The sequence below is a fragment of the Lipophrys pholis genome, assembly GCF_963383615.2.
Source record: "Lipophrys pholis genome assembly, chromosome: 11".
In the NCBI taxonomy this organism is placed as follows: Eukaryota; Metazoa; Chordata; class Actinopteri; order Blenniiformes; family Blenniidae; genus Lipophrys; species Lipophrys pholis.
In genome coordinates this window covers 6,088,597-6,335,095 of record NC_137631.1, presented here as the reverse complement: position 1 = coordinate 6,335,095, position 246,499 = coordinate 6,088,597, and the positions used below count along the sequence as shown (strand labels likewise).

General features: G+C 42.7%; 5 protein-coding genes across 9 annotated transcripts; 1 reads left to right on the top strand and 4 right to left on the bottom strand.

The window, feature by feature from the left end:
- Positions 1 to 41,525: 41,525 nt before the first annotated feature.
- tmtc3 (transmembrane O-mannosyltransferase targeting cadherins 3) lies at positions 41,526 to 91,771 on the bottom strand. Its single transcript, XM_080476194.1, has 14 exons — positions 91,632 to 91,771; positions 88,751 to 88,964; positions 85,642 to 85,860; positions 78,350 to 78,449; positions 74,814 to 74,929; positions 71,792 to 71,964; positions 63,520 to 63,772; positions 59,627 to 59,775; positions 59,199 to 59,319; positions 59,010 to 59,121; positions 56,634 to 56,737; positions 53,846 to 54,015; positions 49,577 to 49,803; positions 41,526 to 44,081 (listed from the first exon to the last, which is right to left on the bottom strand). The coding sequence occupies exons 2-14, from the start codon at positions 88,937 to 88,939 to the stop codon at positions 43,204 to 43,206; spliced, it is 2,811 nt and encodes a 936-aa protein (XP_080332320.1). The 5' UTR covers positions 88,940 to 88,964; positions 91,632 to 91,771; the 3' UTR covers positions 41,526 to 43,203.
- A 2,800-nt stretch (positions 91,772 to 94,571) lies between these two features.
- Positions 94,572 to 150,620, top strand: cep290 (centrosomal protein 290). Its single transcript, XM_080475222.1, has 52 exons — positions 94,572 to 94,879; positions 95,272 to 95,391; positions 96,358 to 96,435; positions 96,856 to 96,925; positions 97,006 to 97,052; positions 97,469 to 97,603; positions 100,068 to 100,121; positions 102,282 to 102,428; positions 102,745 to 102,927; positions 103,159 to 103,248; positions 108,588 to 108,710; positions 111,409 to 111,532; positions 111,920 to 112,092; positions 112,386 to 112,548; positions 112,682 to 112,782; positions 112,884 to 112,950; positions 113,960 to 114,060; positions 114,467 to 114,542; positions 114,701 to 114,834; positions 118,171 to 118,335; positions 120,448 to 120,597; positions 120,681 to 120,796; positions 121,448 to 121,550; positions 123,543 to 123,773; positions 124,820 to 124,993; positions 125,289 to 125,400; positions 127,064 to 127,248; positions 128,264 to 128,415; positions 128,752 to 128,863; positions 129,475 to 129,930; positions 130,263 to 130,427; positions 130,526 to 130,633; positions 130,775 to 130,909; positions 130,990 to 131,259; positions 131,820 to 131,927; positions 133,959 to 134,158; positions 137,344 to 137,557; positions 137,742 to 137,879; positions 138,657 to 138,878; positions 139,214 to 139,336; positions 139,962 to 140,104; positions 140,670 to 140,825; positions 142,862 to 142,985; positions 145,605 to 145,739; positions 147,496 to 147,582; positions 147,670 to 147,834; positions 147,912 to 148,034; positions 148,176 to 148,345; positions 148,821 to 148,962; positions 149,096 to 149,157; positions 149,789 to 149,883; positions 149,988 to 150,620. Exons 2-52 carry the CDS (start codon positions 95,296 to 95,298, stop codon positions 150,230 to 150,232), a joined length of 7,248 nt encoding a protein of 2,415 aa, XP_080331348.1. The 5' UTR covers positions 94,572 to 94,879; positions 95,272 to 95,295; the 3' UTR covers positions 150,233 to 150,620.
- rlig1 (RNA 5'-phosphate and 3'-OH ligase 1) lies at positions 150,399 to 156,363 on the bottom strand. 2 transcript variants are annotated; one of them, XR_013935790.1, is made up of 8 exons: positions 156,126 to 156,360; positions 154,700 to 154,817; positions 154,028 to 154,123; positions 153,837 to 153,953; positions 152,482 to 152,679; positions 151,740 to 151,909; positions 151,098 to 151,397; positions 150,648 to 151,012 (listed from the first exon to the last, which is right to left on the bottom strand). XR_013935790.1 is itself a non-coding variant. In XM_080475221.1 (7 exons), exons 1-7 carry the CDS (start codon positions 156,213 to 156,215, stop codon positions 150,827 to 150,829), a joined length of 975 nt encoding a protein of 324 aa, XP_080331347.1. In that variant the 5' UTR covers positions 156,216 to 156,363; the 3' UTR covers positions 150,399 to 150,826. The 2 variants fall into 2 exon arrangements, 1 of the variants encoding a protein (XP_080331347.1); XM_080475221.1 differs by lacking the exon at positions 151,098 to 151,397 and having other exon boundaries at positions 150,399 to 151,012; positions 156,126 to 156,363.
- Positions 156,364 to 157,563: 1,200 nt separating this feature from the next.
- Positions 157,564 to 162,959, bottom strand: lyve1b (lymphatic vessel endothelial hyaluronic receptor 1b). Its single transcript, XM_080475839.1, has 6 exons — positions 162,826 to 162,959; positions 160,154 to 160,322; positions 159,735 to 159,874; positions 159,214 to 159,585; positions 158,805 to 158,883; positions 157,564 to 158,687 (listed from the first exon to the last, which is right to left on the bottom strand). The coding sequence occupies exons 1-6, from the start codon at positions 162,908 to 162,910 to the stop codon at positions 158,495 to 158,497; spliced, it is 1,038 nt and encodes a 345-aa protein (XP_080331965.1). The 5' UTR covers positions 162,911 to 162,959; the 3' UTR covers positions 157,564 to 158,494.
- Positions 162,960 to 179,491: 16,532 nt separating this feature from the next.
- Positions 179,492 to 197,617, bottom strand: eif4g2b (eukaryotic translation initiation factor 4, gamma 2b). 4 transcript variants are annotated; one of them, XM_080476152.1, is made up of 22 exons: positions 197,429 to 197,602; positions 195,786 to 195,894; positions 191,694 to 191,759; positions 190,575 to 190,700; positions 189,304 to 189,406; positions 189,019 to 189,150; positions 188,672 to 188,738; positions 187,622 to 187,773; positions 187,431 to 187,541; positions 186,740 to 186,922; positions 186,499 to 186,640; positions 185,256 to 185,419; positions 185,061 to 185,171; positions 184,610 to 184,738; positions 183,873 to 183,977; positions 183,525 to 183,740; positions 183,321 to 183,425; positions 183,167 to 183,248; positions 181,572 to 181,776; positions 181,190 to 181,398; positions 180,963 to 181,084; positions 179,492 to 180,779 (listed from the first exon to the last, which is right to left on the bottom strand). In XM_080476152.1, exons 8-22 carry the CDS (start codon positions 187,703 to 187,705, stop codon positions 180,714 to 180,716), a joined length of 2,034 nt encoding a protein of 677 aa, XP_080332278.1. In that variant the 5' UTR covers positions 187,706 to 187,773; positions 188,672 to 188,738; positions 189,019 to 189,150; positions 189,304 to 189,406; positions 190,575 to 190,700; positions 191,694 to 191,759; positions 195,786 to 195,894; positions 197,429 to 197,602; the 3' UTR covers positions 179,492 to 180,713. The 4 variants fall into 4 exon arrangements, with proteins under 4 accessions (XP_080332278.1, XP_080332277.1, XP_080332280.1 ...); XM_080476151.1 differs by having other exon boundaries at positions 183,167 to 183,425; XM_080476154.1 differs by lacking the exon at positions 184,610 to 184,738.
- Positions 197,618 to 246,499: the final 48,882 nt, after the last annotated feature.

Genomic DNA, 246,499 nt, shown 5'->3' with positions numbered 1-246,499 from the left:
CCCTCTCATCGCCTTTGCCTGTTTCATGAAAAGACCTGAACTTTATAAGGAAAGTCTTTGAACTTTGACACCCGTAGATGAGTCTGCTTTTGGGTTCAGCCTTTGATCATTGACAATCACACACACAAGGTTTACACCTCACATCTTTATTAATTATTTCTTCTTCTTCTTCTTCTTCTTCTTCTTCTTCTTCTTCTTCTTCTTCTTCTTCTTCTTCTTCTTCTTCTTCTTCTTCTTCTTCTTCTTCTTCTTCTTCTTCTTCTTCTTCTTCTTCTTCTTCTTCTTCTTCTTCTTCTTCTTCTTCTTCTTCTTCTTCTTCTTCTTCTTCTTCTTCTTCTTCTTCTTCTTCTTCTCAAGGAAACAAGCCAGTGACCAACTTTGGCATCACCAGCCACCAGTTGAGAATCATTGCTTTGAGGGGTTAAAGAGGCAAGTGTAAATGAAATGTGTGCCACACAGACCACATTGAAGATCAAAGCTGCGGAGTCCAGACACCTCAGCCCTGGAGGCTGTGTAAATGAGTGTTGTGGATGAACACATGTTTTAATAACGCTGTACAGTGAAGTCATAAGACTCAAACAGGCCACAACAATAAAAACTCCAAAGCCCTATATTGACCCTTCATCAATTTTTCCCATGCGGCTAAAGCTGGGCGTGCTGTCAGCCACAGGCTTTTTTTTTTTTTCACCTCCTACAGTCAATAAGGATCCTTGCTTTGAAGAGTTTTTTTTTTCTTTTTGCGCTTAATAAGCTACAAAGGCCGCCTGACTGTACCCTCCTTTATAGGAGTCCAACACTTTAGTGATGCGAATGTATCACCGAGCCAGCACGCTGAATGCAGACTTGATTCCTGTCATGTGAAACAGCTTCGATCGATTTTTTTTTTTTTATCTTTTCTTTAACAAAGGTTAATGCAGTTAGGTCATGTGTCCTTGCTTGGAAATGAATAATCTTAATAATGAGCGGATTAAACGATCAGTTGACAACATACCTTCCCAATAAGGGCAATTAAATGTTTATCTGGTTCACATCCTGTGGGCTGATGTAGAAAGAGTCCAGCTGGACTCGACGTCTCCTAAAGACATGGTTTGGACTTACAGACATTCTGTCAGGCGGTCGGATGCTTTGATACAGCTTTCTATCTCCTTCTCAGCTGAGCTGCTTGTGGACCTCGTGAAGGAGAAGAAGTGTTGAGATGCTTTTACGATTAAAAACCAGCAACAAAATGACGATAAGCTGTAAATAATGCCCGAAATCCATTGTGATTAATGATCCTATAAGATGTTGGAGGAAGGATTTATTTTTTTTTCTTTGCTATTCTTTGTAAAGGGAAAGGATGCGACATGCCCCAAACGTTAGCTTCATGCTAAGTAATGTTTTCATCTCGATTAAAACTAATCGTGCCAAAGAAAGAACGTAGACCAGCGAGCTAGAGAAGCTGTAATATCCCCACTTCAGCTTGGATAAATATCACCCCCCTTCAAGTTGTATTATATGTAGCAACAGTGTTTGGGAAGTTCAGTTTCTACACGAACTAGTTCAAAGTTCAGTTCACAAATTTTAAAATGAACGAGTTCAGTTCATAGTTCATAATTCACAGTTCCAAAAATTAATTACTTCATAGTTCTTTTTTTTTTTTCAATATGTTGCTGCGAGCTATTACTCTCAGAATACTAACATTTCCCCATTGTTGCCACCCATTCAGTCCACACTAGTAGCAGCTGCAGCTCCCCACCCCGACAGTATATTCTCAAAAACATGAACAAAAACTTGCTGCTTGAATGGTCTTTATGAATGAGGAATTATTAAAAACAAAAAGAAAACAGACAGTAGTACTTAAGGTGCAGAGGAAAATATACCAGGCAGGTTCTACAAACAAATTACAATTTAAAATAGTAAAACCCTTAAGGAATTTTTTAGTTACTCGCACATACCATGAAAGTCCAGCCGGGTTCAATGAGCTGTCTCAGGTTTGTTTTACAGTTGCTTCCTGAAACCCAGCGGGCAAAGTTTACACAAAAAAGTACGATTTTTTTTCACCTGGATCATCACTGACTTTTTCATAAAATTCTTTTAAGTACCAGGATTTTCGGACTATTGAGCGCATTGGAATATAAGCCGCAGCCACCAAATTTAAAAAGGAAACAAAGAAAAATGGAGTTAAGTGATGCACCTGAACGCATCACCCGCATATGAAGCTCGTTAACCCTTAAAAAGCCAAGTCATCTGCTGCAGAGAAGAAAAAAAAAAGCGACTTATCATCCGGAAAGCACGGTAACCATACGAAGATGCAATAGTAATCGTGGAGGCAGAGTCTGAGGTAGTGCTGCTGTCTTCCGTTGGTTTTTGCCGCGATGTTTCGCATTTTGAATGTGGAAAGATATACACCCACCTGCAAGTCTACATATTCCCACTTCGATCGAATTTCTTTCACTGCAGAGAGGAATAATATTTATTTCACCTGTATAGTGCCTAAAGTTTCACCAGCAGACGGGAAAAAAAAAATACAATTAAAATGTAAATAAAGCCTGGGTGTCACACATAAGGGATGTGGGCCAAAAAACGGTGCACAAGAGGCTCCGATCTTATGAAACTATCCATGCAGATTTTACAAAATGCACCAGTTTTAGGACATTTCACTAAAGTTTGCGCCAGAAAGAGATTGTAGTCATTTTTGCTAGTAATGCAAAAATGTTTTTCAAAAATGTAGACTTTTCAAAACTTATATTCGACAATAAAGAAAAGCTGAAAAGTTTCAATCTAAAAGTTATTATGACACTATTTCACCGAAGATGAAACGGGTCTGTATGTGGCGGCTGAACTGAAATGAGTTTCACACCTTCGAAATCCATTTTAAAAAGAAACGTGACAACATACAAGTACATTTGAACTTTGTTTTGCATCTTGATACTGAGTTAGTTATCACAATATTTCAATATTTACTTTTTCTCTTCTCTTGTTAATTTGGTCTTATGACTTTAGGTTTAATATATTATCATATTTTAGAGATTTCTTACACTGTAACATAACTATCTAACAATTATTTCATCAATAGTTCCATGAAATGTGAAAAAAATACTTGTTTTCATATATTATCACATCAAATCCTGGAGCATGACTACATCAGATAAAGGGTTTGTTTACATTGCAACAATTTCAAAGGAAATCGCAAAACTTTCATTGCATTTTGGGTGCCTGTTTCCATGACAACCGTGCTCAGGACACACTGAAAACATCCAAAGGTGGAACTTTTTGAAAAATCTCAGGATGTTGTGTAAACAGGCAAAACTGACACTTTGTGGAAACACCAGCGCTCAGTCCTGAGATTTAAAACCTTTTCTGAAACCAAACGCTTTCATTTGAAACGTCGCGCCAACAGAACTAAAAGTTGTATTTCGGGGTGGCCGTGGCTCAGTTGGTAAAGCTGCAGCCCTACCAGCGGTAGCTCATAGGTTCTCAACCTCAAATGGCTCCCAGTGGATGAATAGAGCGCCTTACATGTGACCGGCAGCCCATCAAAACATGTCGACGGTATGGTGTAAAAGCCTGCCTGCCTGAAGAGAAGAAATATTTTTAAAAGCCCACAGAAGTTTCTGATGAACGTCGTAGGTTAAAACCACTCTTTTTGCTGTTTGGTCGCACGATGAGGGTTCGGTTTAGTTTCTATTTTGGATAAAGTTCTCAGTCATGAATTTATATTTACTATGACATATTGCAGTTGCTCTATGTAGTCCCAACTGCATAGAGGGGAAGACAAGTATTTCCGACACTGATGATTTTTTTTTGTTTCCCAGTTCACAAAGAATGGAGAAGTCTTCCAGAAAATCACATTGTGTCATTTTTAAATTTACAATTTATTGCATGAACTCAGTATTGGATACAAAAGAAAAAACAGAAGTAAATATTTGAGACAAAACCTTTTGTTTACTTACTTGAGCGGAGAGGTTTCCTGCAGTTCTTGGCCAGGCGTTGCGCACACTGCTGCAGGGATTTTGGCCCGCTCCTCCTTCATACAGATCTTCTCCAGGTCTGTCAGGTTTTAGGCGCTGACGCCGGGAAACACAGATTCAGCTCGCTATGAAGACTTTCTGTTTGGTCTGGAGACTGGCTCGACCACTCCAGCACCTTGAAATAGTTCTCACGGAGCCGCTCCTTAACTGCCCCGACTGTGTTTTTGAGTCCGTTTCAATGGTCCTGCCGAGGGAAGGTGGTTGTTGCCCTCACAGAAAACCACCCACACCGTACGATGTTTCCAACCCCGTGCTTCAGACGGTCTTCTCGAGGTTGTACTCGTCACACACGGCGCGCGGAGTTTAAACCCAAAAGCTCTGTTTTGGTCTCATCAAGGAGCGAATTTAAGAGGGGCCTGGAAAGCTGCAGAATATTAATGCAGGAGTCCAGGCGGCGTGTGTTTCCTAATGGTTATCGTGTTTTAGAGGAGTGGAGTCGCTCTGGGGCGCCAACATGGAGCCACAACTTTCATCCTCTGCAGAGTCTCTGATCACAAGGGTTCAATCGAATCAGCCACAAACGAGATAAATCAATAAATATATTAAAGGGTAAAACATAGCTTGCCTGAGAAGAAAACAATATCGCTTATCAAAACATTCCAATCATTTTCAGGGCAGAAAATAATTGAAGACGTGAATTAAATGGGCTGAGTTGAAAAACATTTTTGGGTATCACCATCTTGGAGAATATAAAGGAGAAAAGAAGGTTTCAGCCCCGGAGCCTGCTTCTGCAGGTTTCTTCCTGTTGATAGGGAGTTTTTCCTCTCCACCTTCATCCTCTGCTTTCTCATGTTCAATTGTTGTTGGTTTTTTTTTTCCTCTTTTCAACGTGCCTTGAAATGACTGTTGTGTTTGGCTCTAGATAGATAGATAGATAGATAGATAGATAGATAGATAGATAGATAGATAGATAGATAGATAGATAGATAGATTAGAAGACTGGCTTTTCCATTTAGACACAGTTTTTTGGGGTTTTTTTTTTGCAACAACAACAAAAAAAGATGGAAATATGAAAGATTGATGATGAATGATGAATTGTCACAGTCAAAGTTGAAGCCAAAAGCTCAATAGAAAAGGTCCCCGGACAGAAATGATCTCATAGTAAAAGTCTGCAGATTAAAACTAAAGTGGGCCCGAGCTTCACACGAACAGCAGCCACCCTCCTGAAGGCTAAATGGACTCGATCCGAAACAACATTTTGAGATGTAAATCAAACTTAGATTTGCACATCAATCTCTTAGCATAAGCTGCTGAGTATATCTTTTTATATTCATGTTGCAAACATGTTGGGATTTATTCAAACATAAATTTTTTTACATTTTTTTTGCAAATCAGGTCCAAAATGTGTATCAAGGATTTTGTGAATGAAGCACTAATACTCATATTCCACATGGGTGTCCATCTTTTGAGTCGTCCGGTTACCAGTCGGTTCTTCTGCTCCAGAGGCAGATGTGCTCTGCTTCTAGTGTTCACCAGAGCCCCACGCCGTCAAACATCTGCAGAGCTTCAGATAAATCACTGTCATTGTAGCGTGGCTGCTGTTTCACTAACCCCAACCCCCCCTTCGGTCACATGAGATGCACAGAAATGTATATACTTAAAAGAATGCTTATACCACCGTGAAACACTCAGAGGACATTATGTTACCAGAGAAATCATTTTCCTCTGGAGTCGGTTCGCTCGACATAAAGACGTCTCCTCGGTCCAAAGGAGGCGTCCGTCGAGGTGAGAGGTGTTTTTTTTTGTTTGTTTTTTTTTTAATTCCAAGCGTGAAAAGCCATTAAATTACATTTAAAAGGTTTGACCCAAAGGAAAAAAAAGAAGATACTGAATCTACTATCTGAATAACGCTGTCAAATGGTATTTTGAGAGACAATAAGGAGTTACACTGAAAGCACTCAGCATATTTCCAAAGTTAAAGAGTTTGACTTCGAGAGTAAGAGCGGAGGTTCTATTTTAGACCTTAAGGCAGGGCTGTCAAACCAATCTTAGTTCAGGGGAGGGAGAAATACAGCACATTCTGATTTTAGGTGGTCCAGACTGGGAAAACATGACCTTTTCTTTTTTTTTTTAAAGAAACACAACTTCAAACTATTCTCTTTGTCTCTTTGAGCAAAGTTGGTGCAAACCCATGACGAAAGAGTTAAGAGTGCAATATATCAACATCATGCTATTTTCAGTTGTGCCTCTGGGTGTACATGCAAGGGTCCCTTGTGTGTCTTTGTCAGGACTGCATCTCTTACAAGTTTGTCTCTCTTCCTGTTTTATTTTGAAGTCACCTGTCCTTCCTGCCTGTCTTTTGATGACTACGTCTCTGGACTTCCCGGGTGTTTTTCGCGGGGCCCGATCCTAATAAACTCTGTGAACTGATCCGAGTCTGAGTCTGCGTTTGGGTTCCCCGTGGTCAGTGACAGTAAAATACAATGACATGTCCAATAAGCGCAACGAAACACTTTTGGAAAAAACCTGGATGATGATCTGAAATAATGTCTGCCAAAGTCTTTCTGCTGGGTGTAATTGTAAGCTTTCACAAACAGCACCCTCACTGACTGTTATGCAAAAGGCTGATCTCGAATCTCAGATTTGTTGGGTCACTTTTTATTAAAAGATTAATATTCTATATATAGCTCATTGTGGTTTGTCATGCGTCGTTAAGCCCTCATTAAGGCCTTTTCATACATGGTCCCGGCGCTCCACCGAAAGATTCTGTTGCTAAAAAGTAACCGGAGCAAAGAAGGATCGGCGACTGCTGTTCTATAAGACCTCAAGGCTAAAATCTGGGCCCACATCTGGATCACGTGATGCAGATCTGGTTAGATGAGGTACCGGACTACATGCACCACTGTTGTAGCTTTCTAACTGAAGGCAGGTTCATTTCATGACAACTTAAAAAAAAATTTTAATTAAAAATTGGTTGATTCCATGAGGATCATTATTTCTCATTTCAATTAACAAAGTTTCTCCTCAAGTTATTTCTAACACCGTCCCGGGTTTCGCTACGTCACTCAGTCATCTAAATATTCTGACTTTTCTATTACTCAAGAAAATGTTCCAAAAGAAATTGGAGAAAAAAACAAAAAAAAACAACCTTAGATGAGCTTTAAGTGAAAAAGTGAAAAACTCCTAATAAAAGCAAAGTCTCAGTTTTCTCAATTCAAATCTAAAAGCTGTACACTCACCCCAGTTCGTCGCACATCGCTGGAGACGTCGCCGCTTGTTGTGTTCTATTTCATTTCCGTTGTGTTTTAATTGCGATCTGACAGCTGGAGCATGAACATGCCAACTCTGCTCTTTGATTTTAGCGAGGAGAGCACTGCCAGGCATGGAAACAGCTCATTAAATGGCTGTGTAGCATTTTAACTGCTTTCCCTCCCTGCCCTTTCACACCTCGGAAACTAATATCTGTAGGCACATTTTGAAATGAGCGCACGGGGGAAACGTCTCTTCAAATACCCAAAGAGGTTCCCGGTATTGGAAAGGTTCGCCAGATAAGCATCAAAGTTGAAAGAGACATAAGAACACACACATCAACTTTTAGTGCAAAGCAGCTGCAGTAGATTAACCACCTTATTTATCACGATTCCGTAGCAAATCCATAACTCACATTATCCCATGAATAATGAAGCCGTCGGGTAGAAATTGAGTGTTTGCTGAGGAGCTCCGTTCTCCCGAGTTTAAACCAGGTTATCAGACACGGAAACCACCTGCATACGGTACGTTTGATTTGGACTCAGCCGTCCGCCCGGATGTGAAAAATTTAGATGTTTCACGTGAAAAGCACTTCTCTCTGAGAGAGGTCATTTGAAGCACAGTACAAGAGGACAAGCCGGATTGAACAATACCCTGGTTTTATTCATACAGAAAGATCTCAGCACCGTCAGAGCCCCAATGGAGGAAGTGAGCGAGAGGAACCCCCCCCCCCCCCCCCCCCCCCCCCCCCCCCCATGTCTTTAACGGGACATTTAAAGGCTGGTAACTGGAATAACTGAACTTTAAGAGCATAAACAGACTCCAGTGAGCAGAGATTTATCGTGTTATTAAAAGAAGACGTGACGTCTGCTGCAAAGCAAAGCCTCCATGCACCGCTTCCACTGTATTGTCATTTATATTCATAATACTGCTGATACAGCACAAGTCAAGTCAAGTCCTTCATTTGTCACACGCAATTATCCGTCTCATATTGTGCAGTGGAATACTGTGACTCAATGTTCCGCTCCGAAGCAACAGTTTTTTATAGGATAGAAGAATTAAAAGAAAAAGGAAAGAAACATTTTGAACACAAATAAAGAAAATAGCACACTATATTACAATATTGATAATGATGATAAAGGAAATTAAGGCACACAAAAGATAAAAGATTTAAAAAATAAATAAATAAATAAAAAATATAGGTAGACCAGTGACATTCATTGACTTTAGTTATATAACAGATTTTTACTTCATGGTGAGGTTGATTATAGAAAATATAGAATCACAATCTTGGAATCTTGAACAATACGAACAATCATTTATGTCAGTTGGGTTAATTTCTTTAAGAGTAAACTCACCTGTTCTGTTCTGCTGGTGTTTCCTCTGTCTGTGTCTTGTTCTCCCTCACTCTGAGTAATAATTATGAGGATGTATACAGTCAATTATTATGACAGCTGTGTTTGTTTGTAACTCACAACTTGTTGTTAGGTACTTGTTCAGATTAACTTGAAAGCAAAGCAAACAGGAGGACTCTCTACAAAGCTTTATATGAACCAGAGGGGCTCCAGTACCTCACGTTCTTTAATTGTACTTTTCCCGACACTGGCGGCTTCTCAGAACCAAACAGAACAAATCAAGGAATATCTCAACATTGCACACAAATATTCAAATGTTATCATCTACCGCACATATTAATAGATGAGTCGGTAAATCTGGGGGAAAACAATCACATTGTACAATGTAAAAGGTGAGGACTGAATGGTCGTTAGTGTGTTATACTCACAAACGCATATTGAAACTCCGACCGTGGAAAGAAGAAACAAGTGAATAACAGAACAATTAGAAATCACTGTCACTTCTTGGTCCAGTCTCATGTCAGACCGACTGAAGTGTAGTTGAAAGATCTGTCGCATTTTCGGAAATGTCTGTGGAACTTTTTGAAACATCTGGAACTTTTGGGAAGATCTGTGGAACTTTTGACAACATGTGTGTAACTTTTTGAAACACATGTGCGACTTTTCATAGATTTGTGGAACTTTTTGAAACATGTTTAACTGTTGGGGAGATCTGTGGAACTTTTTGAAACATACGTGTAACTTTTTGGAAGATCTGTGGAACGTTTTGGAAGATCTGGGAAGCTTTCTGGAACATCTGTGGAACCATTTGTAAGATCTGGGGAAGTTTTCGGAAGATGTGTAGAACTTTTTGAAAGATCTGTGGAACTTTTTGAAAGATCTGTGGAACTTTTTGAAAGATCTGTGGAAGGTTTTGTAAGATTAATGCAACTATGGAAGATCTGTAGAACCTTCTGGAACATCTGTGGAAGATCTTTTGACGTTTCCGGAAGATCTGTGGAGCTTTTTGGAAGGTCATTGTTGTAGTCTTCATCCCGCAGTTCTTAGATTCACAGTTATTGTAACTCCGTTCCATTCTTTCCAATCCAACACCAGTAATTTAATCCCCTGTGTGTGCGTGGTTTTCCCCCAGGTACTCCGCTACCCCCCCCATTGAGCACTGGGGGTACCTAAGCAGGACCCACGGCCCATGAATTTGTTAGAATTTGGCACTCTAATAATCAAACAAAAAAAAAAATCTGCAGAGAAAAGCTCCTTATTTCTGCTGTAAATTCAAGGATTAGAATGGTTTGGGGTTTTAGTCTATATAATAAAATTGCATATTTCCCTACATTGAAAAGTCTTAAAAGTCATTCTTAACAAAAATCCAACAACAGAGGACATAAATGAGGCCAACAATGGGTTAAACTTGTGTTTCTGATTTATGCGGGTGCATTGCCACAAATGGTACAGCATGTTTCTGTAAAAACACTCGAGCCCATCGATTGACGACCAAGATGGCGTCAAACTTTTGAGCCACTCAAGTAAACTGTCCGGCGTGAAGAGGAAGTGTCGCGAGATGCTGTCGAGATTCCAGTAAAACCCAAACAGGCTTTTGCTTCTCCAAGTAAATCCTTTTGCTCTATTTTAAAGGAAAATAAGTACCAGATGTAGTCTTAAATAAAAAAAAAATAATAATAAATAACAATAAATAATGACAGCTTAATTGTTATGAACAAAACAGAAAAAATTCCATCCATCATTTATGTGTTTAGTTTTCTCCTATGTATCTTGATTAAAGTTAATTACATTATGAGGGGGGATTTTTATTTTTTTTCACAGTGGATGGTGAGACTATAAATGATTCAATCAAAACGCAACATTTTTGGGGCTGAATTTATTTTTAATTTATTGTAAAGTGCAATGGAGATTATTTAAATTCACATTCCAAAAGAAAACTGTGCTATTAAAGTTACAAATGAATGAATCTCAACAACAGCAATTCTGTATTGTGACTCAGATTGGGTCATCTGTGGTGACTTTTGGAATGACACATTTATTGATTACTCAATTTAGTTCAGTTCGAGTTACAAAGTGTTGCTTTTCGGATCAAAGTCGGACATTTAAAGAGAAAATAAAAGTGAATTGAAATCAGATTACCGTGGGTAATTGTGATTAACTGTTTGCAAAGCCCATAAATAATCGGAATAATTGGCTCGAATAATGTGAAAAACATTAGGATGTCCAACATTTAATCAAAACTAACGACCTGACGTAAAACCAAGCATTTGATCGCTTATTGTTTGTAATAAAAGTGCAGTTCTGAGGAGTCTGGCTATTTTGTTCATTTTTCTGATAAATGGGTCTTGAAGGCTTTGAGATTTAACCATTTCACACAAGACCCTGTCCAAAAAGTAGGATAAATGTTTCCGTTTGAGAAAACAAACACCTCCAGCCAAATGAATTAAACAGGATCAAGCCGAGAACGGAGGAGGGTAAGTGCGGAGGCGAACTCCCACCTCGTCGTTTGATCTCGCCACTCCATCAAACGGACTGCAAATGAAATGTGCTGGAGAGCTCTTCAGCGGTCTCCACTCACTTCTTCACATCATGTTTTTTTTTTTCATTCTTCTCATCCCCTACTTAAACCAGCTAATCTCCCACAGCACGTGCCTCCCGTAAGCCACCTGTCTCCTCGGGGACTCCACGTCCATCCTGTCCATCGGTGAAGCAAAAGACTGCGTCACTTCCATAATTGAGCAGAGCCGCGCATTGACTTTGCATTAGGGCTGGAATGGAACCCGGTTAACCGGCTGGCCGCGGTTGAAAAGGATTTCTGATAAGCCGTCTCATTTTGCTGGAGAAAGCCTTCGACTATGGCGGCGTTGAATTAGCGGTGACCCGGAAAGTAAATTATCCTTTAAAGCCCTTAAAATCCCGTTGAAGCCACTCAAAGGACGCCCGGCGGACTCTGTTTCAGCGCAGAAGCTGGTATCCAGCCGCAAAAACCAACATTAACTAAGGCCTTGTTTACTTCTGAGAAACGTTTTTGAAAACGATGTCCGTTTACGCAGAAACGACAGACACTACGGCCACTAGTGGGTGCTGTTGTTTGTGTTCGTCACGAGATAACACTCGCATAATACAATACGCTGTAAACGTTAACAATGGGAGTACGCTGACATTCACATGGACAAGACGACCAAGTTGGATTGTTATTTCTATAAAACTACCAAGTCCCAGGAGAAAACTGACTGGGAGTCATGACACTCTGGAGGAAACTAAATAATTTTCCATCTACTGAGCATGAGCAGAAAAACTATGTACCGTGGTCGGGGTGCACATGCGCAGTGGCAGCATTTTGGAGAGGTTATGTTTCGCGCCGTTGCCATGTACCTGAGCGTTTCCACAAAGCTGCGTTTTCCCGTGTTCCCACAGAGATGAAACGTTGCCAAAAAAGTTCCACCTTGGGAGCCGTTTTCCAAAAGTTGCGTTTTCAGTGACGCCGACCACCGTTGATGTGCAAACGGACCCCGCAGGGCGCATTTGCCTTTAGACACTGATCACATTGATGATTTCTCACACTAATTATCAACAACAACTTACGTAACGAGATGGGAAACACATAATATCAACATTCAACTCTTGCTTTCTATTAATCTCAGCAAAAACAACATTTCATAGTTGTTTTTTGGTGTTTTTGCTGAGAGTAAAACCCCTGGGCAGTGAAAATGGGACATTTTTTCGATAAAAAACAATGAAAACAACATTTCATAGAAATGAATGCCCCATTTTCACTCACCCAGTGGTCATTGATTTTGGACCCTTTTCCCACTGAACAGAAACTCTGGAGCCACAAAACCCTCCGGACATAAAAATTAAGATAACAGATATTGATTAGAACTTCTATGCTACGTAAAAATGTTGAGGAATGGCGGCTCAATAATAAAAAGAATAAACGATGTAATTCAGTGGACATATGTACTGTAAATCCATCAATGCACCGATTAGGACGCGAACTTGCGTCTCCACGTACGGCAGGTCATCATAGGCTAAAAGGCGGGGGGGTGAGGAGGGGGGGAGCGGAGGCGGCAGCTTCTTTCCGACCCAGAAGCTTCTGACCCACCCAGAAATGACCAGCCCCTTCTCCACGTTACGATTCGTCCGTCCACCACCCCCGCCGCCACTACAATATTATTTAATCGGCGCATAAATGCGGGAGTTCAGGGTTTTTACAACCCTCAGTGTGAGCGGTGTGGCTTCGGTGTCATTCACTTGTTGTGTAGATCCCGATGATTTAGCATTAAGTGAATAATTGTCTGTGACACTCTGGTGAAGAAGTGAAGGACCTTCGTCCTCCAAGCAGCGCATCCGGGATCTAAACTTATTTATTTCATATTTTAAGATATTGTGATTTTTTTAATTAAATCAAATTTGTGAGCTGTGCTATTTTGAGAACAGGCTTGGGGGGCGACTCCTGCGGTCCGTGGGGGTCGACCTGGTGCCCGCGGGTAACGTGTCGGTGACCCCGCATGGAAACAATTCCAATAGAATGTTATGAAACGCATGCAAAACCCTCAATACTCCTGTTTCTTGCATTCGATAAAGTGTGCTTTTTCGAGAGAGCAGGCCACGCTTGCTGACATTTGATGGATGCACGAAACCCTGCGTGTGCAGGATAGACTGTAAATGAATACAGAGGCATGCAATAATCCACAAAAAAGATGCACATTCTAATATATGCTTTGGTATAAGCGTAAATGGGAAGGATTTCACTTATCTAGTGCTTTCCCGCTGCTTGAGCAGTCCCCCAAACTGCTTGGCGTGGTTAAAAGGTGAGAGTGTGAGAGAGTAAAGGGAATCAAAGGAGACTCCTCCTGTGGGCTGAGAACTGTTGTCAGCCCGTCCGCCAGCCTCGTTCCCAGGCTACGCGTTCTCTGTTTTCATAACTACACAGGAAAGAGTTTTCGCGTTGCTTCACAGTTCAAACAGCATGTAATCCTTGAAAGACGTTTAGAACACCGTGACTCAGAGGTTTCGCCGCTGCATATAGGGAAGTGTTTGGAAAGTCAACCGCTCTGCAGCCACCTGCGGGGTCCCGAAGAGTTCACCTCTGATATCTGGTCCAAACAAAACACGGAGCAGGTGACTCAAAATCAACAGCCACTCCGCTCGCACACCCGTCCAGGGCCGTCCTGACTGCCTGCCAGCGCTAAAACACACATGCTCTCAATGGGAAATACTTGTAACGCTCGATATAACGTTGTGTCAGTTGAATGCGGTCATTTTTCTCTTTGTGCCTCGGGGGAATCGAAGCTATTTGTCTTGCTTTTTTGGTCGCAGCCTCGGGAGTCTGATGTCAAAAGTTAAACCTGACTCATAATATTGTTCCGAGTTTGAGAAATATTCCCAAGAGGACTGCTGCATGTTTCAAATCTTTCTCTTTTTTTTTTTTTGTTGTTTTCTTTTTAACCGACAGTATTTCACCCAGAATGGTACAGAAGGCATGAATATATTTCCAAGTATAGTCATAACATTTACTAATAGCTTCTTTAAGTGGAATGAATTTAACTCGGAACATATGTACTGCATTGGGAGGAATTCTGATGTTGGGCGGGGGGGTCTAAAGTGGATAAAAAATTGGATTAAAAATTGAACATGGTCCTATTATCAGCTGTTAGTCTAGCTGAGGAAGTATTGTGTCGTAGTGGTTGTTCTGCATTGGGATTATTATTTTATTTGATATAGGTTGTGGAATTTTTCTAGAAGCCTGGGAATTCTAAATCATTTTCCCGGAAACAAAACTTTGTTGGTGCTCCATGTTTTAATCGGCAGATTTACGTCATGTTATTTCAAGCCCCAATTACCTGACAGTGTTTCAAAAACGCATAATTTTATGCACTTTTGTTTGAAAAGGTTTCGCCCACGGCAGCGATTTCAAAACCAATTTCCATATACATGGGGGAGGCAGAAACCCTGAAAATGATGTAGTTTACAAGTAGGAGCACAAGTGGGCGCTGTAGCTTGTTTTTAAACGGAAATCGCACAAACATGCATGCAGAGAACAATACGTTGTAAACCTGAACAATGCCGATTACACGGACACGTGCGGTCTGTCTACTCACGCATGTGCAGAAGAATTATTTACTTCGTCTCCATGGAGACAAAGTTGGGGGGCATTTCTAAAAAAGTCCGAACTTGGGAGCCATTTTGAAAAGGTTGTTTTTCATTGGCTTTTCTGTGTTCACTTGAAAATACTGTGTAAATGAGGCCTAAATATTCTTTTTCAATGTCCCACGACCTAATAAGGGCAATGCATACTGCGTCATCGCAGTTTCTAAAACAAACCTGACCAGACTTTATTTTAACACGGACATTTAGAGGGAAACGGCATCCATCTAAAAATGTCAAAGGTATTTGTACTGTCGTGATCGGAGTATGGCTATCCAGGGTGACCTCATGAACGTGTGTGCAATAGTGTCTGCTGTGCACTAACGCTCCATGCTTCGTGTATTAAGTGAGTATGGAAGCTCGATGGAAGAACCAGTCCGGGTGGTATCCGACAGAAGTCTAAAATCATAGAGCACTTGTTTATCTACTCGTTGAAGATAAAATAATGGTTTCGGGAGTAACCCTGCTCACGCCTTCTGTTTACGATCATTATTATACAAATTATTTGCATTCGGTACGGGAAGAGGAGGGTAAGCCTTTAGCCTTTTTTCATCTGTGGGACATCTGTAATTTCAGTGGAATGAAGATGATGAATTACCTGTTGAAAGCAAAAATGACGACAAGAAGACATTTAATCATCACTCAGACACACCGAAAGACTCTGAAAGACAATTATCGTGTTTCATACTGTGGAGGCATGGAGGGGACTCGGAGAGTGCACTTCCATGATCTAGAGTAAACTTGGTACATAGCTAACCAGACTATTAAAATATTTCAAAACTTAGGGAAATTTTCTTTTGGATCGCTGATCAAGAATTTGTTCCTAAGCTCGCTCAATCAAATCACTTCTTTCGATGCAAATTATGTGTCAGTCTACAGCTATGTCCTTGATGGATGTACTTCAAATAACGCCTCACTTGTATAATCTTTCTATAGGACTCCTCGTCGCAATTGCTTCGCACGCAACATATGTCACAGCTATTGTGTTGTATAATAGTCTACAATAATGGGACTCAAGCCGCTGCTAAGGTGTGCCTTCAGAGGCACCCTGCGGAGGATGGCGTGTTCACAGACATTCCTGAGAGGGTAAGTGTGTAAAGCACTCAGCCGTGGTGGTCTACTGTCAAGAATCTATCAAAGTAGAAATCTTCTGCTTCCTTAAGTAGTATAATTACCGTTTTAAAAGCACTGTTTTAATGTTGCCTTACAGGTATTGTGCCCGATGCAGGACCCTCCTGGAATTTGACATTTATGACGTTGACACCAGGCTCATCTGAAGCCCCTCCGACCACAGGACCCTCACAAACAAGTTCCACTTATTCAACTAAACTTGTATTTTATGTCATTCTGGTCAGGGTTAGTTTTCGACAGTGGAAGTTAAGTTTTTAGAAATTTTCACTGGACTCAATCCATATCCTCAGTGCTGCTGTTCATCCCACAAATGCATGTTCCTGACAAATACCACTGTTTAACAGAGAAATAGTCACAGTATCAGATTTAGTGAAGAAGCCAGGAAGCAATTGAAAACAAGCCAAATAGACAATCAAACATGAAATGCAGGCGTTTTAAAGACCGGTACCATTGACTCTTGTTTTGTTTAAACACAGTCATTTCTAGGCGCCTTTAACAGAGAAAAACCCAACGGATCCACATGAGCGATCAGATTTATTTGCGACTCTGGAAAGGGAAAAAGTCCTTCTCACAGGAAGGAACCTTTGCAGAAAGCAGACTCAGAGGTGGCTGCCTTTCTGCCGGCCGGTTGGGGTCAGGGGATAGAGGAGAGGAAATGTAAATACATATATATTTTCATTTGTTGCTTCAGATGGCGTTCACTTGTTTCAAATGTTTTCGTTCCCAGTGATGCCCGTGAATCGACTAAATCTGTTGAATCCTGGTGTTTCTCCTGGAGCTGCAAACAGCATGCCTCAGGGAAGGGCTCAGCCACGTATTGAGCAGCTCCTGGTGATTTAGGCCTTCATAAGGTCAACATGTGTGTTTCACTGAGCAGGATCTTCCTGCAGACTGGCTTCCTACTCAGGTCCGGCTGATGACGTGTTGCCGAGGTGGCGGTTCAGATAGGATCTCTGCAGACGAGCTGCGAGAGTCACACACTGTTCAGTCAACCCCTGATAAGGACTAGTAATGGTCCCTGTCATTAACAGTATTCGTTTGTGTCACCAGTCACCCCTTCAAAGTGGCCTGGTGGTTTTAATCTTTAGCCAACACACGAGAATTTACACAACTGTGTGTGCGAGGCGACACAGTGGGTTCAGTGGTTGACTGGTCCGCACGTTGGACTCACAACCCCGAGGACGAAGTTTGAAGAGAGCAGTCGGTGTCGCAGTATTTGGAAGGATTTCTGTGCTGAATGGCATTTGTTCCACTCAGACCCAGTTCACACGGTTTTTAACGGAAAATGGTGAACCTGTGTTGTGGTTTGGCGGTTCAATGTTCAAAGTTTCTTTTTTTTTGTGTTGACATGGGAGACATTTGTTTTGGACAGAGGGCCTGCTGCCCAGATGACAAACTCCGTTTATCAGAAATATTCATTAAATATCAAAACATTCAACAGCAACATTTTGAGTCATCGCTCACTTTCAGCGAGGAATTTTCTCAAAGCACACATTGAAACAGCATTTTTCTATTGCATGAACTGAGCGGAGCACTGCCCACAGGCACTACGGTTTCAGTTCGGTTGACTGACAACAACGACAGTGGTGGAATCGGGCGCGGTCCATTCTTTCAAAACATTGCCCCTCCAACAAAATATACATTTACCTGAGATCTGAAGTGTGTATAAATGGCTTGCAGACTTGAAATTATGTTTATATGTTGGAGAGAAATGGGAAACAGAAAGGGGAATCGATATATCGACGACATGGTTATATTAATGAAAATGTATAAGCTTGGTTGAAAAAGCCTGGAATGGAACTCCGCCCATCCTGCTGGAGACACTATGGGAATATTAAAGCATCATTGCCATGTTTTTGTATCGGTCAGGCAATTAAAACCTACTGGAATACCAAATAGAAGGGGAAACAGTGCAGGACAAGAGATCTTTAACACATTTACCCAATTGAAAGTAGTGATAAGATAAGATATCCCTTTATTTATCTCGCATGTGGAGAAATTTGCAATCCTACCAATCCCACCAACAACGTGCCTTCCACCGCTCCAATTTATACCTCACTTCAGTTTTTTTTTGAGAAGACCTACAGCACCCCTTGGCTTTGGTTTTGTTCCGACATGTAGCGTGAGTGGTGGGATGTAAGAGAGCACAGGTGTGAGCCTCGGGCTGATGACAACGTCACTGCAGGGATTTCAATGTCATAAGATAAATGGTGGAAGTTTAGTTTGAGTTATGTCACGATCTTATTACCTTGAATATTTGTTGTAAAGCAGTTTGGCTCCTCCAGAAGAGGTCGGCATGCCGAGATTACATTATGAACACCGTGAGCCTGAATTACTAACATTCTGAAATGCCTTGGTAAATGTGCTTTTCATTTGCAGCCGCTGATGCTTACATCAAAATCTGCATTTTCCCAGCAAAGGACATAATATTTTATTTCTTCAATGAAAAGCAAGGATGATACGCAGTCAATCAAACGTGTCAACATTTTGGAAATGAAAAATTAGATCGATCATAAGTCCATAGATATTCTGCAGATATAATTCCTCAGCATTTTGAGAAGAACATTCGTTCAAATTCCTCCCCTGTGCCCCGTGACCCCTTATCCAAAATTCGATATTTTCTGACGGAACGATGGACGGTAGAGCACATATGACAATTTCAACACCTGTGACCAACAACAGTGATTTCTGAAGACACATAACGACATTTATCACAATCATCATGCAGCAGTGTTTTACTTACGTGTCATTGAACTCCTCTTAATCAAAATAGCCCGTCGTCGCACACTTCCATTGGAGGATTTTGCTGTTGTGGCTTTTTGTTGTTGTGTTGTGGTATTTGCTCTGTGTGTGTGTGTGTGTTTGTGTGTGTGCTGTCTTGGACGCTCCAGCGATGCCCGGAGGAGGTTTACTCGTGGTTTCACCAATTACTGATCCACACCAGAATTAAACCAATCAGCGTCGTTTGATATCCGAGTCTTTGGGGGGACTTTTAACTCGCCCATCACCAGACCTGCTCAGCGATTGGCTTAAAGTCAGTTCTGGTTTGTTCTTGCGTGTTTCAATGAGATGTTGAGATGAAGACAACAAGAGGTGAGTCTCTGATTATTAACTTACATCTCTTCTAATTTACCGTTTGAAAGGAGAAATTTGACTCAAAAGCTGCAGGTCAGGTTCAGATTTGTCCATTATGGTGTTTTTTTTTTAAATGCACACAAACAGAAATTTGTTCAGAATTTAAATCTAAAAAGAGAAGATTGTTGTGATGTGGTTTCTAAACCTGTAATTAAGTTCACACTGGCTGAAATTGAGGAATAATGAAGAGCCCCACCTAAGAAATTTACCACCAGCCGTCTGCAAATTGCAAAACCGCTACAACAGTGAAGACAGACCCTACAAACCATATTTCACTATCAAACCAAGTGACGTAGTATAATAAATAAAAAAAAAGTACAGTGCAGGCTGCAGTGAATACCAGTGATGTGATCATGTATTCTTGTTGCGTCTGTCTTTGCTGTTGCAGCGGTTTTCTAACTTGCAGACGGTCCCCGCACACTGCTCACACAGCCAGCTGTGGCTGGTGAGGTTGGCCAGCCCCGCTCTCGAAGATTAAGTTTTAGGACTGAGGCCTCGTTAAAAAAAATGTTTTCAAGTGAAAACACAAAACGTTCGTTGCACTTTGGGTGTAGGTTTACGGGACGGCGATGCTCAGAGCCAATGAAAATGGCTCAGTCCGACTTTGTCGACATGGAAACCGCGGTACACATGACTTTTCCAAAATGCTGCGACTGCGCATGTGGACCACGACCATAGTACATCGTTTTTCTGCTCATGCTCTGTGACAAACGTTTCCTCCAGAGTGTCATGGCTCGTAAGTTGCGGCTGTGGATGACTTCCAATCCCGAGGTTGGTGGCTTGACCCAAACTTCAGGGATGAGACACTGCTTCCATTGGTAACCATCACCGCTGGTGTGCATGAACAGTTTGAATGTTACAGAACACAATGGGACTGCTGGAACGCTTCAATAATAAAAAGGTTCTTTGATCGTGTCGTGGTAAAAGTATATCTTGGCCTCATACTCATTGTATTTTATAGGCTTCCTATCTTCCTGGCTTCAAGCTAGCAACTCTTGGTTCACTCCCTTCTTCCTGCAAAGCCTTATCTGTGTGAGAACTATGAACTTCAAGGTGAACCACTTGTTGTTGTCAAACTCTCAACAGGCCCATTGTGCTCCCACCCCTCCTTCTCATACCCACTGGTTAAAACACACAGGCACAAATTGTGAGAGGCACACTCTATCTTGCAGACAGCTGAATGCACTCTGCATGATCCTGGGCCTTGGGACCCCAATAATATACCCCTGACAGAAAAACCTCGTTTTCACACTTTATTCCAAACGGCACCGACAACAGCAATAAAATATCCACGACAATAGTATGATCGTGAGGTGCATGGTGAAAGCCCATAACTCCCCCATGTGATCAAAGATTTCTGCAGATCTCGGCTGTGATTGATTGATAATGGGGGGGAAAGGGGCTGAGCTCTGAATCTTTCTCTGGTAAAATGGCTTTGATTTGTTAAAGTGCTTTTTCAAAGCAGATGACAATATATTTCAATATCGAGGGTTTTTGCATCCCCGACTTTCACTTTTCAGTGTCGTGAAACCTCAAAGGCTCCATTGGTCTTACACACAAATACCACAACCTACTTGTCATGCTCCATCTGTACATTTACAATGGAAAAAAAAAAAACCCAGCAAAAGAAATATGTCTGTATTTTTACAAGCATGAGTCATGACCCCCATCAGGATTACTTGTCTTTGAAGCCAGTGTGATTAATTAGTGGCAGATCAGGGATTTTCAAACATGAGCGTCACAAGACGTTTGGTCTTTTGGCAGTATTCAAACTCTCCACACAGTCTTGTACAGTATGAGAAACTTTCTTCAAGAATAATACACTTGAGTTGTGTGAAAGTCACATGAACGACGCATGCAGCTCTTCATCTTCGAATAGATTTGATTGACTTAATGGATTTGTTGGTTCATCATAAGATAAAACCTAGAAAAACTGGAGATTCAAAGAAATGTGAGGAGGAGTTTATGCACAAGTGTGAAAGTGCTATTTGTCCAGGTTAAAGCTGGTTAACATGGGTCCGGTCCCAGAGGGTCAGAGGCGGGCTGTAGGACCTGTCTGACAATAGGAGAAAGTTTATCGGCTGCAGAATTCTGCAGCGTCAGAGTGACAGAGGGTATGTGGAAGACCTCCCCAGGCTCATTCCCTTCCCGTCTGACTGATTCCATCAGCAAGGTCTTGAGGGATTCCGGTGACTGGTCAAAGCCTTAATTACCTATTCCTGCAAAGACGAAGGTTGCGGGATTTGCTGTATTCCTATTTATTTGAAATTCACAATTTAAAATTTGGTATTTCCTCCACACCAGTGTGGCAATTTTATACTTGATGGATTCATTGGATTCACACCTGTGTGCTGTTTCAACAACATGTAGGTATATTTCCATTGAAACTTTGAAACTTGCACAAGTGGGCAGAAATGGCGTGTTACATTATTAAAAAAACATTTATTCTTGCAATATCTGACCCGTAGGGGAAATATACAGTCAGAGGAAATGAGCTGTCAACCATTGAGAAGGGGAAAAAAACAGCTTTGTAAGTTTCGCTAAGTCTCTGCAGCTCACAAGCAAATATCACACAGGCCCCCCAATGGTAAAACTCTTCACTTGCAAACTTTAACATGTGCAAGTGCTACTATATGTTTTCCCAGCCTCAAGACCTTCAAACATCACACAATTTAAATCTGTCCTGTCCAGAGGTGTGTGGTTGTCCCAGTGAGTTGGGTTAGTTACAAATGACAAAGTATCTATAAATAAAGTTCCTTAAAATGCCTTGTTCACATGTGTTTCCTGTGTTTGTCACTCTGAAGGTCTCACTGAAGCCATTTCTGTAAACCAATATTAAGCTTAAACTGTTCCTATCTTCTTGATTTTTAACTGCCGTTAAGCCGTTTTAGCAGTTTTAAATGTTTCAGCTGTTTTTGACCCAATACTTGAATTAAAAATATTAGAGCTGTTTCGGATCATTTTAGAAGTTTGACCTTTCTAAAGCATTTTCCATTTCTTTTCTTTTCATAGATATTTTCAAAGATCAAATCCTTCGTTTTTATCACATTTATCATCTGCAGCAAAAAGCTGAAAGGAAGTGACACATTCTTTTGTGTGCAAACTGATGGACAAAATCAACAATGACGGCCTCCCAGTACATATTTTGCTGGGATTTGGTAGTTTTATCATTTAAAGTCACATGTAATGTGAAAACTACACCGTTTTCATAATATTTTGCCTTTCCATGTAAACAGACATCTTTTTAAAAATGTTGTCATGTAAACGTAAAACATTTGTCACCTCAAGCTACAAGATAAGACTCCCTCTGAACGGTTTTCTGCCCTGCAATGGAATGAAAACAGGATAAATCTGACATAATGTTGTGAAGGCAGCATGGAGGCACTCCAGTGGGACTGGAGAGCCATGTGTGGCTCCAGAGTCTCCAATTGCAGACCCCTGTACTATAATACCAGTTACAGTATTTTTCACAGTATCGTTATGGACCTACGTAACTGGGGGGAAACCTTCTTTGCCATTTGCTAGAACAGAAGCCTGTTCGTTAGTTGGAAATTCGTCACTGTATGAAGCCCTCCTATCAAACATTGGTGCAACATTTTCCTCTCATATTGCAGGAAAAAACTGTATATCGGGAGCAAAAATACTGAAGCCGTCAGCGTCAGTGGCGACCACACACAGGCTCCGTCTGTCGTGCAGAAACTGTTCGGCACTCGGGCGTCGCAGGAACCTGCTTTGTGTTTCCTGTTGTCGTATGTCCAAGTAGCACTTCCTCTGCTGGGTTTAAAGTGGAACAGTAAAATGAAAAAGAAGAAAAGCCCAGATAAACAATACAAGGCTGTTCAGAATTATACTGAAAATTCAACTTTCCCACAATGTGCAGAGAATGTTTTTTTTTTTGTTGTTTTTTTTGTTATCGCCGTGTCGGCTGGAAGGAATTTAAATTAAACCAGCAGGTTTGTTTTGAATCATGCCACTTTTCTTTTGTGCGGAAATAACACCATGTTTGTTGCATTACAGGAAACTGCAAACTCACACAATCTATAAAGATCTCCAGTGTGACAAAAGCATCCCTGCGGGAGAAATTCAGACTGAAACTAACCGTGAAAGCTGATGAGAAGACTGGTGACGGTGTTGTGTAACTCTATTCCCACCGACTGGGCCACATCAGACTCCCACCCACCCCTCCCACAGCAGCTCCGCCCACAAGGATTTGTCTGCCATCAATCATTTTCCATTCGGGCATACGGCTAAATATTAGCATTGCATGCTTAACAAAAACAAGTCGGATATGAAAACAGACAGGACTCGCCATGTCATGTTGATTTAATAAACGCCTGATAAAAGCTTGAAAGCAGAAGAGGTGCTGGTATACAGCTCGGTGATGTTGGACGCCACATGTCCCAGGAGGATGAAAGAAGGAAGAACTATTACAAACATTATTGGTGTCAAGTAATGCATCTATATGAGGTTGTGTTTAAGTTTTATGCCTATAATAACCTAAAACTAACTCATCACACTTTATTTATTGCCCTGGGCAAATTGCTTTTTTTTTCTTTTTGGAATTCAAGGATGCAGACATGGAGCCACATTGGGGTTTGCTCTATGGAGATGGTGCTCAGGGATCCACAGTGGTGAGATTCGAGCCGGCAACCTCCCTGTACCAAGTCCGCATCTCTGACCTCTGAAGCCACCATAGCCATTTACTACTTACATCGGGAGTTCCTTTTTGGATTTGATTTGTCTTGATGGCTCACACCGTGAGTCTGCAAGCCTTGGCTCTGGAGCCTCATGGGGCTCTTCAGCCCTTCTGTAGTGGCTCCCTGTGTCGCTCGCAAAATGATGCGTAAATAAACATCTTTATCATCTTTTGAGTCTCATCCTTTGCCCAGAACTGCAAGTTAACGTGATGCTTACGTTAGTTCAATCAAGCAAAATGTGTCATGCATGGTGCTTTTCACCAAAGTTTATAAAACTCGAGTCTCCTTCTGTAGTTAATATTTTGTCTGCGGTGTGACTCACAGCATGACACCAAGGGGCCAAGATTTTATGAGCTTGATGCCCTTTTATAGGTTGCAGCCAAAATGACGTGCCTGTGACCATCACCAGCCCTCCCTGGAGGTTGTTGAAGGAAACCTTATTAAATGTAATTTCCTTTTGTTGGAGGAGGGGTGGTGGGGTGGTGGCATGAGGAGCACAGCGGGATGATGTCTAAACGTACCCGTGGAATTCAGAGGTGTAGGTGGGATGGACCCACACGTTCTGGCATTACTCAGCAGCTCTCTTCAAAGAGACGACCATAGAACACCCCACACCCCACCACAGAGCCGAGGAGCAAGGCACAAAGGAGGTTCAGCACCGGCGCTCAGAGCCTAATAACCGATGCGCATTGACACCACAACCCTCGGAGCCTTTGAAAACACAACTCTTAGAGGCTGTAACATTTCAAAATCGCTCGGGCTCCGTCGCCGTGTAGATGGGTGAACACGACCCTTTCTGAAAACGCTTGCGACCCATCTCCTTGTAGGCGGCAGAAATGCTGCTACTGCACGTGTGCACCACGGCTGTAGTACATAGTTTTCCTGCACATGCGTGAGTAGATGGACCATGTTCTCCTGGGACTTTGATAGTTTTATGGCTCGGAATGGCACGTATTAGCAATCCAACTTCGTCGTCTGTCCATACGAATGTCTGTGCACTCGCCATTGTTAATGTTTATAGAGTACTGTTCTCTGCACAACAGCACCCACTGGTGGCCCAACTTGAAAACGACATCATTTTTAGTGCTTCTGTCATTCCCATTGCAAAAGCGATTTCCACTTGAAACATTCTTTTGTAAACTGAGCCTAAACTAAAACTAATCATACTTTATTAATCCTGCTGGGGAAATTTCTATTTTTCATATGTGCCCATCATATTCCTAGGATGTGGAGGTGCAGCCGTGGAGCTGATGGGGGTCAAGGGTCATGCTCAGGGTCCTACAGTGGTGACCTGTCAGCTGTGGGATTCAAATCTACTTACTTCCGATCCCAAGTCCACTTCTTGGCTCTAGGCCACCATCGCCCCTAAATCATACCTCCCGTCTACAATCTTCTCAACGATCTATGACTGGAAACACTTAAAACTATTTAAACCATTTCAAAATTGCTCAAAGCAGTTACAAATAGTGAAATTGCTCAAATTTGCATAAGTTATTTGTTTCAAAGTCTTTTCATGCAAACTTTTAATGAGGTGGAGTTGGATTTGTTTACTAAGTTTTGAGCGATTAATAATGGAATTTGAGCCCAAATCCCATGTACCGACAATTATTCACAGGGCTAGTTGTGAACCGTTTTCATTGGAAGTGTTTGCTTCAGAGGAAGCAGTTCCAATGAAAACTCCTTCACAGAAGTGGCTATGTCCATGGGGAAAAAAAGTTTTCTTTTCATGCGTTTCACACAGAATTGTGACAGCTCTTATTTTCAGTTATGGCTCCATGTGCTTTCTTTCTCTTTGAGGACTGTTTTTTTCCCCTCTCGTTTCTTTCAAGGGGCAAATTGTTGCAAATTGTTGCTCTTGTAGCTCATTTATACTGAAGTTTGTGTTGATATATATGTATATATATATATGTATACATATATATAAAATGCAAGCGGACTCGATTTTGTATGTTCACATATTTAACAAAAAGTCCAAAGTCACTAAAAAACCTCAAGAACAAAAATATGTTGTAATAGAGAAATGAAAAAAGGATCAACACATAACAGGGCACTGTGTACAATTACTGATGCTAATCAAGCTCCTGAAATAAAGTCGCAGCTTATTCCTTTTTATCTTACAGTATTCACATGACCTGAGTAAACCAACGACTTACAATTTAGTTCCATGACACAACCCCGAACTGCTGTTTTAGAAAGTTTGAGGTTCATCAAGTGTCAAACGTCCAAAACAAGCTGAGAATTAACTGACTGTGAACTACCCACAGGATGAATATATGAAGAGTCCAGGCTAAACTGGAACTGTGTGGAGTGCGGCTTTCAGTTTGTCGGCTACTCAAAACGCTTAACTAAGCAGGCCGAGGAGGAGAGGGCGAGGGAACGCAATGGAAGCAGGCTGGAGCGCTTTGGTAATACAGTGCAGACAAAGTCCTGCGTGTCTGTTGGAAAGCATGGTGGAAGCACCATCACAAGTTGCTCTCTGTGCTGTTTTACTAAGATTCTGTATAAAACGTGCTACATTTTCACACTCATTGTCTTTTTTGCAGGTGACCTGGGCTCTATTTACGCATTGTTTACGCGTTTACACAGCTATGTTTTGGAAGTGATTTTCCATTCACGCCGAAACACTGAAACAATGTAGTTAACATGCCAGGCCACGAGTTAGTGACACTGATTGATTCTGGAGATAAACCACACACACGTCCTCAAAACAATATGTTACAAACCTTAACAATGGCGAGCACGCGGACATTTGTATGGACAGACGACCAAGTTAGAATTGCTATTATGGGTGATTCAACTACAAAACTACAGAGTCCCAGAAGAATATGTACGGGGGAGTCATGACGTTCTGGAGGCGGCCATTGTTGGTATTGTCCATGTACTCAAGCATGTACAGAAGAACTATTTACCACGCCTGTGATGAACATACGCAGGAGCAACAAGGAGACGGAGCCCAAAACGTCGTGTTTTCTACACGGCAGGCACTTTCGAAAAGTTCCGCCTTGGGAACCGTTTGCCAAAAGTTGCATTGTCAGTGACTTTCCAGCACCGTTGTCGCGCTCCCAGAACGCAATGAAAGTTGTGCGTTTTCCCTTGAACTCATTGCCACGTTAATAGGCGCTCAGAAATGATGGATCAAACCCACAACACGGCTGAAAGATGATCAACGGCGCCACAGCCACCCAACCGAGCAAACACCTCATAACACATGTGCACAATGAAAACAAACGCAAGTGTTTTCAGAGGTAGTAGTAAATCACAATACACGTTCTATGTTAATTTACGAGTTTAAACAAAAAATTTTCACCATCTGGAACACATGTCCATTAAAGGGACAAGTCGAATCTCGGTGCGTGCTGTTCGTAAATCAGATTTCCTGGTTGTTGTACAAGCTTCAGTAAATCAGGTTGAGGATATATAGAACAGTTTTTAATCAAAGCGATGATGGAGCATGATGATTTATGAATCATTTTAACAAGGAATGTGTTTGCTAAAGTACCTTGTGATGTGATGTGAAGCAGTTTGAGCTCACGTACGGAGCAAAGGTCGGGAAGGAGAACAGCAGCGAGTATCAAAATCCAACTTTAAAAGAAGGAAAGAAGACAGAATGCTCAAATATGGCACAGTATTGCCAATTTGGACACTTTTTCGCTGAATCTGGTGAGTTTTCTTACAACTTTATTGAAAGACCAAAAGCGACGGATCGAGCAACTTTTTTGCGTTGTTAGAAACTCTGACATGAAAGTACATATCTGTACCAAAGCACGTCCGTGCAGTTAGTCTGACCGTGTGAAATGCAAATTTGTAATTTGTCGTTTTTACTTTCGCCACTGAAAGTTGGGCCGAGTTTACACGAGTTTTTGTCTGCGTGTATTTTAAAAATTTTGGGTTTGTATGTATGGATTTGATCAACCTTTTCACAAAAACGCATGCATGAAATCTTCAGGGATGATTTGTCCTCATCCAAGGACCAATCGATGAGATTTTTGGGACGTTAACGGCTAAATGTATTCAAATAAATCCCCCAAAACTGCCAAAAGTTTTTCCATACACAGGGATGTTACTACCTGTCCTACCCAGATAGCATTGATATAAGCTAACGGCTACCATGCTCGCAATGCTAACTCAGTTCCACAAACAAATGTGGCGTTGGAAAAGGTCTGCGCTCTACTGAGTTATTTATGAGTTTTCCTCCATATTTTCAGATTTTATTTGCTCAATTATACAAAAAGACATTTGATTTAGAAAAGAACGTGTCTACATTAATACACGAAAAGTTCAACCAACCAGATGGAAGAAATTATACAAAGTGGAAGTCAGACAATTTGGAAAAGTTTGTTCCAGAGGACTTTATTTGGCAATAGCAGAACATTGTGTTTGGGTTCTTTAAACACCCACAAAGAGCGTTTCTCAGGGATTACGACAATGACAGAATATTCCTTTTATACCATTTAAATTGCTGGAACAGTTATGGCTCAATTGGTGGAGCAGCTCATCCTCCAATAACAAGGTTGTTGGTTCAATCCCTTTAAATGTGTTGTGTCCATGTGTGAAAATGTCCTTGAACCGCAACCACAAATTGCTTCGAATGGAATGTGAATTGACACAGAGCGTGATAATGCACTGAAAAGTACACGAAGTAGCCTTAGGCACAACGAAGTATCGATATACATCAAACTGCACCCTGACAGTAACGTTAGACCTTCCAACAAATATACTGCCTGCACGGCAATTGTGTTTGTGAATAGTATTCACATCCTAATTTACACTTCTGGTTAGAAAACAGATAGAGATTGATCATCTAAATTCAGAACCCATTGTGGCGCCCTCCTCCGTCTGCTATTTACATACAAACGAATAGCTTTGTTTTTACCATTGTCTTCAATTTATAAGATAACATGTCACCCAACGCACGTGCTTAAAATAACATAAAAACAAGGATTCCTCTGGAAAAAAAAATAAAAAATAGATACATGTCTGCTTTATATAATATAAAATGTTTTTTGTCAGATTTGTATAACAGATTACATACAAATTTATTGTCATTGGAAAACTGGAATTCAATATATGTGAGAATGTTATGGGGTATTAACAATAACATTAACGTGTACGTTAACGCTGATGTAGCTTTTAAAACAATTAGCACGCTTTCGACAATATGAACTGTAACACAACGAACAACTGGAGGGAAGGACATTTTAATTGACTATTAAAAGCATGAAAAACGTATTTGGTATTTTAATTTGTGGTGATATTATACGTGCATTGCTTTACATTTGAATCAATGTGAGCATTTCCATTTTAAGAGTTAATAGTAATAATTAGCTGTAATATAATTAAAATGAAGGTGATTTTTTTCCCCCAATTTTCCGGCGCCCCCTGGAGGCCAAAGCGTGAAGGCCCTTAGCATTTGCCTATATTATCTAATGGGTCGGCTTTATTTAAAAAAAACTTTTAAAGCAATTCAATAGACTAATAGACTGATTCAGGTTCATGAAAAAGTAAAATGTCATTCTGTCTCTCATTTCAGAGGTTAAAGTATCTGAAATATTTCAACAACTTTTGTTCAAAATGTCTCAGATGCCCTCGAGCAGAGGGTTAGCCCCAAACTAATTTTCGGCTCCTAAACAGTTCAAAGGAGACGGGAGGCTGTGATGGTATTTTAGACACGTCTGATAAGCAGGTTTTTGTCCTGAAGCAAAAAATTCTTGACATTAAGACGGGACTTTGCTGCTTCAAGCACACATGTGACAGTAATCTGTAGCTGGAAATTTTCTCTGGATATGTTTCTACTCACAGGTAAGTAGCGGAAGTAAGTGCGCAGATCGTTACAGTTCTGAAAATCCAACTGTTGGTATTTTAGCGCTCGTTCGTTCAGTTGGCTCTTTCGTTTGGCATCGCAGGAATCATTCGGGACGCATTTAAGAGGTCTGTATATCGTTTATATCTGGAATACCAAGGATTTGCAAATCAGGAATAAAGCCAGTTGAAAAGATCTTTCACCGAGTCCAGCATCAACTCCTTTCAAAGACGACATCTTTGACTGTTGAAAAGTTGCTGACAGCAACTGTCACCAGTGGAGCCGTCCCCTATCAGCATCACCCAGAGACCTTCAGGCGAAAGGGAACACATGATGAAATGTGCAAAGAGCTGTCAGACAAGCTTGAAAATTAGCCGCAAAACAATCTGGAAGCATTATTTGTTTCTTTTTCTTTTTTCCCCTCAAGGCATGTCCAAAATCGTCATCCACCCTGTGCGCTCGGCTCCGCTCCGACCCTCTGCGGTCGAACGCGTGACCTGTGCACGCCGACTGCGCATGCGTCAGAGCCTACTGGACGCTTGTGTGAGGAGATCCTCCGTCTCCCCGTCTGAACAATCACAATTTAAAAGCAAACAAAGAGCCGGACGGCTCACAACTTAAGGAGTGAAACATAAACTACTTGATGAAAGGTGGAGAAGTGGAGATATTATCGGGATCGTTACGTTACGTTATGGACCGTTAAGGAAGTGAACCAGGAGTGTAGCATGGACGCCATCGCGTCGCAACCGCGGCCTGAATAATCCAATAATCGGGTCCAGTCCAAGTATTTTGGCCGTTTTAGTGTCGCTCGGCTTGAAATTTGCCAGGGAAACCTGTCCGTTGTCCTCGTCAGGCGGGTTGTCCCCTCAGCACGGTGTGTTAACAGTTAAATATGTGTCCGTGCACAGTGACGTGTCCGCCCGGGTACAGGGTGTCCACTCTTACCAGGTCCGCTCCTCAGAGGTTCTACTGTATTTTTCTTTCACGGGAGGTTTTGGTGACTGGCAGCAGGAGTCAGTCTCTTTGTGTTTGAGGCCAAAATGAAAACTTGCTGTGTGTTTTGCTTCCCGCTGCTGTTGAGGCTCCCTCAGTGACATACTTTTGTTAAAGTTTCCATTCAGTGGTGTGTTTAAGTGGCAGGCTTGTAAACCTTTCACCTCTATCACTTTGGCTAAATATCTTGCATATTGTGTCGTATTATAATGTTTTAAATTTGCGGAGCGTTTCCATTATGTGCGCGACTGTTACGTGCACAGTGCGGTGCGCACATTTTGGCGGTGCGACAGTAGGAAATTAACTCGAGATCAACAACGGCACCGTCACTGAATGATCGAGCTCCCAAAAGCATATGCAGGAAGAAATCGCTGGCGCCGCCACCGGCCGGATCGTTCACCCGCTCGTCGGGAAAGTGAGCTGGGATTATTCTGCTGGAGACAGATTAGCTTTACCCGACTGGTCATGTGTTGTTGCAATACAAATCCTGCACACAGCCTCTTTAACGTTGATTGCAATTCCTCTGCTCTGAACGTTGACATGGCGCTACACGTGCTCTCTTAACTCAAGGCAGCAGCAAAATACTGAACTATATTCCACATAGATCTTTCAAAAAAAAAAAAGGTGTTGTTTTTTTTTCTAGCGCGCGCCATATAACATATGACAAATGTTCAACGTGTTGGGTTTATAAACAAGGCAGAGCTCGGTGCATGCTGTTCTGTCTCGCAAAGCACCCTCGGGGAGTCCTGTCTTTGCATCGCGGTGCAAAGTTTTCCACCTCGGATCAAACGGAGCTGAGCGCTCTCGCGGCCAACTTGTTTTCACAGGAGGCGAGGCACGGAGTCGCGTTTGCTTGCAGACCCGAAAGTCCTGCGTGGCCGGCAGATTTTCCTCTCGCACTTGAATGACGCATTGTGCGTCATTCCGATTGAAGCTCGGCCCCCGTTTGCCGCGCTGCTCGTCAACGAGCTGCCAAATGCGCGAGGGTCAAGAGGAGCAGGTCGAGTAAATCAACAGGGGCGACCTTTACCCATACAAGCCCAACAAGCGGGACTAGTGTTTGATGGTTGCTAGGAAACAAAGCTTCAGATCTGGTCTGGTAAGACGGGTGGCAGAGTAGGCGGGGTTAGCTGATGGAGCAAATCCAATTGAGAGACTGGTTGATTCAATTCCTCATCTGAACATTCACTTCCCTCTTGACTCCTCATTTCACCGACAGCCTTAAACTACTTTTTAGGGATTCATTTAGGGATGTGAAGCTCTGTTTGTCTAATGGAGGACACTGAAATGCTCAAATTTAGGATTTCAAAATTCGATTTTGATATCGGGGCGATGCACATTACCCAGTTTTTTAAAGCTGCACTGAGACTAATTGCAAATGACATATTTTAGTGTTCAATTCAAAAGTTTTTTTGTTTCTTTTCCTGTTGATGGAATCATACTATGATCTGAGGCTCCATTTACGCGACAATGTTTGAAGTGGAAACGCATCGTTTCTCGGTTCCACAGCAATATTCTAAAAACAATGCCTGTTGACACGGAAAGGTCATAAATGCTGAAAACTATGTAGTTAGCATGCCAGGCCATGAGATGGTGCTGTTGTTTGTTTGTCTAATTAAGCCACACATGTGCGCAGGGAACAATGCGCGATAAACAATAACAATAGCCAGTACACAAAAAGTTGGATTGTTATCGCAGTGATTCTACCGAGTCGCAGGAGAATCTGGACTGTGAGTCACGACACTCTGGAGGAAACATTGTTGTTATTGTCCTTCTATCCTTCCTATTAACATATCTTTCTCTGCATACATGTGTGTTTTGGTTTCATTACCAAAACAAACAACAGCACCCACGAGTGGCCTGGCATGCGAACTACATCGTTTTCCAGTATTTCTGTTGTTTTAATTTGAAATGAAAATGCAAAAATCAATGCATTTTCACTTGAATAATAATTTTTTGTTTTTTATCAGCACCTTTCAATACATCCAAAGCACACTTTGAAAATGAAGTTTAAAACAAGTTTAAAAAATGGCCTCCGGGGCTACACGCCACAACGCAGCTCAAAACGTGTCGACACATAGACATGGGGGCACATACCTTCATTTTGCACTGCAGATGCAGATATGTCATGATGATGGTTTAAACTGCATCAACAATAATAATAAATATAATAATGATGATGATGATGATGATAATTATACATTTTATTTAGAGACGCCTTTCACAACACTCAGGCATCTCACAAAAGTTAAAACACATTTAATTTAGACAGCCCTAATTCAAACGATATCCTGCCAAACACTGTGTTTCTCAGTCCTCCGTTAAAAGTTGCAAGAAGACCTGAAGTTCGCTTCCAGGCTGGTCCATATCTTTGTGGAGTTTGCGTGTTCTTCCTCTGACTGTGTGGGCTTCCACGTTCCAGAGTCAGTGGTGTCGCTCCCAGTGTTTGTCCTGTTCTAAACCTTCTCCCAGAATCGCTATCTTAAGATCGCCCAGAATCCAAGCCAGAATGAACCAAGTCCGGAAAATAAGTTGCATCATATTTTCTCTGGATTTGAATCTGGATAAAGAGAGTACAGCTGTGATTGTGGGTGCCCAGGGAGCGCTGACCAACTGGCGGTCACCAAAAAGGAAATGTGGGCTTTGGAAGCTGCACCGTTTGATTGCCTGCAGGAGAAAAGCAGGTAGCCAAAAGATCCGGATGGTTGATGTGAGTCCGACGGTGGAGATAAGCTGGAAGCCAGGAGCTGTGGAGGAAACACCTCCTCTGGCATCGCCACAGCAGGCTGCCGGCTGCTGTGCTGCAAGGGGGGGCTAGACTGAGAAAAAGACAACTCCAATGTCAGCCGAGACAGGGATCGGGCCAGAAAATCACCGGAATTTTTCAGGGGAAGGAAAAGACTTCCTCTCAGCCAGAACATTCTTCATAAAAGGAAGTGGATTTTATCGGTGGTTGTAAATTAGTGAGAACGGGATTGTTTTTTTTTAAAACAGTAGGGACACTGCAAATAAACATTGAAGACGTGCAGATCACTTGGTTTCTGGAACACAGACAGAGGGTTGCGTCGAGAATTCAACGCAAATTTCAGAAAGGAGCGTCTCAAAACGTTTGACTTCATTTCACGTTCAGACATTCGATGCAATGTCATTAAGATTCCAATAAAAGCTTTTAGAAAGAAGATTCTTATTTTCTTTGCTCCATTTACATTCAAATCATCATGAGTATCATTCATCTTTAAGCAAGTTTACGTAACATCATCAGCAGTCCACAGTCACTTTCTTTTAATTATTTTTACCGCCACCGTTGTTTTAATTATTGTCCACATATAGTGAGATATTAGCTGATAAAATATTGTAACCACGCTATTGTTTAAATAAGTGATTACTTTCATTACAAGTACTCTCATTACCTCCCCATCACCCTTTAAATTATATAGATTTTTAGTTCTGTTCTTCCCGAGAAATATTGTATGTTTATTCAATTAAATTCAATTTCATTTTCTTGAGCGACAAATACAACAAAGTCATTTTTACAGAGGAAAAAAAAACTATTCCACACAAAGGAGACGGTGGAAAGAAAAAACTCGGAAGTTCAGTAGAAACTCTCTAATCAATACTTAGTCTTTTATTTTGGTTTTAAATGTAATGACTTTGTTTTAAAACGACACCAACTAAAACAACTGCTTTGCTTAAATGGAAAATGCCTCTATAATATCCAAATTAAGCAAAAAAATTTTTCTTAATATAAAAAAAAATTGATTTAAACAAACAAACAAAAAGAATCAAAGTATTTAATCATGTCATCTAAAAAGAAAAACAATTCATTTTTAGTTGTCATTTAGGCCATTTCAATTTTGGGGGGTTTTAGGCACCATTTAATGCTCCGGAGCGAACCTCAAAATGTCAAAACAATACCACTCCTCAAAAAAAAAATATAATGAAATGTGAACAGGTGCGATAATGAGAAGTTTGATGATACAGAAACACACCACTTATTGAATTATTTTAGGTGACAAACAGGGTTTTTTTTATTCACATTTTAGAGCGCAAAACTTGCAAAAGGTATACTCATTTCAAAATGTGTAACAAAATAAACATTCATTTTAATGCTAATCATTTTTAGCTGGATGTTTTTGAAGGACTTTGTTCTTATTGAGTGCTAAAATCCTTTGAGTTACTGTATTATTTGCAAAAAGCCCCTTTTGATGACTCACTTGCGATATATTTGGTACTACAGTGTATGCCATCGAACGTTTTGTAATATTATCAATAATTTCTGAGCTAGAAAAAGACACTATGAGAAGTTTGAAGTTCTCCAAAATCGACTGAAGTTACACTCTTCCTCATATCTACCAAAACCATTTAATCCATTCTTACTTTTCTAAATATTACAGTGATAAAGAGTTAAAAACCGGAGAAGAATTGGTTGAGTTGAGGGGCCTTCTGGACCTGCTGACGGAACCTGAGTGGTAAACCGTGTAGGAAGCGTTTGAATCATGAGCGCCAGATGAGATGAGAGGACTATGGAAGCGATTGATGGAGGCAGTCGATATACAGACAAGTGGATGTTCTTGATGTGTCCAGAAAATGATGAGGCGTTATCAAGAGAGCATCGGCAGCTGTCAAGGTTCAGAGAGCAGGCATCTTGTGCCAGTTGAGAGACGACCAGGCTTTTCACGTCTCGGAGACCGACGGGCACGAAAAAGACGGGAGGACGTCCACCTGTCCAAGTGAGACTGTGTGAAGCCGGGTTACCCCCCCCCCCGGTCAGATCGTCATGTTTATCGCCATAAAACAAGTGACGGTGTCGCTCTCATGCAGCGCCGCCGTGAGACAGAAACGCCTACACGTTCTCAGAAAACACCGGCACTTCATTAAATACGCTCAGCACTTTGATGCACGTGAATGAGTGCACAACATGTGTCTCCAAATGTGGGTTTGAAATGCATTAATTCATGGTAATACCCTTCGGGATAGATTGGGAGAAAGAAAAGTTGTGAATGAAGGTTGAACCCACCCCCTAATTCAGTGTGGTGTTTCCAGACAGGCATTGACAGTGACTTTGAACAAATGCCAGCAGTTTGTCTCTGTATACTGAACAGCTCAAGGCGCCACATTAGACTGGCATGGAGTCAAAAATCGCACACCCAATTAAGGCCAATAACACCTCAGACCAACATTACGACCCGGCTAATAAGGAAGAAGACGAACCATAAAAATCCATTGTTTTTCCCAGAAAATAAAGGCCTCCTACCACGTCTGCATGCTTTGTACGATCCAGAGAGGAGTACTGATTCAATAGATTATGATCACCCAATCAGCGATTCCACAGATTGTTTTTGTTCAGATTCTCACCCACAACATAAGAAACCTGCGCCGTTGAGCTTCAGAGCAAACCCCCCTGAGCGTTCGCCTCCTGAGAGGATGCTCCAGCCGTTGAGTGACGACGGCGGTATGAGTGATGACAAAGCCCCTTCGGCAGCCCTTCTGAAATGCCGGTGGGGTTCAAAAAAAAAAAAAGAAAAAGAAAAAAAGAAAAAGCCGAGCAGCCAGTAAACACATGCAGCCACGCAGCTTCAGCGTGTGCGTGCAGGTCTGACAGAAGTGGACAGGAGTTTGACTGAACGGCCTGTTGGCTCGTCAGAATCACGCGGCACAGGAGAGCCGATGAAATCGGTCCGAGTTTGGAAAACAGTGGTGTTGTGTCCTTCAGACTGGAAGTACCCGAGCATAAAGTCACGTCTGTCAAAAAGAACTTCATGGAGGCGAAGGAAACATAATCAAACCGCACCGCTGGTCCCGGCGTACCGACCCCTTCCCACAATCCTGGTCCAGCAGCTTTGGTTCCAGAACTGCCTGTGAATTTGTACTTCAGTACTTTTATCCCACGATCGATTTCTTCATCAGGATTCTATTGCCCTAAAGTCTCAGGTGATATGTACTGGGATATTTTGCTATATAATATGCTCCTAAAGCCAAAGTACTAAAAAAAAAAGAAAAAAAGTGATTTATAGTACAGAATATTGACTTGACTTCGCTTTACGATTATTTTTCCTACTGATTTTGCTGTTTGAAAGCTCTTTACCCTGAGGTGTGTGTGTGTGTGTGTGTGTGTGTGTGTGTCCTGCCCTCGCCCACAGTCAGCTGGGATTTTCTCCAGCGACCCTGAACAGGACTAAGCGATATCGAAGACGCAACATTATCTACATGTGACAGAAATCTGTCGGAAAACGACAAACCGGTCTTGTTTCCAGTGAAAATGTTTTTCGTTTCAGAAAAGTTTCGCATTCACACAGCAACGTTCCTGAAAATGATATCAGTCGACATGGAAATGGGAGAAACACCGAAAAGGATTATCGTGCTCATGTCCGGCCACAAGTGGGTGCCGTTATTGCTTTTGTAATGAATTAGCATCAGCAGCATGTCCGCCGTCTCCGTGTGGAGGCGGAGCCTGGGCGTTCTCAAAAAGTTGTGATTGATTGACGGATCACATTTCGTCATCCTGGCGTGGATACGAGCAATTTTTCAAAGTATCAGACCAATATAGACGATACTGGCATTTCAGATTTTGATTAGAATAAAGATCATTTTTGTTTATTGAGTAAATAATAATATTTGAAGGCCAGAAGAAGTGAGTGTGTGAGCAGCATAAAGGCAGATCCGCTTTCTGTTGAACCCGAGTTACGAGTTTGTCATTTGAAAATTTGCTCTAAACGTCCCATAGGCAGCTTTCATGTGAAAAGGAACAACTGAAGAATTCAAAGAGATCATCTTGTTTTTTTTTCCTCTCTTGATTCGACTGAACTTTTAAGTGTCGGTTGAGCATTAAGTGGAATGTGTGCACTGCCTCCTAAAGGAAAACCTCCTTCGGACTTGTAAGTACTTTGTACATTTTATGTGTTTTTGCGACAGAACATTAGAAGAAGAAAAAAAAAAAAAAAAAAGCAGTAGAGGGTTTTTTTGTGTTTTACATTTTCTTATTTGAGTTTGCATTATGAAGCCTCGCATGCTGCTAAATGTCACGTTTCAGTACATGGCGGTGTCGGAGAGGACAGGGACATGTTTATTCTCAGACAAGTAAGAATTTACTATATTATGAGACTGATGTATTTGCTATGCTGATTAAAAAACAAAACTGCTGTAAAAAGGAACATTTGGAAGTCGGAGAACCCATCTTGATTATTCATTTCACTTTTCGTTTTTTTAAAGAAATCGCAATAAAAATGAAAAAAATCAAGATGTGCACAGAAACATTTATTTGATCGGAACACATTACTGGTATTGCTTCTTGGGTGATGGATAAAACAAAGGGGACAAAACCACAGATGCTACAGATGCCGACTGTATATGAAGACTTCCCAGATATTTCAACCTTATTAATAGAGTTGTACCGATACCAATCCCAGTATTGTGTATTAGGTCCCATATTGCTAGTACTCGTAATAATGAAAGCTTCCAGATACAACCCAGAGAGTAACGCATGTCGTTCGCGCGTGAAGTATGAATTAGGCTTTGCGGCATTTCGTTGTATTGGTACTCGGTATTGACAAGTAGCCAAAATTGAATAGTCTTACTTGTACCCGTCCTTTAAAAAGTGGTATCAGTGCATTCCTGATTATTATCACTATGAAAAATCTACTATATGTTATTGTCCGGAGTCTGAAAACACCCGTGCAACAGGCTAAAGATAAATGTGAAAATCCTTTTATTCTTTAATATCAATATTTTCAAACTAAATGTTGCCCCTTCAATCTGAATCCTAATCGAACGGACATGATGCCGACTGAGGAAGCAGTACTAAAACCGCACGCACTTTCTATTATTGGGGAATCAATCGTCAACCCAGCCACAACGCTTTGGGGAGCCCAGGACAGGAGGATTCTCATGTCACTTTTCATGACTGTAAATGCAAGTGGAGAAAACTCTCCTCCAACGCCACCTTTCCCAGCGCCTCAGACGGTTAATTGCGCTGCGAGTCTGGGGAACATGGCGACGCCCCGGAGCAGAAAGCATCACGCGGCATGAAAAGCCCGTTTTGAGTGACAGCCTGACGGTTAACGCCGCGCTGCTGTCAACATGACAGATCTGGCTCCGGCTCGCCGTCCAAAGGTTTCTACTTTGTTTTGTCGGGGCTCGTCACTCTCACGCTGTTAATTACGAGGGAGCGACACCGAAAGGTGTTTTTCTAATGTTTCTTCTTCTTCTTATTATTATTATTAGTTTCTTCCCACTCCTGATGCCTCATTGAGCTCAATTTTGGAACACTCATCAAGACTGGTAAAAAAAAAAAAAAAAAAGGTAAGGGAATCTGAAAATGAAACCCCAGAGTTCCCAAACGAGGCTCTCGAGCGCCACCTAGAAACCAAACCAAACCAAAACTCCTTTCAAAATGAGATTTTCACCCAAAAAAGTTGTCCCAACCCAAAACGCAATGAAGGCTTGGCATTTTCACTTGCCTCATCTCCACGTACACACCGGGACACGTCACATGTTGGTGACCTCCACCGTTCCAAAAGCACAGTAATCGAGACAAGAGCAACATTTGTCACCTCAATAACTCAATCTGTTCTTCCCTCTGGACGCTCTGTGGTGTAAAAAAATTGAAGCATGTCTTGATGAAATGAGGCGTAAGGTACGTCCGAATTGTCCCTCCTATCTCTTTTAACTATCGACTTCTCCTTCACCCCGGAAGAGTTTTGTGTGGCGGCCATGTTAAGGACTGTCTGAATTCTCAATGAGCAAAGGAAAGGAGGCTCGTTGCTTCCTTTAGAGCCTCCTTTAGCTTAGAACCACTGATGCTTCCTTTAGAGCCTCCTTTAGCTTAGGAACCACTGATGCATCCGGTAGCAAAGGAGGCGAGCTCATGCTGCCCCACAATGCCTTGCGGCGACATTTAAAGGGACCCGCTCATCGGAGCGTTCAGGGAAACTCACAATGTCGGAAAAAGGGAGCAGATTATGTAAGTCACCAACGTAATAATCTGCTTTGAACAACTTTAAACCCATATGCGCTTTTTGGAGTCCATTTTCAGAAACTTGTAGTTCTTTTCCCCCACCATGGCGGGCGTCAATAACTTGCGCCGCCGTCGCATTATTATGACGTCACTAAGTGAAAGTGTGGTCCGACTGTGATCGCCTTTCACCAACTCCTTAAAGAAGCCCTCTAACACCTTTCCTTAACCCCGTGACGTCATCCACGGGGTTAAGGTAAAGTCGACAGTTAAGGGAGTTAGGAGGGACAATTCGTACGTACCCCTAAAGTCACAACATCACCCCAGTCGTTAAACCACTGCTCATTGCAAAGTTACACCATAGGTCCTTTGAACTATGCGGGATTATTGGTGGAAGTTACGCCATCGGTCATAAAGCGGACGGTTGTATCCGCTTCCTAAAATGTGAAATTTGCAAACTTTTACCAAATATATGGAGCTGCAGTTCTCCTCACTTGGCTTGAAATAAATGTGTAGAAGACAGTAACTGATCAGAGACTCGTCATGCTGCGGGTAGAAAACACAAACTTTTTAAGTGAGCTGAATTAATCCTTTGAACACTTCCTGCCGGGAAGCAGTGCTTCGATTCAGAGATATTGTGACGAGAACACCACGGTGCCCGGCTGCACGGAAATCACATCAACTTCTGGACATTTCCAGCATCAGCGAAGCGGACGAAAGGAAACTCACCGTAAACAGATGTCGTGCATCCGCAAACTACATTACGCGCCGCATTGAAGTTTCCAGAGGGACTAATGACATCATAGTTTTTGTACATTGGGTTCAAATGGGGAACTTAATTTGGGAGCCTAAATTGGATTGGCACTGGGCTGAACATCCTGCTCGGCGAGGGGATGGCACGATGGGAACGATGAACAGGACCCACCGTCTCCCGCCTCCCCGACAGCAGCGATCTGCACGCGGGCGAGCGGAGCCCTGCGGGCGGCAACCTACCTGCCACGGGCCGAACGTACACAACCAGAGCGGAGGCCATCAGTTGTAATCTCACTTTATTTAATAAAACCATCACCCCCACCCCACCGTTCACCACCACCACCACCACCACCACCACCACCACCACCACCCAGGGCTATTGCATAAAAACTAAACCGTACAAAACAAGGTCAGTCGCTTGGCAGAATGAGGTGAGATGAAAATGTGGCACGCTGGACATTTCCTGGTTGGGAGCTTCGCCTCGCCTGAGGCGGACAGGCGAGGATTTCGTACACGTTGAACACCGACGACTCCGACGGAGGAGGATTCAGACATTCGTACTTCAGTTTCTGACGTCTGAGCAAAAGGTCGTCTCCAAATTCAGAGATTTAAGTAAGAATTCTGACTTTCACCCTGAGAATTCTTAATCTCAGAATTAAAATCTCTTGTTTGTTGAAATTCCAGTATTGAAGTCATAATTTAATTTTTTTCTTCTCTGTATCCTTAAAAAATTTTTTTACATTTATCTTCCACAATTTTCACATTAAAAGTCAGAATTTGCTCTTTTCCCTCCAAGATTTTTCAGAATTCTAAAAAATATTGAGACTTGGGATTTGTAATTTTCTAAAAAGATTTAGTTCAGAATTCTGTTTAAAAAAACAAAAAAAACAAATTGAGAATGGCGACTTTCTCGAATTTCCAAAGATGAAAGTCAGCATTCTGAGACTTTTGTTTTTGTAGAGTTCTAACAGAATTCTTAAACCTTACGTTGACGTAATAATTCAGATTATTTTCTATTAAGTAGGGCAAATTGTATTTCTCTCTATTTAAATCTCAATTTCTTTTTTGTTTTTACATTTACATTATTCTCACACTAAAAATCAGAATGCAGATGTTTGTTTTTTTTATTCTGAGAAAAGTGTCAGAATTGTGAGTTTGCGTATTCAGAATTTCTAGACTAAGTTCAGAATTGAGCCTTTAAAAAAAATTTATTAATACTTTCAGAATTTTTATCACAATTCTGAGAAAAAAGACAGAATTCAAACCAAATAGAGAATGAGGACTTTTCGGTTATTTCTTACCTTTTCCTCAGAATTCTGATACGTTCTTTAATTTTTCAGAACCTTTTTGGGGGGGGGGGGGGGGGGGGTTCTAACAAAATTCCTACTTAAATCTCAGAATTCAGACTTTTTTTTTTTTTTTTACATATATGAATATTAATGTGGCCATTATCCTCTTCTGTACGTAAGACAGTTTTCACAAGCACTGAAAAATTTGTGAAGGATAATATACAGTAAAATTAAAGCATACTGAAAGTGGCAAAAACAGACAGCATTTGCAGTGCATACGAGAGCAATAAATAACACTGGATATAGTACCGTTGCAAATGTATGTACAGACACACGACTGGGCAAACCCGATTGCTGCTGCAGAGCGACGGCGAACTACAGAGGCCTTTTCATCGCGCAGGCCGCGAAGCTGTGACCGTTAGAGAGCGCAAAGAATCGACCGCTACTGACTGGCCCCACAGATCTGATCACAGGGTCGCCGGCGTTAAATGTGGGCGGCCGCTGGAGGTATTTCTGGAGTCGTTTGGTCGCTGATCGGAGGCGGAGGATTCTGAGCAATCGTCAGACATCTTGGACGGCGCCCATTCGCGTGACGGGTGTGTACTGCGGCGTAGACGGAAGAGAGGGGAAACAGGCCCGGGGAAGCGGGAACAGTTCGCACATTATTCCTTCTCAAACCTCAATTCGTCTGCTGGCTGCCTGACACAGCGGTGCAGTGGTGTTAACGCGCAGAACGACGTTTGATCCACAGACGCTTCACAAAAAAAGGTGAAAATGTAGAACAGCCTCTTAAATCAAACCGACCATGATCTTGCAGGACGCCGGGCATCTATCCTCTACCAATGTGCCGTGCTGAACCCCACCGCCCGGCGAAGGAGGAGCCTCGGAGAACGTATCTCGCTCAGGAAGAGCGTGGTCGCTGGCGAACATAAACAATCCAAAACAAGACGGGTGTTCTTCCCCCGGTGGGTGGAAAGATGTTTGAGGGCTGTTCATCAGGAAAAAACAAAAAGGAGGCTGCCACGGCGGGAGGGGTTAATGTGACAAAGGGGAATGAGATAAACGTCTTTAAATGGGCTCGCAGTGAAATCTGAAGCGCCGCCGGGGCTGATGATGTAGTGGGAGGAAGCAGCGAACGAGATCGATAACGATTAGAGGCTCGGTATGTGTGTGTGTGTGTGTGTGTGTGTGTGTGTGTGTGTGTGGGGGGTTTCATGCCGGAGCTGCAGATTCGATCCTACCTTGAGGAAATCTGCTGAGGGGCGGGGGGACTTCCTTTAATTGTCTGCGATACAATTATTCTTTTTTTAAAGAAACAATAACGCCGGCGTGAGTCACATCTTGCAGAGAAAGAAAATCCAGTGATAAACAATGACTACACATGTAAAAGCAAAACAAAACAAAAGATAGCAACTGTGGATGTACGATATTCAAAGTCACATTCAAATGGAGCACACACACACAGACGCACACGCACGCACGCACGCACACACACACGCAGCAGTACGCTTTAAATAGATCATCCAAAATTGGCTTTGTGCTTATCGTTACATGGATTTCATGTGCAGATCGGCATTTCCCTTCTTGATGCGATTAGTGTCGTACGACGGGGCCATCCTCTGCAGCCGCCTGGATCAATCAAAGACATGAAATGTAGTGGTTAAGAATACATGTTGCTAAATGTGGGAGGGGAATGTAGTCTTAATCAAAGAGCTCTACAAAAAGTAGTCCCGGTAAAAAGTCCAACAGTGTCAATCCCCGCTGAGGATGCGCTCGATCTCCTCGAGTCTCTTCAAGGCGGCGGCTCTTTTCTCCTCGATGTCTTTGATGTCTTTAGTGGACTTGCCCTTAGTCCGTCTGTCAGGCTGGCTGCCGTCGGCAGACTCTGCCTGGTCCCCGTCCGCCCCCTGAAGGCTCTCCGCAGAGGATTTCCGCACATTCTTCTCATTCCCAGCCCTATTTCCAGCAGCCTCGCCGCCCCTCCCTTCCTCTCCGCCCCCGCCGACCTCTTTGGCCACTTCCTCAACTCTGCCGGGCCTCTCCTCTTTGGCTGCCGCTGTGGCTCCCTCTGCTGCGCTGATCGGTTGCCCCGCTGCGCTCATGGCGGCCATTTTGCTCCGCACGATGCTCAGGTGGCGGCGCACGTACTCCTCGTTGGGCGCCAGGGCCAGCGTCTCCTCCAGGCAGCGCTCGGCCCGCGGCAGGTCGCGCTCCTCGAAGTAGACCACGCACAGGTTGTGCTTGCCCTGGACGTTGGTGGGGTCCATGCGCAGGATGCGCTCGAAGCAGGTCTTGGCGCCGCGCGTGTCCTTCTTGTGGTTCATGAGGATGTCGCCCTTCAGGATGAGGCCCTTGATGTGCTCCGGGTGGTGGCGCAGCAGCTCGTCCAGCACGGGCAGCGCGTCGATCTCGCGCTTGGACTGCGAGTAAAGCAGCGCCAGGTTGAAGAGCGCGCTGCGGAAGCCCGCCTGCAGGCTGATGGCTTTGCGCATCCAGCGCTCGGCCGCGTCGTTCTCGTTGGCGTCCATGGCCAGCATGCCCAGGTTGAAGTAGCCGTTGGCGTCGTCGGGCTCCTCCTCCACGTAGGCGAGGAATCGACGGTTGGCTTCGGGCCAGAACTTTGGATCACCTGTTGGGAGGAGGCAGACGCACAATATACAAGTCATTTAAAACCAGGTCAACTGGTTTTCAGCCAGGATCATCAACACTTTCTCTCTCCCACAAGCCTTTAGATTAGGGCTGTCACACATAAGGCCCGTGGACCAACAGGCGCCTGCAAGAGGCTCCAATCTGGCCGCCAGGCCACCATGCAAATTGTAAAAAACCTCAAAGACAATTTAAAAAAAAGAAAATGAGACCAGAGCCACGGAGAGTTTGTTAAAAACAACCATAATGCAACAGCTACAGGAGAAGTTTTTGGGACATTTTACTGTATTTTGCAGCGGCAACTGTCTGGCTTAATGGAAATTCAGAGGTTTTTATCATGTATATTCTGCTCCACAACAAAGAAAAACTTCAAGGTTTAATTGAAAGGTCTCAGTGTTGTGTTGTGTCAACGACTTATATGTTTAAAAAAAAATAAGAAAAAATGTTTTCTTGGTGTTTAGTGGGCTGTATTGGAGTCTCTTTGGCCCATAGGTGTAACCTTTGACCGCCCCTCTACTTTAACAATACTGTTACCTATTGGGAGCAGTTTGTGGTTGAGTGGCTTATTCTATGACACGCCGATTCATGATGGGTATCCAACCCACAACCATGCGTTAAAAGGAGACCAAGTCCGGCGACGGAGCAACCGTGGCAGTCCGTTTCGATCGTGTTTTCCCTCGTGGTTGGACACATTCATGAACCAGACATTAATGTCTGTCCTGACTTGTATACTGCGCGTCATAAAGACGGGCCAGGTGTATTATTAAACAAAGATGGGAAACAAGAGGCTTTCCTCTAATTACAACCTCGTGCCAAGTTTAAAGTCAAGGCGGCCTCGTCTTTTTACCACTGGAACCTCCTCAGGTCGCTGTTGAGCATGATCCAACATGTGCACCAAATTTAAATGAACTCTTTCAAGGCGTTCCATCGTCACGTTTACAAGACCGAGCGAGGCTGCAGTGACCTTCACCTTTGACCTCTGACCACCAAACACTTACACATCGGGGCGTTGCCGTTGTGGCCGTTCGTGAAAAAACAGAAGTTAACTCTCCAAAGGTTTCTTTCTGGACGTACTGCCTTCTCTCTGTCGACTGACCAACAAAATCACAACTGACATCACTGCCGTCCGTGCAGACGAGGTCAGTGCTTGACAATGCTAAACCTTGTGGGCTGAGCAATATTCTTCTTTTTTTTTTTTTTTATGGCATGGCTGCCGTACACGACCGGGGAGGAACGCTCAAAGAGAGAGAGAAGAGAAAAGAGAAAAAAAGGTTGAGGGAGGAGGGGGGATGGGGTGGGGGGATAACATACAATATCCTTGTTGTGCTACATATATTATTTGCAGTTATCACACTGATCCAAATATTTTCCAACTGTTTTTGGATTAAACCAGCCTGAGCTGCTCTATCTAGACAGTAAAATGATTTCTTAGATTAACCAGCCTGAGCAGCTCTATAGAGCTCTATAGAGCTGCTCAGGCTGAGCAATATTCACCGTAGTTGCCGAAGTCAACCGGACTCAAGAGTTTGTGGCAAGTGAATATTTGTGTGTGAAGAGATTCCAACACCAAGTTTCAGGTAAATTCAATGTGACGTTTGTACAGAGACACAAACTTAATGCCTGTGACCAAAGGGGCCTGGCAGACCTCCATGTCGTAATCATTTTGGAAAAAAACCAAAACTGCCAACAAGTCTGTTTAAAACTGTCAAAATGACAGGCCACGTGTTTATTTTGAAGCCCTCGTCTAAAAGAAATCATAATTTCGAGACCTCTGCCTTTAGGAGCTTTTTCTTTTTTTTTTTTTAGTTTTTGCTGGTTGAAAACATGATCATGGGACACAAGTGGGGTCGCTGTGACCTTTGACCCCCGGCCTTCAAACCCCAGTCAAGTGGAACTTGAAGTGAGACAGTGATCGTTTGCAGCGGATAAGAAAAACATGGCTATTCATGCCAACGTAATCTGGTGATGGAAGCATAAACCTCTCCACACTTAATGCCCACAGCTAATCGGCCAGTCATACGGCTCGATGCACTCGTAACTAGACATGGTCAAGATGAGCAGCTGAAGTTCAAGTCGTGCATGAGAATGAAGGAGAAAGATGATTTAAAGTGACTCTACCACGAAAAGGATCTTTGAAATGTACTTCCCCATCAAAGGGATCACTTCTGCACAGGGACTAAACCAAAACACCAAAACAAGACCATCACCACTCAATTCCAACCCACAGTTTCCTAAATCGATCACACCAAAGTCGATACGTTTACAAACAAACTGGAGTTTGTAGCCACCAAACTGTGTTTATGTTTCGCTAACTGACCTGCCGGAAGGGTTTCTGGGATATCAAATATGGCGGCAGCTCCAGCGAAAATATCAACATTTGAAAAGCTTGAAATAAATAAATAAATAAATAAAAAAAAGCCAGACTTTCACAAAGAAAGAGTATTCAAGCAATGGGAATAGTCTTGAATGTTGCAAAACTGATACGTTAGTCCAGTTGCAAATCCACTCGAGATTACACAATGCTTTGGGACTCTTAGGGAGTTTCCGTGACGCCAAGATGTCAACAAACCTGGCTATCTTTCACGAAATCTAAATGCTGGAAATATGTGTTTGTATGAGTGTAATAACAAATTTCCTTCAGTAAGGTTTTGACAACATATTCGAAATGTACATCAACAACTAGAACTGGCTCCTTTACTCTAATTTTTCCCGTGTGGATTCTGGTAGAGGAACTTTAAGCAACGCTGATCTGGGTATTTTAGAATCTGCTAACCCACCAAAAATGAAATGATCACTTTCAAAAACAGTATTTTTAATTGAAAGGTTATCACGAATACAGGGCCTTAGAAAGTTGAATTATGTACTTTCCACAGGGGATTAGTATTACCTGCGGACCTCTGGTATAATATGTGAATTACCCCTCCACGCCTCGGTGTTTTTTGCAGTGCATCCGCAGGGGATAAGCGAAGTCTGTATTTTACTAGAACTTAACGCCGTTGCAGCCCAGAAGTGATGTCAAGTCTGTGCATGTCGCAACATCTGCTGTTACGCGCATCAGGAATCCACAAACGTCATTATTAACAGTTTTAATGATTTCTTCTGAACATGAATGGAACTGGAATGGTTTCTCTTGCCTACTCCTTGCTGCCACAGACTTGGCAGTGCTTCTTCTGACATATCTGAGCCACATTTGGCTTGAGAGAGGAAGCAGTTGAGACCCTCAGAATGTCATGAACGGGGGTCGGTAACCCGCGGCTCCGGAGCCGCATGCAGCCCTTTGGTCCCTCTGCTGCGGCTCCTTGAGCCTCGGTCCCACTGCAGTACGTCCCTGAGCGAGGAGGGCCGGAGGAAGACCGCGGAGCGCCACATTTCAATAAACCCAGTCAGCAAAACCACCAGAGTGTGCAAAGCGGCGTATATGAACAATATGGCATGAGAGTGCCGACCGTCACTACCAATGCTTCATGCTGAAGCTCACGGCCGCAGTGAGCAGCAAATGCTCTCTTAACTTTCAATAATGGTGAATTAAAAAACAATGAAATGCCATTGAAAGCCACACCACTCACACTAATGGTTCTAAAAAACCCTGATCTCCCGCATATATCCGCCGTTTTAATAATATGTAGCGATCACGGAGCTGATCGCTGCAATGCATTATGGGAGTTTCTGTTCGTCGTGTTTTAGATGTAATTATTGGGGTTATATTAGGTCTGTAAGGTTGGTCATGGCTGTGTTGTGTTTTTGTTGTTTAGTTCATGTAGTTAGTTGTGAAGAGGGTTTTGTGTCTCGTGTCCTCCTGCCATGGTGTTCCTGTTGGTTTTAGTGTCAAAATAAAAGCCTAAGTCGCTTACAGCAGGCACAAAAGATAAGCTCAACTTTTTCTTGTACATGACTCGCGACACATTTAACGCGGTTGTGAGTTTGTTTTATTTCCTCTGAAAAAGTGCGGTACCTCCTGTGCTTTAAGCCCCCAGATCTGACTTGGTTGATGAATTTCAATAAAACAGACGTCACATTGTCAAACTTACGACCATTTGCTGCAACCAGTAGCAGTCGCCTTTCCTTTTGTGCTCGATCATGGCATTTGTAGATGGTTTAAAGTACCGGGGTGGCGAGCTCAAAAGAGGTGACTGCTGGCCGGCTGTTCTTTACACGCCGAGCTGTTGTTGCAAGCGTGGAGCGCATTTAGCCAGTGTAGCTTAGCCGAGCCCCGACCATCAGCCCCGACGAAGGACGACAGGCGGGAGCTGGCTGAGTGGCAACGTCGGAGGATCACACCCCTCGCGGGGCGCACCAACATTATATTTTCCTATCAAGGTGGGGGCCACAAAATGTTGTCCTGCGGGCCGCGAGTTTGAGACCCCTGATATAAAGCCTGTTATTAGTAGAGATTTGATTTCTGTGTGAAAATAGCGTGAAAGCGTGTGAAATTACTGGGATTGTTAAACAGCAGGTCGCTACAATTAGCCTTAAAAGAGGAGGCCTGTTTCTTAACAGCAACGCACGCCATCTCCTGAGAGAGTACACAAGCTCTGTAATCAACACTGTAATGTTATTGTAACACTAATAACTGTGCTGGAGGACGCCGAACACAGATGGTGTTCGTCTCAGGGAAAAGCAAGGCGGTGGTGCGTTTGGAGCTGGTGAGCTTTCGTCGTAGGGAGGACACAGTCCGGTGGTGCTGCAAGCACATTGCCCGATGACCCTCGGCTGAACTTTGTTATCTCAGAGACGGATCGCTTAAACTGTGCACTTAAGAAAAAGAAGAGTGACAGGCTGAGGTAGTGAAAGCAGCTGTGCCACAAGGACATGCAACACTGTGTCTGTGGGTTTGGTTATAAAAGCATTGTTTTGGTGTGTTGGTGAAAGAAGAATCACTTTATTATTCGCCAAAACATCTGGTGTACTGACGGTTAAGAAAACCTTGATCGACGGAGATCACGTTAGGAGAAAAAAAAATAAACCTTTACACTTGTAGTGACACGACAGCGTGTTGACGGGAGGAGAGTTTGCTCAGGCGCAAAAGGAAAAGGATTGCACGCTTCATTTCTACCCTAAGTATTTGCTTCTTTAGCCAAAGCTCTTTCAAGTAAATGTCGTCCCAGATGTTGGCCTCTGCGGTTCCTATCCGGGGATGTGTTGCTGGTTGAGTGGAGGAAGATTTACAAAAGCAAAGGCCATGGGTGGGATAGGAAACATAAAGCGCCTTAACCAGCTGAAAATAAAACTGTTAAACGTTTTATCTTTCAGCGAGTCGATGATGCGTGACCTGACAGAAACTTGGCTTTGGATGCCGCGCCGGTGCACACAAGGTACGTTTCAACAGAAGCGTTGATTCCTAGAAGCCAGGCACGCCTGCACCCGAAAGGTAAAATCAGGTTATTTCCTTTGTATGTCCTCGCTGGCATTGAAAAGCCCTGAGAAGAGTGACGAGCAGGACTCCCTGCTACCAAGCGGAGACCGAATTCAAACTCTCACCAGACTCCTGCATGAGCAGCGCCGAGTTGAAGAGCGCCAGCTTGTGGCGCGGGCTGAGCTCCAGGGCGTGGTTGAAGTTCTTCAGGGCTTCGGACGGGTCTTTCATCTCGATGTTGACGATGGCCAGGTTGTACCACAGGTCGGCGTTGGCGTGGTCCAGCTCCAGGGCTCGCAGGTAGGCGTCCCGGGCTTCAGTCAGCTTGTTCATCTTCAGCAGCAGCTCCCCTCTGAGAAAAGAAGAGGAGGCAGAATCAGGAGTTAATGCAGCAAAAACACCAATGAACTACTTTTAGAAACTGTAGAATAGAGGAGTGGAGCATCTTATAGGGTCCCCGGTTAGTGAAAACATATCGCTTTTGGGTTTTAGTTTCAGAAAAGAATCACGTGCAATGTTCTGAAAACGATGTCCGTTTACACGGAAACGTTAGAAACACTGAAGACGATGCAGTTTTCATGTTGGGCCACTAGTGGGTGCTATTGTTCGTTTTTAAAGTGAAACTATACACACACGCATGTAGAGAACAATATGCTATAGACATTAACGATGGTGAGTACACGGACATGGACAGACGATGAAATTGGATTGCTATTATGGGTGACTCTAAACTACAAAACTACCAAGTCCCGGGAGAATACGAGCTGGGAGTCATGACACTCTGGAGGCCGCCATTGTTGTTGTTGCCCATCTACTCGCAGATGTGCGGAAGAACGATTCACTACAGCCGTGGTGCGCATGTGCAGTCGCAGTATTTCAGAAAAGCTGCACTACCGTCCCATTTCCAGGGAGACAGAGAATTTTCAAACGGTTGTGTTTTCCACCGTTTCCACGGAGACCGAGTTTGAGCATTTTCGAAATGTTCCACCATTGTTTGGTAAACTAACACCTAAAATCGATGGCCGTCATGGCAGAGATGTTTAAAACTCTGGCAATCTTGGACACTGAAGACAATAATCAGGACAGATCAGAATGTGTTTTCTAATTTCAAATCCATAAACTGAAGTACAGAAGGGAGAACTCCGCTGTGCTTTCCGGATGGTATACATTTTTGTATTTATGGTCTACAAACCAAACTATGCGAGTTAGATGGGGACAAACAACTTCTAGTGACAAATGGAGTGAGACGGGGCGGGATTCTGTCCCACATAGTGTTAAATCTTTTTATGGACAACCTCTCTCAAGGATTAAGACGATGCAAAATGGAATGCTCGGTGGGAGACCGACTCCTAAACTATCTCCTTTATGCAGACGATCTTGTCATTATGCAACTATACTCAGCTGGGGTACAACAACTGCTTGGAATACGATGAGCAATTTGACATTACGTTCAACAACAAAAAGAGTGTGGTTGTGAATGAGGACAAAAGAGGCCCGTGACGCTGTGTTTCCCCACTTTCGACCGATCTGGATGTGAGCTTCATATTGTGGACAAAGTCAAATACCTCGGTCATGTGATGACGAGGACATTCAAACGCAATACTGTAAATAGAAGTATATGCACAACCTAACATGCTGGCAGGTAAATTTAAAGTGTGCACTGATAAGGTGAAATAATGTGTCCACTCTTTAATGCTGCTATTTAGACGATTCTGATTTACTAACAGATTGGAGATGCCCAACAATAACATTATAAAAGGTTCGATCAGACCAACGGAAAGCAGTGTCTGGAGTTTGGAGGCAGCGTTTCTATGGGTTCTAATATTCCATTTTATTGTGGTTGTCTGTGCTGGTTGTTTCTAATGTTTAACTGTTCATTGCCGTTTTTATAACCAACCTTTTATCTAAGAGTCTGGAATTTGCCCATTTTGACCAGCTTTGAAGCAGTTCGTGATTCTCAACGCACATGTGTGTGGTTTTATTACAAAAACAACTAACAGCGCCAGCTAGAGGCCCAACATGAAAACTACATTGTTTACATGACAATGACAGAAGTACTAAATACAAACATCATAAAAAGAAAAAGAAAAAAGGGAGGGGCAGACACGTGAGAGGCTTGTGAAAATGGAATCAACCATCAGACATCAAGCACTCCACCCAAATGTAGTTTTTCCTACGTGAGATTATTTAATGCTTTATCTGATATCTTATCAACTCGTGCTTCGCAGAAATAAAATCAGGGTGTGTAGATTTCACTGACATTTTCAGTGGTAAATCATGCGTGTCAAATACACGCCTCCTGTCTGCCTAATGGCTAATGAATTGGGAAACATCTTTAGGTGCTCATCAATCATCAGAGATAGAGAAAAGAATTTGGAAGTACCTCAATTTCTGTTGACACATGCTGAGATAAATACAGAAAAGGTTTTTTCTTTTTTCTGTAAGGGTCAGTTACCAGGTTGAAAGTGATCACAAAGTTGTGTGTTATGTCTTCTATGTTCATTTGCAAGCTTGTTTGTGTTTGATATGTAGATTGTGCACGGGGAAAACAGTTCTGTGTGTACAATGTGTATGTGCAAAAGTGTTGTTCAAAAACAAATAAAAAATAATGTTGGAGAGTGAAAAAAAAAAAAAGTAAGTTATCACAGGCCAGAATACAAATCCTTTGGGAAATGAACATTAAACAGCACTTCTGGTTTCAACTGTTACATTGAGGTTGAAGGCTTAAATAAAAAAATAAAAATAAAAAATAAAAAAAAAATAAAAAAAAGCTGCAGAACTGGATGCCAACAGCTCAATTTCAAGCAGAAGAACATTTTAATAAATAAGCTGCTATTCATTTCAAGTTTTAGTTCTTTTTTAAACTTAATTTAACTTAACTATTAGAATAATTATGACTTGAAATGTTCATCATCCACATGATTGGCAACCATTTCTGCTCACGACACAAAAAGAAAACCTTGTAATGTGGTGTGTACCTGGAGGGAGGTTCTCTCAACCAGAATGGAGTGAGTGGGGCGTCTGTAACATATAGGTGTGTGTCTGTGACATGTGGGGGATGTGTCTGTGACATGTGGGGGATGTGTCTGTGACATGTGAGGGATGTGTCTGTGACATATAGGGGGGCGTCTGTAACATATGGGGGTGTGTCTGTGACATGTGGGGGATGTGTCTGTGACATGTGGGGTGTGTTTCTGTGACATATGGGGATGTGTCTGTGACATGTGGGATGTGTCTGTGACATGTGGGGTGTGTCTGTGACATGTGGGGGATGTGTCTGTGACATGTGGGGGATGTGTCTGTGACATGTGGGGGATGTGTCTAACATATGGGGGTGTGTCTGTGACATATGGGGGTGTGTCTATGACATGTGGGGTGTGTCTGTGACATATGGGGATGTGTCTGTGACATGTGGGGGTGTGTCTGTGACATGTGGGATGTGTGTCTGGCCGTCTCGTCCTTTACGTCCTTCACAGTGACCAGTTTTTTTGTCGTAGAAAATGTCAAACACAAACAACTTGATACCCTCAGCCAGGTGTCTGCAACCAGCAGCTCCAGAGCCACATAAGGCTCTCCTGCTCCACTGTAGCGGCTCCCTGCAGTTTTCAGAGTATGGCACATAAATTAACATTTTTGTCTGCATTCCACGCTGATTTTCAAAAATGGGCTCATCTCCAGACGGAAAACAGATAGATAAGGTAAAACAGCAAAGTCGGCCGGAGCTTTGAGGAAATGAAAAAAAGAAGAAAAAAAGAAAAATGAAAAAGGATGAATAGAAAAAAAGAGGACCAAAAGAAAAAGTAAGAAAAAGGATTGAAAAAGATAATAAGAAAATAATATAGAAAGAACTGGAAAAAGAAAAAGGGAAAAAAAAAATAAAGAGAAAAGACCAAAAGGAAAACAAAAAAAAAAAAGTGCTTGTACTGGAAAAGTAAAACTGCTCTAAAACATTGGGAAATGTAGAAAAAAAGAAAAAGGCTAAAACAGCCGATATTTATTAAAAGGCTAAAGTAGGAAAATCCATTAAAAAAGGTCACAACAGCTAAAATGCAACAAAATCTATCTAAATTGTACCTGTGACATTTCATAAATCTATTTCTTTTTGTATACATAGCAATTATAGCAATAAAGACGTTTCTTTCTTCATTTCAGATAATCAGCATGTCCTGCGGCTCCAGACAAGTTTTATTTGGGGGAAAATCATGAAAATGGCTCTTTTGGTCTTAAAGGTTGCAGACTGGACACTTGTTGAGGGTATGTCGTTCACGTTTTTCCACATTTGTTCATTTAAATATAAAGTAGTTTGAGTCTTATCTAAACTTATAAAGTGTTGGTTTTGTAAGCACAAACTTTCCAATCCGACAGACACAAAGCTGAGGAACTACAAGTCTCGCCTGCTGATGTAGGCTTGTTTGAAGTCCGGCCTCATGCTGATGGCTTGCCGGTAGAGCTGGTCGGCCTCCTCCAGCCGGGAGTCGTTAGCCCGGATCAGATTTGCCAGATTTATGTAAACGTTGAGATGGTTAGGGGCCACGCGCGTGGCGTACTTCTTACCTGGGATGACCTGGAGAGAGAGAGAGAGAGAGAGGGAGAGGGAGAGGGAGAGGGAGAGAGAGAGAGAGAGAGAGAGAGAGGGGGGGGGGGGGGGGGGGGGGGGGGGGGACAGCAGGCAGGTCATTAGTTTTGCTGCTTTTGCAACGTCAGAGCAATTTAAAAAAGAGCAGATTAAATTCTGCTGCGATATAAAGAATTGAGCCGTCATTGCTCTCGTCATCGTCACCATCATGAGTACTTTGGCAACTTTAATCCTCCAAAATTATTACTGCTCTAGATTCAGTCTGAGTGTGAACCAAAAAAACAAGGCCAAAGAGTTAGTCAGTTCTCAAATCTAATTTCAGGGTTTGGTGTTGCGTAATCCATATGACCCGTTTCTGCGGTGGCCCACGCGGATGTGCACAAACAATCAAAGCAGGAAAACCACCGGACAAACCGATGGGACGGCCTATAAACCAGGACAAGCAATCATTAAAGTTCACCCACTGACTATTGTGCAAGTGCCATTTGGAACCAGTTAACTTTGTTAATAGTCGTTAATAGTCCATGACGTTAAACTGATGCTATACCTATGTTGTACAGTGGATGGTGATGCTGAGTCTATACTTTCGCAGTTTCTTCTCTTTGGTTTGTACCTGCGGTTGTCAAACTGTTTATACAATAGTAATATTGACTTACAAGGGAGCAAAATTTTATGTGTTATACGTCAATTCTATCCCCCCCCCCCCCCCATTTTTTTTTTTTAAACAAAATTGCTGAACGTGTCCTTTTCCCCCCCTTTATATCACTCATCCTGGAAATTTCCTCTCCACAATCCAGAGGCTGCGTTGAGAGACAGAGAGATTGAGATATGGAAGCCAGGGCAACTCCCTTAAGAGTTGGACATATTTCATAATTTTAAGGGAATATGAGGGCACAATATTTAAGTCGTAGAGAAGCTGAAAGCGCAATAATTCAGAGGAGGATTTCAAAGTGATGTGCCCTCCAAAATCTCTGGACAAATAGTTCAGGTGAGCTGATCACTTGAAACATCAAAGGTGAGAAATGTTGTTTGATATCATTTCTATTTGGTTTACATTTTCTACTGCTCATTAAACCCAAATTATGTAGCTCCTCATGAGCATAAATAATGGTTCTGGTTCAGTTTCTGTCTGTTTAAATCACAACACCAAAACGCTTATATATTTTTCACTTTTTCCGAGCTAAACATAGGAATTAGTGCATCACTTATAAGTCCCATATGACCGTTTTTCAACTATTTCACATAGGTGTCCAACAACATTGCATTCTAAGTGTATTTCCCCAAACTGAGTCTTGATCCTGAATATCAGTCAGTCTAAAAGACCCTCCAGGGAGCGCTACTGAGAACAGGCTGTTTCTGTGTCTGTACCTTTAAAAGCTAATGAGCTGCGTCTGTTTCCTGGTAATGTTTGTGAGGAGAAGAACCAGCTCCTGCTGGTAATTTTAGAGAGCAGAGCTCATCTACCTGTGGGAGGGTGAAAGTCTGTATCTACTACAAGAGGGAGGGTTATTTCCCTGCCTCACATCATGAAGGGAAAACGTCTGAATCGCCAGTATGAGCACGCATTCACTAAAAAGTGTCATCTCCCTCACTTGCGTGCTCCAAAGTGTCTTCACAGGCTGTGGTGGCACATATTACTCTTAGAAATCCATTAAAGTGAATTTTGCATACTATGGGACCTTAAATTGGCACAATGCACGTAACACTATTGCTAAATATGTAATAACTTGGGGGGAAAACATTATAGTGGAAAATAGAGCCAATAGAAATGTCTGGCGCCGAGCATGATTTAAAAATAAATGAATCCTTAGATGAGGTTCCATGCCAACTGTGAGGCTTGTATCATGAGTTAAATAATATTTTTCACTTGTTTAATGTCCTGGAACATGAAGGATGTAAGATTTACCAAGACAACACTAATATTAGGACGGCAATGGTGGAACCACCTGCCGTCTCTTCCTTGTGTTAATGATACCACAAGTGGAGCAACGCATACAGAATACATCAAACCACACACATTTTTATCCCCCCCAAAGAGGCTCTCCAGATGTGGATCAGATTGGGAGAAGATTTATAGGCATGTGCACTTGGGCCGGTCGTCAATCACAGGCAGCAATAAAGTTGTCATTGGTTTGTTGCGTCGGAACTCCTCGGTGAAACCAGCCCACAAAAACACCAATGAAACGACGTGACCATGACCCTTTTCCCTGATCTCCTTCCTTGGATTGTTTTCGGTAGATGCGGACCACGATTACCCAGGAATCACCCACGGTGCAACAAGTACGTCTACTTGTGTTAATTTATTGGTGTAGGATAAAGTCGTACCACTCTAAAGCAGTTCCAACATAATTCAAGTTGACTGCACACAGTTTGCTCAATCAAGATTTAAAAGAAAGAAATGGTCTCCTGATATTGAGTTCAACCTGCCGAGACGATTTCAGAATGTTGAAAGAATCTATCTCACTCTTTGACCTGACAGAAACTTGACCGCGAACTGTGTGTCAGCGATAACCCAGGTGATGAATGAACAAGTCACCTTCTTTAATCCTGGCCTGGCTCAGCTCGCTGGAAAGATATACTGATGGATGAAAGACGGCTTGAGATACCTGTGGCATGAGTGATTTGGCAACCAGGTAAGCCTCTTCGGCCTCTCTGGACTTGTTCAAGTTCTTGTAAGTCCTTCCGACGTTCATGTGCGCGCCGATGTCGTCTGCGACAGATGGGATGAACACATTAATTCAAGCAAGACAGAAAGAGCAGGAAATAGCAGGAGTTTTTAAAACGTTTCTGAGAGCTGGTCAGGAGGGTAAATGATTGAGCGAACTCCAGGCCAGCTGAAGAGATTAGCATAGCAGGAAATCCTCACTGGGTTAATGTGTTTACTTTGGTTAATCTCAGGGAAACACTCGCGGGAGGTGAACCGGCAAAAGTGTTGACAAGAGTTCCTGAAAACCGAGACTGGGGGAGTCAGCAAAGGTTTGTTTGACTGTTAACTTTATGAATCACAAATCGGCGGTATAATTATGAACTATGTGGGGGAGAGACCATGGTCAATGGTCCATGGCGTCTGGAAATTGGCAAAGTGGCACAGAGCCTCTTCTTGCAAGTTTGAGACCAATTCTGCTGCCACGGTGGGGCCCAACGGCCTCACTGCTCACGTCAATGACATGCTGGTAAAACTAAAATAGAATGAAACAATGGTACATCACACTGCTAATAGCGGCATATAAGATTAAAAGTATGTAAGAAAAAAAAAGAGCAAATGAGAAGACACCGAATTAACATGAATTCTGACAAAAGATGAAAACAAAAAGATTTCGTATCACAACACTTTGCAATAATTTGTTGGGGTTTTTTTTTCAGCTTCATTTCCTGAAATTGAAACAATAATCCCACTAGATACATATTTTAGTTGGAATGTCTTATTTTTCCTTGAACAAGACCGATACATGGTTATTCAGGTGAAACAAAAACAAAAAAAAGTACTTTCTCATTCTACATGGCAGTCCCATTACTTATTCTCAGCAGAACTACACTCCCAGCATCTCCAGTATTGGAAGGCTCAACTCAAAATCCTATGCAGTGACCATCTGTTGCTGACCCTGCATTGTGCAAACATCTGCCAAACTTTTAGTTTCGGTTATAAATTTCACCATTACATTGTGAGTCTCATCGTCATATTAGCAGTGTCAACAGCTTAGCGCACCGAGCTGTGAAATCCAATGGTAGTTGACACTGGTTTAATGCAGCTTGTGATTTAAAAGCAGTCCAGCTGAGAGAAATCCGCTGATATAGACAGGGACCCGGCTAATGAGTCACATCTGGGCCTTCCAGACTGCATTAAAGCTTCCCCACATGGCATCACTACTTCTGTTTTTTTTACAACTTTTTCTGTTTGTGTATGTTTAAATGAATATCAGGTTAACAGTATTTTTCCTTGTATGATCTCTATTAATTCCACAAACACAAGAGAGTTTGTATGGATGACTGCATGGACAAACGTTTCTTGGGTTGGTTTGGTGCTCAGATGGCATCATAGAAAAAAAAATAAAAAAATCTGCATTCAAAAGTTTTGACATTATGCTTCATGAAGATGTGTTTATTCTACTACTTGTGATTGAGTTCTGTTGAAAATGATATTTGAACTAGTTATCAACCTGTAAACCAATGTTCAGCTCTGCCACACACAGACACAGGGCCTGCATGCTTACCTTTGCTTTACTTACTTGTTAACTCACAATCCTACACATATCACATCGAAAACAACATCACACACGGAATTGAACACCATTTGATGACTCCACACGTTTCACAAAGCCAATTGCGTTCACATAAACTCATTTTAGAACTTGGCTTTCAATAGAGACGCAGCCAGAAAGCAGGCGTTAAAGTGCTCCTTTGTTCCAGACCACACGGTCAAGACTGAGGCCGGCCATCTTGTTTCTCTGGTAACCACCGTTTTGAATGTAGTTTCTTGTGATCTGACATTTTGGTTTGTAGTTCCACCACATGGCTCACTAGCTCTCCACCGCTCACACGCATATTCACACACCAAGCCGTATATAGGTAGTTAGAATCTGTTTTATTTGTTTTCATGGTAAATAAATGTAATTTTTGGAATCATATTTGCCGTCTTATTAATGTGCACAAAGACGAACGAAATCTCAAACTCTTCGGTGTCAAGAACTCCCAAATTCTTCAGGCTTTACTATTAATTTTGGTAATTGTTATTAATTTTAGCTATCAAATCAAATTCCAAATTAATGGTTTAGTATATCTTATGAGACTGATTGGGTATCATTCCCATGTGGTGCCCCGACTTTATCTGATGCATATAAGATTCCATTTTTAATAAATAAGCAATAACTATCTTTGCTAAATATTCATCATTATCGATCGGCAAACTGGCCAAAGCCCGACATTATTGGTGACCCATCAGGGAAGAAATCCCTACAGGCACGTCCCTAATAAACCGTGTTTACCTGGTTGGACACGAGTGGCCTGGAGAAAATACCGCAGTGCCCTCGCATAGTTGTGCTGGTTCTCCAGAGCATGGCCGACGTTGTTCCACAACTTGGCGTTGTTCTTGTTCACCTGGAGTGACAAACTGTTCAGTTAGTGGATGAGCTGGACAGCCGATATTCCGATGACACCCTGCTGTTCCACCTCACCTTTAGGGCAGACGTAAACAGAGTATATTCGGACTCCCAGTCCCAGTTTCTGTTGAAGGTTTTCACTGCATGTGTCGTGAGCAGCACCCCGATCATCAGCCAGGAAATCTTCTTCAATTGTCTGTCGAGAAAGGTGCCACACTTGATTTCGTGATCACATTTCATTTGAGAACCGGCTCACGTCGGCTGTAGCATTAAAGTGCAGTGCTCTTCGGTATCATTAGTGCTTTTGTGAGGAAACCAGAAACCACACCGGACAGGCAAGGCGCACGTTCGAATCGAATAATCGTGCTTACAAACAGCTGTTTTGGGCAGACAAAGCGCTGGAGGTGTTGGTCATGGTTAGACATGCATAACTCTGCGAGGAAGCACTGAGAGCTAAAAACAGGATACATGTTCAGTGCACATTGTTTCAGGAAGAGACTCACCCTTTATGCGAGACAATCTTGAATCCATGTGCAATAAGGACACAGAAGCCCATGCTGGGCACATAGAGAACTCTTTCTGCTACAACAAAACCCACGGGGAAGAAGAGGTTGGAAGCCGGAATGAAAGGCAGAACGATCAAAGACAGGGCCTGAAAGACAAAGGAAGCATTTCTAGTCAGTATACCCGCTTACAAAGTTATACTCAAGAAATAAAAGTATTCATGTTTATAAAAGTCTTCCCGAGACAAAGAGTTGGGATCTGATAAAAGGGACAGGCACACGGTCACGAGGTGAGCTTGTGCGTCACACAGTGGCTTGTGTCAATTCTACGCTCAGACATTTGAGAGCCGACAGATCAGTTTAACATTCGGGAAGCTCCGATACCAGTATTGGGTCCAACACTGCACCGAGTACTTGTACAGGCAGGTAAGCAAGAGAGCACGGGCGAAGTCAGTGGGTTTTGGAGATTCTTTAATATTAATGACAATGACAAAAGTAAAACAGATTATGTTCGGCCAAAACAACAAGAGGAGGTGAACGATAGTTCGTACGACACCAGCAACGTAATCATTTAAGACATTTGGACCTGCAGAGGTAGCCCGACGTCGTTCAATAGTTTAACTGCTCGGCAACGAACTCTCAGCCCTGCTCCATGCGGAAGTTTCAGTGCTCACACACCAGCTACGCTAAACAAGATTAGATTGTAAACTGTGCGGAGGTGGTTTGCGGCAATGGATAGCCTATATAGTGTAAATTAGGCTCCTATTGCTGCTCTGTATTGGCAAGTAGCTAATGGTTGCTCATCGTACTTGTACTCATCTTTTAAAAAAAGTGGTATCACCGCATCACTCACAAATATCCTGTGCTGGGAATTAGATTACAGAGAGATACCCAACAAATCCAACTGCTTCATAAAATAAATAGGATATGAAACTCTAATTGGTTTAGCATATATTTCACACTAAACACGCTTCATAAAATGTTAAAAAATAAATAAATACAAAAAAAAAATAATCATTGAAATATGGGCTTGAGGTCTTTGGAAATCATATTTTAATACTGATTTCACAATTGCGCAATACTCGCACCAAAAATGAGATTCATTTCTAATGTGCCGTCTTTATTCAGGTGGGAAAAGCTGTACAGCAGACCGCGGTCAGCCAAAACTATTTAACTGTGTCTCATGCTCCCCGTGGGACAGCTGGTAATGGATTTAAATGGGTTGATGTGGTATTGCATTGTTATGCAACGTATCCCACAATGCCTTGCGCAAACCGGAGTAAACTCGTCAGATTTTCATGTATTGTGCTTTGATTTGTGCTTTCCTTTCTGAAGCATGGGGCTTTAGAGTAGCGCTGTGACGAAGCTGACTGACCTTTCAGTAATGAGATCCATGAACCTGTTGCACAACGGATGCCAACTTGTTTCTGTGTCCAACCAGGAACAATCCGCCATTCATCCCTTCAGAGCCGCATCAAAAGTTTTGTTTTAGCCGCGCTCCTACGCGTGCCAAACAGCTAATATTGTTTGTGTTTGTTTACATAAAAACATGATTAAAAGAATACAAAGTTCTTAAATCTTCATGTCGTGCGTTAATGTAAACTTGTGCCCCGAAATTCAAAACAGAACGCGAAGGGAAGAAATAGAAATATCCATCTGGTCTATTTTAGCAACCGGTCCAAAAGCAAATTTACTGTTTCAGCGGTGAATATTTGCTTGTTAGACAAGTGGCCACAGCAATTCCACATGAGGAACCACTTTAGCAAATGGTTTTTATCAAACCAGTTCCACGGATAGTAATGTCTGGCCTCTCGTTGTTAAGTTGTTTACATCCAGCGAAAGTTACTCAACCAAATCTGAGGAGATATAATTATGTCACCAAGAAAGCAAAAAAAAACAACAACCCCAAATATAAAAGTAATGGGGAGGGTAATCCCCAGCTGAAGGAGATTGGAATCCTCTTGGGAGTTTTCACAAAGTAGAAAAGGATTAAAGATTTGTTTCGAAGCAGAAAGAAGCACTAAAATGACAAACCAAAAAGTAATCTTATAAGAGTGTTCTCCAAAGTGAAAAGAGTTGGTTATGAATCACACTTGATATTCCCCTAACACCATTTCACAGCTCACCATTTAATGTCTGAACTGGACAACCCGTGTTAGATACCTTCTACAGCTTTCGGTTTTCAGAATCACAATCACTTTATTAATCCCTGGAGGAAATACCTTGTCAAAGCTCCACGTAGAATGAAACAGATAGTTTAAGTAAAGTTAAATAAATATTGTTAATTTAACTGCCCATATATACAAATGAAGGAGCTCCTGTGGCGCTCTGTTGTGCACTTTGGTGGAATGAGACTGGGACACCCCGTTCTTTAGGACCCTGGTGGGCGCCACCTGCTTTACTTGCAGAGTCTCCTCCTGCTGTCCTCCTCTGTGATGGTTAGAGGGGGCGCAGTCTTTCACTGGAAGGTGAGGGGCTAGCTATGAGGAGGGGGAGGAGGTGCTCGAGGGCAGAGTGGTCTTCTCAGGCAGGGCGGTGAAACGGGCCAGTGTCAAATCTATTGTACAACAGAGTGAGATAATCCGTCCGCCCCTCTGTTGTTAGTCTGTCCATTACCAGTGGTAAGGTTCTCTTGTGGACTCCGGTACTCTGGAGATCTCAGGGATGAGTTAGATTGGTAATAAGAATCCAGATCCAGGAGCAGTTGTCGGGTGCAAGATGTTAAACTGAAGATACTCTGTACGAGCCGGGTGGGTATGAGCTAGAAAACAACTGGAAATAGTGTTACACTCGTAATTATTCTACAGCTAGAGTGGCTGCTTGTTAGCAAGCACATCATAACATTAATTTCCCACATCTAACGGTACCTTTAGAAATCATGTTTAGATTTGTTGATCCCTGTCCGATACCCTGTACTCCACAATTAATGGGTCCAAACCAGACAGAGCCTAACCTGCTTCATGAGAAAGTGGAAGTTGAATGACATCATAAATGTGTACAAGCATTCTTCAAGTAATCAAGAGGAACTGAATGTCGCTGTTTGAATAGTGCAAAACCAAACAAGTACTACAATTTCAACATAAAACCCATTTTAGTGAAACCTTTAGTGAAATACAGTGAAATGTGCATAAAAAACGTCCCCTACTGCTGTTGCATTATGGGTGTTTTTACAAACTCACTCTGACAGCATGTCTTTGAGGCTAATGCCAGTTTGCCATCTCTCATGGCAGCATCACTGATATCTCAGCTCGGGTCTCAGTTTTGTGTTATAATAATAATAATATTCTGTGGCTATAAAGTCGATGGCATCTAAGCAGATTTTTCCAGTTTGCGGAGTCGTTTCCTGGGCCGGGTTGGAGCCTCTTGTGGGCTGGTTTTAGCCCAGGGGCCTTATATTTGACACCCATGGCTTAAGTCATTATTAACTATATCTTTAAAGGCTTAAGATCTCTGTTAACCTGCCATCACGCCCTAAGTGCAGACCATAACCGTGTGCCTTGAATTGATTCAGTTACTTCAGTAGTGCACACATGCCACAGTTTGAGCTCCCTCTAGTGGTGTGTGGGGGCAAGTCTTAAATATATATTTAAAAAAAAAAAGTGTTTGAGAATATATAAAATCAAAAATGTACAATACTTTGAATGAAAGAAATATAAAATCTATTAAATTAATATTTAAAATAAGTAAATAAGTTCTAAGTCCATAGCTAAAAGAGTTAGCCTCCGCTACAGTATCTTCAGGTCGGCCATAATAGTGCTGCTTGGAGAGCGCCATATTTTCTCAAGTCTCTCGTCAAAAATGTGAACGTTTTTTGGAGATCTGGGCCACACTCAAAATTTCTTTTAAATAAAATGTAAGAGTGGTTTGTAAGTAATTGAACCAAGCATCCTCACCATGATAACAGTTCTGGCAGAGCTGTGTCTGTAGCGCAGGCTGTGGAACGCGAGCAGGCCCAGAAATGTGTAGAAGAGCAGCGTGGCCAGGTTCCTGGGGTCCACAAGTGACTCCACCAGAGGGATGGTGCCCATGGTCCAGTCGCAGCAGAGCTCGGAGGGATTCAGCAGGAGCCAGGCGTTCACGGGGAGCAGGTAGTTGAAGGTCAGCTGCCTGGTGGGAGTGGGGCTGACTGCTGCGGGATTATCAAATCTACGACAGAGCAAAGACAGGGACGCATGAAACAATCTGAATACTGAACATTGTGATATTCAAAACAGAGCAACATCTGTATATAATGACTTTTATGTTCAGCTCTGGTAAACAGCAAATTTGGACATAGCCCGTCTCCAAATGAAGAGGGAGATTTTGAGTTTTTATTTGATGGCGCACTAAATATAGTTCTTTTTAATTAGAGGGAAACAAAGGTACTGCTGTCCCTGGCATGTAGGCTACATTTCTAATTCCTATCAATTCAATCATGAAGTTGATCACGGCTGATAACTTCTCCACGACCCTGACTCGTTTCAAACAAGCTAATCTATTGAGAAACAAAAATCACAGCACAGCTTCTGTTCCAGTTTCAACAGCCGAGGCTTACAAACACTGTGACCAAATCCTTGCAGGGCATTGCGCCTCATAGACAAATTGTTTTGGACTGGTGGTGAGGTGAAAGAGCCTCTTTTTGTGCTGTGGCTGGTTTCGAGCAGGAAGCGGAACAGGAAATTAAAGGTGACTTCAGATGAGCAGCTCCCTCAACCTTTTTGTCTTGTCCAGGGGTCGTCAACCTTCAACACTCACAGAGCCATTTGGACCCGTTTCCCACCGAACAGAAACACCGGGAGCCGCAAAACCCGTTTGACATTAGAACGAAGATGAAACCGCATATATCGATTTCAACCTCTATGCTACGTGGAAATACTGGGGAGTGGCGGCTCGAAAACAAAAAGAATAAACAAAACCAGCACTGGTCTCCCCGCACGGCAGGCAAGTAATTTGCTAATCCGACGCAGGAGCAAATGATGAAAATGCCAATATTTTTTGCAAAATCAAACAATTACTACAGAAAATGACTACAATCTCAACATGAAGCCAATTTTAATGAAACAACGCAGTGCAAAATACAGCGAAATGTCCACAAAGCTTCTCCTGTTGCAGTTGCGTTGTGCATGTTTTTGCAAACTCACCCTGGCTTTGAGGCTAATGCTAGTTTGCTATCTTTCATGGCAGCATCACTGATATCTCGGCTCGGGTCCCAGTGTTGTGTCCGCTACTCTCATTAATGCGTAAAAAAAAAAAGAAAGAAAAAATAATAAACATGTTTTCTTTTAAATTTTTACAATTTTGCTTTATGGTTTGGCCGGATTGGAGCCTCTTGCGTGCCGGTTTTGACCCACGGGTCTTATCTTTGTCGCCCCTGTTCTAGACTACCGTTTTATATGGGGCGACAGGAAGCGCCGAGCTGTGCACTGTGCCAAGTGTGTGTGTCTTTAGTGAGACGACTGCATCCGTTTGAGCAAATACAAGTTAATGAAGTTTAACATTTGAATGAATAAATGAGTGTTCTGCAACGTGTGTGAATGAATGTATGAGCCGTTTGTCCAGCAATAACAGGAACAAAGCTACTTATCTAGCATTTGGTTTTCCATCTGGGGACTGAGAACTCCCATCTGGAATGAAAAAGCTGTAACTTGCATAACCATTGTTCAATCTCAAAAATGGAAAAGTACGTCTGAAAATGGAGAGACTCTGTTACGGTTTGATGACAACTGCATATTTCTACCGTGACATGACACCCTTTGTTCTCTAGTGTCAAAATGTGACCAACATTTACCAAAGATAACTTTTCGCTGAGTTTCGACAGCATGAGACCTTCTATGCTAACCTTTCCGGGCCTGGAACAAACACAGGGGAATCATGTCACGAAGTGAGAAGAACGTGCAGCTCCTTTTCCGGGTTATCACCTTTAACCAATGTGTAACCCTACAGTCCTAGACATTCTGGGCTGTTATGTATTATAAGATTATCTGACCGGCCTTGAAGAGATTTGATGTGCTATGCCCGATTTAGGCCTCAGCAGTTAACATCTGCAGTCGATAAATCGAACACATGATGAGGCGTTCTTTCGTCTGTAGAACAACCTGTGGTTTCTAGCCACATAAAGACGATGATTCATAAGCTTGTACAACATCGCGAGAGACGATTGATTAATTCCTACACGTAGCCGTTGGTGCTATCTGGAGTGTCATTCTGTTTCATCTGTGTTCATTCACAGTTATGGTGTCAAGTGATATAATGTAAATCCCAACGCTGCATCAAAGCAACATGTAACTACAGCATACAGGGCTACAAGAACCATATAGAGCTATCGAAACAATACCTGCTGCAGGTGACTTCTCCAGTGCTTTACCCGTTGTCTACAATGTTTATTAAATCACACAGTTAATGATATATAGGTTAGAGTTAGAAGTAGAACTCATAGAACTGGCAGAATTTAAGATTTTTAAAAGGAAGAAACTCAAATGGAAGACGTAATTATACATTAACCACAAAAAACGGTGACCGTTTTTAATTATTCATTCAAAGAAATCTCTGAAGATGTACCTCCCACAAATATTTATGAAAAGGTCACAGACCTGCAAAACATTGAACATAATTTTAAAGGCAATTCAAAACCAACAATTTCCTAGTATATATGGATTCACCGGAGGCAGGGATGCACTGATACCGAGAGATTATTGTGTATTGGGTCTGGTACTGCAAGGGGTACTAGTACTAGAGTGTAAAAACTCCCAATACAACCCGGCGGGTAAAAGTGTACCCTTTCGAAAATGTGACTTTCAAGAGATGCCCTCTTTTGGCATGATGCAGGGTTCAGTGCTGAACAATGACAACAGTTAGTCCAGTCACTGGCTGATTGGACCGGGCAGGATTCATTTTATCATCTATGACACACAGCTTATTGAAGAGTCTCCTTCAATGCTGTTTTTAGCCTCGACAAAAGAAGCCGACTGTTCACGCCAAACAGCTCCATCATTTATTTGTTGGTGCAAAACACATATTTTCAAAAGGCCTGTGGTCTTGCAATTAAAACGGTATGTGGGCTGTATAGTTGTACTTTGTTAGAACCTTATAAAACCCCTGTTCAGAAGGCCCTGGACCAGGGCTTGATCCCTCGAGTTTGATGAATGCTCTTTTTTAAAAGCTCCTTATGTAGACACTTGTGCGTGTGCTGGCAGTAGAGTCCCGGTAGTGTTTAGGCGCAGTTTACATTTTCAAGTGAAAACGGAAAACTTTCATTGTGTTTTGGGGGTCCTCCAACTCTGTCTCGGTGTAGATGCAACTTTTTAATGACGCTACTGTGCATGTGCACCACGGCCGTAGTAAATAGTTCTTCAGCACATGCACCAGCAGTTGGACAATAACATTTCCTCCAGAGTGTCCTGACTTCCAGACCATAATCTCCTGGGACTTGGTAGTTTTAGAGTTGAACTTGCTGTTGTTAATGTTTCTGGTGTATTGTTCTGTGCCTGCATGTGTTTGTGGTTTCATTATGAAAACAAATAACAGCACCCACTAGTGGCCCGACATGCCAACTACATCGTTTCCAGAATTTCTACCATTTCTGTGTCAACGCAAAACTTTTCCAGAACATAAGTGTTGCGTTTTCACTTGGAACTTAAACAAGGTTTCAAGTAAAAATGTTAATTCAACTGAAAGTAACTTTTACAACCATGAGCCAGTCAAAAAGTAAAATTTTGCTTTGATTTTCTTTTTTCAGGAGAAAAAGATAAAAACCTTCATTTTTTTCAAATCAGACTGATCTTACAGATTTAAAAGGAGCAGTCTAGGTTTGCATATGCAGAAGCTCCTCTATGTTCAGACCTTAATAAATGTCGGACTGGCCTCTTTTTCGTCATAAAAGTTAATGAAAAAGATTCTAATTTTGTATTTAAGTGAATGAAAAACATCATTTTAGCTCACAAGCACCAAAGACCAAACCACAGATCCACAATAGACGTTAACAAAGTCAACAATGAGACATAGTTTGGCTGCTTGAGTGAATGTTATGCATTTAGTTCAGTGAGACACGCAGATGCTTCTCAATGTTTACATTTCCTTCTATATAATCCGACATAGGATACCCTTTGAGTCAGTTTGTATTGTGGTTATTACACAAAGTCCCTCATAGTATTCGTAATCCCAACTATACTGAGAGGCAGATAAAATCTCACTGTGGTGCCTTTTTATTGAAAATGCCCTCAGAGTGCCAGGCTGACAAAGTGCACTTTGTTTTTCAAACAAATGAGGGGAAAAACCCTCCAATGTAAAGGCCTATTTGTTTTTTCTATTCTTCAGAAATCAATGGAATTCACAGAGAAGACTCATATTGGCCACAAATGCAGAGATGCATCTTAAGGCAACTAAAGAAAAGTGTGAATAAGAAATATTGTTTATTGCAATGGAAATAAAGTCAAATTGAGCAGGAATGAAACACTAGTGGACATGCTGGAGGTCAGCAGGAGCATTAGCAACCATCTACTGGTCCAAAGCAAATATGAATGGACATTTTACAATATTAGCTCAAATTGTCCATATGGAGGTGTAGACCATTGCAAACTCTTGGGAGACGATAACTGTTGAGTCATGCTAATCCTGCAGTTACATCCAACATATTTTGTCTTCCCCCACGTTCCTAACTCGTGATTAATCTCTCCTTCCAAGTAGGAGCCTCCATCCTGGACGTGAATCTTAGCCTCTCCGGCGTGGTATGTAGTCCAAACGTCAGTGGAAGCTGCGCGCCGCAGGCGGGGTGATAATCAAAATACGCAACGTTGTTATGGCTCGAACAGAGAAATTCGCTCAGACAATCTGGAGACAGCTTTAGGATTACGACTGGAGGATTAGGCCGTCTGGGCTAATTGTCAGGAATTTTATCTTCGCTCAAATGCCATTAGGTTGAATCCCGTGCAAACAATTCCGGAGTTTTGACTGAATAAATACTTAATCCAGTGGAACTATTGACATTTGGTCTTGCGTTGGTACTGAGTGGTCACTGGGGTCATCTGCACGCCAACACTGCACGCGTTCATCAGTCCAGACTTGGGAGCATTTGGAGCAGAAAGGACAGACAGATTGGAGGAGGAAAGAAAAACACTCTTGGATAACACTCCTCTACATTAGTGTGAAATTAGGGTAGAAAATCTTGGCAACGGTGAGGGCAACAAAAACATGTTTTGGGAATTCACAGCAACACTGAGCTTTGATTTAAGGCGAATGAAAACATTTGGCCGAGACCTTGCAGGCAGGGTGCGAATTGCCCGGCCACCCGCAGATCGGACATGAAAACATTAAGCATAATTGGAATATCCAAGTAAAGCAGAGCTGCTCACATTCAATTACCTTATTTTGTCGTGTCAGGTAGAGAGTTTTAGTTAAAAGTCAGACATCATTTCAAGAGACATTCTTGTTATTGGCTTTTGGAATCTATAGCGAATTCATCACAAGTGATGTTTCTTATTTAGAGGCCTTTGACCTGTTTACACAACAAAGTGAAACCCCATATTTTGTTTGTGTTTTGTTTTAGAAAAGTATCGCGTTTACACGGCAACATTTTGGAAATGATGTTCCTTTACGGGGCCTAAATCACGAGTGTATAGCTACAGCCTGCGACTCTCTCTGCACTTTCATGTTATCACACCCGATCAAGTCGGAGCCGTCTTTTTGCACTTATCAGCTTAGTTTCCACCCAAACATTCAGTGTATTGCAATATGCAATATTAATTTTATGGGTCTTTTGAAAATGACAACGTGTGTCTCGATGAAACAACATTCCTAACATTTTAACAGTTCATCCAAAATATACTGGAGAAACTCTTTTAGCTAGAGGGAGAATAACAACAACAAAACCCCTCGAGGCTGTTGCTGTTGTTGGCTGGTGACTCTGTCATGCAGACGAGCATAAAACTACGTCTGCTCACTTATAATGTTTCCACATTATTGCAGAGAGCCAAAACCCAGTTTGACCATAATGAATCCTAGATCTGATTGCATGTTTCCCAGTAAACAATCCTGCTTTTGCCGACATATTTAGTCTAAAAGAACTTGTGCTCTACTTGAAGGAATTCAGTATTTTTCACATATCAACCTTTGAGGTAGTAGAGCGGGTTGCCTTTTTTGAACCAGGCCCTTCCTTGAGATTGTGTCCTGCTGTTTCAGTGAAGCATTCCTGAGGTATATGAGTGTTGTTGTTTTTTTTGGTATTTTCTTTTTTTAAAATTTTGTATCTAAGTGAGAAAATATGATGGGAATAATCCTATGTTCACGCCACGAAACTGAGCAATGCATATATACTCATCAGCTGTTGCACTGTGTTAATTGATGAGTGAAGTAAATCACACTAAAAAAAAAAAAAGGAATCAGATGGCGCTGCGAGGTTGGCAGCTTGTTGCAGCAGCTCCTGCTCAACTTTGCTTCATTTTTTTTTGAATCTCTTAATCATATTTACCATTATGTTTATATTCTTTTTATTACCAACTACTGGCTGCTGAACAATGAAAATGTGCCCATTGTGGGAAAAATCTAAAGATTATCAATTGATCAATAGAACATATCATGACACCTGTAAGTGGGTGGATTATATTGAGCAACAAGTGAACATGTTTTCCTTAAGTTTGATGCTTTGGGATGAACAAACAGATTTCAGCTATTTTTTGGCACGGACTACATTGTGAAGGCGAGACAAATGCGTCAGACGGTCGGCAAAATACCATTCCAATAGGTACACAGTCAGGACTGACCAGACTGAGGAAAATTCTGGAGAAAACGGCACTGAAATAAAAAATCATGAAGGCCACTGAGCTCCTTCTGACCGGTGGGGAGATTTATTGGAAAGTTGCAGGGGCTGTGTGAGACCATTTGTTCTGTCAACTCGACAGTGTAATTTGTCAAATGCCTCGCGATCACAGACCGACCCTTATCATACATAAGAGGCATTTCTTTCACCTTTTTAAAATATCTACATTCCAAGCACATTTCTCAGACAAAGGACATAAACATTACAGCATTATATATATATAAAAAAAAAGCTAATGGTAATTGAAAAAAATTAAAAAAAAATTAAAAATGCTGCTTAAAATGTTGGAATATTATTTCAAATGATGGATATACTCTGTAACAAAGGACAGTAGAGACAAGACAGAATACATGTGTGTCAAGGAGGAGGAGGCAGCTGGTAGGATGAAGATCCAAGAAGTAAGACAGTTAAGGTGTCTGAGGTCAACCACGTAGAGATAAGAGGTGAAGATGACAATGCAGACAGGATGGAGACGAGTGTCCGGGCTGATGTTTAAGTGAAAGGGATGGCTTACAAGACAGGAGCGAGACCTACTATGATGTTTGACTTGGAGACGGTGGCACCGTCTAAAGCGCAGCAGAGTCAGCGAGATGTACAGGATTGAAAATGACCCAATCAGAGAAAGTAGACAAATAAGATGTGAATTAACTGTGGAAATGTATGTTTTTAGAAGGACTTCAAGGACTTCCAGTACTTCAAGCTGGAGTGAAATTCAAGATTAGAAATAATATTCACAAAAGTACGCCAAAAACATATAGTTCATGTGAATGTATATAGCTGTTCTCCTTTAGATTTCACTGCAATGTAAGCGGCTTACGGAGAGCATATCTTACAGTGATGGTTGAGTGTGGTTTTAGCCTTTAGCCTTCCTCTACTGAGGGCTTTTAGTGCCTCAGATGAAGGAATTAAAGCTGCGATGATTTCATACTAATATATTTATAATTCGGTGTCGGGCAGGGCTCTCCATGTTCTACTAAACAAGCGCAAGCCTTTCTAGCACCTCCATCAGCTGAGAGCGGTCAGAAACCATGGGACGATCTTCTACTTTCATTAAATACAACCTTATGTAAACCATTACATAATCACAAGTAAATAAAAGGAGCCAAAGTAGTGTAATGTGTTTATGTAATCCTCAAACCCATTTACATATAAACCATGACCTCCGGTGGCCTCGGGAGTGTGTGCTTATGTCTTCTCCTTTCGACGAAGTGCAACAGCTGTGGCGCCACACTCACCGACGACTACTGAGATTTACCCACAATGCAAGTGACAAAAGTAATGACCGCGAGATAAAAGCTTTTGGTGTGGTTGATTTATATAATCTAACCATGATTTGCTTGATTACTTTAAACTCGTTGCTTTAAAGGCATCCCTACCTAGTGAAGACGGGCAGCTGCGATTGGATGACTTGCACCCTGACGATGACGAGCAGCAGCGTGCTGATGACGAGGACGATCAGCTTGAGCAGCGTCTGCAGGACAGCGTACGGAAAGCCGTCTTTCCCCTGCAGGACCTGCCGCAGTGTGTTCAGCAGCATGGGTAAGGTGAACTGAGGGCAGAGAGGAAAAGTCACTTCAACACACAGATTCTGTTCTTTTTTTTTTCCCCTTTAAACTTTTGCTGATAGAAAATAGTCCAACAAGCAACACATTAGATGTTGAAATTGATAAAACAAACATAATTTTAAGGCGTAAGATCAGCATGTTAAGGTTTTCCCATTTTAAATGGATATATGCAGTGGCAGCTGGCCAATAGAAGGCGCTGCACCCCCTGGTGGAAGCAAGGTTTTTAAAAAAATAAAAAATAAAAAATAAATAAAAAATATACTGTCGAAATCTGTTTATGCCAAGAAAGTAACAATGGGCCCTGATCTGTATTCGATTCGTTTTCTAAAGATAATCTTTAATAAGAGAGGATTTCATGATTTCTGTCCAGTGTGTGTGTGTGTGTGTGTGTGTGTGTGTGTGTGTGTGTGTGTGTGTGTGTGTGTGTGTGTGTGTGTGTGTGTGTGTGTGTGTGCATGCAAGCTAGCGTACGTGCAGCTTGGGGCGCTGCAGAAAGCTGCCCCGAGGAGGCGGGGCTTACGAGCAATCTCACCAATTACTGATCAACACCAGAGTGACTGACATGAAATTAAACTAATCAGCATCATTTCATGTCCGAGGCTTGGGGAGACTTTCAAATCACCCCTCGCCAGACCTGCTCAGTGATTGGCTTAAAGACAGTTCTGGTTTGTTCTCACATATTCCTACCAGATGTTGAGATGAAGACAACAAGCGGTGAGTCTCTGATTATTAACTCTGTCACTTCTCTTCTAATTCACTCCTTTGAAAGAAGAAATTTGGCTGAAAAGCTGCAGGTCAAGTTCAACTTTCTCCAGTAATGTTATTTTTAAATGCACACAAACAAAAATGTGTTCAGAATTTTGCAAATGTGTGCAGGTTTGTTTATATTTATAAATGTTTAGATGTGCTCATATTTATTAATGACTGAAAATATAAGAGCTTAAAAAAGCACACAGTTTATTTTGCACGTCTTTTTTTTAAGGTTTCTTTCAAGGAATTCTAAAATAAATTCTTTGAAAGATGGGTGATGTGTTGTTTGAAAATCTACCAGATATACCTTTTGTTTCCCCTAAACTCGAACTAACTGCCATTTCAAGTAAACCAGCCCCAAAACACATTTATCTTCTAAAAGGGACTAATGAAGCATCTGCTTGTATTTGTTTGTTAATAAAAAAGTCATAAGTGCTCTTTATTCACTAGCTGTTTAAAAGAACTATAATGTTTCATCACTCAATCTAAAACAGGCAAGATTGTTGTAATGTGGTTTATAAATGCACTGTATTTAAATGACGTTAACACTGGCTGAAATCGAATAATAATGAAGAGCCCCACCTAAGAAATATATCACCAGCCGCCACCAGATTTATGTTATTATTTGTTTGTTTTTTTAACTTGTGGCATGTCACTTACATGTCATTGTTTGAGCATACCCACGTCTCGAAGGACCGACACTAAACATAAACATGAAGTTAGCCCTTGCCATTGTGGTATTTCTGTGTTTAGAAAGAAATCCCCCCCCAAAAATCAGCAGGAGGAGAATCTGGACGCGGTCGCGGCTCGAAACGAGACGCCAACTTAGGAAGCTAATTTTGACAAGAGATCTTGAGCTCAGTAGTAGTTAGCATCTACTAGCAGTTTAGGTTAGCATTTACCGTTGTGAGCTTTCATTTTCCAACAAAACACACTCCATGTAAACGAAACACACAGGCCGCAGGTCGCAGCACCAGCAGCTACGATCGCCCCAAATATCTGACACAGTCCGATATTGATCGCAGGCTTATGTCGGTCGTCCATGACCCGGGCTCACGGTTCGACGTACGACCACCAATTTAGAAACACAGACGCACTGATGCCACTTTTTTAAAAGATGAGAACAAGTACGAGTGCGAACCTTTGGATAGTTGCTGTCAGAGTACCGATAGGAGTACTTGATAAATGCTGTAAAGCCTGTAGACTGAAGCTCAAGGGACCAGCTTACTGTTAGTGAGTCATGTCTTAAACAAGTTTAGCATGTAGCATCACTGGTGTGTGAGCCCCGAAACTCTTTAGCATGTAGCATGTAGCAGAGTAATATTAAACTAATGCGTGACATCAGGCTCGCTCTGCTGGTCCAAATGTGTCTGCTGATTAAGTTGCTGGTGTTGTACGAACTAGCTTTCGCATATTTTGTTTTGGCAGAAAATAATTAGCAGTTTTTCTTACTTTTGTCATGCTCATTAATATTAAAGAATCTTCAAACCGAGGACATCGCCAGTCCTCTCTTGTCTACCTGTTGTCGTTGCTGATGGACGATGTCATGTAATACTTGCCCGATTGCATCGGAGACCTTTTATGAGTACTCTGTGCAGTATCAGACCTGATACTCGTATTGGTATCCCTAGTTTGAAAGATCACAAATATTTGTTTTCTGCTTTGCACAATAAAAGATATTCTAAATTTTAGAAGGCCTTCCCCTGTGCAGTTTAAAGGTTTCCTGTGTGTGTTGTGACGTTTCAGAGGAACTCCTATTTGCTTCTACAATCCACATACAAGCCTGACGAATGCCTGATTTTTTAAGCATTACACCTCTTCTACAGACTAAAGTTGGGTATGTCCAAGCTTTTCTTGATATGTGTAATGTGATTACTGTTTTGTAGAAAATTACTACATGGCACTAATTTCGATCAGATACAGGATTTCAGCTAATTAGAAGTCATTGCATTAGTTTTTATCTGCGTCGTCTCTGACTCAATAAAGGTCAAATCCAAAAAGGAAAAGCTTAAGGTTGACGGTGACGGTCCAGTTTTGGCCCGTTGTGTGTGGACCAGACAGCGAGTGGGTCTTGGACTCTTACCCCCTGTGCCACAAACACTTCATGAACACAGCAGATGCCGACGACGGTGATCCCCTGCTCCTTGCACAGCGTGGCTGCAGCCACGAGAACTACCGTCAGAGCGATGGGCGCCCAAACTGGAAAAGATTGAAGAGGAAATTACGCAACAACTGGATAAAAACCTGCGTACAGCACAGTGCAATCAGTGGCGCATTCATCATGTATGATCCAATCACAAAACATAGGGCAGGAGTGTCAAACACATTCTAGTTCAGGGGCCACATACAACCCAATTTCATCGTGAGTGGGTTAACTGACCAGTAAAATAGTGCCATAATAACCCTTAAAAAAAAACTTTTAAAGTTTAATTATAAAGTTTTAAGTTTTTCTTTGTAGTGGTGCAGAATATGTGATAAAAAATTTTATATTTTGGCAAAAACCAATACAATTACTTTGGAAAATGACATCAATCTCAGCATAAAGCCAATTTTAATGAAACCTTATGGCGCAAAATACAGTGACTTTGAGTTTAATGCTCGTTTGCTAGGGTTGCAAAGGGATAAAAAAAAAAAAAAAGTTCCGGTAAATGTCTGGAAAGCTTCCTCATCAATTTCTTTGAGAAGTTAAGCTGGGAAATTTTGGAAAGCTTACTTATAATGGATTATGTTTTTGTCACTGCATCAATACAGAATTGTCGGCGTGGCGATGCACCGTCAAAATTTAACAACATTAACAATTGCATCAGGTATTTGTAAGTTAAACATTAGTACTAAATCAATCTGTTAAATATATTCCCACATACTATCTTTAAAACGTACTTTATTTGTGTCGTCCAAGTGTTTGTGCTCTGGTCTCTTAAGTGTGGTGGTCTCAGATTGTAGGGTGCATGTAGGGGGCGTGGCCTCAACAGCCCTGCAGTAAGCTGTATTTTGCAACCCTGTTTGCTTACGACGTGCTACGTTTTCATGCCAATATCTCTGCTAAGGCCAGTGTTGTGTTTGAGTTTTACAATCAAATCAAAATGAAAATCAATATACTCTTTAAGATTTTCCCAATTTGCTTCGGTGGTTTGTATTGGAACCTCTTGCGGGCCAGTTTTGACCCACGGGTCTTATGTTTGACAGCAAACACAGTAAAAGCCTGTTTCACATTTCACGTTTCAAAATCCATCAAAAAAGCTTCTAAATGACTTCGGTTCACATGTGGAGCAACCTCTGCATGGATAAAAGACAAAATTAACAATGTCCAACATACGAATCAAGTCCAGCCTTCCTTCCATGCCGAGGTGAAACAGGTTTGTGGCAGTAACTCACGCAATTTTAGGCGCATGAATGAGTTTCTGTGCAAAAAGCCATTAAAAAGCATTAAAGTCAAATTTGGCCACCGTGCATTGCCTTGATTGCACAGGATTGTGCCGACTACATAACTGCGGTGCTCAGTATTCTTTTGTAGCTTCTGTAGAAATGAGCAGAAATTGACAGGAAAAGAAAACCCTAAAATTTATCTATTACAGGCATGAACTTGAGGCAGTGACATAATCTACATTATATTAAGACAGAGTTGCTCAAGTCAATCGAAATTGAAAATGAAAAAGCACAATACTTCCTGCTATGCTGTTGACCTTCGACCTTCAATGACACAGGCCTTCTCAAATACAGCGTTGTTTGGATTTAGCTTTCCTGCATCATAACCCAGATCGTTAAGGGTTTTTTGGTTTGCATGCATGGTCGTTTCCATTTTTAAACATTCTTTTATGATGTTTGGCTGTATAAATAGTAATGCAATGCAACGTGGTCCACCCATGAAATAAAAAAATCATATTTTTTCCCCCAAAACATCGTCTGCATTGTGCTGTTTGACAACTTTGCTAAACAGTGTGCAGGATGGCTCACACTCCTGACAGCCTACATATATCCGGAGACGGACGACTCTGAGCTCAGAGATCAGCCCGGGTGGTAAATGCTTCATATTAATATGTGACTCCGAGATGGAGAGATTCAGTTCTTGTTAAAGTTTCTGCTGTTGATTTGCTAAAATGACAATACATCACTCAAAACTTATCTTAGTATATTTATCTTTTCATCCATTTTAGGAGTCAGGACAAAAACAAACACTAATTTCATCCATATTTTTGGCAAATTCTGTAATTGTTCCATATTTCACTGTTCTGGTCCATTTTTATTGGTCTTTTTATTTCCGTGACACCATCTGTGTTTTGGCTTCGAATCGACAGAGCAAAAGAAAAAAAAAAAAACATAGGATTTCTAGTACTGTTGTTTTTCAGCAGTCACCTTGGTGATGCTGCTGCGCACACATACATGAATGACCCACAACATTATGACCGCTGAGGGCCCGTCTGCGCTGCGACAATTTCAAGTGAAAACGCAAAACTTTTCATTGTGTTTTGGATTTCTGTTTACACAACAACGGTGCGTGGAGTCACTGCACTGAACGCACAACTTTGTTGAGAACTAATGAGTGTATCAGTCATATTTCAATCATGTTCAGCATGTAGCCTCGCTACTGCGTGAGCCCTGAAGCTTGTTAGCATGTAGCACGTCAACTCCTGCGGTTAAAACCAGATCAACATCGCGGGCCGGACACAGACTCTTTCTTTTATTATTACTGAAACAGTTATGAAGAAAAGGATTTCGGAAAACATTTCTCACGTCAGTGTTCATCAGGTAAGCTCGGTGGCTAGCTTATGGAAGCTCATCGCTGCCCGCGTTATGTGATTGATATTATATGACTAGATTGCCAAGATTATACAAGACATTGTCTTAATTTAGAACAAATAGAGACAGCCTTGTTTATTGTTGTCGCGTTGAGTTTGTGTGGTCTGCCACACAGCTTCATCCACCCGAGACTTTTGTCTATGTTTTGTTTGGGTTTTTGGAAATGAGATAAAGTGAACCCTGTTGTTTATCCTTTCGGGATACCGCATATCACTGCTACGTGAGCCCCAGGCACATCGTTTCACCATTTCTTGTGTCTTGAATAACTTAAATAGCCTAGAAAACAACCACATTGTAACAGGCTCTAATACAGAGTAGCGAATGTTTGTGCGAGTTTGAGCAGTTGGTAGTTAAATGCTATTGGTTCGTTTGCATTCAGAGGCGGGACTTAGACAAAGGTCAATTAATCCTTAAGAGCGGTTTGCGGCGTGGTCGGAGAATGCTTCTTTTCAACTACACCGTCTTTGTCTCCTGTTGCTGCATTTCAGGCTGAAACGTCCTAAATGAATGTATAAACTTTGACACCTACAGTTTGTTCTTCTTTTCTTTTTTTTCTTTTTTTTAATTGGCAGCCGTAACTCCCGTTTAACTTTGTGGTAGAAATTATCTGTTGAAAACTCGGCCCTCTGGTAGTGAGAATTATATTTATGTGGCACTTACAGATCAGAGCACAAATCCTCCAGCGATTAGTGTCATTACTCCCCCGGAAGAAACCGTTTTTTTCCACAGTTAAATACATTAATGAAGTGGGAAGGAGAGATACTGTCAAGGCAATGGCGATAAATCCAAAAAGATTAATAGCAAACACTTCCTCAAACTTACCAATGGAGTGGTCCGCACTGGTGGACTTAGTGTATGCCAGGAAAGCAGCCAAGAGGAAGATAGAAGAAAGAAGTTCAGCTCTGCCGACCACGCCGGTCACCTGACGGGGAGAGGTTGCAGCGGTCAATGTGCACTGATGTGGAGAGGAGATTTCCGAGAAGAAACCCGTCTTCAAAAACATCACACTTACAAATAAACACAGAAATAAACAATCTAAAAGAAACCACATCGCACACGTGTGTACAACGGCGGGACAGCCGCTGTAATCTAATCCGGCTCCCGAATCCAGCTGTGAAAACAGGTCCATTCAGGTAACTCTTCAGCACGAGACAGTACGACAGCAGCGGCCGTCATTTGAGTAAACGATGACTGCCCTCTTGTGGGAAGAAACGGCATTCTCTGTGGGCTTGCAGGCACGGCCTAAAACCACGTGTGACCCTCGTGGTTCCACGAAGTGTCGTTTGATAACACACCGAGTATCACAAGAAAGCTTCAGCCTTCAAAAACAAAAATAAAATAAAATAAAAATTGGGATGCAAAGAAAAAAGACAAGCGCTGTGCCTCGACTAATCCGTTTGTCAGGTGCAGGGGGGGGAACAAAAACCCCTGTCAATTAGCTCAATTTCTTGTTGGAGTATTACGGTTTCAGCACAAGAATAAGAAAAAAGAAAGAGCAATTTCCTTCAATGACCAACAACACGAGTGTCGCGCAGCCACTTCATTCAAACCGATGCCATTTCAGAGCCTCAAGTTATCGTTGTGGAGCACGTAAGTATCATTTGCATCTGAATATACTCGAGGATGTGACGAGAAGACCCACACAACTGACGTCTCCATTCAGGAGAAAACACACACACACTGAGGAAAACACAGTGCATGCACACAGGGGCTCATTGTGCACGCTCATCATGAAGGGACCTTCAGTGCTCGGAGCATATCTCAAAAACAAATGATCCGTTCAGAGGGAGATTCCAGACGGCGATAACATGAAGGGCATTTGTTGGACTAACTCTAAGGGCTCATTTGTGAGGCAAATTGTTTCCATTCAAGTAGTCTGAGAGACTCTGCATGAATCAGGGAACACCATGAGGAAGACTGGCGCAGCGGGGCACGCTGTGTAACTGTAGCTCGCCGCCCCGAGAGGCAGAATGTTGCCTTTGTTTCTGGACGGTTCCTGTCTGGTCATCGGCTTGGCTGTGATGAATCGAATGAATTACAAGTCCTAATTGGAGAAGAGGGTTTTTTTTTTTTTTTTTTTTTTTAGTCGGGCCAATAAGATAAAGTTCAGATTATCTACACTGAGGGAAAAGGTTCAAAAAACTTCTCGGTTCAACCATAATGACAACTTATCATATATATATATACAGTGGGGCAAAAAAGTATTTAGTCAGCCACCGATTGTGCAAGTTCTCCCACTTAAAATGATGACAGAGGTCTGTAATTTTCATCATAGGTACACTTCAACTGTGAGAGACAGAATGTGAAAAAAAAATCCAGGAATTCACATTGTAGGATTTTTAAAGAATTTATTTGTAAATTATGGTGGAAAATAAGTATTTGGTCACTTCAAACAAGAAAGATCTCTGGCTCTCACAGACCTGTAACTTCTTCTTTAAGAAGCTCTTCTGTCCTCCACTTGTTACCTGTATTAATGGCTCCTGTTTGAACTGGTTATCTGTATAAAAGACGCCTGTCCACAACCTCAAACAGTCAGACTCCAAACTCCACTATGGCCAAGACCAAAGAGCTGTCTAAGGACACCAGGAGAAGGATTGTAGACCTGCACCAGACTGGGAAGAGTGAATCTACAATAGGCGAGCAGCTTGGTGTGAAAAAATCAACTGTGGGAGCAATTATCAGAAAATGGAAGACATACAAGACCACTGATAATCTCCCTCGATCTGGGGCTCCACGCAAGATCTCATCCCGTGGGGTCAAAATGATCATGAGAACGGTGAGCAAAAATCCCAGAACCACACGGGGGGACCTGGTGAATGACCTGCAGAGAGCTGGGACCAAAGTAACAAAGGTTACCATCAGTAACACACTACGCCGACAGGAAACCAAATCCTGCAGTGCCAGACGTGTCCCCCTGCTTCAGCCAGTGCATGTCCAGGCCCGTCTGAAGTTTGCCAGAGAGCACATGGATAATACAGCAGAGGATTGGGAGAATGTCATGTGGTCAGATGAAACCAAAATAGAACTTTTTGGTATAAACACAACTCGTCGTGTTTGGAGGAAGAAGAATACTGAGTTGCATCCCAAGAACACCATACCTACTGTGAAGCATGGGGGTGGAAACATCATGCTTTGGGGCTGTTTTTCTGCTCAGGGGACAGGACGACTGATCCGTGTTAAGGAAAGAATGAATGGGGCCATGTATCGTGAGATTTTGAGCCAAAACCTCCTTCCATCAGTGAGAACATTGAAGATGAAACGTGGCTGGGTCTTCCAGCATGACAATGATCCCAAACACACCGCCGGGCAACCAAGGAGGGGCTCCGGAAGAAGCATTTGAAAGTCCTGGAGTGGCCTAGCCAGTCTCCAGACCTCAACCCCATAGGAAATCTGTGGAGGGAGTTGAAAGTCCGTGTTGCTCGGCGACAGCCCCAAAACATCACTGCTCTCGAGAAGATCTGCCTGGAGGAATGGGCCAAAATACCAGCTACTGTGTGTGCAAACCTGGTAAAGACCTATAGGAATCGTTTGACCTCTGTTATTGCCAACAAAGGTTATATTACAAAGTATTGAGTTGAATTTTTGTTATTGACCAAATACTTATTTTCCACCATAATTTACGAATAAATTCCTTAAAAATCCTACAATGTGAATTCCTGGATTTTTTTTTCACATTCTGTCTCTCACAGTTGAAGTGTACCTATGATGAAAATTACAGACCTCTGTCATCATTTTAAGTGGGAGAACTTGCACAATCGGTGGCTGACTAAATACTTTTTTGCCCCACTGTATATATATTAGATACAAAGTATCTGAAGAGGTTCGGATTTCTTTGTCCAATCTCAAGTATCAAATGTCTCTAAATATTATATAGTTAAACAACACCACCTCAGCAACAAACCTGAAGACTCAATATGTCTTGCTACATCGTTTTCAATCATTTGTATTTTTTTTTTTTTACTTTGTTTTCATTGCAAACTTCTTATTCCATGTTTACGCAAAATCTCCAATGAAAGATAAAATAGCTCCCAAGTTCAGCATCTCTTCTAAAGCTGCTGCTGGTTTTAATGATTCATTTCAGAACATTAGTGGTCATAAATAGGGACACACCATTACCACTTTTTAAAAGGACAAGTACAAGTACTAACCTTTAGCTACCGATAGGGGTACTTAATAAATGCCATAAAGTCTCATTTATACTTCATACGCAGACGATATGTGAAGGCTATGCGTTGCCGCGGACCACCTCCGTACGGCCTCTGTGCCGACGCTACTCACTCCTCCGACAGCCTTACGCATAGTACGCACCAGTACGCATAGCGCAGTGCGTAGATAAACGCTACGCACTGCGTAGTGGTGACTGTCGGGACTGAGGTCGCCGTGTGCCACCACCGCTGGGGTCATATTATGCAAAATTCCCTTTCGGACGGTTTTCCGACAGTAACAATCGTCCCCATACTTGGGAATGACGCCCCAGAAGTGAAGACAGTCTGTCCCCTCTCTCTCCCTGGCTTGTTTCAGTTTTTAAAAAGTGTGTTGCTCCAACGAGCCAATCAGAAATCAAACCCTATATAGAGTCATCCGGGGTTTAGCCAATCCCACTCAAGGTAGGCTCTTCCCTTTGACCCTCCCACAATCAGGCAGCTCTGCTCTGGCACATGGCACCACGAGAGGTGTCCTGCTGTTGATATTTTGCCAGATCATAATTTGCATAGTCTGCCTTACTTTCCGTGGTCTTTATTATTAAAGAATCTCCAAATGGTGGATATTGCTCATGCACTCTGGGGGCAACGTTGCATCGTGCAATATCGATACTGGTATTGGTATTGGTATTGGTGCATGCTAAGTTTTAAAGCATGACATGGCCCTGCCATACCTGCCTGACCGCTTGCTGGAATGCTCCAAAGCATCCTCTCAGGTCGTCTGCTAAACTTTAGAATGCCGCCATGGCTTGGAACTCGCATAACAAAAGTATCAGTCAAAAACAAAAAAGCTTTTTATGACATTGATTTTACTTAGATACGAGTCCGAGTGCTGTGTTCTACTTTTGTTTATTTCTTTAGCTGTTGTTTTGATATCAGCTTTTTTTTCATGACTCGTATCAATCATTTATGTATTTCATGTTTTAGCATGTTAATTTTTGTTTTTTTTCTTTTTAATCTACAAGCCCTTTGGGCTACACTTTTCTTTCATCAGAGATAAATTATTTCGATGATGTGTTAACCAACTGCCTTCTTCGCCTTGAGCGCTCTCGTCACTTGGTCGAGTTTGTTCTTTTCCAGCCTTGTTCCACACAATTTGTAATCGTAAAAAAGTACAAATAAAGTCACATAAGGTCAAGCTTAAGCATCCGACTGAACATGGCGACAAACTTTACACTAGACGACGGCAGGATCGGTGAAAAAAATTAAAATGGCGTCATAAAAAAAGTTTAGTTAAGCTTCATACAGAAAGTAAAATATGAGGGGAACATCAAATATGGATTTCTATTTCACTGTGATCCATATAAAAATACAGAATTTATTATCAAAACAAAAAATTGGGATAAGAATGATCTAAAAGAAATACAGAGAAATAGGGGAGTGTGACAATTCTGGCAGTATAAATTTGGGACTGAGATCCTGATACGGTCTCTTCACCCTAAAATTGAAATATTTTTTAAATCACTTTTTCAGCACAGGACCCAAGTTACAACACGTTCTGCTCAGTACACTATTGCGAAAAAGTGTTTGCTCAGCTATCCAAATGGAATTGAATTGTTCGGATCACTTCCATGAATAAAACTAGGCAGCCACTGTAAACAAGACTAACTCAGCCACCAAGTGGTAGGCAACGTAAAATCACAGAGGAGGGTCAGCGCTGAGACACACAGTGAGCAGAGGTCACCAGCTTTCTGCAGAGTCAATAGCTCCAGACCTCCAAATTTCATCTGACCTTCAGATGAGCCCCAGAACAGCGTGTCGAGGGATTCATGGAGGGTTTCCGGAGCTGTGCAGCTGCAGCTAAGCTGCACATCACCAACTGCAATGCAAAGCGTCAGATACAGTGGTGTAGAGCACACCGACACTGGACTCTAGAACAGTGAAGTGTTCTCTGGAATGATGCCAGGAGAACAGTACACGTCGTACTGCATTGTATCAAGTGTAAAGTTTGGTGGAGGGGGCGACATGGTGTGGGCTCGTTTCTGAGGGGGTTGGGTTTCAGCATACCAAGAGATTTTGAACAATTCCATGCTCCCTTCCCGTTACAACATCCGTGCACCAGCACACAAAGAAGGTCCATAAAGTCCTGGATGGTCCCCTATGACTGGCCTGGCACAGAGTCCTAGCCTTAACCCGACAGAACAGGGGTCCACAACCACCGGGCTGCGGACCAGAGCCGGTCTGTGGAGCATTAGGTCCCGGGCGGTAAAGAGAGAATTAAAAGTTTTACTTTGACAATGTACATCTGAAATTTCCACTAGTCTGCGCGGAGTTTTATTTTGAAAACCTCCCTTCCGTCAGTGCCCCAATCCACGCTGAACTCGTTCACAATTTTCTCCTCATACATCGTTAAGGCCTTTTCATACACCGTCCTACCGGTCCAGGGAAAAATTATTTTGCATAAAACTGGTTCTCTGCGCAAAAAAAGGTCGGCGAGCACTGCGACAGAACACCGTTGGAATGAATTAAGAGCGGAGACTGCGAGCCAGGCCTTCTCCTCCCACAATACTGTCTGACTCCACAAACGGTCATAAATCCCCATGAAAACACTTGGAAACCTTGTGGAAAGCCATCCTAGAAGAGTTGAAGTTGTTATAGCTGCAAAGGGTGGACTGACATAAATCCAGTGGTTTAAGAATGGAAGGCCACTCAAGTTCAGAAGCCTTGTGAAGGCAGGCGAGCAAACACTTTTGGCAAAAGTGCATCTGTAGAAAGCTGAACATCTCAAAAAAGTCCACTGTAACTTCAGCAGGTATTATGACTTCAAGTGAGTCTTAAATAAAATCTTTTCAAATATCTTTTTTTTTTAATGTTTCATGCATCCGTGTAGCATTTTTCCTGATCACCCTTTTTATTGGAGTCATAACCCGAAGGAAAACCAATCAAGTCAGTGTTGATAAAACAACATTGCATCCTCCTGCTACTAATGAAGGTTAGGTATTTATGCTACTCTGTGGTATAACGAAGAGTTGAAGAGGAGATCCTACCACTTGTAGCTGGTGTTTCTTTAATTCCATTACAAGTTATTAACATGCGCACAGCCCGTCTTGGGATGAAGTGTAATCTGACCCCGAGCGTTTCTTACCCACGTGGATTTACAGCGTTTGCTGCTTGGTGTTACAATTGAAAGCCAGTATGATTTAGAAGTGTGTTTTTCAACCAGAAGAGTGGGTGGGACGACCTCAGCTTTGATCTCACAGTGAGCCCACACAGCCCACTAGATCAGGATGCAAACACAAGTACCTGCACTAAAACTGAAGCTATCTCTGTGTGTGTGTGTGTGTGTATAGGAGACGGTGGGCATGTTGGAGCAGAGCTAAGGCGGTGTTGCTTCCGAATGCCCCTGCCAGTGTTCAGTAAACACAGCTTATCTATGGTGGCCTCCTCCATTTAACATGTTTCCATGTTAATATAAGCTCCACTGAGCTCAGACACAACACGCCGGCTTCTCTGTGGCGTGCAACGTGTTTGAGGATGATTGCACGCAATGACAGCCGGTGCCGTTTTTCTGTTTAGAGGATTAGTCTTTAACTCAGGACTGTTGGGATGTGTTGCTTGGTTTGACAAATACAAAAAAAAAAAGAAAAAAAAAAAAGATCTATATAGTTCACAAAATAAAATGAAAAAAAGTGAATGACTGAACATCTGGAGCCATTCTGTTGACTACGGGCAAAAGCAGAGTACAGATCACATGGCCATCGTGGGGAACACATTAAAATGTCTAATGTATACCAACGCATTGAGAGGAACGTGTTGTTGCCCATTGGGGTCAGGCTCAAATGGAATTGTACTTTACTTCAGCACGCCTTTCCGGCCAAAAGACATTCTGTCTTCTTGAAGACTTCCACAGACCCGCCTCCAAAACAACAATGGGAGCTTTTGGTGATGCCTTCATTGTTCACGAATGCTTACCGCCTCGGTGTGGATGGGGTGCACAGTGAACAGCAACGCAGCCACCAAGCTGGAGGTCTTGTCCAGGAACAATCGGCACACCCGCAGGAAGAGCACGCACACCACGCCGTGCAAGACGACGTTGAGGAGGTGGTAGGACGCCGCGCTGAGCTCGCTGAAGAGGTAGTTCAGTCGGAAGGTGAGGACGGTCAGCGGTCGGTAGGATTTATGACTCCGCTCCTGCATTAATTAAAACATTAAACATATACAAGTCAGTGCATTAAACGGGAATTCTTCTGAGTCTTTATTTACAAGAAAGATACTCGTGAGCGGAAGCACTCTCCAAAGTTGATCTTTGATGAGACCTGCGATTGGCTCAAACGAAGGGCTCACATGCAGGTCCCAATCACAGGGTAATGAAAACGCTAAACTTTTGTTGTGTTTAGGGCGTCTGCTCACAGTGGTGACAACGCAACATTTTGGAAAACGGTGCCCAAGGTGAAACTTTTGGAAAACGCTGGAGCTCTGTTGCTATGTAAACGGACGAAATCGACACTCTCTGGAAACGCTCGGGGGCCCATCTCCTTGAAGACGGCAGAAACACTGCTGCTGTGCATGCACAAGTAGACGGGACAATAACAATAGCAGCGTCTATAGTGTGCATTGCCTACTGGGTATGAATGGAACCAAATAAATTTTTAAAAATTGCAAATTTACATGTGACACTGTGAGACTGACTGCACGGACACGCTTTGGGACGAGGTACGGCGTGTGCTTTCACGTCAGCACACTGGCCTCGGGGGTGTTGCAGTGAGCTTCCCCACATCAAGATCCAATAAATCAAATAAGTAAATAAAAGTTGAAATGTGATGAGATGCGTTGCTATCACGCTTGCTTTCTGCCACCATTTTCCAAAATGGTCAATTTATTCAATTCTGTAATTGCACACACACACACACACACACACACACACACACACACACACACACACACACACACACACACACACACACACACACACACACACACACACACACACACACACACACACACACACACACACACACACACACACACACACACACACACACACACACACACACACACACACAATACGCGTTTCTCCGTCAAAAGAAACTCATGATCATCATTACTATTAAATAACCGCCCAATATAGCAAGTTGGTGTTATTTTGGGAAAAGAGGCAGAAACCATCAATCATTGCACATTTCTTTGGACCATTCCGGAACCATAAAATCAAAACATTTCAGGTGAACTGTAATAACAGCTACATGCAGATCCTATAATAACATTGTCACTAGACAGTCTAAATGGTCCACCTGAGAGACGTTAATAGTTCTTCTACATGTCAGCAGCTTCATTTCACTTGCACCCATCTTCAAACCTCCCACTGAAGGGGGCTTTAAAGTGTGACTTTTCTTCATCTGAATTTCGACCGAGGTTAAGATTGCTACAAAAAGAAGTGACAATGCATTGTTTTTGTTTCAGAAACATTTCGTGTTTACACAGCAACGTTCTGGAAGCAATATCAGTTTCCATGTAAATGGCAGAAACACTGAAGACAGTGTAGTTTTCACGTTGGGCCACTAGTAGGTGTCATTTGTTTTTGTTATGAAGTCTCACACACGTGCGTGCAGAGAACAATATGCTGTAAACATTAACAATTGTGATGTCCAATCGTATGGACAGACAACAAGTTGGATTGTTGTTACGGCGACTGTCGACTCTAAAACTACCAAGTCCCAGGAGAATCTGGACTGGGGGTCATGACACTATGGAGGAAAACTATTGACTACAACCATGGTGTGCTTCAGAAAAGTTGAATTTTTCACTGTTTACATGGAGACCATCGGAGCTGTTTTCAGGAAGTTGTGTTTTCAGTAGCACCGTTGTTGTGTTAATGGACCCCCAAAACACAACAACATTTTCCTACTTGAAATTCCCAAAAGACAGAAAGCTATCCTGTATCCACTTCACATAATAATAATGGCCTGGATTTATATAGCTGACAAAACGTGTAGAGAGACCATTATTCAGTCCCACCAGTGATGCTAAGCTACGTTATAGCGATAGAGGCGTGGCTGCCATTTTGCCCCTCTGACCACCACCAACATTCATGCACCATTCATACGAGGCAATGTGGGTAAAGTGCCTTGCCCAAGGACACACCGGCAATGACTCCCCCCCCCCCCCCCCCCCCCCCCCCCTTTTTTTTTTTTTTTGACAGAGTGGGATTTGAACTGCCAACCCTCCGGTTATTGGACGACCGACTTGATCGCGAGTACACTCAATATATCACGGCTTGTTCTCTGTGCGATATAGAAAAGAGTTAATTCTAAAGAAAAAGAGCACGGGATCCATCCTATGGCGGTTGTTTGGATTCAAGAAGGAAACAGTTGAACAAACACCAATGTTGTGCAAAATATGCCGCAGTAGCGTCGCCACAAAAGGTAGCAGCACAACAAATTCATATCACCATTTAAGAATCCACCCACTAGAAAATGAAGAGTGTCTGAAACTCTGCATGTTGACGTCTCCTGCCGGGTCCACAACAGCTAAGAAGCAGAAGCAACTGGCGCTGAAGCCATCGAGTCTGGCGTCTTCCCTTTCCAGATCAATACGTCAAAAACAGTCTAAAACAGTCTAAAACATAAGGAGATAACGTCCGCGGTAAAACACCACATAGCAGAAAACATGGTTCCTGTTAGTGTGGTTGAAAAGTCTGTATTCAGAAAACACACTTGACCCAAGATATAATCCGTCTGGTTGCTAATATTTTGCAGAGGAAGCTCTACCTGCGTTGTTTATTCAACTGAGAGAAGAAAAGTAAAAACAAAACCAAACACAATTTCATGACGGTGCTGTTTAAAAAAAAATAAAAAAAAAATGGTTCTAGCAAAATTCCCTTTGTTGCAATTTCCCCCTTTTTTGTTAAACATTAGCATATATTAATGTAGTATGAACAAAAATGTTTTAATGTAGACATAGAGTCGTCATACTAGTGTGATTATATGCAGCAAAAATGTTGATTTCAGACTGAGGCAAAATATCGACATCTCTACTGTGATAGAAGGCGGTATCGCCCAGCCCGAGGTGTCGGGCGTCTCACCTCGGCCATGGGCGTTCCCCAGAAGTCATTGAGGAAAAGGTTTCGGAGGGGGGTCGTGGGCCGCAGGTCCTTGTTGTCGAGGATCGCCGAGACGTCGTCAAACACGAACCCGCATGACAGACTGTTCCAGTAGCATCCCACCACCAGTCCAGTCAAAAGAACGATCTCCTTCCATGACACGACAGCCATCACTGACCAAAGCCGTCATTGATCACTACGCAGAGGAAAACACATACAAAGGTGGAAAGTGAAACGGCATTGGATTTTCTTTCCAACTAGCAGCTGTTATCGTGACTTGTTGTTTTCTCTTTGGACGCTGGAGACATTTTCATTGAAGTTTTGACTGAGGGATGGGGTCGTGGGTCATAGTTGAACCTCACAGTAACAGAAGGGCAATCACCTCTATTTTAGGAGCTACTGCAGTGACACTTCAGCTGTTTGTGTGTGACCTATTCTTTTACATTTTTGGATTATTTCGCATTCAGCATTCACACATTAGTGATCAAAATCTTTAATATTATTATTGACTTCTTCCGTGCCGCGCTATTTCTCCAATAGTCTTTAACCCATTTGAATCGTTCAAAGATCAAAACGTGCAGCTTGTGGATGAGAGGAGTGCTTTCTCATATCTTTAACTGTTTTTGGATACATTTAAAAAAAATAAATAAATAAAAAAAACGTGGCTCTGTTGCCATGGAGACACAGGGGAGGGAAGCAGGTCAAAGGAGATCAGCGTCTGTTGCCATGGAGACGCCGAGATCAGCTTTATTCAGCCTTCAGTTTGTCCTTTTTAGCTTTGATAAAAATAAGATCTGTGGATTTCAGAGCCTTGCCCTGCACTAAACATACATTGTGCTAACTTATATACGTATGATGCCACCGTGAATTAACAAGTTGCAAATGAATTCTTCAACTGTTTGGAAAGTCCTAAAGCATAAAGAAGTCTGTGTACTAAGGAACAGATCTGAGACAGGTAAATCAAGGACAAGAGCAGCAGCTCAGGAAAAAAACAACACTGAAAGAGCTGTGAAGACCATAAAATAACAAATTAAACGCACCAGCAGCAATCTTCAGAGCGCAGGAGTGAAGGCATGAAAATGCGCATGTGCATAAAACGTCCGGAACAAGAAGTACAGCCGCTTCTCCAGAAGATGCAAACCACCAATTACCAACAAGAACATGAAAGCCAGGCTGGAACTTCCCAGGTTGTACAGAGACGAGCCTCGGAAATTGGGAGACGCCAGTTTATGGACAGCTGAGACAAAGATGAACCTTTACCAGTTATAAAGATTCTTGAAGGATAGGCCCTGCTCTCGATCTTAAACACCCAAGTTCATCTCTGACACACCGTAGATTTTTCTGACACCGGCTTGTCTATCTCCGCTGTCCATATTACACAATGAACTCAAAAGTCTCGGGGGAAAAATTTTTGTCCATCTGTGTTTTGTCTGTTCAGAGAAATATTCAACTATACTAGAGATTGATCCAAAACTGTCAAAACTACAAAAAGGAGTCCATCGGGAACAAGAAGTGGATGGTCTTCAGACTTGGCGCATTTTCCCTGCAAAACATATTTAAATTGAATCTCAGAAAAACCCAAAAGGGGTCAAGCACCAATACTTTTTTAAAAGGAGGAGTACTAACCTGTAGCTACTTGTCGATATAGTACACTACACACATGTTGAAATTGTGAAATTAACCACATCTGAAACCATGAAATAAACATTAAAAAAAAAAAATTGCTATAGATTTCAGAGAAGGAAAAAAAAACCTGTCCTGACTCTCCTACTTTTAACATGCAATTATAGGAAAATAAAGCAAAATTAATGTTACATAAATTATGATCCGCAATGTTTATTTTTGCATCCTTTTCATGACAATTTGCGGCACCGATACCCAGTGCACCATAAGTCCCTCTCATTCAATGTAGCCAAATTAAACTTTTTCCTGTTGCACATTTAATATATTGAGATTTGTTAATGCGCTGCTCTCCTGACAGCTGTAAATGCTAAAGGCGATGCTTAAGCACATAGACGACACATACATCATGCAGTACATTTAATACTCGGGGTGTCAGTTAAAAAAAAAAAAGTTCTCGTTTCTGAACTAAAAAGCTCACACTGATTGGGATGAAATGACCAAATTCTGCTAGTTGCGAGACCTTTAAACCTCACCCCACCAAGCTCATATTTCAGATTGCACTTTTCCAATACAATCCCTCCCTCAAAACTATCATACATCCTCACATGACACTCCATTTAAGTAAGTTGTAATCAAGTCTTACTTACACAGTGATTGTGTTTAACTCATTGACCAGGGTGTTTAAGTTGACAACATGACAGATAAATAGAAGAGTTTAATCCAATGTTAGCTCAAATGCAAAGAAAACCTCCAACAATCTAGAAAGGGTACGACATATGAAATAGTAAATGCAACGAGGATAACTGGGCATTATTACTCTTCTGACAGAGTGCATCTAATAGCAAGTGTTTGCTCATGTATAAATAAGTTAAATCAGTACAATTACCGGTGTCTTGGATAAACTGGTTTCCCTGTTGACTGGTGACCGACTTCCTTTAGCGTTCGTCGTTGCTGCTAGATGTGAAAATAAGACTCACAAATATACACTTAAAAACGTTAGTGTAAACGCAGTTAAACAACATTCGCCAGGGCATCCAAGCATTTCTGTAAGGTTTTTAACCTCAGCACCAACGACGGGCGCTAAAGGAAGTCGGTCACCAGTTATCAGGGAATCCAGTTAATCCGAAACACCGGCTGATGCTACTCACGAAGCTACTTTAGCTGCTAATGCTAACTAGCTAGTTACCGGCGTCTACGCTGGATATGCCGGTTCGCCGCGATGTTATGGAGTTCGTCTTACCACGTCTATAACCGGGCAGACGACAGTAGCGGCTGCGGGGAAAATGAAAACCTTGGTAGGAAATCAGATGCGTTGAAGACACAGTTGACGGAACGTCTTTCCATGGGTGCTCCCCATATGTCTGAGCGACTTTAACTTCCGGGTAAGAGGTTACCGCGCAGTTTGAAACGCTAAAGCACTCCGAGCACTTGTAAAAGTATAATTTGTAGTTGTGTACCATGAATTTGTAGTTGTATACCGTGAGTTGTGTGCCTGTAGATTTTTTTTTTCTCTCCACAAATACAACTGCACTTACACATGAACAAATTCTCATTTACAGGTGCACAAATCCTGTTTTACCAGGCACTGATTAAAAAAACTGAGGTTTTGGAGAATGGACAACACTATTAATCGTAAATTGGTGAACTCCTTCCTTTATCAATTCAGCTTCCAGAACTGCTATTTCTTCATTATGCAGAGGACAATTAAATAAAACATGTACAACTGTCTCTTCAGTATGACATTGTTCACAGAGCCCTGTCTCGTGTTTCCCTATTAAGTGGAGTGTACTGTTTAAATTAGTGCGCCCCAACATAATTCCACTACAGACTGTTTGTTCTTTCCTAGATTTGCCTAATTTAGGAACTGGTGATTATACAGTGTTCATTAATTTGAATAAAAACCTTCCCCGTGTTTCTGTTCTCCATCTGCCCTGCCACTCTTCCATGATCTTAATCCATATTTGAGAAGTCCCCTCATTTTTCCCAAGTGACAGCTTAACCTCAATACTACTTCTTTCCAAAGTTTGTTTCGCCATCTTAACTGCTGCCTCATTCCCCATCAGACACACATGTCCTGGTACCCACATAAAAGTAACATGCACACCACGTCACAAGTCCGGACTATAGTAACAATACTTCAACCAGAATGTCTTGTCATGAAGAGTTAAAATACTTTAGGCTTTGAAGGACTGATTCAGAGTCTGAGCATATCAGAACATCAGTATGTTGAGTTTCAGCTACCCTCTGTAAAGCTCTTAAAACGGCAATCAATTCCACTGTATAAACAGATAAATAGTCTGTTGCTCTGGATCCCTCTGAATGCCCTCTGTCTGGAACATCAACAGCAATACCTGTTGTCTACCTGTCTGGATCTTTAGATCCATCCGTATAAATTTTTATACTTTCAAAATATAACGCCTCAACCCGTGCTGAAAATGCTGCCAACAGGCCAACTTTTCCTTTTTCCTTCGTTTTAAGCTCCAGCAAGTACACATCTATACACGGGGCCTTTATTGGCCACAAAGATATTTCTGGCCAAATAACAGATGGACTAAAACTTTTTTCACTGATGTCCAACTTCTGCACATATTCAGCACTGTCCCTTCCGAATCTGATCACACGGCCCTCGTCCTCCCAGCAAGGTTGCAGCGCAGCTCTTGTAGGATGTTTCTCATCATGACCTTCAAGATTCTCCCAATAGTTGGCTATAAGCTGCTTCCTTCTCAGATCAAGAGGCATTTCTCTGGATAAAACTAACAGACCTGCAATAGGAGTACATTAAACGGCTCCAAAACACAACCTTAATGCCTGCACTTGTACTCGCTCAAGTCAAAGACAACACACCCATTAATTCAAAACTGACCGAATCATAGCCACATTAATGACCTTCAGAGGATTCTGACTCGCGCCCCAGTTGACCCCACTAAGGCATCTGATAATGTTGCTCACTTTCTGGCACTTGGTTCATTGCAGCTCTCAGCTGAGATATCTGGTGAAAAACTACCTGTGCGTTCAGGCAATGGAGAAAAAGGCGGTGCTTATCTGAGATGGACAGATTTCACAGCCAATCAGGAGAGAGGATTTTGTCGCGTTGGAGTTAATGTATTAATGTGGTTAAAAAGACAACACGAGTATGAAGGTCCATGTACTCTCCATCGTTAATGTTTCTATATTGTTTACCATTCTTCACGGACAAAAGTACCAGTGTTGACTACTTACAAACATCATAGTGTCCCTCCTTTATTCACATTTATTCCACAAGGGCGTTGCTGCTTCAAGGATCCATTATTTACTCTGAAGACCATGAATGTACCATGAAACAGGGGCGCCTGCTGCAAAATGCAAAACACCAGAGAAACCTATGCTGATCAGCACGGTAACATGTGTCTTCCAAAGTATTTCTTTTAAATGATCAAATCACTAAACTTGAAGCCATAAACTGGTTTTACAGAATTGATCATCCTGAAAACGTTTAAATTGGCTGAGAAGCAGGATCTATGGCTCTTTGAGGTCAATTCTGTCTCAAAAACTGCCACTGGGACTTATTAAAACACTCTGGGAAGGACGTCTTAATACTTCCCAACACACTTTATTAAACAATACTGAGCACTGAGTGAATTTGGCCCACCAATTTGTCTGTATTGAAGCAGGAGAAAAGTTCTCCCCGCTTGGAATCAACACATTCATTGAATCAACAGCACCAGGGAGGTATTGTCTTTTTAGCCACATTAATACATTAACATGCTAAGCTCGAAAAATGTCAACAGAAAAGCTCCTCTCTTCTGATTGGTTGAGGGACAAAATCCTCTCTCCTGATTGACTGTGAAATCTGTCAATTTCAGATAAGTCCGCCCTTTTCTCCATTGACTGAAAGCACAGGTAGTTTTTCACCAGGTAAGTTGAGAGCCCGATATGTGATTTGTAGTTGAAAAAAACTGAATCTGTGACTAGCAGGTGCACAAATATGTTTTTCACCTAATGAACTACAGCAATTGTAGGAAAAATGTGAGCGTGTCAGTTTTTCAATCTGCGACATGTACAACAGGATTTCTGCACCTGTAATTAAGAATTTGTGACTGTGTCAGTGTAACGTTATATTTGTGGAGAGAAAAACAAATCAGAAAGCGCGCTGACTACGTCACATCCGGCCGCCTTCCGCTTCTTCATACCGGGCACACATGACGTCACACACCGTGCTGCTCGGCTCCTCTCGGAGCGGAACACACACTACAGGGTTTCTTGTGACAAATAGTGAACATGTTTATTATCGCCGATCTCTCCTCTCGAGACCCTATGAGCGGATCGGACCCGACAAAAGCGCTCTTACCACTCACACCGCAGGAAAATCAGACACGACTTTTTATTTTTGCAGACTTCCGACGACCCCCGGGAGGGGGAGATCGGGGCTCTAATCGGCCCGATTATCCTGTAGTGTGTGCCGTCCTTAACAGATGCTCAGCTGTCCTCTCATCAACTTAAACGTTCACGGCCAGTACTATTACTATATTATCACACGTATTATCTATATACTACTTATATCCGACGGTTCTGTTACCGATCACGTCACGTTCACTCCTGTTTTGTCGTTGATTAGCCTACTTAGCTAACTGTTGTTGTCAGCTGTAACCTAGCAGCCAAAGCGTCACTGTAAGGAAGCCATCAACAAGTCTTTTTTTTTTTTTTACTTATTTTAGCTACAAAACAGTTTAAATTGAGCCAGACTTGCCTTTCGGGTCGAGTTTGGATCGTGTTCGACTTCTCGTGACAATGTCAACTCCGTTTGTCACGTTTAATGAGTTTTCTTGTAGTCCAGTGCAACAACAGTTATGTTTCGCTTCAGCTGTTGAATAACATGACAAATTACATTTATACTGTTACAGCTGAGCGATCACACTGTAGTCAAGATGCCTGACTGGGATAAACTGTTGAGGATTGACCCTAAATCCCTGCTCAAACGTGAAAAGAATGAAGTGGACAAGGTTTTAGACATGTTTGTTTTGGTAAGTGACTTCATTTCACTCCACCATCAATCTAAATGTCTCACCTATTAACTTATTTTGCCATCACCTAACTCCCTGTAAAATTAACTATATATATTCCATACCTATCTATCTATCTATCTATCTATCTATCTATCTATCTATCTATCTATCTATCTATCTATCTATCTATCTATCTATCTATCTATCTATCTATCTATCTATCTATCTATCTATCTATCTATCTATCTATCTATCTATCTATAATACATATTTATTATATTATATATATATATATATATATATATATATATATATATATATATATATATATATATATATATATATATATATATATATATATATATATATATATATATATATATATATATATATAAATCATGTCCATATATATTACTATATATATTAAATAACTCCTGTCCTGTAAATGGATTTCACTTGTATAGAGCTTTTCCCCAAAGTGACACACACACACACACACACACACACACACACACACACACACACACACACACACACACACACACACACACACACACACACACACACACACACACATTTTCACATTCACATTCATCCATCCATCCATTGGGAGCAATTTGGAATTCATGTCTTGCCCAAGGAAACCTCAACACGTAGACAAGAGAAGATGGAGAATCAAACCTGCAACCTTTCATTTGAGAGACCAACACTCTACCAACCGAGCAAGCTTATAAACACTGCTGACTCACTAAACATTTTTCTGGGACTAGTGCTTCCAACTAGTCGCGCACTGTTGGGAGCACGGACACAGAAAGCACATCCAAACGTACAGAACCTTCGGGAATACGTTGCTGTGCCTTCTGTTAATGATTCGGTTAACCGTTTCCGACAAAATCCCAAGAAACTTTATTTCTGTCCTTTTCTTTGTTTTGCTGCATGCTCTAGCTCTTGTTTGTTATCATTTCTGTCACATTTTCCACACAGATGGAAGACTGGGAGGTGAACGATAAAGCTCCAGAGAGCATCGGAAAAGTCCTCCACCTGTCCCAGGCCCTGATGAAGGTATTCACCCTGTTATCGCTTCTATTTGTCTGTGCTGGACTGGTGATTCGACTGTCCAAGATGTAGCCTGCTGGATACAGGTCCAGTGCTCTATCACCCTGAACTGGAAGAAGTGGAATAGAAAATGGAAGCATGAATGGACGTCACTGTCAAATTGCACTTGAACTAAATTCATTCAGTGAAAAGTCACAGTTTTAGTTCTGTGTAATTGTGCTGTCTTCAAGAAAATATAGTGGGGTTTTTTTTGTGCATTTTACACAACACCCCTTTTCTAGAATCCGGGTTGTATTTTACAAAGGAATGGCTCGTCATACCTAATCCACACTATTTGCTGTTAAGTTTTCATCTGAGTGTGTGCTCATTCAATATGAATACATGTAGCTTTGTAAATCTTTTCTTCTTTTCTCCTCCTGAATTTAGTATAAAGCTCAGGAAGTTTCTGTCGCCATCCAGTTCATTGAGAAAATGGGCGTGGATTATGCCTCCAAAGGTGAGTCAGTGTATGGAGTCGGGCATGCTCTGCGGGGCCAACGTTGTTTACAGTTCCGGTTCATGTCTTCTGTGCTGTAGAACGGGCCCTCCTCGCTAAGATCTCCCGGCTGGAGGAAGAGCCAAAGGTAAAGCTTCATATGATCCACTGTTTATATGCACCGTTACACACATGAGGGTCCATATTTACTGTCGGAGCTGCTAAGCTTGTTCATTACCGGATCGATGCATGAAAAAGCACATGCTTGCACCTCTACCTCCGGCAACATTGCTAGGGTTTTCAACCAATCACTGAGCTTACAACCCTGCTACGAGGGGATTGGCTGTAGTGAGCACTGAACGACAGCGCCTAAGAAGATTATAGCTAATTCCTTGCACGCTCACAGCGCTTTCTTCAGCTCCTACTCGATTCTGATTTAGATCTGGTCGTCTTTCTCTTTCTAAGGTTTGTATGTGATTTGTGAAAACAGAAAGTGGAAATGTTGTGACACTAAGGCTTTTCTCTTTGGGGGGGGTGTTTGCTGTGTATCGTTTCTCGGATCAGCACCACAGCCAAGTCCCAGAATCCCGTTTTCTAAGAGAAGACATCCAGCAGCTCAAGACCCAGTTGGAGCAAAAGGAGAATGAACTGAGCCACTTAAAGAAAGACATGAGCAACGAAAAGGAGACCAATAAGGAGGTAGGGGAACACTAAACTGCAGTCCCTAGAGTGTCGTCCAGAACTATTGATGATCAAATGCTGTGTCACACATTTGCATGTGTGGTGATTCATTGGCATGGTGCCACTGAAGAATCATTGTTGCATTTAGAAAGATAGAATACCAGAAGATCCGGGGTGTCAAACATAAGGCTCTTGGGCCAAAACTGGCACAATATAGAATTGTCATCATACATACTCTGCGCCACAGCAAAGAAAAACATGAAAGTGTAAATTTAAATGTTATGATGGCACTTTTATAACAGCCCAACCCGCTCAAGATAAAACTGTATGGGGCCCGTGAATTAAGAATGTGTTTGGCACCCCATCATTTTAAACTCCAAATAATGCATTTGTACTTAAATATACCTAGATCTTATATTGTAGACCTCCCCCATTCAACCAAATTTCATAATTTTCATCATTAACTTCAATATCCCACAAACACATTGCAGCAGGTTTCGTTTGATTAAAATTTGAACACATTTTTAAAGTGATTACTCACAGGATGTTGCGACCGTTCGATCTAGTGAACCTTCCTAACAACCTTCCTGTGCAACAAGGGCATTCCTGCTGTTATCGTATGCTTTTATACTTTCTATACCACAACAACCCAATGTTTGTACAGAGTGACTCAAGCTAGAATCCAAACTTTTTTTTGGTGTGTTTTTGTTTTTTTTTACTATATTCCAGTACCACAGTGTGAACACTGCCTCGTGTTTCCAAAAGGTTTGGACACATCATTACAGGTTTTTTCTCTATTGATAAGACACCGTTCCTGGAAGAATAGCACACATTTCCCAAAACACCGCACCCTCTTTTCCTTATTAGGACACAATTCGCAAAACACTGCACACTTGTGTCAGAAGTGCACTTTATTGTCAAAATTTGGACGTTGTTTTCAAAATTAGCACACACAAAGCAAAAGTAGGCCACTGCACTGCTAAATACAAAACACTCTTCTCTCACTGTGTTTTCACATGAATCATAAAAAAATGATACAGTCCTTTAAAATGACAACTTAAACACAAACGCATCCTATAAATGATTCAGGGGGCCATTGCAGTGCCCGACTGTGCATTACAAATAAGAATAATGTTGGACAAATAAATACAGCACTGTATTGTACACAGTACAGCATGCAAGTATTTACATCACGTCTTCATCAATTCCTTCAGCCTGGTCAGGCCACAGGACGTCATCAACATCACAAGCTCTGTTTTCTCTGGTCAGGCAACGTGGAAAGAAAGACCTCGTGTGTCTGATCCAGTCCTGACATGCATCAACAGAAACATCATCACATGCCAAGACCATGATTGAAAGAGATTTTTCTGAATATATGGCTACCGCTTATATACCTTCCACCTCCAAGTAGAGAAGAATTCCTCTATAGGATTCAGAAAGGGAGAATATGGCGGCAGAAATCAGATCCCACTGTGTACCTGCTCAGGTTGAGTGTCACTCTTTGTCCTGCTTCTTTCATTGCCATTCCATGACTCAGCACATTATCACTGACAGCGGCACGAATTTCATCTGGAATTGTATTTCTTTGCGTGGGTCTTTGTCTCCGTCTTGGTCTATGTCTGGGTCGTGGTCCAGGACCAGGTGCATGGGAAGGTCCAGATTCTGGTTCTGGCTGCGGTCTAGGTTGTCCACGTCCACGTCCTCTTCTCCCACCACGAACTCTTACTCCTCTGACATCCATTCTGACCAGCTAATGCTGTTTCCCGGCAGGTGTTATAGTGTGCAGTTCATTGGAAAAAAATGTTTTCACCCTTGACCTGTTGTGTCTTAATTGTGACAGTTGTGTTGGAACAGTGTCCGAACTCTGCCTCCCAGTGTTCACTTTTTTAAAAAGATTGAGAAGTGTGTTCAAATGAGCAAAACACGTGTTCAGGTTTTGACGCCAGAGTCCTGTTATTGAGAAATGTGTGCTGTGGGTTGGTGGCTGTGTGCAGTGAATGGAATTTAGTGTCTTATCAATTGAGAAAAACTGTAAAGAAAAAATGCGAGTAGAATGCAATATTTCAAACTCTGTACGTGATTGAAAACAGGATCAAATAAACCAGATCGGATGTTGAAACTGAGAAGGTTTTGCTTTATTTGGCCTCGACACCCACTACACGCCTTCAGTTAGGAAAATAGAGAAGAGAACATTTACAGATATAGCGAAGGAGGACGGTTGGTGTACCACACCAAGAGGCAGTAGATAGTTTATCCACTTTTGGAGCTGCTGAAAGATGAAAAAGATTTTGTCCCTTTACAAGAAAGGGCTCTTCTCTTGCCGAGGATCCCTCTCCACCCAAAGCCTCACCTCATGTGGATCCATTCGTTTTCAGTCAACAATGTTGACGCTGCGAGGTGTCGGAAACATGCACGGCAATCACTTAATATGATTTTAATTGTTCCCGTTTCTGCGTTTTGCACTTTTATTCTTTGTTCCTAGTTGGCGGGGCGTTTAGAGGAGGCCGAGGACGAAGTCAAGAAACTGAAGAAGAAGGTATGCACTCACCAGGCCGGGCAGAGCATTTCTGTACTTCATCCTCCTCTCGGCATCATCCTTCACGGAACACGCATTGATCTTCTCTCCGCTCCCTTTCGTTCATCTTCTTTTTCTTTTTGTTTTAGCAAAGAATGGAATAAACTCCGGCCCCGTTTACACGACAGCGTTTCAAGTGAAAACGCATGGTTTTTTTTTGCGTCTTTATTTCCGAGAAGTTTCGCGTTGACACGGCAATGGCAGAAACACTGAGAACGACGTAATCTTAATGTTGGGCTATGAGTTGGCGCTGTTGTTTTTTTTTGCCATGAAACTATAACACACATGCCCACGGAGAACACGTTCTAAAAACAATAATACAATAAAACTACCAAGTCCCCAGGAGAATATGGATGGGGAGTCATGCCACACTGGAGGCTGCCATTGTTGTTATTGTCCATCTACTTGTGCTTGGGCAGAATTCAATTTTCAATTCAATTCAATTCAATTTTATTTGTAAAGCGCTAAATCACATCAACAAACATCTCAAAGCGCTCTTACAATGATAGAGTACAACAGAACCCAACTAAACCTTTCCAAAGCAAGCAGAAGAACTGTTTACCACAAGCATTTCTGCCGTCAAGAAGGAGACGGGCTCATTTTCGTCCGCGTGACAACTGAGCGTAGAGCGTTTTGAAAAAGTTGGCTCTTCAGAGTCGTGTAAATGGACATCCAAAACGCAGCGAAGCGTTTTGCATTTTCACTTGAACTCGCTGCTTAAGCGGGCCGTTAATTTCACAGTCTGCCGTGTCCTTGTCTTCTCATCATCTCTTTTCATCTCTCTTGTGTAGTTAAGAAAACTCAAGAAGGTAAGACACGTGAGCGAGTGCAGCTGAGTCAACTTAGGTTTCCAGTAGTTGAATAAAGGTCCAAAGTCCCTTGTGTATTTGTGTCCCCCGCTGTAGAACTGTCAATGCTATTTTGAGGAAGCTTTTATTGGACGTCGTCTACAGCAGCACCTCTGAAAAGTATTAATCTCCCTGGATGTTTTCATTCCTTTCACAAGAACCAGACTGCATACAAAACGCTTGATTGCGTAAATATTCACCTCTTCCCACTCAGAATTACGTAGATGCACTTCTGACTTCACAACACTTAGTCTTTGTGTGTCCATCTCAAGAAGGCCTGTGTATAGACAACAGCTGTTCTAATAAGAAGAGACACTTTATTTAATGGTCCCATATTATGCAAAATTCACTTTATCATGGTTTTCTAACAGTAATATATGTCCCCATAGCCTGTGTATGAGGCCCCAGAAGTGGAAAAAAGTCGTTCATCTTCCTCTTGCTTCACCTTTTAGTGAACGTGTGCTCATAAAGGCAATTAAGATATTTTCCCTTCATGATGTCATGTGAGGAAATAAACACCCCCTGTGGTCGTGGATACTTACTTGACCCTCCCACAGGTAGATAAAAACTTACAAAGATTACTGTTATACTGAATAAATTCAGTACAATATGAAAAAGCGTAACAGTCAGCGGGAGTTGATGTTAGCGACTTGGTAGTAACTGTAACAAAACATACAGATGAACTAAGTAATATAGACAGAAACACAGTATTTTTCTGAACTTCTTCAGGAGCTTTCAGCCATAAAGATCAGCACATGGTCCCCAAGAGTCTCCAAACTCGATGGTGGTAAGCTATGTCATCAACCCCTCCAACCACTCACTCTCTCGCTGCATTCGCCCAGGCAGTTTGGGGTTCAGCGTTTTGCCCAAGGACACTTCGGCATGTAGATAGGCAGAGAGGGGAATCGAACCCGCAACGTTCCGATTGGGAGACGACCGCTCTTGTTGGAAAACCTGTATAGTGTGGGACCTTTAAATCTCTCAATAAGCAACATCATATTCACAATTAAGTAAAAGTGAAAACATCCAAAGAGTCAAACCTTATCCGAGGTGTCAAGAAGAGACTATAATTAAAGTCTTTATATTATTGGGATAAATAAGGAAAACCATAGTTTTTATTTGGTCTATAAATTCTTACTACAAATTGCCCCCCCCTTGAGTTCTCTATGAATTAAGGTAACAACTCAGGACTAGTTAGTGTTTTTCATCCCTACGTGATCTTTGGGAAATTACCATCCACTAAACCTCCGCTGTCTCTGATTCGCTGCTTCAGAATGAGCAGCTCGTGCAGGACGTGGACTTCTACCGCAGAGAGCTGGACGAGAAGGAGCCGCTGTCATCCAGAGATGAGAACGCCGAGACGCAGAGGAAGCTCAGCGCGGCCAACCGCCAGCTCTACCAGTGTCTGGAGGACCTTCAGGTGCAGAGAGGTTCAGTCGTTAGCCCTTGCGTCTAAATAAGGTAGCATGAACCGGGAAGTCGTACCACGGGTCTGATTTTTTGATGGGTCCGTTTATTCGCGGCCCCCGAGAGAGAAGAAGAACCTAAATCCTGCAAAGTGACAGAGAATGAAAGAACAATATTGTTTCCCGTGAATAATTGAATGTTCTCCTGCATGTTTTTATAGCTTTCATGTGTCTTTTCGTCCCACCTTTCCTCTGTAGTGCTGATTTGCGGCACGTTAAAGCGCGAGTTCACAAATCAAGTTTAATGGCGTGTCTTTCTTTGCTACGCAGCGGGCAGAAGACGAGAACATCCATCTGAAGACACAGAACGAGCAGATGCAGGGAAGCCTGGAAGAGGCCGTGAAGGAGATGGAGAAGATGACAGACGAGTACAACAACATGAAGATGGTCGTCCATCAGACCGACTCCGACGTGGATCAGCTCAGGAAGGAGAGGGACGACGCCAAGCTTCACGTAAACGTCCCTTCACCTTTGCTTCTTAAATCTGCGGGTGGTTTGTGCGGTGCACATCGACACTGAGAGGAGTTGCCTGACTCCCGTTTGACTCCCATTTATAATCCTCCGGGGTCTTTATCCCATCCGAGAAGCGGGACGTTATCAGAAAGTGCCGGAATGGAGAGGATTTGTCACGTGCTTCGTACTGAATCACGCTCCCTTGTGTGTGTGTGTGTGCGCGGTGTGCAGGTCAGAGAGCTCGTGGATAAGATTCATCGCATGACCGCAGACGATGACCCAATCATGGCAGCAGTCAACGCCAAAGTGGAGGAGTGGAAGGTGGGTGTTCGTCGAAGCTCTCGGGAAGACTCCTTTTTTGGGTTTTCACTCTTTCATAAAGACATATCACGTGATATTATTATTTAACCTTTCAGCTATTAAGAGGAAGTTAAAAAAAAAAAAAAAAGGAAAGAAAAGAACATGCTTATGTTCGGTGTTGAGAATAAGGTGGTGAAAAATAACAATTTACTTAAAGCCAAAACGTTCGGCAGTAATAGACAAGTAACTAATTTTCAATGATGCCAAGTACCGAGCTTGTAATTAAAGAAAAAAATAATAAAAAATTGCCAGTTTGTGGTTTACTGCTCACAATCCCACGGTTTCCTCAAAATCAGTGGGTCCCACCCTTTTTCTTTGTCTCACTTTCTTACATTTTTACCATTGCAAACATAGAGAAATCCACCCCCACCACAGCCTGTACAAGTACAAGGGGAAAAACAGTTGAATGAACACACTATGTGTAAAATCCAATTCCGTAAAGATGAGTTCCTTTCCTCCGAGGATAAACTCTTTGGGTTTTCACTCCGTCTCGGTGTGTTTGGTGGACCGCGGCTGCTTCCGCTTGAAGTTTCAAACTGTCATCCTCCAGTTTTTCACCACAAAAGATCGCAGTCAGCTCTAATTTTGTCCAGTGCTTCTTCTATGAAGCCATATTCTATATAACTCCCTTGTTAACGCTCTTTCTCTTTTTCTATAAATCATATTTTTAAACTGCACTTTTAATTGGACTTTAAGCCACTCCAATGATGGACCTGCTTGCTGCTTTCACCATGTTGATAGTACATCTATTTTATAGCTGCTTTTTATGATTAACATCAGTTGAATTAGTTTTAGCACTAACCTATAAGAGCGTCTTCCTCCCACTAACCTGAACCTGATGAGTGAATCAGTCATCAAGCTGATCCACGCAGCTCAGCTCATGTCCCACAGACCCACGTCAATAACACACCAGGCCAAATGAGTGGCCTTTATTTTCCATAACTTTGCAATAACTAAGGATGTTATTCAACATTTCTAAAAAGGTATCTAATAGATTTGTGGGTTTTTTTTTAAATAATTTGCTTACATCACATGTTTTGATGCTTCAGTTTCCACTAACGACACTCTAATGGCCAGACCCTGAACTTCACACTGTGTGTATCCAAACTTGTGGTCAATCTCAAAGTGGAACCAAGTGAAAAGACTGCCTTGACTTTTTTTTATTTTTTTTTTATTTCAAATGGTCCAATTTTGTTATCAAACTAGAAATGTCATGAGATGCTGCCGGGCCACTTGGTACAACAGAGGTTAGTGTTTCTCATGATAGTAGCAGAGACTGCCCCACCAGACTCGATTCATTCTGAACCACATGTCTCCCCGCAAGACATGTTTGGCTCTTCGCCTGTGCCTCGTTGCAACAGGCAGACGTGTTAAGCTTTGAAACACGCAGCGTTATCATCGCTCTGTGTGCCACGCTGCTTTTGTCACCTCCACTGGGGTTTCACAAAATGCTTGTGGGGAAACACTGGAACTTAATGCCGTGTGCCGGCGAATCGTGGGATCATTCTGCTGTGGCGGAATTTGCAAGCGTGAAAGGAAAGTTCTGCTTTTCGAGCCAGTTTGAAAAAAAGTCACGGTTGCAGTGGCTTTCGCGTTTTTTTTTCACTCGAAAACGTTGCCATGTGAACAGGGCCTTAGGAACTTTTCGAAATGACAATAAGCTGAAAAAGCTACTTTCTTTGTTAGATTACTTCTGTATTCTGAATGAATGTTATGATACCAGGTGATACATTTTAATGGTTATTGTTAATGTTAGTCATTTTTACTGTGGGTTATACTTGTAGTATATATTCGAATGTTGTGGGCCTGCCTGGGGACTGCAGGGGATAACTACTTAAGGCCAAATCTGGTACAAAGCCTTTTTTTTTTAAGGTTTCTTTAAGGTCCCTGAAAAATAAATAAAGATAAACTAACTTTTGATCCTGATTATATAAGTATAGTACTTTTCCATTTATTTCTTTAGCTATCGTACAGGTTTTAGAAAAATGTATAATGAAGGGATTCACACACTGTGAATGTGTTGTAGGAACAAGCTCCTGCTGGATTTGCTTCACTTAACTGCCACTGTAAAGCCAGAAATCACTGCAAACACTCCTCCTTTTCACCTCCTGGCTCCAGGTTTTCAGACCTTTTGTCTCTTGTAGTTTTGATCTGACTTTGCAGTCTGTGTGCGCTCTGGTTATAAGTGCTATTTTTAAACACAAGATATACTTTCGCCACCTATATTGACCTACGTCTGCTTATGCTGGTACTGTACTGAGCAGTGTTATGCCAACGAGGCTGTCTCCCTTCCACTTCTCCCACCGTCTCACCATCACTTCAACACAGAATTTACCTCACGTGTTGAGGTCGGATGCAGAAACTGGATACACGCGAGGCCCTTGTTTTATTGTTGTGTGGCCGACTGCAAGGATAAGTGTGATTAATTTGTCTCGAAAACAAACACGTAGAGAATGTGACTTGAAAACCTGATCACCCATTCACAACTGAGCTCCTAATGATGCTCTCGGTGGAGAAAGTCCCTGCTTTGGGGACGGAATGGCTCTTTAGGGATAAAATCTGCACGATGCATTCTCTGCCAAGTTTCATCACCGGCTTCTTTTTATTGGAACAACTGTACAGCTTTATTTCTAACAGCATCAATAGGAAAACCTTTTAATGATCCTCAATGTCATGAAACAGATTTATGTCGTTTTGCCAACTCATCTATAAAAATGGTGGTGTATTGAATCAGAAATACATAGTATTTGTCAGCTTTTTCATACAGATAACAACTAAACATCCCAATGAATAAAACGTTCTCTGTCGGTGTCACTTCCAATGGAATTGTTTCATTCTCTTCCGAGTTCAGGGACTGGTGATGCAAAAGGTCATTGCCAGGTCATCAGTTTTAAGGTAAAAGGTTGAATGGCATGAAATCACTATTGGACGAGCAAATGAAATGAAGCTTTGGTCAAAATCAGACAAAAGCCTTGAAAAACATTTCTGCATCCCAGCTAGTCATTACAGTTGACTCATAATGATTCCAATAAAAGAGACTCTTCATAATTCTCTGAAAAGGGGTTTTCAGAAACCGAACCTTAAATAGTATCATGCAATTCGAAACAGATCACCCTTAATAACTTTTTAGCGAAATTCCATGAATGGTGGAAGCGACATTTCCGACTTTTCTGGTGTTCGTTTCATCAATTTGTTTTTGTCTCTGGCTCTCTGAAGCATGCGGTGAAATGACGCGGCTGCACGGTGTCTTTAGAGGAAGTGGATCACTGATCCTCTGCAAAGCCCTGATAGAATCACTGCGGTTAGAGGTTTGGAGTCAGTGTTTCCTGGATCCAAAGCAAAGATCCTGCTCAGCTGTGACCGAGTCTGCGTTGCGGTCCTGTCGCTTCCAGTTCTCGAGGAAATGATCAAAGTCACGGGTTGTCTCAGATCAGGGGTGTGAAATCGCAGGCCCGTGGGCCAAACTCGGCCTGCAAGAGGCTCCAATCCAGCCAAACCACCATGCAAATTGTTAAAAAAAAAAAAAAAAAAAAATGGAAATAGTCTATATACATGAAACAGCAAGGATCCTAACACTCAGCCCTAAATATGGTTCAGTACGACCACTACATCAATACATATCACAATATATTATCTAGTATATAATCAAGCCCAGCTGACACACCTTCAGTTTGGAAACGCTTGTAAATCTCTGAAATAAGAAATAAATGGATGCCATTTGTGGAATACCCTGTCAGTACACCGTCTAACAGTATATTTAACGTTGACAAGTTTAACAAAGAACATTGTGTCCTGACGCCAAACACTGAGACTCCAGCTGAGAGATCAGTGATGCTGCCATGAAAAGGAAGATAGCACACGAGCATTAGCCTCAAAGTCATGCCGTCAGGGTGCGTTCGTAAAAACACCCATAATGCAGCAGCTGTGGGAGGTTTTTTTATTTGTGATTTCATTCTATTTTGTACTACATAGTATCATTGCAATCACTTTAAAATGCATTGACCCGGTGGAGTTCAAAACTATTCAAACTATGCATAAAGCAAAGAAGAACCTGTTGCTGGGTCATATTCAGAAAATGTTTCGTGAAAGCGAGGGAGGTTTTAGGATTTAAGGGGAAGTTTAAATGTAAAGATTCATGAAGTGTGAACTCCTTTCTGTGTTACGAACTGTGGAACAAATTGTGTGTGGAGATGAAACAAATATCAAACATAATTCAGTTTAAAAAGAGGTATAAATATTCTTGTGAAGTACTGTATTTATTTTGTGGATAATGTTGAATTAATAATTATATGTATATATATATATATAACTATTGTAGAAAATTATGATGTTGTCTGTTTGAATCTCCGGACATGAAAATCACGGTTGTGCATAATTCAATTACTGCATTATGTATTAGATGTAGGTTGATGCTAAATTAAGAAAAAGTTATTGTTTATTCATGAATTAAGTTATTAAAGATGCAAACGTAGTAAATGAGTTGATACTTCTTACTTATTTTCTACCACGTAAACCCAGATTTGCATGTATCAAAGACAGATTCTGTTCATTTATTTAATTTTTGAAAATGTTCTTTTTACATGTTTGAAATAAAAAATATCAATCAATCAAAAAAAATAATAATTGGCTTCATGTTGAGATTGTTGTAATTTTCTGAGTAATTCTTTGGTTTCTGTGAACATATTGACATTTTCATCATGTGCACTCTGCACCATAACAAATTTAAAGACTATTATTGAACTGTTTTACCGGTCGGGCCCACTCAAAATGAAGTTGGGACATTGTGACACAGGAAAGTGAAATGTCTTTTAAAAGTATAGAGCATAACAGTTGACTCACTTCATTGCGTGGTGCTCTCGGACTCAGACAATACAAAATCTTTTGTTTTTACACTAGTTTTAACACCTTGACTGACACCAAACTGAAGTACGCAGTCCACCAAGCTCTGACAGGAAGGAGTTGCACCAACGCAGTCGCCCCATTACGTGTCGTTAATGCTGGAGTAGAAGTGTGATTGTCTCAATAAGAATTGCTCCAAAACGCTATGAACTGGTCAGATCAGACTTGTGGCTTTGTGTAGCCAGTCCGCCACGTGTCGCCCCTTTGGTCACTCTCGGCTGATCCACCCGAGATCAGTGAGAGATTATCACTCAAAATGCAAATTATTGTACACGATCCATGTTATATATACAACTATTTTCACTCAATTCAACACCGTTCTTATGAGGCAGATGATTTGAGTTACAGTCGTGTTCTACCTTTGTGCTGACGTGGTCTCTCTCTCCCCCCTCCACACACAGAGAGTGCTGTCTGGGAAGGACGATGAAATCTTGGTGTACCAACAGATGATCCGCGACCTCAGAGAAAAGCTGCGCACAGCCCAGCTGGACTTGGACACAAGCAACGTTATTGCTTTGCAGCAGGTCAGTCCAAAAATAGGAGAGGGAGTATCATTCTTTGTGTATATACACCTTTCTCCAACTTCTCGCCTCCTGTTATTGTAGTGTGTTATTGTGTTGTCACAATGGTGATTAGGTTTGTGACTGTGCACCTACACAGTTGACAGAAACTCCCACAGCCTTATATGGGAAACAATACAAGGCCAATTTTGGTCACATTGGCATAGAATAGAAATGTGTTCCAAGCAACGTGTTTGTGTCCTGATATAGAAGCATTTGGAAGGAAAACATTGTTTGGCTCAATCTATTCAAAGATTACAGTGAATGGTAAATTATCAAAACTAGTGGATGCAAAAAAAAAACCCTCCCTGTATCATGTTGGAATTTCCCACATAATATGCTTTGTTTATAACTCAATGTTTTATCTTTGACTCAAGGACAGTCTTATCATTTGAAGCTCCTGACTGCACTATTAGAAAAGGAGGAAACCCTGTGTTGTATGTCAAGAAAGACAGACTACAATGATGTGTCGTATATTTCAGAACATGCCATACACAACTGATCAAAAAATATTTTAAGGATATATGAAGTTGTTTTTTTTTTAATTTGATGCAAGCAAAACAGTTCAAAGCAGTTGTGAGGGCAATATTCTGAGAAAACCTGTTTTTTGTGCTTTGAATGAATGAACCCGTGTGGAAGTTCACTGTATGTCGACAGGGCGTGGCAGCATATATCTCCTTTATAATAGATATTTTTCATGGATAAACCACTTTCTCCCTACATTTGTGGAAGAAATAAAGATCTGTGCTCATAGATAATGGCTTTTGGAAGTGTTCCGGGGCCCATGCCGGTGGTTTCCACAACCTGGTTTTAAGCCTTGTTTAAAGGCAGCACAGAGATCACGACCAAGCTCTGCACGTTGCTCTGCATAAGGATAAATTGTCAGATACCACATCGAAAGGAGTTCTTTACAATGTCATTTTGAGAAAATTGAATTGTGGCTTGGTAAGATTTTAGTGAGTCTCTTCTTTAAAAGTGGCCTTGATAGAAACTAAACATGTGCAGACAGATGTGTGTACCGATGGTACATTTTCTCTAGATATGTGAGTTTGTAATCAGATTTGTGTGTTTACTGTGGCTTACGGATATTTTTTTTATGTAAGCATCAAAATGTGTATGGGTGGAATGTGTTTGACCTGTGCATGCTGAGATTTGTGTGCACTTGAAAATGTCTCTCTTCACCTCCCAACGCAGGCGTTCCACTCTGCCGGCAGTATCTATTGTGAGCAAAGTTGATTTTGCCCTCCATCCGTGAGACAGATTCGTCTGGTTTTCATTGCCCGTTATTCGGACTGGCAGGCTCTATCTTGTCAGGTTGCGTTGCCTTTTGGCTTGGACCGTGAACCATTTTTCATTCAGTCTTCATAACGCCAAAAAGCTGAGACTGACGGCCAAAAAAAATTTAAAAAGAGGCGCTTCTCTCCTGGAGGTGATGACAGACATGCAAAAAACATATCACACATACACAGTTTTTGTTCAGCACACACTAATCTAAATACACACAGATAAATGTCGATACAGACTCACATTATCAATGTGCATCCACAAATTCAATTCAATTCTATTTCTATAGCACCAAATACAACACAGTCATTTCATGGCGTTTCACAGAGAAAGAACAACAAAGCCACATGTGCAGGCAGAGGAGATGGTGGGAAGGAACAACTCCCTTCTAATAGGAAGCAACCTGCGAAACAAGACTCTGCTGTTCCGGTTGGGTTCAGGGGATAGAAAGAGAGAAAAGGAGAAGACGGAGAAAGAGAGCACCAGGCGGACTGGTGTAAATCCACTTGCTGGAGATGTGATGGGGGCTCAGGCCACAAACGTTCTGTTCCACTTTAAGAAATCCTGCCGAGTGAGTGAGTGAGTGAGTGAGTGAGTGAGTGAGTGAGTGAGTGTGAGAGAGAGAGAGAGAGAGAGAGAGAGAGAGAGAGAGAGAGAGAGAGAGAGAGAGAGAGACTTCATGTCGTTTTTCTTCAATGGAGGGAACATTTCATGCGTTCTATCGCAAAGATTAAACTTGAGTGACGCGGCAACAAAAACCTTGTAAGAATCCCTGTCGTGTGTGTAAACACCAGTCCAGTGGTGGGACTCTCGACCGTCACGCCAGGGTTTGAATAACAGCTGATACAATGGATTTTTCAAAATATGTTAAGTTCATTTTATAGACACCTTTTTGTTTATTCTTTTTTTTTTGGTTGTTAACGGGCTGTCCCGCAGTGGGTTTGATTTCAAAATCGGCATTGTTTTCCCACACGTCTAAAATGATCTGCATTGATGTTTTTTTATTTTGTCTTTGTAGTGTTTCCATGAGGGTTTTGTTGTTGGAAGTGACTTTATTCGGCTTTAATTTAGGTTTCCTCTCCCGATTGCTATCTCTATTTATCCACCAATCAGCCTTAATCATTTGACTTATTTTCCCACTTTTCATCCTTGTCTTGCTATTGTTTTCATCCTTTCATCCCTTCCATCTGTTATCGCTGCTCTGGGGCCAGGCCGTATATGAGCTCTGCGGTGTAAGTGTCACGCACCTCTTAATTCTCTTCTCTTCCGTTTTCTGTTTGTAAATTTCTGCCACCGTGGAAGCGGTGAGTGTTGAGTATGCTGCGCAGGGCCCCGCTGAATTTTGACCTTTATGAAATGTGTGTTGAACCCTCCCAAGGCCGTCCAGGAGCGGGATAACCAGATCAAGATGCTGTGCGAGCAGCTGGGGCAGTACACCAGGGAGATGGAAGAGAACGCCTTATTCATGGAGGAGCTCAAGACATCGACAAAGAAGGACAGAGGTGTGTGGCTCCTGACAAACGTTCTGTTAATGCAGGATGTTCTGCCCTAAATAATCCCATTAGAAGTTATGGCAGCACAGTCTGGTCTGGTCAATTTTTCCGCTCTGTTGTACTGTGTTAGCATTTTGATTTAGAACAGAGCGTCCTTCATGCCCCAGACTCAGACTCTCCAAACTATTTCCAGATAGATTAATTAGCCTCGCCCTTCCTAAAAAAAAAAAATAAAATCATTTCGGATCATTGACTGATACCGTTTCACACAAGAGATCCTCGTCATTATTGCCATACACGAGCAAAAACCTGCTCTGACCTCAACAACCAGAGTATTGTATTCAATTCCGCTGTCCCTGAAAGAGTTAGAGATCTCTTTTTCCTTTTCCAATGAAGGCCTGTCGTCGACCTCTCAGCAGAAGAAGGTGGAGAACCTACAGTCCAGGCTGGAAGCCGCAGAGAAAGGCGCAGCGGAAGCAGAGCAAGCAGCAAAACTAGCAGAAGCTCATGCCGAGGAAAGAGATAAGGCGCTCTTTGAGGCGACGAACCGCTTGAGTCAGTACGAGTCTGTAAGTCTATAAATATACTCTTATTACTTTGCAACGTTTAGACTATTTTATTTACTGCTGTCCTAGAAGTTAATCTTTCTCTTTTGTGGTGGATATAAACATGTGGCTACGATGTGACCAGCTCAAATTTCTTTTTTTGTCCCGCCCTCTGTTCTTCTCATCCCGTCTAATTGCATGCTGATAACCTCAGAGAAAAATACAAGTATAATAAAAACAATAGGAACTAAAGACTGTGAGATGCGACATGCTTTTTTTTTTTTCTTCCTGACAGCAGCTCTCCTTCTGTATCGCAGGGAACCTACGGGCTAAAAGCTGCCGTTGCCGAGATCAAAGAGTATAAAAATCAAATCGTGCTGAGGGATTGTGAAGTAGAGGCCATGACCAAAGAGATCAACCAGCTCGCCATCAGAATCAATGACCTCATGGACGAGAATGAGTATTTCCGAGAAAAACTAGGTCCGCATTTCACGCGGAAAAGATGGAAAACAACTCCCTTGTTCCCCACCCGTCTTTCTATTTAGACACAGCTGACTGAACTGGAGCAGTCACATTCATTTGACCTTTCTTCGTTCACGCCTTGGCTCCTCAGGTCTGGAAGCAAAGCAGGAATTGGAGCTGTCTGAATTCAAGCGCGCCAAAAATGTTCGACAGCGGCAGTACAAAGAGGAAAACCAAGTCCTCGCCAAAGAGGTAAAGCAGGAAACTATAGGTCATAACCATACCGGCTCATGAGCTGCTTCTCTGAACTCAGTAGTTCCTTTCTTTCTGTCTTCTTTTCTTTTCTTTCTCAGATCGAACGGTTGGAGGAAGAGAGGCTGGAGCTGAAGTTAGAAATCAGACGCATGGCGAAGGAAAGAGGTAACCAGATTGATCACCAGAACAGATTACCAGCAGAAGATAACCATTCAAACTAGGACACACCGATACCACTTTTTTAAACCATCGGTACAAGTGCAGGTATTAACCTTTAGCCACTTTCCGATACCAAGTGCAGATGCGAGCTCTTATTATATGCCTTAAAGTCTAATACATCGTCTGTACACTAATGATACGCAGAGGTTACACGATGCCACAAGTCACAACTGCACATTCTCTGCATCGACACTACTCACACCTCCAACAGCCTTACAGTTTCCAGTTTGTACAGGGAAGTGTGTACTGTCTATCTACACACATTTACCTCTGTGTACTATCGACTGTAGACCGAGGGACCGAGCTCGCTGTGTGCCGCCACACGCTCCAGCTCGCCACACGCTCCAGCTCGCTGTTAATGAGTGTATCAGTCATACTTTGATCATGTTTAGCATGTAGCATCGCTGGTGTGTGAGCCCCGAAACTCTTTCGCATGCAGTACGGCTCGGAGTGATATGGCAGCCTGGAAATAAATTGAAATTTTGTGCTTTACTTTACTTTACAGTCAGACGAGCGTTGTTCCAAATTTGTAAACATAGTTCATGCTGAACAGCTGCTGTGGTGTATATCATGTCAAGTAACTGCCACGACAATGCTGCGTGCCGAGATGAATGCAACACAATACATCAACTATTGTACTTGCGTTCCTTTCAAATCAGCCCTAATCCGACACGAGTGAGACTTTCAATGAGCTTTCTTTCACACAGGAACAACAAACTGTTACCAAGGCAAATTGATCTGACTTTCTATTAAAATCTTAAGCACAGTTCCTATGAAGTGTAATGTACGCTGCCTTTATTCCAAAACGGCCCCGCTCAGACTGTGTAAAATCTTCAAATTCGCGATTTTTCATACATGTGTAAACTTTGAAACCCGTCGATCTGACCTGCACTGTGAAATCAAGAGTTAATTCTTTTTAATAGAAACATTGTATTTCCCCTGTGCTCTTAATCAGCTGGTTCTGCAGGGCTGAACCAATCAAGCTTGATGCTGGAGGAAGATTCCCGGCTTGGCGGAGTGGGCAGTACTTACGCAGATGAAGAGATAAGACGCAAGGTAAAATGATCTGAAATGAACATAATGCCTTTTACCCGTAACATCTTTTTTTTTTTTTTAACACATCCCCCCCCCCCCCCCCCCCATTTTTTTATTTCCTCAAAGCTATGGCTGACTTAGCAGCTTTATCATATTTAGCCGTTTTCAGCCCGGAGATTAGACTATTTTTGAAAATCAGTGTGGAATGCAAATCAACTAAATTAGAAAACAAAAGTTTATTTCCTTGACATATTCTGAAAGCTCCAGAAGAGCTGAAGAGCCACACGTGGCTCCGGAGCTGCAGGTTAGGGTTAGGGTTAGGAACTTTTTAACTAAAGACATTATTTTAGATACTTTGCTGTGGGGGAAATAGCAGATTTCTGTTTCAGAACTTTATTGTTTTATTGATGTAAACGTCTCGTTGCAGAATGAATATCTAGAGAAAGAACTGAAGAACAGGACCAGAGAGCTGGAATTCAACAAGACACAGTTTCATGTCAAATGTAAGTGCATTCACAGCCCATGGGGATGATTTTCACCGAGAGATTTATTGAAGAGTGCTACAAACTGATTACAATAACAGATAAAATAGTTAGGATGTTTCTGGGCTGCTCTGGTCACTGTATCACTTTAATTGTATTTCCTTTGTGTTAAATCACAGTGGGGGAACTCACAAAAGTGAAAAGCGATCTGGAGGCTGCTCTCAACGATGTGCTCCAAGCAATGCGGGTTTCCCAGGACACCAGTCTAAGTGACGGTGCTCTCTCAGGTGCTATCCAGGAAAGACTGGCTAATGTACGTATCGCATTGATTTTTAAAAAAAATTTGGAAGGCTCATTGAAGTTATTCAAAACTGTGTTTCCTGTACTTTTTCTGGCATTTATTATTCTAAAGCCCTGTTTACTCAATGTTTCGAGTGAAAATAAATAGTTTTTGCATTTTTGGTTCCAGAGACACTGAAACTAATGTAGTTACCAAGCCAGGCCATGAGTTGGTGCTGTTGGCTGTTTTTGTAATGAAACCACACACTTATGCGTACAGAGAACAATATCCTTTAAACATTAACAATGGTGAGTACATGGACATTTGTGTTGAATTGAATGCTATTACGGGTGACGCTCAACTCTAAAACTACCCATATGGGTTGTAAAACTAGATAATGGACTGGGAGTCATGCCACTCTGGAGGCCGCTACGGTTGTTATTGCCCATCAACTTACACACGTGAAGAAGTAGTATTTATTGCGGGCGTGGTGCGTGTGCGTTTCCGCCGTTAACAAGGAGACGGGCCCTGAGCATCTCCAGAAAGTGTCCTTTTCACCCGTTTACATGGCGACAGAGTCGGGCTGTTACGGAAAAGTTCCACCCTGGGAGCCGTTTCCAAAGAGTTGTGTTTTAATGGCTCCGAGAACCGCTGTAAACAGAACAGAACAAAAGTTTTGCTTTTTCACTTAAAAACGTTGTCATGTAAACAGGCCCTCAGTCTGGTCCGTGCGACTTCATTCAACCAGAAGGGAAAGAATGCGATATTGATATAAAATGAATAGCTCAGTGTGTTGCGTTATGAAATTGTTAAAGAAGGCCTTGCTGAGGACAGCGGATGAAATCCTTGTGGTTAACAATCTTCAGCATTAATATTTGGATGACCTGTCCACGCAAGCAGCCGCAGTTTCCTCCTTTCCATTCATTTTGTTGGCGTGAGTATAAAGTTAAAGATGAATCGGCTTATTGGCAGGGTTTCATCTGGGAGAAAGGCTGGACGCTCAAATGAGGTGAAACAGCAGTTTTAAGGTTGGAGTTACAAGATTCACACATCTATATTACTAATTGTAGGCAACATGATATATTGGTCCTTTTTTATGTCGAACAGAATCTAATAAGACCGTTTCACGCAATCTTAAAAGGGGTAGCTTTTTTGTTGTTTGCTTTTACAGGCATTTCCTTTGTTTTCTTTGAGCCTTTAAAGAGCTATACTTGGTCGCCCTGACTATGAACATTGTTGTGCAGTGCAAACATACCGATTAAGCTGGTTTATTGGATTTAATTCATCGTAATGTGCACTGCCGTGATTATCTTAAACAAGCATGATACTATAAAAGTTGTAGGATGTTGGCTCCTCAAAACACCACTGCTTTCTGCCATGGCGAACCCACCCCATCTGCATTGAATGAGCTACACTTTGGAATGCGGTCCACATTTAAAGCAGGATGTTTATTTTGTTGGAAAAAAAAAGAGCGAGAGAGAGAGAGACAATGCAATGTCAAACTTTCATTTGTAGCCTTGACTGCTTCCGAAAGTCCACGTCAAATGGTCACACAGGTCAGGACAAGTCACATCGCGAACAGTCCAGCGTGTGTCCTCTTTGCTTTCATTAACATTCGAAGGTTATCGTCAAAGTTTGGAAAATTCAGCAAATTTTTATTGGAAGTTGCTTGTTCTTTCTGGTACTTGGCCAATTCGATACAGGCAAGAGTAACGACGTCTGTCTAACCTACTTCTGGCACACATCGAATCTGCGTCACTTGTTGTTTTATTAGCAGTAAAAAGAAAAGTTGTTTCGTGATCTAATTCTTCAGTACGTGGCCTGTAACTTCAGATCACTGCATCATAACACACAGCACATAGATATTAGCAGTGAGCTCTAGTCACAGTCTCAGCTTGCATCTACAATCAACGATTTTCTCTTGTCCACTTGGAGATGGAGTCCAGTAGCTCTCTGGTGATGCTGCTGCTTCAACCTATCAGATTTTGATATTGGCGACTCAGGGCCTTCTAGAAGGCCTCGCGTGACGTCAGTGTATTCAAGCCCTCTGATTGGATCATCAGAGAGTTCACTCTCCAGTGCAAGCTGACTGCATCTGTAGCGAGCTGCATGAGCAAAAATCTAGTTGTGTTTATTTAATAGCGCTTTTATCAACCCACAATGACTAAAGGAGAAGATAAAGACATTTGGTTGCAGATTTTCCGTCAAAACAATTTTCAAGACAGACTTTTCCAAGAGGTCATTGAACGCACCGCAGCACTCGGACGCAGAGGTCCGGTGCAATTTTTCTGCGCTCACTAGAAACCCAATGGCAGGATTCAGGATTAGGTTATTTGCCATTATATTATTTTCAAGACCACCAAAAGCTGACGTTTGTCACCGTCCTCGACCCCCAGAAGTTTTGGGAAAAGCAGCCGGTATTTTATGCAGCTGCAGCAGAAGGTCAGACTGAACTTTGAATTTTTTCATCAGTAAAGGTATTTATTCTGGCTACACGAGTGTCTATCTGTAATGCCAAGGCTTTTTATACTGCATTTCTGCATGGTAACATGGTTTTTGTAGCCATAAAAAAGTTATTGAAGGGTGGATTGAGTCAGACCAGCACCGGTGAAGGCCTCGGTCTGAAATGCACGGCCCGCCACTGTCTCTGAAGCTCTGCTGCGTATCTGACACCAAGATGTTAGCAGCAGATGTTTGAGCCTACTAATATCTGAAGACATTGGAAGCTTCAAACAACTCCTGAAGGATCCTCGGTTTGTGACAAGGCGCACTATCCTGGAAGAAGACCTCCCTGATATGCCGTCAGGGAGTTTATGGTCGGTAGAAATATTATCCACATGAAGAAAAGTCCCACAGTTTTCAGTTTATGTTGCTCAAACACATCACTCGTCTTCCATCTCTTCCCGGTTCCCAACATGTTCTTTTTCTTGAAAGTGCAAATGTCTTCATAAAGAGGCTCAGAACAATGGACAGTGCCCCTTTTAGTTGTTTTACCGGATTTTCTTCGTTGTTGTATCACGCGATCACTCTCTTAGCAACCAAAAAACAAAGAAACTGTGAGGAACAAGACTTTCATGTGATGCCACATAGCTGATGGAAAGAACTCATGCACAGCTGAAGGCGGTGCACTCTCGGGCTGAGGACCTGACATGTCCAGGCCAAGAGTAAGTAGCAGAAATTTCCAGATGCCAGCCACATGCTAAAGGCAAAACACTCACGAGTGCGTGGAGTAATGCAGTCTTGTAAGGAGTGGGGTTTAAAACACCAAAGACTCCCATTTTATGCCTAACAGGAGGCAGCCAGCACAGTTTATGTGTCCAACAGGGTTCGTTTCAGCACCTCATCCGTCTCTCTCGCCTCTGATCGCAGATCATAGACGTCAGCAGCAAAAGCGGGAAGTTTGAGTCGGAGCCACACCTCGGGTCCCAAATTCAGCAGTTGATGGGGAGAAACCAAGAGCTGCGACAGGAACTGAAATCAGCCCGCGAAGAAGCAACTGGAAGCTTCAGTCAGCTTGCCAGAGCCCAAGAAAAGGTACGTTCAAGCTTTGTCTGGGGAGAATTTTTCCGAGACAGATAAGTTAATGTGGAGAACTGGATTGAGAGGATTGCTCAATCAGTGAACTCAATCAGCAAACCAACCAGCCTAACTGTGAACAAGTTGAGTAGCTAATCACCCAACCAACAAAACAATCATCCAGCCAACTGACTGATGAGGGAGCCAATCACCCAAGAAACCAACCTATTGATCAGCCTACTAACCAATCAGATAGCCAATCAGGAAATCAACCAAACATTCGTCCAGCCAACTAACCAATCACAAAGTTAATCAACCAACCAATTAAACAGTCATCCAGCCTATTAACCTGTCAGTACACCAACTAACCGATCCAGCAGCCAATTACTCAACCAACAAAACAATCAACCAACCGATTGACCAATCAAACCAATCAGGCTTCCAAGCAGCTCCAGGCTTATTAAAAAGTTGAAGCACCTCAATAAAAAGCAATAAAACTGTAAACAACACATGATATCAGATAATACTATAATGAAATAATTATAAACAAATCATTATAATTTGTGTATATTCCTTGGGTGTAGCAGCATGATTTGTCATCGTGTTCAAAGCCGAGCCGTTAGAAAACTTGTGATGCCGGGCCAAATAATTTCATACAGCTCAACAAAATATCTTTTTAATATCGAACGTGTTTGCCAGACACATTTCTTAATACAAAACTTGAGGCTATATAAAGTTTAATTTCTCACCAGTCAGCATCACCCATTTCCAAACGTGTGCTGCTTCTGGTTCATAGCTCAGGTGAGTGGAAGTAAATACATTTGTATGTTAACTTTTCTGACATGCATTTGGCTCTCAATAACATGTTAATCCCATCTACAAATACAATTTAATGATAACGAGGATTGCATAATTTTATACCTATGCTTAAAAAGGCAAAAAAAACGTAACAAATGTTTCTCCCTGAGGCGGCTGTCATCCTTTATTTCTCTACATTTTTATTCTCCCACACCAGGTTATCTCTTTTGTGTTTTAAACTTTGTTTTTGTTTTTTATTCGGGCAGATCATAGTTTACAGTCTGTCTTACTTTAGTCATTCTCATTAAAATAAAGATTCTCCAAACGGCAGACATTGCTCGTGTTCTCTTGCATAGCTGCAGTCAACATTGCTAATGCATGATGTCACATAGAACCCGTTGGGTGGTATCAGTGGAGCTTTTTATGAGTACGAGTACTCATAAACCGTGCGGTATCAGACCTGATACTGGCATCAGTATCGGTGCATCCCCTACTTACTCCTGAGGCCTGAATGAATGTGGTCTGTCACTGTCTTGCTGGAAAGAGCAAGGCCTTTCATGAATAGCAAGTCATCTGAGTCACAGTGGGAGTCATGTGAGGTTAATTGGTGACCCTAAATTGCCCCGAGGTGTGAGTGTGTGCGGTTGTCTTGTCTCTGGTTGTTTGCCCCGTGATGGACGGGCGACCTGTCCGGCTGGGATCGGCTCCAGCGCCCCACGACACTGAGCAGGACATAAGCAGTATTTTTGAATCTCACTTCTCTTTCTTTACATCAGGATACAAACTCATCAAGTACATCTTTTGCTCTGTCCTGCAACTTTAAAGGAACCCTTTAGTTTTAGTTTTTTTCTTTCACTGCAGAAGTGCAGCTTGCATTTGCAAAAGCAGTGATCAGGTGCATTCATAGACAAATGAAGAGAAATGTCCGAGACCCTCTGCTGGGGTGTCCAATAGGGCTGCGCAAAATATTGCATATATATCGCTGTCGTGATATCAACACGCGAGTTATACAAATTGCAAAAGATTGAATGACAGGTGATAAATGATGTTTCCGTGCTCTGTGCGATCAAGATCTGCAAATTCATTATGACACATTTTTAAATATGACAGAAAAGTGTGAGGAATTTCAGTTAAAATGTTGATATTGGTTAATTAGAAAAAAGAAAGAACACTTCTCAACAAATCTCAAGGTGCAAAGACATTTACATCATCTACATAAGTGTATTTAAACCATTGTTTGTTCAATACTATGCAACATTATCGCATGCCCGATTTGTGTTATGCAGCCCCACGTTCTTTTTACGAATGATTTTATTCTTCTGTGCCTGCCAGGTGAGCCGTTTGGAGGGGGAACTGGAGCGGCTCAGGAAGTCAGGCGGCGTTGCGGCCGCCCTCCGACCCCTGACCCTCCCTGCAGGCCTGGAGCCCAGCAGCACTGAGGTCATCAGCTCCCTGAATGAGTACGCCGTTCGACTCCTTCAGGTCAGTGTCCCTGTCGTCTGGTGGCCTTGTGATCAATACAGAAAGATGGACATTTCTCATTCCCGTAACGTTGCTATTACCAGGAGCTTCACAACAGGGAGGAGAAAAGCAAGACACTGACTACAGCCCTGGAAGAATACAAGGACAAGTTTGCTGTTATCAGCCATCAACAAGGGCTGCTCTATAAAAAATATCTCAGGTGGGTTAACAGGTTAAATATTGGGAGGACTGCTTAATAAAGTAACTGTAGTTAAATTTCCATTGGTAGCAATGCGCTGGTAACTAACAGTAAGTAAGTAAGGTAGTAAGTAAATTTTATTTGTATAGCACTTTTCGCAGATATAGAGGCACAAAAATGCTTACAGTAAAAACAAATAAGGCTAATGGCTTTAATGAAATTAGTTGGGTAATTTCTTTATGTTCAGTGAGCTTTAAGTCAGTTTGGTGAATTGCTGTCTCTCTCCATCTTATTGCTAGCTGTCTTAAGGTTGTGTTATGCTTGATGCGTTCCACAAGGTCCACATGGACAAATTACATCATTTTACCAGTCTTGTAGTCCTCCTTACAGCAACATGAAAATATGTCAAAATGAATCAACAGCAACTGTGCGGTTGATATTGACCTGTATTGCAGCCGTGAATGAATTTACCTTTATTGGCCCTGTCTTCACATAATAGATTTGTTTCTTTTAAGAAGTACTAATATGCAGATTTTAGATCATCTTCCCCAGACTCCTGGATTTAACTTAAGCTGAACACAATGTATAAATCAATCATTAGACGGCCTCTCACTGATGTGTCACTCAATATTCGATGATTTGCATGAATTCTGCTGGTCTGTTTTGTCTCAGGGAGAAGGCAGACTGGCAAAAGGACAATGAATCTTTTGCAGAAGTGAAGAACAAGCTGGAGGAGCAAAAGCAGGTGGATGAAGTTAAAATTCAAGAGTTCAACGTAAGTAATCTAAATAAGTGCTCAGAAATGCATTGACTTGTAAAATCTGTATGTTACTTGTTACATGTGATTCATGCATAGATAAACGGTTTATGATGCGTCATTGTTAAGCACCAGCAGAACACAGAACCGAGACAGAGAAATAAATTCCATTTAAAATAGTTTTTCTTTACTCAACAATTGTGAAACACGCACATAAGGAGAGCAGACCGTCTGCTCTTGCCATGCGATGTAAAATATGGACAAGAACTTTGCAAATCTGGGACAGCTGCACAAAATCCAATATGTGCAAATCTGTTCTCGATTGTTGGAATAAATAGAAAGGAAGGATTAATGACTGGGTCATTAAGCAAAAAATATGAAAGCTGAGTTGTGATAAATTTCATGTTTTGCCTTGCTGGGCTGAAACTGCCAATAAAAAGTGTTCAGTGCCTTGTGGTGGATCAGTCCACTAATTTCTCACTGAAGTCAGTGTACAAACCACAACAACACTTACTTAATTCAATAGTGTACTGTTATGTTCTCTTCCTGCAGTATTTATCACAGGTTCGGCTGCAACACCAAATTGTGTTTGATTTTACGTGACTGCTTGTAGCTTAAGCTCTGCGCCATGACTTGGCAACAACAACAATTCACTAGTTTTATCTGTTTCCCTGGGTTCATGGCCCATGCCAAAATATCTCCCTGTTTACACAACGTTTCAAGTTATATTATATCTTCTTTTTTACAAATTATTTTATGCTTTTTCATTTCAGAGTTTCGCATTTTCACCGCAACGTTTTGAAAACGATGTCCGTTTACACGGAAACGCTGTAAACAATGTAGTTCTCATATAGGGCCACTAGTGGATGCTGTTGGTTGTTTTTATAATGAAACCACACACACATGCGTGAGAACGACACGCAATATAATCGTGTCAGACGACCGAGACTACGATCAAACTGCCAAGTCCCCGTAGAATATAGACTAGGCTTTTTTTGTTATCGTCCATCTACTAGCATATGTGCAAAGGAACGATTTACCGCGGGAGTGATGTGCATGCACAACATGTCAGAAAAGTTGCATTTCCCCCTGTTTAGACAGAGACTGAGTCGGAGCGTTTTCAAAAAGTGGCGTTTCCAGTGGTTCCGACCACTGTTGGCGTGGAAACGGGCGCCCAAAACGCAACAAAAGTTTTGCATTTTCACTTCAAAATGTTATGTAAACGTGGGCCTTAATCGTACACCAAGAAACATGCCAGGATATCAGTTAGTGCTGTTTGTGTCATTGAACCACATATGCATGCGAATAGCAAACGGTGACAGTGTATGGTAACTCTACACTGTGTTAGATTTGTGCTGCGGGATGCTGCAACACAAACACCCCCATTGCATCGACTGCAATGCACTTCGGAAATTTTTGCGTTTTCTCCCGAAAATGAGACAGACGTCATTTTGAAAACATTGCACTCTGAAAACCGTTCACATTAATTGCTAATTTCAGATAATTACAACACTGTTGTCGTGGTAACGAAATGCAAAAACGTGACAAAGGTTTAATGTTTTGTCTTGAAAATGGGCCTGACTATGGGTTTCCTACAGAAATTCTCTTTTTCTGCTGCTGCGCTCAATTCTTTGGCCTGCAGCTGAGGGGCCAACCCTATGGTATGATGCTGCCACCACCATGCTTCATAGAGGGAACGGTTTGTTATAAGTCAGGCAAACATTGCATCTGGTTTGATGACCGAAAAGCCTCAGTGCACCCCAGCTTTAGTTTACCCTGGAGTTTCATGCACATTTATTTTGGCTGAGTCTTGTTGAAGATTCACCCTCAATATAGCTGATGAAAGGAAGAACATCCTTCAGAATGATTTGTATTCTCTTTTTCTATTGCTACTGGATCGTTTTTCTGTCTATTTTCACACTTTGGTTGTTTATGGTCCCGTATTTCTTTTTTCTATCTGCAAGTTTTAACATTCATGAATTCACAGCACTTCTCTTTTTCATCCATCAGGAGCTGTTGGACACTCTTCAAAAGGACCCAGAAGATGTCAGGAGACAGCTGAGTGAAGCATTCCGCAGGCTGACCGTGCTGAAGGTCAACGAGAAGAAACTGACACGGCGGTACACCACCCTGCTGGAACAGGAGCAGCACCTCCGCAAGGAAAACAACAAGCTGAGGGATGAGAGCACTGAGATACAGACCTCCTACACCCAGAGGATGGGTTTCCTGCAGCGATACAAGGTAGTGAGGAGTGAGATCCGAGAACCAAACGTTTCAATCAAAGTATAGTTTTGAGTGAAGGCGCTTATTTTTGAGTTGGGTGGCAGGAGGTGAGGTACTGTAGTGTCCAGTAATCCGTTCACAATCCAGATCTCATCTTTGTTTAATTAAACCAGGATGTCAAACATAAGGCCCATGGGCCAAAACCGGCCACCTTGTTTATTTCATTAGCTGGCGACACTAATCAAGTGAACTACGCAGCGGCTAATCGCTGCTCGCGTTATGTGATGGATGTTATATGACTAGATTGCTGAGATTATACAACACATTGCTTACCTTGAATTAAATGTCAACGTCCTTGTCGATAGTTGTCTCGTTAAGTTTGTGTCGTCTGCCACACAGCTTCATCCACAGGAGACGTTTGTCCGTGTTTTGTTTGGGTTTTCTAAATGAGATGAAATAAACCTTGTTGTTTTAGCCTTTTGGGATGCTTGAGATCGCTGTTGCATGAGCCCCAGGAATCTCGTTTGACCATTTATTTTGTCTTAAATGACACAAATAGCCTAGAAATGGGCAGGTGTCACCAGCTCCAAGGCTACTCTGCAGAGCAGAGAATGTTTGTTCCAGTCCAAGCAGTTGGTAGTTGAATGCTATTGATTCATTTGTATTCGGTTGCGAGGCTTAGCCAAAGGTCAATTGTAATAACAATTTAGTTTTTTAACAATTTGCCTATCGGTGATGCTGTCATGAAAGATAGCAAACCAGCATCAGCCTCAAAGCCATGCTGCCAGGGTGAGTAGGTAAATACATACATAATGCAATAGTATATGGAGCCAAATATGTAGATACTGTGTATTGAAAACAGCAGTTCAGAATAACAGAAACATGTGTATGGAAAATGCTTAGTAGAAACAAAAGGGTATGGTTTCAGTCCTGTGCATGTTATTTAAATTTTGTGTTGTCAAAATCGAATAATGATTTGGACATTTTGTTGTTGTCCAGATTTTCTACTTAAATCCGCCAACTATACAATAATCTTCCGTTATTCAATTTTGTTTTCTCTTCAGGAAATGGCTGCATACAAGCTAGCAGCCCTGCAGAAAGCGCTGGACGACAGCGTGCCCTCATCAGACCTGGAGAGGGCCAACAAACAGTACACAGAGCTGACGGTCAAATACAGAGACATGCTGCAGAGGGACAGCCGCCTAGTCCAGAGAACCACCAACCTGGAACATCTGGAGGTACTAAAGAACATTGATCCTCCGAGTACCGGCCCATTTGAATACTCATAAAAACTTTTGAATATTGAATGATCAGATGAAATTTCAGGATGAATGTAAAATTCACTATGACCTTGATGATTAATTTAATGTGACATTCTCTAAACTTTTGAATGCACATGTCCAACTGTTCAACTAGTGGGCCTCAGCGCTGGTCTCTGATGAAAGATGTTGGCGGCCATCATTTCTGTTTGTCCATTAATTTGCTCTCCATCATGTATTCTGAAAAGAATGTGTTTTCCCCGCTGTCTTTCAGAGTGAGAACGAGTCTCTTCAGGAACAAATCGCTGTCTTAAATAAAGAGCTGGAGATCACAAAGGAGAAGCTTCATACATTGGAACAAGCGTGGGAGACCGTCAGCTCAACAGGTAAATAAATTGTTTATTTTTAATATAATTTAGATTACAAAAACAGCTGGGCCTTTGACTAAAATGTGGATAAAAAAAACTGCCGTGACATGAAGTTCAGTGTTTTGTGAGTGTGTGTGTCTGAATATCCTTTTAAAATGCTACGTGTGACTTTTCTGGAATTGTCCACTCATTATTCCTTATTGGCAGCAAATCCACAAACATATCAACAACATATTTGGAGTTAAGATCCAATTTAGACGTGACAACATACACTATATTGCCAAAGGTATTTGCTCTGGTATTCAAATCATTGAATTCAGGTGTTCCAATCACTTCTATGGCCACAGGTGAATAAAATCAAGCAGCTTGGCATGCAGACTATTTCTACAAATATTTATGAAAGAATGGGCTGCTCTCGGGAACAACCTGCAGTAAATTAAGAAAATAAACAGAAAGGACTAAGAAACGTCTCCAAATGAATGGTTCAGATCAGGGGTGTCAGACATAAGGCCCGTGGGCCAAAATCGGCCTTCAAGAGGCTCCAATTCGGCCAAACAACCTTGCAAATTGTAAATGGTTTTAAAGAAAACATAGATTTTTAACAAATTTCTAAAGAGTAGTGGACATAACACAACACTGAAACTCGAGCTGATATATCAGTGATGCTGCCATGAAAGCAAGCAAACTAGCCTCGAATCCATGTTGCCAGGTTGAGTTTGTAAAAACACCCATAATGCAACAGCCACACTTGATATTTTCTGGACATTTCACTGTATTTTGCACCACAAGCTGTCATTAAAATTGGCTTTATTTTGAGATTTGTTGGCATTTTCTGTAGAAATTGTTTGATTTTTGTGGAAATATCGACATCGCGTATACTCTGCGCCACAACAAAGAAAAATATAAACATTGGAATCTCAAGGTTATTATGGGACTGTTTTACCATTCCAGCCCACTGAAGATCAAATTTAGGCTGTATGTGGCCTCCGAACTAAAATGTGTTTCACACCATGGGATGTGATGATTTGTGCATCATTGCACATATCGCCTTCCCCAGAAAGTAACGACTTTCATGTTTTAGTAATTATAGTTTTTCCTGTTTTCCTTCAAGTCTTTTAAGTGAAAAAAGGAAAAAAAGAAACAGCGTTCTCATGTTAATTCAGTATGACTCGCCTGCATAGTATTTCAGCACATAGTATTTCAAAGTGTTAAGCTACTTTGTTGATAAGCCGTCATCCTTGCTAAGAAAACATTTGCGATCATGGGGTGACACCACTACACACATCAGAGCACAGGGTTTACCCACAAAGCCAAAAGAATGACAGTTGTTTGTCTGTGGCTTTACAGACTCTCTTCCTGAGCTTTAATCTGCCGTTTTCTGCGCTCAAAACACGCATTGTTTCGATACAATAGGCGATTACCACATAGCTGATGCTGAGATTGTTCCTCAGATTTGTGGCTGACTGTGTCCTCACTTTTTTTTGCCAAAACAGCGAGGATGTTGATTGAAATGTTACTTGCGCTGATGTAAAAGTTGGCCTGAACTTGAGAGAAACAGTCACTAGTACAACCGTCACATTTAGGTTACAACCTTGGATAAATTCCAAGAAATGCCACACTTAAATTGAATTATGCCCCTTTGTTTGTTTTGTTTTTTTGTTTTGTTTTATTTAAACATCAGATGGGCACTCTGACAAAGCCAACAATGAGACGGTGTCTGCCGCGAGGCGGATCACCAATCTGGAGATGAAGGAGCTGAACGAGAGGCAGAGAGCCGAGCATGCTCAGAGAATGTACGAGCACACAAGGAAGTCCCTCAAACAGGTGGAGGAGCGCAACGCGGAGCTGGAGTCCAAGTTTGCAGAGGTAAGACTGCAAGTGAAGCGATGATGGAGTGTTTGAGACGCGCTGCAGGTTCACCTACCTTGCTTATTCCACCTTTTAGGGAAGGTTTGTTCCTACAGGTCATTCAAACATTTTCCCTTCATGACATCATGGGGTGAAAAAAAAACTCCTCCCTCTGGGAGTGGATACTCACTTTGACCCTCCCACAGGCAGATGAAAACATACAAAGATTACTGTTATACTCAATAAATTCAGTACAATATGAAAAAGCGTTAGCAGGAGGTAGCGTTAGCTACTTGGTAGTAACTGTAACAAAACAAACTAAGTAATATATTCAGACACACAATATGTTTAACTAACCACTCTTGAAATGTCTGAACTTCTTCGAGAACCTCTACTTCTGAGTCAGATTCTGGTTCAAACTGCGTCGGTTGAACGGCAGCGTTTGTACGAGCCTTAGCGATCAATCCTCCGTTAACATTAGCTCATGGCACCACGAGCGAAACCCCACCGGGTTGTCACTATTTCCAGCTCAAACACAATGCAAAACAGCCCAAATCTCAACCTCTGGTGAAACTCGTGTGTAATAACGAGCACATCATTAGGGCACAACTGCGCTAGATATACAAAGAAATAAGGGAACACAGTCAGGAGCCCCAAGAAGCCCACCCAATGTGACAACATGGATCTTCTCCCCGAGAGGAGCGTTCACAGACACTGAAACTGTTCTCAGCACAGCTCACCAGACGGACTTTTAGACTGGTTGACATCCAAGACCAAGGCTGGATTTGGGGAAATAAACGTTGAATACGACGTTGTTGGACCTCCGACACTTATGTGAAATTGTTAAGAAAAACTGTATAATATGAGACCTTTAAAACAAAGTATTTGATTACTGTAGTCCAGTTCTGATTTTCAGATACTTGCACAGCTGTGTTCATGACCTCCAAAAAACCACACTTGCGCCAAATTCTCTACTGATTGACGTTGTTGATTAAGTATGTCTTGTTCGATTGTTATCTCTGCTTGTCCTCAGCTGACCAAGATGAATGTGGAAGCTCAGCGGGTTGAGCGGGAGCTGAGAGACGAGCTGGCCGACGGCGTCAGCAAAGCCGTGAGCGACGCCGACCGGGCCAAGATCGCAAAGCTAGAGAGAACCGAAGCCGAGCTCCACCTCGAAGTTTCGAAGTAGGTCTGAGTACATCCAGGCCCCGGAAAGATTGTTATCTTGAGATAAGCGTTCTGGTTGACTGCAGCTGTGCAGCGGGTGTAAATCTCTGAAGCATTTTTAAGGTCACAGCCTTGTGTTAGAGGAGTAATGTGATCACGTAAAGTTGTCAGAGATAAGACCTTCGTGAAGTCACGAAGTTGGAAAGGGGATTATTTAACTTCCTCAATCTCTGGTGTAATGTTTGTAGAGTTAAGTACATAGGCATTTCGCATCTGCGAGAGCTGCAGCAATGTTTTTCTTGTGCTGGTTGTATTGGAGTTGTAAAGAACGCGTTACGCATTCTTTCACTGCAGACTTAAGGAGGTGTCTGATGTGGCTGTGGATCAAGTGTCAGCTCTGCAGGCCAAACAGGAGTCCAAGGGCAAAGAAGTAGATGCTTTGAGGAGACAATTACTGGACCTCCAGGTAAGGACAAAGAAGGACAAAAACTTTGTGTGTTTGGCATTGAAGCCATCAAGACTGACATTTTGGAACTACATGACAGTGGAAATCGATTTTATTTCACATTTATACATGGAAGAAAGCTGTAGTTAGTAAATACTGTGGTTAAACTTGCAGCTTCTTCCACAAACACACCAGTTTATCCTTAAACTTTTATTTTTAATTGGATTCCTGTCACAGGTTAAAATTACAATATTTGCTGATGTTTACCCTAAGAACGACTACATACTCTACGATTTTAACAATCCTATAAGTTCATAGATAGCTACACTCTGTGACATGAATCGAATAACTCTGGGCACGACACAAAGTTTTTTTGCTGTGTACAGATTGCACAATGAAAGCTCAAGCTGGTTCGCAGCCTTCGGTGTACTTGAGTCGACGCAAGAGTAAAACGTCATAAGCGTGCACCACCAATCTATGAAAAAGACACAAGCGTTGCCTGAACGGAACCCTTGCAGAAACGGCACAGTGTGTAGCTGGTTGAAAATGAGCAGCCGAAAGACGGAAAAAGGTTTATGTGAATCAGAAGTGAGGAGCTCTCAGTGGCTTGCTTGTGTCTCTCCCTCCCTCAGTCACAGTCCGATGAGAAAGCCCTCATCGCCAAGCTCCACCAGGACATCGTGGCCCTGCAGATCGGCGAATCGGACGCTGTGGGGAAGCTGAAGGCCGCCACCTCCCGCCTCCAGCAGCTGGAGACCCAGCAGCTGCGGGCCGAGCAGCGGCTGGAGGCCTGCCAGCGTGCCCTGTTCATCGCCCGTCAGGAGGGCAGGAACCGCTCCAAACACCTCCGGCAGACCGTCCAGTCGCTGCGCAGGCAGTTCTCGGGGGCGCTGCCGCTCCCCCAGCAGGAGAAGTTCTCAGTGACCATGACCAGCCTCCAGGAGGACCGTGCAAAGGCCCAGGAGGAGAAGAAGATGGCGGTGGAGGAGAGGAGGAGGGCCGAGGGGAGGGCGCAGGAGCTGGAACTGAAGCTCCGGGGGCTGGAGGAGCTCGCCTCAACACTGAAGGACGTGAAAGGAGCTCAGAAGGTCAGTGGGGATGGAGAAACATACACATGTTAGACCTTTACCCCAACATAGATGTTGTTTTGAATGCTTCAGTCTGCTGAAATGGTAGGCACCCCCTTCCTAGACCTTAAAATAAAAAATAAATAATGATTCTAGATATTTCAGGGAGATTCTTCTAGATTATAAAGATTTATGTTTTAAATAGATTTCACTTATATAGTGCTTTTCCATTGCTTGAGCAGTACCCAGAGCACTTTACATCGTGCGTCACATTCACCCATCCACACACCAATGGTTGCTCCCCTGTTACATATAACAACGTTGTAACAAAACGTCTTCATAAATTCATACAGGTAATGGAGTGGCACAAGAAGATGGAGGAAGCTCGCTTGCAGGAGCTGAGGAGAGCCAGAGAGCTGGTGGTCCAGAAGGAGGAGATCCGATACCTTAAGAACCTGGTGGAGGAGCAGGAGCGAACCGTCCGAGCTCTGGAGGAAGAAATTGCGCAACAAAACACAGTGAGAGTGAAAAAAAAAAATTCAATACACACACACACACACACACACACACACACGTCTAAGGTGATGCTGAATCATCTTGTTTTAACACTTTCAAGCTTCAGGAGGAGCGCCAGCTTGTGTTTGACCAGCGAGAGGTGGAGCTGGAGCGCCAACTGGATCACTACGAGAAGCAGCAGGATGAAATCCTGAGCGGCGCGGAAAAGGTTTACTACTCTTTATAAGGACTTTGTTATTCTATTATCAGAAAACTTTTTAAAAAGCAAAACCTGATTGAACCCAGTGAAATGACCCCTTATAACAATATGCACATATGATGCTAATAGGTGTATGTTTTGTTCTTTCAGCTTGACGAAGGCACAGGATCTTTACCAGACCCGACTCTTCCTCTCGCCCAGCAGTTAGACTTTGCTCTGGGTAAAGTCAGAGAGCATGTGCGCACCATCTTGGAAACACAGGCCACCTGCAGGAGTCTGGACAAGGCACAGTATTCACTCCCTCGTGCGTTCACCGATCGTGTTGTTTGCCTGTCTCTCATTGTTGGGGTCCTTTCACTGTGCAGAAGTTAAAAGAGAAAGAAGCCGCTCTGTGGAAGGCGGAGCAGAACGTCGTGTCCAGGGATAGGGTGATCAACGAGCTGCGCCTCCGCCTCCCGGCAGCCGCCAACAGAGAGCGCCTTCTGGCAGACCTGTCCAAACACGAGGAGGGCCAGGTGGACAGCCAGCGCACCCTCAAGGTGGCTCACCAGACCATCCGAGACCTCCAGGATCAACTGGACAAGAAGGAAGACGTGCTGAAGAAGTACAGGAACCAGCTGGCTCAAGCAAGACAGGTAGAATACTGAAAAAGAGCCGAGGAGATAACACCAATACGACTTGTGGACGCCCATACTGATATCTGCACATACGGTGTTGTTGTTTTTTTTATGTATATACAATTGCTAAGTTCAGTTCAGTTCGTGTTGCAGCGAAGTATAAAACATAATGAATGCACATACATGGCATACAGCATTTAAAACTCCAAGAGGGAGGTGTGCTGGTACAGTGTGCTCAACCAAACATCAAATTAGTTCCCACTTCTAAATATGGTTTTGTTTGACATGCAAATCTCATTCAATCGTCTTTAAAGCCACGGTAATTTAATCGCAGGCTGTCTTTAGTCACAAGACCCTGAAAACGGAGGTCTTTGAACCGGTCTGGCGCAGAGCCGATCCACGATTCCCTCGTGATCGTCATCTTTCATCTGAGACGGCCGAAAATCGCAGTGTGATTTCACCCATCAGCAAAAATCCTAATGCCAATATTTAAATTTCATGTAGAATTCATTTGCAATTAAAGCTGCACACTTTTTTTGTTGTTGTTGTATTCACCCATCTGCATTCTTCTGGTTCAGGAACAAGAGGAAATGATCAAAAGACATCAGGAGGAGCTGAGGCTGCTGCATCAGAAACTGGACCTGCACATGGACAAGTCTTTGCATCACTTCAAACAGACAACAATGGTACTTAGGAATTGTTTCCATGAGATGAAGCGAAAGATTTTGCTCGTCCTTAAAAAAGTGATATCGGTACATCCATACCTAATGTCCTCTCTATTTTTGTATTTCAATTTCTATCGTCTGAATTTTTTGACTTTTCTTGCGTCATCTTGACTCTGGAGTAAAGACTTGTGCTTGATGGAAGTCTTCCTTTGGTCTTGGTACGCCTCCATCTGACCCTGGCTTTGTTTGCTCCCCATACAAACCTTGATAGCCACTTGTCCCATTCCCTGAATAGTTTTTGCAGAACATTCATTGGAAAAACGATTGATAAATATAAAATATTTTGTAGAATATTTGTCTTAATTGCCTCTAATCCTTGAACTGCAGTCCGGTCTAATACCCGACAGTCTTTCCGAGTCTCCTAAGCCTCTCATCTATTCCTTTTTGGGACATTTACTTATCGATAACTCACTGATTTAGCTTTCTACCAGGGCTTGTATATTTCTTTTTTTCTCACGCGATCAGGAGGGATTTATTGACAAAATTACTTTGTATTCTGAATAGTTTGTATGGTTGTTGTTATTTTTTGGAAAGCGTTCCTTGGTTTTCTCCAGAAGTGGCAATACATTGATATGCAACAAATCCTATTTTAAAAAAAATATAATAATTCAATCTTAATCACCATAATGCCATTTTCAGGATAGCAGCAATATTTCATTTGAACTTGTTGAAAGCTGCAGTGTAATTAACTGTATTCGAGGTGTTTAAAGACAGAACACAATGTGTTGTCATGTGTTTAAAGAGACTTCTGAGTCTGGGTCACGGGTTTTTTTTGGGACGCTCATAGCTGAGTGCAAAAGGGGGAAATACACTGCTTGAGAAACTCACTATTCAAGGTACAATTTAGCCTAAAACCGGGGCCTCAACCTGCTGCTCTGTAGTGGCTCCCCAGAGCTTTCAAAAAATTATCGAAACATCTAAAAACAAAATGTGGATTTTGTTGTGTTTATCTACTGACGTTGGTAAAATAAGCAAGGAGCCTCAGTCCATTCAGCTTTGGAAATTGGCCTCAAAATCCTTGTAATGATACTCAACCTTTATTACATGCAATAAAGTACTGGAATATTTCGTTGCAATATGCCAGGAAATTTAAATACATGCTTAATGGTCCCTTGAAAAGTGCACATTAGGAGTTTATTTACAGCCCTGCTCAACATTCTTGTAATTGGAGGTCCAAATTGATTTAACAAAGAAAATGTTTTTGTGTTTATTTATATTTTTCAAACATATTGTATTTTCAAAGAAGAAACGGAGAATACGCCTCTGTTTTGATTCACACACGTTGGCAGTGATGCTGTGCCTTCAAACCTTTCTTGTATTCATCTAGAAGCTTCCTGAACTTCTCCGCTGGTGTTTTCTCTCTCTCTTCCTTTGCAGTTTGTTCAGTTTGCTGGATTTTTCCACAAGGGCACATTTCAGCTCACCCCAAAAATCTTCGATCGGATTGACATCAGAACTCATTGTGGGCCATTTTAAAACAATTGATTTTTTTTCCCCCCTTTTCAACCATTCCTGCATGCTTGTGGATGTCTGCTTTTGGGGCTTTGTCTCGCTGGTGGAGCCATGATCTTCAACTCCAGTCAAGTTTTCTTAAACTGGGTGGAATATCTCGCTCTAAAATCTCTTGATAATTCTCTGATTTCATGATTCCTGCGAAACGGTAAAGGCGTCAAGGACCAGATGCAGCAAAGCAGCCCCACAGCATGATGGTTCCTCCACCATTCCTAACTATTGGTTGGGTCTTCTTTACTTTATAGGCTTCATTACGCCGCCTGTAATCACACTGTTGGTGTGTATTGACGAAAAGCTCTATTTTTGTTTCATCTGTCTACAAAACGTTTTCCCAGAAGGATTGCCGTTTGGGTTAAAATCTTTCATGATTCGCTGTCAAGTTGTTAAGATTTGGATGTGGAAATATCCTGAAATGATTTGATACTATTGCTTTATGCATCATACAACCTATTCCCGTTGATCCCTCTTTCCCTTGTCCAGGAACTGATGAAGAAACCAACCATTCGGGTAGCGACCCCCAAACACCTGGAGCGGCTGGCTGACTTGGAGCAGACGGTGGCAGAGCAGGACATTTCACTCTGCTCCGTCACGGAGAAACTGAAGGTGACGAGTGCTGAGCTGGAGCGGCAGAAGGCCGGCATGGAGAAACGGGCCAAGATGCACGCAGAAGAGACGTCAAAGTAAGTGCAACATCGGCAGCTCTCTTCAGCTTCCCCTGTCGTCACTCTTGAAGTCCAAGCAAAAGCGGGATTCCTGATTAGTGCTTAGATCAGGGGTGTCAAACACATTTTAGTTCAGGGGCCACTTACAGCCCAGTTTCAACTCAAGTGGGCCGGACTGGTAAAATAGTGCCATGATAACCTTAAAATCTCAACATGAAGCCAATTTTAATGAAACCTTCTGGTGCAAAATGTAGTGAAATGTTCAAAACAGTTCTGCTATAGCTGTTGCATTATGGGTATTTTTACAAACACCCTGGCAGCAAGGCTTTGAGGCTAATGCTAATTTGCTAGCTTTCATGGCAGCATCACTGATATCTCAGCTCGAGTCTCAGTGTTGTGTTGTGTCTGCTACTCTTAAAGTGATTGTTAAAAACAAACAAAAATAAGTTTTCTTTGAAGACACCCCTGTCTTAAGAACCACTTGTTTATCAGCTCTCGGCCATTTCGTGGTTAGCAATCAGCTCATACTGTGTAGTATGTCCCTGGATGGGACGGGATGGTTTTTTTCTGCGTCCCCACGTTTTCCACGTTGGTCCTGCTATTACTGTCATGTAATGATCTCACATATCTGCGTCCTTATGCGGCGTTCACAACCCCGCCTACATTTTAACCGTACTCTCTGTGGCGGAACCGGGTAACAGAGTTGGGTCTGGATGCGCTTTTGCCGTAGCGTAACGTATCGTGGCGTCCCGGCACAAACTGCATGGTTGGAACGAGGCTGTAGTGAGAAGGTGTTGGGTTAGGTCTGGGCTGGGCCTTTCTGTCTGGAGTTTGACCGTTCTCCTTGTGTCTGTGCAGATTTTCTCTCGATACTCTGGCTTTCTCCAGGCAGTCTGAAAACATACTCGTGAAAAACCAATTTATAACCAGAAAAGTTCCAACAATCACAGTTGGCGGCTTTGGCTCGTCAGTCTCTCTGTTGTGGCTTAATGTAGCATTCACAATATTAGTTGGACAGACAACCAGAACACATATCAGGTTCAACTCAAGTGAAGGGTGGTGCAACAATGTGCCAGGGAGTGCACATGAAGACACAGACAACATGAAGACAAACATGAACTGCAACAGAGATAAAACAGAAAAAGAAGAACCTCTGTACACTAAAGCTAACCACATCAAAAACAGATGTCCTGGTGTAGCTGTCACAGATATAGTCAAACAAGTTCATACGGGATTTACAGATCGGGTGCCGGGCTGCATAAATGACATGTATCTTAAATGAAGAGAGCCCACAGATCCCATCTGACTGTGTTGAATAAGGTGGTAACTTTAAACATTAGTAGGGACACGTTCTAGGAAATTGGGTGTTGAGGGGGTAAAGTAAAGCAGATTAAGAGTGCTCTGGAGAGTTCAGGAGTTTATTTGGACGTAGACATTTCAACATCTAACGCACCCAAAGGCATGACTGGGGAGTAGAATGCAGTGGACCACTAAAAATACCACAGTGAAGCTCAGACACCCAGGAATCACTTCAACTACTTCAGACCTTCTCAAAACTACCACACACTCTATACATTATGCTATTTGACACTGAAAGATGCGAAGGATCTGATATCACATCCCAATAAAGAGTTAAAAGGTGGTGGCTTTGGCTCAGGTGAAATATTTCCTGTTGCATAAATAGGAGGGTGAAACTTTCTTGGTGATTATACTCTGGGATTTGGCAAATGTAAGCAACCAAATGGATTTGAATGCAGTGGTATTTTTTTATGGTGCCAGATACTTCGTCTTTCTGTTCAGAACAAGAAAATGGAAACAAAAGAAACATTGCTATTTAATCAACACATCAATATCGATAATTTTCAGGATATTAACTCTTAAGATGCGTTTAAATTTATGTTCAGTGCTTAGTAACTGAAGAAAAGAAAGATCAGTAAATCAATATTTCTGTGGTCGCAGGTTCCTGTCATCATGTAAAAGCAACATCTCAGGAAAAGCTGAACTGAAAGGACTGACTGAACTGTGATATGTTACATGTTTTAAAAACACTGTGCAGTCATAGTGTGCGTGTCAACACATTTAGCCAATCAGAGTATAAAAACTTATTTCATCATTAAATCTGGTGGCCATGGGCCAGAAGTCAGAGGCATAAAAATCAAGGAAAGAAAGGTGATTAGAAACAAGATGAACAATGTGCTTCTTAAGTTAGGCGAGTGGAAAGTCCAGATGCAATCATGGATGGATGGATGGATGGATGGATGGGTGGATGGGTGGATGGATATGGGTCTAGCTACATGTGAACTAAGGCTGCACGATTTGGCCTTAAAAAAAAAAAAGTATGATTTTTTTTTAAAAGAAAAATTCAAGTTTCAATATGATTTTCGATTTTTTCTTTTCTCAATGCACTTACAAAATGACTGCAGACATCAGACATATTGTCCAAAGTGAAACTTTATTGCTGTGATTGTCCTCAGAGTTAAAACGCACATAAACAATCCCAAAACAATCGTCTCACAGTAAATCTCACAGTCTCACAGTAAATGATAGAATGTGTCCTTCATACGAGTGACCCCGTCACACAGTCTTGTTTCCATGGCAAGCTGTCCACAGTACTGAGGAAACACCATTGGACTCGAAACACAGCTTTAAATTCAATAAGAGATTCGTGGCTACATCACTGAAGTATTGGTAAGACATGGCGAACGTTTTGGACATAGAAAGGAGTTGGGGAAAGCTCGTGCACATATAACCCTGGTCTCATATGTGTCCTGCTCGCCACGTTAAAGAAAACAACATGAGAAAAATTGATCCCCGCTGGGCAAATGTTTTACCTCACGGGTGGTTTTGGAGGAATTTCCAATCGATTGTGCAGTTTTAAGCCCCTTTTATTCTCATTCCTTCGGGTCATTAATCTGGTTTTGATATCTGCATCCACGTGTGAAGCGTTTCCGTCGACTGCATGTTGATCTCTGCTGGGCAGGTCTCTTTGAAGCGTGTGTGGTTTTCATTTCCTCCTGATCACGTCCCGTTCACACTGTGTTAGTCAACCAGACGCATGCTGGTTGCATTTCAGCCAGCCGTGACTTACTGAGTGTGAGACGTCGGGAGCCCCTGCAGATTAGAAGCATGCCCGATAATCTCGTGGTGGTTTTAGTTTTGAAGATAATAAAGGAGGCGGTGGGGTTTGGGGTTGGTCGTTGCAGGCTGGAAGAAAATCACATCGCTCAGCTGAAAGCTCTGACCGGTGATAACGAGGACCTGAAGATCCAGATGGTCCAGATGGAGAAAGAGATAAATGACCTCCGCGTTGAAGTGGAAGTTCAGAAGGAGGCCAGCATCCGCTCCCCCAGCAACGCCATGAAAAACCTCGTGGAGCGGCTGAAGGCTCAGCTCACCCAGAAAGAGAAACAGCTGAAGGTTGTGCCTCGTCTTCTGTACTTTTCTTGGTAATCGGTTATAGGAATATTCCAACAGCCAGGCAAGCTGTCGGTTAGGTCCATGGTGACGTGAAATCAGAATAAGACAATTATTGGGAGGGGGAATAGTCATAGATTATGATGTGAAACAACTGCATCACGATGTTTTCTTGCTGCCTCCTCAGGCTCTCAGTAAAGCGCTGCTGGAACTGCGAGCGGAGATCACGTCTGCTGCGGAGCAACAAGTCATCGCCAGCGTCGCACAGAAAGAGGAGAGTCTCAACGTGCAGATGCTGGTGGACAGACACACCAGAGACCTGAAGGTGAGACATTCTTGAATTCCGCGCAAACGAGCTGAATGAAATGAATGGACTGAAGGAAACCGGTGAGGAAATGACCACACGTTACGACGGTGGGATTTACCCTCCGCACCGCTGAATGCTCCGCCGGGAGAGACCGGTATGACGCCCCCATCTGCTTGTGCAATTCATCTTACACCTGACTCAGATCGGGAGCAGCAGGGAAATTTATTGAGAAAAGGTAAAAAAGACTCTTGTTTAAATATCCATTGGTTATTTATTGGGTTAATCTCAAATATTTACGTGAATCACTTCAGATCCTCTTTATTTCCACCCAATAGATAAAGCGTGGGAGGGGATCTCCGCTGATGAATGCCCATAGAAATTCTGAGCTGTCAATCAAAATGGCGGTGGAATAAATCTACCCCTTGCCACTGTTGCATGTGTTGGCCTGCTTGTTTGACATCTGGCTGACTTCAGCTCGGTTCCGTCAGAAGGTCCGACACAGCGATTTATTCTGACCCAGTTCAAACAAGAAGCACTGTGCTCGGGCCGTGCATCATGATATGTCGGTCAGTGATGCTTCCTCCATCTTCGTGTAGAGGAAGAAAGTGGAATCACCTGCATTTGGGATTCACAGTACTGAGCAAATCGTCTGTGTTCAACTAGACCACGAGCACGAAACGTACAGTACGGTCTCATTGTTTGGTTTGAACCCTTCCACAGCGGTGGCTGTCATTACAAAATGTCTTGTCATCTTGAAATCCTCCCTCTTGATTTGACTTAACGTGTTTCGCAAAGGCGCGGCTGCAAGAAGTCAGCGAAGATCTTCAGGCGGCGAAAGACTCTGCACGAGCCGCCCGAGGCCGCGAGAACAGCCTGAAGGAAGAAGTGGACGGCCTGAGGCAGGACCTCCAGAGGGGCCAGAAAATCCAGAAACGCCTTCAGGCTGAGAAAGAGGAGCGGGAGCACGAAATGCAGCAGGTGGAGCAGAAAGTCAGGAGGCTCACCAGTGCCTTGCAGGTTGGTCGGTCTCAGCAGTGGAGGAATCACACACTTGGTCACGTGATGAACATGTAAATGTTTCCGCAAAACCAAAACAAGTACTACTGAAAATGACTAAGATCTTAGTTTAAAGGCAACTTTCCGGTGCAAAATACAGTGAAATGTCCCGAATAAAACTCCTTTAACTTGTTGCATTATGAGTGTTTTTCAAAGAAGCATTTTTACAGCCGCTGCAGTTTGCCTCTTATCTCTATGAGATAACGTCTGTTAACGTGTGCAGCATCAGTGTCTGTCACTTCCGGAGGAAAAATGAAGTTGCATGAGAGTCTGTTTCTTTGCATTCTGCGGATTAGGATCAACCAGAAGCAGATGTGAAAGGGCCGAACGTTGAGAACCTGCTGAGGAAGATCAGGAAACTGGAGTCGGACCTGGAGAGAAGAACAGACGCTAAAAACGTCAGAGCTGATCATGGAAAGGTTTGCTCATCATCTCTGTCCGCATGGAAATATATATTTTTGGGGGGGGGGGGGGGGGGGGGGGGGGCTTAGTATTGAGGTGTCAGAATCCAAAGCACAGATGAGCTTTGATGCACAGATGAAAGAAGGTTTAAAGTGAGGAGGAAATGGGGCCATGCCTCCTGGGCACTGTTCTGTATCTTCTATATAGGGAAATGCCTCATTTATCTTCAAGAAGCTTTCTGATCGTCACATGGTACTCCTGTTCAGGACAAGTGATGTGTTATGTGACTGTGATTAACTCCTGATGAGAAGGAAGAAGCTGAAAGGGACCATGTCGTGGTTGCAGGTCGTTGATGAATCAAAACTTTTTAGCAGGATAGAAGCACACGGACAAATATCTTACCCAAGGAGTTGATTGTTTGTTGAGCTCCTGTTGTCACGTCCCGTTGAGTAAACATAACGGTTTCTGGGATTGATTCTACGCGTCACAATAACTGATAATCCCCAAACTTTTCTCACATCTGGGCTTTTTGTACACCTTCAGCAGGTGTGTTTGTAAAGGCCCAAACAGTACTCATGCCTTCTTCAGACTGCTGCCGCTTGGCTAATGCCGCTTGATGCATGAGTGTTTGATGTCCGACAGGCCAAAGAGGAAATCCTGCGCTGGGAGGAGGGCAAGAAGTGGCAGGCCAAGATGGAGAAGGTCAAGAGTTCCCTGAAGGAGAAGGAACAAGAGAACGAATCCCTGTCCAAGCAGCTCAGCACCCTGAAAGACCTCTACGCCCGGTCAGTGTGTCCTTCAAACACAATGCGCCGCTTTGTTTGGTCCTGTTAAATCTTTTCCACTATATACAGTATGTATAAAACCCCTTGTAAATGATAAAGAAATCTCTTTATATATATATATATATATATATATATATATATATATATATATATATATATATACTTTTGCACATGTAACACATGTATCCAGTTCAATTTGGGAAGAAGTCAAACTTATTTAATCCTACCCCTTCTCCGATATCCAATAATCAAATCTTATGTTTTTCTGCTTCCTGAATCGTATCTATTAAATATATGGAACTATTTCTTTGGCATAAAGTATTATTTTCTTGAATAATCCAGTGTTACTAATGGACTATATCAATTGCGTATTGATTTCCATCTCAATTGGAATCATTTTGTCCATATGCCACAGAGACTTTGTGCACTGTTAATTTAAATAATTTTCTTGACGTGTGGACACAATTTGGAATGTGCAATCTAGATCAAATGAAAATAAATCATCCAACTGTCAATAGATCATACGTGTGTGTGTGTGTGTGCGTGTGTGTGTGCGTGTGTGCAGACTGGAGAAGGAGAAGAGCGCCCTGCAGAAGAGGCTGAGCGCCCGAGGTGTGACCACCGATCAGGTGGTGGGAGTCCGACACTCTGAACTGGAGAAGGAGCTGGAGGAGCTGAAGAGGACCAACTCTGAGCTGGAGACACAGATCATCACCATGAAGTATCAATCTACTTTTTATTTTCTTTTTTTCTTTTAAACATATTCAAAAGAAATAATGATCGATCAATCAAACCTTAGATCATCTTCTGTGAATAACTAAACAACATGCAGGGCTGTTTGTGTTGGGTGGATCATTTCTTTATCTCCATCTTATACGGTCTAAAAAGCCTTGTGAGGCCAACGCATTTGTGGGATGTGCAGCACAGCTGTTCACAGGCGCTTCACAAGGAATCACAGTAAAATGGACAAGTTGATATTTACTCCAATTTCTTTCATATTTATAACTCAAATATTTCCATCCTATTTGTGTGTCTGTGTGTGTGCGTGTGTTACTCTTTCTGATTGTAGCTAGAGCTGCACACTTGATCCTTATTGTGATATTAACATGTTCAATAAACACATCGCGAAAGACTGACAAACTGCAATGAATTCTGCTTCCATCTGCAAATTCAGATTTACTGGATTTTAAATATAACCGATCAGTCGTCTTGATTTCGACAGACTGAGAAGAACAAATATGAAATCACAAAGACCCCAGCATCACCTACAACCATGAATCAGATCAGTATCGTAATACTCTATTTAATATCTTTCAGCTGTCGTACGTTGTAAGTTGCGAAAATGAGAAATGAAGTATTGAAAATATTCGATATTATCAGATGCTTTTACCCATTTTTTGGACTGAAAGCCATAGTTCATGTTTCATCTGGAGACATGATTAACATTCAAATGACGTTCAAGTAGATGTTGATTGTTGAAAAGTCTGAAGCTGCAAAAACTCATCACATTGAAGTACTATGACGGGGATCCACCGTCAGGAGGCCAGCGGGCGGGCGGCCGCCAATGTGGCACCGTTTAAAAGGGAAATAAACCGGCTTTCCAAGCATATAAGATTTATAGCCAAGAAAGACAGAAATCTACAAAACGCATTTCCATAGTTATTGTGCTGAAAGTAATTCTTCAAATCCACGACACGGAACGGCAATAAACATGGAAAGACGAGCCATAAATGCAGAGCGAAAACAGACCTTCCATTAGTGGAGAACAACCCCACCGACACATGCACACAAGTGGCTAAAAGCTTTGAGAAGAGTGAAGGGGCAAACTTTTCCAAAAACAAAAACTTCAGGGCACCTCGGCATGACGATCCTGCAGCATAAATCCACAGTAAGTACATCAGATATCCAACTTCCCAATTTTGGTGTTTTTTTATGCCAGAATGTGGAGCAAAACTCTGGGTCTGACGAGTACCAGAGCCGGGCCAAATGACTCTCCATTAAAACAAAACAAACACAATAAGCAGACACGTGTCCGTGCGATCTGAGACGTTCCAGCACACAGTAATGAAAACGCCGTTTTCTCCAGCGTCTGCCCAGCATCGTAGGGTCCGTCTGTGTGGATTGCTTCTGAAGGACGAGCGCTGATGATTTGCAACGCTTCCTCAATTTGGCTGTTTTTGGACAAGAGTCCACAAAAAGAACAGATTCTAAGTAAATTACCGTACATTAAAGTGAGAGCTCTCATATTTCTCCTGAACTAATTCTGAGACGCCCAAGCTGCTACTTCCCATATCCCTCGTATTCGGTCAAATGTTAAACAAGCCAGGTTTTGTTTAAAGTATTTGATATAAAAAAAGCCCCCGACACTGAACCCTAAATTGAGCCACTAAATAAAGCTTCACAGATACTGAAGTAATGTGACGTTTATGTCGAATTGTGCTTCCAAATATCACTGATCTTTCTCTTTTTTTCCAATCCGTTTTAAAGAGACGACACTTGTGCAGTGTGTGTTTCTAATTTCAAATTAAAATGATGTAAACTTGAGATAAAAACTGTTACCAGACAGAGCGTGAAAGCAGCGTGGATGGAAACACAATTTATGGCCGTTCAACCAGTGTTTAGCGATATGCACTTTAGATCTGTATGTAAATGTTTTGTACCGCCGATCCAGGCCGCGCTTCTTTTGTTTTTGTTTTTTGCTTGTTGTTTTGATGAGATATTATCTTTTCTGACGCTTGTGGTTGACTTGCCGTGCAGAGAGCACCAAGCGTTACCTCGCGACGACGCCATGGAGAATCTGGCGCAGAGGAACCGCTTCCTGGAGGAGAAACTCCATGCTCTCGAGGGCCAGATCACCAAAGACTCCTCATCGAGACCGTCGGTAAGTGATGATGTCATCAGTGGCTCAATGCCACTATGGATCATGTGATTTTGTAAATTGAAGTTTGTTGACTTATAGACTTCTGGTCAGACGAAAGAAGCGATTCGAAATTGAATTAAACGACGTGCTCCATGTTCTATCTCAGCACAACAATACCTGACGAGGTGAACTACTGTGTTTGACAGATCAAAGAGCTCAAGAGGTCTGCAACCTTCATGACCACGGCAGACATTTTAGAGATTTTCCGCCAAGTCCAGTTGACCTGGAGCCGCAAAACACGTCGAGCCTTTAAAATGAGACCGACACACCTCCTAAAGTTTCATATGTTCACTCGTTTTTCAAACGCGTACAAAAACAGTGCATTCTTCAGACAATATTGGCATTTTAGAATAGAATAGAATAGAATCTGGGTAACAGTGCTCAGACTACCACCTCCGCGACCCGGAAATGAATGAGCAGGAGAAAATAGATGGATGGATGGATGGATGGATGGATGGATGGATGGATGGATGGATGGAAGAATAGAAGAGAAGAGAAGAGAAATATTTAGTTAATTCCAGAGGGGAACTCGTTTAAGCATTGCTCCACACAGAATAACTGCAAAGAAAGTTAAATATCGAATAAGACAGGATAAAAATTAAATAAGTCATTTTAAATATTAACATGTACGAGGCTTTAACGGTGACTAGTATCAGCACAGAAAGGATTAAATTAACCAAAACAGAGCAAACACCACTTACAGGAAAGAGTTATACTATTATGAAGTAGAAATCTTTTCAACAAGTTTTGCTTGTTTTCTTTTCCCTTTTTAAACTTCTCTTTTTGTAAACTCTAGTCATTTTATCAAGCCTTTTTTTTTTTTTTTTTTTTAAAGCCTTTTTTCAAGCCAGGAGTTGAAAGTAATTATGATCATGACTCTGGTGTGTAAATAAAACGAAAATAATATAAAGTGTTTATTCTCTTGAGACTAAAATATCACTCACTGCTAATGTGTGTAAACGGAAATCAAAGAAGATCGTAACGCGGTGTGAACCTTTGAAAGCCAACAGCAGCATTTTAAGTGTTGAAACGGAGACGTTGCTTTGTATTTATACATTATTCTGCCTTTTTGAGGAGGTTGTGGGTTCTAATACCGGTCTGGGCCTTTCTGTTTGCATGTTCTCCTCCTGGGGCTCAGGTAGCCTCCCACAGTCCAGGAACATGAATGGGACAATAATTAGTTATTTTAAATTGCCATAATTAATATAAAAAAAAGGGGGGAAATACACATTTTTTTATAGCTTTATGTCGTCACGTCAGTCACCTGGTGTCTGCATCTTCAACATATCATATAAAGAGTAAATGCAGTACTGAAGTGAGGGGGTCTCACCGGGACGTTCTTCTATAACCATTGTTACCTATAAATAGACCTTCAAAAGTAGCTGTGAACTAAATCGGGATGAAAAAACAAACCTGTATCACTGGGGGATTTATGAGGACCCCGTGTGTTTCCAATGTATTAAAGTTTTCTCTTTGAACATTTAATTTGTTGCCTTTTCCATAATTTATATGGTTTAATGAGTCGCACATGTTGGCATTCCATTTTATGTATGTTTTCTGTAGCTTCCCAACTATCCAGGAGTGTGATATGGAGGAGTAAAGCACATTTTATTGCCTGACCTAAACAGAGCGCTCTCTCCTGTCTGTATGAAGTGATGTTTGTTTTCATCACTCTCTGCTGTCTCTTTCTTTTATCCGTCTGCTGCGCTGCCGGATTAAATGTGATTGATTGGCTGCGAAGGGGAAAAGTGCCTCTTCCCCGACTCGGAAGCGGATCGGCTCCCAGACTTTCAACGTCGAGGATGGATCACGCGTCCGGTCTGTCAGCCGTGAAGCCGCAGAGGACTCCTCAGACCAGCAGAGGGAGACAAAGCGAAGTCAGACTGACAGGGGAACTCAGACCAGCTCAGTAGAAGACAAGCAAGAAGACATGGAAGAACTCGCAGCAGCTGAAGAAACAGACCTGTCTGCAGGGAAGGACGCGGATCCTGTGCAGGAAGACGAGAGACAAGATGGAGGAGGTGGTTCAGAGAGCGGAGCAGAGAACAGTGCGGGTGGCTCTGGGGGAAACGTGGCTGAGGAACAGGTGGAGACGCCCGGCACAAGGCACAAAGAACCTGAAGGCCCATCGGGAGGGACGGGATCTGGAACATCATCGCCTGCACCAGCAGCAAACCAAGATGGGGAGCTGGATCTCCATGACAACGAGGGAGACGAGGCGGGAGTCACATCAAAAAAGAGGTTGAAGAAGCAGATCAAGGTGATGGATGAAGAGGCTGAGATCAAGGAGGAGGAGGAAGAGGATGCAGAATCAGATGTGGATTCAGCTACTCCACTAATCAAGCACGTAGAGAAATGGGACGATCACATGCAAAAACCAGAAAACAGACCACTTAGACATGTGAAGGTACTCCAGCTGTTCCGTTGTGGTAGCGCTCCGCTCGTGGTAGAGAACAGTCGGGCAGAACCAGCCAGTAGAACCTAGTTTTCCCTCCGACTTCAGGCTCCCGCCGTGTTTCTACGTGCCCCTGAGAACCGATGACAATGAAAACAATTGTGTGTGCCTTCGCTCTCCTCCAGACGTCCGGACGAGGCACCGGCACCCCGTCCCAGAGAGATCAGGACCTCCGGAAGGAAAACCTCAAGCTGGCCTCGGAGAACCTGGAGCTGCGTTTCCAGCAGGAGCAGAACAAGAAGGACGTGCCACGACTGAAGGTACACGCAACACAAGCTCCGGTTTAGCTGCCAATAGGGCAGAAAAAAGGTTAACGTCGTCATAAAGTGTAAAACACAAGGACTTTTTATATTTCTTGTGCCAGAGTCTGACAGTATATTGTTTTTATTATCGACTTTAGTGCCGCTATAATGCCAATCTCAATGAAACTGAAGGTAAAGAATTTGATGTTGTAAAATTGTTGCCGATTCATTACTAGTGAACAAAAGTTCTGCGGTTGTTTTATTCCAGCCGGCTGTGCATCTTACTAGACGTCTTCTCTGTAGAACAAAGTATTTCTTACTGAACTCCTCGTCCTGTGAAGGAGTCCATAAATATCGAAGAATAATCCAATATTATTTTGACATTTTCTGACATACGGACTCTTTTTTTTTTTTTTTGTCATTTGTTTTCAGCGTTCCTTCCTCGTTCTTGTCTTATATTCTCTGTTTCTTTGCTCTTCCTGCTTTTGTCTCATCGTCGTACGTCAATAACATTTCCCCTGGTGCAGGTTGACTCATGTACGTCTTTATGCTGATGACACCATTATTTCTATGTCTCGTCCCTCCCAGACTACTGGACTGTCTTCTTCTACAGTCCAGCTTCAGTGGCATCCAACTTACTTTTTTCCAGCCTCCGTTTAGTTTCAAACACAAATTACAACTAAATGGATGTTTTTCAGCAGAATTATACCCCATGTATCCCCTTCAAAATATCCAGATAGGATCGCTCTGAGATTAAGTACATTTAAAGCTACAAGTGTCTCGGGATCTGGTCTGACAGTAAAACGACTGTAGGACAAAACAGAGTTTTTGAGAATATAAATCCTGTACAATGTACCTTTAGATATCATTTCTAATTGATATTTTATATATTTTCCATGTATCTAGTACATGTCCATATTCTGCTGCTAATGACTGGAATCGTCTGCAACACATTTATAAATATTATACAGCCAATATTGAAGCGTCACTCCACTTGCTTTGGCTGTTATCCATTTTTTTTTTCTTAATACATTAATACATATCACTGTAAATACTGCCTTCATTCTTTTAAGATCGTGTGACACTGTTTCATTGTTATTGGCAAAAGAAAAAACAACAATCCAATACAAAGCAAAAGTTTCTAAACTTCTGAATGAACAGGAGCAGAGGGAAGAATACACGAGTGTAATCTGCTCCGTTATATTAAACAATTAGTTTACAATAAACAATCAAATCAAACTGAATGATGATGATGACGAGGAGGAGGAATTTTCCTGCACGACAACACTATGATATTCTCACTTAATTTCTTTGTATTTACATAACATATTGGTCTTAATTCCGCTTTTAAATCTACTGTACAAGTTCCATTAATCTGGTTCTAAACCTGGATGTTTCTCTCCGTGCCTCTCAGCCAGCGACTCATTGTCGATGGGAACTGAATCAACTGACTTAACCGGTTAAATAAAGAGGAAATTAATAAAATCGTATCAAACGCAGGAGATGAAAGTGGAAAAAGTACGGCGGCCATTTTTTATTTGCCGATTATTGCCCATCACCGCTTTAACGTACTCACTCCTGTACAGTGGGAGCACTTAACATGGCCAGAAACTCCATAAAATAGAATAAAACATGAAAGATGATTTTATTTTAAGGTGTCAGTCCGACTTCACAAACTGAACGGTGGCCTGGAGCCTCAGCGGGACATTCAAAACGCTAGACTTTCTCAGCTTGGTTTCAAGAGCTTCATCCACTCCCCTGCTTTAATTCCCAGAATCAAGCGGCAGACCTGAAGGAGATGTGCAGTGCGCTGAAAAAGGAGAAGGCAGAAGTTGAGAAAAAGCTGGCTCATATACGCGGCGTGAGTCTCAGACACTAACAATTAAAAGCTAAATGGTTCCCGAGCAGCGGGTCCAACACGTGCTCCGTACCCTACTTCCTCACTCAGGCCGGTCAAAGCGGCAAAACGGTGCCCGAACTGGAGAAGGTCGTCGGGTTGATGAAGAAGGTGGTGGAGCGCGTGCAGAGGGAGAACGAGGCGCTGAGGAAGGCCGGCGTTCCCGCCGACCGGGGCAGAGTTGCCACGCTGGAGCGAGAAGTTGACAAACTGAAGGTGCTCGGCGTCTCGCGTGCGTTTTTTCTTTTGTTAAGCGCTCGTCGCTTCGGCTGACGGCAGATGTTCGCTTCCAGCTCGACTACGACGCCCTGAAGGACAGGAGCGAGGCGGAGCTGAGGTCAAAACTTGAATCCAAGACCAAGGGCCTGGAGAAGATCGTGGCGGAAAATGAACGCCTGCGCAAGGAGACCAAGAGGGTGAACGCCGAGTTCCATTTTATTTCTATGAAAAAAAAAAACAAAGACAACACCGTCATTTCAAGTTACTTTAACAGAAAAACTCGACAAGCAGAACCAGACGGAGGAGTTCTCAACTTGTTCTCGTCCGTTCTCTCACAGGAAGTGGAGGCTGCCGACAGGCTGAGGGCGACCAAGATGAGTCTGGAGGTGAGCAACGAGAAGCTGGAGGCCGAGCTGGAGGAAACCAAGCAGAGGCTGCGTGCCGCCCTGATCAGGCCTCTCGCCGAGGGCGCCACCAGCAGGACCGGGAAGGCAACGGTGCTAACAAGGTCCGTTTAGAGCCCGCCGCAAAGAACACACTTCGTGAAGAGAAGTTTAGTGATTTTTTTTTTAATTTAATTCAAACGTAATAATTAAAAAAACTTCCAATGTGACTGAAAAGGAGCAGAAGAGATCAGTCTTATGATATCTGCCACTTTGTTACCTTACATCAGTTATTTTGTTGATGTCCAACTTTCTAAATTTTCTTTAGTGTTAAAGGTAGTTCTGCATTTTATGTGCAGTATTTACAATACACAGATACAAAACCATCATTTTCATGTTTGTTCAAATCAAATATCTCACATTATTTGTGTCCAAATCCAATTTTCATACTAACATTATAGCTTTTATGTGTTTGTGACAGTTGGTTCCATTGCTTTGGAATTGATCCTGGTTTTTTTGTTTTTGTTTTGTTCCCTTCAAATGACAGTGACTTTTCTCTTTTTTCAAACCCTTTCTTGGACGTTAACGTCCATCGGGCAGGATGTTCGAGAACAAGATGAAGGAGCTGGAGGCGGAGCTGTCCCAGAAGACCTCCAGCCTCTCCGAGCTCAAACGGCAGCTGAAGGAGGTGACGGAGCGCGAGGACCGAGCGCAGACCAGCATCCGGCAGCTGGAAGATCAGGTACAAGCAAACTCACCTCGATGGAAACGGGCACCACGCCGACGACGAACTGGGCACTGAACAAATCCAAAATATCACCAATATCTCCTCTTGTCCAGACGAGGCTGATTAATCCCGTTTCCTTGTTTCCCAGGTGGATGTGTTAAAGAGGTTTCCTGCTGCCGCCGCAAAGACCGACGAGTTTGAGGCCATCAGGTATTTTAAAGCAGCTGCGGCGGAGCAGGAGAGTCAGCTTTCCTATTTGATTGACAACACGAGAATACAGGTCTTCTTTCCTGATGCTTATTGACAAAACTGCAAGAAATCTAGGGGGGAAAGTGATCAAGGGGTCAGTGAGCTGTAGGAGCTTGTAGCATTCATGTAGAGTGGAGGTCTGAAACTGGTGTGACCAGATCAAATCTGTCAGAAGAGAGAGGGGGGGGGAGGGAGGGAGGGAGAATAGAGAGTGAGAGAGAGGGGGGGTTTTGTCTGTGTTTTCTGAAATGTTCTGCACTTCCAGGCCACCGTAGGGAAAGAGAGGGAGAAAGAATAGAGTAAAAGAGGATAGAGGGAGAAAGAGAATAGCGGTAGCAAGACAGAGGGAGGAAGGGGAGAGAATAGAGGGGGAAAGAACATCAAAAGAGCAACTGAGGGAGAGAAAGAAAGCAAAGTTCGAATAGGAGAGAGAAAAAAACTAGTTTCAGCTCTTCCATGCGTTTTTAACTATTTTAACCACATTGAATCATTGAACCATTTTAATTTAAATGTGACTGAACTCTTGAGATAACTTTAATCTGCAGCGTGTTTCCTCCACCATCACTCTAAAAATGTTGCCGCTTCCCTCCAGGTCGGTCAACAGCGAGCTGGAGGAGGCAAACGCGGCGCTGAAGCGCAGGATGGACGAGCACGCCGAGCGATACGGGGAGACGTCTTCTAAACACGGTGAGACGTCCAGACGCTTCCGTCGCCACGGAGCTGAAGAAGAAGGAGGAGGAGGAGGAGGAGGAGGAGGGACGGCAGTTTCAGTGGAGTTGTCTCCCTCACAGGTGACGGGAAACTGAGAGCCCTGCTTCAGGAAGCCGAGGCCGACGGGGTCAAACTGCAGGGCGAGGTCCAGAGGCTGAAGAAAGAGCTGGAGAACTTCGACCCCACCTTCTTCGAGGAGATCGAGGATCTGAAATACAACTACAACCTCGAGGTGAAGAAGAACATCCTGCTGGAGGAGGAGCTGAAGAGGGTGTGCCATCGGTTCGGCGTGAAGGCCGAGCTGCCCAGCGTCTCCGTCAGCTGACCGGCCAGTCAATCAAGACCAAAGACCGGACACCACCCAAACATTCAAGTGACGTCCCCGTGGTAAGAGCCAAGAACTGACCCTTTCAAAATAAAAGTCCATGTTAGGACTTTTCTTTGTAAGCCGTGAATGATGTACAGTTTGTAAATAGATTTTTTTTTTTGTTCTGGCAATGTCAAGTTTGTGTTCTTTTTTATAAAACTTTGAAAAAGAAATGATAGAAAAAGGAAAAATGACCAACTTCTGTGGCTTTTAAAGTGAACCATTGCTCATGTATGAAGTTGTTTTAAATCACGTCAAAAGTAAAAAAAATTCAAGTTTACTGTTTAGTTTTGAATTTCAGGCAGCTCTTTGTTTCCTACTTTAGGTCTTTTTCAATAAACTCTTTAAAAAAACAAAAAACAAAAAAAAAACTGCATTTCCATCATTTATTGTTCATTCTGGGAACCATATCTGCTTAACAGCCACGCTTAAGACTTAAGCTGCTCATTGTAAAGACAACGTGTGGAATAAATAAAGTGCGACGGTGGATGAGTTTTCTGGTCACTCGTGTGGAATTAACGACGCGAGGGTCCGGGGACAGAGGCCGTCTCTTCACGGCTCGAGGCAAATGTCCTGCAGCCGGCTGAAGCGCCGTCCGCTCAGCGCCAGGAGGGACGTGAACAAGTCCCTGCTGTGGTTGAAGGCGTCGGGGCTCCCGTCCACGCGGACGACCACCGGCGTGGCGCCCAGGCTGGTGTCCCCGTCCGGCCAGCGCAGTCCCAGGTGGTGACGATGGATCTGCCGTAGAGACAAAACAAGCTATTTGGCGAGGACACGGACGTTTGCGTAGACAGAAGATGGATCGTTATTACGGCGACTGAACTTTGAAACTCCGGAGTCCCAGGAGGAGCTGGACTGAGGGTCACGACACTCTGGAGCAGAACAACCAGTTACTACGGCCGTGGAGCACAGCTACTCCGTAGTTTCCATGGAGACGGAACCAGAGCGTTCTCAGAGCACCGTTGTGTAAACGGACCCCCTGGACGCAACACGAGGCCCAAGAGCTTCACCCACAACTTATTCTCAGTTTGTCCTCTTCCAGTTATTTCAATGCACGGGGATTTCTTCTCGGACGTTTCAGCAGCATCAGACCTCAGATAAGGTAACTTCCGACAATGTGTAACTAAAGGTGGAAACACATTTGACACTTAGCCCCGCCCACTTCACTTTTCTGACCAATCAAACAGGCTGCGCAAATACTCTGGAGCGTCAGTTAAAGAAATAATGACAATATATTTAATGCATGTAGATGGTAACAAATGTACACATGAATGCAGTTCCAAGTACCGATACGATATGACTAAAATGCCCGAACGCTCAATTTAACGACACAAAAAAAAGTTCTGCGTCGCCGCGAACCAACTCCACCCAGCCTCTGCGTCAGTGCTGTGACGACACAACGTACACGCCTGACTCACGCCATTAAACTACCCGTCACCTCAACGCACTCAGCGTCCCTCTTTACCTTCACAAGCGTCCCGTCGTTGCAGTGCCAGACGATGCCCTCCACCCGGCCCTCCGGACTCTCCCGGAACCAGGAGAGGAGCTGCTGGAAGTCCACCGGGGGCGGGTTTCTGACCCGGACGCTCCCGTGTGGCACCAGGCAGTGGAACGGCTGCTTCTTACTCCCCAGTCCTGTCGGTGGGAGAGACGAGGACGTACACGGGCTCAAACGTCAGATCTGGACCCTCGGGACAGTTTGCTGCAGGAAACGACTGAAAACATCTTTACAATCCACATTTTGTGACGTGGAGTCAGTCTTGTTATTAATCCCATTTCTTTTCTCTAATGCCAGTTTGCCATGTTTCATGGCAGCATCACAGATATCTCAGCTCGGGTCTCGGTGTTGTGTTGTGTCCACTAAACTTAAAGAGTTTTATTTATTTTAAATCAATGTTTTCTTTGAAATTTGCTTGGCGGTTTGTCGGGCCGGATTCTGGCTCACGGGCCTCAGCTGTCCCACCCCGGAAATGGAACCATCAGGACTTTAGAACCTTTTAGAAGTCAGAACTGGACACAGAGTTGCTGCTGTGCCTCCTGACTTCCTGTCCTGGAAAAGCCAGTATGTTTGAGGATTTTCCCTAAACGTTTGCATTAAAAACCACAACAACCGTCGGTCACTAATATCGACGTCACCAATTTGAGGATCAGGTCTAGGAATCAGCGTATACCGCCCGTGAGACACGCGGGAGGTACAGCGGCTTTACCGTAAGGGTTGCCGTTGACGTTCGTTCCGACGAGCTCGAGCGTTCGCTCCCGGAGCTGCTCCAGCGGCACCGCCGCCACTTCCAGCGCGTCGTCCCCGTCTGAGCCGGGCCTGAGGACGAGAGCCGCCCCGAGCTCGTGATCCACCACGGAGGAGTGCCAGCAGTACTGCTTGTTGTCCTTCTCCACTGGAACCCAGCCTGAAGGCGGCACAGGGACAAACACCGTCAGCGCTCGGCTACACCCGCTTCCCCGGGAAATGCAGGAGGTCAAATCATTTGGCTGAAAAAATAAAGTCACTTCACTTTTGTCTTTCACGATTAGAAACGTGTATCGGTTCTATTGGGCAGAGACATTCATACTGACAGACGACCAAGTTGGATTGTTGTTATAGTGACTGTCAAAATAAAACTACCAAGTCCCAGGAGGCAAACGTTGTTGTTGTCTCGTTTTCCCCCTGTTTACACGACGACAGAGCCCGAGTGTTTTCAAAAAGTTCCACCTTGGGGAACCGCCTCTCAAAAGTTGTAACAGTTTTGGTTTTTTTGCTTTGTCACTCTGTTACCATGGAAACCGGCCCTCGATTAGTTGGGAGGAAGATGCTCTATAATCTCAGTGTCAGTGCTTCTTTTCAAAAAACACTTTTATATGCCAAAGACAAGAAGAAGCAGAAATAGATCGAGAAAGAGAAAAACACTGGTTCCAGTCGATCACGGTGAGTCGGAAAAGAATAAAGCTGCTTTCTATTACAGCTGAGTGCAAAGTAAAGCTGCACACATTAGATTGTGATGTTGAATATTGCAAAAACAACAGGACTTATGCATTTTAAGAATTCTTGTTCCTAATAATGAACTCGGCAGTGACTCCACTAAGATCTGTTCATCCGTCACATTCGTATTTAAAATATTATCAATTTCAGTGCATCAAAACATAATCTACTGTGGTTGCGTCAGTCTTTTGTCACATATTGTGCAGCCTTGGTTAAAAAAAAATATTTTCCATCGACATGAATAACTCACTTCACACCCCGAAGAACACGACAGCAGATTTTAAAAATTTTCCACAAACCTCAGTTCTATTAAAAAAAACTATACACATTATAAACTGAACCTAACAGAACACAATAGATCTTTAAAGCTGTAATAAAAGCTGTAATAATGCTAATAAAGCTCTTTCAGGTTGCAGTCGGGAGGATCGAGCGAGTTCAAGATGGATCGTCAATCGATGCCAGACTGACTGGAACCGTGTTCTCGGTTCCTAGAAGTAAAACAATCATTTCGGTTCCCGGCTGGACGGAGGATTTGCTCGGGCGCCGCTCCTTTCAGCCTCCGAAGTGGCGCCGTGTGAGGAAGCAGACCTGGAATGTGTCCGTGCTCGTCCGGCGCCGGGTGTCCGTTGTGACGTTTGACCCTGTGAGCCGGGATCCACGAGTCCGGAACCGTTTTATAGTCTTCCTCTACGTCCCACGTGAAACCTGACGGGGAGAGAATTCCGGATGACTTCGGGGAGGAGGAGGTGAAAGGCGAACCCTGCGGAGCTTTACGGTACCTTTGCTGCTCTTGTGAGCATGCTGGTGCTTCTTGAACCTTTTCTCCGCCTGCTTGTTGGGTTTCCTGTCCAGTCGGGCCCACAGGTACGGCTGTCCTGAAACCAGCAAAGCCAGTGTGAACACAAAGCTCACGAGCCCGAGGGGCCGTCCACATGGGAACGCCGCTTCACGTAAACGCAACCGCTTTTGGCCGATCGTCCACATGAGGCTGGCGTCGTAGAAGCCCAAAGACGTTTTTTTGGGGTTTTTTTTTAACAGCTCGGCTTGTGAGGCGTGGAACGGCAAAGACCATCAAAAAAGATGACGTAATCGCCACCCCTCTCCCCCGACGGCGGTTTCGCAATGTCACCAAATAACCACGACGACGGCGGCGGACTAAATGCTCCAGTCGAGCTGCAGAAGAGACTGAGGAGAGCCGGAGGAGGAGCAGGACTATAGACCTAAAGAACATAGAAGTCTACTTCTAAATTTCTATGTGTTCCGTGTCTTATTCTGCGTTTTGGTTGTATTTGGTGAGTCACAGCGCCCCTAAAGGCCTGGCATATGTACTACAAGCCCTGAAGCCTCGTGTTGCGCCGTGTTCCTAGTGACGTTTGGACGGAATGATAGTTTGAGAACCCCGGGGAGAAAAAAGATCGTTCGAGGAGTTCTTCCATCCGAGGCGCTCTCACCTTTATAGGCTGTGACGTAACAGCAGGTGCCGTCCACCTTCTCTGTGGCCAGAGCACAGTCCACGCTGGCCTCCAGAGCGACGGGGTTCACACATTCTGTGGCAACCACCTGAAAGGGCTGCAGGAGACACAGACGGACCGGTCAGTTCTACAGGAGGAGGCAGAGCCTTGTGCAGCGCAGGGGGCGTCAAATCCTTTAATGACACATCATCACGACAGACAGACTGAAGCCCAGTTTACACATTTTAAAAATGATGTTGGGCCACTAGGGGGAGCCGCTGTTTGTTTTTATAACAAAACCAGGCACATGCAGCAGAGAACAGTGTGCTATAATCAATAACAACGGCGAGTCCACAGACGATCGTGTGGACAGACAGGATATCTGGACTGGGTGTCAGGACACTGTGGAGGCGGCCATGTTTCTTATTGTTCATCTACTCAGCCAGCAGCAGCGTTTCCGCCGTCTTCTCGGGACGGAGCCCGAGCGTTTCCAGAAAGCGTCAGTTGCTTTTAGAGGGGATGTGAAGTTTTCTGAGCAGATTCACATTAGATTTCCTGTAGGTCAGCTCACTAACTCTATATATATATATATTCTCAACATTAAAGAACCAAGCAGCAAATGACAAACCATATTACACCAATATAATCTTTCATATTCGTTGTCCTCTTGAAATTGAATGACACACGGTGGAGCAGGTGTGACAGGGAGACTGCTGCGGGTTAAAATACCAATCTGGGTGGAATTTGCATGTTTTTCCCACGTGTGTGTGTGTGTGTGTGTGTGTGTGTGTGTGTGTGTGTGTGTGTGTGTGTGTGTGTGTGTGTGTGTGTGTGTGTGTGTGTGTGTGTGTGTGTGTGTGTGTGTTTCCTCTGGGAACAGCAGCTCCTTCGCACAGTCTGAAATCATGCACGTGAGGTTTACTGACGACCTTCAATATCAACCACGTGTGAATGTGTCTGTGTCCTGTGATGGACTGGCGGCCCGTCCAGGGTGAATCCTGTCCTCGCCCATCGTGCGCTGGGATTGGCTCCAGCAACCCGCTACCCTACACAGGGTGGCACTGTATAGATGATGGATGGATCCTGGTCCACATGCATGGATCAAACTCTGACCCCCCACCCAGTGACTAGTTCCACTCCTGGCTCAGGGCCATGACGTCATCGTTGTCAATCTTGAGGTTCGTGAAGATCACGTGTCGTTCAATGGGGAATCAGGCCGTGATCACCAGGTCACTGTGAGGATGCAGTGATGCTCTCTGAGGTGGTCGTGGAGAACGAACGGCCCAAGACGCGTCACGCGGCATAAAGAGAAACCTGCACGCGCACTGCAGCGCGATCTTCTAAATCCAATGATTGTATATTAAAGAAGGGGAAGACAGAGAAGTGTGTGTGTGTGTGTGTGTAAACAGTCCGTGTTGGTATTCACCTGACAGTCTCTCTTTCTGGACGCTTCCTCTCGCACGCCTGTGATGAAAACACACGGAACCTTCTGCTGCACGGAGCCCAGCCGCCGCATTGTACCGCTCACCGCCCGGGAACACCCGCCTGGAGCCTCGCGACCCCTCAACACACCCTCGCTGCTGTTTTAACCTGAAATGCTGCTTTTTTCCTGTTAAATGTGAAGACAGCGTGACGTCCGCTTTCTTCTTCTGCGGGTCCGTGTTGGTGCGACGCGCGACCAACACGAGTCATTACCGCCATCGTGCGGCAACTGCGAGTAATGCGCCAATATAGTCAGGCAGTGAAAAGTCTCTTTTTTTCTTTTTACAGTTATATTACATTAAAGAATATTTTAACTACCCATAGGAGCAAATGATGGATGTAAATGGTAAAACTTCCAATTTGAACAATAAATGAACTCACTTTTTATACTCACTAATTATGTTCTACAGTTTCTGCCCCAACCAGAGGGAACAATGTGCTAAGAAGGTTTTTTTCTCATTGAAATGATGAAACACAAGCAAATAGCGATACCTTACAATAGTCCTTATTTCATTAAAAATGAATAAATAAATAAAGACCTATTCTATATGGACCCTTCAGAAGCTGTTGCTTTTGGATTTAAAACTGAGATGGACACAAGATTTCAGAGACTCTGATGATCCAGTTGGCTGTGGCGTCCTGATTGGTGCGCAGATTGTACCGCCCACATTGAGAACTCTGAGTGGAGTGGCAACGGAGTGTTTAGAACAAGGATGAAGGATGTTTTGGTTCTAGTTCTTGACTTGTTCCCAAGTCTGTTGAGCTCCACGAGGCATGATCTGTAATAATGAGGTTGGTAATAATTGTCACGTCTGGTTGTGATATAACTGTAAGAAACATGAATTTATAGAGCGAATATCTACTCTGCCATCACGGTGATGATTTGATATTCCAACACAAAATGCATTCCCACAGGGGAAACAGCCTCAAAACAAACTGATGGAAAATATAAAGTTAAAGAAGAACAGTGAGGAATAATAGAGTGAAACTGAGTGATCACAGCGCCGTTATATTGTCCAATGAGGTAATACCATATAATCTAATGAAGTCAGGCATTAACAAGTTGGGAACTCCTAAAGTAATCGAATAATTGCTTAAAGTTAATAAATTATCAAAAAATTATGTATTAATTAAAATTATTAATTTGAATAAACTCATTATTTATTCATTAATAATAAAAGAGGCACCACCCAGATCTGGAAATAGCTCAGTGCCAAACTATCAGTCTCATTGAAAAGGGGTTTATTTAAGTTAGTTGAACTTTCTGTGCGGAATATAGCAATCTTAAATAAAAGGGAAGGTGTGAGATCCGAGCACAGACTGTTACAAACCAGTGAATTGTCAACAATAAATACACAATAATCACTAGGAATCGTTCAATTCAGCTACCAGGCGTTTATTAACAAAAATGTATTAATTCAGTAATGATTCTGAAATCATCTCATAAATCAACACATCTAAGTATCAAGTCATATTACACGGAGATCTAATCTACTAAACAGAAAATGCTATGTACAGTGTGTGTGTGTGTGTGTGTGTGTGTGTGTGTGTGTGTGTGTGTGTGTGTGTGTGTGTGTGTGTGTGTGTGTGTGCGCGTGTGTAAAATGATCTCGAACGTCCACCAGGGGGAAGCAGACACCGGAGGGTCAACGTAATGACTGTGACGGCAGCTAGAGGGCGCCAGGCGATGCAGTGGCTCGGTGCGTCCACCGGGCAGCGTGCACACCGAGCGACTGCAATGACCCGCGCAGCCACTAGGGGCGTGCAGCGGTTGCACAGAGGGAGAAAACAATGGCTGGATGCCTCCACCGGCCGGTGGTGCAAAGAGACATTGCGATGGTTCCTTCACACAGAGATCAGAGTGACTTTTGGAGCTCCGCCTTTACCTCCGCTGTCTGAGGTGATTCACGGACAGCGTGCTGGCAATGCTAACGCCGCTCCCAGTTACTAACAAACGTGAGGTTGGTGAAGGTGCGCGCTCTACCGAGTTCTAGTTTTTTTTTTTATTTAAACATTTAAACCAGGTCACAAGAATAAAAGAGTGGAGGTAAAGCAGAGCAATCCAATCAGGAAACAGAATTCAGTGATTTGTCACAAACTCTTATTGTCTGTTTGATCACCGACTCATTAACAATGAAGACTTCCTGCAGAAGGCAGAGTGTGGTTAAACTCGAAGGGGGGGGCTATTCACTGTGACACTTCCCTCTATCTTCATGCGTTGGCAGCATGTCGGTTGTCCTCTCGCGCTCCACGGGAATGTTTCTTGTTCATCCGTCCGCCCGTCGCAGGGAAGGAATCAGACGTGTCCCCCTGCTACTCTGAAGACTTTGCTTTGATACTGGGATTCACGCACAGCGTGATCTCGCTGGAGTACTTCCTCTCGGGTTCCTCCTCTTCCCCGTCCTCCGGCTGATTGCGTAGATCCATCTCGCTGTCGCCGTGTTTCCACATCTCCGTCTCTGGGTCGTCCTGTCGCAGCCGCTGGGACCCACACCGGACAGCGCTCCTTTTCAAAACACGCAGTGACGACAAAAATCGGCCTTTAAAACCCATTTTCCAAAACAATTTATACACTTCTTAAAAACACATGGACTATTATAAACCGTCTGAAGCGATGACTCACGGTTTGTGGTACCAAACCGCTGCAGACGCCATCAGAAGAAACGCAACGACGCCCAGAATGATGAGCGCTGTCGGTCCAGCTGGTAACATCGGTAAAAAGCTGAGTTAGATTTGTGGTAATTATTCTAAAAGCAACCAAGACAAAGGAATTAGATTTCTTCTAAAAGACTCTATTTAGTGGTAACAGCTAAATACGGCTACAAAGATTCGATCACATGCCTCAAACTGTGGTTTTGAGACTTCATAAATGCTCTATGTACAACTCTGTGACCCTTTGTGGCAAATAAAAAAGCTCTTTTGGCCTTAAGAAGCTAGAAAAAAACAAAACAAATGCAACGGCTGAGGCATTGAAGGTGGGGTGAAAACGTTGCTTCAGGCTGGCGGAGCGCTGGAGCCAAACCGGATCGTACCTCCGGGTGAGTTCTCCGTAAGGATGATGACGGATCGGGTCGGCACCGGTTCAGAGGAACTGAGGACGCCGGAGGAATGGACGGCGGTCCAGAAGGTAAAGCGGACCACTGGAGGTTCGGTCGTGACGCCGTGACGAGTCGCAGGAGCGGTCGGCGGGGTCCTGGTTGGACGTGTCGTCTTCACCAGATCGGTGACGGTCAAAGTGGGCAGCTTCTGCTCGGGCGACGTAGCTGGCTCGCCGGTTGAAGACGGACTGCGTGCGGACGTGACTGGAGGCGTGACGGGTGTCTGGGTTTGGGTTCGGAGTATCGGCGTGGTGGAGGGTGTTGACGGTCGCGGCTCCGCTGGGGAGGTCGCCGTCCCGTTCAGTTCTTCGGTCGCCGGGGAAACAAAAGATGATCATTATTGCTCTGAGTTGAACTTGTCGACACGGAGACAGTTTTTGTCTTTAAGTCAAGCGTTCGTCTAATGTTTTTTTTTTAAACTTTCAATTTAATGGCGGGAAAAAAACAAAACGTACCTGACGCATTGTAGCAGAAGACGGCAAACTTGGTGTCCAGCGAAGCATGCCACGCCGCCAGCCCGGTTTGACCCTTCCCACATTTTCCGTCCGATGTGAGACGCGGGATGACGGCGATCCGCTCATCTATCCATCCAAATCTGTGCAAACGGCGATACGGGACATCGGATTGTAAATATTTTAGCATCGATGAAATATAAGTAAATGAATAAGTGAAAGGGCCAGAACGCTATGGAGGATTAAAGCAGAAGTGTCATGCCGTGACAAAAGGTCCTACACAACCAACGCCTGTTTCAACGTGTGGTGTTTTCATGACCATCACGAACTTTTAGAATCATTGAGGAAATGACCAAATATGGTCTTGACTTTAAAGACCACCTGCACAATATTTGACGTCTCAGCAGCTTTTTGCGGCTTACTTGCACGTCTCCAGGCCTTCCCGCAGCGCTCGCTCCATCTGACGTGTCGTTGCCATGGTGACGTTCAGACGCTGGCACGTTGCCCTGGCGACGCTGTAGTTGAAGGTGTATGTCCCTCCTTCGATGACCATGAAGACGCCCGCTGCTCCTCTGCGACCCTGAGAGGCGGCTGAAAGGCAAACACGTTTGAAGGGCGTCTTTAAAAAGCTCACGTCGGGTTTTACTCAGGGAAAGAGTTTGTTTTGAAGTACCCGGGTTATCGCACCACGTCAATTGTGATTTAAAGTCAGTTAAAAGCTGTGAAAATGAACTCTGGAACACGTTGCACGTTCAGGAGAAAAGAAACTCCACTTGGTTTCTCATCAGATGAAAAAGATTCTTAACAATTTTAACAAAACAAGAGTTTGGGGTAAAACATAATCTTGTTATTTATGGATTATTTATGGCTTTTTTTTTTCTTAATAACATGAGATCTTCTCTTGTTTATGTAATCTTTTTTGTATCGAACTTTTCTTTATTGATTAAGAAATCATATCAGCGTTTTTAAGAACTCATTTTAAGAGTTTGAAACGATGTAAACTTTTCTCATAATTTCATAGAATTCAAATGTTTGTGAAAACTTTTCATTAATCAATAGAAATCACTTTTTTTTTTTTTTTATTGTGAAAACTCATCTTTTCAGTTCTGAAAAATAACAACGTGATTAGTTATCATGGGAACTTTTGCTGTAAATTAGATTGTATTTTTATTCGAATAATAAATCATGTCAGGAATTTGTTGGGAATTTTTCTGATTGAAAAATGTGAACGTTTTGTAGCGACGACTCACTGGGGTAAACAAGGAGGATTTTTTTTTAGAAGGCGGAGCTTCTATTACTAGAAAAAGAGTGTTTAGGCCCCGTTTATATGACAAATGAAAATGAAAACCTTTTGATGTGTTTTGGGGGTTCTTCTACACGACGACGCTGCTCGGAGCCACTGAAAACACTACTTTTTGAAAACAGCTCCCAATGTGGAACTTTTTGAAAATACTCCAACTCCGTCTCCATGGAAACTGGGGGGGGGGGGGGGGGGGGGGGGGAATTGCAACTTTGCTGAACCATGTTACAGCCTCTGCACACGTAGTAAATAGTTCTGCTCATGTGTGACGAGCTGGACAATGAGAATAAATACTGTTCCCTGCAGAACAGCGCCAGCCAGTGGCCCAACATGAAAACTACATCGTTGTCAGCATTTCTGCCGCTGCGGTGAAACTTTTCTGAAACAAAAATGTAAAGAGGCTGTGTTTTCACTTGGAACGTTGAGTAAACGAGTGTAATTTTGTAAATATAAATGTCTTTTTTTTTTTTTTTCCAGACCGGGTAATTGTTGCTGCGTATGTGAATGCTTTAAGCTTCCGTAAATAGTCGGTGCTTGAAGCATTAAGAACATTATCTTTCCTATATAATCAGAATTCAAGTGGAATGTGATGAAGTAAACTTTTGTTTTTGAAACACTTTGTTTTTTAGTTTCACAGAGTCTTCAAGGATCTTTAATTCTTTCAGAGGCGAAACCCTAACCCTCCGTATGCCTCGACAGACCTCTCTAGACCTTCCTTCTGATTTCTTTTATTAAGGTTTATACCGTTTTTTCGAGTGCAGGGGATCACGTCCACAGACAATGGATTTCAGTATTTTCACTGCAATTCAGGCCGAGCATTCTCCAGATCTATTCTGCTTGTATGAAACCGCTGGAGGAGGGATGGCCATAAGATTTTAGTGAATCGGGCACATTCGGCCTAATTCTATCTGGAGTTGGTCGGACCAGTGAAATAGTGTCATACCGTAACCTAGAACCTAGAACCTATAATAACCTTTGAATTTCAATGTGGGAGATCAATTAAGCACCTCTCTGCCCATAAAGGAGGAGCCGCCCGGACACAAGAGGTGAGGCGGGAGAAACACAGGCATCGTTTTTTTTTGTTTTTTTTACTTCATAAAATATGTGGACTGAAAAGTCAACATCCGCCTGTGTGCCTCTGTGTGGGAACCTGATGGTGGCGGCGCTGGACTGCCGCATTCACCTTTAAAGGTTGTCGTGGGACCGAGTATGCAGTGTGAGAATGTCTATATTTTCACAAAACGAAACAATTTCTACGCAAAATGACAACAATCTCGACATAAAGTAAATTCTAACGGGACTTTCTGTTGCAAAATACAATGAAAAGTCCCCACAACTGTTGCATTATGCATGTTTTTATAAACTCTTGACTTTGCCAACTTTTACGGCAGCATCGCCGTCAGCTCCGCTCGGGCCTCGGTGTTGCCTTGTGTCCACTCTTAAGAAATTTGTTTTTAAAAAAAATCTTTTCTTTGACGTTTTCACACTTTGCTTGGTGGTTTGGCGGCCGGATTGGAGCCGGATGTTTGACACCCCTAACGTAAAGTTACAGATCCCTGTTATTGTTATTTACCTAGTACGAAGTGACGCAGTCATGAGTTGAACTCCCTGGTGTCGTGGGGGACAAAAACAAGACGGAGACACGTGCCATTGGACGACGCTGATACCAAACGATTGCAGTAAAATCTGTTTGGATTTATTGAACCACGTCGAGAAAAGGTTCTCACCGGCAGCAAACACACTGAGCATTAAAGAGAAGCTGATTGAGCCGGATTGTCAGAAAAGGAGCCTTACCTGCGGTCAGTCTGGAGGCGGAGGTCAGCAGAACTGCGGCCAAACACGGAAGCCAAAATGGGGTAAAAGCGAAAAGCTTCACCATGTTTGGAGTGTAACACGGAGAACGTGAGGCGGGTGGGAGCGCAGCACCGAGAGACTGAGACCAGGACAGAATGGGATGCGGACGAGGAGAGGAAACAGGAAAAGTGGGGTGAAATCTGCAGGCCGGCCTGTTGTGAGATAACGCTTCCCCAGGAGAGGGAGGGACGTCAGAGTGTTTGATCCGCGGGGTCCAGGCTCTCGGACCGAATCGTCGAGACGTCGCGACGTCGTGACATCGTGACATCGTGACATCGTGACATCGTGACATCTGCATCATCTTGAGGGTTTTCCAGGTGATGCTGAATCAGCTCTCACAGGAAGTGTGAGGCCTCGAGGTTGTGACGGGGGGCTCAGCGGTGATGTGCCGCAGGCCGCTGGAAGCTGCATGCCAACTCCGCTCTTGTTTTCAACAGTTTTTCTGCTGCGTCAGCATCATCGCGTTCGGCCGTGGCCACTCGCCCAGGCCGAGAGGAAAGGGAACTTCCTCCGTGTCGTTCCTGCGCCTCCATCATTCAATATTGATGTGTGTGTAGGTGTGGAAAGTTTGATCAACTTGGAGTCACCGTGGTTACTGGAGCCCATTCCAGAAAACACACTTCACTCTCTACACTCACTGAATACCTCTAACGCCTGTTTTCGCACTTGCGGGAGGACAAAACCTGCGCATGCACAGGGAGGACATGCAATCAAACCCTAATCTCGGAATCAAACAGGGCATCTCCTTGCTGTGAGGTGTGAGTGCTAACCACTGAACCGATATGTGGAGAAATTAACCAGAGACCATGAATACACACGCTTCATACAAGCTGAAGAGGCTGTTTCAACAGACCAACGGATTTCAGAGCAAGAACACGATCGTCGTATCACATTTTGTCATGATGCATGTTTACCTGAAGATGTGCAGACGTACTGCTCAGTGGTACCACGGTGAGAAAGCAGAGGAGGGCAAACAGCACACAGTCTGACTGGACCATGCCTGACAGTCAAAACCGAGGGCGTGAAAAATCACAGCCCCGTCAAAATACACACAATAATCGAATTACAGCTAATTACATCCCACGTTTTCCTTCAGATGTGAGCTGGAGGCTCAGACGCAAGTAGGTTGCCATGGCGATGCAAATTAAATACTGACATATATCAGTGTACACAAAAGATTCAGGCACCCTCACACAAAATATATTACAGGAGCTGAAACATACAGATAGCCTGTTAGTGTACACACACACGTACACACGTACACACACACACACACACACACACACACACACACACATTTAAATTAGCATATAAAGGGAGGTTTGCGCTAATCGAGGTGTGCACACAAATATTATTGGACAATCAATGTTTGCAAATCTACTGTATACACACAAAAGCAGTAGATTAGAGTCACACATTGATCCACGCACTAATCTGAGAACACACACACACACACACGCACACACACACACACACACACACACACACACAAATCTAAAGACAAACATAAAACTATCCACGCGCAGATACAAATCCTCACTATATGAGCACAGCTGGGTACTTTTCTCTTTTGTCTCACATCGTCACAGAAGGAAAACAGCGTCTCGTCTCGCGGAACACATCAAAGAGCCAAACCCGCCCGCGAGCGGCGGCGTCTTTCATCTGTTGACTTGTTCAGTGTGAGGAGCACAGCAGGAGATGTTCGACTGCACCGGGTCACACTCCTTCATCACAACCCAAGAGCATCATTGTGAGCGGTACCACAGTTTCATATGGGATCATAAAGAAAACAAAGCAGTTATTTCCCCCGTGATTATTTCTTTTTGTAATATTTAAAGGCTACAAGATGAGATTAGTATAATTCACCTCTCTGAACTGAAAAAGACTAAAGACAAATGAGTCTTATTAACCACATTTAATTGGGGAACTGGTTTAAATGCTAAACTCTGCACATCTTGCACATGTGCCAGTCGATGGACTCTCAGTGACCCTCAGTCCATAATCTCCTGGGACTTGGTAGTTTTATAGTTCTTCTCCTCCTTCTTTTGGGTTTATCAGCAGTTTGCATCGATAAAGTTGCATTACCGCCATCTGCTGGTTCTACGTATCGACATTGTTTCCCGCCGCTCTCGTCGTCCCTGATGACTGTTTTCCAGTTTGAATCCTGCGGTATTAAAAGAAATCCACTGTAAAAACTTGCGAAGACCTCGGTGACAAGGGAGACGCTAAAAAGACACTTTATTCTGTAACTTGCGTGAAATCAGGGAGTTAATGAACACGATCGTGTCACACAGGTCTGATACATTCGCAGCTGTTTCCCTGTAGAAGCGGCGGCTCAGAAAGTAAACGATACGGCGGTGAAATCAATCTCCGGCCGAGTGAAATCAGACGTGTGTTGTGACTCCCGGTGTCAAACTCTTCAACGAGTTAATCTGGTTCCTCGAGTGTGACACGTGTAGTCTTGTCTCGCAGAATGAGATTCGTTTTCAATTTAAATAACCACCACAGAGCACATTTTTTAACCTCTTTCTCCACGCTGTCAGATCTTCTCACAAACCTCTCCACTACCGGCCTCGCAGCCTCTTGGCGTTCCACATTTCTTGTGTTGGAGGCGCTCAAACCGGGCGGCCCCTCAATCACAGCCCCGCATGCTCCTCTAATCTGTGGCGCTCGGCTTCAGGAAACCCCAAACGGGATCCGGCGGAGGAGCGTTAGCGTGGGAAGTGACCGCGCTCTGTTGTGTTTGCAGCCGCTTTATCGTCACGCGTTGACAGCCAGGATGTTTCGATGCACAGCAGGACGAGAGGGTTCAGCGTGTCCCACTTTCATGACTCAGTGAGGAGTCGTGTGAATAATGGAGCTTCCCCTCCGTCGGCTCGGCGCTGCACGCTGCGGTGGGTAACTGGGTCTCCGGGCTGTAAAGGACACCGGGGATGTTAAAAACTGACGGGAGCTGCAGGAGAAGCTAATTGGTCACAGCTCCCTGGATAGCAGGGACCTCGCTGCAGAGATGAAAGTGTGACCGTCTCCTCATGCTGTGGACAAGTGAACTGTACTTGAAAGACTTTTCTGAGGTCACTGATCCAAAACCAATTACAGACTCTTTTTTTTACCCCCCCCCCGCCCCAGGCACAATCCTCAAATGTCAGATTTCTCCTACACGCCTGTTTTAAAGAAATATAGATTCAGTTAATGAGGTTGTTGGCGACTTCTACCCATGAATGAAGAGCACACACTTTGATTTTTACTTTTAACTTGTGTGTATCTGTTGATCATTAGCAGCCCCCGTTGCTTGATGTAGTAAGAGGAAGACCACAGGACAGATTCAGGAGGGGGTAGAAAGAGATTTAAGGTACGTGTTCTATTTATGGGAGGCTTTTAAAAGCCTGTGTTCGCCACATGGCGCATGTTCAGCAAGCTGTGTCATTATATATTCCCTTTAATAAATACAAATATGTATTTAGGGTTAAGTTACGCTTGAGAAATGCTGTCTGGCAGTACACTCCTGTTGCAGGGTGCATGTTCTACCTTATACCCGATCCGAATACGTACACAATAGATCCACCACTGACCATAGAGGTATGTGGTATGGTTGACAATGGTTGTCAAATCCACCTATGCCCTGTGAAACAAAACAAAACAAAACAGTTGATATATATGTTAACTATGTTTTTATTTATTTATTTATTTATTTATTTTTGAATAAACGATATACTTTTAACACGAATGCTTAAACATTTTAATTTTGTGACATAAATGAATGAAATGCTGACTCACCCGTTTTTCAAAACAAACAAAATACAGAGGGCTTTGCAAAAGTCTCTCCTCTGGAAAAAAAAAAATGATTGAGATGAAATCAATCAACAGTACAAACAATGTGAAAGTCAAATGACTGTTGCTCTTTTACAGCATCTTTAAAGACGTAGAGAAAACTGACAATGCAGACATCTTTTGCTTTTTGGGCAGCAGAATTGTAGAACTGATTCGTTAGTACATGTGATATTCATTGATTCTTCCCCGGCTGTCAGTTTTCAACCTGGGAGGACAGAATGTAAAGAAGGAAATCATATTTGCTGATGTGTATTTTCACATTTTCTCATTGTGATGGGCTTCCTGTTACCAAAACATGGAGACTGTTGCTTCTGTCTCATTACAGGGTTGTCCTATCATGTTACTCGATGAATAATGCATGCTGCTCAGCTGGTGATTGGATCCACACAGTCAACTTCACATGAAACTGAGAACTTCATTCAGGTCGGTGTCCTGACTACCCCCGGAGTAACATCACGGTCACGGTGACGGAATCTGTTTGTCTTGAAGATGTCCCTCAGGGCAAAGTCGCACACGGACCTGGAGATGACTGGGAGATCCCCACTGGACGACGGCATGTACAAATCTCTCTCCATGAGCAGCAGTAACATTAACGGAGGCAGCCGGTTTGGGAACGGGGTGATAGAGGAGGTGAAAGTCCTGTCGAGGCCGTGCAGGAGGCCGGTGCGGGCCGTCCGGCCGGTCAGCGCCGCCAGCTCCAACAGCTCCTTCCTCCAGATCAACCATCTGCAAGGAGAGCTGGTCAGGAAGAGGAAGGTACGGGCGGGGAAGCGGGGGGTGACCTTTTCATTTCTGGAGGACAAGTTAGTAATCTGCTAATGGTGAAGTTAATATATAAGGGAGTTTTGGGTGCGTTTTTAGACAATAGGAGACAAACTCAAGTACCGATACTGGTGTTGGGTATCGGCTACGGTACTGCACGAAGTACTCATGAAAGCTCCTGATACAACCGAGTATTACGAGGTTCAGAGATTCTTTGATACTAATTAGAAAAACAAAAGTAACAAACTGGATTTTATGTTCTGGCAAAGTATCAAGAGGAGGAGAATGATCGTTTGTACAACACCAGCAACTTAGGCCCCGTTTACACGAGACGTTTCACGTGACAACACCTTAAGTTGCATTTACACTGCAGCAGCGGACACATTGACAAGGATGTAGTTAGTATGCCGGGCCACGGGAGGGCGCTGTTGCTTGTTTTTGTAATGAAATCACACAGACATGTGGGCAGAGAACAAACAATACGCTGTAAATGTAAACGAAATCGTGAGAACCCCAACATTTGTATGAATTGATGACGAATCGGATGCTATTAGGGGTGAATCACAACAATAAAACTACTGAAGTGGACAATAAAACTGGAATACAGACTGTGAGTAATGTCACTACGGGGGCCGCCATGTTTGTTTACACGTGCTTCAGCAGAAGGAACTATTCACCAGGGCAGAGGTGCACATGCACTGTAACAGCGTTCCGTAGCCTCCGGCGGTCTCTACAGGGGAGAATCAGGCCTGTGAGAGGAAAGTTCTTGGGAGCCGGTTTTAAAAAAATCACAGATGCAGTGGATCCAAACACCGGTGTCGTGTTAACAGACCCCACGAAAGTGAAAAAAGTTTTGCGGATACACTCGTTTTCGTTATCATGTAAACGGGGCATTGATCAGTAGAGACATTTAGACCAGCAGAGTTAGCCCAGTTTCGCTCATTTGTTTAACTGCTCAGCACGTAACGCTGAGTCGCGCCACATGCTTCATGCTAAAGAGATTCAGGGCTCAAACACCAGTGATGCTTCATGCTATATGCTAAAGAGTTCAGGGCTCATACACCAGCGATGCTACATGCTAAAGAGTTTCAGGGCTCAAACATCAGTGATGCTACATGCTATATGCTAAAGAGTTCAGGGCTCATACACCAGCGATGCTACATGCTAAACATGATTACTGAGACACTCATTGACAGTGGAATTTAAAAGTGATATGAACACACACCCATTACATCACATTTTCAGACAAAATAAAAAGCATAAGGAAAGTATGTTTCATGGTTGAGGAGCTTTATATCAAGGTGCATTTATATGTTCTGTGTGAAAACGTCCTGCATCTTACAGCATTCATCCAAAATCAATACCTGATATGAAACAAAGAACGTGAGTTTTGAGTTAATCGGGACTTCAGATGTGTTCTGTTGGTCCATCACAGGTCACAACCATCACAGGACAAAGACAGAGAGAGACACATTCACAAATCCAGGAAATCTAGTATCACCAATTAACCCAAAACCCTAGATTTTGAACTGTGGGAGGAAACTACAGTACTTGAGGAAAACCCACACAACCACAGGGCAAACATGCAAAAGCTCCCAAACCTAGAATCAAGCTGGAAATCTTTGGAGACGGTTCATATGAGTTGGGTTAAAGTATGTATGGTACTTGTGGATTGACAGCTGTTGTTTATCACACAGCTGCTCTTTGGTTTGGTTTGAGTTGTAAGTTCCTACGTTAGTTCTTTCTCCATTTGTCCATCCACCTCTGATCCAATACAGGGTCGCGGGATGTGGAGTTGATTCCACTAACAATGGGCAAAGGCAGGGTACATCCTGGGCAGGTCATCGGTCCATCACAATGCAAAGACCGAGAGATGGATGGTCGAGCATACTCACTTTCACATCTACAGGCAGATTCTGGTCAAAAGTTGAAGTTTGTGGACTGTGGGAAAAAAAACTGATATGGCCACCTGGAGAAATAAGGCGAGACTGGTAACCAGTCATTTCCAAGAAGAAATAAAAGCATTGCCCCATATTTCATTGACCAGAAAACAGTAACTTCTTAGCAAAGTTTAAACAAGGCTTGTCAAACACATTTTACTTCAGGAACCACATACAGCTGTACAATCGTGCCATAATAACCTTTAAATTTAAATTTTAATGTAAAATGTCTTGTTCTGATGCTGAGTATACCTGATGAAATGGCTCTACTTTCACAAAAACCAAGCAATTACTACTGAAAATGACTATAATCTCAACATGAAACTGATTTTACATGAAACCTTCTGGCCCAAAATACAGTGGAATTTCATAAAAAGTTTCCCGTCCCTGTTTTTTAAAAAAAAAAATAATAATGTTTTCAGCCTCCTAAAACGCAGCGCCATGCGGCTGATGGCCCAATAACAATGCGGTTACGTGAAACAGCGTTGTGGACAGTCCCTTACTACTTTGAAAGCCACCGCAGAGGCAGCAGGGTGTTGAAAAGGGCATGAAAGTCTCCAATTAAACCAAATAGATGGAGTTACTGGGCAAAATGTTCAGGCAGTTATGTAACAAATGGTGTGAAGAGAAAATGCCTTCAAAAATAAAAGCATTATTAATGTAAAATACCTTCCAGAACCTTTTTTTTTTTTTCCTTTCCAGTACTTTTTTTGTGCACTGTTTCTGAAGTAACTCAGCGGGGGAAAACAAACCGTCTATCTTCTGTTTGACTCGGTGATATCCTTCAGAGTCTTCCTGGAACCCCCGACAGACTCCACCCTTGCTGGCTCAGACCCTCTGCATCGGCCACAGTATCACTCCCGGCACTCGGCGTTCCCCTTTACACTGATGACATTGGCTGCAGTTGCTTTACTTGACTGATATGTTGCGTGAAAGTTCTGCACAGTATTGTGCATCGGACGTTCCAATCGTTACCGCACACATTCCAGCAAAGGTTGAGATTTTAACATTGGGTGCACGAGCACTTGCCTAACTTCTCAATTATCTGCCGACTCGACGCCAAGGATAAGTTAACGTGTTTATATAAAGTATGTAGTGTTCATTTGCAGATAAGCTTGACAAGAGCTTATACGTGTCTAAAGCTGGTAGCTGTTCAAGTCTCAAAGGTTTGCTATCGGAGTGTTTTATTATCTGCCAGAAACACTTACTATATTTTGAAGGCCCGACTTTGTGGTTTATTTTTTTTTTTTCTCTGCTCAAGTGGATTTGAAAATATTGGATCAAGAACTTGCTGAAGCTTTGCCACTAATTCCATGAAAGTTCTCAGTTACTAAACTCACTTCATCCAATAACGAAGCTTTATAATATTATAATAGTTATAATTGCTTCATATACTTGGTAACAAAGTTGGGCCGTTCTTCAGGCTGTGTAAAAACAGAAAAATGAACACCTATGAGAGCCGGAATAACATAATTTCACCTTTCAGCTCCTGGATTTGCAGTTTGGCTTCTCAAGACTGAATAAATTCTCCTCATAAGATAACACACACCATGGAATAGATTATAGAGCAGACTTGGGGCCAACAGAGGGAAAAACTTTGGCTTTAATCATCGAGAACTCCAAGATGTCACTATTTCTTACAGTCACTTAATTCATCACGATCCAAGTTTGTATCTTCAGGACTTAATCTCTTGTGTCGATACCGTGTCCTTTTGTCAGGAATGCGAAGACCTGAAGAAAGAAAACAAGTTCTTATCTAACGAGATCCACATGGAGTGGATCGTCATGCGCACGGAGAACGAGTTGACCATGAGGAACCTGAGGAACCTGAACCAGGAGCTGCAGGCGCAAGTCAGAGAGGTAACGCTAACGACGCCGGTCGGACACAGAGCGCCGCTCAGAGGATCCGCGAGGGTCTCCATGAGGCCGGCGACATCGGAGTCGGTCTGTTGGGGTTTTCAGTCGATGATAGTTAAATCAATAGGTTCACTTCAAACCTCTTGACCTGTGAATCTGACGGGACCCGTAAATACACCGACGCCTCATGGCAATGCAGATAAAATCATCCACGCTTTGGAAATGGTTCAAGTTTTACTCCTTGAACTTTTGTAGTAACGAGTCCCTAAAGGTGCAAACATGATTCACATGTTCACTGGTGTGAAGTGACATCTTGGAAAAATCTTCTTTTTTTTTTTTTCAAACGTAGTAATTCAAACGGATCTATAATGTTTGTCCACTCGGTGGTACGCACCATGTATGAACTCACTAAACACGAAACATAACACCTCCACCGGTTCACTTCAAATTAAAGTTCACTCAATCCGGCTGAGGTTTGGTATAAATGATATTATATTTACATTTTCAGAAATGCAATATGTTTTTGGTAGTCATGAAAAGACCTTGATTTTAACAACAGAAGTGGAGCTTTGTTGAGACACAAGACCTGAGGTATTACTAATCTGGCCCTGTAATATTACCAGTAGGGTTCATAGTTTAAGTTTATAGTTCGAGTACTAACCTTCTGCTTGCAGATACCAAGTACCGATATGAGTACTTATTAAATCATTTAATTTAAAAGCCATTAAGCCTAACTAATGGGCGACATCGTTCTAACTCTGCTGGTCCAAATGTCTCTGGTGATTAAGTTACTGGTGATTAAGTTACTGGTGTTGTACGAAGTATCTTTGACCTCCTCTTGATATTTTGGCAGAACATAATACACTGTACAGTTGGTCTGACTTTTGTAATTCTCAATAGTACTAAAGACCTGACCCCAGTATCAGTGAGTTCTGAGTTATGAATATTCAATATAAAAGTGTGAAGGAGTTTTGTACCTTTGACCTGAGGCTCAACTGAGTTTCCCAATCCCAAGGTTGTTGGTTCAATCCTAATCTGTCAGCAGCTGCTTCAGTTATCCTGACCTCACACACTCTCTCTCTCTCTCTCTCTCTCTCTCTCTCTCTCTCTCTGCGACCTCCGTCAGCTGAAGCAGAAGATGTACCAGAGCCAGCAGAGAGCCACTTTGTGCACGCGAGCTGCAGACGACGCTGAGGCGTCCCGAGGCGAGGCGGAGAAGAGCCGGGCGCTGGCCGAGGCCCGAGCCCTGGGCTCCCAGAGAGAGAGGGAGGCGGCCCAGGCGGACCGTGGACGCATGAGTGACGAGCTCAGGCAGCTTAAGAAGGAGGTACACACACACACACACACACACACACACACACACACACACACACACACACACACACACACACACACACACACACACACACACACACACACACACACACACACACACACACACACACACACACACACACACGGGATGTGAGCGAATGTGTTTGGCTATTTGAAATTAAAGTTTTTAAAGAGTGTGATGTAACAAGGCAGCTTTGTTTTGAATGACTTTCTCCATCCATCCATCCATCCATCCATCCATCCATCCATCCATCCATCCATCCATCCATCCAGTTATGGCCAAATGAAGCGTCATGAAGCTTCATGAACCACTTTCTTAATTTCCTGACTCCACCAGATGGCGCTCTTGGTTTGAAGATAGAGGCTGAAGTACTGGGAATGAAGTGTGTTTTCAAACTATTGTTGAACAGACAGCGCCATCTAGTGGCCCCAGAAAATAGACAGTGGTTCATGAAGCTTCATTTGGCAATACATCCCACCATCCATCATTCATGAAAAGGATGGAATATTGTCTGTCTGTGAACCCCCCCCCCCCCAGCACACAGATCTACAGCTGTTACAGGCCCAGACAGAGAAGAACTATTTTGAAGCCAAGCTGAAGCTGGACCGGGTCAGCGGGGAGAAACAGGTCCTGCAGCAGGAGAACCGCAGCCTGGAGGCCGACAGAAACGACCTCCGGCACAAGCTGAGGCAAATCACACAGGAGAACGTCCAAATCAAAGAAAGGCGAGTGCATTCGACCAGCTCTGAAACCTGAACGAGGATCACACTTGGGTACTGCTCAGCCTTTTAATTTGATTAGAATTGTAGACTTTTCATTATGAGATACATCAACAATGAGCAGAATTACAATCAGTATATGTCCCGGCCCGGCTGCACTGCACATGAGACCAGCTGGTGACTCCAACTTATACCCCCAAGTGTCAATGTGAGTCTGTCTCTCTGTATTTGTCCTGTGACAGACGGCTGTCCAGGGTCACAGACTTTAGAAACTTCATGGATAAATTCCTACAGTCAGATTCCCAGGATATTACACTCAATACATAACCGTCTCCACTGTGCACTCTACTCTTGGACTGTACAATATTTTCTTTTCTGTAACTATCTGGACTGTAAGCTGCTCCCGGATCCAGCCTCCTCACCACAGGGACTTTAGGATTTTAGTATAAAATTCAATTGTTCCTTGTCACGAATTTTACCAAAGTATTTAAAGCAATTCCATCACCACTGATTCATTTGATTCAAAACATCTTACAATATTCGAATGTGTTTCCAGAATTGGTCTCTTAAAGGCAAACGGATGTAACAAACAAGTATTTAAATCAAAAATGTTTCACAACTACGAAAGACAAATTCAGAGACATTTGACTGACCTGGAAACTCTTTCAAAGTTGGAAAAAGCACAAAGTGTTTTGTTAAAGGGCCAGTTCCACCGAAGGTTAAAGGAAACACATTTTACATTTTTTTTTTACAGTTGACGAAGTCTTAAAAAATACATTTAGCTATGAATTTAATCCCCGTTCATTTTGAAATGAATCAAATCCTTAGAAGATTTGTTTTTCTTCTGTCCTCTATCAAAGACATTTTGGGATCATACTAAAGGTTGGATCTATCTCCAGATCAATAATGTTAACAATTTAGACCTCTGTGATATTTTATACTATAAAAAGCATTCAGACCCAGAGTTATCTAACAGTATTAATATACTTCTTTTGTCGGGAAAATATAATTTACATTGTAATCAATGGAGGAATAAGAAACCCTCCTTCAACTGCTTTAAAAATGAGTTTATACTCTTTAACTGCGGTTGCACTACTGTTTTACATGTATTTACCGGTACATGGATATTGCACTATGTTTTGGCATTTGTGAGCTCAAACTCAGGTTTAAGAAAAGTTTATTCTTTTTTCAGTTTCACCCATACCAGGTAGTACATTAAAAAGTTGTCCTACATTTACTGCGTTGGTGTTTTTTTCCTGTTTCACAAAGGTTTAAGCAGTACCAGATGAAGCCATGATAGCAATGATTTATACAACCAAGTGGGTATGCAGTTCTTAAGAATTGGAAGAAAAACGCCATATCTTTTTTTAAACACTGCGGTATAGGCAAGTATCGGTGTCGACAAGTATCGGTATCGGCCGATATTATGCGACCGGGTATCGGTATCGGTACACAAAATTGGTATCGGAAGAACACTAATACAAGGTTTTTGGACCAAACTGACCAGGTGAAAGTGTTGACCCCTTTAAACAAGATTCACTTCAAAGCCTCCATCCGTCACCAGATCTCCATCTTCTGTTTGCAGTGAAATCGGCTTGAGGCACAGAGTGACGGCGCTGGACGAGGACGGCAGAAAAGCCAAGCAGGGTCAGCGCGAGGCCGAGGCCGAGCGGCGGCAGGTGGAGAAGGAGAGGCAGGAGAGGGCGGCCGAGTGCCTGAGCTGGAGAGAGAGGCACCAGGAGCTGGCCGACAGGCTCCGAGCCCAGGAGGACCTGAGAGCGCTGAGGCAGAACAAAGCAGTAAATAGTTTCCTTTCAAAACGACCTCCTCATCGTCACAACCGCGCCACGCTTCCACCTCTTGCTTAAGCCCCGTTTACACGTTGCAGGCGAAAACGCATCGTTCTTGAAAAGTTTGAGAAAAGTTTGACGTTTACACGGCCAGGTTTTGAAGACGATGTCCATTTACATGCTGGAAAGCATGATGAGTCGGCACTGTTGCTTGTTTTTTTTTTAATGAAAACACACAAACATGCGTGTGGAGAACATCACTCTACAAGCAGAAACAGTAGCGAGTACACACACACTTGTATGGACAGACGTTAGATTACTATTACGGTGACTCTTAGCTCTCGAACTATCAAGTCCCAAGAGAACTTGGACTGGGAGTGATGACACTACGGATGCAAATCTTGTTGTTATTGTCTATTTGTACTCTACGCGCACATGCAATAACAACTCTTTATCATTGTGCTCATGAGTCGTAGCAGCGTTTCAGAAAAATTGTGTTTCCCCACCGTTTCCATGGAGACGGAGAGGGCACCGGCAAAAAAGTAGGGTTTTCAGTGAATACAAGCACTGTTGTCATGTAAATGGGAAAAAAAAAAATGCAATGAATGTTTTGGGGGTTTTTCACCTGTTCACGTTTTCACGTTTTGGCGCGTAAACCTATTCTTTTTTGGAAAAAAAGTGAGCAAACGTCAAATTACAAGATGCACCCTCACCTTCTCATCTGGATCCACTGTGTCCTCAGAGACGTCTACTAGTAAAAGAGTAATAAACAACAACAAAAAACATTAAGATACCAAATTGCCTGCAGTATAAGTCACACTCTGTGTGTTTTTTTGGTCTATTGTGCGACTTAGATTCACAAGTGACTTAATCAGTATATCGAAATACACAGATATATACCACCAGTGACCACTAGATGTCACTGTCTGACCGAATGCTCCTACAGTACCCCCAAGGCAATATGTGCAAGTCCAATGAGGCCATAAAGAAAAACCTACACAGCTTGCATCAGATTTTTGAGTGTTTTCGATCATCTTTTTAAATTTTCACTATTCAACGATAATATAAACCTTACAGACTGATGTTTAAAGCCTGAACCGATTTCAAGTCAAACGCCAATAATTAGCAACAAGCAGTCTTTTATTGACAACACTTATCTTACACTTATACACTTATATCTTTTAGAGTGTTGCACTGTGGGTTAAGTTATTGTCGATAATTTATGTATTGTCTTCCATGTGTGGTGAGTGTGCACTCACAGCGGTCACTTTATGTGACGTCTTTGTGTTACCGGGATACATGTGTCGTCGTCATTTTGTGTGACTACGTCCCTTTGTGGTCATTCTCTGTGATTTTTGTATCTGACGTGTTGATTTTTGTGAATTTTGATCTCCTTTGACAGTGTCAGGCCAACATCAAGAGCTACTTCCTCTGCATGACGGAGAGCGATCAGAGGGTTAAAATCCTCAAAAACCCAGACGGCTCTCCAAGAAACTTCACCGTGAGCATAAAAAAAAAAAAAAATAGAGCAATGACCGTTTAAAGGTTCAGAAAAGCTGTCGGAACTTGATGTTACTTCTCTTGTGTCACGTGGTTCTGTGCAGGAGGGGGATCCGGTGTACATCTCCACTCCAGAGTCCCCTCCGGAGGACCCCGAGAGGAGCTCTTCCAGGTAATTAATGTAGCCACCGGGGGGCGCCACACTTACTACGGCTACCACTATAACAGGAAATTAAACAGAAAGCGGAAGAAAACAAACTGGCTAAATACAAACTCCGACTTAGTGGTGAATTTCACAGTGCTCGCCATATTAGTATCTGTGTATGAAAGTATGACAACTTTCTGGATTTATTGTCAAATTTTCATTGTGTCGTCAGTGTGTCTGCAAATTCACGAACAAATCTCAAAATCTTCACTCAGACACTTGTTGGTTTGATACAAAATATAATATTTGTTTTATGTGAATCCAAACAAGTTAAAACAGGAAACGGAATAAAACTAACATCCAGTTTATACAAGTGTTTTCCAAAAAGTTGCATCCCCCCCTTTTGCACAACAACAGTCAGAGCATTTTGAAAAAGTTCCTAGTTGGGAATCAATATGCTCCCTCTCACTGTGGGGCTTAACAGTCGACATGCCCTTCGTTTGATTAAATATCCCCTTAGAAACACACAGACTGACGGCTCCTGTTTCTCCAGGTCCATGTTCAGAGTCTCCGCCCCGCACACAGGCCGGGATCAGGGACCGAGTCACTTCGACGAGCTGGCCGCCTTCGGGGGAGAGCGGCCCGACTCGGCCCCCACACGCAGGAGCAGGAAGGTGGTGGAATACTTCTGGATTCCCACGGACCAGGACCAGTGATCAGTCAGTGTGACAACATTCGATTTCAAATCAAAGCTCGAGTCAGTTGGGTGCAGCTACACAAATGGACTGTTTCTTTGGACTATAAGTGGCACTTTTTCTAAAGTGGTGAAGCTGGTTACATTAAGAAGCTTCCTAAATATCCGAAATATACCATCTGAAACCACTAGGTGTCACTGTATTACAACTGAACGCTGCTAAAGTACCACAGGAAAAGAAAAACTTCATTACTGCTGTTTGAATAACTGCACAATGTCACCAAAAAAACTAAATAGAAACTAAAAATATGAAAAGTGTTGTTTTGCAAGAAAAACATTTTTACCACTTGTTTAGGCTATTGTGAGCTTTTTTTTGTCAGATTACCATGAAGTAGAAAAACTGTATTTGTGTGGAGTAAGATTATGCGATTCTTATGTCTTGTTATGCAAATAAACTTTGCCCATGTTGTTAAATTTTGCCCATTACCTTGATGTTGAATACTCAGGTGGATAAAGAGTCTTCTGCTGTCATTACGAGCATCGGGAGTATTACTGCTGACGACCTGTGGGGGCAGCGTTATGCAGTCTTGCTCATGTCCGACGAGAGAGAAAGGCAAGTTTCTCTCTTGTGACCTCGTCTCCACTTATACAACGCTTCAAGTGAAAAAGCATAGTTTTTGGCATTTTCGTTTCAGAAAAGCTGACGCAGCAATGTTTTCAAAACATCGCCCAAGACACAAGTAAAGTCTCCACTGGAATTTGTTGCTATGTAAATGGGGCCCAAGTCTGAGGGCCTGTAAAAGCAGTTTTTGGTCGATCTGGTCGTTTAAGCCTGAAAACATTTATTTATTTTTTTCCTTTAACACAGGTTCCAGAGTGGGGAGATATTTTAAAATGTCGGCTTGGCTTTGAGACGTAGACGGTCATAGATGCACATTCACGCTAAACGATGATCTCATCCCCTCTGATGCTAGTCAGGTTAATACGGTGATATGTTGGAGTACAAGGAGGAGCAGGCCTATTCTCTGTGTCTTCCGTTTCCATTCTCCACGTCTTCTGCGTTTGTAATGTATTTGGTAAGTCACAGCGCCCCTTAAAGGCCTGGCATATGTACTACTTGTTAAGCTGTGTGGATGGTATTTTTTTCCAGAACGCCGGCGAGAAAAAAGACAATTTTGGCTCGTGTGAACGAGGCCTGAATCACATGGTATTAAAGAAGTGTTTGATCTACTTTCAGAGTAGCGTTCATGTCCCAGTACTACAACCTTATTTTACTGGCGCCAGATCCTTATTGGAGTTCAGAATTTCTGCTTTGACGACCTGCCTAAAAGCTTTTACTGTAATTTTAATGTGAAACATCACAAGAATCACAAATTGTCGAGATACTGTTTCATAATTAACAACCAAAGCAGTGATTCGTCACTTTGATTCATCAGTTAAACCGCAGCACAGGGTAATATCAAGTATGTGGAGAGGATCAATGTAACCTTTAGCTTTGCATTTCCCCAAGAAAATGCAAGTGTGAATGCTGAAGGCTGAACAAGCTGGTGTTTGTGACGACTGGCTCCGATTCTGTGAAGCTCCGCCTCAATCAGCACCAGCCAATCAGCTCGAGCATCTAAATGACATTAGTGGAGCTTCAGGTCTTCAAGCCCCACTCGGCATTAAAAATCACGTGATCTGAATGAACGGAGCCACAGCCTGAGCATGTGCACTTACACTTTACTGCATGCAATACACACTGCATGGTGACGGAGGGGCGAGCCCCACTAATGCACCATCGGTGTGGATCAGGAGGAAACAACCTGAAGCAGCAAGAGGAGACCAATAACCAGGGAGTTCAGTCCTCACACAGTAATTATGCTCTATAGGAGGAAGTTTTATTCACAGACAAGAAAATATTGTAGATAATCTTAAAGAATTAATAACAAACTTTAGATGCAGTCCTTTCTGATGACACCAGGTGGGGCTCAGCCCCACCTGCCCCTAATGACCAGTGGCCCCTGGACATAATAAATAAAAAAGCGTGTACTGGTGCTCATGTACTCGACTTTATTGACATTAAAGCAATATAGGTGCACAAAAATTATGAATACCTTACACTCAGATCCAAATCCATCAACTTACAAACTTTCACTTGTGAGCATGTTTGTTGGTTAAAAGTTGACCATTTGTTTTGTTTTAGCAAGAAGGGAGGGGGCGGTCAAGAAAAACAAACTAACCAATCAAACAGATTCTTTTGGACCTGAAATTAAGAAACGCATGTAACAGCTCACCGACACCGTCCCTCAAAAGGTTTTCCTCAAAGAGGAGCCGCCCAATTCATGGAGACAAGCTTGTCTGTCTCCAACTCTTAAATATGGATACTCGTTAACTGTGCTGAGCCTTTATTGGGGAAAGAAAAAAAAAAAAAACAACCCACTTGTGTGCCATCAGGCCAGGACTTCAAATACTTCCGATTCTTCTTGGATTTCATCTTCCCAGCACAAAAAAAAAAAAGAAAACAAAAAAAGCCCATCTAACTAAGAGGTAGAAACACAGGCAACTTTGAAACGTTACGGCGGCACACCAGTGAGTACAAGGTCGTTTTTTTTTGTTTTTTTTAAATATTGTAACGTGAATCGAGTACTTGCAACCACTCTTGTGATAAACGATAAGGAAGAGCGAAAGGTAACAAAAAAAAGGGGGGGGGGGGGGGGGGGGGGACTAGTTTAAAAAGAAAAAGCATGCTCGTCCTCAGCGGCTATGAAGAGCACTTTTAGAAAAAGAGTTTAGTAGGGCTGGACTACACATGCAGTTATTTTTGTTATTGCCAGCTGACGCTTTGCTCGGCCTCGTGACGGCGTCTGGACCCCCTCATACAGGACCTTCCATCGTTTTGGTTGTTCCAGCAGCGGTCGCCGACATCGTCACTAGTTTCTTCTCGTTTGAGGAAAGAGAAGGAAGGAATTCTACGTTTCATAAAGCTTTTTTTTTTTTTTTTTTTTTTACACTATAGGGTTGAAATCAGTAAGAAAAAAAACAAACAAACATGCAACACAGAATAAGGTTGTGTCACTTCAGACTCCCCAGAATTCCCGGTTTGTGAGGAAAGCGAACGCCGTGAGGCGGCAGACGGAGCGAGCGGTTCTGCTTCACATGCTAGAGCTTCTAATTCGGCGGGGAACACAAAATTGGGGAAACGACCAGAGCGAATGAGAAAACCAAGGTTTGATCTACGCCACGATGACTCCTGCTTGGATGTTTCTTCTTCCTCAGTCTGCGTCTTCCTCCGACTCCTCCTCCTCCGCAGTCTCCAGCCAGGTGAGCCACTGGTTTACCTGAGCGGGGGAGGGGAGCAGCACACGTCAGGATTCAATCCAGTGATTTCCCACTTTATCTGGCATTATTTATCTTTTTCCATTTTATGTAACCAACAAGAACCTTCCTTCATATGGAAGAAAAAAAGGATTAAAGAACCCAGAATTGTACCTCACATATAACACAATGGTGCGTCACTGTACCTGGAATAGAGCTTTTCCTTTTCCGGGGAATTCTTGGGTGATGTCTTCTTTCCATGCAAGGAAGGCTTCTTCTTCAATGATCTCCATGTCGTAGAAGTTGACAAAGTAGCGAAGCAGCATGCCTGAGAAAAAACATTGTTTTAATTTAAAAAAAAAGTAGAATGACATGATGGATTCTTTTGTTGGTGGTGGTGGTGGTGGTGGGGGGTGGGTCCCCCGTCTCGTACCTTTAGGGAAGCTGCTGGCGTTGCAGTGCACCTGCAGGGCGTAGAGGGCGCTGACCTGTAGCTCGGTGTGGTCGTGCAGGAACTTCTGCATGACGGGCTTGAAGGCCAGCAGCAGCAGCTTCTCCTGCTCCAGCGTCTCTTTGGAGGGGGCCGCCAGCTGCTCGTCGCCCTCGGCCACGCACAGCTCCTGGGCGATGTACTGGAGGAAACTGGAAGGAGACGGCAGAGACTCAGACGATCTAACCTTTGTTTTAAAATAGACTCCCACCGTTTCTTTATTTTTTGTTTACTTGAGAAGTTTGGCTTCATAATCTCTTAATAAAAACGTGACTTCCTGTTCATTTGTGATTCCAGTAAAGAACCACCACTCGCCGTGTTGTACCTGGTCATGAGGATGTTGACGAAGCCTTTGTCGGTGTGAAGCTTGGGCGAGATGTTGTCTTTAATCCACTTGTAGATGGACTGAGGAGAGGGGTCTGCCTTTATCTGCTTCAGCAGCTCCTTCTCCAGCTTCAGCAGCGGGAACAGGAAGCTCAGGCCCTTCCCCTCCAGGATCTCCAGCATGCGGTCCTTGTTCTGATCGATTTCTGACAGCGACAAACACACGGTTGAGCCTCGGTTCGTCAAAAAAAGTCACTGACGACAAAATAAACCATTAAATCTACTGACGAGATCCGACAACTGAAATCTCCAAACAGGAGTCCCTGCAGTGCACAGTGAACACCACCAGGGGTCAGTCATAATTCTGATGGAGGGGGGGGTTCTTGGAAGTGTTGCTCTTTAGAGAGAACGCAGAAGCCAGAAGAAACACCAAACGGTGGAAAAAGGAAAAGTCCATCTCCTCATAACTTCATGATAATTCACAATGACGTCTCCTGGCTTTGTTTTCACCGAATGCTCCGGGGGAAATGTTGAAAGTGAGCAGGTATTTAAAGTTACTTCCTCTCATGCTCCAGTCATACAGATCCTGGCAATCCGTCATGGATCCTCCAGGCTTTTGTGATTCAGCTTTCCCATTAATCAGCGTCACGTATATTATTCCTTTTCAGGACATTCTTAGAGGTACTAAAAAGCATTTTCCATTCAGGTGAACGCTAAAAGTGAATCACGCCGTCAATAATGAGCATGCGGTACAAAAACAGTTAACGCTGCAATTCTCTTCTTTGTGATCAACATAAGCGATTCCTCCTCTATGATAAACTACCTTCTTGTCTTTGGTGATCCTAACTTGTAGAGTTTGACCAAGAAGATAATTTTCTGGTTAATGTCCCACAGAGAACTTCAACATGTGATGCTGGACCAGAGTATTATACTGTCCAATGTGGCATTACAATCAGAATTAAAGTGAAACTTTGTCACTTTGGTCCAAGACATTTCTCCTCACGTTTGCAAACATAAGGCCTGTGGACCAAAACCAATCCACAAGATCTGCTCTGGCCAAACAAACCACCAAGTGTGAGGCAATTGATTCGTCTCGGACACATTAATGCTTTGAGTGGTAATAAAGACGTAAAGGGATCTTGGACCTTAACAGGACCTGTTTAGACACAGCCTGCAAAGAGTTAATTCAAGTTGTGGAAGAGGCCGCTGAGGCTAACTGAGGTCACAGACTGGAAAACAGCCTGCTGCTAAACTGCAGAAAATCAGACGAGCAAACGATCCTAGATGATATCAGTCACACATTGTTCTCCTCAAAGATAAAACGTTAAGACGTGGCAGTAACGGGGCAGGATGTCCGAGATGCAGATGAGATTAACTTGGAGTCAGGTATATAGCGGTTCTCTCTACATGCTGGCGGGCGAGAAGAGAGGCAGGAGGCGGGGACCAGACTGACCCACATCGAGACCAATCATCCAGTAGCAGCTCCCAGATGAGCTCATGTAGTTTGGGAAACATGGCTCCTCCTGGGCTGGCTGGGTGGTTAAACTGAAGGTGTCTGCTCGTTTTCAAACAGAAATGATTTGCCGGGATCTGTACCTGGAAGCATCTTCTGCATGTTGACTTTGCTCTGCTGGAAGAGGTCGGTGAGCCACTCGCGGTCCTTCAGCTTGGCCGTCTGCTGCAGGCAGAGCAGGAAGAGGGGGAAGTGGGTGCCGTTCTCCAGCGGGTGAGCCAGCTCTGCCACGCTCACCAGCTCGGCGATGATGGCCCGGGCCGCGAACTGGGCCAGGTAGGACTTCACCAGGGGCACGTCCAGCTCGATCTTGGGGCACTGGTCCAGGACGTTCAGGAAAGCCTTGACGAGGAAAAAACAAACAAACAAATAAAACGAGCGTTTGGGTAACGATTACCACAAACAGCACGCTGAGAATATTTTTGATGAGTCAGTTCGTACCTGCATGAAGTTCTCTCCGGTGACGAGGCCCTCGGTGCGGAGCGTGTGGATCAGAGTGCTGGCGTGCTCCTTGTCCTCGTCGGGGCGGTCCAGAGAGCACACGATGATCTTACCCAGCATCTCTGGCAGGAAGTGCTTCGGAGCCTTCATCTCCCTCACGCCGCTCACAGCCTCCGTCATGTTCTTCGTGTTCAGGTACTCGGTCACGGTCACCTCCTGCAGGGCGGAGCCGAGAGCAAAGCGTGAGCTGCTCTGATCCCCACAGTGATGTTGGGTAACCAGCGAGACCCAACATGGAGGCGAGCCTTTACAGTGAGTCGCTGAGCTACTCTGTGCTTTGGTCTTTACCGTCATCTTGAGAAGTTCCTCCCGGGAAGGTGGAGGCTTCTTGTTTGTCTTCTGAGGTTTCTCTTGAATGGGTGGAGGGTTGGTCTTCAGGCCAAGCTGTGGCGGCTGAGGGCCAAAGGTCAGGGAGTTAATGCACACGTCCAGGTGAACAGCTCAGGAGATTTTGATATCGTGTTTATTTCGATTAACCACAGAAAATAAAAGCGTTTAATTCATTCTCTCACACGTTCCCAGTTGCTTTCAGTTCTCGGAATTCCGATCGGACTGCAGCGATTCAAATAAGGTCAATGGGTTTGTTTAGTGTTCTATCCTGTCAGTTACTGAAATGAAATGTTCAATGTTGCCTACATGAGCTGTGCTGAGCTCATCATTTGGTGGAGGGCCTAGAGGGGGAGTTGGAGGATGGTTAGAGGAGATGGGGGATTGGTTAGAAGTTAGGTGGGCTGGTTTTGTGGCGTGGTTTAGCGAGAGTGACCATTCAATGTCAAGTGCGAATTTGCGAGGCGATTTCTTGTCTTTTCTGGCACTTCCTGGTGATAAAAGAAATCGTCGTCATCGAGTTTGAGGGGATAGTCACACATTATTTTTCCCAGCGTTAGTTTGAATGAAAGCTGGCTTGTATGGAATATTTTCATGGACGTGTATCACACAAGTGACACTGATTTTGGCGCCGAGTCGATTTCGAAGTTTAGTTCCACTAATTGGTTGGGAATCAGCGACATGTACTTGTCTCTTACCTGTCCCAGAGGAGGGGTTTGGGTGCGGGGGGGCTGGGCACTGGGAGGCATCATGGTGGGGATCTGGGGCTGGAGCTTGGGCACCTGGTTCTTATTGAGGAGGAATGACTGAGCAGGCCGGAGGCTGATCTGTGGCATCGGTAACAAGGAGGATGCAACCGGATTAATAAGAGCCTTCAGCAACATTCTCTCCTCTCTAGATTATGGCTGCGCAAGTGATGCCCTCATCTCTCATAATCGCAATCAGTGGACCAGCTACCAGTTAGAGGTATAGTGATAGAGAGGAGAAGTGGAGGGACAGGAAAGCAGGAGGAGACTAAAGACAGAATGCAGAGCAGAGAAGTAGACCAGTAGCTGGTTGTGTCCCTCAGAATAACGCGTCTTTTTATAATCACTGGGCATCGAGTCAAACAGGCAGCAGGCACACATCGAGAAGCCTGATGTCTTTAACCTCATCTGCATTGAGCTGTCCTTTCTTGCTGAATCGTGGAGGCGTGTCCTTGGACTGGACCTGCTGCTGCTGGGCCAAGTGGTTCTGGTTGAGGAAATGTTGGTTCTGAACCTGTTTGAAGGGAAGACCATTACAAAGGCTGTTGGGGAAAAAAAACTACAAAAATCTTTCATTGGGCTCTTTCAAAATGATTACCTGGTTGGACTTAACAAAAGGCTTGGGCCCCATGTCAAACTGCGACTGTTGTGGGGGGGCGATGTGGCCGGTGTGACCGTTGAAAAGCGGGTTGGTGCGATGGCGTCCCATAGTGGGCGAGTATCTGTCCTGAATAACCCCTGGGCCAGTTCCAATCCCACTGCCTGTGAACACAAAGTATAGAGATGATGCAGGGACGGAAAAACAGCCCCAACTACAAATAAGTAGCCGGCATCGACACAGCACCATTTTCCCTTCATTGTGGAAGCTTAAAAAAAAAAAAAAGAAACTGCAGTCTTTCCCCTCCAAGAGTGCTCAACCGGTTTTGTGAGGCAAATTCTCAGGGAACCATGTGTATCACACCTATTTTGAAGAAAAACAATTGTCAGATGGAACCAAGGGCCTGTTAACATGACAGAGTTCCAAGAGAAAACATTGTAGTTTCATGTTCATATAGTGTTTTGAAAATGGTGTCAGTTCACACAGAAACGGCAGAAACGCTGAAAATGTAGTTTTCATGTTGGGCCACTAGTGGACAATGTGGAGACATTTGTATGGACAGACAACCAAGGTGGGTTGCCATTTTGGTGACTCAACTCTAAAACTACCAAGTCCCAGGAGAATATGAGCTGGGAGTCATGACACTCTGGAGGAAACATTGTTCTTATTGTCCAACTACTCATGCATGTGCACAAGAACTCTTCCCTCTAGCCCTGGTGCGCATGCGCAGTAGACGCGTTTCAGAAAATAGGACACAAATCATTTTCGAGAAGTTCCACCTTGGGAGTAGTATTCAAAAAGTTTCATTTTCAGTGGCTCCAAGAACCCTTGTTGTGTAAACGGACACAGGAAAAAAAAAAAAAAAAAACACTACAAAAGTTTCCAGTTTTCACATGAAAACATTGTGGTGTAAACGGGGCCTTAATTCGTCATCCTAATCTCATGTGTGACAGGAGAGTTCACAGTATATCTGGACACTTCACAGCAGCCAACACAATGTGAGAATTTGTTGCATCGTCAACAATCCAGTACTGGTACTTTACAACTGTGCAGTCATAGAAACAAATACCACGTTGGTTTCTGCGTTGCCACACAATGACTTCTTTTAAATGCACTGCAACAGCCCAGCAACATTTCATCCAGAGAGCGAGGAGGGAAAGGTCATGTGGACCAAACACCAACCAACCAGGAAAAGAAAAGACGAGGAGCATTTTGAGGTTTTGGAAACGCCGACAAGACAAACCTGGCATCTGTCCAAACATGTCTGCCAATCCCCCGAGAGTCTCCCTGTCCAGTTTCAATCTGTTGGGCATGAAAGGGCTTTCCAGGAAGAAGTCCATCCTCATCCCCTGAGACATGGGCGCTGGGATGAAAACACCCAAATCCTAGAGACAGATTAATCAAACATGAAGATTACAAATCTGCAGAGTCACACTTGAAACTTTATCGTGTTAAGATGCATATTTTATTCCCTCTGGACTCACTTTCACTGCGTCCTGACGGATCTGGTGAATCATCTTTGGTCCGTTGTCGATGAAAGCCTTGCGGGGGACCCAGTTGTTTTCTCGCAGTTCCACTGTGTCTTGCAGTAGGAAGCGGATCCTAGCGGGCAACTCCTTGTTGTTCATTAAGGATCGCATACGGCCAAAGTACTGATCCATTAAAGACTGAGAGGCACAAGAGGAAACAAAAAGCATCTAGTTACACAGCAGGATTTACAAACGTGTTGAAAATTTGTTCAAACGGTCAAATTAAGCAAGAACCTGAAATGACACAGTCACCCAGGGCAATATCAACTAGAAAAAAAGTCCAGAGGAAATTTTGTGTGCCTGCCTCTCCCATCCACTTTGAATGGGACATTTATTTCAGTTTTTAGGGATATATTAGCCAAATGTTTAACAAAAGTCATAGCATCAAATTCCCGAACATTCCACACATTTTGATGTGCTTTTTGTGTCTGTGCTCCCAACGGTGCGGGACTAGTTACTCGCAAAAACATTATTAAAGAAAAATAAACAATTTGCTGCCTGGGACCATAATCTTTGTGCCTTTCTGCTAAAAGAGGCAGGCATAAGAATAAATAAAATTGTTCGGTTTGTGTTCACATCATTGATCATTTCTACATGTTTCGATCCGACCATCGCATGTTGAATCTGGAAAAATCTGAGCCGTTACCTTTGCTTTCTCATGGTCGAGTCTCGGCCCCACTGTTCTCATTATCTGACAGAGGCATTCCAGATCCTCTCCCATATCCTTGAGTTGGACTCTCTTCTTCTTTTCCAGAAGCTTCAGGAGCAGAGACACAGATCAGAAACGGCGTCCTCAAACCCAAGCTGCAACGAGTGCCAACCCAAGTGTGTACGTACTGTTTTGATGCACTTATGAAGGATAGATTCATGGATGAGGTCGAGTTTGCCAAGTTCCCCGATGAATTTAATGTTGCCAAGCATCTTGATCTTGGCAATGGCACGCTGCTCCTCCTCCTCAGAAGTAAGAGGGTTGTCATGTTTGTCATAGACTGAAAAGACGGAGAGAAAGTTGGCATTACACTGGACGCAGTGGCAGGAGCTGCCACTCCTTTATGAGAGGAGTCACGCTTAAAAAAGTATTGACCCTTTTTGAAACAGTCGAGACAAAATCCAGCTACAGGCTGATGAGTAACAGGAGCTTCAGATTGTTTTTTGGAATCAATCTGAACATTAAAAATATAGTCTGTTTACAAGCTGTTTGAACGGTCAATTCCTACAATCACATCCCCATATTTGATATAAAAACAAGCAATATGAAATAATAATATATATATTCACATGGATTTTGATAGTTGGATGAAGACATAGGTTTAAACCAGGGACATCAAACATAAGGACTGTGGGCCAAAACCGGCCTGCAAGAGGCTCCAATACAGCTCCTCAAGCAAATGGTAAAATTTCAGATCCTTTTTTTTTTTTTAAACAAATTTCTTAAGAGTAGCGGACACAAGACAGAGACCTGAGATGAGATGTCGACATAAAGGCATTAGCCTCTGAGCCATGCTGTCAGGGTGAGTTTGTAAAACCATACATAGCGCAACAGCTGTAGGTGGTTTTTGGACATTTCACTGTATTTTGCACCTGAAGGTTTTATTAAAATTGGCTTTATGCTGTGATTGTAGACATTTTCAGTCGTAATTGTTTGGTTTTGTGAAAATACAGATATTTCTGAATGTGGCCGCTGAATTAAAATGTGTTTGACACCCCTGGTTTATACGTTTAGCTGCTTTTCACACAGGGGTCCTCTACGAGGACAAGTTCCAACTTTTCAGATAAACACAGTATACTCCGATAACGAGATTGTAAAACGGTATATTTTGTATTTGCACGATGTGAAAAAGTTGTTTGGTTCGACAGCAAGAGGTCAAAAGATGCACAAGAACTTACTTTCAACATTTCTGGCGCGGTTTTCAAATTCATCTTGAAGCTTGGAAATCAGCAGTCTTCTGAAGGTCTGCAGTTGGAACAAAGTGTACAATTGTAGCGCATGATGGCTCTCGTGTTTACACGGGAGGCACAAAATGTGCCTTCAAATAATCTGCTGTTACATCACATTAAAAGAGCCAATCAAAACAAAGTGAAGAATCCTGATCTTTCTGTAAAGGTCAGACAGGCGCTGATTGCTTTGTTAAATCCAAAGAAAACAGAATGTTGTGAGAAGGAAAATACATTTCTAATAAACCACTGGCTGACAGAACAATGAACTTGCGAGGAGAGTGAAAAGCTGCACTCACTGTGCTCTGCTTTTGGGATGTTTGGATCTCAGATGAAGGGCCATCAAAGTTTGGTGCGTCCTCTGCCAAGCGCAGACATAGCTGAGCATAGAGCGAGCTATACTTCGGCTCTTCTAGGGCTTTGTCTACAATCTGACACACACGAGTCAAGAGCTGAGGTCATTAAAGCATGTAGCGGACGGGTATGACTCACTGGGAGCTGCCTGCCAAGACTGGATCTAACCATTTCCATTTAGCAGACTGCTAAAGAATCTAAAACAACAACAACAGAAATGGTAGGCTTACCAGCAAGATGATTCCTTTAAGGACGAGTTTTGAATCTACGCCCGCGTTCAGGAGCTCAAGGCATAGCTTGTCAAACTTCTCAGGCGTGAGCTTGTTGAGTATGCTGGGAAAAACAATAACAGCAGGACGATGTCAGGGTGAGCCGGCTGAGGAAAAACCCCTATAACTGTCAAAGCGCGTTTTTGAACTCCTTTCGCATGCATCATGTGCCTGACTCCACAATCACGGCTTTGTGAACGTCGCCGTTAAAACCACACGTGGGAAAATGGTCATCGCTTCATTTATTGTGCTTGTAAACATCACCCGATACAAAGAGGGAACACACTGCAGGAGCTTTCAGCGAAACAGTCATCTAATGACGGCTGCTTCATGGCGCCCAAACAAAGATGATTTAAACTCCCGAGGGAAAGCTTCAAGCCTGAATGACTCTGGTTTTTAGGAAATACCCAGTTTGTGTCAGACAGGCTTGTTTAACCCTTACACCCACTTTTATGCATTTTTCCTGAGTTATAGCCATATATCATATTCTAATAATAATCATTTATTTCATTTGGACTTTCTGAAGCGTTTGTGCGTCTTCATGCATGTTGAACCCTTTGGTCTTGTTTTGGGCCATAAATTAACCACGTTTCTTTTTTTAATCTAGTTAATCATACAGATTTTTCTTTCGGCCAATGTTTTAGCTTAAGTGGCTTTTGTTTGTTTCGTAACAAGAACTGCCTCATTGAAATAACATGATTAGTCCCACTGCTGTTATAGTATTAAACCAAATGCTGTGTCATTTTTGATGTATTTCCTATTCTTTCACCCGCTGGAACCTTGTGGGGTTTTATTTGAAGTCAATGGGAGAATAAAGGATAAAAAAGCAAGTTTCATTAAATGAAAAATACTAATGCAATTGAATCAACACCAAAGCCTTCTGCTTACATTTTATGAATAATATTGTTTTTTGTTATAAAATGTAAGCCTTCTGCTTACATTTTATGAATAATATTGTTTTTTGTTATAACATTGAAATATATACAAACTGTAAGTTACAGAATTCAAGGGCCCAATTATTAAGACTGAGGTTCATTTCTCAGCCGAGTAATTATGGGAAATATTTTGCATGAACTGTACTCAACAATTGACAGTGATGTGAAACAGAGCAAGCCTGGAATGACGCTTCCTCTGCTCTGAAAGGCTCAATAAAAAGGTTGAATGGGGGGAAAAAATAACAAGCTATTTGTGTGAGAAGGGCAATCTACTTGGAAATCGGTCTTTGCACTCACCCCCTCACTTTCCTGAAGATTGCATCGTGTCGCTCTTTTTCGTTGCTGGAGTTGACATCTCGTCTAGTGCTTCGTGAAGGAACCCATTTCTGAGCGCTTTGCCCTGGGGTTTTCCCCAGGAACTCGCTGCAGAGGCACAGACACAAGAAGCTCAGCGAAGAGGAACGACGCCACAGTTACAACACACCCGACGCAGGAAAGCCTCCATCTTACTACCCCAAAACACAGGACCTCCAGATAGAAATGAATAGGCATGGGCTGCATCTCACACTAAAACATCTTTCATGAGGGCTGCTGCTGCTGCGCGTGCGTGTTGTCGGCAGCCGACTTCACGTTCCAGCACTTCTGGGAATTCAAATCAGTTTCCTGGTATTTTGACCCTCTAATCAACAGAGCTGTTGACTATAATTGCACAATGGAGAAAACTATTGACAATGGTCACCAGAGGCAAATTAGCATCGGGGCTCATGTTTACCAAACCATTTCTCATTGATCAAACTTTGGAACCATGATAAAAACTAGAAGGCGATTACATTACTGAAAGCGGCAGGGAAAAAAATGAAGCTCATCCAAACAAAACAAATTAATGTGGCCACCAAGTAGAAGAAAAAAAAAAACCAAAACATTAAACCACAGTATCAAACGTTACACCCTTTTTTTTTTTTTTTTTTTTTAACTGCACACTTTATATTAAATAGTATTAGCATTAGCTATGCGAGTTTATAACATGATCAATTCAAACAGCCTTCACTAACCTTGCCAGCTAGCTATGAGCAAAGGCAGGTTGTGCCACCGGGCTTCTAATTTTCAGGGTGCGTTCATGTTTGACGGATTTGACTTGATGAAAGCTACGTTTCCATGACAACGCATCGTTTTTGCGTTTGCTTTTCAGCGAAGTTTCACGTTTACACTGCAACATTCTGCCAACAATGTTCATTTACACGGCAACGGCAGAAACACTGAAGATGATGTCGTTAGCATGAGAGGGCACGAGTGTCTGTTGGTTGTTTTTGTAATGAAACCACACACTTACAGAGAACAATACACTACAAACATCAACAATGGCGAGCACACGGACATTCGTATCAGAATCTGTTTAATGTTTCACTCCGAACCAACCTGTTGCCGACAGTCTTGGGATAGTGCTGAGGTGCACCCCTATCACCTCCTCCCCCCGAAGAAGCACTGCAGGGAGAAAATAAATAAATAAATAAATAAATAAAAGCATTAGATTCGGGCTACGCTGAGCGAGGCTGCGTCTCCACCTCGGAGGAGAAGAGATTAATTATGTTGCATAGTCATTTGCACAGTCATCCTTCACTACAAACTTGGAAACAAAAGCTCTCCTCTCCATGACAGATTACATTAAATAAACAAAGGCTAAATTCAAGAAATTATGTACAACTATGCATGTAAACATTTTTTGAAAAGAGGTATTTAGATTTTGTACGTATGAGATCTATGTCTCATCAATTACTGGTGATTTACTGAAGCGCTGACAGGAATAAACACTGCATGGCGGCTCGTCACAAAGCTGCATGTCAGGCTCGCCTACATTGTCGTCTGCAGGAAAAAGGCACGTCTGCTTGATCAGGAACCGGAACTGAATCATTCAGATCTTATCAAAGAATTACAGCTTGTTATTTGAAGGTTGTCCAGAGGTACCCATGCATGTATTGGGCCCCGCTTACACGACAACATTTCAAGTGAAAACGCATTGTTTTTAACGTTTCCAGTTCGGAAAAGTTTCACGTTCACATGCCAACATTTTGAAAACAATGTCCTCTTGAACGGCAACGGCAGAAATGCTGCAAAATTATGTAGTTAGCGCTTTTGCCTGTTTCTATAACGAAACCAGACACACACATGTAGGAGAGAACGATATACTATAAACAATAACGAGTACAGACAGACGACAGAGTTGGATTGCAATCGCCGGCGACTCGACTATAAAACTACCAAGTCCCCAGAACATTATGGACCCTAGTCATGACACTCAGGAAGCAAACGCTATTGTCCGTCTACTCGCGCATGTGCAGAAGAACCGTTTACTACAGGTGTGGCGTGCATTCGCAGCAGCAGCGCTTCCGCCATCTGGACGGCGATGTAGTCTGAGTGTTTTGAAAAAGTTGCATTTTCAGTGGCTCCAAACACCATCGTTGTGTAAATAAAAAACCAAAACACAACGAAAGGTTTGCGTTTTCACTTGAAATGGTTATGGAGTGTGTAAACGGGCCCTCAAACCACCTGTAACTTAGGAGTTTGATGCGAGGTCATATTTGTGACACTGGCCTATTTATGCCTCTCTCCTGGCACTCGTATGACATAAAGGTCACCTCAACTCATTAAGTAGATTTACCAGTTGTGGTCTTGTCGGTTGACCTCGCAGGGTTCTGAACCCGTTAGAATTGATTCTATTATTGGTTTGCGTTGCCTTTAAAATGAAGCCGTAATAATTCCTGAAGTCTGTTTCATTCAGAGCAAGTCAAAACAGCTGCTTCTTTTTACACATTAAATTAATTTTAATTTCAGATGGAACCTCTACAGGTTCACCACGACAAAACAGGCCTAATGAGACATTTTACTTTGGTGTTTAGCAGGGATGCACCAATATTTTATTTAATGTAGGAGAACAAGTACAAACCTTTCACTACTTGCACATTCAAGCACTCATTAAATGTCATGAAACCTGAGTCATACGCGAAGGCTACGCGTCGCTGCAAACCACCTCCACACAGCTTCTCCATCAACGCTACCTATGAACACCAACAGCCCGATTCTGGCATCGGTGCATCGCTAGTGTTTAGAGCCAACTTTTCTCTAAAAACTCAGATGTTCAACAACTCCCTCTTCTAAATAACCAGCATTTTTCAAGCACTCTCAGTGGAGTTTCACTCGCTGGTTTTAAATATGCTTAAGTTCAAGAGTTGTGATGTAGCATTGGTAAACTGCACAAGTGAGATGAATGACTGCATAGACTTCCGCTTCCAGTAAGGATTCCAGGCGATGTGCCAGTGTTTAACCTTTGCATTATTAAAGTTAAAAAAACAACACCACTATGATACATTTGTTTGCTTTGCTGCGCCAAGAACACACTGAGCCATTACCATTAGGAACTGTGGGTGCAAGACGACAAGAATACATTACTTTATCCATTAAGACCTGCAGCAGCGTGCAAGGATTTCTCAACTGTACATTTCTACCACTGGACTTATCCGTCCAAGACATTCACCATTTATCAATGAATTTATCTAATATGTGTTTTCCTTTCCCCCCAGAAAAGTCACAGTATGAGCCTCTACATGGACAATGAAAGGTTCACCAGTAAACCATTTAAACTGGGCAGTTGGTAAAGTCACCTTAACTGGAGAGGAAACATTGTTGATGGAGAAGCGATACCAAATTTAGTCTCCATGTCTCCCCACAGAAAATATAAACCAGCGACATGGTTTATCCATGTGTGCTTAGCAACACCTTTCAGGCTATACACCTCAATGGGTACAAATTCCCTTGGAATATTTTTTCCAAAATTGTGCACTTTCATAGACGTATGCTGTTTTAGCAATAATTAGCAGTGTTGTCAGTTACCTTAAAAGCAATCGGATTACTGATTACTAGTTACTCCTTTACAAGGTAACTTAGTTACTTTGCTGATTACAAGTTTTTAAAAGTAACGAAGTTGGATTACAAGTAACTTCTCAGCAGCTACCGACAACACCCCCCATCGTCTCTACATGACAATAACAACCGGTTTTGCCAAAAACTCTGTACTGGTCACTGCCTGGCCTCCTGCTGATACATATTTAACCTTTGACCTTCATTCTTTGTTGCATTTATATCCGGCTCACAGTTTTATTATCAGATTTTTACTATTACTGCTATTTATTTTCCCAGAGATGTAGTTGCACTATTTATTTATTTATTTGCACCGCCTGCTCTGTGACCTTTTAACTTTCGGTCAAACAAAACAAGGCAGTTCCACATGAACCAGGAGTCACCCAATTTAGATTCCTTTTTAATCAATGTAAGCCTTAAAAAAGAAGGCAAACGCAATAATAATAGTTGATAACGTCTTACTTGTTACAATCATCATGTATGACTGCAAGGTAAGAATTGTTCCAATAAAGAGTAAACGCCTATTCTTTTTTTTTCCTTCCAACTTCAGGGAGCCCCTAGGGAGGCTGCAGCCACATGACATGGATAGACATCATCTACGTCCCTCGTTTACACGGCAACGATTTGAAATGAGAACGCAAAATTTTCATTGCGTGTTAGGTGTCCGTTTACACAACAACAGTGCTCGCAGCCACTGAAAACGCCACGTTTTGGAAACGTTTCCAAGGTTGGCCTTTTCAAAAAAACCTTTGTCTACATCGTCGTGTAAACAAGAGAAAACGAGAATGTCTGGTTCTGCTCTGAGGCCCGTCTCCTTGTTGACGGCTGCTACTGTGCAAACACACCACGTCCACGGTAAATAGTTCTTCTGCACATGTACGAGTAGATGAACAAAAACAAGGCCAGCATCCAAAATGTCACGACTCCCAGTCCATATTCTCCTGGACTTTGTAGTTTTATAGTTGACAGTCACCCGGAATAAGTATTCGACTTCGTTGTCTGTCCACGAGAATGTCTGTGCACTTGCCATTGTTAAGGTTTATAGTGTATTGTTCTCTGCACGCGTGTGTGGTTTCACTACAATAACAAAACAACAGCCCCCACTAGTGGCCCCACATGCTAACTACATTGTTATCCGTATTTCTGCCATTACAAAGGTGACAAACATCACTTTCAGAACGTTGCTGTGTAAGCGTGAGACTTTTCTGAAACATAATTGCAAAAATTATGCGTTTTCACACTAATCGTTATGAAGACGGGGCCTAAAACTGCCCGACTTGAGCTTTGGCATTTCCATAGAATATCCGAATGCAAGCAAACCATAAATTTAGTGTACAGTGGGAACAGGGTGTGTGGTACTATCAGCAGTCCACAAACAAGTGGACAGAAAAACTTCCAAGGCTCGCAGTGTGCACTCAACCCCCCCCCTTTTTTAAAAAGGTCTCACAAAGGAAAGTGTGTGACAGACATGTTGAGCCTTCCCACATCCTGCTTTGTTGCAAAGGCCGGAAGTTTCAGCCCAAACTGTGAATTTTTTTTCTTTTTTTCGGCCCTGATTCATGTTTGGTGTTTTGCCTGCAGTGTCGGGGTCATTACCTGAAACGAGAAGCACCCCCTTCTGCAATCACACTCTCCACTTTGGCGGCTTGACAATGAAGAATACTCAAAAGAATAAGAATAATAGGAGGGGATGGGGAAAACGGTGCTGAGGAAAGAGAAATAAAAACTCAATTAGAGGCTGTGGAGAGGGGGAAAAAAAACCCAAAAAACTGAAATACACACAGATCTAAATGCAGCTGTGAGAGTTATTCCAAAATGTGTATCATTTGAGCTTCATAAACAGTGCATCCGTCTGTTACGGGCCAGGATATGTTGCAGCGAATTAACTGGTTTCAAGCCAGCCTCCACTTTGGAAAACAGAGTCAAGCCAGCAACCGCTCTGCTTAGCAGTGCACCCATACACGATGTATTGCCCTGGGAGCGGACTCAAAAAGGCATATCAAAATAAGAACCCTCTTAAATACCATGTGTTTTGCTCTGAATTCAGATTAATAATTAAAAGGGAATTTAATTTTAGTCTCAAGTTAGAGGAGCCCAGATGTGCCATTTCAGAGGGCTCTTATTTGGATATACCACATCAGATTGGACAGGGTCTTGGTGAGTGACATCCCAATATTGTCTACGATCAGTCTGGTATGGAATGAGTGTATGACAACAGGGAATTTCCTTTTAATGTCAGTCTGAAGTTCAAGGGAATGGAGCCCAGAAGTGCTATTTCAGAGGGCTCATATTTTGATATGCCACATCCTGGCCGCCTGAAGTTAAATGGGTTTATGGCAACAGAGGGATAATATATAATATAAATCACTGACCTGAAAATGTGTTTTTTGGCTCCTGCAGGCAGTAAGTTTGATTAACGCCATTTTTAATAGTTTGTATTAATGACGCATTAATTTATTTTGCTTGTTATGTGTTAGCACTAATATTAATTTGTTTCGTATTAACCAACTTAGGATGAGTTGTCTTGTACTGGAACGTCACTTTTATTTTGAAATACGTCAAGCACGATAATTTACTACGGTAAACAGAGCAGCGGCTGGTATGACGCCATTGAGAATTAACATAAAGTAATCGCTTGGTGTGCGCTATTGACACTGATATAACAAGCTGCAATCTGTGTAACATTAAAAAAAAAAAAAGCTCATTAGCTTTGCCATCAGACCGCGACGTCACGACCAAACATGTTTATACCGTGTATAGGTCACTCCTTCAGGGAGCAGCCGCAGATCTGTGTCTGCTACAAGCCGCTTTGCAGTCCTGAATGGAGGACGGGGCCAGCCTGGAAGCAGCCGCACCGCTGGCGCAGTGACACGGACAGGGCAGCGTAGCGAGGCCGGCCCCCTAACTGCCAACTCCCCAGTGTTTCCATCCCCTCCCCCGGGTAATCATGCAGGTTTATGTCCACATAAATACACTGCAACGGGATGTCATGCATGCACACTCTCGACAGTTAATTAATTTCTCTGCAAATGCCAGTCAATAGAAGATTGTCGACGACGCCATTTTCGGGCTGAATATAAATCAGCTGTCGGTGAGCTCGGCTACCGACCGAGCGACCGGCTCCGGGGCTTTAATGCGCCTCTTGTTAGCAGGCTGCAGCTAAACGTTAGCGCCTCCAACACGGGAGCCATTTTGGATCAGCCGGTGCAGCTTTCGTGTAGGGGGAGGAATTACCTTACCTTCACCGAAGCAACTTCAGCTTGGTATTGTTGTGTGGCTACCAAAGAAGAAATGAGACAGCTGTAGGAGGGGGAAATGCGGGTTTTGCGACGGTCTCAGGAGAGCTCCAGGCATAAAGATGACCGCACAGACACACACATCTAACCCTCTCTGCTTTAGCTAGCTGTGAGAGCGCAGCAGCTGCAGCCTTATGGGGGAAGGAAGGCGTCAATTTCTATTGGTCCAGCATTTTGTTGCCATGTCAATTCTCGCCAATCACAGAAAAGGATTTCTGTTTAGGGAGGGTCCTCCTGCGCATATTATCCAATGAGAGTGCGCCCCAAACAAAGGAGGCCGCCTCAATCAGTTGATTGGCAGGAAGAAAAATGTCTGAAATGAAAAGCAATCACTCAACTTCACAAATGTGCAATTGCACTCTAAGAAAACAACTTTGATTCTGTTTCTGAAGCTTGTTTGCACCCTGCCCCCCGCCCATTATGACACAATATTATTTTTTTAGCAAAATAGATCTATCTTCCCTCCGTTTGGGGACATAATAAGCAGGTTGACAGCTTTCATTTAACGTTTTTTTTTTTAGCACAAAAGATGCTTTCAGTTTTAATTTTGTCCATTGCTTTAATGAAGCCATATTCTATGTAACTCTCTTTTTGACAGATTCATCTATTGATTTAGTCTGACAAACCAACCTCTTTTCTCCCGCTACTGACATTTTGACGTGAACACGAAAGGCTGTTTTATGCTTGACGCGTCCGTGAGCTCCGCGTGGCTCCTTGCGCCTCCAAAATGTTCGGACTACATGGTAGTTGTGTGCAATACAGCAAGATTTGGTATCGATCCGATACCAAGTAAATACAGGGCGAGTATCGTCAGTACCAATCCGATATCGATACTTTTTGATATTCAATGTTAATGCGAAATCCGGATGAATTTTCTTGACTTTTAAGTGTTTTTATGATTTTTTGTTTCTTTATTTTATTGTTTGTTGAACCTAGATCAGAACTTGGGAAAAGTTATTAGGTAAAGAGAAAAATGTCCTCAAACTGTAAAAAAAAATGTTTCTCCCATACGTTGTAATGCCTGGATTTTTTTCTTAAATAAACAAACTACAAAATGCACTCCAGAACAAATAAGAAGAACATATTATTCCAGGTAGAGCTCATGATGGAGCAGCATACGTATATACATTAGAGAAACTTAAACTAAGTATCGATCTCATTGCATTGGTATCCATCGATGCCGATACTAACATAGGTATCGAAATGATTGATTATGGGATCGATCCGCCCACCACTATTACAAGGACGGAGACGTGTGCGAAAAAAAGGTGGAGTTGAAGAGGAGGAGGATTGAAGACTTGGGGTACGTCCGAATTGTCCCTCCTATCTCCTTATCAATGGACTTTTCCTAAACCCCCGGAAGTGTTTTGTGTGGCGGCCATGTTAAGGACTGTCTGAATTCTCAATAAGCAAAGGAAAGGAGGCTCGTTGCTTCCTTTAGAGCCTCCTTTAGCTTAGGAACCACTGATACATCCTTTAGCAAAGGAGGCGAGCTCATGCTGCCCCACAATTCCTTGCTGTAACAACATTTAAAGGGACCCGCTCATCCGAGGGTTCAGGGAAACTTACGATGTCGAAAAAAGGGAGCAGATCATGCAAGTTACCAATGTAATAATCTACCTTGAACAACTTTAAATCATCGAAACCCCAAATGCGCTTTTTGTAGTCCATCTTCGGAAACTTGTAGTTCTTTTCCCCCCACCATGCCAGACGTCACTAACTTGTGCCGCCGTCGGATTATTATGACGTCACTAAGTTAAAGCAAATTCAGACGTACCCTTAGTTTTAAAGACACAAAAAGCATAAAGCTGCACATCCACACTGAAAACACAAGATTTGATTCATGGATGCCGATTTGCTTCAGTGTCAGACTTCAACATAGTCGGAGCATGCTACGGTCCACTCTCCACTTGAAGGATCACCTGCTGGTGTCTCAGAGAAGAAGCCTACTTCTTCTGCTCTAATTTAATGCTGCGGTGGAAGTGTGTTTGCGTTGCACTGCCCCTTGCAGTTAGGGAGCGGGAGCTGCGTCTAGTATAAATGGCACGCACGTTCTCTCATGCTGATTCCGCACGTCTAAAGCCTGGCTGGCACACACTGCAGGATTTTTAAAATCTTCACAGATCAAGAGACCACACACTTGTTGACCACAAAAGACAGATCGTAAGAGATCGTCCTCTTCTGATCCTGATAGTGTGTGGTGTGGCCACGGCGCTCACCACACTAACTGATTCTTCAACAGAGTATCAGGCTCTGCACCACATAGACTTCTATAAAACTATATATATATGTCTTTCTTAATTATATATTTTGAATCTAATTTCATGTTTTTGTTTAATTTTGTTAAAACTTATTTGAAATATAGATTGTGAAATTATTGAAAAAAACAAAAAGATATAATATTGGTATAATGTTGGTACACTTGTGTTGAACAGAATTTTCATTATGAAGCAACCCTTACTTGCAATAAATTGGAAATGTTTTAGAAAAATACACTGAATTACAAGGCTTCACAGACCAGCGCTATAGACTTCACATGTAAGATTATAATTACATGATTTTAATAGGTCGTGATCTAAAGTGGGCCGGTCTGAGGTGTGAAACTCCAGGGCTGAAAATGAGTCCCCATCCGGCCCTGAGACGGAGTGTTTAGTATGGAGTGATCTTTATGATGTAATAAAACAAATCCTCGTCACTGGAGCTTTGAAGGATGTTTTTTTTTTTCTTGTCTTGTTCCAAGTCTGTTTGGCTCCATGAGGGTTTGTCTGTAATAATGAGGTTAATAATAATGGTCACGTCTGACAGAGCAGCAGAAACATGAATCTATGTTGCGCAAAGCTACTCTGTCGTCAAGCTTAGGAAATAATATCCCAGCACAAAATGCATTCGGCACCGAGGAAACAGCCTCAAAACAAACTGATGGAAAATAGTTAAAGAAGAGCAGCGAGGAATAATAAAGTGAAACTGAGTGATAACGGTGCCGTGCAGGCCCGCTTATATTGGTACTCATGACGTCACACACCGTGCTGCTCGGCTGCTCTCGGAGCAGAACAAACACTGCGGGATTTCTTGTAACAAATATTGAACACGTTCATTGTCGCCGATCTCTCCTCCCGAGAGGATTGGACCCGACAAAATTGATCTTAACACACCCCCACAGCACAGGATAATCAGACACGATTTTTATTTTTTTTTTGCAGACATCCGACAATCGGTGCCGTGCTCCCGATGCTCGGGATTATCCTGTAGTGTATCCGTCCTTAAGTTCCGCACGTCACGCCCGTGTGTCGAGCATAAAACAGCCTTTAATCTTGTTGTTCTGTGACATAAATTAATGAAATGCTGACTCACCTATTTTTAAAACTTAAAAAGTTCTACCCTGTAAAATCAAGGGGGCTAGGGTAACATTCAGTAAACAATGTCCGTTTACTCGACAGTTGGAGAAACAGTTACAACGACATACTGTAGTTTTCATGTCAGGCCACTAGTGGGTGCAGTTGTTTGTTTTTGGAATGAGACGACACACGCATGCCGACAGAGAACAATACTTTAAACATTAACAATGGAGAGTACAGGGACATTTGTATGGACAAACAACAAAGTTGGATTGTTATTACGATGACTCAACTATAAAACTACAAAGTCCCGGAAGAATATGGCCTGGGAGTCATGAGGCAAACTTTGTTGTTGTTGTCCATGTAGCATCGGCAGAACTTTTTACCACGACCACGGTGCACAATGCGCAGCAGAAGCGTTTCTACCATCATCAAGGAAAATGACCATGAACAATTTGAGAAATTGCCATATTTGAGCAATTTAAAAAAGTTACACCTTGGGAGCCGTTTCCAAAAAGTGGCCTTTTCAGTGGCTCCGAGTAGCGTTGACGCGGAATCGGACACCCAAAACACAACGAAAGCTTTCACTTTAAACCGTTGCCATGGAAACAGGCAGTAACGTGCTCTGGGGAGCTGATGGGGGTTAAGGGTCTTGCTCAGGGACCCACAGTGGTGACCGGAGGGAGTTGAACTTGCGAACTCTAGATCCCCAGACCACATCTCTAGCCTCTAGGCCACCGCTGGCACCGTCATCATGCAGCCTGTATGATGGATTATGAACAGCTGTTGTTTCTAGATTGAACTAAAACATTCTTGTTTTCGTTCCCATTTTTCACAAGCTGAACTCACAGATTTACGACTACCTCTATGGAACAAAAAGGCCGATTTCTTTCAAATATTGTTCACAAATTCTGCGAGCGCTTCTCCTTTGCCGAGAAACCCCGTCCACCCTTTTGAGCCTGCAATTGGCATGCTGACCGCAGGAATAGTTCACCAGAGCTGTTGTCTGTGAATTGAGTGTTCATTACTTAACCATAAACCGTCTCCAAAGGCGTTTCAGAGAATTTGGCAGTACATCCAACTGTCCTCACAACTACAGACCACGTGTAACCACATCAGCCCAGGACCTTCACATCCAGCATTTTCACCACCAAGATCGTCTGCGACCAGCCACCCGGACGGCTGCTGCAACAATTTCACTGTACAGGGCAGATGGCAGATGTATATTAATCGCTTTGAAGGACATTTTATTTATTGCTATTGTCCGAGCTGCAGGTAAACAGCATTAATCACGAAGATAGGTGGGGAGAGATGTCATCTTACCTGAAATGGGAATAAATTTGCAGAAATTAAGGCTTAATTGTACCCGAGTACATTCTTTATCTTGAACTCTTCTTCTCACAGACTTTACTTTCAACTCATCCACCTCTGCCAGCTTTCACACCGCACATTTCCAAGTCAAGGACGACCTGCCGTGTTTGTCTCCGGCTGCATCGCAGGTCATGACCTCCTCTTCTACGTGCAGCCTAGAAAATAATTGGGGGCCTCCATCACCCTTAGACAAAAGTCCCCAAGGTAATATCAGGTAATCAACCATCCACCTCTTCACCTTTACTGTGGCATTGTTTCTCAGAAAACATTTACAGACCCAGGATAGGATGGGGACAGACGTGTGATAGCCGAACACAACTGTCACTTTTAAAACTTTTAAATCAAATTCATTCATTGACTTTAAATCTTTGTCAACAGAACTGACAGGTCTTGTTTCTAACAGCGAAGTATCTTTTGTCGGGGTTTGGTCCGTTAGAAGGCCCCGGTTGTGTTTGCTACATTGCTTTGCACCGAACAAGCAGACCGAGTTAAAAGAAAACTAAATCGCTCACAAATCGTACTTCAAACAAAATCCAAAGTGCATTTAAACGATACACTATACTTTAGGACAGGGGTGTCAAAAATAAGACCCGTGGGCCAAAACCAGCTCTCAAGTGGCTCCAATCCGGCCAAACCACCAAGCAAAGAAAACATCCATCCATCCATCTTCTATCCAGCCTATGCAGTTCAGGGTCGCGGGGGCAAAGAAAGAAAGAAAGAACTTATTTAGAATGAAACATTTTCAATTGTAACAACTATTCTGATCTGGATATCCACCATAATTTAATGGGTTCTTCTTTTCATCAAAATGCACCTGCGTACCAATTTTCATGAAGATCCACACATTAGTTTTTGCGATATCTTGTTAACAGACACATAAAGGCAAGGGATTTTATAACCTCTTTGGCAGAGGTAACAGAGACGTAGGAGACGTTTTCTGGACATTTCGTTGTATTTTGCACCAGAAGGTTTTAATAAAAACAAATAAAAAAATGGGCTCAATGTTGAGATTGTAGTCATTTTCAGTAATTGTAGTAATTGTTTGGGTCAGTTGTTTTTAAAAAAAAACTTTAGATATAGACAATTCCATTGCGTATACTCTGCGCCACAACTAAGAAAAACTTCAAAGTTTAAATTTAAAGGTTGTTATGGCACTATTTTACCTTTCCGACACACTCAAGGTGAAATTAAGCTTTATGTGGCTGCTGAACTAAAAATGTGTTTGACAGCCGTGGCTAGAGACTATAAAGTGAGTATAATGATTCACAACTACCTCCAACAAAAAAATCCCATACAAAGTGGTGTAAAACTGACTAAAATCTCACATATTTCGTAATTTCATCATTCTTAAAGACTTCTTAATAGTTTTGCACTGATATCATGTTTTTTAAGGACGAGTACAAGAGTCAGTACAAACTTTTACTTGCCCATACCGAGTACCGATACGAGTACGGATTAAACGCCATTAATACTCCATAGGAAAACGATACACAGAGGCTATGCATGGTTGCGAAACACCTCTGCACAGCCTCTGCATCAAAACTACACACCTTCAACACCTACAGTACGCATAGCGTAGCGTGTAACGTCAATCTATACTGTCCTTTACAGACTGTAGGACGAGGGACTGAGCTCGCTGTGCGCCGCCACGCGCTCCAGCTTTAATCATGTTTGGCATGTAGGATCGCTGGTGTGTGAGCCCGAAACTCATTAGCATGTAGCATGTAGCACGGCTCATGGTAACATCCTCTTGGATCCACTGAGCAGTGAAAATTAATGAGCGACGTCGGGCGAGCTCTGCGGGTCCTCCACTGCTGATAAATTGGCTGATCTTTTGCTCTCCTCTTGATATTCTGTATGAACATAATTTCCAGTTTGTCTGCCTTTTGTCTTTCTCATTAATTAAAAATCTCCTGACTGCTGACGTCACTCGTCCTCTCTTGCGTACCTGTGGGTGACGTTGCTGACACACGATGACACGTAGTGCTGGCTGGGTTATATCGACGAGCTTTCACAAGTACAAGTACAAGTACTCGGTGCAGCATCGGACCCGGTAACCGCTACTTGAAACGGTGCATCCTTAATATTAATCAAACAAACGTTGTGTTGCAATCAGCTCAGCACGTATTTTGTTGTGGGAGTCCATCAGTACCTCCTCCGCTGAACACAAACAGACAACTGCAAAAATAATGTCAGAATCACGATTTAACCTCAAATGCATGATTTTCGCAAGTCAAATAATAAACATCACATTAGCTGCCCAGTGTGTGTTTTCTTTGTAGTCCAATATTATTAAAGATTTCATGGTGAGCACAAAGCCAACCAGCACACAAGGGCAAACATTTCTCTCTTGTCAACTCTGGCCTGGACTAGTGAACCACACCATGAGTGCTAAAGTTGCCTCAGAGTCATTTTAATAATACCTCATTTACATAAATGAATAAATCATTTCACCCAAGAGCAGTGCGGGACAATTTTCTACAGCAAAACAGCAGAATATCCGAGCCAACTCAATGTAAACAAACAACAAACTTTTACCGTATACTCAATGCTGACAGAAGGCAGAAATGTAAAGTAACACATGGGCTTCTATGTAAAATGTATGTTGACTAGAATCAGAAGGATCCCAGGAGGAATTTAATGTTTATAGTGTATGAAGAAATTAACATGTATAATCAAATGGGACAAACCAACAGTCACGGTGTCCTCTTGAACAGTTTTGTGATGTACTTACTGGTATACCTCCCAAAGTAAGCTGTTTATGCAATACCGATTTGCACCACCAGATGGTGTACTGAGTTCATTTAAGTAGCTGTAGAAATAGTTAAAACATTTTTCAGTGTTTGGTTAACAACACAGTGCTGTAATCTTTGTGATAGGTACATTTGGACTCTGATTATATGATAGTTCCAGGTGAAAACAGTAATAGTTTACAGTATTATTGGTGTAAAAGGTTTGAGCCCTTGCAAAAGTGGGATTTGTAGTTGTGTATTGTGAGGTGTGTACCTGTTATTTTTTTTTCTCTATCCACAAATACAACACCACACTTACACATTCACTAATTCTTTAATTACATGCGCACACATCCTTTTTTAACAAGTCACAGATTAAAAAATTGTACAAGCTCACATTTTTCCTACAATTGTTTTAGTACATTTGGTGAAAAATATATTTCTGCACCAAAGAAAGAAAATGGTTACAAAAATGAACAGGTAATGGGAATTCTGTGATCTGACACAACGGAAATATAGGATCAGTATCCCACACAGCTGGTGTCAATGTCTGTCAGAAAAGAAAAAAAAAACAAAGACAAAAACAGTAGAGATTCCCACATTGTACACAACAATGGAAACAAACAAACAAAGTGAAATTCAACTCAGAGAGGTGATTTGTGACTGTGCACAAAGCCACATGTCACCAATCTGTAACATAACGCAGAACATCAAAAGGTGGCACATGCTGCTGTGCACACAGCTTAGCAACCCGCTGAGACCTCTTCCCTTGGAATAAATAGAGCGTGCAGGAAAACACAGAATGACAACAAGCGACAGTGAGGCAACAGCCAAACTCTCTCCCACTCACTAAAGGGAAACAAAGAGAGCGTCGCATTCAGCCAAGTGTGGCAGGGTTCACGGCAGGTGAAGTCGCATCTACAAGAAGAGCTTAGACAAACAAAACTAATGCAAGTGACAGTATGATGAGTTATACCCAATAAAGCCATAAGCCAGGGAGGCCTTAAAAAAAAAAAATAATGCAGATCACATCTTTTGTTTCTCTAAAAGACTGGAATATGAGCCATTTAGAAATATATCCAATTAAGGGGACTTGTTTCCAGGGCTCAATTGGGATTATTTGGGATTCTCTCTCTCTCTCTCTCTCTCTCTCTCTCTCTCTCTCTCTCTCTCTCTCTCTCTCTCTCTCTCTCTCTCTCTCTCTCTCTCTCTCTCTCAGAGAATAAAGAAATATGCCATTTTTTCAACAGGGTTGTGGAAAAGTATACGCGGCTGAAATTGGCTCAAAATGTGAACTTGTTCAGATTCCGTGATGAGACGTTCCGTTAGATGTTGGCCTTCTCACATTTTGATTGCGATGATGTAAAAGGTGATAATTTTACTAATCTGTTTGAGTTCTGATTGGACTGTATGTGGCCTCTGAATTATAAGTTTTTACACCCCTGCTTTAAAGCTTCAGAATGAATTGAATATGAGTTAAATAGCCTGTCAGCAGACTGTAGAATTGTTCTGACATCACTTTGATTCACAACATTTCAAAACAATTCCTCATCTTTTCCTCATATGTCCAATCACCAGAAAAATTCTGGACCAACTTCAAATGTCATTTTTGCCAATCTTCCAATATTCCTTGTTCCATGACTTTATCCTAATTACTTTTTTATTTTTTCCTTTTTTTTTTTTTATCCTGTAATCCCAAAAGTGAATAACTTGAATTCAAACTTTTCATACATGCTCAAACATTCTCTGAATCACTCCATCGTTCATCACTTCCTTTTCAAAATGTTGCTCAGCACTCTAACTTGTAAACAATAAAAACATAAACTGTGAGATCATTCTAATCATTTGTTTCCTGAAACCTCCAACTTGGACAAACAAAGACAAAGTGAAAACGCGTCCTTTTTGCATTTTTGTTTCATAAAACGTTCACGTATGCATGAAATATTTTGAAAACATTTTTGCAGAAACACGGAAAATGATGTAATTTGCATGCCAGGCCACATGTTGGCGCTGTTGTCTGTTTATGCAATGAAACCACACACGCATGCGCGTAGAGAACAATACGCTATGAATACTAACAATGGTGAGTACACTGACATTTGTATGGGCAGATGAGGAAGTTGGCTTATTATTACGTGTGACTTTCGGCTATAAAACTACCAAAGTCCCAGGAGAATATCAACTGGGAGTCGTGAAACTCTGGAGGAAAACATCAATGTCCATCATGATCTACTCATACATCTGCAGGAGAACTATTTCCTACGGCGGCGGTGCACATGCGCACTAGCAGTTCTTCAGAAAAGTTGCGTCTTCCCCATTTCCACAGAGTCTGAGCAGTTTGAAAAAGTTCCACATTGGGAGTGATTTTCGAAAAGTAGCATTTTCAGTTGCTCCGAGCACCATTGCTGCATACATAAACACCCAAAACGCTATGAAATGTTGGCGTTTTCCCATAAAAAAAAACCCCTAATTATTCGCAGATTTGTTTCACTTGGCTTTTTGTCCCATTTTTCTCTTGTGATCATGATTATATTTGTCCCATTTTCTTATTCAGTCGTTCAACTTTTCATTTTCATTGGTAATCTTTGGTCTTAACTTGTTACTTGTCTCGAATTTAAGTTCCTGAATGGGAAGTTTTAATATAAAGAGACCCCTAAACTGTGATATACAGCTGTACACGCAGAGCAGTTTTATCTACATAATTATATGTCGTGATACTAAAAGATGAACTAGGAGGAAAGTAAACTGCAAAAACAGGAACTGAAGCTGAATTGATTGAATCCAAGAGTTGCAGGGTTCAAGAAAAGATGCAGTGTGATTGGTAATTATGACTAACGCTCAGGAAATGAACATCAAGGAGCGATTCAGAATATAATTAGAAGTGTTAAAGTAGCGACCGGGATGCTGTGTAGGGGGGAAGATGTGAGCGTTGCACTTGAGTGCAGTTGGTTTGTCTTTCCACTAGAGTGCAGAATGAGCCCTTCGGTGGAGACCAAAGACACGAGAGTGGTTCAGACTTCTGCTGCCCCCCCCCTCCATTAGGATGCACTCTCAGTCTGGATCCCTCCTGAAACCTATTACCTTCCCCGATCATAAGCACGGACTTCAAACCCCGCAGACCAAATAAAACACCTGTGTGCTGTACCCTTGACAGCACTATCACGTTGTTCTCTCTAACCTCTCTCTGTTTGTCTCTTCATTATTATCCCCGACTTCCTCCACCAAGACTTTCATCTCGCAGGTCTGCAAGGTGCTTCTCTTATTTTTATTTTCCCCTCCTTCCCCTACTGCTGAGGATCTCTGACCCAATTAACTGCCTTTATTAAATAACAGTCCGCTGGCCCTCATTGAAGCCACCAGCACAGCCTCACACCGGCCTCGACCCCTCCTTTTGTGTTTTTAAAGTACAGAGAGATTACATATCGAATTAGCTCAGGACCGTGCTTCCATATCCGTCCCGATGTTACTGCATAGTTCAGAGATAAAGGCCTCAGCTGTGTGACAATATCTCTCCAAGGCAGTGCAGCAAAGTTTCTGGTCTGCTTATCTCAGACTGCTCCTGCACCTCCGGGTCATTCCTGTAAAACTCACCACTCCCAAAAAAACAAAAAAAAACAGAAACAAACAGAGGAATCAGGAAAACTTCTTTTTCTTCTGTTCTGACCAGTGACCTGTCCAGGGAGGAACCTACTGTTTTCCCAAGGTTGGCCTTCGCCCCTGCAAACCAAAAACATATCCATGGATTAACAGTCTTATAACAGTTACCTGCCATAAGCACGCTACTGCAAAAATAAGGTTTTGAAGTGAGAAACCTTTGTTGCGTTTTGTGGGTCCCTTTACAAGACTACGGTGCTCGGAGCCACTGAAAATGCAACTTTTTAAAAATGCTGCTACAGCACAGTGCACACCACGGCTATTGTAAATACTAGTTCTTCTGCACCTGCATGAGTAGACGGACAATAACAAAAATAGCGGCCACCAGAGTGTCCCACCGGAGTGTCATGACCAGGGCGGTCCCTAGACCAACCGTCCCTGAAAAACGGAATTGTCCCATATATACAAACAAAACCCACTCTGATCTCTGTGTGAAGGAACCGGGGAATCAGAACCGCACCTCTTCTCACCAGAACTTTCCTCCTTTCTTCTCTCTTTCACTAACGCTGACTTCGTCGCATGCGTTCACCGCTCAGTGATCGAGATTAGATAAGCGTTCACACACCGACAACCACACCTAAACTGCTACATTTTGCCGTCGGAAACCTCCACACGGCCAACGCAGTTTTGACTGCACGTTCGACATCCAGCTAAAAACTCATGCGTCTTTACACAGCCGACCGGAAAGATCATGTGACCTCGGAAATCGTCTTTCCATCGTCATGACAACAGAGCAGCTGCGAGAGGTCCAGTGATGCCACGTTATCCAGAAAGAGTGCGCCAAACACCTATAGTAGACGTGTGGTTCATCGCAATTTCTCTTTGCACCACCGCCCGGTGGACGCATCGAGACATTGCAACGCCTGGCGCCCTCTAGCTGCTGTCACGGTCATTACGTTGACCCTCCGATGTCTGCTTCCCCCTGGTGGACGTTCAAGGTCATTTTACACGCACGCACGCACGCACGCACGCACGCACACACTGTACATAACGTTTGCTCGTTTGCTGTTTAGTAGATTAGATCTCCATGTAATATGACTCTTGATACTTAGTACGGTTAAAATATAAGCGGTGTTGTGAACGCCGCATAAAGACGCGGGGACGTGACATCATTACGCATTAGAAATTGCAGGACCAACGCGGAACTTCCAGCCTCAACTCAGGCGGCCGTCCAAGTAAAGCAGTGAGCCTCCGTTCTCTCCGACACAGCTTGCAGAACTTTCTCATTCCAAACAGAAGCATCCAGCTGCTGCTGAATCTCCTCCTCTCTTGTTACTGAGAGGAGCATCTGCCCCTTGTGGGAACACCAGGGGGCAGTGTAGGGCGCAGACATTTCAATAAACCAGTTAACAAAACAACCAGTGAGCACAAAGCAGCAACTGTGAACAACGGAGGGTTTATACGGCCAATGAGATGTTTAAATATTACTGCTTGTCCAGAGTGATGATCATCACAACCGATCAGCAGACCGCTGCGTTTCAGCTCGTCCTTATGGAACTGTACCGATGTGCTCGGCACTCCAACAGCGGGGTTAGGAACAATCGCAACCATCGGGGTAAGTGAGGACGCATGAAAACCTGCCCCGTCCTGGTGCATACTGCGCGGTGGAACCACGGCTGAAGAGATGAGGTGTGAGGAGGAGGCCTGGGGCTCAAGTGAAAAGAGGCTAAGGCCCCGTTTACACTGCGGCATTCCGTTTACAGGACACCAGTGCACAGATCCACGACAACTGTGACTTTCTTTTTTTTTACAGCGGGACGGGACCCGGGATGAGACGGGACGGGATGGGTTTTCCTGCGTCAACGCTGACAAAAGTTGTGGATGATACCAAAAGAACCGTATCCAACGGTTAAGATTTTTTGTAACCCATCCGTTGGAGTACCTGGCACATCGGTACGGTTCCAGAAGGCGGAGCTGCAATGTAGCCGTCTGCTGATTGGTCAGTGGCGATCGTCACTCTGGACAAGCAGTAGAATCTCTTCATCTGTCATAAATCCTCCCATTGTTGTTTACATACGCCACTTTGTGCTCACTGGTTGTTTAGCTTCTTGGTCTATTGAAATGTGGGCACGACACTGCCCCCTGGTGTTACGATGAGGTGCAGACATAACAGAATAGGAGGACCTTCAGTGGGAACTGGATGCTACTATTCAGAATGAGAAAGTTTTCACAGTGTCACAGAGAACGGAGGCTCGCGGCTGCAGCTCGGATGTCCGCACTGGTCCTGCGTTGACCGTTGCATAATGACGTTATATGACTGCGCTGTTACGTGGTGTTCACAACCCCGCCTACATTTTAACTGTACTCTCTGTGGTGGGACCGTGCAACACAGTTGGGTCTGCGTGCACTTTGCTTCAATTCAACTTTATTTATATGGCACCAAATACAACACAGTCACACACTTTACTGTACAGTTCCAACCCGCCACACTCCGTCGCGCGCTGCAGTGGGACCGAGGCTATTCCCCCCCCCCAGAGACCGCCAGAGCCTACAGAGTGCTGTTGCTGTGCACGCTCACCACCGCCGACCCCAAATAGTTTGTTTTGCTCATGCGTGAGTAACAAGCATGGCGGCCTCCGTAGTGGCATGACTCCTAATCTGTATTCTAGTTTTATTCTCCATAATGGCAGTTTTAGAGTTTCACCTCTAATAGCATCCAATCTGTCCATACGGATGTTGGTTACTCTTGAGTTTTTTTTAACGTTTATAGCATATTTTTCTCTGCACACATGTCTGTGTGGTTTCATTACAAAAACGAGCAACAGCACGAACCCCCCAAAAGTGAAGAACGTTTTGAGGTTACACTTGTCGTGTAAATGGAGCCTGAGATTCTGTGATCCAAGCTGTGAAAAAGACAAGTCAAGCTGTGAGGTAGAGCCCAGCCTCAAGTGGGAAGTTTTGTTTAGGTTGGTGATGAGACAATCTCAAATTGTGAGCATTTATGCAAGAAGTCAACATGGAGTGTGTATTGTTGAACTATTTTCACTTGAATTCTTCAAGTGAGGCTATTTTAACCTCACTGATAGAGACAGTGGGTTTGTATTCTTCCGTGTGCAGGCCACCATGTTGGATTCAGTGATACTCAAAGACAGTAGCTTCTAATATGCAAACAATGACCCAGGGAGTGACTTCAACCTGAAGCTGGAGATTTGAGTCTGCCCTTCAGAGAAAGGAGGCTGGCTGAGGCAAGGAGTCCTCCACTGTGTTTGGCCCAGAGAGGACAGAAAGTGGCTCACAGGAAATACCCAGCCACAGTTGTGGAACATGCAGAATACTGAGAGAAAATATCTTTCGGTGTGACTTATCAAAAACAGTGTGAACCTTTCATAAAGACAGCGGTGTATAATTCGCACTCGGCGTGGTGCGCGCCGCACGTAAAATGCACACCACACATTGAGTTCAGCCATGAGGACCGGTATGAAAACCAAACCAGCAGGAAGCAATGCCACTGCTGCAGCCAAAGCCAGAAAGTTCTCAACTTGTTAATGCCTGACTTCATTAGATTATACGGTATTACCTCATTGGACAATATAAGCGCACCTGCACGGCGCTGTGATCACTCAGTTTCACTCTATTATTCCTCACTGTTCTTCTTTAACTTTTATTTTCCATAATTTCGTTTTGAGGTGGTTTCCCCTGTGGGAATGCATTTTGTGTTGGAATATCAAATCATCACCGTGATGGCAGAGTAGATATTCGCTCTATAAATTCATGTTTCTTGCAGTTATATCACAATCAGACGTGACAATTATTACCAACCTCATTATTACAGATCATGCCTCGTGGAGCTCAACAGACTTGGGAACAAGTCAAGAACTAGAACCAAAACATCCTTCATCCTTGTTCTAAACACTACGCCGCCGCTCCACTCCACTCAGAGTTCTCAATGTGGGCGGTACAATCTGCGCACCAATCAGGACGCCACAGCCAACTGGATTGTCAGAGTGTCTGAAATCTTGTGTCCATCTCAGTTTTAAATCCAAAAGCAACAGCTTCTGAAGGGTCCATATAGAATAGAATTATAGTTTGTTTAATTGACTGGTCTTTATTTTTTTATTTATTTTTAATGAAATAAGGACTATTGTAAGGTATCACTATTTGCTTGTGTTTCATCATTTCAATGAGAAAAAACCTTCTGAGCACATTGTTCCCTCTGGTTGGGGAAGAAACTGTAGAACATAATTAGTGAGTATAAAAAGTGAGTATACAACTGTTTTATAATCATAAAACAACAAAGTGCCAGTTGGAATTTTAAATAGAGGATCATTTGAAATATGTATATTAGTACAAACTACATGAAAATGATGAACATTGTCATACATGTACATTATTCTGGGATAAACTGTGATTCCATTGTATGAGTGAAAAGATATTTGTATATTTTCAGGGAAGGTTTCCTTCTAGATTATATGTTGGTGAGGTAAGTTTGAAATGTCCCACCCACAGTTTAGATTTTTCATATGTATTAACTGATTTTAAAAATATGAAAATAGATATTGCGAACATACACATTTACACTGATATATATAAGAGGAAATTATTTAGTTTTTTGCTGCATCCCCCTTCTGATATCACATAAAGTCTCCAGAATACAAACCTAAAGGAAAATGATTAATATACAACAAATGTAGACTCATTGAAACATCTATTCATAAGAAATGTGTTTCTCTTTAAGGGGTGGACTTTCTATGATGGATCGATAAAATGACTTGGTATTCTAAATATGCATAGTATACATCTAAAATGGTTTTCTTTTATCGTACAGATCATAATGGCAAAAGTCTATTTATTGAACAAATGGGGCCTAGAAAGCACCAGAGTGATTTGGGTACCCGCTTATCTCACACTGCAATCTGAATGAGTTTCTGGACTGAACATATTGATTACCGCTAAAAACAGCCCACCGGGTGACAAGGCTGTTATCAAGAGACACACTTATTGAGCCAAATAAACAATTTTTAATGGAACAATCATTTACTATTGTTCATAATGTGAATTCTAGAGTAGATGTTGAAAAAAATAAGCCTCATTTGACCTTGTATGATCAAAATAACAGATTAATCAGTTCTTGGTTTGTAATCTGAAGTCACCTAAACCCAAATCTACTGAAACATAATCCAAATTTTGTGTATTTACTGTCAAATCCAGTTTAAAAAGGTTGGTGTTCTTGCTGACATGTGACAAGGTTTTGAGATGTTGCTGCTGCATCAAACAAGATTTCTTCACATGCAAACATTTCTAACTTTAGGGTTTAGTTTTCTGTGAGTGTCCCAGTAGTTTGGAGTTCTGATTTAAAAAAGACCAAACCTGTGGTTTCATGCAAAGAGGCTGATGTGTTTTCCTGGATGCACGAAGCATTATTCTCACTCACTGAGTTTTTATATCAGTGCCACACAATCAATCTGAAAAATGTATATTTACAAAAACAGAAGACTACTGATCCCAAACTGAAGTGATCTGCTTTATCTTCTGTACTACACAGTGCTGATTTAGCACCTGTTGACTTTCAGGCCTGCACAGTGTTTAGATGAAATCAGCTGTAAAGTCATTTATTGCAATTAAAATGGCAGAGTTTTGAAACTGGAAGTGATTGTTCAGTTGGTTTTATGGCAAAAATGCAATTACAGTGAGACTTAAGACTCAAAGGGTTTATTTTTTATACATCCATCATTGGACCGTTATTTAGTTTGTAAATATTGAAGTTTTATATTAAAGTTTTGCTTGAACAGTCACAGGTCTACAAATTATTGATGTCAGTCATGAAAAGCCCAAGGGGGCGGGCTGAACTCCTTTGATCTCTGTGATGTCCCAATGAGCCTTGATGACTTCGCCACATAGAGTTTACAATAGAGGGTGGCTTTTCAGTCTCTTTCTTTCTCTTGAGCTAAAACTATATATAGAGAGAAAGATGAGAAAACAAACCCTTCCAGAGAGAGTTAATGCGTTCAGCTGTCACTGAACACATTCAGAATCAAGAGATGTTTCCTGCTGCAGTTATGAATCCAGGCGCCGAGTTAGATTCGTTATTTGAGGAAGTGTTTAAGGAACTGCTGGGACCAGAAGCGTGGCAGCCGTTGAGTCCCCTGGTGTCTGCTCCAAACACCTCCCGGCCAGCTCAGCACGGTGAGGCCGAGACTGCGAGCCAGGGACGGCAGTATCGGTGGCGTGTGCATAACGCCTCCACACCTGCAGGCATGAGGAGCCTCTCTGCTGCAAACCCATGTGACAGTGCACCAGTGGTCAGCCTCCCAGAATACATCACCAACAACCTGTATCCTGTCAGATCCCTGCATAGAGAGATTGTGTGCACGCTTCCCCCTGCTGCACCTCAGGGTAAAGCCAACAACTCCAAGGAGAGAAAGCGTGAGGACGAGCGGGACACAGAGCAGAGAGGAGGAGTTCAGCTGAGTGCGCAGAAACGTCCCAAGTGGGACAGGAGTTGCAACTATGGGACAAAAAGGAGGACCAGAGCTTCAGTCAAAGACAGTTATCTCTGTCCCTTTGTACTGCTACAACCACTGTTGGTGTCTCCTCACCTTCCGTGACCACTGACAGAGTCTCCTCACTTCCCACAACCACCAATGGAGACTCATTTCTTTCCATGAGCACCATTGGAGACTCCTCACCCATCACCAGAACAACCAGAGTTGTTTTCTATTCATGGAGACAGTCTCAGTTTTGTGGTTTGTCATTGAAAGTCTTGAGCAAGACAGATTACATAAATAAATGACCAAAAAAAAAAGTAAAATTCGCCATGCCTCTTGAGGAAAATAAAATCACATATACAGTTTTATGATGGGCTCGGACATTTTTGACTCAAATGAACTGTGTTGTGCAAGAAACTGAAAAATGGTTTTGAATTAAACAGTAGATACAGGAAGTGCAAAGATTACTTAAGTAGTAACTCGTGTGCTACTTTTAAAGGTCTCACTAAAGGCCGGCACACACTACAGGATAATAATGTTAGTCCTGAATAAAGTAAACTATACAGGTGGTCAAAATCCTATACAAAATTATAAATATAACCAATATGATATTTTTTTTACCTTTTACTCACCAATGTAAATGACTCAGGTCAACTTCTAATCACTACAGTACCTCACTACAGAACCTTACTGCAGTACTTCACTAGAGAATCTTACTGCAGTACTTCACTGCAGAACCTCCCTACAGTACCTCACTGCAGTACCTCACTGCAGAACCTTACTGCAGAACCTCACTGCAGTACCTCACGACAGAAACTTACAGCAGTACCTCACTACAGTACCTCACTACAGAACCTCACGGCAGTACCTCACTACAGAAACTTACAGCAGTACCTCACTACAGAAACTTACTGCAGTACCTCACTACAGAACCTCACTGCAGTACCTCACTACAGAAACTTACAGCAGTACCTCACTACAGTACCTCACTACAGAACCTCACAGCAGAACCTCACTACAGTACCTCACTACAGAATTTCACGACAGAACCTCACTGCAGTACCTCAGGAGAAGGAAACAGCCCAAGAGAACAGCAGAGAGGTTCCATTTCCTCCCAAACGTTCAGGCTGTTGTGTCCTTTGCCCTCAGCATCCAGCTGATACTGGGTTTGTGGAGAGGATTTCTTCTTACATGAAGAATAAGTGGACTGATGTGCAGAACAAATGTTCTGCTGAATTAATTATAAGCGAGCTAATTGTCAGCCTTAAATGATGAAATGTCTTGCTTAGAGTTTTACTCTGTAACACTGAAAGACAAACAAGTTCTCACTGCAGCAAGAGCTCAACAGAAATACAAATAAAAAAATAGTCTGTCTTTACGTGATGGAACATTGAGCTTTTGAGTTCATGAGTTCAATCTTTTTTTTTCTTTTTTACTTCAACTGGAGCCTACTGCCATTCACTATGAGGAATAAATATTTTATCTTTGGAACTTTTCCATGGACTTTCTGTTTGCACTTTTTGACTACTACTGCATTTCCGGGTAAATAAATACCAGTAATAGTAAAAATCTGATAATAAAAGCGTGAGTTAGATATAAATACAACATAGAATGAAGGTCAAAGGTTAAATTTGTATCAGCTGGAGGCCAGGTAGTGATCAGCATCAGTTTTCATTTTTATGTTACGCTCCATCTTCATGAAAAACACAACTTTTATAAAACATTCCGTATCTGTGTAGGCTGAGGAAAGCGCACATTTTTGAAAATGCTCAGTTTCCATGGAAACGGGGGCCAACACAATTTTATAAAATGCTGCTACTGTGCATGCGCACCACGGCCATAGTAAATAGTTTTTCTGCACACGTGCAGGTAGATGGACAATAACAACGATGGAGTCGTCCGGAGTGTCATGACTCCCAGTCCATATTCTCCTGGTACTCGGTAGTTTTATAATCGAGTCAAAGAGTCGACGTACAGTAATTTCTGATTTTATTCTACCTGCATTGCGAGTCAACTCATTGCTCTGTGGTGAAGGAAATGTGCTGTATGCGAAACTAATGATGCAAACAAGTGTAATCCAAACGTGCGCACCTCCTTTTTCATCATCTTCCTGCGGCAGGATGAAACCTGTACGTTCTGCAGAGCCATGGCAGACCTCACTCCACTTAAAAAGCATGTGCCGTCGTTCTATAAAGGTTTGTGCTGCTGTAAATAGAATGAGCTCATGATTCTACGAGGAGGTTTAAAAAAAAAAAAAAGCATGTACAGTAAAAGCAGATGAATCGGGTTATGTCTTCAAGCCTGAGAGAGTAAACCTGTCACTTATCAGAAGCATCAGACTTTGCTTTTATTTGTGTTTCTCCTAACAAGATTCTTTGAAAAGAGCGAGGACCCGTCTGAGGCCTGTGAGGACGGCGGGCGTTTAAAAAAAAAAAAACAACCGCTGTGACCTTTTCCCAAAGACGCATTTATCGCTCCGTGACAGCCACAGTATGACGTTTTCTTTTTTCCTTCACTGAAACCAGCTCGGGTCTGCCTTGTGCTGTGAAGTTAAATGAGGTACAACAACAGTGTATATTTGCGGCTTTCCGAAACCCTTAAAACGACGAGGATAATCTGACAGGAGCATGCCAGTAACTCAAGCTGGAGGCTGTGTGTCGCGTCTCGGGGACACGGGCCAAACAAGGTCACACCAGGCAACTTTCCTCACGGACTGTTTATACCGCTTTCACCTCTCACCTGCACCTGTGTGTGTTCATCCGTGGCCTTCGGGGAGCGTTCGTTCAAAATATGAATGAAACGCTCCTTTGGTGGGCTCCCCCTGAGAATCGTGTGACCTTTCTCTGGCACATTTCTGAAGAAGCGGCTAGTTTATCCAGGGCAGGATTCTCTCAGCACGCCGTTTTCCGACGTTTTATGCAAAATTCGCACATGAGAGGTGTCCAGTTCAGACAGGGTCTTTTACTGTTAGCCAATAAGTGGGGGGGGGGGGGGGGGGGGATAAATACAAATATCAATGAGTTGTTTTGTTGCTTTTGAAGAGCACCTGTTTGATTTGACTTATCAAAAAAAAAAAGGGATTTCCAGTAGCTGAATAATGCTGGGCAGATGGTCCAGGTAAACATCAGTCGTATTTCTCTGCGGTGACATCCAATCATCAGGCGTGAAAACGGTCACGATAGACTGGAAGGTAATGCAGGCACAATGCATGTACTCTGAGTGGGGACTATGACTCTCGCTTCTTGTTTACTGGCAAAAACTCTGCTATCTCCGGCCGCCTACACAATTTCACACCACCATACACAGTATCCGAGGGCTGCTGAAGGGTATTCTGGGAAATGGCGAACCGGAGCAGAAAGAGAGAAGGCGCGGCGCAACATGTTGGGTGGCTCATCCGAAAATAACTTATGGAGAACATAGAACATCACAGATTGTTCCTGATGGCAGATGATCTGAGGGTGTGTGTAGAAATATCAGTATCGCTTGGTTTTTGCTGCACAGTTTGTTCTTTTGTAAAAAAATAAGAATCACAAAAGCTCAAACAGACAATGAAAACATACCAAAATAGACCCCGGGGCTGAGCGGTGTTCAAGGCTCCACCACAACACCACGATCACTCACATCACTCCTGCTGAGGGTTTTTTTTCCCGTTCTGGACATTTCTTTGCCCATAGTTGTTAGTTTTGCCTTCCTTGTTCACTGTGTCAAACTTATCAGACTCATTTTCATGTCTCATAATGTACATTTTTGCGGTACTTGTGGTCAATAGGTTTGCATATGGCTTCATTTGTAAACTATTTTCTTTCTTGCTATCACTGTTTTTAGTGTTTCATCCACCATTTAATTTGTGTTACAATTATCATACTTCTTTTTTTAAATCTTATTTTAGTCTTTCTAAAGCCATTAGAAATACCATTCTGTTCACTCCTTCTTCGATTTGACATCTCATTTTGCTCATTATTTTTCACTTGTGTGATTTTTGCCTCAAATTTTAATTGTTTATATTTTCCTTTTGGAACAAGTGAATGCATCACTTCAAGGCTGATGTTCAGGGCCTGTTTACATGGCAACAATTTCAAGTGAAAACAAAACATTTTTGTTGGGCTTTTGGTCAGCGTTTACATGACAATGGTGCTTGGACCCACTGAAAACACAACTTGTTGAGAACGGCTTGGACTCCATCATTGTGTACATGAGCAGGACAATAAACACAATGTTTCCTCCAGAGTGTCATGACTGCCCGTCCTTATTCTCCTGGGACTTGGTGGTTTGATAGTTGAGTCACCGTAATAACAATCACACTTCCATACGAATGTCTGGATTCTCACCAATGTTAATGTTTATAATGTACTGTTCTCTGCATACAAAAAAAACAACAGTGCCAACTCATGGCCTGGCATGTTAACTACATCATTTTCAGTGTTTCTGCCATCGTGGTGTAAACGTTTTTTGAACAATGTTGTGTAAATGTGAAACTTTTTGAAACAAAAACGTAAAAACGATGTGTTTGCACTTGACTTTTCAACATGGCTTTAATTTAGGTTACTTTGTGATACATTTAGTACAGTTATTTTCTGTACTACTATGATCATTTCATTTTTTATTATTTTTATTTAGCACTATTTGTCCATTTCTTGTGGTCAGTTTATTTCTCTTCAGTCCAATTATTCTGTTTAAGCATCTCATTTAGGCAATTTATTTGGTTATTTGGATTGTTGAGCAACTTTTTGTTGCTATCCTCTAATTGTTTGAGTCACTTGACTTGCTATCTTATGTTAAATGCGTCAAATGTTTATGAATTTGTGTTATAGTTTGGTTATTTTCTGTTCTGTTCATATTTTTGTAGCCATTCTACATCCATTCCTGTTGTTGTTTTTTTGCCTCAGGTTTAGCATCTATTTTTTGTCACATTTCACAGCGACAACGCAAAACCATTTATTTCATGAATGAATCAACCTCGCTGTTGGCTGACTTCTAATTCAAAATTCAAGTTATGCATCTATGCATTACTGGAGATCGAAATTGTCTCTTTTGGTCCTAAATGTAAAACTTCTGACTCCATCCCAGCGTTTTCTTTGCAGCAGCAAACTCAGCATTCCCACCTAAACATCTGCACGTTAGCATTTTTTACAGAGAGCGTGTGATTATGCTGATACTCTCTGCTGCAAGGCTGTATTTAAGCACGGAGGTTCTCCCAGCAAGTTTTAATGTATGGCTGTAGGCCACTCAGTCTTCCTTTCATCGCCTTGTTGACTGACACTCTAATAGTCAGCTTTGCACTTTCTTCTTGCAGCCTACCACTCATGAGGCCTCTTATGTAAATGCAGGGCTGCCATCTCCTGTATGTTTTCCTCTCTACTGTAATTTGTGTTGAGACGTGTCTCGCGCATTGAACTCGACATAAAGCCTCGGTACAAGGAAGGGAGCAGCCCACTGTCGCTACCTGGAAAACAATTGACTGCGTGCAACCTTTTAATCCCTCCCTCCTTTTGTCCCTGGAGGGGTTTTATAAAAAGTCTCCCATTCCCAGGCTGTCTGTCGCAGAGCTGATAAACTGCGGTACATGTGACCCTCCTCACGTGTGAATCAATAATGCACTGTGATATCTCCTTTTTAATCTCCCCAGTCAATTACATTGTACCTGACAGCCTAATCTAAAAGAAGGCATTACTGTTTGAGTGGCCTTTGCCAAAGGGTATCGCTCTCGCTGTGAGACAGAGGGCTGTGGCTGCTTGTACACATTAGACCACACAGAGCAAAACAGTTTAAAATCAAATCGGAGAGATGTGGCGGCAATAATTCACTCGCTCATATGAAAATCAATACAATGTTTGCAAAGCCCCAGTCACATCGTGGTTCATCACAAGATGACGATTTGCTCATTCCACGTTTGCCCCAACTTCTCTAAGTGGAACGATCGATCACTTGTCGGCCGTACGTCAGAGTTAAGAATGACCTGTTAAGACAAAGCGAGGGTACACTACTTCTCTCCGAGTACAAATCCACAAGTAGGGATAAGCCATGTCTCGATAGAGCTAGAAAAAACATTTCTATTTAATGGTGGAACTTCTCAGACTGTGCTTCTTTTTAACAGGAACAAAATCTTGTTTGTTATCTCTCCGCCTTGGGAATGCAGGATTAGAATATTAGAGCTCCCTATTCGAACTCTATCTCCTAATTCAAAACAAAAGTCAATGTGAGCAGCATTATGTAAAAATGTTCAAAGAGACCTGGTCCCAAGGGTTGGCTTGCTTGCTGTGAGTATTCCCCTGTATTCACACGCCCCAACAGAACCGTAGGCGCTCCAGTTTTTTGACACTGGCTGTTGAGTATACAGAAATGTGAGACTGATTTTAAAGAATCCAAATGGAAATGTGCTGTCGGTTTACCAGGCAGCATCCATGCAGAAGTCCGTATCCTATACTGCTTGATCCAACGCTGCTCCGCGATGCGCTGGAGCCAATCCCAGCTGAGTGTGTGTGAAGGCACACTGAAACACAACACATCAGGCTCCGCTTACACGACAACGTTTCACATGACAAAGCATTGGTTTTGTGTCTTCGTTCCAGAATTGCATTTACACGACAGAAACCATAGAAATAGTAAAAACAATGCAGTTCCCATGTTGGGTCACTAGTGGCCGCTGTTGCTTGATTTTGTAATGAAATGTCACACACGCGTTCGCAGAGAACTATACACCATATACATTTGGAATGGCGAGGCAGACATTCGTATGGACAGATGACCAACTGAGATTGCTATTCCGGGTGATTCAACTAAAAACTAAACGTCCCAGGAGAATCTGGACCAGGAGTCATGACACTCTGGAGGACGCCACTGCTCTTATTGTCCATCTACTCAGCACCGTTGTTGTGTAAACGGGCACACAAAACGCAAAAAGAAGTTTAGCTTTTTCTCTTGATATCATTGCACGGCAATGACTTTCATTTATACATAAATGATGCCTCAAGACCAAAAAAAACTATTCTATCTGATTTGGAAATCCTCCATCTTTCCGTTTGCATGCAGACACTCAGAGGGACACAGAGTTTAACGTCACAGCATGCGACAGGACGTCATCAGCGTCTAATGTTTGCGAGCTGTGTTTACAGTTTCCCATCTGAAAACAGTTCCATTGACATGATTCCCAATCAATATTTTCTTGGGTTTGACTTATTCTGTACTCTCTATTCGGTCCACATCAATGACCCTCCATCATCACTGAAGGAACAGGAAGTAATTGGTGCCATTCCTTGTGATTTTTCCATGATTCTGATTCACTAGCATGGGTTTCTGCTTCTCGTTACACTGTCGCCTACAGCTTTGGCATTCTCAAAGTAGCTTTTAATGGGGGCTTTTCCACCAGAAACAACCAGGTGCTAGTTCAGAGCCAGGGCCAGACTGAGCACCAGTTCTTTGTCTTTCCACTGCCAAAGCCCCGGCCGAACAGGGGCTAAACTGGTGGCCCCACTTTATTGCTGGGCCAGAGTGGAGCCAGACCGGGGCCAGACGCGTCATCAGCTGGGGGCGGAGTTATCGCTACCTGCGAGGTGGAAGCGAGGTTGAACCGGCTTTCTGAAAACTACAGCGAACACGGAGCCCCGGAGTGGTTATAGAGAAAAAATGAATGCGAACGCGTGGGAACGATATAAGTCGCTCCCTGAAGTTAATAATATGAGGGACCGAGATCATTTAATCTGCGATCGCGGAGCCGCAGTCAGCCAGCTACGTCGGATATAATTTAGAAGCAGTGTGGTTTTTTTCACACTTTTCATGGTGACATCATTGTAACTTCACGTCCAGGTCTTGTTTCACGTTCTGACCACAGCCTGAGGCAACGCAGCCGCTGCGATGCAGTGCGAGGTTGCAATGCGCTCTGCTACGAAACGCTCCAGTATTATTTTCTAACCCACAGAACTTCTTTTTAATGAATACTTTTGGTTCATCACCAACTTAAAAACAAAGTACTTACTCCTGTAAATGAAAGCTTGGATTTTTTTGCCATAAAATGAGCCGTTTAATGGCTTCATGTTGAAAGAGAACTTTATTCAGCGTGTGTTTACATAGGTTGCCATTGGAAACAGCTTTTAGAGCTGCGTTCTATCATTCTGCGCCTCCTTTCCTCCAATGTTGAAGCATTTGATTCAGACACATCCAGAAATAAAGTCAAAGGAGCAGAAATTCACAATGCAATGCCCAAATGTTGAAAAATAAGCCCCAAACTCAGTCACGTATTATTATTATAAATTCTTTTCTCTCTGTAGCCGCTCCGGGGCTCCGGACAAAAACAAGACGGACGTGAAAAAACAGCAATAGAACGACGAGGAGACTCAATGTTTTCTGGCACTTTGGTCTGCATCCGAGGTTCAGGCCAGACAAGATGGAGCAATCCGGATTCAACCACTGTTACAGTCCGTCTCTTGGTTCTTGTGTGAGCGTTGTCAGCGCTAAATTGGTAAAAATCAGTGCCGTATCACGTTTTGGAGTGACGCAATGACGTGGCTCTCACTTGGCTCCGTTAACGGTGGAACTCATTTAACTCATATGCTCATTTAAGAACTGGCCCTGGCACTGGCCCTGAACTAGTTCCTGGTTCTTTTTAGTGGAAAAGCCCTAAATGAGGTTTTTATGCAGGTTTGTGTAAATTATTTTTTTTATTTTTATTTATTTTTTTATTTTTTAACAGCCTGGAGTGGACAACGTTAGTTATGAAAACATAGAGGAGGAAATATCCATTTTTGTAAATACCTGTCTCGGTGTAAACGTGGCCTGAGACAACACATACAAAAACTTTTCTCTGAAAAGCCCCGATGCTTCTTTTGAAGCTGCTGTGACAGTGAATACAGAACACACTTTGAGAATACACTTCCTGCATAAACAGATCCTTTTGTCATTTTCCTGCCCTTCCCAAATATATTTTTAAATGAGAAGAGACTCGGCAGGCTCTTGTGGATATGATAAATAGGTAGCGCAGCTAGGTGGCTCCGGTCTAAAGCAATTTCTGGGCAGAGCGGGAGCCAGAGATTTCTGGCACGACCTCGCCTGCCTCTCACTTCCACGGAGAAGGAAATAAAAATCTCAAGAAGCCAAACCTCCGGACACAGTTTGATTGTTGGACCTGTGCAATCCTGCATTCAGCCTCCACTGGGGTATTCATGAAGGAAATGCAGACAACGTAAATTGGATAAGTGCAGCACAAAAACACTCAGCCATCTTTTATACCGGCATCGCTGAAGTCACTATCAGGTCAGATACAATGCTGATAGCCACGCATCAGAAGGATGCTTTTAGTTTTTTGTTACATTCTGGTTTCACAGCAGCGACCATCCAGGATTTGACTTTTGATGAGACCATTAACTAAAGAAGAAAAATAAAGCATTTGCTGCCACTGTCTCGTCTGCAATAAGTTCATTAACACAGCGAGTGAGTAAAGTGAGTGTATGTTTTGTCAATTTGTGTGACCCAGAAAAAAAATGGTTTGAACTTGCAGTAAGTTATATTGATGTTTGAGACAACTATTCCTCTTTGTTCCTAATGGAAATGTGTCTTCTACTAGCACTCGCCATCTGACACTATTTTATGCTGCATCATTTGCCTCATGCCACATACGTCCTTCCTCTCTCCTCCAACTCTGACATTGTCGTGCGTCTCGTGTGTCCATCTGGTGTCCTTTGGTCAATCCAACTCCATCCTTGTTTTATCTCCTCCTCGGCCAGCCTGTTTGTTTCCAAAGCTCCCCATGACCGACTCTTCATGGCCAATAAATCCAAAGGATACTCTTCTGGCTCTTGTTGATGAACACCTGCAATTTCTGCTTCAATCTCTTGGTCCACCTCCAGGTTTCCAAACATTATAAGAGCACCGCTTCACAAGTGACCCAAAGATTCTCAACTTGGTCCGGGTTGTTAGTGCCATAGGTCGCCTGGTTTCTGGTCGCTTTCCCAACGCGTGCCCTGGAACACTTTATCAGTTCCTCCCTTTTGCTCACCAATTTTCCTGAAGTTGGTGAACTCATCCAGCTGATCTCCTGATGCCTGATCTCCTGCAATCAACAGTATCACCATAGTTGGTAATGATACGCATTGGAGACAATCCTCAACAAAATCTACCGCATTAATAGGAAAACAGTACTTTTGAGCACAGTTCTCAAAACCTACGTTGTTTTGTCATATTCTCAATTAACAGCTTGATGAGCCCATTAAAATCGTACAATCTAATATTTCTTTGTCAGATCCCGTTTTTTTTTTTTTTTTTTGCTGCTCAAAGTTTTGTTCTCCTGATTTTCAAACAGGGACAAGCCATTTATAGTGATGTATGGAGTTCTTCAGCAAATATTAACAGGAATCTGTTTGTCCGATTAAATGAGAGCGAAAATAGATATTAAAATCAAAAGTGTGACTTGCTTCTTGTTTGAGGGACATCCCCCCCACCCCTCTTTGATCAAGTCTCCCCCATTGGTAAGTTACTTTTATTACAGGAGGGATAGAAGTGATCTTCCTTGCACAGGGATTGAAACCACTTCACTATTAACCGTCATCTCTCAAGCACTGAGATTGAAACTCACAATCAATTCTATTTTGCTTTCCTCATTTTCATATAATATGTTGTTGCCAATAAATGTCATGTACAACTTCAAAGGGCTTCTACTAAGCTATAATAAGGCCTTGTTTACACAACAGTGTTTTCCTCTAAATTTTAAATCAGATTAATAACAGGATTGCTGTGTATTAATTTTGATTAAATGTCATTATTTTTTAATGTATAATATTCTGGTTTCATTTGGCATGAGCAAACAGACTCAAGACAGTGACTATATAGGCACTTAATGTGTTTGTTAAACACCTATAACAGTTCATATTAACAAAACACATCTTTTCAAAACAAACATTTATCCAAATTAATGCTCCTGTTCCTCCTAGTTCAGCAGCTACTAAGACAAACTAACTCCTTGACATTGTCAGAGAGGAGAGCCGACCGCTTCTGATTTACAATGTTGCTGCAGCTGAGAACATCCAGACAGATTTGCTTCACGTTAACATGGGATTTTAATCTGGAAGTGCTTTGGTGAAAAGAAAACTCCTTCCTGCAGAGTGTGCAGAATTCTTTATGGAGGTCGACTGTTCCATCTTTTTTATTTCTTGTACTCAAATTTCCCATCAAGATGGCCAACGTGCCGTTTAATTTCCCCCATATTGAGTTGGTTCTGACTGTGACTACAGGAGCAACGGCCCATTTGCGCATGTCCAGAAGAAAAGTCTATACGGACCAACTGCCCCAAATGCATTACAGAGACGTGTCAGGGATTTGCAGTCATTCTGTGATGCAGGTGGGTTAATGGCTTTCAAATTTTTTATCAGATTAATCATGAGGATAGATTAATCTGCTTCAACGTGTTAATTCCGACACCTCTAGAGAAAACACATCTGAAAATGATTTAGTTAGCGCTTAGTTTAGTTTCTACATGTGCGTGAACAAGCTACACACGTGTGTGCAGAGAATAACATGCCATTAACATTAACAATGGTGAGTACATGGACATTCGTATGTGCAGATGACAAATTGGATGCTATTAAAGGTGACTAATGTACCATAAAACTAGAATATGGACTGGGACTCACGCCGCATGGAGGCCGCCATGTTGGTTGTTGTCCATCTACTCGCGCATGAGAACTATTTAACACAGCGGTGGACTGCAACAGCCGAAGCAGAAGCAGTATTTTTACCATCTACGCCGGACGGAGCCAGAGCGTTTTCGAAAAGTTTCCCCTCGGGCGCTGTTTTCAAAATATTTTCATTGACTCTCAGCACCGTTGTCGTGTGAATGGACATCCGAAATGCAGCAGAAGTTTGGCGTTTTCAGTTGAAATCATTTTCATGTAAACAGGGCCTCATATTAAAGAACGACATCGGTGGCTGCCTTCATCCACGGGAACTTTTAGGTGGCCCTCTAATGTTAAATGAAAATACTCAACTGTCACTGTTTGAAGTTTAGTGGGCATCTTAAAACAAACAAGGCTTATCGTTCCAAGTCAATATATGAAGACAACGGTAGAAAGGGAAAATTCCCTTTTAACTGGAAGAAACCTGCAGAACCAGAATTCACAGGTGGAGTTTGTTTTTCATCTGTAACAAGCTTTGTGCTGCTTATTGCTGTGACTAGAATGTGGCTACTCCCTGCTCAAATTAAAGTATAATTGCGATTAGAGTCGAATAAATCTGTAAAAAAAAGAGCCCACAAAATGGTACTTTTAACACACCATTACTGTGGCGCTCTGTGGTAATTTTGAGCCATGCCAATTACCCCACCCTCTTCATTTGGGCCCAATAGAAGAGAAAGCAAACGTAAATCAGTTCTTGATATAGCGATGGAGGAGACCACTGAGCAAGAACGTGGTCCTGCTGCTAATTAAAAAGGCTGGGCCACAGTCGCCTCCCTCATTAAAACCTTCAGCCCTCCGTGTCTGCAGGAAAAAGCCGTCCCTTTCCTGACCAGACATGATGAGACGCAGCAGTCAGAGGTTACGAATGAGAAGGGGTGGGAGAAGCAAGGCTTTGTGAGGGATGACATCCAAACCCAAATTAAGTTAATTTGAGGTTCTGCAGCCAGCCTGTCAAGTCGTCACATCGTCAGGACCGCAGCAGACATACGGCTAATAGGCAGGACGGCCCTCCGGACAAGAACACTGCGAGCTGCAGAGTTACTGTCACACTCAATCTGTGACTCAGCCTCCTCTCGCCCTTCACCCACACCGAACCCGCGGGACATTTGCAGGAAGGAAAGAGCTGTACCTGGTTTACATTTCCAACGTCGTCCTTCCTCCGGCCAGCAACGCTTTGACTGACAAACCGTGGTTCTCTCTGTCAACACTTACTCCCGTTAGGGAAAATAAATTGGCCCGCTGAATTCTGCTTGGACAATTGCCACAGCACATTGAGATGATGAGTAGGCTCCAGACATCGACAAGCCTTCCTTTGATTTATAGTCAAATGAGCGATACACCGGGAATAGAATCTCACGTTATCTCCAGATGGGATTTCTTTGTGTTGATACTCCAACTCCTTGGAATGCAGTCGACTTTTCATTTTTCTGTACTTCAGTAATGAAGCACTAATAAGCTAAACACTGACTTCATCTTCTCTGCTGCTTTGTTTTCCTTCAGTTCTTAACTTTCTTGGTCATTTGGTAGAGTCGGCCATCCTCCAAATGCACGGCTGTAGGTTCGATCCTCTGCTCAGTGAGCAATACATTGAACCCCAGATTGCTCCCAAAAGAGGTCTACGACATGGTATGGCGTATGAACTTCGGACTCTAACACTGAGGATCATTTAGAATTTGATGAGTTCACTAATGGGATAAGAATTTCTCCCGATAATTTGAATTGTCCAGCCTTACAGTGATGACATTCTGTTTTTTCAATACAGTGGGTTTTTTTGTCAAATAAATTTTGAATATTGTCTTGAGTAGTGTTGTAGTCAATACCATCTAACTCCATCTAACCGAGTCAAGACTAAGAATGTAAGAGATAGAGAACCAGTCAAGACCCAGACCAGAGCATCCCATGTTTCGAGTTTTAAAAATGTATTTATCATTGATTTATTTCTTTTTTAAATAGTTGAAAAGTTAAAATACTTCTTCTTGTTAGTTTCACACTAATTCACCAGCTCATTCTACTATAAGTAATGTCCCAAACAGTTGACAATGTTATTTAGCTTGTTGCTCATGTTGTGGAAATGTCTTGGTTATAATTTTAGGTGACAGCCAGAGTGTCCGAGTTATTTTGCAAGTGATATATTTGGATGTCTTTAGGACAATCTTATAAAGCTTATTTTGCAGTGATGCATTGCTTTCAAGTTATATTCATATTAAATACAAACTTCATGAGCTATATTCACTGCATAAGTTTCATGTATGGCCAATATGAACCCAGATTTATGGTTTTAAATATGTCTGAACAGTCTGATAATGATGAGCTCAACGGTATCTGAGACCAGACATATTGGTGGTTTAGCACAACTATGGTTTATAATTTCAATATAGCATATCTATAACAGTGAAAATATAGAAAATTGCTGCCCTGGTGACTATATTTCCATATTATTATGACAGCAGTGCCTCATTTACAACCACGATCAAGCTTTGTCATCAGAAACTCCAGCTGAGGCTCCCTATTCATTGCACGCAGTCACCTTGTGAAGGTTTTCTTTTAAAAAAGCACCTTTGAAAAGAAATAAATTGCGAAACTTGCCGGAACTGCCTCAAGGAGCCCCGTAGGCCTTCAAAGCCAACTCAGAAATCCAGCATTTTCAGCAATTATCCTCTAACCAGAGCTTGGATTGCGGTGACAGTGTTTGTGCCAGGTGTCCCTGTACGGGACTGAAATTCTGAAGAACTCCACATATCCTCAGGACAAAGTCATACAGTTATCTCTGAGTCACCACTATCGAAATAGTCCAAAGCTGGTGTAATTGAATATTGAAATACTTATCTTCAAGTTGAGAGGACTGCTAACTGCTGGAAAATGTTGTGAATTGTCAGAGAACCTGCCACAGCTTTGCCAAAAGCTATGATGAGCTCTGGATATTTCCCCATGTGAAATGAATAGAAATTCAATTTCCGTTTTTGTAAAGCAGGAAGACTTTCGTCTTGCCGTTGCTGCTTCTCCATCAGATGACATGAGCCCAATGTGCAGTTATTAGCTGTTAGCAGTACTGATTTGGCTATTACAGCCAACCTCCACCTGAAAGTTGCTTCATGTCTGTTATTCAACATATATGATGACTTGCAGAATGCTGGCAACTTGTGGCATTGTGGTTGCAACAAACATGACACACGTAGAGCATGTACATATAAAATTTGGAATATAGGTAATGTGGTCCAGATGGGGGAAAAAAAGAATCTTTTGCCTAGGATTGAATCCGTTTTTAACAAACAGCAGTGCAAATTGGCTCAGGATTTAGCAGACATGCTACTGTTATTTTAGGAAGAGACATTTCCTCAGCTGCCTCCCCACGACTATTATCGGAAGACTTGTGCTCTATCCGCACGGGATCTGTATTAACTAGGGACTAGTGGTGATTTGTAATAATTGTGGAGGATATCTGTGATCTTAATCCAATGCAAATGCGCCACGTCTGTAACTTCGAAAGTAAAAATTCCACTGCAAATTACCTACCATATTCCGCCAAACACCGACGTCCTGTGATAATACTAGTTTGAGTAAAACACAAGAGTTTGCTTAATCTGTGCGAACGCACAGCAAGAAAAGCAAATGTGTGTGTGTGTGTGGGGGGGGGGGTAGTTCAAGAATTAGCATTGCTCCCTTGGTAATACTAATCCCGCACGACTGTTTACAAGAGTTTCAAGTGAAAACGCACTTTTCGTTTCAGAAATGTTTCCTGTTTTCACAGCAATGTTTTGAAAACAATGTCCGTTTACACGGCAACGGCGGCACTGAAAATAATGCAGTTATTTCGCCAGGCCACAAGTTGGCGCCGTATTTTTCACTGTAATGAAACCCCACATAAATGCGTGCAGAAAACAATATGCTATTGATATTAACAGTGGCAAGGACATAGAGTTTCCTATGGACAGACGACCAAGTTGGATTGCCCATATGGTGACTGTCACCTATAAAACTACCAAGTCCCAGGTGACAATGGACTGGGAGTCATGACACTCTGGAGACGGCCATTGATGTTTGTCCATCTACTGAGCATGTGCAGAAGAGCTATTTACTACGGCCGTGGTGCGGCTGTGCAAAAGCAGCGCGACCACTGTCAACAAAGAGACTGGCCCCGGGCGTTTCCAAAAAGTGTCGTTTTCGCTGTATACATGGTGATTGAGTCCGAGCATTTTCAAAAAGTTCCCCTTTGGGAGCCGTTTCTAAAGAGTTGCATTTTCAGTGACTCTGAGCACATATGTAAACGGAACCTCAACACGTAAAGAAAGTTTTACATTTTCAAATCGTTGCCGTGGTAACGGGGTATAATACTCATTTGTTCCCATTCTGCTCATCTAGGTCAGTGACCCCCAACTGGGGGGGGGGGGGGGGGGGCACCAAAGTTTTCAACTCTGGAGGCCGCCATGTTTGTTATTTTCCATCAACACGTGCATGTGCAGAAAAAGTATTTACTACGGCTGTGGTGTGCACGTGGAGTAGTAGCGTTTCAGAAAATTTGCATTTTCCTCTCGTTTAAACAGACATAGAACCCGGGCGTCTTCAAAAAGTTGCATATTCTCCTGTTCCCACGAAGACGGGGTCGAAGTGCTTTCACAAAGTTGTGTTTTCCCCCAGTTCCGCTGAGATGGAGTCAAAGTGTTTTTTGAAAAGCCCCACTTTGGGAGCTGCTTACAAAAAGTTGTGTTTTCAGTTGCTCCAAGCACCACCGTCGTGTAAACGGACACCCAAACTTCCACGGAAGTTTTTTCACAGCTTAAGTAATATTGTTTCTCATGCATCATACCGACGGGCAGAAAGACTTCAACCTTACTTTTTAGAGCTTCCCGGAACTTCCCAGTGAAAAGTTCTGATGGCAATTTTCTTCACATTTATATCTGAGCGTTTCCATTTTCAACATTTTCATTCATAACCACAGCAAGATTTTCTTGTGCATTCTTACTCCGACTCTTTCTGCAGGTTCAGGCCTCGAATTGATCAATCTCCTGCAAAAAAAATAAATATTCAGAGACTGTCAAAGAATGTGCGTGGATGTCGGGATTCATGATTTATAACAGTGAAGGACCGTTCAAGGATGATTTTTGATTTCTTCTTCACAGGCAATAAATAAGTCATCGCTCTGCTTGATAGCCGCGCTCCTTTCTGTGGCGCGTTGTTTTCAGCGTGTGTGTAATGCAAATGAAGTGTTGCCAAACATTTCTGTGACTTTCCCTCTCCATCCTCTCGGCGTGCCTTCCCCGACGGAGTGCAGACGTACCCAAGTGGGCTTGTACATGGGTGTAATTAAGATGTGAGGCCGTGATAAGGAAGCTCTCAGAAAGTTTACAAACTGAGGCAACATGAAATGGGAATGTTTCATTTATGTCTGCGCCTTTCAACATTTAATGATGTCCTCAGATGTTCTTTAGGGAGCGAAAACACACATATTTCCATGCAAATGAGGAGACGACACAAACAAGTGCGCGAGCCTCCTGGATCACCACGTATCACACAGAACCAGACGCTCAGATTACGCCGGCGTCTGAACAAATATGGCCCCGCTCTTCTTTGTTCGCCGCCTTTCTGTTTAGTTTTGTTGCCTTGTTTTGCTTGTGCAAAGAGTATTATTCAGCTCCAACAGTTATCCCACCCTCATTGTCAGATAGCGGCCAGTTCACCCGCTCACACAGAACCTCGTCCTCGTCGGGAGCTCAGAAAAGATTTGTTTTAAATCGACCAAAATGAGACTAATGTCCAATTAATCTTCCCCCAACAACGGGGGAAATTAAATGTCTCTATTCAGCATGAAAAGGTGCGATAGGAGGGGCGATTAGCCTAACTGTTTCAATGACACACCGATCGCCACGGGGGAATCGCTGCTGTTAAATCCTGTTGGTGATTAGCTGCGATTAGGTGATGTCTGATAAGCAGCTGCTGATTAGTTATTGCGTTTGGAAATGGGAACACCGCAGAATTCCAAGCAGAGACGGAATTAATATTAAGCCAATCAAAGAGACACTGTTGTGAGCCCCAAACTCCTCCGACGGCCTTTTAGTAGTTCACGAGGTAAACATCTGCCAATTAATATACCCAGTCGACGACATGCCAGTATTCCTATGCAACACAGATGTCAAGGCATTTCGCCCGCACACAAAACAGGAAATGTTTTCAGTTTCAAATCATTTTCTGGGCAATCTGTCTTACGATGCTGAACCCACAAACATGCCTGAACAATGTGAGCCAGCATAATGGATACCAGAGGGATTGTGAATGAAGTGTTTGAATGCTGCAGATCATCACTGGCGAGGCCACCACGGGCTTGTTATGTTAGTGCTGCAGAAACGGTGCTGGAGCCGTCGGAGTTCACTCATTGTTTGCTGTCACTCAGACGACAAGACGCTCAGACACTCTGAATAGCGACACAAAAAAACAAAAGGTTTCCGAGTCGCAGCACTGTTAAAGTTTCGCCGGTGAGTTATTTTGTGTCCGTATAAAAAAAGCACGACGGAGCAGGTCCGGGAGCTTCCACATAGAGGATTTTACTGAATTAGTCAAATATTTCTTGTACAAAAAAAACTGTCCACATACTGGTGAAGTTGGTTGCACGTCAAACTCTCATTCGCCAGTTTCTCAAAAGGCATTCAACTTTGTCCAGTGCTTCAATGAAGCCATATTCTACTGTATGTCACTTCCCTTTGTCTGCTCCTGCTTGCTGCTTACTTTGCTAACTCACCTTCATGACTAGGTGGGATGCTTTTTTTTTTTTTGTCATTCAAATCTTTCTTTGTTTAAACACAATATCTTAACGAACATTTTCACATGTCACAGATGTAGTATGATATTATTAGCAGACTAATTAAAAGGAAGAAACAGACACATTTTCTTTAGTTTTTTCTGCATGTCATATCTAACATAACATAAATAAAGATAAGACATTCATCTTACAACTTAAAGGCACCCCCCCTCATATATATATATATATATATATATATATATATACAGTCTAACATACCTACATACACATGTAGATACATATACATGTATAACAATACCTATCCTTCCCACAATGCCTTGAGAAGTTACCCCCCTTTACGTAGTCCACAAAGACTTACCTGACTCCTTTTACACTGTTGACCCTCGTAATCATCTTTTCAAAGGCATCAGTCTCTGTCATGAGTTTAAAGCACTCCATTAGCTCTGGTTTATGTGGACTCCTCCAGCTGTGTAGTGTGAGCCGAGCCGCAGCAATAAAACCAGTTATTGTCAGCTGGAGCTCTGCTTTGGCAAGGCCTGGTGGCATTAGAGCCTCATCCATTGACAAACACAGTTGTGGGGATTCCGGTAAAGGTCGTTTAAGCCATCCCTCAAGCTTTTTCAGTACCACCTTCCAAAAGGGCAGCACCATAGGACAGTCGCACATGGCATGAAGGAATGTGCCCAACTCCTTAATGTGGGACGTTTCATCCATGTTCTTGTGATATCTTAAAATGTTTAAGATGTTATTTCTTTTTTGTATTTTCTGTAGTTTTGAATTAAATACAGACTCATCTTTAAGACTTTCTACGATTATTATACTCTTTAAAATTAATTGGGCTTCGAAAACTTTGCAAACACTGACCGATGATCAAGCGAAAACGCAAAACTTTGCGGAGGACCCAAGAGTTTTGCTTCATGGCTCAGCTGAGACTTCACTACAGTGACAAATCAATGCTGCTGCTCAGCCCAACAATAGCTCGTTCATTAATTCAACACCAACATCCTTAAAATCCTCTCTCCTATCTGACAGGGCATACCAGACTCTCAGACTTGGAGGTGCTGCTTTGAATAACATCTTTATTCATCATTATTAGACTGCATGCTGGGGACATTTGTGCAATTGAGCCAGAAGGACATCATTGGCAGTAACAATGCCGCCCTGAGGGAATCCACACATGACATGACCTGTGCTGACTTCATGCAGACTATATGGAAAGAGCTGTCACAGCAGGAGAACAGAAAAAGATCAGACTATCCTATACAAGGAAAGAGTAGTTATCAATGTGGATATTTAGGATACAGGAATTCTGACCGTTCCCACAGATGGTGCAAAGAATAAGGCCATTTAACCCAATTGACTAAAATACTTGGGAATTTCCATTATTGAGCATTAGAAACTCCCTCATATAATATTTACGCAGTAAATTGTTAAAAAGAGTAAAAACAGGTCAAGAATCGGATTGTTTTATGATTTCAAACATTTGCGTGACAGCTTTCCCCCATTAGTTGACCTCACGACCCTTCAACACGATGAGGTATTGCAAGGATTTGAGCCTGAATTTCTCTTACAAGATGCATTATGTCTGTTGCAGGTCTCCTCATGTGTCTTTATTAAGTCTGCGTCACTTCCCACACTTTGTCACTTCCTGTTTTATTTTGACTCACCTGTTTTGCCCATGTCGCCGTTCACTTGTTCTTCCTGTCTGCCCTCCCACTGTGTGTCTGATTAGTTTGATGTGTTTGATGTGACTCCCTCCCTTTGTGTATATAAAAGTCTCTCCCTCATGTGTCTGTGTCTGTCCGATCATCTCATATTTTGGACTCTGCTTGTGCTTTGGACCTGGATTCTTCCCTTGGATGCCTCCACCTGGATTAAGGAGAGACTTTTGAAAAAATAATAAACAGTTTGAACTTTTATGCCTGTGTTTGAGTTTGCTTCTGGGTCCAGCCTTGAGTCGTGACATTTTGTGTATTTTGTATTTTGAGCATGAAGCAGCAATAGGCTGGAGCCTCTGTCATCAGAAATGAGGAAAAAAGTAAGGTACAGAGACAAGTTGCAAATGAATTACAGGGATAACGCAAACACTCACGACTGAGCGTAATTTGGAGTCACGCACTAAAATGTTGCATGTCGTGACGAAAGGAAATTACACATTAAAAGCCAAAAGTGAAAATCCATCGTTTTTGATTTCAGAAAAGTTTCACTTTCACGTGGGAACATTTTGATAACAATGTTTGTTTTATGAAAATGGCAGAAACACTGAAAATATGTAGTTTTCCTATTTGGCCACGAGTGGGTGCTGTTGTTTTGTTTATAGAATGAAACCACACATATATGCAGACAACTATTCGTTATCGACATTAACATCGGCGATGACACGGACACTTGTATGGACGGACGACCGGGTTGGATTGTTATTCCGGGTGACGGTCAACTATAGAACTACCAAGTCCCAGGAGAATATGGACTGGGAGTCATGACACTCTGGAGCCCTTTTTAAAAAGTTGCATTTTCAGTGACTCGGAGCGTCATGGTCATGTTAACAAACACTTTAAACGGAACAGAAGTTTCGCCTTTTCACTTGAAAACGCTGTCGCGTCAATGAGGCCCGAGTCAGCGACCTTTTCTGATACATTAATGTGACTCCTTCAACTCAAAAAGGATCAAATAAAACAATAAAACAACGTAGCTCCTCGTTGTTGTTGCACAACATCAGCAGAATGTTTTGCAGTGAGCCGACCCCGGGTGAGACGACGTGTTTCCATACCGGGAACGCCCCAGGTGAGATGCTGTCATGTCACACCGCGCGCCGGCAGTCATCAAACTGCAAACTGCGGCGAGTACACGCCATCTGCCGCCGCTGTCAAAAGAATGCATAATGACGGGCAATGAATTTGAATCATGCCGTCTAAATGTTCTCCGCCATGCGTGGAGCCTTACTGGGCAGCCAATCAGTGCTGGCTGCAGTTTGCATTAATTACTCGTTACGATTGGGGCAATCCTCGGTTAATGAGACGCACTGCACTGTTGTGTTTTCTTTTTCGCAATCAATCATTGGATAGTTAGTGCGGAGCGAGCGGAGCTACGTATCTGTTGCTCTCTTGTTGTTGGAACACCAGGGCGAAACACAGCGGGCCTCTCCAGACATAAAGACCTGTCGAAACATTTACTCCGGCCGCTGGAGCTAAATTACCACTGGAATATAAACCGACTCTATACAACAGCAGGATGCAACTTATGACTTGTGGCACTTTGAGCTTCGTATTTCAGCAATGGGACCGGGTTGTATACCTGGGAACTGTAGCGATTACCCCTGACGCCTTCCGTCAACACCTGATTTTCATGTCACCAGCTCTCGTGGCCCGATCCCCTCCGATTCCTGCTGTTTCGACGCAACGCAGCAGCCCTGCGGCGAGAAGACCTCCAGCCTTCAAACAAGAGATCACAGAGGCGGGTTCCCGCTGAGCCGCAGCATCGGAAAAAACAAAAAAGGAGTTTGCGCGCAGAGAGAAATGGCAGCAGGAGACGTGACAAAGTTTGACAGCTCTGAAGGCAGACAGAGACTCTGTTTGCGACGCCGCCGAGCCCCGCTGTTCAGTCGAGGCACGAGCGCGCCGCCGTCGTACCTGGGAGCTTTGAAGATCGACGCCAGGTCTTCTTGATGTCTCGTTTCAGGAAAGAGGTCAGGAGGGCACGGCGTGCAAGGAAAAAAACAGACGTTAGGATGAATCATAAAGAACACAGTGAAACAAAGTGTATAAAGTTACAGAGACATGCTCTCAATCTGATTTTTTATTATTTATTTTTTTTTTTTACTTTAAGGCACGCTACGCGGCCATACCATGAGGCGCATCGACTGAATGTAGGTTTGACCCCGTTTATGCCTGAAAAACTTTGTGTAGTTATATGAACTGTACAGCGAAATCTACTGCAAATGACAATAAAAGTCATAGTCAGTGTTTAATGTATTGGAGCATAGGGCAATATTTAAATATATATATTTGAAATATGCCAAAGCACATTTATGGAATTTGAAAATCCCAATCGAAACTGCTTTTAGTGTTGAGTCTGCATTTGAATCCATTAAACTACTAATCCAGAAAAACACAGCAAAAGCACAGAAAGGAACAACGTCACAATTAATGACTTGAACATTAAAGTTCTCCAAATACTGAAGTTGATTCCTGCGGCAACAGATGTTCACTTCTCACGAGTTTACAACTGGAAATGTGCGCTCACGAAACTCCCCTACATTCAGCAGCCTATAGCGCCGCCAACTCTATAATTAGTAACCCACGCTTCCGAAATCCCTCATTGACTGGTCGACACGGACGGGTGTGAAAACATCCTCAGAGTGAAAATGAGGTGCAGAAACATGACGTAGCTGCTTTCACACCAGCTTTTGTCCCGGGTCCAGACGCAGAGCTGAGAGTGCGGCGCGTCACGTTTCCATGACGACTGGATGTCACATCATGGTCACATGGTGAAAGTCTGGAATATGTTTTCCTCTATTATTATTTGGAGAGATTAAAGCCCGAACGCAGCCGACACCACATGTTAGATAACTGCATTTATGAGGTGATCTGCATTGCTCACCAGACTACGGGAACCTTCTCAGCTCACACTTATGGCACACAAGAGACATTTAGACCCCGTTTCTACTACATTTCAAGACAAAATGCATTGTTTTTGTTTGAGAAACCTTTTGAGTTTACACGGCAGCATTCTGAAGACAACTCCCCTGATTGCTATTACTGGTGCATCTCAACCATAAAACTACCGAATCCCCGGAGAATCTGGACTGGGACTCATGACCGCCATTGTTCTTATGTTCAGACGAACTATATACCACCGCCGTGGTGCGCAGTAGCAATGCTTCCACCGTCAACCAGGAGACTGACCTCAGGCCAGGACTACGAACTGTGATCCAGGATCTCTCTCTGTTTCCTACTACGAAGCAGATTATCAACTCGCTGGTTCAACCCAGAACTACGTGTGCACGTTCACATGAAGGGGGCGGAGTTTACAGTTTACAGATTATTGAAGAAGCAGGAGCAGTTTACAGATTATTGAAGAAGCAGTTATTCTCTGAGATTATGAAGAATTAAAACACATCCACCAGGATAAAAGCAAAACTGCTGCGGCAATCAAAGCCAGACCCAACGAGTTAATGCGTGATTTTGTGAGATTATGTGATAGTAATTCATGGGACAATATAAACACACTGCGCAGCTCTGTGATCGCTCGGTTTCACTTTATTAAGCAGAAACGTGCCGGGCTGAACTTCCTCACTGCTCTTCTTCTTTTAGTTTATATTTTCCATCGAATTGTTTTGAGGCTGAGTTTCTCTTGTGTTTTGTTTTGGAATATTAATTCATCACCGCGACGACACGAGTAGTTCTGCGTTCCATAAATTCATGTTTCTGCCGTTCTGTCAGGTGTGATCATTCACCTCATTATTCCAGATCAACCCTCGTGGAGCTGAACAGACTTGGAACAAGTCAAGAACAAAAACCTCCTTAAAGGCCTCAGTGACCAGGATTTATTTTATTATGTCAAAAAGATCACTCTCAGTTAATTTCTCCTCTCTTCACCGCCGCAGCTCAGCGCTGAACCCGCGCACCAATCACCATCGTTTCAGAACGGGCAGGTCATATTCCAAGAGATCTCATTGGTCGGGAGGCGGAGCTGTTACACTCGCTGTGATCTTATCCAGAACATAACCATTCAGCGTAAGTTACCGGGTGATTTATCCCCTTGAGAAGTGAGCGAGCGTCGTCGTACAGAAAACCCAGGGTTAATCCTTGAAGTAATCTCGATAAGAGAAAATCCAGCGTCGTACTACAGGCCTCTTGAGTGTTTAATTGTTTACGTAGCAACTGAGCCTGAATGCTTTCAAACAGATTTCCACCTTGGGAGCCATTTCCACAATCTTGTGTTTTCAGTGGCTCCAAGCACCGTTGTCGTGTGAACTGACGCCCAAAAACGCGACAAGAGTTTCGCCTTTTCGCTTGAAATTGCTCCCGTGTAAACAACTTCTTTGGCTCGGTTTACATCAACAGGAAACGGCATTGTTTTTCTTTTGTTTTGACGGCTGCCTCACATGACAATGGTGCAGTTTGCATGTCGAGCCACTAGACAGTGCTGTGTTTTTGTAATCCAACCACACACGCATGCACACAGAATACAGTGCAATGAATGCATTTCCTTTCTCCTGCAAACGACAGAAATGTGTCCCCACTCATGCAGATGATGGTGTACTAAATGTACTCTTTATTGGATTAGTGCTGTATAATCCAAAAGAGTGAATTATACAACACAAGTTTGTGTAATAAAAAACAGAGGAAGTGCAATGATATTTGACAAGTCAAGGGGCCCCGAGCATCGTAGACAGTATTCAGCAACAATGGTTTCAGTGTTGATGCAGTGATCTCACACCACAGCATCAAGTCTGTTGTTAGTGCGGCGATGCTTGACACCATCCAATAAAGGTTGAGCTTTTCTTTCAGCCCTTTGGGAACTTTTTTTTATTTTCATTATGTTTATGACTTATCCCAACCTAAACACTTTCATTAAGTCATTTTTTTTTTTTTTTTTTTAGTTTTAAACACCTTATTTCTACCTTTTTCCAGCCTTCTGTTGCTGAGTTGCACCACTTCATGATGTTTACCGTCTGATAAATCAAGTCAGCTCTTATGTGATCATCATTCAAACGTCTCCGCATTAATCTGCTCTGAATCGTGAATGCAGGATCCTTTGCTTTTTACAATACAACCTCTTCATTAGACCATTTCTCATCTAATAACAAACACTGCAAGCCAGTTAGTTGTGAGTCTGTCTTTTCCTTGGTAATGATCCTCAGACAGGCTGACAGCCAGCCGTGGACGGCAGCAGTGATTTTGAATAACGAGGAATGTGTCTGCTCAGGTTCTTTATTGTTGTATAAAAAACATGGAATGGCGTGCAGATTGATGAGAACAGATGAAACATTCGCTTATGTGTTCTGAGAAATGAAAGCGGAGTTCTTGAGACTCTGATGATGATGCAGGCCAAGCTGCATACATATGTGTCCACCTGACATCCATTCTCTGTCCAATTAGCATTATTGAGGGACGCCTTCCCGGCTGACATTGGGCAAATGGCTGTTTGCGTCATGGACGTACATCACCAGCGACAGACCTTTGGATTCTACCATTGTGAGAAGAAGCTGGAGGGCATGAAGAGAAAACTCATGCAGGCACCGAGAGAACTTGCAGTTCACTTCCTGTTGGCGTTGCCCTGCTGCTCCTCGGTAAAGAGCCTGCTAACAAACAGCTTTACAGTTTGTTGTGCCAATTGTACCAGTGCAGACAGAAAGCAGGGGACAAGTAAAGGTGCTATCAGATGTTATATCTACAAATCGGGCCCTGTTCATAGGGGGACAGGTGTTTCTTTTTTTTTTACCGGATCGATGTTCCTTGTACCTATAACCACGGCTCCCAAAGTGGATGAATCTGAAAATGCTCCCTCAGTGTCTCAGTCTTTAAACACTGAAATTCTCCCTCAACCTGCTAACCCTGCCAAAAACAGCGACACAACAATGGTGGATTACAAAGGTTGTGTTTGTGTACAGAAGCCGCTGAGCTTGTTCTGGTTTTTTTCAACTAAGGCCCCTTTTACCCGACGACGTTTTCAAGTGCACATTGTTATTCTGATCCGATCCAAACGCATCTCGATTTCGGCCACCCCCATGGAGCACTGTTAAAGATGATGATACTCACAGCTGCTCTGGTCGTGTCAGGAAGGGCGTCCGGTGGAAATCGTGCCGAATCAAACATGAAAATCACACATTTCCCCCACATAAGTGACTCACCGAAACGCAGTTTGAGAGAAAATTCCCTAAAATATCTTCATATCTAGGATGCCATGACATTAAAAGCTTTTCTATTTTAACTTGTAGACTCTGCACAGAAAGGCACCTTCCCGCTGTGGGGCCAAAGTGCTAACCACCATCCAAGCGTGCGCACACCCAACACATGCATTTTAATATCCGGGCTGACTTCGGCAGTTATGTCAAAACCCAGCAAAGGTCACGCAGACTGCAGGGAACCAGTTCTCCTTGTGGAGCTGCTCAAGGTAGCGAGTGTTTTTCTCGGGAGCAGAACACCCCTGAGAGAGGTTTCCAGGAGTGTTTCCACCATGCAGATGGTGCGTGACTTTCATAAAAGCCTTAACAAATGGAAGGAGTAAATGAAGTGGACAGTTCCCCCCGCAACCAGAACATCTGAGAGGTCTCACAAACTCGGAGAAAATAGGTCCACGTCTAATTTCACTGGTTCAAGGAAATAAGGACTCGCGGAAAAGTATCCAGCAGAAGCTAACTTTGTTTCTGGTCCGACTCGGAGAGCCCGGAGACGCTTTAGACTCAATATTAGTCAGACAAGCTTTCCTCTGCGATCTATTGTTGTTTGCTTTACCGCTGTTTGCACCGCATATGTTTTGAAACTTGGAGCGATCAGTGTTTCAGTAAAGCCTCGCTGGTTTTTCAAAGGGATGAAAAAGAAAGAAGAAAAAAAGAAAACCTATAGCCAATGGCTGGTTTGATTAGGTTTGTGCTGCTGGATATACAATTTCCATAATCTGATATGAATCACAAGAAAGAGGGAGGCGGTCTGTTAATTAATCAGGATTTAAATTAGCTGTGTGAAAATGTCGGCATTATCTCGGCTGCTTCAGATAAAGTGAGGCGGCCAAACAATCAAGATGGACTGCAAATGAAAACTGATGATACTGCGTCAAAAACGATTCCATATACAGGTGCAAGCGTGACGCTGCAAAGAAAAACATTGAGGCACCACAATGTACCTTCTTGTGGTAGTATTTCATATGTTTAACCTCATTTGACCAAAATAAGTTGGAAGAATGAGTTTAATGACAGGAAGACCTTCTACTACTGAGATTAGTAAGATTAACAAAAGTGTTTTTTTTTTGTTTTTTTTTCCAATACCACACTCCGTGCATTTAAAAGATATGCAAATGCATCTCTCCAAACACTGTTCCTCCCCACGAACGCCTCACAGTGGCTTCTTCCATGATGACCATCCTGGAAACACATCAATCCTCTTGAGTGTCTGCAGAGCAATCACTTTAAAGTGCCTCAAGTGACTGGAAGTAGCTATTTTGCAAAGATTAACCTGAAAGAAATGGTGGATGAGACATTTTCCTTGACTTCTACTCTGTTTAAAAGAATCTATTTCTTGACGGCTGAGTCTTGTGCATCGAAATGTGCGAATCCGTGGAGGCGGGGGTCAGGGTGGGGGGGGGGGGGGGGGGGGGGGGGGGTCGTTGCAAAATGATCATCATCACTCCTGCTACGGTTTTGAGCAATTTCCAAGCCATTTGGCTTATTACATATCCCACATTTCTCTCAAGGAACTTACATTGCTATAAACCTCGTATAGTTTGGAGTGTTTTACTAAAAAATATAAGCTGTGGCTAAATGTAATGGAGCAAAAAGTACAGCATTTGGACAAAGCATTATGTGTCGTGCTGTCAAACAATTAATAAAAAAATAATCAGATTAATCTCAGAGTCGCTGTTGATTAATTTTGATTAATTATGATTAAATATAAATAATTGAATTATGTTCATTTTGTGGTCTTCAACTTTATGATATTGTTTATTTTTTTCCGAGAATTTAGTATTGAAGGATGTTTCTACCTGACTGACATGTTTCGACTGCTTCCTGATTTCAAAGGCTTCCTCGATCCACCGTTTGTCTCTGTTGAAGCAGTCGATACATGTCAGTCGGGTAAAAACATCCTTCAATACTAAACTGTCGGTAAGAAAGAATCAATATCATAAATATAAATCATTTTAAATCTATAATAATTCAGATTGTTTTGCGTGAGCCAACAGACTCAAGAAAAAAGAGAATATATCTGCACTTAATGTGTTTATTAAACACCTTTAACAGTTCATCTTAACACAAAACAAGATCAACAGCCCATTTGCTTCTGTGCAATAGCAAATCTACTTAGACAAACTGCGTTACCAGAGACTTTTCAGCAATCTTACATCATTCTGCGCCTCGGATGGGTTAATTGAGTTAAAATTTGTAATCAGAATAATGATAATGATTGATTAATCCATGTTGACCCATTCATTTTGACATCCCTAATTATGTGTTACTGCTAAAAGTAGTGATGTTACAGTAACACATCAGAAGGTGATAAGAATTGTGTCTTGGTGAAAGGTTATTATGGCATAATTTTACCAGTCCGGCCCACTCAGGATGGAATTAGGCTGTATGTGTCCCGTGAAGTAAAATATGTTTGATGCCACTGTTTTAGCCGCTTTCGGTGAAATCAAATCAAACTTAATTTATATAGTACAGAAAAGATCCTCCACCGATTCACAATACAGTGATCACTTCCAGACAGTCTGACGTTGTCTGCACACCTTTTCTCCAAACCTGAAAAAGCACATTATGGAAAACCAGCTGAGTCAGCATTAATCTATATAAAAATTGTCCGTTGCATTGTTGTATAATGTATTTTAGTATTCTGCATTAATTTTTGGAATCCAGGTGATGAATGTTTCTGGTTATTGCTAATGTTAATAATGCATTATTAATGTTACTAATTTTACTGTAGGTCATATTTATAATGTGTGTTGTAATGTTGCGTTCTTGCTCGTTCCATTGTTTTGTATAATGTATTGCACATGATTTTTTGTATTCTGTATGAATTTGCTGAAACCACGAAACTCTAACATTAGCAATAACCATTAAAATTTATCAAAGTTTTACTGTAGGTTGTATTTGTAATATGTACTATAATGTTGTGTGCCTGCCCGGGGACTGCAGATGGAAACTAGCAACGGCTAAATCTGCTACAAAGCATCCTTTCGTTAAGATTAATGTTTTCGGTAAGAAATTCAGAACAAAGGTCTTTCCAGGGTAAAAACAGAATAAAAACAATGAAACCCGCCCACTCGCCCACCCTCTGTCGTATCGAAAATAAATAAATACAAATTTGTGAAAATCATATAACAAGTAAAAAAAGGGACATTAGTTAAAAGTCTTATTAAAATGAAAGGTCTTGAGCATGCATTTAAAAAAAAGAACCCTATAAGACAAAAGGTTGAATTGAATCCTCTGCATTGCATGCAGCCCGCATTTGAGGTGTTTGTTGATTCACCTACTATAAGATGATTATACTGATTGGTGTGGTGAGCATGGCCTCCAGAGGCTGATATTAGCCTCTGTGATCAATAAGGAGTTTTAGGTTTATTGCATCGCGGTCAATACCACAAAAACAAACTAAATGTTCATTAGGCTTCGCGACAATTTTGTGCGATAAAGAAACAGCAGCTTATTGATTCGTACAGAAGTTTTCCATCAGACAGATTCTCCCCATCTCAATTAGACTCGTTAGACACAATAAACTCTGGTATTACAGTTGATATGAGGCTCGTGGGGCGTTCTTCAAAGCCAGATTAAAGCATCAAAGCGGTCCGAGTCACATTAGCAACACTGGAACAAAACAAGATGTGACAAATTGAAGCGTGCGTGCGCGACGAGGGGGAATCTAATCAAAGCCCAAACACCCGACAACTAGAGTCAGAAGCACAGCAACGAAGGTGAGGGGGCTAAGTGGGGTGGCTTCTCTGCAGCAGACGTCTGGTTGGCCACGTCGCCGGGCGGGTCGAGGCCGCCTGCGCCGGACGATCGATGCGTGCGGATACAGGCGATGAGGGAGCGAAGTCCGCGGGGAGAGAAGTTGAATCACATGGCCTCCGATCGATACCCCGATACTCAGCAGTGTATTTCACCTCTGTCAAGTCAGTCTCCCTGACCACAGTCTGGAACACACACACACACACACACACACACACACACACACACACACACACACACACACACACACACACACACACACACACACACACCCAGCCTGCTTCAATAAGATTTGTGTTATGCTTTTTGCCGCTTGTGCAAATTAAACATTTAACTTCCCTGACACGCAGCAATGTATTTTGTTTTTTCTTTTTTTCTTTTCTTACATCTACCTTCAGGGATTATTAGAGAACAAAATACAATGTCTGACTGTGATTTCTTTTCAAATGTTTAGTAGACGCAGGCCCACATGTGAGGATATTATCTTCACAGAGACTAATCAATAAGGCCAATCTCACACCCAGGGGGATTTTACTGCCCTGGCATTTATTGATGCTTTCACAGTTATGGCCCCTGTGCACATTAAAAGCCCCCTCCCCCTCTCTCCCCCTACAACCCCACCTCAGGAATCAACCCTAAGAAAAGCTCCCGAAATACTCTGCAGCAACAATTCATTGTTCGAGTGAAAGCTTTCGACTCTCAAAGAACATTTCATCCAGTCATAACAAACCAAGCAAAACTAAATAATATAGAGAAATATTTTAGTTCTGCTCACACACCGCAACCGTTCCATTTCACACTTTCATACATTCATTTTGATCTGACTTTCAAGGTTATCTAGAGAAAAGGGGCATTTACACTGGTGCACTGATGTATGAAGAAGTTCACCAACTAAACAACTGAACAGATGATTTTCATATTTCCAATTTTGGTGCTTTTTTTACTTAAAATGTACCACCAACAAAGGAAGAGTATGGAAGGAATCTGTGCACATCGACAGCAACAAGGATAACTTAAAGATGCCATATTATGCAATATTCACTTCATAACAGTTTTCAATATAAAGTATTTATACTGGGAATCGCCTTTGGTGGATCCTGCCATAAAGGAACCAAAGAAGGTGAACAAAGTAAATCTCTTGTCATTAAGTCCACAAATAAAAGTCGTGTGACACAGCTGACACAAGAGTCACCTCTCATACATGTGTTCTGGACTGTGGGAGGAAAGCCACACACACGCGGGGAGAACATGCAAACTCCACACAGAAAAGGCTCCCGCCTGTATTTGAACCTGGATCCTCTCACTGTGAGGCAAGAGCCACTAACCACTGCCCCACCGTGCCCCCCACAGCTCACACCACATCGTATTAATCCATGAAAGAAGTTTATTGGAAACACAAGGACATACATGTTGATTTTCTTAGA

Excerpts from the sequence above, each read along its gene's own strand:
- cep290 (XM_080475222.1), top strand. The coding sequence starts at position 95,296 with ATGCCTGACTGGGATAAACTGTTGAGGATTGACCCTAAATCCCTGCTC. Across the intron at positions 102,928-103,158 it reads GGGACGACGCCAAGCTTCAC|GTCAGAGAGCTCGTGGATAA; the intron begins GTAAACGTCCCT and ends CGCGGTGTGCAG. Across the intron at positions 121,551-123,542 it reads TTAAAATTCAAGAGTTCAAC|GAGCTGTTGGACACTCTTCA; the intron begins GTAAGTAATCTA and ends TTCATCCATCAG.
- rlig1 (XM_080475221.1), bottom strand. The coding sequence starts at position 156,215 with ATGCGGCGGCTGGGCTCCGTGCAGCAGAAGGTTCCGTGTGTTTTCATC. Across the intron at positions 154,818-156,125 it reads CCAGAAAGAGAGACTGTCAG|CCCTTTCAGGTGGTTGCCAC; the intron begins GTGAATACCAAC and ends TGTCTCCTGCAG. Across the intron at positions 151,910-152,481 it reads CGTCAACGGCAACCCTTACG|GACTGGGGAGTAAGAAGCAG; the intron begins GTAAAGCCGCTG and ends TCCCACCGACAG.
- eif4g2b (XM_080476151.1), bottom strand. The coding sequence starts at position 187,705 with ATGCTTGGCAACATTAAATTCATCGGGGAACTTGGCAAACTCGACCTC. Across the intron at positions 187,542-187,621 it reads TTCATAAGTGCATCAAAACA|CTTCTGGAAAAGAAGAAGAG; the intron begins GTACGTACACAC and ends CTGCTCCTGAAG. Across the intron at positions 181,085-181,189 it reads CGCCAGCAGCTTCCCTAAAG|GCATGCTGCTTCGCTACTTT; the intron begins GTACGAGACGGG and ends GTTTTTTCTCAG.
- tmtc3 (XM_080476194.1), bottom strand. The coding sequence starts at position 88,939 with ATGGCTGTCGTGTCATGGAAGGAGATCGTTCTTTTGACTGGACTGGTG. Across the intron at positions 74,930-78,349 it reads CAGTGCGGACCACTCCATTG|TTTGGGCGCCCATCGCTCTG; the intron begins GTAAGTTTGAGG and ends AATCTTTTCCAG. Across the intron at positions 44,082-49,576 it reads GCTGCTCATGCAGGAGTCTG|GTGATCCAAAGTTCTGGCCC; the intron begins GTGAGAGTTTGA and ends TCCTCCCAACAG.
- lyve1b (XM_080475839.1), bottom strand. The coding sequence starts at position 162,910 with ATGGTGAAGCTTTTCGCTTTTACCCCATTTTGGCTTCCGTGTTTGGCC. Across the intron at positions 160,323-162,825 it reads CGCCTCCAGACTGACCGCAG|CCGCCTCTCAGGGTCGCAGA; the intron begins GTAAGGCTCCTT and ends TTTGCCTTTCAG. Across the intron at positions 159,586-159,734 it reads CTTCTGCTACAATGCGTCAG|AACTGAACGGGACGGCGACC; the intron begins GTACGTTTTGTT and ends CGGCGACCGAAG.